Below are 288,358 nucleotides of genomic sequence, written 5' to 3'. Positions count from 1 at the left end.
TTAAAAGCAGGGAAGTGTTGTGGCTGGGGAAATCACATGAATAGCTAGTAGAAAGTTTCAGAGCAAGGATGAAGATCTAAGTTCACTCTTCAGAATCCATGCTTTAGCAGCTGGAGTGGTAGTATGTGCTAGAAATCCCAGGGTGTGGGGGCGGGGCTGGGAGGACCTCTGAGGTCGGCTGGCCAGACTGTGCAGCTCATTCAGTGAGCTCCGGTTCTGTACTGAGACCCTGTGCTTTCCGAAGAATAAGATGTCAAGCGATTGAGAAAGACATTGTGAGGGCGAAAGTTGTGCTTTCTGTTTAAATTACTGTGCTTAAGAGAACTATAAACAACTAATGCCTCTAGCCTGTAAGCCCCACTTGCCCAGGGACAGATAACTTCCTGGAATGCTGGGGGCGGTTCATATAACAGAACAAGCCAACAAGCCACGTGTTTTCACTTCAGTAAGCGAGGTTGGTTGCCCCACACAGGCTGTGCTTCATCACTGTAGGTGGGAGGCACATAGCCAAGGAAGTACCTCAGGGTGTACCTTGCCTTGATTGGACAAAGGCAGAAAGTGTGAAACCTGAGTTTTGCCTTTAGGTTAGCCTGGCTAACCTAATTCAGCACCATTCTTTGGGAATGCTGGGTCTGGTCCATTGTCCCGGTCAGTATTAAATAAAGCTTGCAATCAATCAATCGGTCAATCAATACATAAATAAATGATTGTGGGTTTTATCTTTCTCCTCACAATTCTCAGAGTTAACAAATCTGATGTCATCTTTGGCCTCTAGACATACAAACATACCCTACACCCCATGACATGCACACACAGAGACACAATGTCATGAGGACAGCTTTAAATGAGTGGTTAATATAAGGGGAAACTGTCCTCTGCATTAGGGTGAGTTAAAAGTTGGATGTGAGTGGGTGATACGCCGAAGTGCCCATCAGTTCTGCAGGGCATCTGGGGTGGCACCAGCAGCAGCATCCTCCAATCCTCGGATCCTTTTAGCACCTTCTTCAGGTTTCTGACAACGGTTTCTGTTTCTAGAACCTGCAATACAAACATTTCTTTTCATAGTTTAGAAGACAGGAAGGACCAGGATGATCCATTGTTGAAATGGTACTTGGGGAGAGACATGAAGAATTTAGGAACATTGCTATTATCTTCCCAAGCATACAACATATGCTATAAAGAAGGCTTCTATTCTGACTTCAGAATGGGATATTTGGGTTAGCATATAGAACTATAGGAAACAAGCAAACGAATGAATGAACAAACGAACAAAAAAAAATCAAAAATGCACTCTTCAGCTTGAAGAAGGGAAGTCATTTTTAATGGTCCCCTCTAAGGTGAGAGTTCAGTCTACAGGATGTAGCATGTCCCTGTTCCCTAGCTGGGACTGTACTGGGAGGGACTCAGTTGAGCAGTCTATGAATCCTGTTAGTAAGAGATGCTCCTCTTCTGTTAGCACACAAGAGTTCTCTCTGTGTCTCAGGATTCACCCTGAGGGTAAATCCTCACCCTCACTCTCACCCTGAGGGTTCACACTCCCACCCTGTGTTCTCTCTGTGTCTCAGGATTCACACTCTCACCCTGAGGGTTCACACTCCCACCCTGAGGATTCATACTCCCACCCTACGACAGGCTCTTCATGGAATAAAGATATGAGTGCATACAAGAAAGCTACTAGGCCAAGTTCTACGGTTCTGGAATAAAGATTCACTGCTACGAGAGAGTATGGTTAGGTTTTTAAATTTCCATATGGATAAATGCAGCTATAGGAAAACATTTCATGAGGTAAGAATTGATAAACTTGAAGTTAGGCCAAGGCCTAGCATAAGTAAGGTATCTACGTTGGCTTGAGGCTGTTGCCGTTCTCTCGGAAATTTATTGATGAGGGTACTGAAGGCCGAAGGCTGAATCCTCACCTTATTCAATGGATCGCACATCGGGACGGAATTCTGAATGAGGGTCTGCTGGGAAGCCTGGTCCCAGTTAACCCTCAGCTATTTGTGGTTGCACACAGAACATCTAACAGGCGAAAGTGACTTTTTAAAACTTCAATTCCAAAACCGATGTTGCTGTTGTTCAACACCTTCCTTTTGTAATAAGCCAATGAATTATTTAGTTAATATTTCTTGGTTTTATCTAAGGTGTACAGTTTTACAAATAATCAGTTTTGGCTAATCCATCAATTATTATTCTAGTAAGAAAACAAAAGGTAGTCTGGGAAATCAGTCTGAAATGATGCTTATAAATTCCGAATTGAAAAGAGCACCTCATTTTAAAGGTAAATGAATTGGAATACACTTAGCACCACGATATATTGCAATGTAGCACGGAACACAGATGAAGAAAGGGACACTTGGATCAAGGGACAGTAATAACATGTGTAGTGGGTTATTAACTCAGCTCAGCTCCTCACTCTCTCAGTAATGTTTAACAAGGCTTTATTGATTATAATAGCCTTGATTCGTAAATGGGAACGGAAGATCACATTGTGGGCACCAGGCCAGTTCTTGCACACAAAGTCTGCAAGCCAAAGATTTCATTAATAATTTATTTTAAGGGGATTATACAAGCCCTCATGGGCCTTTCTTTTGCCAGCATATTTCATTATAATGCATAGCTTGACTTATGAATAACTAAAGGATATTAATTCTGGAAGGCACCATGGCCTGAAAATTGGAGGATCTGATCAGGGGCAGACTTAGGTTTTCTGCCTTCTATTGCAAAGCCTTTACCATGGGTTGTATGTAGTTCTCTCATCAATAGAATCTTGAACATTGGCAGCAGATACAAAGACTATGACAACTCAGTAAGTTACATATCTCCAAGAAGCTTACCATAGAAGACCCCAGATGCTCTGGGACCATCTTCTGAGCTCTCTTGGGAAGCTGAATCTCTGTGTTAGAGCTCATGAAGATTGGGTTTCAGAAACTGTTCAGTGAGATACAGTCCCTGGCAAGTAGAAAAAAGACCTTAAATGTTACACCTCATAGTTCGGAACTCTATCTGCACATAGTTTTCACATTCATGCTGAAACTACAGAGTTTGTTCTTCACTGTACCAAGAAAGTTAAGTACAATTAGCAGGTCATGGCTGCTCTGCCCCCAACCACTTATCTGCTCACTTGTGAAGGCCACAGATCTGTATCAGCAACACTTGAGGTTCTTGGCCTGCTTTGTCTTCCATAATTCATCCACCATCTCTGATATATATAACTTCTTCCCTCGGATGTTTATAGCTTATGTTTCTATCTTGCCTGTTATAGTGGCTGTCTCACATAAACTGCTTGATCCTCATTTTCGGTCCTATTCCTTCTCAACTCCATGACTGGTGGCCAGCATCAAAGTACTCCTGACGGGTGTCTGAAGGTCTACAGATTCTTGTTTGTCTGGAAGAGGAGTTCTGAAATTCAGTCCTGGACATGAGTTTGTCAGTTATGACCATGCCTGTGACTGTGTTACTCCTACACTGCTGTGGTGGCTCCTGTTTTGAATCTCAGCTATTATTAGACTCAAGTGGCTGAGTGCTCTAGGTCAAAGAAGTAGGGCGGAATTTTGTATCTATTTGATTCTAGCTGGAAAGGAGCCTTGAATCCATGCTACCCAGGGCTTACTAGCATTCTAGAAATACAAATGCTGTACTTCAGCCTGGCTAGTCTCAGCTTCAACAACAGGTTCTATGGCTGGTGGTAGGCAGGTTCAGGGTGAGGGTGGTAGGGAAAATAGATTCTCTGTCAATGCACAAAACCTTGAAATAGAAACACAACAATATGCCTCCACACAGTCTTTATCAGACTCCACCTCCAAGAGCAGTGGTCTTCAATCTGTGGGTTGAGAAGCCCCTGGGGGTCAAACAACCCTTTCTCAAGGGTGGCCTAAGACCATCAGAAAACATAGATGTTTACATTATGATTTGCAACAAAAACAAGCTTACAGTTATGAAGTAGCCACAAAAATAAATTTATGGTTGGGGTCACCACAACGTGAGGAACTGTGACATTAGGAAAGGGTCATAGCATTAGGAAGGTTGAGAATGGCTGGCCTTGAGCTAATGTGTACCTATGAAGTAGTGAGCTCTTCACCTCTTAAGTTGTACCTGTCTACTGTATGACCTTTAAACTTGAAAAGTCATCATACCTTCCACAGAGCCCATGAACGTGTTTGTGGGGATTCTCTTAGCTGTGGCAAGGGATGGTTAACACTTTATCAGAAATCTAGATAATAAATATGTTAAGGTTTATGACCCATGCATTCTCTCTCAAAGATACTTGGCTCTGATGTGTGTCCAACAGAAGTCTCAGAAAATGAGGCACTATGCCGTTGTTCCCATGAGGACCAGGAACTATCCTTCGTATGATTATAACTAGTATTGTAACTAGAGATATTACAATTCTCTCTCTCTTTCTCTCTCCTCTCTACCTCCTTTCCTCCCTTCCCCCTCTCTCTTTCTCTCTCATTCTCTCTCTCTCTGCCCACCTCCGCCCCAGGTTGCTCTTGAGGAATATTCTTGTTATACTGGAGTTAAAGAAACATAATTGAGAGAGTAATGTGGGGGGAACCCTATGTATTCTAATTTGGCATTTCTGCCCAGATCGATCAAAGGCCTCCAATTTTTTTCTAGAATTTATCTCTTCATTTCTGTGTGTCAAGTGCCTTAGTTGCCTACTCCCCCTTTTAACGTTCAGTCCCTGTCTGAGCGCCACTTCTTTGAGGCTCTTATTGCTTTAAACCCAAGGCAGATTGGCTCTTTTAATTACATGTTACCCTTAAGTTCAATGGGAGTGTACCATAATCACAGGACTGTGTCTGGCTCATTATGTGTTCCATTATGGCTGATATTCTATAGTTGTTCAATGACCTTGTTCCCCATGGAGTCCTCTCTAAATATATAGCTCTGGTGACTGTGCAATTCTCCTTGGTCAAGGCATGTTAGCGAATGAGCAGTTCTTTTTGGTTGTGGCATTTAGCTTGTTACAGCTACATTGGAAGTCTGATGTCCCTGCCTTCTAATAATAAAGGAACCCAGAGCCTCTACTTTCAATAGACTCAGATTTTTTTTTCTGTCCACTGAGTCCCATGTCCTGCTTTGGATGTGTAGAGCTTTAAATTTTCATAGGTCAAGCAGTTAAAACTATAGAGCAGACACTTTCAAATAGCCAAGCCTGAAGACAGAACGTTCTGAAGTCTATGGTCACTGGCTCCATTTACGACAGAAAGCGGTAATCCAACAAGGACTGCAGAGATGTCTATATACTCCAGGGTTCCATAAGCTGCACCGTGTCTGGAGACAATTCCAAGAAGGGCAGCAAGCCAGGGGAGCTGGCTGCTGGAAAGCAGGAAGTTGGAGATGTCAATCAGACCTCAGGGCATTTTCACCTCCCAGTGGCTAGTCCATGCTGCCGCACTTCTAGGAGAATTTAGAAATGAGACATTCTAGTGTGCCAGCTGTCTCCAGCTAGGCACAGGAGAACCTGTACAAGTCTTATTATAGTTTGTGGTCTGGCAGCTTCAGAGTCATGACAGCCCGTCCTGTTCCCTGACCCACCGCGTGTTCATCCGATGATTGGAATGCTCACCTCAACATAAAATACTGCAGTAAGAGCATCAGCCAATGTGTGGTATCCCAGGACTTTAGCTTTTAGCATTGTGAGAAATGTCTGGTTTTCATTTAAAGAAAAATGTCAGCCCAGACACACGTTTTGCATTAGGTATTGGCAGTCACGGGACTCAGGGTAGAGCTTTGTGAGACTTGACATAGCAGGAGTGATAGAGCTGTCCTTTTTGTCAAGATTTTAGAGAGCAAATATTCTAATTGTATGAGCACTGCAGAAAGACAGTGTTGATTTACAAAGAAATAATGGTTTCTAGACCACCGTTAGGATTAGTCATGGTGGTCTTATTAAACAAATTTAAATTAATTCTTCAGTTAGCATACAAAATAAGGAGCTTCATGACGACCCTGTCGAATATAACTGTAGTTGTACTGAGCTCCTCTTACAGTTATATTTGAATGTTGCCCACTGACTATCTTTGACACTAATGTTGGCTTTTGCAAAGCCAACAGAGTCAGAACTTTACAGCGGACAATGTGAATATGCAAGTGTATTTTCAGCAGATAAACAAGGACAAAACTGAGTGACAATAGGAAGTTCCTGGCTTGAAATTACTTAACTCTTCTAAAAATATTTCCTGTTTTACCTAACTATTCTTAATTAGAAAAAAATAAATGGACCTGATGTACCCAAAGTCCTCATCTCAACCCTGACAATTTCTTCGGGGCTCCTGTTTTTCTGGCTATTAAATGAAGGGACCATTTTGAGGTAGAAGTAGCTCTAAAGGGTGAGGGTGAGTAAAGTGTTGTGTTTTCTGCAGTCCTGCTTGGAGTCTTTTTGCTGTGGTGCATAATTTGGTGGAATCTAATTGTACACTAAGGCCAAGTTCTTCCGAACACCATCTCAGCATCTTCCTACTGTGGTTTTAAATTGCTTTTCTGTCTCATTTCCCTTCTGGCTTCTTCCTGGCCTCTTGTTCCTTTCTCAGTGCTTCTCAAATTTCTTCTCTTTGGGAGATATAAACAATGTCTACCCTTCCCACAAAGGTCCAAAGGACACAGGGAGGTATGAATCCACCACAAATCGACTCTGGGGTAATCTGTGAATTTGTTAGGCTTACTGACAGAACAGTGGAGTTTGTGGACAAGATCGTGTACAGCCTTCAAACTCCCACACTGGGATATCTGTACCCAACATGAATGGTAACAGCCCCCTTGGCTATAGATGGGAGCCCTTCCCAGTCTATGAACGTCTAGCTCTTCCTTGATGTCCTGTGCAATTAGAGCCTAATTGGGAGGAGTTGCTGGATACTTGGGCGATGGTCCTGTGACCATCCTTGAACAACCTTCCATGAGGGATGGTCAAGAGTCAACAAGCCCACTGTGGTGATCATTTGTGTGTACAGGTGAACTTTGAGAAGATGACAGAAGATTGTGGATGTTCTACACAATACTCTTAGTGAATTCTCTTGACTCTGGGCTTCCTGTTCCCCAACTGACTGGGGATACTGCACATACTTAAAAACAATAACAGCAATAACCCCCCCTCACTCCCCTCCCCCCAAAAAACTAAGGGGCTCTCAACCTTCGAAAGTTAAATCAAGTGTCTCCTCTTTGGACAATCTTTGTCTAGCTTCAGCAAGATACTACTTCCCATTTTCTTTGTGCTTACCAATAATATCAGAGCCTTTAACAAATAAGATCATTCTTTGTTCCGTATTTTGCTTTGTTTTTCTATCACCAAAGTTAGGGTCCTGATGTGTGAACAAGTCTGGCCTCTCAAACATAGCGAGAGTGGTAAACACCTGAGAACAAGAAAGTTGTGTTAATAATGAACTTGACCAAGTCACAGCTGCAGGTTTGCTCATGGCACCATCCTGGGAAGTGCCTGGACTAGCTTCAAAGTCAGACCTGACTAGGGAAGAGGAATGAGAAAAAAAAAAATCTCTCTCAGGGTCAAGCATCTGAGCAAAAGCAGAATCTAGATGCTGCACACACAACAAATAGCCTTGAATTGACCACTCTCTGATAAAAGGCCTGAAATCACAGCTAAAAGAGTTATTTTGCTGGACACTTGAAGCCAGATGCATACAGAAGTCAATATCTGAATTGGAGTTGTCCTTGAGGTAGACAGTTTCGGAGTTGACCCTGGAAAGTGGCATCAGAGGCTGGGAACTGCGTTAGGCAACGGGGTTTTTGGGTGGCATCCCACTTGAAGATCCTTGAGCTTTGCAAAGCCAGGGAAGAGAAAAACATTCTGAAATATTAGTTGTCTTAGAAAATTAGGGCACAGGAAAGAGAGGGTTTTTGTATCCCAAGATGGCTTGGAGACTGATTCACTGCCACTAGGTGACGCTGTGATAAATTGCCACTAGGTGACGCTGTTTCTTCATCTGTGAATCTTTCTGTCGCACTCCCATCCCCACCCGCGACAGCTTGCAGCTGGGGTCAATGCTCCCTCCTGGGATCCAGCTTTGGCTGTAGCAAGGCCAGGATGAAAGACACCTTAGTTTCACTTGGATGCCTCCCTTGTAAAATACAGAGTCCTGGTACTGGCGATTCTGAAAAACTTCTCCAATTACTTTTTTTTTTTTAACTTTAAAATGATAAGGTTGGGCCCGTTCTGCCTTTTTATATAAGCAAGCAAGCAGACACTTGCACATGAGTGCCACTCCTCAACCGAATCGCAGTTAGATAATTGGACAGAAAACACAAGGGGCAAGAATCAAATGAACAATGGCACGCTTGTAGACGCTGGTATGCTTCCTGAGCTGCCTACACAATTCCCATGTAAGACCTATTTACGTGCTCAGTGAGTGTAGAGCTATGTAGAATTTTAGAGGCTTCACAGACAATTTGCCGCATATCTATGCATGTTTCCCCAGAGGGAAAAGCTGTTTGTTCTGTGACCATGCCTTTTTTTTTTTTTTTAAACCTTTCTAGCTCTAGAACTTTCTTTTTGGCGGTGGGTCAGCTGGATCCTGGGCTTCCGGGTGTGAAATTACTTAATTTTGCATAGGAGTTCTTCTTGCTTTAAGTCTCTTGTAATCACTGATAGAAATGGTCACCTAGCTCGGGTGTGAGCTGGGCTTCCTGCCTCCGTCTTTAACAGAGATCCAAGAAGAGTGGCTTGCTCCAGATGTTTTCCATGCTGTGGTTATTATGCCAAGGCAAGGATACCGGGGCGGGGCCAATCATGTTACTGCGTACATTTCTGACCAAGGATGCTTGTCTCTTGTTGGTACTGGTCATTATGGAGCCCAGATCTGTTCAACGCACAGACAGGCTGTTTTGCCCTTGGCCGCTGGTAGGTCGTTTGTCTGCTACGTCTTACAGGATTTGTAAGAACCAGGTACCCGTTATAAACAAAATGCCCACCCTTAGCCTACCATGAAAATACCACCTCAGTAGGAGGAGTGACTTGGAGACATTTAAAGAAAACTGGCAACATGAATACGAGATGGGGTAGAGAAAGTTTGAAAACACAAATATTTAAGTCTACCACTTTGCAATCTTGGTTCATGCGAGGTTGAGTTTCAACTTCGTTTTTTCTTCATCTCATGTAATGGTAAAAGTTTTATTTTTAGTAAATGTTTGAGTTACTGTTCTTTAAGAAGAAAGATTAAAAATAACAACAATCTCCAAATGCCACTCTCCCCTCTCCCCTCTACCCCTCTCCTTTATTCTCCCACCCCTCTCCCCTCTCCCCTCTGCCCCCACCCCCTCTCCTCTTTCCCCCCTCCTCTCCCCTCTGCCCCCACCCCTCTCCTCTTTCCCCCTCCTCTCCCCTCTTTCCCCCTCCTCTCCTCTTTCCCCCCTCCTCTCCCCTCTGCCCAGCATCTCTTCTCGCTAGCGCAGTCCGGCTCCAGTGTTCACAGCTAACAAGGTTTCATTAGTGTGGAAAGAGAATTTGGCCTTTGCTGCCAAACACAGAGCTGAGCTTGATGCAGCCTCAGCAGGAGACAGTTTTCCCTTTCTTCATCTCCGCGCTTCCCTGGTGTGTAATCTTGTCTTTTGAAATAGTTGTAATCAGAACAAATTACCTAAAGAGCAGGGAATGAAAAGATCTCCCAGCCTTTGTGGGTATTTTTCAGTTTTCTTTAACAACTGGCACCTTCCCCTCAGTAATTGAAAATGATCCAGGAAATCTGTATGTCCTTGGCAACACTTCTCCCGAGTGTTCAAGCTAGGCTTTTAAGGTGACAGCAATTGTTTTGGCTGGTGCAGGGAGATCTGGGGAAAAGAAGAAACCTACCTCCTGGTCTCGTTCCCTTCCATCAAAGGGGTCAGAATAAAAAATTTTAAACAACTGGCTGCTGGGGCCTGGGGAAAGAGCCATGGGTTTATGGCTGGTCTGGATCCAAATCTCATAAGCTACAAGTCAGGTCGGTTATAAGTGCTAGTCACCACATAGCTGTATTTCACAAAATGAACGTTGGAAGTAGGAGGAGACATGGTCTGTAGTACCACCCTTGGTCTGTCAGAGACTGAGCTGCTGGACTTCTACCAGCATGTGTAAGGATGCTAGCTTCCTACGTCTGTCTTCAACCCTTCTTTGGTCCTTCAGTGCCAATAGGACCTACGTTAGTGTCAGAAAGAACTCGTTATGCTTTTGAAATACCATGGGTTCTCTGCAGCACACATCTGGCCTCTCTCTCTCTCTCTCTTAAAGCATTGGAAGGTCCTTGATTCCTTCTTGGATTCTGAGAGATGGTGTCCTAGTTAGGGTTTCTTTTTGTTTTTGTTGGTTTGTTTGTTCATTTGTTCGTCTTGTTTTGTTTGTTTTTCAACTTGGCACAAGTTACAGTTATCTGGTAAGAGGAACCTCAGTTGGGAAACCACCTCCATCAGATTGCCTTTAGGCAAGTCTGAAGACATTTTCTTGATTGTCAACACAACAGGGCCCAGCCTACTGTGCACCGCATATCCCTGGACAGGTGGTCCTGAGTTGTTTAAGACATCTGGCTGGGCAAGCCATGAAAAGCAAGCAAGTATGCATCATTCTTCCAAAGCCTCTGCTTCAGTTCCTGCCTCTAGGTTCCAGCCCTGCCTGAGTTCCTGTCCTGACTTCCCACAGTGATGAACTGTAATAGGGTCTTGTAAGTCAAACCCTTTCCTCCACAAGTTGTTTTTGCTCACAATCTATCATAGCAACAAACAGCTAACTGAGACAGATGGAGAAGCTGTTTGAGTTCACTACTATTCAGTGGGTGTCAGACCCTTGGGAAAGGAGGCCGAAGGATCTGAGTAGGAGTTTACAATGCCCCTGGGAAATGCTTCGGGGAAGCACCTGGCACTTCAGGTGCGATTTCTGTGTGCTGGAGCTAGGCATATGTGGAAATAAAGTCAGTCATCAGCAAGGCTTTTTCTTGAAGTAGGTGTTAATGCTCCCGTGTTTACTCAGGAGGCTATGGGAAACATACAGCTAGGGGTCATGGGACCGTTTATCAGTATTCACTAATGACAAGTCAGGTGGAGAAGACCTAACACTGACCAAGCACTATCACTCTATGTCTAAAGCTCTTTCCCCCTTTGCAGGGCTGTGTGGGTCAGCATTAGTTTATAATGCCTTGAAGATATTACCATTAGTTGAATGAAAAGTGAGCAGAGCTTTACAGAGCTTTGTGTGATCCAAGACTAGTATACTTAGGGCATGGGTCTGTCTGCAAAGTCTAAGGAGAGTTCAAGAGGTGATAAAGACTCAAGTGTCTGGAGGGGAGGGGATTTAACACACACACACACACACACACACACACACACACACACAGCAAGTGTCCTAGTGAGAATTAATGGTGAATTTGGCAACCTACCATTACCTGAAAAAGATCTCAACTGAGTAGTTGTCTTTATCATGTTGGTCTTTTGTCATGTCTTCTTAGACCCAGTCCACTGTGGGCAACACCATTCCCTGGTCAGGCAGTTCTGGGCTATATAAGAAAAGTTAACTAATGGGATCACAGCAGGAGACAGGGAAGTGGATCTAGGGTCCCACCCTCAGCCAAGAACCTATTTGCAGATGATGACCACTGGCAAAGGAAAACTCAGTTTTTCTCCAATGGAATTCCATTGAGTATCTCAACCATACTCCAGGGTAGACCCACGCCCAGGAGTAGTTGGCTAACATAAAAAGAAGTCTATTGATATTTGTTTTTTTTTGTGTGGACTTTTTGTTTTGGCTTTTTTTTTTTTGTCCTTTGCTTGTTTGTTTTGATTTTCATTTTTGAGGGTTTTTTGTTTGTTTTGCTTTGTTTTTTTGAAAAAGAGAGAACATGAAGTTGGATGGGTAGGGAGATATGAAAGACCTGGGAGAAGTCGAAGGAGAAAAACCATGATCAAAAATATATTGCATGAAAATATTTCAGGTTAAAAAGGAAGGAAAACTAGGTAAGCGGATGTCCAGCAAGACAGCAAATAGTGTCACCTCCTGGTTTTTCCTCAAAGTCTTGCTCAAGTTCCTGCCCTGACTATCTCAGTGATGGACTGTAACCCATAAAATGAAACTAACCTTTTACTCCCCCAAGTTGCTTTCAGTCAGTTTGTTTTTAATCACAACGACATAAAGAAAACTTGAACAGACAACAATCTATGAAACCAAACCAGCACTTTCTACTGTGTAACACCAGGAATACTTTAAGAACAGTGGACTTAACAGCCCCGCGTTGGATTGAGTTTAAGTAAAGACTAGGGTGGGTCATTATTGAAGGTATCAAAATGAGACACTCAGGGCTAGAAAGGTTCCAGACTAAGGCAGCATGCTCAGTCTTTTAGCAACTGAGATGCTGGGTGTTGGCGAGCTAGCTTAGTAACTGGGGTACATTGCAGGGAGCAAAGTTCAGCCACTAGTAATCAGGTTTTATCCAAGATTAGAGCTCAGTAATCAGTTTTTATCAAGGTTTCTCCTCCTCCTTCTACTCCTCCCCCTCTCCCTCCTCCCCTTCTTCCTCCTCCCCCTCTCTTCCTCTCCTTCTTCTTCCTCTTTTTCCTCCCCCTGTTCCTCCCCTTCCTCCCCCCCCCACCGTCTTCCCCCTCCTCTCCCTCCTCCTCTTAGCTTTCTCCTTACCCTACTCTGATGCTTGGTGCTTAAGCACTCATACTGTCTTCCTTTAGTCAAGTCAAATTTTAAAATGCTTAGTCAAAGGCTACTAAAAGACAAGGATAATAGCAAGAGTTGAGAGTAATTTCTAAAAATAGAAGATGAAATGACGAAATATAAAAAAATCACTAGATTGTTCTTTAAATATAAAGACAGTAACATTGCCACCATCCGTTCAAACAAAACATCATAAGAAGTTAATTTGTAAATTTGTAAAGTGTTAACAGCTCCAGCAGAGCTAAAGCTCATGCGGACTCCCAAAGCAGTGCATGTGAAAAGAAAGAAGATGAGTCACGAGCCCAGACGAATCAGATTCTGAAGAATATGTCGATTTCTAAAATTGATCATGAATGTATGCATGTCAGAGTTGGCTCAAGATGTTTCGGATGCGAATCAGGTGCTGTGGAGTGGGGCTGTTTTGAAGCTGTGATGATGATGATGAAGGTGGTGAGAAATCTGCAGTTTGCCATGAGCACATCCCATCCTGAGTTTCTTCAGAGATGGACGCAGATCCTTCATGAAGGCATATCTGTCTGGCTGATGCCGGTGGCAGTGGCGAGGGCCCATTCACTAGACACATCTACAGAGCTACTACATGAACATGGAGTGTATCTTGCCCTTCTTAAGTGTTAAAGAATAGTGACAGATTGTCACTGGTTGAAAAAAGTGGCATGCAGCATTGGATAGCATTACTTTGTTAAAATAGTCTTTCTTTTATAAAAAAAATTAAACCATTCTAAAAATTTCTCCAAAATATTGCCTATTCTTTGTGTTTTCCAGAGTCTGACTATGTAGCCCCACTTGGCTTGAACTTGCTACATAGACCAGACTGATTTCAACTCATAGTAGAACTTCTATTTCAGCTTCCAGAGTGTACTACAGTTTATAGGTGTGCACCATAATGCCCATCCTCTACAAAGAGGTTTCTCCATAAAATCTCTTAAAAGAACATTATTTGTGTATTTTTATCTGTCTATGAGTGTTTTGCCTCCATATACATGTATCTGATGCCCAAGAAGGCCAGAAGAGGGTTTCAGATCCCCTAGGACTGTTATAGACAATTGTGAGCTGCCACATGCGTGCTGGGAATTGAACTGGGATCCTCTGGGAAAGACCATGTTCCTCTTAACTGCTTAAGCCATCTCTTCAGATCTGATAAAACCTTTTAATAATAAAAAGGAAACATTTTAAGGATTTCTCACATTTCAGTTGGTTTTCTTAATTGAAGACTGAGAAAAAAATATGCTCTGCTATGCATCTATTACTTCGTTTATTTTCTATACTTTTATAGGCCTGCCATTTATATTGTGTGTGTGTGTGTGTGTGTGTGTGTGAGAGAGAGAGAGAGAGACAGAGAGACAGAGAGACAGAGAGACAGAGAGACAGAGAGACAGAGAGACAGAGAGACAGAGAGACAGAGAAAGAAAGAATGGGTAACATCCCTAAAAAGACTATGTATTCTCATAATACAAGTACTTATAGTATAAAAACTTGTAATGCAAAAAATAGATGATGTTTAGGATAAGCTTAGGAAGTAATTCTCAATTGCATCCACAAAAAATACTTTTTCCTTTACTGTTTTATCAATATAGTCTACGCAGGGAAACTCCAGTGAACACGGCTTCTACTTCTGAGATGAGATCTTTACACACAGTTCTGCAAACAACTCCTATTCAGGAAGGAGCTATGTGTGCTTTAACTGTGTACACACGATTTTCACTTTAGGAATTAAGATTTAGGTTGTAAGTTTCAAATTGCAACTAACTTGTCTGGTTAAGTGTTTTTAAAGATCTGTGTGGAAACACATTAAAGCGCGCTCTCTCTCTCTCTGTCTGTCTTTCTGTGTATGTGTGTGTGCATGTGCATAAGCATGCATTTGATCATGTTTGTATTTAGCATATGAGTTATAAGTACCCAGGATAAAGAAATTTGCTGTATTTTAGGAACCATTAAGTGAAACTTTAGAACCTTTTATCTATTAAAGAATCCACTCAAATAATTCACTCAATGAAGAAATATTCTTGCAGGACTTTTGTGAGTCAATGACCACAAAAGACGCTGAGAATGACAGTAAAAAGCTATGCACTCATTGTCCTCATAAGAGTTTCAGAGTCTTGTGAGAACATAACTAGTAACAATGGCAATATCATCACTGGAGCCAGAGTGCAGCAGGAGAGCGACAAGGTGATGTGTGAAGGTGTGGCCAAGCATTCTCAGCTAGCTTGGGGTGGCAGGTAGCACCGTTGAGGGCACATGAACTGATGTCTAAAGGGCAAGAAGAATGCCAGGCTGAGGAAAAATGTGTTTGAGATGATGCTGAGTTCAGGGAGAACACTGGAAGTCTTGTGAGACCAAAGTAGGTAGAGAGTAAACAGGAGACGGTGAGCGGTAAGGCCCAAGAACAGCTGTAGATTGAACCCACAGGACCATGTGTTCAATGGAAAGAATGTACTCTTTAAGAGCAATGGAAAGTCCATTAAGCAGGAGGATAGTATGACCCAGTTTAGACTTCTAAGGCAATCGCCTTGACTGGAAAATGGATTTGAGTGGGGTAGCCGTGAGAGGATGTGGGCTATAGTGTTCTGAGGTAGACTCTTGGCCTTGGGCTAGGAAGGGGGAGGTGAGCTGAATGCTGTCTTAGCAACTTTAATGCCACAAGCTTGAGAAGGACTTGTAAAAGGACCACATGAAGGGGCACAGCAGATTCCATTCAGTGTGGAGGACAGGAAGGGGAGTAGAGATGAACAAGGGATGTCACTTCTCTAGAGACAGAACAATGAGAAGTCAAGTGTTATTCTAACAAAGAGTGGCAAAAGTAGATTTCAAAGTGAATCCAAAATGTCCAGGGTTTCAAGGAATGCTAAGTATTTTTATTGTCTGCATCATTCTGCCAAGTCTCACTACTGTTAGCTTTCAAGATGTCCTCCCTTAGGACCCCGACTTTGATCACTCTTCAGTCTCAAAAGGTCCAAGAGCTTATCAAACCATCCAACTTCCCATGATGTCTCCATCCCCTTTGTGATCTCAGTCGTCCAAACAAAGTCTTATGAATTGTCATCACTGTTATTTTTCAGGCCCTTAGCGCCCCCCAGTTAAACATTCAAACACCTTGAACCCAAGTTTTCTCCAAACCTATGCACTCTACCTTACTGCTGAGTGGCCACCACGGCCTGCAGCTGCACACATATCCACTTGGTCTGGTCTTACTTGGGATGGCTAAATTCTGGAAACTTTCAGGGTAGTTGTTTCAGTGAGGAAGCAGAACCAGCAGAGGGGACTTTTTCGAGCCTCTACCCTGTTATATTGCACTCCTCACAGCCCCCATCTGATGCCCTAACTGGATCCTATCTCTGTTGAGGTGGCTCATCTCCCACTCAAAGTCAGGTCCTTAACCTGTGTGCTGTTGTCTTTCCCTTGGAAGGAGTGTCTGGACAGACTTTCTTCTTCATCCTTAATGTTCCTCTGAACCACTGCAATCTGTATGAAATATATATCCAGTCTTAACAAAAAAATGATCACTGCCTAGACTATGTCCCATTACCCTGTCAATCTTAGCCAAAAAAAAAAAAAAGAGGCAAGCAGAAAGAGGGACTGTGTTTCTGTGTTTGTGAAGAAGACAACTATGGGGAGAAGAAATGGGGACCACAGGAAGGGTAGCGAGGGGAGATGAAGTAGATCAAAACACAGTCATTTGTGTGTAAATGAAAAGGTTGCAATAAGAGGGCTGGAGAGATGTCCCAGCAGTCAAGAGTACTTTGTGTCCTTTCAGACCTGGGTTTAGTTCCACAAGCCCCCATCTTGACCTCAACAACATTCTTTGGGTGTAGTACATATGGTCTTTCTGCTATTTTCTTCTACTCTGTTTATATTACTGGATAAGGAGGTCTTTCTTGAGTACTCCACTCAGATTAATAATTTCCATCTGTAAGGTTCCTCGTTTCCTGTAAGGTTCCTGTTGTTTGTTCTCCATGGTGGTTATGATGGCCACCCACTATTCAATATTGCTTGATGACTAATGGAGTAAACATGAGCACCCGAACGTTTCTGCAAGTGAATGTATCTCACGGTTTTGCATGCTTCTTTAACAGTTCAGTGCTAGTTGTCGACTGGTTTTCCTTTGCCTGGGATTCAGGCACCATATGCTTCCAAGTCTGAGTCTCAGTCCTCAGGAATTCAGAATCCTCTTTACTGAGAAGGAACTGGGGAATAGCAGGAGGGCACACCAGGTTCTTAAAATGCTTGCTGGAAGTTGTACATACCACTGACGTTCACAGTATGTTGCTAAGGGTTATTCAAATGGACTCCGCTCAGTACAAGAGAGGCAGCTAGCAGAGACAATTCCACACTGGAACCGTGGTGTATAGATCACCCCTGCCAAACACACACCATACATTTACTGCTTACTTTCTTCTCACCAGGAAGAAAACACAGTGGAGAAATGCCCACACCGGCCCCTTTTTATCTTTTAGCACACAGAACAGTTCTTGGTTCCTGGTGGCTCCATAGGAAATATTTCTGTATATTTTTCTTTTAAAACGGGTCCTTTATTTAGAGAAGAGTTTTGCTGTAGGAATTGAGGATGAAAAGAGAAATCAGAGCATGAAGACCATGCTGTAGATACTTCTAACCATCTTGAGCCAATCCAGATCACAAACGGAACTGAAACAAGGAATCTGGCTTCTTCTTTCCCCATAATTTGGGTAATATTATATAACAGGAATTCTCTATGGCTATTCTGTGGCTTTGCAGATAAGCAACGATGAATCAGTCAGAGTGAAAAACAAGTGTTATTATGTTTAATTTAACTGCCCTCATATTCAAACGGCCTGCGTTTCTCCAGAGAGAGGACAGCATGTTAAATCTATGGCATAATTCCAAATTGTTTCTGTGGAATTTTTTTCTTCTACCTGTTCTGTAACGACTGTTCTGTTGAATTATTCTAGCACAAGGAAGCATATGTTGTGTAATTGTGGCATTCTGGATTGAAGTCTTGTTATGAATGTGATGTCAGACTTGAAGCCAAGTTCTAAGGTTTATACAACCTTCCCTCTGTACCTCATTTTGAGACCAAATAGTCAATCGTGTGGATTCCTGTGGTAGAGGGTTTATGGGTTTATGTTGACTGCCTTTAAAACACAGCATGGCATGATACAACAGAATAAGAGAAAATATGTAAGGCTCTTTGGTGGATTAAGTTACCAAATATTCCAAAACATTCGGAAAATGTTACAAAATTGGTTCAGCATTAATCAGGCTGGCATTAATTCGCTTACGCTTTTAAATATTTTTAATGGTTACGTATCTGATCCTTGCTTCACAAAAGTCAAGGATATAAGACAAAAACATATAATATGGATGATTAAAATGGGCACAAAACAGTGGTTTTATACAATCTTTCTATTAAAATTTCAAAAGTAAGAATATTGTTTGGGGGTAAATAAGCCCAAGGTACTTGCCAACCAAACCTGTGGACATGAGACTAAGGCCGTGTCCTAGACAAGTCTAAGGGAGGACATGACATATGTCTCAGAACCCTTCATGCTCTGACTTTGAAATATTAATTCAGCAACCATGATGCTCCTAAAACAGTTTGTATCTTGAGGTGAAATTCTTTTGGGAATGTCTTCATCATGTGATGTCAGCTATATAACTAAGATATGGCTGCTTCAACATGTTAGAGTAGACAACAGGAGGAGAAAAGGGGGAAGACCACCATCCCAGAAGCCCAGGGATAGCATGGCATCACACTGGGAGTATGCAGGGAAATATTTTAGACAACTTTGTTAAAAGTACGTTTCTAGTATATAGGGAGTAAATATTAGGAAGAAAAAGATTAATTAACCAGAGCCTTGGGAGGGGTACAGTATGTACCCCCTGCACGCTGTGTATACAAACTTGTTGTATTTTGTCTTCATTGACACACTTTTTTTTTTTACCTAAGATGATGTCTTAAGTTGGGTTTCATTGCTGTGAAGAGGCACCATGACCAAGGCAACTCTTATAAAAGACAGCATTTAATTGGGGCTGGTTTATAGGTTTATCATCATTGTGGAAAGCATGATAGAGTCTGGCAGGCTTCTTGCTGGAGGAACTGAGAGTTCAGCATCTTGATCTGAAGGCAGCCACGAGGAAGGTCTCTTCCACACTGGGCAGAGCCTGAGCATAAGAAGAGCAGGGACACTCTTCTTCCAACAAGGCCACAGCTCCTAATAGTGCTACTAATCATGGGCCAAGCATATCAAACCACCACAGAGAATGACCGAGGAAGCTTTGAATTTCCTTCCCCATTAAAATGGTTCATGCCCATATCCAAGGAAAATAAAATACATCCTGTCCATCAGGTATAGATTAGGTTGACATGAAGCAAAGCATGCTGCTGAATTTGGAAAACCTAAAATTCATGGTATTTCCAAATGATCACATTGCTTTTTTGTTCCCTAATTGGATGAGATTTGAAACTGCCTTGAGAGGTTGTATCTATAGAAATCTATAACCATTCACAGAGACTCTGACTCAGTGTGCTTGGAATGAGGCCTATGGAATATTTTTTAAGTGCTCTCCAGAAAATTTTGATGATATGCCAAGCTTAGAATTACTGATCTTGGACAATTTCTCCTTTTGAGTAAGCATAGTCAATAATGTATATTTAACTACATTACTTTTGCTAAAGAGAAAATATTGATCATTGGTTTCCATAATGGCACTCTTCAGTTATTTTTAGGACCGATATTTCATGATTATTTTCAGGGTTCCAGGATGAGAATGGATGGATGTTCCTGGATTTGAGTCTTGTTTTCTATGTAAAGTATAATGCTTAGATATGCAGGTAGTAGATACTAATTGGAGGAACTTCTCTGGTCCCAGTTTCATTACCAGTGGATTGAGGAAAATAATGCCTGCTTTGCAGGATTGTTACAAGACTGTTAGATAGCTTATGCAAAGTCACTGGAATTAGAAACAACCTTCATCAAAGATAATTTTTATCTTTTCCCTCAAGACGCCAAGAATAAGGGACTGTTGAATGCTCAGCCCTAAATAAGATATTTAGCCCCAATTAATACTTTAGAAGAGGAGGCAGAAGAAATGTAAATGCTGTGAGGTAGGGAGGGGCTTGAGTTGCCAGCTTCTAGGAAGGACACAGCCATTGAAACCATGGACTCACAATCATGAGCTCATAATAGCTAGTTTTACATAAAATGGCCCTATACAAGACTGGCCCAGTCAACTGTATCTCATGGATACGGAGGGGCTCATGGAGTCCTATCTCTTTCTGCTGAAATACTGGTTACTGATAGGCCCCAGGACACAGGGAGTCATTGGTTTTGTTGTTGTTGTTGTTGTTTGTCTGTACTTTTTAAGTTTTATTTATTTACTCTGTATGTGAGTACACTGTAGTTGTCTCTCAGACACACCAGAAGAGGGCATCAGATCTCTTTACAGATGGTTGTGAGCCACCATGTGGTTGCTGGGAATTGAACTCAGGACCTCTGGAAGAGCAGCCAGTGCTCTTAACCACTAAGCCATCTCTCCAGCCTGAGTCATTGTTTTCAGTTGCATACTTTCTAGTGAGCGGACCATGTTCCAGTGGATGACTCCAATCCATGGTCACATAGATAGTGTGGTTAAACTCAGGGGGTCATAAAAGAAAACCAAACAAAAGGCATAAATGTAAGAAAGGAGTTTGCAGGAAGGAGGGAAATGTGAGGGAAAAAGCATGAGAGTAATTGGAATGCATGATATATGTCTATGGAATTGTCAAAGAATAGCTTTAATTAATAAAATGATAATTTATTTTTATTCTAATACTTTAATATGTTTGAGTCATAATCTTTTAATTTTCAGAATAGAGAACAGTTAAAATTGATTAATTATGACTGTACATTTTTGCTTTTGCTTTAGTCCGTTTTGATTAATATCTCCTGGGTTTGGAGTTTTAAGTGTGCAATTATAATTACTGAACATTTGCAAAGTACAACAGGTGCCTATACTGCTAGATTAATCTTGTGGAAAGTGAGAAGGTTGGCAGTAACTCTTGAATTCTGAAGAAGTGGTAAGCTAAGAAACAGTCAGTGTGACAAACAACCCATTAAGGGTAGAGACTTGAGTACATGCTTCAGGGCAGGTCAGACCCGAAGGCACTGGACCGGAGAGGGTTTAAGCATTAAGCTTTGAGTATGCTGCACAAGAGATCTCTCCAACATTCCTTCAAAATGTTTTAAGTGAGCGTCTGGCTTTCAATGAGTCAGCATCATTAAGGACTGTAGGTCTTCCTCCATCTTCAAGAGTCTCGATGCTATTAGTCTTCCAGCAGTGCCATTGCTATATCAAGAGTTTTCAAATTTAGAAAGACATTTAGAAAGAAAGAAGTGAAGAATAAGGGAAGCACAACGTTTATTTCCATTTAGTTGGCTCTCGGAGACTAAGTTATCAAGATTTTAATTACAAAATCTATCTTCTTTCCAAATTGATTCAGGTGTACTTTGAGATACCCAATCAGAAAGTCTAAGAATATTTTTTACTTCTGCTTCTTTATATGAAAGTAGGGAGCAGATGTTAGCACCTGCTTTTGGTTCCAAATCACTTCAGATTTTCTTACCCCTTGTGGGATTCTACATTCTTGCATACACCCACACTAGAACTATTTCACTAATGATCACAATTAATAACTTGGGTAGAAAAACTCAAATACTATAAAACCTTCCATTTAAAAATATATAGTTGTTATGCATATTTCTGGAATTAGCACTCCATAGCTGCTCAGTGCTCAGCTCTAAACAGAGGAGGACATTTCTTTCCTTCTCCAAGGCTCAAGGAAGATTATGGAAGTGAGATCAGAAGGAGTGTAGGAGATGAAAGATGGGGAGGTGTGTTATGAAATAAGATGTCTGCATATGATATAGCTGTTGCACCAACGAATTCATAGCACCCGCGACTACCTACTCAAGACCACCACAAAGTTGGGCCTATTCACACACCACCATAGATAGATGAAGTCTAGCCCCTCCCTGTGGAGCATAGAAAATTAATAGTTTCTAGGTAAGGTGAAATCATTTTACTCCACAGTGCAGCCACTGGTAATAACCATGTAGGCATTAAATGCAATGGGGCAGAGGCATGCACATAGGTACACATGCACACATGAGCACACACATAAACACATGCATGTATGCACATGTGCTCACACACACATAAACACATGCACACACATATTTGTCCTCACATGCAAGCACATATGCACACATGCACATAGGCATTCACACATACACCACCACACACACATACACGTAGGCACAAACACATATGAGCACACACATGCATGCACATATGCACACATGCACAATGCATACATGCATACACTCACACAGGCACACATACATACATGCAAACATGCATGCCCATATGCACATGCATGCACACACAATGCATACATGCACTCACAAACACACGCACACATGCACACAGGTAGGGTAAGAGGATAAAAAGGATAATAAGGGATATGATTCGAGCACATTTGTGTGCGCATGTGAAAAGAATGACCATGTTTTAAAAGATATTCCATTCGTATGTGTAATCTGTCACAATAGATATGGGACTTCCATACTAATGCATATTCGATGTGCAGTCAACTTTTTTCTAAACGCACACAGTACACGGTGTCTTTTCCCTTTTCGTTCCAAGGTAATTACAAAGAGACATTTATAAAAACAAGTTACAAGACAAAGGAAGAAAGGAGAAACAACAGGAAAGGAAGGAAATGATTTAAAAATTCCAAGATATTCCACGAACAATACAGGCTATTGCCATTGCTCCTGTTTGTTAATAGGTATCAAAGGTAAGGTACCATTGCTAAAGACACCTCATACTATTGACAAACGACTTGGAAGAATTGAGCTGGAATTGACCTAAAAACCTGCCACACAGGGACTAGCTATCACCATATTGGAAGGTTCTATGCAAGCTGCCAAGGAAGAAAACAATCAGTAGTTCTATCCAGCTATAAAACTGCAAAGCACAACTATAGATGTAGAAATATGTCTCTGATGGAGTGGATGGCATTTATATCTTGGTGACAATCTATAATTGTCTAACTGAACTTCAGCCCCACTTTGTAGGAGTGAATTCATGCCTGCTAGTATAAACCTAACCAAGTTTCCATGTCTAGTGAGATCACAGACCCTAGAGGAGAACCTACGACCTACCATACTTCTACTTCCCTGAGCCCTTACAGTCTCTAACTGTATGCTAAGTACCTAACCTCATACCCACAGATAAGTATAGCTCTCACTTCTCATCAATGTGTATGTTTTGTTTTGTTTTTTGTAGAGGTGATTACAGAGATCACAGCTCTCTACTACAAGAGTTCATAATACAGAGAAAGCAACTCTAAGTAGACTCAGTAGTTCGTATGCATATACATATATGTGTTTATATGCACACATGTACATGTAACAATAATTAGAGATGGGATAATACATTTGTGTGGGAGTAGATATGGAAAGGAGATATGGAGCAGTTGGAGGGGAGAGAGGGGAATGGAAGCAATATAAATGCAGGACTCACGTACAAATTTCTCAAAAAGTAAACTATTTTAGAAATAAATCCAAAGTAAAGAGAAATGGTCCTGTTGTTTCTAGACAGGTAGCTATTATAAGATGATAGGGATTTCCCCTCCATAAGTGCATGGGGAGCAGCCTCCCTAGACATGCTGAGGAAAGTGGAGTCAGCTGGGCAGAGAATCTAAAGAAGGCTCGCATTAGCTGATGGCTGTGTTGGACAACATGGAAGGTAAGCATGAATGGGAGACTGACTGGGCGATGAAACAATCCATGTATTTACTCTCATGTTTCCTCAAAAAATTGATCATTAGAGTTTTGATAAGACATGGGGGCTCCTAGGTCAACTAAATTGCCTGGTATTTGTATTTAGACAGGAAGGATTCAGAGCCAACACTTTTCAGGGAGAGAGAGAGAAAAAAACCCTCATCCATTAGCAAAATGATGTTGGCAGAGAGGAGCCTGAATCCATCATGAAATACAGTAAGTGAGCTGGCGAAGTGAATAGCAGGAAGAGAGCTTTTCAAGACTGGACTCAGGACCTTGAAGATGGGAGAGCTGGGACTCTCATATGTATAAACCCTTGTATGTATGTACTTTTTCATTACTTCACTATTGTCCTGGGTCTTGGATCATTTTAGCCAGTATGTAAATGCTAGCTACGCAATAGACCTGATGCTTCGTGGAACACATGCAGACTGATCTTACCCACATTCTAAAGATTGATAGCTTAGGCTAAAAAAGATGAAATCTCACCCAGAAACAGGTCCTAGAATTTGACATTTATGTGTTCACAACTAATAAAATCTGGGGCTTCATTGTCTTGGTTGCAGTAAAATAAAAAGACTAATTAAACAAGACCCCTATTGTCCTACTGCCTGAGGTGAACAAATGCTAGGCATGCTGCAAATGTGGCTCCTTTATAGTGCTCATTGCCTCCCCCTCCCCTGCTGTCTGTAAACAGCCATGGCAGTGGTAGAACACGGGTTCTCGGTAACTTCTTGGCTTTATGTAGAGAAATAATAATTCTGTGATTAAGACCTCTGGTAAGATCTTCTCCTGCTATTCCCAAGAAAAATACAATTTTTCCTGCCATAGCTCATTGCTTCAATATTGACCTGGTTCTTTGACCCATTTAGCCAATGTACAGGTGCTCACTGTACAGCAGGCATGATGCTTTGGGACTGCCCCACACTGATCTTGCACTTATCGTTGCCCTTTGACTAAACACTTAGACAAGGGAAGAATGTAATTTTAGAAACAAGTGATAGAGGAAGTCATTTCCTTTTAGGACTAAGGATTCTGGAGCTATAATAACATCAATTATTTCTATAAAAAGCAGTTGCATAAAAGACTGTATTCCAAAAACATAATTTGAAGAAAGAGGTTTATTTATAGGTTAGCAGGGCTCTTGCCCTGTCTGGACGATTCATCTTTCTACAAAGAAATCCCAGGAGAACTCACATGACTCTTAATCTTTTCACATTTGTAGTGAAAAGGAGCACCCATTTATAGGTAGTGATAGATGTCTCTCATCTGGGTGTAAGTTTACTAGAGTATAACCCTCAAGATTTTTTGAACCCAAAACATTAAACCAAACAGCAATGGCACCCACCTTGAAAGCTTAATCAATGTCAAACCAAGAATTATTTAAATTCTAGATTAACTTTTTTTTTAGCATAGCAACTTGTAAAGTGTGAGATGAGGTGTATCTCTCTTGGTGTTTGAATGGCCAGTGTTAATTATGGTTTGCTGTGTGCTACATGTTTTAAACATATGCAGTTACTCATGACAACCTTAAAAGAGTATCACTCTTTTTTTTCCCCCTATTTCATATGAGGAGATACAGGTACAGATGCCAGGCAATGTGCCTAAGGGCTAAAAGATGTGAATTTGTGCTATGAACTCAGGCTGAACTTTGGCTGCATCTAGCTCCATAGTAAATCTCTTAACTACTGCCCTGAGCTGGAAGAAGCACTTAGGGAGGAGTAGGTATTGACCGTCTTCTTGCTGGCTTTGACTTGTATTCAGCTGCTATCTCTACTTTATATAGATGTGAAGAAATTGAAATATAAAGACTAGAATGATGCATTATAACTCTTACTCACTGGAGAGCTATGATGGGTGAACCAGTTAGGGGCTAGAACTGGAGGATATACATAGAGAAGCCATGAAGACCATGAGCAGCTCCAGATGCAATGGCGTAGATGAGAACACTGACAATTCATCAAGCAGTTAGCCTGGTTTTTAGCTCATTAGCTCATCTCTGACTTGGACTTCTTCTGGTAGTGTTGGTGGTACCACGGGGTGGGTGAGACAAGCAATAAGGGAATGAAGTTAGAACAGGTTCCAATGAAAAAGGGATGGTGGGAACAAAGCATGCCTTCCTGTCCTTCCCGGCTTACAGGAGTTGAAACTGGTCAGGCCATTGATAATCCTTGATAGGTTTCCCCACTGAGGAAATCAATTGGAGCTGAATCAGAAGCATAAAGGTGGGTTTATTGAGAGGCAGCTCTTTGTAAGTCAACTGATCTCACAGGTGGAGGTCAGAGCTAAAACAAGGGAGTTTTATGGTTTTGGGGCATGGGGTGATGATGTATGAGCTAGGGGCTGGGATTATACCTTCTTTACTAAGGTAAAGAAGTTGAGCCCTTCAGAGGACACTAGTAGGTCCAGTAGCCAGAAACATAGAGATGGGGAAAACGACATTTTAGCCTGGAGTTTTCTCTTTCCAGGAAGGGTTGGGGGGAAAGGGAGCAAACAGGGTTTCTTAGCTTGTGCAAAGGATGAGCAAGGGTTCCAATCAAGCAGTCTGCAATCCCACCATAATGGAGATGTGCAAAGTAATTAGGTCAGGATGAAATGTCTGTGGGGTTTTGAAGGGAAGTAGTGAGGGTTTGTTTGGAGCCAGTTCATATCAAGTTAGCTTTGCTAAAGTATGATAAAGGACCATGTCAGTAATAACTCATGCTAATGGCAGGTTTGGTAAATATTGCCACATGTGATGGAGAAAGAGAGGCTCTGTCAGTGTTTCATGAGGTATTCATGCAAGTCAACCAGGTATGTGAACACTCTTCCTTTGAGTATAGCATACTAATACATGCAACAGCTTAGCTTACTGCCTTCTAATGGTGTCATTGCCTGGTGAGCATGCTTATGTGTAAGCTTACTTTCTTTCTGGGTCTTGAGTGAAAAGGAAAGTTGAAGCAGTGACACCTTTTGCCACCTGATACATTAACAGGCATCTTATAGACAGATGTCTATATATCTGCATTTCACCTTTCTCTCCGCAGAAAAGACCAAGAAGTCCTAACTGTGATCAGGTAGGGGTAGCCTAAAGTCTGGAAAGAAGGTTCCCAAACCTGATGAGTAAAGAAAAAGAGTCAAGTGTTTGCTTTGTAATTCTATTAATACCCACAATGTTTGCCTTTTGCCGTTTGAGACTTAAATAAATACACTTAGTGATGGACATTTATGTCAGTCAACTTTACCCTGGCAGTGCTTTTAGCCTATGTGCAGGACTGGAAGGAAAGCAGATGCTTACCAAGGTCTTTCTTCTCTGACATTCTCTGCCTGTCTCTGATCTAAGAGTTACCAGGTAAAACCAGTGGCCAGTTTTGCAAGTGAAGGTATTCATGAAGGATCTGTTCTAATACAGCTTCTAAATGTACCAAGTTTTTTGGAAAAAAAAAAAGAAACAGAAACTACTGTACTTCCTTAATGCCTTTTTGGATACTAGCACTTGTCCTGAAAAGAGAAACAATGTACAAGATTTCTCCAGTGACTTTGAATAACACCCTGTTTGAGGGCTCTGTTGGTAGAACATGAGACTCTGAATCTCAGGGTTTGAGCCCCACTTTGGGCGCCATCTGTTGTGTTGTGTGAAATAATAAAAAGGCCACTATCCTATTTTCGATGCTTGGCAGACTTTCTGATCCAGAGCTCTGAAATCTCTCCACCCAATTCACTATGTTACCATGCTAAGTCACTACCACGCCAGCCAAATTCACATGGCTAGCTGGGGTGCACTTCTCACAAACTAATGCTTTGCTGCCATACCTTTCTCTTTGGAACCAGCTGAGTTGCCCCATGAAGGAAAACACCACACAATCTTAGTTTAAAATCAACAGATAACACAATCACTGGGCACAGCAATTATCATCCTAACTTGTAAGCCATTCTAAAGTTAAATCATCCGGTGGCAAATCCTGGTGGATCCACCAACTAAACTGGGGGCGTCTTGTTCGTTTTGGCTTGTCCTCCAAGCTCCCCCATCCAAAATCTAGTCACCTTTTCTTCCCCTCTCCAACCTGGAAGTCCCAAATACTCCTCACCCAGTGAATGGTCCTCTGAAATCTTTATTCATTAGAGGAAGGTGCTACCACTGGGGGCCTTTGGGCTCCATGATGAAATTCCTGTGGATTTGTTTGTGGCATTGTTTGGCCCTCCTTTTTCATCTGCTACATCCATTCTAACAGGGGCCCTGGAATAACTAACGACAGCAGATGCAGTCAGAGGGTGGGGTAGTAAGTATAGGACAAGATGTCTGTCTGTCTAGCTTTGAGTTTCTGCTGTTCTACCACTAAGCTCACAAGTACTGTTACCAGGGTGAATTTTAACCCCATAGGCCTGTGTCAGCACTGTGCTTGAGATACAGTTTCCCCATTCAGTCCCTTTGGACAGTGCCTGTTCAGTGATTTCTCCCCAGGTGAGACAACATTTCTCCCAGAAGCTCTCCCTACTTGCTGAACATTAATCTTGCCTAAAGGTACTTACTTTTCACCTGACATAGTCCATTTCAGACTGTCTAACACTGTATCTCTTGCCTATTAAACTGTAAGCACTGAGAAGCTAAGAGAACATTATAGCTTGTTAATTTCACCTACTGCGGTGCCTAATACTGTCTCTGTCTTTGTGAGCAGAAAGTCAACTAATTGTGTCAAGTACCTAGTGCAAGTATGGTCCAGAAGTCTCCTTTACTAGTACTGTTCTCTGTATAGCAAACTCAACAAATCTAGGTAGATGGTTAATGCTCACAGAGTCATTTACTCACCCAGTGAGCTCATTTGCTGAGACATCAGTGTGTGAAGCTAGAACGCCTTGATTTTTCTTATCTGCATCAGCACATTTCTGTACAAAATTGCTTCCAGTTCTGTTTGGAATGTTTCATGAAAGCTTATTTTAGATTCTATTTTTCCGGGTATGGTGGTATACATATACTCTTAATAACAGCATTGGAGAAGTACAGATAGGAAGGTCATGGATTTGAGGCCTGTCTGGGCTACAACGAGACATGCTTTAAAAAAATTGCACGAATAAATAAATGTTCCAAAACCTCTTACTATTTGATGTTGTCATCTGAGAGTGATAGTCTTAGGAGCCATAGAGAAGCTGGTGCTTAAGTGATAGACACTTCGTAACAATAGTGACTAAGAGGGGAGGACAGGAAAAGAGAGACCTGGCTGGATTAAGTGGGTGGGTACTAAACAGGAGGGAAGGGAAAAGATTTAACGTGGAGTATCCTGGCTAGGTGCTCACAGAATATATACAAGCATTTGGCAGAAAAGAAACAAAGTGTATCTGTTTGGTGGTATACCTTTCACTCCCTCATGTAAACTATAGGCAAGATTATCAGCCCAAACAGCCCTCAAATCTCCTTAGCTTTACTCGTGTCCTGTATTCTTATTTCTTTTATTTAATAATCAGATTTCTCTATGTGAGTATCTATCCTTCCTATGTGAATTTTTTATATCGTTTCCCCCTAGTTCCAACATTCCACATATGAGCCTCCAGAGCTGTCCTGGCTCAGTGCACAGTCCTACTCTACGCTCTTTGTAATGTCACCTATAGAGATTTTCTTCTCCAGGTTATCATATCTAGTTTGCAAAACAAGCAGTCCCAGTGACCAGTGACCAGCTCCCTCAGTCTTATCAGTTAGCACGACTATAAATGAGTCAACTGCATAATTATGACCTGCCCACATGCCGAATGGGTGGGGACCGAATGGGAAGGGTCAGGTAATTTAGGGACCTAGAATTCTTCCTGAGAAAGGGTAAAGTGTGAAGTATGTACTGTGACTGGTGTAAAGACTTGGAGTTTGGTCAAAAGGCAGAGTTGGAAGAAATGTGGGTCAACCAGCAACCTGCTCTGAAACTCCCCTGTAGACCACGAAGGACTAAAGGAATGAGGCCTCTCCGACCAGTTAGTGGGACTCTGAGATCCTGCTGCATGAAATGTGTTCTAATGGCTTTGACCACTGAGGTCACTTTGAGAAACTAGGCTTTGGTATGTGCAACTAGTTAGTAAACATTCAACTTAAGATGTTGAAGAACTGTCTTCCACAGAGGGAACTCTAATTTATCTATGCATGAAAAAGAACCTAAAGGGGGAAATATCAAGATACTCTGCCAAGAGATGAAGGCAAGGAACAGGAACGAATGGCCTTCTCCTAAAGGATAATATTTCTTAACTCTCAGGATTCTACCCCGTGTACTTCTAAATATAACCAAGTGGATACTAGAGACAGGGACAGGGCAATTTAAGGAGATTAGAGCCAAATGCCAAATCTATGGTACATGCCAGGTATAGAACACTATCAAAGTGCAAACGTTGTTCTCACAAGATTTGGTTGGGTGGAAGGGGCTGGTTGAAGAATTTTGTCCTCCAGAGTCCCTCAGCTCCTAGGTTCTCAGCTCCTAGGGCCTTTGCTTCCTTTGTTGTTGAAGTTGTTGTATATTCCTGCAGTGACTTGTCCACAGCCACTGGGACAAATTAGCACTAAGTATACTTAAAGCATACTTCCTTAGCTAAACTATTTAGGAAACATAACTGAAGGCTAAAATACAAAGAATTGGGACCACAAGTCTCTGAGCATCCTGCATTTGGATTGAGCATGTGGTAGACACGATGAGGCTTGCTTTTTTTCTTTCAGCTTTAATTTCATTTGAAACAGGATCTCATGTATCCAAGGCTGGCCCAGAAGTTACTATGTAGCCATGGATACCCTTGAACTTTTGACTTATTTGCTTTTACCTCCCAAGCAGCATCCTGTCTGGTTTATCTGGTTCTGGGAACTGAACCCAGGGCTTGTTGCATGCTAAAGGTGCACTCTACCAGCTGAGCTACATCTTCAGTCCTCAGCTTAAATTTTCATTCATTTAGCCATATATATATGTGTGTGTGTGTGTGTGTGTGTGTGTGTGTGTGTGTGTGTGTGTGTGTATACACACATATACATACATACATACATACATACATACATACATACATACATACATACATACATCTGGGTAAATGCCAGGCATGGAGCAGAACCTGCTGCTGTACAAAACAGTTGTTGTGTTCAGCTTTTGTGCACCTTTGTCTGTGGGAAGAGATGAATATGACTTAAATCATCCACCCTTGTAACCACCAACTGTGAAGTGAGCCACAGAGGAAAAGTGTTGTCTGCTTACAGACTTGCCTGCAAAGTATGCAGCCCAGGGCCCTTATGTCCTAGCTTTGCCAGGCTCTTGACTACATGTGCTGAGTTCCATGGAGACCTGAACCCAAAGGTTATTCTCTCTGCTATAAGTCGGAAAGAGGAAAATGAAGATTAGCTCAATTTCTAAAGACTTGATTGGACAGTAAAAATTTTATTAGCCTCATGGCAATATTTTTTTTTCTCTCAGAAAAGCTGTGGGTGATTCCTTTCTTGGGTCACTGAGCATTCTCATTAAACTGACATGGCTTTGGCTCCAATTCTTTGAGGTGGAGACATTTTCCAACCTTGGAGAAGAATTAACTTTATAAAGGCCCCATAGAACTTCAGATGGCATTAAATTGTTTTGTGTTAGTTAGGGATATCATTTAATGTATTGAAATAAGCACTAGCAATAAAGACAACATAATTAAAAATAATCAGTATAACAGACTGTTATCTCACAATAAGTGAGTTAAAACAGGCACGGATATAAGATATATTTTTCTCACTAGTTATTTTTGTTAAACACCTTTAATAAATTCTCAGGAAATTATCTCCCTAATTTTATGATCAAAATGATAAATTCCAAATAATACAAACAAATGAGACATTTTGATTAAATTCTACTATAAATTGGCCATTGTGGTTTTATAACTTAAAATTTGATGTTTATATTGTTAAACTTCATTTTTAAAATATCAACATCTTCACTCTCTCTTTTTCATGGCGTGGTCAGTGTGGTGATGACTGATCTTCATTTCCAACTTGACTGGATTTAGAGTGGGCCAGGAGGCACAGCTCTCGATGCGTCCTCAGAGGATATTTTCAGAGGCCTTTACAGGAGGAAGGGGAGGTAACCCTGAATAGTGGCACCATCCCGTGGGCTGGCAGCTCAGGCTGAATAAAAAGGAGAAAAGACCAAAGTGTGCTGAACACAAGTATTCAGCTCACAGCTGCCCAGCTGTGGACGAAACAGAACAAGAACATCTCTCTACCTCAGTCTCCAGCTGTGGGGATGATGTCCATACCATCAGCCAAAACAAATTTCTTTTCTTTCCTGAAGAGATTTTGTCATACTGAGGAGAAAAGCCATAAAGGCCACCTGTGCCCACCAGCCCCACTAGTTAACAGTCCTTTCTCTACACCACACATTGACCTACATAAAGTCAGCGATGAGTCTGTCATTCATTTTGGTGATAGATCCCAACTTATATTTCCATTTATAAAAGGGCCATTCTTTTAGTGCTCAAATGAAGGCTTAAGTGGTAATGTCGTGTCAACAGAGTGGGCTAAACAGAGCTCAGGGTGCTGCGTTTATAAAGAAATAGAGGAGAGAAGGAATAAGTTTTGGTTGATGTGTAGTCAAGTATTGGGGAGGGGGTGCCTCAATGGGACCATCCCTGCCTCCTGAGGGACCAGCCATGTGACAGTATAGTATAGAGTTTATTCAGGGCATGGGGCGGGGCATTAAGAGGATAGAAGAGACAGAGAATGGCAGAGAAAGAGAGAGAGAAGAGGAGTAGAGGGCAGCCATGAGCACATGGGGAGAGAAGGGGGAAGGGGCTAGAGGGCAAGTGGGGACAAGAAGACAAGAGCAAGAGAAAACGGAGGGGGTAAGCAGCCCCTTTTATAGTGAGTCAGGCATACCCAGCCGTTGACAGGAAACTGTGGGGCGGAGCTTAGACAAAATGCCAACACAGGGTACTGTTTTGATTCTCTTAGCATCTTAACACTGTGCTACCCAGGATAGCATCTATTTATAGCCTCATCCCACTTTTTTCCAGAAGGTCACTAGGACAAGTCTGTCAGTGTGGCCATCTTGAACCAGCTAATCTCCAGCTGGTGTGTGAAGATGAGCATGAATGCATTCTGACAAGGAAGAGGAAGGCGTTTCCAAAGCATATGACCAGGAAGGAACAGCTATGAGGATTCACTCTTAATATGGTATCCACTTCCTACAACTCTTGACTATAAACTTCCTTTCTCTTACAGTTTCATAGTTAACTAATGACAGTAGATCTACCCCTAAAGAGCTTGTCCATGCCCATCAACAAGTCCTACGTCCTGGACTTGTATCCAGCCACATCTCCACATGACAGTGCCAAGTGGTGGGAGTGCACATTCACATGCTGACCATCATTATGAAATGGAATCCCAAGAAGGGGTGACTGAAAATAGATTCATTGTTTCTGTTTTATACTTGATATTTTCCACTTAAAGACACCACGAGACACAGCCAGTGAAGGTTTGCTTGGCATCTGCCCATACATTACCAGTGAGATCCTTCTCATCATCATCTTCAGCACCACGTTAGGAATTCCTTCAAGTCTTGAGTATTGAATTCAGTATTTTCTCTCTCAAGTCGTTTTTTTTCTGGTGGGTGGTGTGGGGAAAACGATGGAACTAGCAGTGTTTCCATTTTTACTTTGGTTTAGAAGAAACTTTAAAAACAATCTGTGAGCCAACAGTGCTACTCTGTGGGATATTTTAGCCTTTCCATTGACATTCTCTTCTTCCCTTCCTTCTTATGCCTATGTGTCTTTTATGTGGGGATTGTTGTGACCTAAGAAAGGTTACGGATCAATCACTAAGAGAACCAGGAACCTCTAGTCACTCCAAATCCAGTGTGGGCACCATTTTCTGACAAATGGTCAGGCTCTCGCAGTTTTAGAATAAGCATGCCAAGAAGAGAAGCTGGGAGGTAAAGGCCAGGGTTTCTTTGAAGCTGTCTTTATGGGACATCCCCCACCGTTTATAGGGGAGGGGCAGTTTATTGTCTCTGGACCAAATGCCAAGCTTCTCTGTGCCATGCCATTGACTTAAAAAGGAAAGGGCCCAGATTCAAAGGAGGGAATTTACCCCTTGCAGGGAAGTAAAAACACCTACCTTTTACAGAATCCAATCTTGTGACTTTTCAGGAAGATTTTGTTTTCCTACCTCAGTAAACAACTTCATACAGAAATTCCATTTTGTTTAGAGACAATCTTTCATTTCAAAGCTTCCTCTCTTAGGACAAATCTGAAGCTTTACAAAATAACTGTATAAGATTAAGTAACATGTTTGCATTTACTCATGTGATATTCCACGATGGCCCCACCCTCTATGGCTTGTAGAAGTTTCTATTAAATCTTTGAGAATCCTTCCTGAGGTCCTTATCCCAAGCCTATGCCCAGGAATACAAGATCAAACATCAAGTAAAAGCCATCATTGCAGGTTGAAAGACAGTACAGAAGAAAGGATACAAATTTGTATTGAGTACTGGGAATGCTGTGTTTCCAAATGGCACTCCTTTTCCATGAGTCTGTAGTCCTATGAAGAATGTAGCTGGCCTTCCTTGTAACTTTCCATCCCAACTTGACTGCTGGCATATGAAAGTTTCAATGTATCATTTAAATTTCATGTGTTGGAATCTTCATCCCTAGATTCAAAACCTTAAGTTATTTGGAGGATGAATCCTTTTGGGAAGAAATTAGCATGAGGTCAAGCCAACAGGAGGAGCTGCTTAAGAGGCTGCCAGAAAGTTTCATTTCCAGAAACTTCTTGGGCAATACTAATAATGCCATGGTTGCATGTTAGAATAACTTGGGTAACTTCAAAACATGAGTGAGTGCTTCACCACAAACTCCAGAGGCTGTCATTTGCTGTGATAGAACCACAGCGCATGCCCACACCAGGCCAATGCAATTCCACATGAGGGAGGTTTATTGTGGGGGAAGAGGGAACAAAGGGGGGCAATGAAGACAAAGGGGAAAAGGGAGAGAAGAAGAAGGGGCGAAAGACAGGAAGGGCCTGCCTTTTATTTAGGCTGTGATGTAACCACTGGTAGATAAAGGTGAGAGGTAAAGCAAATGGATGCTGGGAATGTATGGCGATTGCCATGACAACAGATATACAGGTTCCTGTTGCCTATGGGTGACATCACCATCATTGCTGGGTTCAGAGGAGATCTGCAACCAATCATAAAGCCAGTTCCTGATACCAACATCATTTACCTTGTTTGGGTTGGGACTTGGTAACAGCACGTGTAAAGTGCTCTATCTATAGCTGATCCTGTCATTAACTGTCCCCTGTGAGTCAAAAAGAACCCCTCCTCCTTCAAGATTTTTTCTGACAGAGAAGACAATTAACCATGAGAAGCCATGGTTTATGGTTTAAAAAACGTAATTTAATATAAATGGTTAATTATGTGTTCCATATAAAATGTATATATGCAATGCAATTATATATATGGGTATATTCACTCATCTATAGTATGTATGGTATACATCGTGTGTGTGTGTGTGTGTGTGTGCGTGTGTGTGTGTGTGTGTGTGTGTATTCAACAGATTTGATGATGAATGCTGCAGTTCACACGCTATAGTAAATGGGAATTGGAGGAGATAGGAAGAGAACATAACAGAAATGATTTTCTTTCTCTCTTGCCCTTTGAGTATATGGAGAGCATGCAATACGGACAGTTATCACCACAAGGTGGAACACAGAGGCCAATTAAACCATTTTAATTTTATGATCAGTGAAGCTGAGATTCAGGGAAATGAATTGGTTTGTCCATATTGCTTGGGAAGAGGAAGGAAGCTTGGGGCTCCCTCTTTCTATTTAAGAACCCTCAGGTAAATCACTGCAGTATAAGAGCATTGAAGCTTGGTTATTTTAGTTTCCTCTCCTGTGCTGCCCTGGTGTGGTCCACCCCTTTCTGGGGTTTTCAGACCATATAAATGGTTTTCTGGAGGACGTCTATCATCAAACGAAGTTAGCATTTTTACTTGCAAGTCTCGTGTGTTTGTCAAGAACATGTGTTTTAAAAATAACTTAATCTGCAGTGTTTGCCTTTAGTATGGAGAAACATGACTGAGTTCAGCTTAAGTGATGAATCATAACTTTGATTTGACTGACTTACCCAGTGTCTGACTCATGTGTTGTCAGATTTATAGTGTTTGAAGATAGATGGGCATAACTCCTGGAGGTTCTGTATTTTCCTACTTTAAAAAATATTCTGTGATTTGCCTGGGAAATGTCCGTACAGGCTTATGCCTTTAAACACCTGCTTGTTAGTTAATGATACTGTCTTGAGAAGTTATAGAATTCTGGGTCAGGGGACAGAGGTCAATCACTATGATGGACCTTGAAAGTGGCACCTGCCTCTAGTTCTTGTCTGAGCACTCTGCTTGCTGCTATTTGTCTACTGCCACCATATAACCAGCTACAAACTCCTGCCATGAGGGACCAGACAGTCTAGCCCCCATGATATCCCTCCCATGATGGTCAGTATGCCTTGAACTGTGAGTCACAAAAGTTCCTTCCTCCCCAAACTTGTTACCATCAGAAATGCAAAAATTGAGTAATACACCATGGTTTATAGCTTATAAAAGTTAAGATAATGATTAATAATGACATACTACATGGATATATGTAAGACATACATGAGTTATCTATCTGTCCATATATATATATATATAATTTATCTATCATCTATCTATAAGTCAATGTTATGAGACTTTTCCTGAGGAGATATCAACAAATGTCTACTCACCCCAGTTATGAAACTGATGGGAGACCAAAGAATTATTTTGCCAAAGTCCATCTTGGTGAACCAATTAGCTTGTTATATATCTATTTGTCTGTCTAGTTATCTGTCTATTTACATCTATTTATTAAGAACTTGGCAAGGAGAAACACTATCATTCTGCAGAGGACATGCCTTAATCATCACTTACCTAGATTAATTATAAATGTTCTGTGCCATACATTAGATGAATGTGCAGTAACATTTATCTCTAGTATCTGCCTTTTAGATCAGATGGACTTGAATTTGTTTCTGTAGCCCTATTGGCTCTTGATAAAGAGTCTTAAAGTGACTGTGAAGATTAATATTATAAGCAGTTTTTAGTTTCAAGTTCCTTGGGCTTGTTTTTTCCTTCCAGTTTTATATTAGTTACTTTTCTGTTGCTGTAATAAAATATTATAACCAAATACAACTTTTAGAAGAAAGAATTTATTTTGGCTTATGATTCCAGAGGGGAAGATGTATGTAATGGCAGGAAAGGCATAGCAGGAGCAGGAGGCTGACAAATTGCATCTCCATTGTACCTAGGAATCAGAGGGAGGGAGGGAGGGAGGGAGGGAGGGAGGGAGGGAAGGATACACAGAGATGTTCAGAGACAGAAAGAGAGTCAGATAGACAGAGAAAGACAGAGACAGAAATAGGAGACAGACGGACAGACAGACACACACACAGAGAAATGCTGAGAACTTGAAGTGGGATAGATCTATAAGCTCTCAGAGCCTGCTTTCCATGACATAGGACTCTAAGGAGACTCTACATCCTTGTCCTAGAAGCTACATCTCCTGAGGCAGTGCCCCTGCTGGGAACCAAGTATCCAAATATGTGAGCTGACATAGGGCATTTTCCATTCAAATCATCACAAGTCCACAAGAATTACACCATTTTCAATGCTCACAGACATCCTTATTATTTTCTCTTCTCTCTGAGATCCACACAATTCAAGTTCCTTGTTCCCAAACTTTATATTTGCCCACTCCATTATCAGTATATGGTCTTGCATATGAGTGTGTGTGTGTGTGTGTGTGTGTGTGTGTGTGTGTGTGTGTGTGCAGGCACGCGTACATATGCATGTGTGCATGTTCATGTGTGGACACCATTCACCCACTTTAGATGACCTCTCTCCCAGGTGTGGAATTTGCTAATTCAGTTAGACTGGCTGGGCAGGCAGCCATCCTCAGGGATCAGCTTATCTCTACCCAGATAACACAGCAACTAGAATTACATGTCTGGCTAACATGGATTTCAGGTATTCATCTCTGTTCCTTATGCTTGCATAGCGAGTGCTTATCAGCTGAGCCCAACCCTCATGTCTGCGATTCTCTCTAGCTCAGGTAAAACATAGACTTTGGACAGATGAACCTGCCACCTCTTTGGAGCGGTCCGTGGCTTTTCCTTCTAGAACAACAGCTAACCCTAATCCTAACCTAATCCTTTACCTCAACCGGATGTGCATTCTCACCACATGGAGAAAATGCCACACCAGGATCCAAATGCTCAAGTATTGGATAGCACACTCAATCTTTAAATCAAAGCACCTAAAGTCATCTGCTGACAATGTTAACAACACTCATAATTATCTGAGATCAACCAATACTTTTTTCCTTGACCTATAAAATAGGAGATATTTTGAAGTACATAATCTTTCAAAGAAATGGTAATTGGGAAGAAACTGAATTGGCCCAGGACTCTATAAGAAGCGCCCTAATGGGGTTATGCAGAACATACTGCCCTGGGGCTGGAGAGACGGCTCAGCAGTGAGGAACACTAGTTGCTCTTGTACAGGAGCTGGATACAATTCCCAGCACCTACGCAGGGCTCACAACTACCAGACTCCAGTTCCAGAAGACCTAACACCCACACCTATTCCTGATCACGGAATTAAATAGAAACTGTGAAAAAGATTTCTTTGAATTTTATCCTTCTCTGCTCTAAACTTAAATAAATTAAGTGATAAAAATGTTTCAAAGGAGTCTAGTAGTTACCCAAAGTAACTAAATATGTTTTTGCATATTAACAGTTTAGATTTTTACCTGAAAGGGTTAAGTGTGAAATTTGGCCATTTTACAAACACTTTGATGTAGCAGGAATTTAATGGCAAATTTATCTTTCTTTTTTTCAATGCCTTTCCCATAGGCCTTTTGGGCATATATTTATGTACGTTTGTATTTTGTTATATGTGTGTAGATATGATATTTACGATATATAAATGATTGTATTCATTCCAGGAGAGTTCAGTTCTTATCAGGAAATATAATCACTCACTTCTTGAGTTTTGCACAGCCCCTGGCTTTTTGTCCTTGTGCTTCAGAAGCTCTGAACTATAAATAAATTGTTCAGTGTCTACATGAGTACAGAAGAGAAAGAAATATAGAATATCAAAAAGAGAGACTCATTCTCTGCTGATTTCATGACCTGGCCTTAAAAAAGCCCAAAGGTATGCAAATTGTTTTCTACTGCTACAAAACACTGAGAGATGACGCATTTGACCCCAAGCCATTCAAGAATTTTTAATGAATATCATACTGAGTTCTGGGCCTCCGCAAGGCAGAGTATACGGACAGAACCTAAATATATACGTAAGTATACTCTCGTGTATCACAAAAGGCTCTTCTTTGGAATGAGGACGGCACGGGTAGGGAGCTTGTGAGCAGCACGGGGACTTTTAGAAATAATTGTTCCTTGGAATGGGAGCTACTTCCCATGCTGAAAGAACCATATGTGACACATGGCTATAGTCAGGGACCAAAACAAACTATTTTCTTGGTATAAACTTATACCAAACCATCTCTGCCTAAAAATTCAAATTATATTAAGCTCACATAAGTGATTGAGAAGCCAGGCCCCATTGCATGTTCTAAATGTATTTTAATAACATTTAAAAGAAGAATGTGTGAAGTGGATAAACATAAACACATACATAGACAAAGACAAACAGACAGACAGACAGACACATACATGCACACACACACACACACACACACACACACGTACACACACACAGAGGTGGGGGATGGGGGTAGGCCATACCTTGCATGCTCACCCATGTATGTGGCTGTTATGAAGGAATCCCAGGGTAACATGGGCCTGCAGGAAGGGTGGAGCGGTTACAACACAATACAATTCTTATTCTCAACAGCGTCAAATTACGTACAAGAACTTCAAGGGGAGTTAACTTCAAGTTTTGTTGCAAAACAATTAAGAAGGAAAAAAATCCTTAAGTGAAAATACTGGAAAGGCAAATCTATTTTTAAAAATTAGTGTCTATGTTTCCAGTTCCCAAACCTTTCAATGTCGGCAGGAGAGCAGAAACCCAGTGTCTCAAGTCAGTCTGCATTTGCTATTTTCTATAGAGTAGAAGAAAACTTGGGACATGGAAGACAGCAAGGGTATTGAGGCAGTGAGGATGTGAGGTCCCAGGAACCCACAGTGCTCTGCTTGGGGATTCGCTTCATCCTTCAGTAAGAGGCATTCTTCGGAATGTGGCTCTGGCAAGGTCCCCTGAAAGTTGCTGGCCCAATATACACTTTCCTTTTCTTCCCAACTCTTCATTTACTTTTCTAAGAGACAACGGAAATCAACTAAATGTCCTGGTCTCCCCTCAAGAGTAGAGACAGCCAGAGGAGGCTTAAGTACACATTGCTGGACAAGGTTTCTGAGAAACATTTAGAAAAGCTAAAACATCTTTGAAGCATACTCCCTCCCTATCCTTTACCCTTTCTGTGTCCAGGAACCCAGGTATGATTGCTGGAACTTTAGAACCCACCTTTGATGACCATGAAACCTTGGTGGAAAATGAGCTAATGATGGGGAGAGGATTCCTTCCTCCTGTGCCTGCAATGGGCTTCACTTCCCAGTTCTCCAGATCTTTCTTTTTATTTAGCTTTTGCTTCATAGTTTTTAATAAAGCCTTGTGCTTCTTTAGTTGACTGTACTATTACTATCTAAAACCTCTATGTGTTTAGAGTTGCGTCTTTTTTGATATGTTGTAAGAAAACAGGCATGGGCATCATGTTTGGAAAGGTAAACTTTCAGAAATCCCATCAAACTTGATTAGTCTCTACAGTGAAACAACACTAAAGTCAGATTCTCTGGACTGTACCTCAGATTTCAAATACATAAATGCCATTTCAGACAACTGTGTCTGACTCTTCTTATTGAATCAAAATAATAAGAATAAGAGCTTTAGGAGGCTAAAGATCAATCTTGGCAGCGGAATCATTATATCCGGCCAGCATGCTCTCTGGTCTACCTCTTAACTATTCTTTCCATTTGAAAGCAAAGCTGAAGCAGTCAGTGTGGCTGAATTTCAGCTATTTGCTTTTCTTGGTAGACCAACGATGGGAAGTTACTTTTATTAGACATTGTCAGTCAGTCAAGAAGTTCCTGAAATATATTATGTAGTCTAGCCAAAAAGGAAAAAAGAAGTTTCCTCACAAATTTATTAAGGAACTACCCAATAAGTGCTGGGTTTAGAGTTAGAAATGTATATAATATACACCCTTCTCTATAGACAGTAAGATTTGTGAAGTAAGGAATATATAACCTGGGTTTGGCATGGGCAGCTCAAGTATCGAGAAGGCAAGACAAGGTTTCATGTGACTTTCCAAGGAAATTGTACCTGTTGCTTCCTTCTTAGTTCTCTGGGTCCAAGAGTGTCACTGGGCACTTAATGTCTCTCCTATCAGCTCTATTTGGGTCCTGACTTTTGAGTTTCACAATACCTTGAGAGCTACAGGAACTATAAAGGATTCAAGGTACACACCATAGCTTTAAGGAGATAGCCAGCTTCTGAAAGCAGGATCAGCCTAACAGGAAAGCTGCAGAAGCTTGGATGCTTATGGATTATTTGAAAAGAGTCTCGAGTCCTTTGTCTCTGACGAGCCAATGGGAGTTATAAAGCACAACATTAGAGTGTCTATATCTAGCTGTGGATGACTCAGTTGGCGTTTGTGTGATCTGAAGACAATAAGCGTGGATGTTGGCACTCAGCAGATATCACCCTGGATAGGCAAGGAACACTAGTCAGTTAGGTCCAGCTTTACTCCTATGCAGTTTGCAGGGTTGGACTAGATGCATAACATGGCGTAAGGAAGCAGGGCTGTGCTGATTCTGAAGAAATTGATGGAACTCAAAATGGAAATTAAAATATAACAAAAGGGAAGAAGATGTAGGATGAGAGAGAGATGGCTAAGTGGGTAAAGGCATTCGCCATGAGAGCTAAGCTGCCTAAGTTCCCCTCCCCCACCACTCACATAAAAGTAGGGCTGACCTCTGAGCACCATGCACAGGCCATGACATATGTGCCCAGGAGCATACATATCATGCACACATGTAATAATGCATTTAAAAAATATGCAAGCAGGCCTTCTTCACAGAAATACTTGGGTTTGAGACTGAAAGAGTAAGCCTGTTTTACTGTATTTGATTTATATGTTCTTAAATAAAACATCTACTGAACCATAGTATATATGCAGGAAAGGAGACAAATAAATCATAGAAAAATATAAGTAAATGTCACAATGCAAACATGTTCGTACTTCCGTTCCTAGATTAGGAAGACAATAGTTATCACCAGCAATCAAGATGTCCCCCTTTCCTGATCTAAGAGCCCTGTCCTGGATCCTCACACTGTGGATTAATTTTTCCACCTTCTCAAGTTACACAACTGGGAGCGTTTAGCATGCCTTCAGTCTATTTCATACAGTATTGTCTGTGTGATTGATCCATGTTGTTGAGTACAATTGGCTTGTTTTTATTGCTCGTTGGTATTCTTCTATTGTACGGTTAATAAAACATTTAACTGAGCTATTCCCATTCTGTTGTTGAACGATATTTGGGTTGTTTCCAATTTGGGAACATATGCATTTTTCCATATTGTTTGGCAAAACATCTGATCTGGATGCATTTCTCTTGTTTATATGCCTAGGGAAGAAATGACAGGTTTCAGTTTATGTATACAGGCAGGTTTGGTAGATGGTTCAAAGTGCTTACCAGGGCAGGTGTGTGGTTCATACTCCCATCAGCAATTAAGGAGAATTCTATTTTTCTCCTACATGCTTACATTTAAAACATCCCGTTGCATTGCCAGTTGTAACGTTTAGTTATATTAGAGAGTGTGTGTGTGCATTAAAAAGAAGACAGACAGTCTTCATTCCCTGGCTAGTGTGGGCGAGCATTATTTCATGACTTACTAATCTGTTTTACTCTATGGAGCACGTTTTCAAATATTTCACTCATTTTTCTACTGAGATCTTCTCACGGAGGTATAGGAATCCTTTATAGATTCTGGACCCAAAAAAGATACACACTCTGATGCACACAAGCACATACACATGCTTGAGACTGACGTTACCATAGTGTAATGAGCTTATTAAACAGAGAGACATTCTTGTTTTACTGTGTCTTTCCCTTCCTAGTTCATACATCTTCATTGTGAGTCTCTGGGGCTGAGCCTAGCCCTTTAAATCTCCATGTGAGTTTTACAAACAGCTGACAATTCCTGTTGAAGACTGCATCCTGGTGCTGGAATTGCCTTGAACTCGAATTTTAGGAAGCTCTAGCCCCTGAAGCTACTTTAGTCTTAGACCTAAAGCAGTAAGAGGCATGTATACAAGAATCATGAGATCTGCAGAGATAGGGAATTTTCTGGGGCAGAGAGAAGCACGTGCAAAGAGTCTGTGTATAAGAAGACTTAACAATGAAGTAGAAGAAAAAAGGCTGAGGCGAGGTCGGTGAGACAGAGTAAGTGGAAAAGGCCACCATAAGCAGCTTAGGTGAATAGAACCCCCAAAACAGTCATTATTGCTTTACCATTGAAACATTCTTTGGAAACGCCATTTTATTTTACCATTTATTCAACTTAAAATGTGATTTAATTTTTATTTTAAAAAGCCTCAGAAACTCACACAGCTATAATTCTCTTTGACTCAACCCAAAAAGTGTAATATGAGTTTGGTTGGGTTCTTGGATTCAAACTTGGATTGAGTATATCTGTGGGTACTTTCTGAACCTATGTAACTCCCACAATTCCCTGGAAGGAACTCAGTATACTGAAGCATTTCTCTGGAACTTGCAAAATGTCCCTCGCTCTGACTCAGTGTATGTTCACTTCACAACACCTTGATTCTTTGCTCACCGAAAAGCCACAAAAGAGATGAGTCAACTGTGTGTGCAGGGGTGTGAATCTGGGGCTATTGTTGTCCAGCATCCCCAGGAAACACTTGCTACAGAGAAGAGCTCTTTATCAAAAGGTCTTTTGTTGTTTAAGGGCAAGCTCTAACCTACATAATGATTATATGATTTTGAATGCTTCAAAGCATCTTTCTATTTTCCAAAATATAAAATGCAGCCACACCTTAGCAATGGCAGCCCCGCTCCATGTATGAAGCCTGTTCAAGCAGGATCACGCTGTTATATTCATGTCAAACTGGGACCCTTTACCATGAACTTCATATCACAGTCGCTGTGAGTGGTTCCAGAGAGCAAATCCCCAGTGTGCAGTCTTCATGCCCTGTAAGAATATGGGTTCAATAGTGAATACCATAGTTGCATTGGTGGACCCTTCCAAGGACTCAGATGATACCCGAAGCTGAAAGGTAGATCTTGAAGACCTTGCTTATTCCAGAGTTTAGGGAAGCCAGGCTCTTACAGAAATACCAGGGGTACAAAGAGAAAAAGTAGAATTGTATACAACAATGGGGAATGCCTTATGCAGGAGTGACTCATGAACCAAGCAGTGGTTTCAGCCATCGATTCAGCCAGCTTTGTAAGGTCTTAGTGGACTTAGCATCAGCAACAGATACAGCCTGGAAACTCATGTCATGTGAAGTTAAAGGCTCAGTAGACCAATATCAGTTTCTTTGGAGAATATATTTATTATTGCATCTGAGCTTTGCTCTGAACTCCTGAACCCTGGTTAGGATCTATTTCTCCTTCTCCCTCTCCCTCCCCCTCTCCCTGTCCCACTCCCCTTCCCCTGCCCTCCCCCCACTTCCTGACTATAAGACCATACACTACAAACACTGAGTCAGTATTTGGGTTCTGTAAAAACAGGCCAGGCCCCTGGAACTTCTATACTTTTTTCCATATAGTTTTCAAATATTTTCCAGAAGACTCTATCTGACCACTAGGCTCTGGTGGCAGTGGCCCCTTGGGTGGCGGTGCCTCCCTGGGTAGTGCTGCTGGCACATCCCAAAGTGTTTGTCAGTCTCTGTTGGACAGGGGTACAGGTAGCAGGCTTTTAGAAAAAAATCAGTGGGAGCAATACAACACTTTCACTTGTCTCTTAGTTATAATTCTCTTCCCTAATTCAATTTTCCTTATTTTAAAATCACTTTAAAGTACAGTCATATCACTTCCACCTTTCCATTCCTCCCTCCAATTCCTCTCGTTTCTCCCCCTTAACTTCCCCTCAAGTTCATGACCTCCTTTTCTTTATTATTAACACACACACACACACACACACACACACACACATATATGTGCATATATACATATATACATGTATATGAGTGACTGTGAAATACTTTACTGTGTTGCTTGCATGAATACTATTTCAGGGCTCACTACTTGGTGTTGTATCACCAATTAGGAGGCTCATTTCCCTCTCTCACCAGTTTCTAGTTGCCTATAGTTCTTCGTCTGGGGCATTGAGACTCCCTTCCATGTTAACATTGTCTATGAGTATTGTCTTTGTTTGTGTCTTAGTTATACAGGTATATTGTTGTAGTATCGTGGATGTTATGCTTCCCCTGTCATTTCTAGGAGGCATAATTTCCCAGTAGTCATCTGGGTCTTCCAACCTTTCCAGCCCCTCTTCCTTAGGTACCGGAGGGCTATTCACTCCATGATTCGATGTAGTTTGACCAATGTGGTTTTCTGTGATTGTCTTCATCTGCAAAGAGAAGCTTCTTTGATGAGAGGTGAAAGTTTCACTTATCTGTGGGTCTAAGGTCTAAGGTCTAAGTATTTAGAATGTAGTTTGGAATTGTGCTGATCCAGTTAAAGTGCCAATAGTAGATTTTCCTCTAAGAACAATGACTTGTGTACTTGGCTAGGTTTCCAGTACCAAGCATGGTTTTTTTCCTGCTGAATGGGCCTTAATTCCACTCAGACAACTGTTGGCTATTATCAAGACGTGAGTGCCACTGTCACACCCTTTGGGATGTAGGGATATCATCACGGTTCATAACCATCACTGCCTGGCAGGACTATTGATTGTTGCTTCTCTTTGGAAGCTTGCTTTGCATCTTTTGGTGGTAGGAAAACTACTGCCTAGAAAGGTAGTTTTCATGTCAGAGCTTGACTCTTCTGAGTCCTGTGTCCAAGTACATGGTGTCTTCAGCAAGAAGGACTTACCTTTACTTCTGAGAGGTAATCAAGAGCGGCACCAATAGCCTATATTGCGTGTGGAATTTCTTGGACTTCCATGACCAACAATTTAAACAGATTTCTCATGCATGGCTCTATCTTTCCAACTTTTAACTTCAGTGCTTCTTGTTCTTGTTTACAAACAATCAGGAAAGCCCCTGTCGAATGTAAAGAGAAGGAAATTTGGCTTGTTTAAGTTTAGCCTCCACGCTGGAGGCTTTCCACAGAGATCCCTGGTCCAGCTAGGTACGCGGGTTCAGGTGAACGGGAGAGAACTGGGGGGAGGAGGAACGACTTTTGTCATATCTGCTGCCGCTGCTGCAGGAAGTTGGCTGTGCTGAAGGATGCAGGGGAGCTTCTGGGAGTTTGGGAGAGCAGATCTCTTCCCTAAGCTGTGATGTTACAGTTCTTATGACAGAAGTTCTCAGACAATGGAATAATTCTTGTACACCTTCAATCCTTCTGAATAGGATTCTTAAATACAGTCTTAGGATGGGTCAGTGTCTGACAGCAGGCTTCCTATTGATTTGGCCTGAGAGCTTGGGAATACCTCATTTACATATTTGCATATTTGGGACCATGGTCCTGCTTCTTCCTAACTGATCTGTCTTGAGCCTAAATGACCTGTGGTCACGTCCTCACCGTGGAGGAGAGGCTTGAGGCGTTGCTCTACATGACTGATCTGTCTCAAACCTCTTTACAGGGGAGTGTGGGGGCACTGTAGCTACATGAGAGGGACCTGATCTCCTAGGAGACTGGGAATGCTCCTGCCGTCCCTTAGGGTACTCCGGGGATTTGACCTATCTTAACCAGGAATCAGGGTACTTGATAACCTGCTGCCCCACAAATGGTAGTACTATGTAAAAAGAAATCATTTATTTTTAAAACAATTTAAATTTTGCTCTTAAATATCCTTAATGATAGGAAGGAGGAAGTTCGTATAACTTTGCCACAAGAAAAGGTTATTTTGTTCTAAAAAAATGTTTTTGAATGAGTACATTAAATTGTGGATAAGTATTTAGTTAATTCATACTCTGAACTTACTTCCTGGGATGTTCACCATTTTGTCTAAAATAGTCTCTGGGCTAGGAAACCTGTCTTTGTGGCCTCAAAGAGAGGCAGTTTCACTTATTGGTCCTCGTGCTGAACTTAACGATCTTTACTGGCTTGTGTGAGATGTCCCTCCCTAGCCGACCTTGTTGAACTCAGCAGCTATTCAACCACTGACCTGTTTCCCCAGTACATCTTCAACATCACTATTTTTCAAACACCTCTCACCTCCACTGATTTCATCCTCTACTTGCTTCTGTTTGCACTGTTGTTTCATGAAATAATAAAAAGAGTCACCATGATACCGGTGGGCAGGCTGGAGGGCCTGGCCTGTTCTCTTTTTGGCAGACTCTCTGACACCAGAGTTCTGAAATCTCTCCATCTAGCTCACTAAGTTCCCATGGCGGTCGACTGCCACAACAGCCCCACACATCCACAATCACATGACTAGCTGACGTGCACTTCTCACAAACCTACGTTTTGCTGCTATACCTTTTTTCTCTCTGGAACGCAGCTGAAGGAAAACACCACACAATCTTAGTTTAGAATCAACAGGTAACACAATCGCTGGGCACAGCAACTAGCATCCTAATTTTGTAAGCCATTTTAAGTTAAACCCCTCGGGAGGAGAATCCTAGTGGATCCACCATCTAAAATGGGCGTGGGGGAGGGTGGATTCTTGTTAGTTGCATTTTTCCTCCAAGCTCTCCCTGTCCAAAAGCAAGTCATAAGTCACCTTTGCCTGCCATCTCTCTTCCCTCTCCAACCAGGAAGTCCCGCCTACTCCTTGCCCAGTGATTGGTTCCTAGAAATCTTTATTCATTAGGGGAAGTTCACAGTAAGTCACCTGAATATGTGATTCGTTCCTGTCCCAGGCAGCTCCTCTTGGGAAAGCAGAGTTAGCATCAAAATGCAAACAGCACCGGGGCTATCCACAACACGCTGTGATTTCCTTCAGAGCTATAGCCTCATGTATTATCGAGGCTCTGGTTAGGAGAGAGTACGTGGTCTCAAGGATTAGCAGAATGCCAGCTTTGATTGTTACCCAGAGGATATGGCCTATTCTGGGAGGCCAAAACTATTCTGTGTATCTTTCTACCTGAACCAATGTTTAAATCAGGAGTAATTGTAGATATTATGCCAAACAAATGCAAAACACTGGGGTGGTACTGCTTGCTCATTGGTCCCCAAATCCCTGTTAAGAATGAGGAACAATATAATTATAGTGAGCGCAGTTAAGCACTACTTCTAAATACTGCTGACGTAGAAATCTTACTACACACAAAAATAATAATTCTAAAACATATCTGCAAGTGTGTGTGCAGTGTACTTTCCTATAATCCAAAAACTTGGGGATTGGAGGCAGAAGAGACAAGAGTTCAGAGTCATTCTAAGGTACACAGTGAGTTTAAGGTCAGCCTGGGATAAATGGGGGCTCTTTTCAAAAGACCAATTAACCAGCCAACTACAATAAAAAAAAAAACGTATACATTGTCTATGTAGTTATTGATAGAGAATGAACACACACACACACACACACACACACACACACACACACACACACACTTCAGCAAACAGGGTATAATAGAAGTCATTTTTCTTTTACTTCCTCTGGTGAGAAATGACCCCTTCCTTTTCCTCATGCCCTCTGGGTAGCCTCATTTTGCCCTACTTTATGAGACATATTTTGACTTTAGGACATACTGCTTGTTTCCTGATCCTCTGGGACACCATCTCATTCAGTATTTTGTTGCCTTTTTTTATGATAGGATTGAAAAACAGGACATGAGTGTGTTCTACGTATCTTCGTAAAGGAGGCATATGACAGGGAGGACAGCATACTTAGAAAATATCACTGAAACCTGCCTGACCTTGACAGCCTGTGACACACTCTGGCGTCCCCTTCTAAATGCAGAAAACAGGGTCTTCCAGACATGATAAGAATTCTCATAAGAATTCACAGAAACTATTACAATATTGCAAGCTTAAGCCAGACCAAATCCCTATAAGGAAAGGAAGGGTGGGCATGAAGTCCCACCCCTAGAAAGGAGCTTTTGATGACTGACAGCTTCTGGGAGAGGGAGAGACAATTTTCTCTGAGAGTAGATTTGGGAGGAGTTGGGGGAGGGGGCTTATATAATCAGCACACATTGCATGAAATTACCAAATCATAGTACAAATTTAAATAATGAAAACAATATAAATTATCTCCCATCAGTTCTCTGTCAGTTTAAGTAGGAAAGATGATTAGTGGTGTATGCTGCTTTGACTCAACCAAGTATTCCTTGTGCACAGCTTTGGTGGTGATGGCCGCAGTAGTGGATGCAGCAGATTCAGTGGTGGGGACAGCAGCAGCAGCAGCAGCAGCCAATGACTCTAATGGTTGCTTTTGTTCCTTTGTTGTTGGTACCACACTCTTGAAAAGTCAGACCAATATTTCTTAGTGCAGAATTCATCAATTTATTCTTATGGTAGTAATAATAATATTTCTGCATTTGATTTTGTCTCTGGTTTCTACGCTTTATTGACAAGAGGCTTCCCACACATTCTTGGTATTCTGTACAACATAGCTTTAAGACCAGAAGCTGACATTATAGTAAACATGAAAGGCTAAATGTTCATGAAACCAAGTACTCTTCTTTGTTCCTTTCTTCAGTCAGGTTTATAGAACAATGGAAAAGCCTGCTCACATTTTTTCATGAAAACACTAGCTGTGTGATAGTTTCTTTTAGAATTAGTGTTTGACCACCTGAATGCAACATATCTTAATACTCTCCAGATGGGAGGTGGTGGTGTTCTAGATCCAGAAAATTCACATATCTAGGGCTATAGACTAAGTGTGGACTGAACATGGTTCCACACAGCAGACTCATATTGTGATACTTCTTTCCAAAGTCTGTCACCAAACTCTGTTATTTTGAGCTTGACTGATTTAGGAACTGCAGGTCCCAGAGGGATATGTGTCTTCAGAGAGACACAACAGTGTTTCTACTGAATTAAGAACTGAGCCTCTTACCTACCCAAGCTCTTTGTAAGTCTAGGTAAACCTGCCAATAATATCAAACAAACAAACAAACAAACCCAAAAGAGTCTGACTAAAGGTGAAGGGCCTTCATTTTCAGTCTAAGATTTGCTCTCCTTCTAGAGTAGAGAAAGGAGGAAAATGGTGGGCATAAATTATCCTAACCCTAGGGGTCTCTGGGAAGTCCCTTGAGATCACCATTACCATGCAAATTTAGAGAAAAGGTTGGGCAGTTTCACATGGATGGGGCAATCAATGCTGCTTCCTCAGAAATGAAAGCTGACTGAAGAGAAGAGGTACACAGAATGGCAGGGCCACGGAGAAGCACGTAAGAAACAACAGCCATGGTCCAGACTACCTTCTAGGCAACTGCTTCCTCATGCCCACACTGGTGTGCATTTTATTAGGACCACTTAGCTCCTGCTACTTTTATTGAGGTTAAACTTAAAACCTTCCTCTGAAAGTCACAAAGACCAGAGTGGAATGATGCCAGCAGGAGATAGGATAGAAGGATCTAGAAATTCCAGGCTTAGAGCTGGATGAAGGAACTGATGTAACTGAGGGCTCTACCAGTTTAGGAAATGGGAGAATGGGCTTTTGCACAGGGGTGTGGTTGCTATATATCAGGCAGACTAATTGACTGTTTATTTTGCAGAGCTAATTTGGAGTGAAAAGCACAGTGTATTCATGTGCCCAGCTCGCGACCTTTTCCATGTCTAATCTTTTTACCTCCCTGGTCTTCCTGGCCGCTCCAAAGCCAAGTAACCTTTCCCTTTTCTCTTAGAAAAGAGTTAGAGATGGGACCAACCGGTGGACTTTATCATCAGAACAGCTTAAATGCAGATGGTGCTGCGGCTCTGTTTCCTCTAACCAGCAATGCCTGCCTGTCACCCGCTGGACATGCGTTTTAGACATCAGACAGCAGCCACAGGCAGGTCCATGGCAGCAGTTGAAGTACCGAGCTGGACCCCTTCATCCATCTAATTGTCATGAAACCCTCTCAGAAATAATGCCAAATGCCAACTACAGATGCTGCTTTTCAGTATGGGCAGAGTCTTTGGGGAGTGCGAGGTACCCACTCACATATGGTTACCTTGGTCCACATACTACTGAGAATATGATGTTTTAATTTAAAGTTGATCAGTATCTCTGGAATATAAAAGCCTCCTCTTCCTCCCTTCTTCCTCTCCCCCTTCTTTTCTTTCTCCTAGTTATTATCCCTTCACTCTGTTTTAACTGAAGCCTTACAAACATCTCAAACACACACACACACACACACACACACACACACACACACAGGCATACATATGCATATACACATACACACATACACACAGACATATACACACATACACTCACACACACACACACACGAATTGCTGGTAATTTGAGTGCATGTATCTGGCTTTCAGAAAAGTACATTTTTCTTTAACTCCTACTTCATACCTAGCAAAAGTTCATCAGCAGTTCCTGAGGGTTTAAAAGATTGCGAGAAGCCAATAAACCTCCCAGCTTGAGTACTCCTTCCCCAACAAAAAGTCATTGTAGCAAAGTTAAAGCAATTTAACTCCAATCATGGAATTTGTTATTGAGCTTCTCCCTGATAGTAGGCAGTATAACACTCATTAAAGGGTCACCGGCAGGATAGGAGCCAGGAGAAACTGCTTTTGGCACCTTCTGGTCATATGCAGTTACCTCTTAGATTCTACTAAATTACAGCATCTTATCTGCAAAATTAAATTTTCTTTTAAAAAGTGAATAAGGTGGGGAAAAAATCGGTCAGTGGAGAAACGAATGCTCCTCTAAGATCAGTCAGCAAATCTAAGCTGCACAGAGAGGCCATTGAGGGATTCAAGATAAGCTTATCCGAGGACACTTTCTTCTAGAATTCTGCACACTACTCCCACAGTTGCTGAAGCATGTCGGGAGGGAGGCTGAGGGCCATGAGCCATGAGGGAGGTACTAGGGTGTTGAAGTCATGGAAACACACAGTGAAGCTCAATGAGCAGACTCTGCTGCTATAGAACTCGGTGGGAGGGCAGCCTCCTCTCCACTGAGAAACTAGAGGAAGCAGCCTGAACCCTTGAACACCACTCGAAGCCTAGCCCTGTCCCTGTAGCTAGATGCACAGACTAAGTAGCTGTGCATCTAAATAAGCATAAGTTTATGGGGCTGGGGAGACGGCTCCGTTGATAAGGTGTTTACCATGCAAGCATGGGAACTGAGCTCAATTCCTGCCCCTGCATGTTTGTAACCCTGTACCCATGCTGTTGCACATACTATAAATATACACATGCACACATGCACGTGTGTGCCTTAAAATAAGTTTGCTTATGAGTATTGCTGCTTCGAGGATGAGGTATAGCTAGCTATCAAGGACTTAGAATGCCAAAGGATCAATGATAATGATGATGACGAGAAGGAGGGCATGGGGATTACTACAGAACTGGATACCAGCCAGAGGAAACGTTCCCTTAAACTTTGGATGAACTAGACTCTTACTGATTCATTAAAAACAAAAAGTATCAGTCTTCAAACAAACTGTATTTGGACAATATTTAAATTTTCATTTTCATTCTTAACTTTTTTATTTTGGAATGAGAGAAAACATTTCACATTTAAGGTCTTTGAAACCCCCTAAAGGAACAAAGAAAACATGTAACAAAACTGGCCTGTGACATTGGCCTTTGGCCATTATATAAATATATAAAAATCAATTCCACCTTTTGGGGAGAGGAATGCTGTAAAAATCAAAACTGGCAAAGAGTATTTTCTGCGGTTTCATTTTCTGAGAAGCCCTAGAATGATGGAATTAGCTCCGGGGTGGTGGATAGGGAAACCGAGGCACAGAGAGTATTGAATAGACTTACATTCTTCATTCTGGTAAACTTGGAAGAGGAAAAACAAGCAAATATGGGCACCTATTTGGGATCCTATTACCAGTTAAAGCTACCTGAGTCTCCTTGCCGTTTTCAGAAAGCTTTGCTTTTGCACATCGTGTCCTGACATTTGAGCACACTCAATACTGATGATCAACATAACGTGGAGAATAAAATCCACACCGAGTTAACACGTTAGAGCTTTTCCATGAGTACTGTGCTTCCCGAGATAAGCATTACTGCATAGAAGCAATTAACAAGTTTATGGGCTGTGTAGTAATGTTTCCCTGATCGCTGAGCCCACTGGAAACTGAGATGGAAAAGACCTTTCAAACACTCTCCTTCGCATTCCTTGACTGCCTGGTCTGTGTCAGATTCCCATATTAGAGAAGATAGTTTCTGGAGACTTGTTTGTCCCCATCTTGAGATACTGACATTTTCTTCTTATGGTCTAAGTCAGCATTATTTTGCAGACCGATGCCAACTACATATTATCCCAGAACACGTTTAAGTTCTAAAGAAAACTTAAACACAGCAGTTCTCCTTTGTAGAGTCACACATGCCAGTCAGACATTGGCAGAGAGGGGATCTTAGTGAGAACTAATTGTTCAGTCTTTTCTGTGGCTCTGAGCCCTCACCATCAAATATGTGGAATGTGGCGTCTCTCCTGGAATAGGAGAGTGAAACGTACTATATAGTCTGTGTCACAGAAGAGCTTCACTGACTAGAAAGGATTTCATACATCTAAGTTTTATTTTTCTAAGCTGTGGTGAATCGTTTGCATGTGCTAAAAAATAACTACATCCTTTTGATGCATTTATTTACTTAAGATTCTTTGGTAATTTGAGCACATATTTTCAAGGTAGAAATAAAATGTTTCCTTTCTCTTAGGCTGTTTATGGTGGTTGAATGTGAAATATTTCCCTTGGCCTATGCCGTGACCCAGGACAAGGAGGCTGATATCCTAGATCTATTGTACAAGACTATCCTAAGCTCGATGACTTTGTCACTCCTGTGAACCTGTTTCCCATACAGCAGTGGCAGTGAGAAGGTGAGTCATGGTCATCTCACAGAGTCATGGTCGTAAGCCAAAGAGAAAGTATTTGTGAGCTTAAACAGCACATTATTCCTCAGACGATACTCACCGTAGTTCTGTTGTAGTTTAAATGGAGTTGCCTAATAAGAATAGCTTTTCCTTTGGGAGCATTCTCTTAAATGTACAGTTAAATGGAGCCATTATATCAACGCATGCGTGCAAAGGCCAGCAAAAACGGCTTTGAAATGTGCAGCATCTTTAGTGCGGTAGCCATTTCAGTATAATTGGAATGCATGATCCCAAATGTTAGAGGGTGAGCCATTAGATGCTTGATTATTATTGCTAAAAATAGTTTTTCTCTGCATTGAAAAGTGTGACTTGTGGAATCAGTGCGATACCAAATGAATTCGGTATCATTGCCAGTACACTTCAAACTTCAAGACATTTTGGTATAGACAACGTTCTCATTTTACACAATCAAACTTGCAAAATGAACTGACAATTTCCCATAGAAAAGCAAGATAACTGGGTCAAACAATCCTCATTGTATTTTTCTTCAAAATACAATGCAGTTTCTTAAGGAATCAACTCAAATCAACCATTCAAAAGTCTTTGGGGGGCTTCAGTTATGCATATACTCTACATTAAGTCAATGATTCATAGATCTGACCAGGAAAGGTCAAATTTTCTCTATGTAACAACAGTACAGCTTCAAAAGTGAAGAACTACAGAATATAGCACTCAGAACAAAGGACAACTCACCAGGAAAGAATGTGGTCTCTGGCACACAGTTCTCCCAACACATCTGGAAGGTTATGTGGAAAATACCCTCTTCCAATCTAGACCTTTGACATTTATGCTTTAAGAAAAAATTTTAAATATTATTCTCTTCCTGAGTGGTTCTAGAATAGTTTACTAACAAAACACCTTGATTAAAATGCTGGCCTATTCTAGGTAAACAGATTTACCAAACAGAAAGCATGTTTTAGGATAATTGACACTTCTCTGGGATAATTTCTAATGGACCTCTTTTTTTTTTTTAGTGGAAAATACCACAAGCAATATTGGAAAGTATTGATCTTGAGCTGGAAATGACGGGGAATGTTATGTCCACTGAAGGGCACATGATGAATTCACTGCTTTACATACATTCATTCTGGATAGCAAGAGTGAGTGAACCATCTTCCTTCCCAGTGACAGCAGGCCTTCCTCTCTCACTAGTGGGCGTGCACCAGTCACAGAGGCTCCATCTCCCATCTAGGCCATTGAAGAAGGGTCTGATATCAGCTCACAGATAACGGTCTTTAGGGGAGACAGTCAAGCAAAAGTTGGGCAGAACCAAATATCTTTTGCTGAGCACTGAACTGGCTGGTTTTGTGTGTCAACTTGACACAAGCTGGAGTTAACACAGAAAAAGGAGCCTCAGTTGTGGAAATGCCCTCATGAGACCCAAACTATAAGGTATTTTCTCAACTAGTGATCAAGGGGGAAGGACCCCACCCATTGTGGGTGGTGCCATCCCTTGGGCTGGTGGTCTTGGGTTCTATAGAAGAACAAGTTGAGCAAGCCTGGGGAAGCAAGCCAGTAAGAAACATCCCTCCATGGCCTCTGCATCAGCTCCTGCTTCCTGACCTGCTTGAGTTCCAGTCCTGACTTCCTTTTCTGATGAACAGCAAGGTGGAAGTGTAAGCTGAATAAACCCTTTCCTCCCCAGCTTGCTTCTTGATCATGATGTTTGTTCAGGAATAGAAACCCTGACTAAGACAAGCACCAAATGGGAATCATGGGAATTACCCTGGAAGGTTGAATATGGGACATCTCAAACATGAGGTAAATCCTGCTCATAGGGCAACAGCCTCTTGCTGGGAGTAATCTACCATGAGCACTCAGAGCACCACCAATAAATAAGGTTTAAAATACTCCTTAGTCATGATTATATGTGAAATTCCACACATTGATTTCATCTCTGTCTTCTTTCTGAGGTGGGAAATTAAATGCAGTACATTCTTGGGAATTAAATAATTGAACAGCTAGGTAGATCTCACTACAGTTGAGCCCTTAACAGCACAGTTTTAAACTGAGTGGGCCCAGTTACATAGGTTAGTATGGGTGGGATTTTTTGTTTGTTGAGATTTTTTAATAATTTGAAAAAGCTAAGAGACTAATGTAGAATCGTTGCAAAATTAAGAAAAAGACAGGCCATAAATAGGTAGTAGTCTATTTTGTCGGTTACTGCCATCAGACATATACAGAACTTTACCAGAAAGATGAACTTTATCAAAACACAGGCTCCAACACTTACAGGGTATTCATCTTGCCATGCAGAGAAATGTAAACAAATGGAAAATGAGTTACTAGTTCAAGACTGTACAAGATAAGCTGTTGTCACTCCATAGTTGTGATGACCTCATGGCATCCTCACTGTTACTGTATTTTTGAGCTCAAGCATTGCAAGAGTTGGATAAAAATGTTATGTGGTACCAGCTGTCTCCAAGCAGGGATTCGCCACCAGTGTCTTCTGTCCCAGCATAAAGAAAAGATGTCTCAACTCCTCCCCTATTCTTGTCTTTATATAGCACAGAACATACAAAATTGGGTTAGTTAACTATTTATAGTACTGGTCAGGTTTCCCATCAATAAAAGGGCTCTAGTAGTTAAGACCCTGTTGGAGAGTCAAAAGTTGTATGTGGATTTTTGACTAAACATTGGATAGTTTTTCCTAACCCAAGTTGTTTAAGGGTTATGTGCATATGGCCAAATTCACCAATACGTCTGACACCGTCCAGGCAACTCTCAACTTATGAATTTGCAACCTTACAGTACCAAGATCACATGATATGGATTCAGGGGGGCCAGAGGTTGGTCATAAGAATGTACCGTGTGATGAGTCCTGACCAAGTTTCATCATTGAGATCCTTCTAGCTCTGATGACGATGATATTAATTTTTCTTTCTTCCTTTACAGTCGCAATAGCTGTCTTCCAGTAACTCACCAAAATGACGAACACAAAAGGAAAGAGGAGAAGCACTAGGTACGTATTTTCTAGGCCTTTTAGGAAACATGGAGTTGTTCCTTTGGCCACACACACACGAATCTACAAGAAGGATGATATTGTAGACATCAAGGGAATGGTCAGTGTTCAAAAAGGAATGCTCCATAAGTGTTGCCATGGCAAACCAGAAGAGTCTACAATGTCACCCAGCATGCCATGGGCATCTCTGTAAACAGACAAGTTAAGGGCAAGATTCTGGTCAAGAGGATCAATGAGCAGTTTGAGCATATCAAGCACTCAAAGAGCAGAGACAGCTTCCTGAAGTGGGTGACGGAGAATCATCAGAAGAAAGAGGAAACCAAAGAGAAGGGCACCTGGGTTCAGCTAAAGCACCAGTCTGCGCCACCCAGAGAAGCCCACTTTGTGAGGACTAACGGAAAGGAGCCTGAGCTGCTGGAACCCATTCCGTAGGGATTCACGGTCTAGTGGACAAAAAGGAAATAAAGGACCTGGACTGCAAAGTGAAAAAAAATTTTCTTTCTTTTTAAGATGTTATATTTATGATTTAAATTTTTGTGCATAATACATTTTTTGTCGTATTCTTTGCCTTCCCCAATCTTCCCATATGCCTCCAACCTAGAGTCTCAGTTCTTGAAATGAATGAAGCCGAGACCGTTCAAAGAAACACGATTTTTCGATCACAACTGCCATCTTCGTTCTTTCTGGTTTTCCCCCTCTCTTTTTATATTAGCAAGTGTTCCCTAAAAATAGACTCAAATTTATTAAGTTCAATTAGTTTAAGACAATTACAACTCCAGTTTAAAGTTCCAGCAATTTTAGATGAGATCAGGCACTTTCAGGGTTCCGTAGTTATAGACAAATTCCAGTATTTTTTTTCATTTTTTCCCTTTTATTTTAAATAGATTCTATTCTCATACGATACATCCTGAGTATCATTTCTCCTCCCCCTGTTCCTCCCAGTTCCTCCCCGCTCCCCTCCCCTCCCTTCAGGATCCACTCCCTTTCTGACCCTCATTAGAAAAGAATAGGCTTCTAAGAAATAAGAAATGAACATGACAAAATAAAACATAACTTGAAGCACAAACTATCGGCTTCTTTTCCTCCTGTTGAGTTCCCAAATCCAACTCCAATGGGACAGTTTTTGCTGGAAATTCCAGTATTTTTAAAGTCTCATAGAATCTACTTCATGAGATATTTCACTACTCAGATCTGCATGTCTACTTCATGAGATATTTCATTACTCAGATCTGCATGTCTACTTCATGAGATTTCATTACTCAGATCTCCATGTCTACTTCATGAGATATTTCATTACTCAGATCTGCATGTGGTCAGGTAGATGTTCTCCAGGCCCATTGCCTTCTCATTCCAGGCTCCTGGGGAAATTCTCTTTTCTGCCATGTGATTCTGCACTGCTTCTCGATCTCAAACTCACATGCCCCACCACCTTTCTTTTGTGCTAGGAATTGATCAGAGGGCAGAGAGTCTTGTACACTCGAGCTAAACCTCCACCCCCGAGCTGCTTGGGTTTGGGGGTCTTGTTTTTCTTTTTCTTTTTTAAGAGGGTCTACATATGTAACCCAGGCTGCCTTTAAACTTCTGATCCTCCTGCCTCTGCCTTTCCAGTGCTGGGAAAATAGGTACACACCACCACACTATACACATTTGTAGAGAGTATATGTTTCTAAGAAGTTTCCAGGGGATCTGTATCTGGCCTCTGAGTAGCAAGGCACTAAACATTTGCTCCCTGCCCACCATTTATTCCACTTGGCGGGAGGAAGGCTAGCTGTTTGAAGAGAGAACACAAGCTCAGCCACCAGTCTCCCATCAAGGGAGCCTTAGCGTCAGGGGCAGAGGCATGAGGCAGATCTCTTGTGATCTGCTTTTCTTACATTCTGCCCAAGGGTGGTAGTTGTAATCTCTCCATGCAGCAAATTCCTGAACACTTTGTACTTCTAGGAGAAGCAAACCCTTGATCACAGGCAGATAGTAAAGGTCAGTCCACATAGTAAAGGTAGCAAATTAGACATCCCGTTAGCATCGTGTCTTCATCCAAGAACACTAGCAACGAAACTGACATTTTGACTTCAGTTGAATTCTGTGCAGGATTCTCAGTTTGTTCTGAACCTCATGGGGAAATTAAAATAATCTATCTTGTAAATTTCAGTCAATGAATTAAAATACGAACCTTCTCAGGCAAGGCTCAAACTGGCCTCATGGATGTAGGCGTGTATATTATCTACACTGTGAGATTTGGGGCTCCTTTTAATCAGCATCAGGGATACAACACAGATGAGGGTTATTTTGAATAGGGTTTTTACTGAGCAGGCTTGGGTCTGTTCAGAGGACAGTGGTTAGATCACAAGACAGGCCTGTTTCACTCATTGACCAGAAAACCTCCCCATAGGGCCAGGCCCGGGAGTTCTTTCTAGGGCAGAACGCTGAATAAGAGGTTTGAAATCTCAAAGTTGATCAGCCTTGGGTAAGGCAGGTTGTAGGGGAGGAGCGGATACTAAAATCCAGTTCCCTAATTGGTTTATGATGGCGTCAATAAAAGAATAGGAAGCTAATTGTTGGGTGAAGAGAAAGGTGGAGTTTCTGGACCTAGCTAGCATAGGGACTGAGTAAGAGGCCATTGCTGGTGGCTGATTTTAGAGCATAGCCCAGGCTGCAGCACCAGGCAGGGAGCAAATGTGCTTTTAAAATTACCCACAACAGCAAGTCCTATATAATGTCCCAGGTTTGAGTTAATCATTCACGTTGGCTGTCCTGTTGAACATACTGTGGTATCCTAGTACTCTCTACCTGTATACAAATTTTCATCCACTCAGATTTACAATGTGCCACAGTGTTTAATTCAATTGAATCCAAAGTTGAGATTTCAGACCATGACCAGTTCTATGGTCTCAAATGCGGTAATCATGACGACCTAGATCAGCTTAGAATGGAAAGACATGTAGTGTATTTGAGAGTGTTGTCTGTCATATCACATGGAGCAGTATTTGTTATGGTTCTTTGAATTACTGAGCACATGCGATTCACAGATTAGAGTTTGATTCATCTTTTGAATTTCTAGTAATTCATCTAAAATGTGAGGGAATGTTCGAGGGTAAACGCGACAGGTAAATGATTTGTAGAACAAGCAACAAATAAATGGTGGTTGGTGTTGTTCATCAGGTAGAGAGTCCTCAATATCCATTTCCTGCTACAGTTCCACAATATACATACAAGGACCACCCCATTCAGCCTTGTCACATATATCTAAAGTCAAATGCTTATTCATTTTAGTATCGACTTACAAAAAACGTCAAGAGGGTGCCTCGACGTCATAAAACGCATCATAATATGACATTACAAGAGTATGTTGTGTTAGCTTCCCTACTTCCATATTCCTGCCTGACTCTTGTTCTTTGATGTAAGGTGTCTCTGGGAGCTTAGTATATGAAGCCAGGGCCTAGCCTGAGGTCTCTGTCTTAACAGACAGCCAATTTTCTGAAGACTGAACTCACCAGTGAGATAATTTGATGCCTTCCTCCGCAGCAGGATGCTACCACCTTGTAGGATCAAAACACCAGGAAGAGATTAGGAACGTGCTAAATGTCACTTGGAGGGTTTAATAATAGGCAAGCAGTGTGCTACAGTAAGAATCACCTTCCTCTTCCTTCTTTAAACACCCACAGGGAGAGCTTGTCTCTCCATCTTTGCTTGCCTCACGTTCTTAGAGAAAGTTGTGATATTTCGAACAGCAGGCACTATTTCCTCGTCCTTGGAGCTTGCTGCTTTTGAATGAGATAATTCCATGCTGAGTGCTCTCAAAGCCTGTGTGGATAAATGCTAGCAATACCCCAGACCCCGCTCCCATCTCTGACGCAAATGGCCCTGGCAACGGGGAAAACAAATCCCTTTGCATTCTCACAGTTCCTTGAGCTACTTTTGGGACAAAGGTCAATAGATCCTATAGTCTGAAACCACTTAGAGAATTTGTTCTTCGGAGTTTTTGCCAGGGTCTTTAAAATAATTTGCCATTTTAAAAAGATGGGTTTCGACGTGCGTTTTTGACCAGTAGATTCTGAGTGTTCTGGAGTTTTCAGATAATATCAGAAGTTCTTCTTTCTGGTCCCAGAACTTGCATCAGGCAGGAGTAAGAAGTTGGGTATAGGGAAAAGAGAAAGGAAGGGAAGAACAAGATGATAAAAATCATGATAAGGATGTGAAGATGATGATAAAGGAGATGATAGTGAAGCGATGGTAATGAGTATGATGAAGATGATGGTGATGAAGATGAATAAGATGTTGATGAGGATGATAATATAGAAGATGATGATGAAGACCGTGGGGAACGTGGTTGAAGAGAACAATGGCAGTTTAAAAAGACCCTGCTGAGCATAACGTTAAACCACTGGAAACTCTTGGATGTTAGAAATGGTTTAAGAGACCTTGGCACTGACAGGTCTGCATGTGTCCTTAGGCAAGCCTCTCCATGTGTTTAGCTCTTTAACTTGTGCCCAAGTCCCTGAGGAGCACCTGACACCGGATGGATGTGTAGTGGGTGTTGGTTGAAAAAGCTTGGGTGTCAATTTTTATTGTTTTCTTAGATATGCATCTTCTTTTATTTGTCTTTAAAGATGGGGATAAGACATTCCACCTCATCAGTCTCCACCCAGACCCCACCTCATAGGCCCCACCCACATCCCAACTCATTAGGACCAACCCCCACTCCACCTCATTAGTCCCTGCCCACATCTCACCTCACTAGGCTCCGCCCACTCCGTGCTGAGGCGCTGTTGGCATTTAGTGGCTAAATGGAAGGAACTATGAAAACACACATAAACAAGTTCAAACCTACTGAAAGTTGCTTCTGTCCTGTTCCAGAGCCTGTCCTCCAGTCGTCATCCCTGCTTTCAGACAGAAGGACAGCAGTGCCAGAGAACCCACTTTTCAATTGCTTTAACTCACAGAGACAATGTGGACTTCTCCCTGTTAGTATGAAGTGTGGGGTTGGAAAGCTCACTCTGTGGAGATGACTCTGCTGCTGCTATGTATTCAGATGCTGAATACTAGCCCCCAAGATCTGGTTGCCCATCCCCCCTGTCGGGAGATCCTGGGGCACACCAGCTTTTTTGTGTAGACCTTGGCCAAAAGTTAGCCATGATTGGTCAATAAAAAGGCTAGACAGCTTGTAGCTGGGTGGAAGAGAAATGGGCAGAGCTTTGGTTCCTGGGCTTGGGGTCTCAGGTAGGGACCATGAAGGGGAGGGAGTAAGGGAGAGGGAGGAAAGGCAGTTTCTACAGAGAGAGAATGAGAAGGGAAAGAGAAGAAGAGGTCACGGTGGGGTGAGCACATGAGAAATTGTATCATGGACAAGGAGGGATCCTATCACCTGTAGCTAAAAGCATTTTTTTTAAACCAATTTAAAATGATCACAGGTTGTTTATTTCCCCACAGCCACTGGGTTCTGCTCAAATGGATCCTTTCAGTGGACTCAGAGCTTTTAGGAGCCTTAACTAGTTCTCACTCCCATTTTTATTAACAGAGTGAGAGCTTTTTGATTTCTTTGATGATGATTTCAACCAGTCATACGGACATACAATCTGGACAAATGTGTCATTGGTTTCCTATAACCAATCCTGGAAATTGGCTAAATATACTTTGCCTCCAGATGATGGAATAGGAAACCCAGGATGCTCCTCTGCAGTGCAGAAGAATATCCAGAGATTAATAAACAACAAGAGCAGCGGCAGAAGCAAGACCAGGAGCCAAGAATTTTTTGTCCTCAAATCGCATGAGGTTTTGCTTTGTCAACTAATTTGTAACACTGATTAATATACTTCCTAGTCTTTTATTTTTTTGTATAACTATAATAATTCTGAAAAGAAACTCTTGACGCCTATTGGATAATCTCCGAGGTCTGATTTACACAGGAAACTTTGCCCACGTTCCTGCTTAGGGTACTGATGGGTTGTTTAGAATATGAAAGCTAAGCTGCTGGCTTCTCATCTTACCTCCCTAAAGACCGCACCAAGCTATTCTGCTTTCATAATGTTCTTTTAATGTCCCAAGTGCAGGGGCAATTTTTGATGTAAAAATTATAGCTTTGAACTTCTTGAGTATTTTCTTCTTAACAATAACTTAGAGCCTTTGATACTTAGGACTATCTCTTTTAACTTGCAAATATATCCTTGATAACCACGCACAAATGTTTTGTCTTAGATGCCTGTGTTTTATGTAGGAAATGTACTGGTATTCATGTTTTCTTCTATCTTTTGGTTTTGAGTCAACATAATTGTTTCACATCTGGAGGCCACCTCTGTCTAAATCTGCTGCATTCTCTATACTGAGCCATGTCCTATCACATGTCACAGATGCTAAAAGAACATAGGTATAACTGTGATGGTCCACACTGCAATATCCAGAAACCTAAATGTTGGGCACATTTGCTTCCTCATGCTCAGAGCAGAGATGGGGAAAGGAAAGAGAAACAGATGTACTGTGGTAGAGTCAACATGAGAATGTGCTCTGATAGAAATGAGCAGAATAACTGCCAAGCTGTAAATTTTAACAAGTTTTAAATAACGTGACACACAAACCTTTCCCGATGTTCTCATGGCTCAGAAGCAGGAGGTCTGTCGATGTGTTAAGTGCAGCTCTCTTTTGTAGGTGGAAGATTGTAGACAGAAGGGAGACCAAAGAGTAGAAGGAAAGGAAGGTTGACATATTGATTTTGTGACTCATGTATATGCAACAGAAGATCACTGTCCTGTTTTCAGTCTGTGTGATCTAATTAATGCCAGTTGTTACCAACAAAATACATAGTATATGCTTCGTTATATGATAGCTAAGTCCAATTTCCTTTATTGATCAGGAAAGTAATAAGCATTCTAGTTACTACGCCATGACTACTTTGTCTATCTCCTTACCCAAAAGCATCCTGCACACCTCGCACAATATGCCTAAAATTTCTCACCACTAAGGTTGACCTGACTGAATTTTAATTAATACAATGAAAAAAAAAAAAAACGACTAGCAGTGGGGCCTCCAAAAAAAGACTTCTTTTTCTTGTTAAAGGCCGTAAATTTGGCTGGGCTTTGTCCTTTGTCCTTCTCATCTTCCCTGCTTACTGTGGTAATTTTATGCTTGAAGGTGGGAGAGCCACAACCATTAAGACAAAGGTGCCATGCTAAAGATGGTCACCCATGCACAGACAAGACAGATGTGTGTGTGTGTGTGTGTGTGTGTGTGTGTGTGTTCTGTGTGTGTGTGTGTTTCCTGGACGGTTCACTTTCAGCACCCGTGTAAAAATCAGATCTGCAGACTCCGGCTGGTTTCAGTGCCATGCAGTCAAATACAACCTTAAATAATGTGGCCTGACTAGACAGTTACGTCCACAGTAATGGCAGGGACCAAAAGCCTTTATTGTCTACTGCTACCTGGCCTACAATATTGGGGATTTTAGTTTGGGCCTCTTCTCTACTCTCTAACTCCCTTCACTCTTCCTTTTGACACAAAAGCTGGCTTTGTCCTCCTTCAAACCCATGATTTGCCAACCATGATACCCTTCTCCTACGCTGCCTGTCTTTGTTATGGGCAACCACCTACTTCTCTGTTCTTATTTTAGACCTAAAGGGAAGACATGGTGGACTTCAAGTCTGCCACTTCACTGACTAAGAATGAGGAGAAAAGATTAAATGTTGCCCAGATTAAAAAACACCAAATTAAACAGGATTTATGGATGACCAGCTGTGTGTGATGACCACAAATGGTAAATATTGATGTCACTCAGGTCCAGAGCTAATCATCACTCATGCTTTATCAATATTACCTTCTCTACTACACAACAAGGGAAGCTTCTTGAGCATCTAAATCTAACAGACAAGGAAACCTGGGAACAAAGATTAAGAAGTAATATTTCAGGATCACATACCTGGCTATCCTTCATTAGAGATGTATCTGGGAGATTGAATACTGGGGTGTATCAGACTTCACTGCAACGCACATGAACTAGATCAGTCCATAGCATCTATCAGAATGGAGTTGTCTAATAGCATATAATTACTCTGTCATTGAGTAACACAAAATTTAAAAACTAAACAGTGAGAAGTTCACTGAACCAATGAGAAATTGTTGCATCTCGCATATTAAGTCAAACCTTGGGAATATAATGTAGCCCAAATACCAATTTTTCCTTCAGAAACCCACATTCTCTGTGGTGGAGGTAAAGATTAGCAGGTAAATAGATTATTTCATGTAGAATGCTACCAAAACATATGAGCAGGGACTTTGAATAAAACATCCAGTAGCCCATAATGTCTGAGTTATGTCTTGAAGGTCAGCAGAGATTCGGGAATGTACATGGGAAATAGTGTACGCTATGGCCAAAGGTGAAGAAGGTACTTGGTGTCCCCTGAGGTGCAAGAAGAGAGATGTAGTTGAAAGAAGAACTCAGGATAGTCCAGCTTCAAGTAAGCTGCAGGGTTAGTTGGAAAGCAGCAGTGGGAAGCCATCAGTTGCTTTAATGAAAAAGAAATAGGGTCAAATTTGTATTTAGAAAATCACCCCAGGTGTCCCATAGACAGGGCATTTTTTTAAAGAAATTTTGTTTTTGAAAAAATTTTACCCTCTTCATGTTTTGCATTCTTTGCTTCCATGCCATTCATAATAAGCATCAAAATTTAAAAAAAAAACATATTCTTGGCTTATCACAAGCACTCTGGGCCCTGGGAGCTGCATAGAAGCTGGGTACGGGGGTTGGGGATTTAGCTCAGTGGTAGAGCGCTTGCCTAGCAAGCGCAAGGCCCTGGGCTCGGTCCCCAGCTCCGAAAAAAAGAAAAAAAAAAAAGAAAAGAAAAAAAAAGAAGCTGGGTACGTCCTGTCTGTTTAGACAGTATTATCCCTTGTTTTGAGTGGATCAGGACTACCTTTGTTATGAATTCACGACACTCTGGTATGTGGAATTTCATGCAGTCTTGCGCATCTTTCTATGCTTGCTTGAAAGTTTCTATCTTTGAAGTGGAAGGACAGTATACCTTTTGCTGAAAATATTACAGCCCACTTTTCAAACTTGCTTGCAGAAATGAAATCCTTTCCTGCAAGGCCCAAAGTCCTACATCTCTCTAAGCCCTGTTCTAACATTCCTATCACACAACTAAAAACATTTCCCCTTTCATTGTTGTTTTTCAGTCCTGGCGATGGAGCCCACAGCTTTGCATACGCTAAGGGACACATTAATAGAGATCATTTTCCAAAACAAATTAAAAAATATCCAGGGCCTCCTCTGTGTCACATTAAAGCTGTGAGACAAATCAGTGGTTCGTAGTTATGGTGGTGTCTCCAATCCGCAAGTATTAATGATGGCCCTTAGATTCTTTGACTCATTCTCCTCCTCTGGCCCATTAGCGGGTATGGCTGTCCTGTAGACACAAACACAGAAGAAAGCGTGCTTCACTCAGAGCTGTGTACCCAGTAACAGTGAGTTTCTGCCATGGGGCTGTGTGACATGATACAACATACATAGAAAACAAACCATGAAAAACAGAGTCGTGTGCTGACAACCCAAGAACATCCGACTTGTGAATACCAGATCTATCTATGGCAGGCTGCCCTCACCCCTCAGTTTATAGCATGAAAAAAAATTGGGAATAAATGCTAATCCTTTTTTTATGCTATTGCTGATTGAGAAGAAAAGAAAATCCTATATTTTCTATAACTATAGTGCAGGCAGGACTATTGATAGATTAGTGGCTCTTTCTTTAATTGCTGGTATTTGTGTGTAAATGATGTGCGTGTACGTGTTCATGTGTGTGAGTGATGATATGACATGTATTGTGCATGTATGGAGGTCAGAGGACAATATCGGGTCTTGCTCCTCACTTTCTGCCTTGCTTGAGACATGGTGTCTTACTGTTTGCCTTTGTGTGCACCAGGCCAGCTAGCCTGGAATGTTCATTCCAGTTCTATCTCCCTGGATATACAAGTCTGTCCTACTGCATCCAGCTTTCATGGGCTCTGAGCATCTAAACTTAGAAACCTCACACTTGCATGGTAAGTACTTTACCCACTGAGCCTTGTCCTGTCTAAGTGGCTCTTTCTTCAAATCCGTGGCAACAAGTGAAATAGTCAGTGTAGTTCACCCTCTTTACCTAGATGTGTTCAGAAAAAGATGTCTTAATTTTAGTCGTCTTTCTCCTGCTCCTTCCTAAGGTCCCTATCTGTTGCCATGCAGCTCTGAGCTACTCTGTCTTTCTAGATCCCACTTTCTACATTTAGATCATGTGCTATAGGCAAGAAACACTGGCAGGAGGCATTGTTACGAGGACCAAATTAGATGCTGGGAGCGAAAATGTTCTGCATAATATCAGGTATACATGAAGTTCTCAGAGGCAGCTAAACTTTGACTGCTTCTTAGAGAGCAGAGCTTACATCTCAAGGTTAAACGAAGACAAGATGGCACATCAGGCAATATCTTTGTATACTCTTCTTCCAAATTCAGTATGAGAACATTCCACAGATTTATTATCTATTGTCCATGAATACTTAATTTGGGGAAGGTGAATGGGAATTTGAAAGAAATTTAAATGCCTGAAATGAAAGGGTATTGGACACTCTGCTATGACTTTCCCTCTGTCAGCTGATGTGAATTTCCTTCCCAACTTTTGGTGGAAATAGAAGCCACAGGGCTTTCCTTAATGTCTCACCAGCTCTGGTCTTGAACCTCTCGTCTCTAAAGCAGCAGGTTGGACCTGACTTTAAAGGTTGCTTGCCTGGTTGTCTTGCAAGCTTCAGCGTCCCCTCTGTGGGAGCACAGACCTGGCATCCACTTCTGAGTCTCTCCTTTGCTTACCCCTTCATCTCAGTAGGCTGCCGCCTCCCTCTGAGCTCCTTATCCCTGAGTGTCAGGCCTGAGCGATGTACCCTGTGGCAGGGTATGGGATTTGTTTCCTGGTATTATCAAAGGAGGGTGGCTGTTGGGAAAACACAGAAGTCCTGCCATGTTGGTCACTGTGGGATCAGCTCTGACAATGGGAGGGACCTGGGTCAGTCAGATGTAAGGAACCCCTGCAACACAGGGAGATAAAGAGAAGTTCATTTTGGCTTGTGGGTCTAGAGGTTAAAGGGCAATACTGGACAGTCCATCGGTGAGGGCTTCTGGTGAAGTGGCACATTGGGAATCCATGGAGGAACAGTTGGGCAGGAAGCAGAGGGCAGTGGATTGGAATGGAAAGTTACTTTTGAGGGCTCACTCTCCGTGATCGACATGCTCCGTGATCGACATGCTCCGTGATCGACATGCTCCGTGATCGACATGCTCCGTGATCGACACTTGGCCCTACTTCTCAAAGGTATACCATACTCCTCCATGCGACCAACCTGCAGACAAAGACACTCTTGTTTGTAGTCCGAATTCTAGAATTTTGGTATCTTTTAAAAACAGAAATATTTATAAGAATGTGTTTTTATTTTAATCCCAGGTGTGGGGATCTGGGACTACTTCTCAGCAGCTGACTATGATTTGCCTCGTGCTCTAGCAGAGGCCTGGTTTGTGCGACATTTGGAATTCTGGGAATTTTTCAGAGGGTTTATAAATTCTAGGACCCTGAGAAGGGAGGTCAGTGCCTGTTGGTCATTCAGGGGGATTGGTTATAGTTTGTTAGTAGTTGTGCTCAAAGAGAAGCAAGAAGAAAGAAATTTGATTCAGGGATAACCGTCCCCCGTCCTTCTTTCTTTCCTATGTAGTGATAGGGGTGAAACTGAGGACAAAGGGTGGGAAAAAAAGGTGAACCCACAAAGTAACAAAGACCAGACCAGCTATACATGTTCATATGGAAACCAAGGCAAAATAAGTTATTTAATTCTCCCCTGAATTATGTGGATTGCTGTAATCAAAGTTTCTTATTTTCTCTGACTTGAGTTTGTAACTCATAAATAAAGATTTCCCCAAGCTAATCTCTGCCCTAGGTGATGCTTCCATTGCCGTTCTTCATCAAAGGCCGAGTGGGACAGCTGGCCACATCGAAGTCAGTCATGGCTCTCTTTCTATAGATGGGAACGCATCCCCAAATTGCCTGGGTTTTAGTTTTAGAATGTCTATCTTTTCTGTACCCAAAGTGACTCCTTTCTTCAACCTGTATCCTGGCATCAGTCTTTCTTCCTGAGCTTAGAGTCTCAAGCAGAACTGGCATAAAGTTTTGTGGCCAGAAGACTTAAAACGCCTCATATGAAGTATCAACGGCATACATTAATTGTTTCAGTAGAGAAGACCAAACTTGGGATTCAATTTCCATTGTTATTTTCAAGCAGAGATATGAATAATTCTTACATATTTTAGAATACCACAGAAAATAACTTCTCACTTGATCCTCTAGCAGTTCTCTGCTGTAGTGCTCCATGCAGAGATTTTTTTACCGCTAAGTAAAAGTCACATACCTCAGAAAAGGCATAAAAAAATATTTATTGTTAGGCTGGGCACCCTGGAATCATGAGCTCTCTATGGAACCGTGAACTTTAAATGTAATCCGCAAAAAATCTTTGGCCAAACAACTGAAACAGAGCTTTATGTCCTCCAAGGCAAAATGATAAGTAATCTCTTTAGGCCGTGGGGCATTGGTGGAAGAGGAGAGCAACAGAATTATACTACCTAGAAGGTGTCTGTCAATGCATTGTAACAATGTCAGGCTGAGGCTGGTTAACAGGTGTAGTGGTTTGACTGAAAATGGCCCTCTTAGACTCATCTGTTTGAGGGCTTGGTCCCCAATTGGCAAAACTTTTTGGAAAGGATTAGGAGGTGTGGCGTTGTTGAAGAGGAGTTGTGTCACTGGAGGTGAGCTTTAGACTTCAAAAGCCCACACACCAGGTCCAGTCTCAATCAAACCCCCACCCCTGCTACCCCACTTCCTGTCTCTAGGTCAGGATGTAATCTCTCAGTTAATGCTCGAGCTCCATGCCTGCCTACCACCATGCTCGCTGACATTATGATGACTAATCCTCTGAAACTGTAAGCAAACCCCCAGTTAAATGTTTTTTTATAAGTTTCTACCTTGGTTATGGTGTCTGTTCACAGGATTTGAGGAGTAACTAAGACTGGGCAGTAGAATCAATCTGAAGACATTAACCAAAGCAATGTGCTTAAATAAACAAAACTAATTAGATCTATAAAATTGGAAACAAGGAAATGAAACAGTGACTATTTGAAAGTGATATGATCATATACAGAATTTAATCAATAAATGCTACCAAGAGACATGTATAATTAAATAAATTAAATTTTCTTTACGATATTTATTATTCCATTTTTAGAGAGAAAGAATTAAACACTCGGTAATAATGTAAGAGAAAAGTGTGCATGATGTGCCTAAATATGATGTAATTTTTCACCAAACAGTTTTAAAAGCATACAAACGGATAGATCTTATTTTTTGGACAGACAGTCCCATGTCACAAAGACACAACTTCTTTCTTAATCTTTACACATTTCACATGCTGAAATAAACTTGCGAAAATCACATGGACCAAGCAAAGCCAAAAGGAATGGAGAAAGAAAACTGGCTCTAGAGGAAGCAAAGCCAGCAGAGGCAGAGTGACTCGAGGCACTAAGCTTCCTTCCAGTGGGGCAGTGTGGAGCCTGGAAACAGCAAGGTTTCCAGGGACAGAATCAAGCTGCCTTCTTAAATGTGCTTGTTTCTGATGCAATTTAGCACAGTCTTTCTGAAGACACACTCTAAGAATATCCAGCTTACTTTAAAAAAAAAAAACTGCATGTACTCTCGTTTAGCATTTCTAATTTTAGGGGCTCATCAAAAAAGCATCCTCAGAAATATGCAAATCTGCACAGCTGTGTCTGTTATAACATTTCTTTAATAGTAAAAAAGAAACAGTCAAATGAAAGCATCCAACAGTAGGTAACAAAGTATCCCACAATAGGTAACAAAGTATCCAGCAGTAGGTAGGTTAACAGTTAAACACTAAAATAGCCAGGCCAGGAACATGACTGACAACGAAATTGCTCCTTAGAGATTTGCAGATAAATTTGCTAAAGGTTCTGAGGAATCTTGCAAGAACTTGTTTCCAGTATGTTCTTAGTTTCCCTCCAATGAATTCAACCACAGGAGTCTTATTATTTATGAGGAAACCAGGAAATGGAGGTGTGCCCTCAAGGCTAAACATTAGCCATTTTCTTTGTTCTGTGCTGTCATTCCCGACCCATGAGAACTAACCCCATGATAGTTATGTCCATCTCCGTCACTGCCCCTGGGCTGATAGCATCCCCATTAGATTGTGTGCTCTGACCTTCGTTTCCCCGAATATGAGACCTCTGCTGGCTGCTGACATCTGCTTCAAATATCACAGTTGTCTTTGCTTGTACAAGAAAAACAAAAAGTAGAAAAATATGAGCGATGACTAAAACTCTGAGTCCCATCTGCTTTTGATGTCACACTGTCCCTTAAGGCTGTTTGTCACTGAGAACAAGAACATTTTCAGCCTGTGATGTTGAGGGTCTCCTGCTCCCCACCTACTGGCCATCTGGGGAAGGCAGTGACAGAAGCCAATGAGATTATAACTCCCAGAGTTATAGGATTTGCTGTGATTAGAGGTCCTGGCATTAGAGTCTGAGGAGCTGTGACTTGTATTCATGTTTTATACACTGTCCAATGACCTTGCTGTGGAACTGAACCCAGGCGTGGGTGGGCGAGCCCAGGTGTTAATGTGCGCAATGTGAAGTTCAGTTTAAGTCTTGCAGCCTGTCTCAAACTCAAAAGCAGAGGGAAGAGATGGGGTGAAAGCTGACTTGTGATAAACTTGTCTGCTTCCTGATCACTTGGTATGAATATGTTATTGAACATTTTAAAAATCTTCATTGAGACTTAAATGGCTTCACTGAGTCTAACCTGGTCTTGCTATGACCAGGATTTCCACGCATCATATCTGTGTTTGCCCTTGGAGTAGTCCTTCCTTGATGTTGGAAGAATGGGCTACACTAGGGAAAAATCCAAAACCCCAGGATTAACGTGACAAGCAGGAAGGGTTTGACAATTAGGACCTGAGTAATCTGCTGAGTTTTCCTCCATTGTTTGAGCCCTGAAAGTCAGCCCAACCACTCACTTTCCCTAAAGCTTCAGAGAAACTGATCATCTTTAATTGACTATTGCTTTTTCTGAAAAACATGTTAAAAACTCTATTAAAAGTTTTCCAGGATGTGGTGCACAGATTACTGGTCTTATAAATGATGCATTTATATATTATTCAATTGAGGAAAGGTCCTGTACCAAAGAGCTCTTAAAGCTTGATTCACTGAATTCAGCTAAGAATGAATTCATTCGAGTTTCTTGTTTTTATTTCTGTTTCCCCCATTAATGAGGACATCTTACACATCAATTCTAAGACCCAAATAAGCTGAGGAATTAAAAATTAACAACATCTGTAAAGAGAGGGGAGTATCGAATTAGAAGTTGTATAAACAATTTGACAATTTCTGAGCTTTGTCATCTAACCCTGGTCTCTAGACACTGTCCAGCATTGTGATTAATGAGAACTGAGTCTAGGCTGTCCTAGAGCTTCAGTGTTCAAAGCTTCAGAAGTTCTTACTGCCTGTGAAACTGGTTCCAGTGAGGAGTAATTCACAGCCCTAGACCGCTGGCCACCTCTTGTCTCCTCCCAACAGATCTGGTAGCTCATTATTCCCGTCTTCCTGACCCCGTGTGTAGCTCTGTTTCAAGCACCTAACACAAGCATCCCCCTTGCTTCATCCGGAAGGATTTGTATGGTATTTAGATCTCATCGTCTCTTACTATATTATTTTCTTCATGGAAATTTAGCAGAGCTGATCATTGTGTGCCCTCAATGAAGATCTCCCTTTGCACCGGTGGTTCTCAATCGGTGGGTTGCAACCCCTTTAAGGTGTCAAATGACTCTTTCACAGGGGTTGCATATCAGATATCCTGCATATCTGATGTTTACATTACAATTCATTACAGTAGTGAAGTTACAATTTATGAAGTAATAACGAAATAATTTTTTTGGTTAGGGGTTACCCCAACATGAGAAACCATATTAAAGGGTCACAGTGTTAGGAAGTTTGAAAATCACTGACTTAGACTCTAGACATGCACCACTCTAAAGGAGTCCATCTTCCCTCAAACACGCTACTGCATAGGATAGCAAATATCTGGAAGTTTCTAAAGCTGCAAATGAAATAATAAGAGTTTTATCATTTATTCTATTTTTATCGCTTTACATTTTATTTACTTACTCAGTGTGACAGAGTTCCATGCATCCCAAGCTGGCCTTAATCTTGAATTTCTGACCCTTCCACTTTTCCCTCCCAAGTGTTAGAGAATTTTTTTCTTAGCATTCTAAATAACATTCTCTTTTTTATACCTTTGCTTTGCTTTAATTTTTTTATATAACAGCAATTGGCATCTGTATTGTTTTCTGCAAATGGAAATTTAATGTATTTAGAATCCCTTTACAGTGAAATGAATGTGTACATTACACTTAGTGAGAGAAGCTTGGTTATAAAATGTATCAATTACACTGGATGGGAGTCAATCCTAGGAGAACTGAGCCATGTTTTGCTGGCTTCTCTTCTCCTCAGGCCTCTATAAAATGACGTCTGTCCTCTCAGTGATTCCTGGTTATCCCCGAGAGCAGGAAAGTCCCCAGATTCAGCTTTTGTGTGTTTCCCTGGTTTTTGTCCTCCTTTTTGTGTTCCAGTATGGCTGTGCTGTGTGTCTCCATAATTCCTGAGTGCCCCCGCCCCTGGCATTGATGATCCTTGGTTACTCTTGCTATTTTCAGGAAGATGACTGCTGCCCACTGGGGACCACCTGTGTTGAGTCCCCAGTGCTTGTGCGCAATCCCATCTGTCAGGTTATGGTGCATCAGACAGTAACTATTACTGTCTGAACGTTTATGTCACAGCATCTGCGTACTGAAACCCTGATCCCAAATGTGATCCTGTGAAAGCACAGTCCTTGTAAAGGAAAGTGCTACCTGAGAAAAGGTGTGGTGGTTAACTAGCTCCTTCCTCAGTGTGAGGAGAGGTTAGTAGTCTATACATAGGAAAGGAGCTTCTCCTCAGAACACAACCTCTTCGGCCTCCTGAAGTCAATAGAACTCTCTGGGATAAACTCTACTGTTTCTGAGCTGCTTGCTATAGAAATGTCTCATGGCCTTTTGAAGGCTCACAACCTGTTCCTTAGATTATAACTTTTATCTGTTAAACAGGTTAAACACACGCACACACACACGCACACGATGCTTGTACCTCAGATGAACTCTTGGTGAAGTAGTCCGTTTGTTTTTCTCAGTGTTTGCCATGACTCAGGCATAGGTCTCTAGACATTAGACAGGAAGAGAAGTGTCATATTCTAATGAAAACTTTCTCTTTTCTCCTTTAACCAAGATTTGTAACAGGGTGGCTAGAGGTTCTGAAACTTCCTTACACATAACCCACGCTCTTCTTCAGTTCACTGGCGTACACACAGTGTCTGCCACTCAGGGGGAATGCTGCTTCCCTTAAAAAGTCCCTGCCTCTACAGACAGAAACCGAGAAAACATTCTGGGAACTGTAAAGGGCTGTAAATCACCCAGGAGTGAAGGAAGAGAAATTTTGGAGCAATGCCTTGGGGACCATCAAAGATGGTTACCGGGATATTATTAATGTTATACATTCTTCCGTCGCAGCTGGGAGAAAAGAGAGGAAACATGTTTGAGAGGGACTGAGTCAGTCAGAAGAAGAGAGTAACAGACAGGCGCCTACACCTCTAACATGGCTGACGGACTCAACAACTCCCAGGTTAATTAGTTAAAGGTTTTAGTGTATACTATCATTCATTTACTAACTCATAAATACTGAATAGTTGATAATATTGATTCAGGGAAGGCTGTGGTTAGAGAAACTCCACTTCAGAACTTATTTATTTCTTTGTAATCTTTATTGTATATACATGGTAGACATTTTGCTTAAGACAATATCCTAGGCAGAAACTTGGACCAGAGTATTATCTGAGGTGGAGAATTGTTAAGCCTGTCCCTGTGGCATCAGGACCCACAGGTAATGATGGCAACACCTGGGAGACAGGTATCATCAGCACATAAATCGAAGGTGACACCTCTTCCTCCTCTTCCTCCTCTTCCTCTTCCTCCTCCTCCTCCTCTTCTTCCTCCCCTTCCTCCTCCTCTCTGCTCAAGGCAGGATGAGTCATTTCCACTTCTTTTTATTAAATTTAGAATCTCAGGAGCGTCGTTGTCTTCAGGCCACGGGTTTTAAGAGATCAAAGTTACTAGAGATTCTCAGTAGCCTTCACTAAAGTGCCTACAATTAAGGAAATGAATGGACAATACTAAGAAAAGCACTTAAATAATTCACTTCCAGATACAAGCCAGAAAGATACCTTTGTTCTGTCATGTTGGCTTAGAAATAGTTACCCAGTTAATACAATATTGCCAACGAGTTTTTTCTTCACATTTAAAACCAATTTTACAGATTTCTGCGGTTTGATAATTGATTTCCAAATGTGGCTTTTTTAGCAGAAGAAAATCAGAAATGCATTATATTTTAATGAATGGAAGAAACAGGGAAGGGTTCCAAGATAAAATTGTTTTGCAAGTTATCTGCATTTATCAGGCAACAGCATTCATTCCCTTACAAATAGAAAAAAAAATCTTTAATTTTATTTTCTTGGCAATGAATAGAGAAAGAAAATAATACTATGTAAAAATAAATGTGCATATATATATATATATATATCTCCACAGAATATGTTAAACATCATACTGTTGCTATGTTTATTTGGAAAAGGAAAGGAAAAAAATAACATTTTTTAACATGCAGTTGAGAAAAGTTTTAAATTCTTTTGTATTTTTTTACTGTGTACCAAAATATTTGTTTAATTTTTTCTTTATTGCAAACATAGATTATTTCTTTTTAAAATAATTAAAATATAATTGTATCACTTCTCCCCTCCCTCTCTTACCTCTAACCACTCTCATCTCTGCCTCCTCCCTCCAAAATTAACAGTCTCCTTTTCTTTAAACATTGTTGTTACATACACATAGAAATGAATGAACACACCATGCTGAGCTCAGTTAGTGTGGTCTGCATGTGTCTAGGTCTGGCCACCTTGGTCTTGGGCTTTACCCTCAGGGATGACTATTTCAGCAGCTCTTTGCTATTTATAAAGTAAAATCATAAATATGCCATTATAATAAATGATTCCTTTCTTTTAAGAAAATATTAAGTTATTTGTTCCACAATTACTATTATTGCTTTTACATATTTCCATCATTTTCTATGTGTGCACAAAAATTAGCTATAATTTTATGAGTATAACACAAAGGTTTTAGCAGCAAAAACGTTTATTGTAAATTTTTGTCTTGAGTCTTTACATTTATTGTCATTTCTTGACCTAAGCCTAGAAATCACACATTAAGGTTTGATACTTTGCTATCTTTAAAAGTCTTTTCAAAAGGCAAAAGTCCTTGCTTTACCATGGCAAATGACCAGGTTGTTGGGCCTCACCCACAGGAAGTCACTCTTCTTCCCTTTCAAGGACCTCCAAGGAGATACAGGGCCCCTGCTGGGTAGCCACTCCTCAAAGACACAAAAATCCAAGTTCGCCATCCTCCCTTCCTCACCCTACTGAAACCTATCTCCAGGTTTAACCTGGTTTATAGAAGTCATCACATGACCTTTTGGTTGACAAGTTCAGTGTTCCTTTCATTCTTACTCCTTTCAAGCACGCACGCTCAACTTTCTCTTCTTTTAGTTTTCCCATCCATCTGTGGCATTTCAAAATCTTTTTCAAGTCTGTTTTCCTGTTTTCTGTATTTATTGTTTTCAAAATCCTTGCAACTTTCTCTAAGCATTGACCAAAACCAAGCATCTGCATGGCAGGTGAGCTCTTACTATACATGCAGAGTTCAGACTCCTTTCCTGACCTGAGAATCCACGTTGAAAGACTCACAGTGGGAAACCCACCCTCTGTGGATCACCCTGTACATTCAACTCTGAGAAACATTGCCCCCAAAGATGGTCGCTAAGGGTCTTTCCTTTGTCCTTTCCCTAATAAGAGGTGGGTGTCGGTACCAAACCTTGTCATTTGCGTCCATATGACTTTCACAGTGGTCTTTGAATGCCAGGCATCCATTTGGAATTGCTTATCCATTTGCATATCTCGTTGGCACCTCAAAATAAATAATTTTATTTTTTAAACTAATTTTCGCTTTCTCATCTGTTTGCCCAAGCACCACCCTTAACTCTTCCTTCTGTCAGCGGCAGACTGTGCTAAGACAGTAACATTAGCCAGAGTGCTGTGGGGGAAAGAAATGAAATTAAATGCTCTTAATATAATCATAAGTCATTTTTTCCTTTCTGCCATGTTTATTAAGAGGACGACCCTGTTGAGGTCAGCTGTCGAACCTGATGTGCTGTGGCTTCCTGAATGAAGAAGAGAACATGAAATGTTTCCACTGGAAAATACTCACAAGCTCACAGGCTTGGCAAAGCTTAGATTTTTTTTTGCCTCAGTGATTTGAAGTCAGACTGGAAGAAGAATTGAATCTAAACAAGTCCGTTAGGAGTGGAAGCCTGTGTATGAGTGTCCATTCCTAATGCCAAAGATGGCAAAATGTATACCTTCTAGTTTGCCTTTTGAGTGCTATCAAAAGGAAACACTCAGAATGCTTTGGAAGGACTGTTTTTCTATCCCTAAGGCGATGTGCTTTCAGAAGCAAACATTTGTGTTTAACTTTTTCTTATAGGGCACTCGTCCCTGAACAACATTTATATTTAATAAGTTAGTGAGTGTGTTTGCAATTAGTTGGAATTGTATGCATGGAGTCAAGAGACCGATGGCTGCCTACTGATATCTCCTCCTCCAGGGCAGGATTCTGCTCGCTTCCATGTGCCTTCTTCTGAGATCAGCAGCACAGAGAGCAGTCTTAGAGCTAGGCGCATAGCTGAGCATGCCCACAACCACTGCCCTCCCTTGGTCTCACACTATGAGAGCATCATGCACAGGTCCAGAGAGCATCGCCTCCACTGGATAAGCCTTAGCTGCCTACCTCCTAGTTTAGAGTCCCTTGAAAAACATGTTGACTCTCCTTGGAACCCCTGGACCCATTACCATGACACGAGTGCATGCTAAGCAGGCCATGATCCAGGGCCTACCTTTCTTCCTCTCTACCCTCTGTCCTGGATGTGGCGTTAGGGAGTCTGTTCTACTCTCTTAGTATCATCACCTGAATTGTGGACCCACAGCCATTTACTCTCTGGGCTCGATGAAGAGAACACACTTTGTATGGAGAAAATGTGTTTGGCACTGCAAATACCCAATTTACTAGGCAGCATTTGCTGTGCAGCCTGCGTGTGTAAGTGAATGCCTGCCAAGGTACGTGGACTGAGATGAATCAGGAATCAGGAGCCTGGAAATGAGAAATGAATTTGGTTCTTAAATATGGTTGTGACTATGCGCGGGGACAGATTTAAGCACTTGAAGCCTGCAGCTGCTTCTCCGACCAACACTGGCAACAGCATCGCTCTAAGGGCGTAAACTGTTGTTCAGAGGGAAATTTGACAGTCACGTAATGTCCACTCGGCAAAAGGAGCACAGCAGTTTCTCGACTTAGGCCTATGAGCTCCCTATCCAGGTAACTCAGAACAGGTTTAGAGTAGCAGAGTGAATTCAATCCTCCTGTGGCATAAACATCCAATCCAAAATTTTAACAAGTGGTTACTTCAATACCTGGTTCACACTATTGTAACAGTAGGCTTATCCTACTGGCTTGATCGGCATTCAGGATCTGCATCCAGGCAAGACTCCAAATGACAGTTTTCTCCCAAGCATAGATAGCCCTCTGATAACGTAAGGGTTATCCACCAGGGAGGACATGTATACATTTTCTTACATTTACCAAGAGCAAAGAAGATGCTCAGCAAGATGCACATCAGCCGGGACGTGAGACACAGAAGTTGGTTCTTACATCATCCTACCAAGGTTTGTGGCATCTTCATCAGTTGGGTCTTATCGTCTAGATCTGATGGACAATCAACACCAGGGACCCTGGCCTATGTTGTTCTGTAGCCTCGAGAGCCTTGTAAGGAGGTAGCCTAGCCTAGTGCTGGGTTCTCAGCTTATAATGGATAGCTCTTAGAAACACCTTTTATTGACCCACCCAGGGTGACCTTCTTTGGTTTTATTTTTTGATTAGCTTGTCAGCTATCAGATTCCTTTATGGCTTCCTTGAGGGTCTCTCCTTTCCACCTCTTCCAGGTATTCGATTATCTCTAAGTGCTGCACATGTCTTACCTTCTTCGCGGCAAGTTTCTCTGTTCTCCTTTTTTAACTAATTTGTCAGTTAGCATGCCAAGTAAAACGGGTTTCATTGTGGCATTTCATACATACATTATGGTACTTCACCCTTTTTAGTTCCTTCTTGTTAGCACATGCTCACTATATTTGATAATAGGTTTCATCATCCACACACTTCATGGCGATTTTCAAGAAAGGTGTTGTGCAGAGCCCAAGTTACATGATTATCAGCTCCAACCTTCTGAACACTCAAAACCAGGGCACTCATCTCTCACCTCTACCCCTGAAGCGGCTTCTACGATATGTATAGTGAAAATATGGCCAGTGTCTTCTAGATGGAGACCCCTGGGAACGTCTGCCTAGTGAGTTAGGTAAGTTTCTAACTCACCACCATGAGGAAGAACAAGAACCAAAGGACCATGAAGAACATGGAGAAGGGCTGTGGGATGTGGGCTCCTATTAGATGATGTGGAGAAGCAAGCACCTAAGGAAGTAGAGAGCTACTCTGAGTGAGTCAGGAGTAGGTTTCATTCCTTGATTGTGAAAGAGCAAGTGCATAAAGGCTAATGCGAATGGACAGACAGCAGCAAGATACACATCAGCCGGGACGTGAGAGACAGGAAGTTGGTTCACGTCGCTACTTGTGAGTTCGGACATTGCTCTGGAATGGCCTTATTTTTTAAATTTCATCATGGCCACGAAGAGGCCTTGCCTATATGTTGATCTTCAATGAAACTGTTGATAACCTGTAGAAGAATTCCAAAACGAGTGTGGGGGTCCGGCTGGCACACAGCTTGTGGGAGTTTGACCAGCACTCCACTTGTGGCTGCTTTGCTCTTTGTCAGTATTGAGTTGATTTTCAACATTATGTCTTCCTGGTTTGATATCCCGGGTGGGTGGAAAGCAGCTCAAAAACTCCACCTCAGGGCACTCATCTCTGATGTCCACTGACTCTCACTGAGGACATTCTATGGTTTCTTTTCAAGGCTGTCTTTTGATCTCTAGTGGGGAGTTGCCTTTAACATCGAGGGAGTGTCCTAATTCTTTCCTTTCAAGTTGAGTTCTATGGCAAGAGTCATAACCCAGTTTTTCCCTTTATGCTGAGAAAGCTCTGGAGGCTAGCCATTGGTTTGCCTGTCCCATTCTTTCAAAGGTCTAGGCTACGAGGAGGATCAGATGAGGGGGAGGCGCTTGCCGCAATGACACAATTGCGATATTCTATTCCCTGTGTGCACACAGCAGAGTCTCCGTTCCCAGCCACTGCTTTGTGCACACAGCCAGCCTGGCGAGTTTCACATCAACTAAAATTACTCAGAAGGTTTTGATAAAAAAAATTGTTGAACACTCAGTCATACGTAGATCACTTGATTGATTGTTTGCAATGAATAATGGCTTGGGTTTGTTTGTTTCTTTAGTGTTTTGTTTTTGTTTTTGTTTTCGTTTTCGTTTTTTGTTTTTCCCCACGTGAACCTGTGCTCCAGAATCCAAGGGGAACTTAAAGAAGAGATGCTGGTGTGATTGGTTTGGTGTACGGCCCAAGAAGTTATTTATTTTAGACTCTTAGACAAATATAAGGAAACTCACTGTGGAGAACAAAAGGAGGCATTGTCCTTAGCTTACAGTGTAATTTATCCTTTGAGAAGACTTGACATCATTGCAATAGTGGTAGAATTTGCATGGGTCGATGAGTTTTAAGTGAGTGGCTCTTAGCATTGAGATTTCTAGCTAAAGGCATGCCCCAAGAGTGAGTCTCCTTGGAGCAAAAGCAAAGCCGGCTGGTTCTTCCACAGCCTTGGTGATTTACACAATTATCTATCTATGGTCATCCTCTGTGGCCTATAAACAGGATGAGGGAGCAGCCACAGAGAAAAAGGTAGCGCCAGGGCCTGGCATGGGGTTGACAAGCAGACACATAAACAGAGACTTGGGAGGAAACTGTGTTTACATCAGCTCAAAGGGAAGCCCTAACCTCTAGGCAACTGGGGGGACTTTGGTGCTATAAATAGATTTCCAGTTTATTTCCAGCCCTGGATAATAGCTATTCACTAATAAATGTCTTCTTTTATGTGTGTAAATTAATCTTAGTCTGATGCTCATGTGCTTTCCACTGTGCTTATGACTTCTGCAATAATTACATAAAATTCCCTCAGCAAACAACTTAGTAATTTAATGTAACTACTAATAATGCCACTTCACACAAGGGCCAACACAAAGGGCCTTCAGGTGGGTCCTGTGCTGCTAACTGTGAGGGTTTGCTAAAGGAAAATATTTTTGCAATGAAAATGTGTAGGAAAAACATTTTCAAATACATACATACATACACACACACACACACACACACACACACACACACAAACTTGATTAAATAAACCTTTGTGGATTGACTGGAGTGGCAGGAACTTAGATATTGGGTTCATATTGGTAATCAATAAATTATATTCCTGGAATATATGGTTACAAAAATTTCAATAATGAGAGGTTTAATTTTCCAATCTCTCTCTCTCTTTCCTGTCTTCCTTTTCCTTCCTTCCTTTCTTCCTTTCTTTTTTTCCTTCTTTCCTTCTTTCTTTCTTTCTTTCTTTCTTTCTTTCTTCCTTTCTTTCTTTTAGATGGACACCCACTCACTATTTATCCAGGGAAGCCTCAAACTTACCCTTTTCCTCCCTTGGCCTATGTGATAGAATACATGTGACTACATCTGGAATGATCTACAATCCAGAAATTGAGGGCACAGCTGGGAGCCAGAACTTGAGGTTGGAAGACACATGCTTCCGACCTAGATCTTGACATGGAATGACACATGGTTTTGATCCAGATCTTGAGGAATAGTGACCAAGAAAAGATTAACCCTAGGAGACTGTATGAGGCGAGCAGATCTATGAGTTCAAGGCCAGCCTGGGACAAAGCAAGTTCCACTTCCAGGTGAGGTACACAACTTTAATGTGGGCCATACCTTCTGCTGGAGGCCTACATAAGGACAATGGAAGAAGGAAAGCTTCTTCTTCACCTGCTTGCACTTACCTGCCAGCAAATCTGTTGGAACCTATCTCTTCAGGATTCCAGTATATACAGAAGACCAACTGAAACAACCAATCTCATCGGACTGAGCTAGTACTAGATTCTTAGACTTCCCATTCACAGCTGCCCATTGTTGGGTTAACTGACCTACAGACTTTAAGTCATTACAATACATTCACCTAATATATAGAGACATTCCATAAGTTCTGTGACTCTAGAGAACCCTGACTAATACAGCCTTCCAAAAGCTGGGCTTACAATTGTATACTCTTATACCATTCCTTAACATTTTACTAAGGTAAAAATATGGTGTGTATTGTCCCCTAATGAAAAGATAGCAACTTTTGTTGAGGAATTATGAAACAAATAAACATAACTGGCAAGACTAAGGATATGGGAACTAGACATTATTGGTTTGATTATTACTAGCTCCTTATTTGAAGTGTCTACAGTTTTCTGTCATTTGGAAAAATAGGACAATGTGCTCACAGAACTGTGGTAGCAATTAAATAATTTAATGTAATAAAAAATTGGAATAGTGCCAGCATATTGAGTACTTAGAATGGCTATAACATGGGTTTCACGAGAAGGAAAATCTGCCAAAATAATCACTATATATTGAAGTTAGGTATGCTTGTAATTCCAACACTTGGAAAGGTGGAAGCAGGAAGATCAGGAGTTCAAGGCCAGCCTTGGCAGCTTAGCTGGAGTTTGAGGACAGTCTGGACCACATAGAACCCTGTCTAAAAACACAATGGTGAACAGACAAAATCATCATAAAACTGAAAGTGATTTTTATGTGATAAACCTGGCTTATTGTCAATTAAATAAGAACCTATTCTGGTGAGTTGATGCCCAGGAGGGAGCTGTCTGCTTTTAATTGGGTTACTGTGTCCTTCCTATGACTTCTGAAGGGGAATGATATTTTATTTATATAGAAATCTCTCTATTTCTATCTCAAAGTGGGAGGACCCACAAAGCAAGCGCAATTAAAGTAATTTCAAAATGTTTATTTTTAGCATGAACAATATATAATTTCAATCATAGAAAATGCTTTGTTAAACAAAGAGGATCCAAAGGACAGAGAAAATATATTTAGCTGTTAACACTCATTTTCAGGGGCTTTGCGAGGTTTAGATTAAACTCTACAGTGACATTGTTAAAATGCTGTACTAAGATATACTGTGAACTTTCCTGAAAATCACACCTTGCTAGGAATTTCACAGAGCCCTGTGCAAGCCCAAGTTCTGACTTGACACTGACTTGTAACTGTTAAGCACTCCCTTTTTATTGGATAGTTTATGTATTTACATTTAAAATGTTATCGCTTTTCTGGCTCCCCCTTCCCCTGCTTCTATGAGGATTCTCCCTGTCCTACTCACCCACTTCCACCTCAACACCCTGGCATTCCTCTACACTGGGGAAAAGAGCCTTCACAGGACCAAGGGCTTCTCCTCCTATAGATACGAGACAAGGCCAATCCTTTGCTACATATGCAACTAGAGCCATGGGTCCCTTCATGTGTACTCTTTGGTTGGTGGTTTAGTCCTGGGAGTTCTGGAGGGTCTGGTTGGTTGATATTGTTGTTCTTCCTATGGGGTTACAAACCCCTTCAGCTCCCTCAGTCCTTTCTCTAACTCCTCCATTGGGGTCCCCATGCTCAGTCCAAAGGTTGGCTGCAAGCACCCTCATCTGTATCAATAAGGCTTTTGCAGAGCCTCTCAGGAGACATCCATATCAGGCTCCTGTCAGCAAGCACTTCTTGGCATCAGCAATAGTGACTGGGTTTGGTGGCTACAGATGGGATGGATCCCTAGGTAGGGCAGTCTCTGGATGGCCTTTCCTTCAGTCTCTGCTCTACATTTTTTCCTGTATTTCCTCCTGTGAGTATTTTGTTCTCCCTTCTAAGAAGGAATGAAGCATCCACATTTTGGTCTTCTTTTTTTGAGGTTAAGCACCTCTTTAAGTGACTGTAAACTGTAGTAAGACATCAACCATGGACCCACAGAATCGGTGAGCCGTCTCCCTTGCCCTGGTAGGGGATGCTGTCCAGTAGCCTTTCTTAAGAAAATTAAACTGATGTCATAAAACATGAGCAGTTACTAGAAAATAAATAGAAAAAAGTAAAAATATTATTATCCTCATCACTTCTACTTCGATTACTTTTAAATGACATAGCATTGAAGTTAAAAACTAAAGGTCTCATCATTTGACACCCATCACCTAAATAATAACAACCAAGACAAAACAAGGGGTCACTGCACGTTTATTACATTATGACGTGACTGTGCTTTATATAGTAGGTTTACTGTATATCTATTATGTTATGTCAAGACTCTGTGTTTTACATAGTAGGTATTTGTAAGGGGAGGTTCTGATATTAAGGTCTAGTTCCTAATTGGTTCTTGATTTGTCAATAAAGAAGGCCCGGAACCAATTGCTGGTTGAAAGGTACAAGTGAGACTTCCAGGTCCCAAGAGGAGGAGAGGAGGGAAGGAGAGGGGAGGAAGGGCTTTTCTGATGTGCTTTGGAGGAAGGAGGGTGCTGCAATCATGTAAGGCCTCTGGGAGAGCTAGGGTCTGTGGCCTCTGCTATGGGTGGGTGGGTGGCCAAAGATGTTTGACAGGGGCTCATCCGAACAAGCTAAGTTTATGGTGGAAGGAGAGACAACAATAATAAATTGGTAAAGGTACGCATTTCCATGCAGGAGATATTTGCGCCCCGCCATTGTGCCTAGTGAGCAAGTTGCAATGTAACAGAGCTGTCAGTGTGTCTTTTGTCCTCGGATTCAAGGGTCCCTGGGTCACAACTGTGGGTGACCAATCCCAGAGCTAAGCCAAGTGGAACAAAAGAGAGCCGGGAGGGGCTGGTCACACAGCAGTTCCTGGGCAAAGGTGGTAGTTTGTTTTTTAAAACTACACGCAACACTATTTATTATATTCAGCACGAGTCTGTGCTTTACATAGTAATGGTTACTTGTTTAATCTTCACAGTAACTCCATAAGTGTCATTATTTACTCAGGGTCCCATAGCACAGGTGGTGGTGGGATTATAGAAGTTAGAAAACACATGATATTGTATATGAGGCTGAATTTACAGATCTGGAGGTCTGGTCCAAACCAGACATTCTGACCTCAACTAAAATGTGCCGAAATGAAAAGGAATAACTCCAGAGTATCAAGTTATTTTTATGTAAGGTTCTACACTTTACTGAAATGCCTTCCCTCCTCTTCCTCCTCTTCTTCCTCTTCCTCTTCTTTCTCCTTTTCATCCTCCTCTTCTCCCTCCTCCTCTTCCTTTTCCTCATCTTCCTTTATCGTCATCATCTTCTTTTCCTTTTTCCTCCTCTTCCTCCTCCTACTCTTCTTCCTCTTTTACCGGCATCTCACAGTTTTACACCAAGCTAACTTAGAAATCACAATCCTCCCTCATCCTCCAGATGGTACAGGCTTGTGCCACCACACCTAGTGGTGTTACAACAGCATTATAAAAGTCTATAATACGATTCAAAGTTTTAGAGAGAGGGATTAGCTTGTTCTATAACCCTAATCTCTAATGTAGGGGAAGACTTTTCTCTACCAGAATCAAATCCTGTGAAGCAAAGATTTGTATAATCTATCACAATCTCCAATACACAAACCTGAGTGAATCACATGTTCTGCCATAGCCCTCTATCCTCCACTTTCCCTCCACCCTTCAAAAACAGTCTGCTTTTCTACCAGGGAAAGAAAAAGAGACCATTAGTTTGTGTCTGGGAAAAGTAAAGGAATTACTGAGCTAGCTACAAGCTGGATGCACATAGAATCAATATAATTTTCCATTGACTGGTTCAAAAATGTATTCAAATTATGTAGTTTTGAAATGCTAAACATTGGGATTTAGTTCCTAATAGGAAGGTTTGGGGGACACTTTCCTAGATGAATATCCCCATTAGTGAATTTGAATAGCAAATTGCTTATAACCATACACAGCGATCTTCATGTTTTATTCATGGTTCTGGAAGGGTACCATGCGTTTTGTCCCTCTTCTGGATAAGACCACAGAAAAGCAGATGAAAACCAAGGTGGGGATAAACAGCTGTGTCCTGTTAGTTGATAGTCTCTTATTTTAGTATTTGGCTATGAATTTTAATCCATTCCCAAGTACTCAGAACCTAACTCGTAGGCAAGATTTCTGTTAAAAAACATGACAATGCTTAAGAAAATCCACGGATTTTCCTAAGAGTCCCTTGAAACAATAAGTTAAATAAATGCACAGTGGATATCTGGGAGTATTCATGGGGTACAGCACCTCAAGATATAACTGAAGCACATGGTGGCGTGTAAAGTGACATTTCACTTATGCTAAGTGCTAAGTGAGCGCCATATTCGTGGCCAAGGTGAACACCGTCTCTTACTGAGACTAGGAATAGAAAGTGACACAGGGTTACTATCAGAATAACGATGTGTGCTTCTGCAAAGTACTCTCCTAGATGCCGAAAATGTCATTTCTTGTGGCTTTCTTTACAAAGTTAGATCTTATTATCTCCAACTTATTCCTCAGGAGAGCAAGGGATGCAGAGAACAATGGAAGCTGTACAGAGAAGAGAGTGTGATATATGATGGGGATTTGGGGGTCACATCCAACATCTTCTGTGAACTCTAACAATCAGGCTTAGCCTCCTTTTGCCCATCCTTGACAGTCTGGGAAGTGACCTCACAGGACTGCCACAGCCAAAGGCAGGAAACAACTTGAGAAGTTCACTTAAATTTTCAGGAAGCTGTGGGACTCCACCTTTGGAGACGGTACCTGGTGCTGACGGTGTTTTCTTCAGTTCCCCTTTTTCAACGTTCACTGCCTTGGGACATTCACTTTTGAGCTTTGTTGCTATAGCCACAAGGTCCCAAACAAGACAGCAGTGACTAACGGTTCCCCTAAGAATCACTAAGCTCCTGAAGCATCCTCATTTTAACCTAAGTTATCCATAGTTCTCAGGTGGTAATAATCTGTGTGTGCACAGTAAGAATGACACAGGCATGGTCCTGCTGTGTGCGTGGTACATGCTTTGCTCTTCCGGTCTTTGGACACATGTTCACCAGCCGTATCCAACTGTCTACTCTGGTACAGAATTCTTATCACTCACAGCGAATGTTTACTGACCCACCTACTAAGTGATGTGGATTATCACCTGACTCTGCAAAAGATGAAGGCTGTCACTGCACCTAAAAGGCAGAGGTGGAGGGATGGGAAGGAAGATTCTTTCTTCTGCATTGCACAGGTTGCAAAGAACGCCCACAAAGAAGGGGGAAGAAAAAGTGACCGACTGCCCCCCCCCTTTTCTGACTCCATCTGCTCTGAGAGGATTGAGTGACAGCAATGCTTGGGCATGCAGGTGTATATATCTTCACGGCTTTGCACACTCAACGGTGTTTTCCATAGGAAAATACGGCAGGGAGCTCCACCCACTCCAACGCAATTTATTTTTAGTTCTGGAGACACGGACTTGCTTGACCAAGACTAAAATCAAAGGGGAGGTGAGACCGACTGGTGGAGTCTGGCCAGGGAGGAAGGAGCTGAAAAGTCCTGGTCATGAAGGAACTGCAGAATAACCTCTGACCCTGAAGCTCTTGCAGAGAAGCAATAGTAACCTCCGGCTGACAGAGTTGAATTAAAGCATACATGCTTCCAAATATCTGTTGCCAGGAAGTGGATGACATGGTAAATTGCTCCACAGATTGACTACTCAATTCAGTGATTTCCGGAGTCAGGAGTTGCCAGAAGAGCCATTTTGTCCTTTCTGGGGGGGGGGGGGGAGCCATGGGGATTGCTGTCTCCAGGCCTGTTTCCTGTTTCCTGCTGTAGGAAGGCCTGTTTCCTGCAGAGAGACGCCTGATTACAGAGCGCTATTTTAGAAGGCTGAAGCCTCGGTGACCGGTTATGACTCTTGTTTGATACTGATTTGGATAGTGTGGCTGCCATGAACATCACAGGAGTACAGATTCTTTAAAATGTGTGAAGTTTCAAAAGCAAACACAGTCAGGGAATGGGAGGGGGATGGCTTTCATCTCAGCATCTTGAAGCATCCGGTTTTGTTTCGGGGATGACCCACTTTTCATCACAGTTGATACGTTTTTTATCAGAACTGAATTTCGGACAATGAGGGTGATATTTGTCTGTGAGTGGATCTGAACTGAGGCCTGCCTTTGAGAGGAAGCCTCAGGAGGCTGAGGGTTAGGATGACCTTGAGCCACAGCAGGGAATTTTAAGGCTGCTGCTGGAGAAGCGGCTTTTTATCTCAGTTCAGAACTGCTTTTCTATGCTTTCTGGCAGCTCTTCTAACCTCGCAACCCAATTGAAATGAGAACAACGCCAGAGAAGTAGTTAACTATCTGTATGAAAACACCACTAGAGTCGTACTTGATGTCAAAGTCAAAAATCGATCAAGGTTAATGAGGTAACGTACACACTAACGCAGCTGGTAAGAAACCGAAACAGGAGTTGTCGTTTATTTGATCTTGTTATGGAAATGAATTTCTAAGAAAGTAAAAGGGAGTGTCAAGGGGAAGGTTGCTACATTTGATAATGTAAAGAAAGCACAGAAATGTACACGTCTATGAAAATATCAACTAGTTTTTAATAAGCAGAATTGTTGAATACTTTTGGCAACAAGCATAACACACTGTTACTGTCACTGCAAGACAGGCTCTTAAAAATAAACAGCAAAAATATGAATATATCAAAATATTAAGTAAAAATGCTTAACTGTTAAAACTATGCAAGTGGCTAATAAGCAAACAGCTCAAGGTCACACCACGATAATTAAAGGAATAAAGAGGGAACCAAGATGATGTCAATTTTCCCCATCGAATCAAGAGAAATAAAATACTTACATCCCGTGAGACACTGAAGGTAATACTGACAGGGAAAAGGTTAGTATGATTTTCTGAAGAACAACTGAGTGTATTTTCTTAAAAGCATTGTCCCTTGTGATCCAGAGATTATATTTCTTAAAGGTTACCCTAAAATAAATAATGAACATACAGAATGACTTACATCCAACCAGATGTGTCACATGGCATCATGCCTTGACACTGGGAGCACCACAACTGTTCAATTCCAGGGAAATAAACAAACCATGATAGAGTTACATGATGACTTGTAACACAATTGTTAGAAGTCATGTTTCTAAAATTAATGACAATGGAATTCTGGAAATGTGGGGGTTTTTTGTTTTGTTTTTTGTTTTTGTTTTTGTCTTTTTTAAAAAACAGAATATAAAGCAGTGTGACCTGAATCCTGGAAGAGCTGGAAGGCATAAGCAAACAAGAAAAATAATGAATCAATTCAGAAATGAGCACATGGCCTACACCAGAACTTAATGCGAGTTTGTATTTTCCCTGTTGGAGGATGATCGGTATTTATACGTTTTTCTTTATATAGTTTTCTGACTTCCAATTTTATGGGCAAAACGAAATCTCACAATAATTGTTCCTTTATAGATGTTTGGGTCGCTATTGTTATCGTTTGGAGCACACAGAACAGGAAGCCGTTGCCATATTAGACAAGTGTTTGGAGCAGGGCCTGCCTATAGAAACACAAGTTATCGTCGTTCTTACTGAGGCACTAGAAAGCGCTGGGAAAAGTTGGCCAGAATTTCATCAGATGCTTCTCTGAAGTAACACCGTTAGCTTGTTACAACCGTCAGTGAAACGGTTGGGTCCGCCTGAATCACAGAGAGATTGGAACACGGCCCTAAACTTGAGAGCCGCCATGTCAGATCTGTGCTTCACTAGACCAGTCCTGTGTCAATCTGGCTCACCTGTGTCTCCCTCTAGGTGGATAACCCAGCCACACCTCCTGAGTCCGGAAGTGGGTTTTTATATTTTGTTTTGTGTTGTTCTTGGTTTTGATGTACTTGGGCGTTAAGAACAGAGGGGGGATTGAGCACGCGTGCTGGAGAACCGGTTGCCCAGCATAGCAGGCCTGACCAGTGCCGTGGGTTACATGACGTCATCGAGCGGAGCCGGCTCATTCGGGCTTGGGCTGTGACCGCTCCTGTTTGAAGGTGGAAGAGGGCCTCAAGTTTTCTATTCATCTCATGGCCAAGAGTGTAGAACCCAAAGGAGAGATGCTTTGGGGATTGTCCCTAGAAATGGATCAAATGTAAACCTAAGATCGTGACGTGCACTCTATGGTTTGTGAGATATGTACACCCTCGCTCTCCTTTTTCATAACACAACTGCCACCCTAGACCTCTTCCCTGCGTGGCACTTCTCCACGGACTCGTTCTTCGCTCACACCACCCCTTCCTCTGCTCTCCAAACACTGACCCTGTTCTCTTGGGCATTTACAGTTCATGTCGAATTTAAAGCAGGGCAGATTTTAATTTTTACAGAAAAGGGTCTCACGCACATGGCTTGTTGCTATCTTCTTCTGTTTCAGTTCTAAAGACCGTTGACTTAACAGTCTCTACTCGGAGTTCTAAGGAATTGTTACTGACTTTCAGAAAGAGATGTGTTTGCCAGACATAGTGTGAGTCTCTCAGATCCAGTGGTAGTATCTACTGAATGATACCACAGCAGCGGACAGAGCCTAAGGGGCAGACAGGAAGTGTTCAGTTCAGGTGTTACCTGCTGATACCCCAGAAACAGGGCCTTGATTAACAGAAGAAAGACACACATCCAATGTCTAACTTACTCACTCTCCAATCAGACTTGAACGTGTGGCTGCAGACTCGTAGCTTAGCCATGGAACAAGTACACAGCCTGATTCTTCTTGTCAGATAGAAGTTCCAGCATCAGAGATCCCTGAGGAAAGCTGTATCACACTAATCACATCTCCAGCTTCCGTAAATCAAGTCCAGTTTCCCTCTCTTGTGAATGGCATAACACTCACTGTCATTACAATAAAGAGTTTTAAAGCAATCTTTTACTTTTGATAAGAAAGCGAGAATTTCCTAGAAGTCTCTCTCCTTAGTTACCCTTCTAACCGCCAAGCCACAACCTCTATCTACTTCTGCAACCCAGCATCTACGGTGCTGGAGATAGGAAATGTAGTTTTAACCGTGCATGTCAGTGACCCCATGACATCAGTGAAGTGGTTACTGAAGGCTGCACTCAACTGCTCCCTCGAACTCAGGCATTGTCCTTCCCGTTCTGATGCAGCAGGTATCTATCTGTGAGTGGGCAGGGGCTGGGCTTCCTGTCTCTGGATTTATTTTTTGCTGCCTTTTGGACAATAGCATTGGACACCGGTGTCTGAAATACATACAGAATAAAGATTAGACCATTCTCAGAGTTTAAAATAGCTCCTGCCAGACGGAAGATTACTTGTGGCATCCTTATGAGGGCAAAAACCCTTCTTCGATTGCTAGCCTTTGCAAGCCAGCCTTGGAAAGGGTACTGTGTGTGACCCATAGCACAAGCATCTGGGACTATTGCTGGCCACTAGAAGTGTGTGTGCTCTGGGGGAACTTTGTGCTGAAAGCAGGGCTTTGTAGATCATTTTGCTGAGTCTGATTATGAAGCACGGTGGCTATAATCAGCAAAAGCAATAGACCATTTAACTATGACCCTGAAACAGTTGTCAGGTGCCAACATAAAATAGGGTTACTATTCCGTTCCCACTAGACCTTGAATTAACTTTAAAGTTACTATAATCAAGGCTAGAACAAAGGGACTAACTCTGATAAGGATTTGTTCCTTGAGCTGGAGCAACTGTAGTGAAGAAGAAAAATACTTACATAAGAGCAAACGATGAGGTACTCAACATCACTGGTGGTCAGGAAAAGACAAGTCCCAACTCAGACAAATGCTAACTTATAACTAGTTGGTGTGCAAAATTTTTAAAATCTGATATTCTCAAGTATTGAAAATGGCAAGGACCAATAGACTCTCGGTCCTGCTGCTAGGAAGGAGCGAGGTTGATAGAATCTCTTCAGAGGATGGTCTGATACCATCTCATGGAGTTCAACCCCATGTATGCCCTCAGCCATTCTCCTAAACTACAGAGCAACATTGTGCACAACAGTTAAAAAAAAAAAGACAGGAAAACCATCCCAGTGTCCATCAGCAAGGGATGGACACACACGTGATAGAATATGACTACAACTCTTTGGACCCTACGCTCTTCCTCTGGCTTTTAGCCACAGTCACTGCTGCAGTTCCTCTGTGGACAGAATCATCTAGGAGGGCATCAACTGTAGATGCTGGCAGGTGCGTCTGCTTTATTATTTGGGCACGCTGAACAGTCATGGAGCTGAGAAGACAAAAGGATGGCATAGCTTCTGATAAAAGATGTAGAAAAGACTGCAGGTTGAAATGGAGCCTTTCTGCAAGTGTAACTGTTTTAAAAGGCTAACAATATCGCGTAGTCAGAAAATATATTTTACCACACCTTCCTCTGTGCCAACGAAAAGCAACACTAAGCAGAGACTGGGTTTTCCATTTAAAGATGAAGCTTTAATCTGCAGAACTCATTATTGTCTCTCAATTTGATCAGAGTTAAAGTGTAAATTGAAACTAATTCATTGATAATACCACTATGTAATTACACCTATAAGGTTTCTGAACTAGAATTTTAATATATATAGTTTTATATATAGATATAAACTGTTGGGATTCTGGAGAAGAAAAACAACCAGAGGGATAAGTAATTTATGAATTTTAAATCACTACTATTTGTTTCTGGAATTTTAACATTATATTTTAAAAAGTGTCAAATTAAACATAACAGTTTTTCTTTTCTGAAACAAAGGAATGGCAGAAATAGGAACTTCTAAACTATATTTTTAAAAAAGAAGAGTGCCATGGTCATTGCTCTGTTTATTTGTGGTTCAGCTGCTTCTAAAGAAGCATCAGGAGACCTCTGCTCTTGGCGCTGCATGACTCCAACCGAAAATGGTGCCCAGTGACGGCTGAGAAATTGTAGCCTAAGATGCTGCCTGGGCCTCGCTGGGGATAAGAAAATGTCTGAGTTTCAGAAATGAGAAATTTAGACCACACAGACCACAAGGCAGAAAATCTTTGTGTTGACACTAAAACGTATAACTAAATTGTCATTATGAGGCTGTGCACAGGGAAGTGGGAACCTATAGGCAGAGAGGAGTAAGACATCTCACTTCCTTTTGATAGGCCTCTCTCTGCTTGGGCAGATCGAACAACTCTGAAGTCTGGATGACTCTGCAGCTGGGTGGGAGGTCACATATTTTAAAACTCAAAATAGTTTGACAGGATGGAACAATGGGCCAAATCTAACAAGATAAAAAGTAGAAAAGGAAAGATAAAAAGGCTGCCCCGAAGTCCAGAAAATTAGTAATACAAACACGGGAGGCTTGGGAGATTGCGAGCCCAACCGGCAGGTTGAAGCATGTTACATTCTGCACGTAGGTGCCCGACTGTGGGCATAAATAGGGGCTCTGTCCAGTCCAAGCAGGGGTGTATTCCTAGAGCAAAAGGGTGTGTGCTTGGAATAACATGTTTGGAGTTTTGGTTCACTGTGAATTCTGAGTTACTACTGTGTGGTTAGCCAAGAGCTCATGAAGTTTGGTTTCAAAATGAGTGTCCAAAGCAAAGGGAGTCAGTACTCCAGCTCAGTACTCCAACTCAGCACTCCAGCTCAGTACTCTAACTCAGTACTCCAGCTCAGCACTCCAGCTCAGTACTCCAGCTCAGAACTCCAGCTCAGTACTCCAACTCAGCACCCTAACTCAGTACTCCAGCTCAGTACTCCAGCTCAGCACTCCTTCAGCACTCCAGCTCCGGGGGGAGCATATTGACAGTGAAAAGGGAAATAGGGCTGGGAAACCAGAAGAGAAAGGGGGAGAATCTTTATATGTGATAACTGAGGAATGATGAAGAGAAAGCAGTCTGTGAAGAAGGAAAGACAGAGTGCCATGATTGTTCACCACCAAAAACTTAGCTGTGCTTATAGGATGCCAAGAAAATGAATGGCAAAGACCAGATAAAAATCAAAGATTTTGTGTGTGTGTGTGTGTGTGTGTGTGTGTGTGTGTGTGTAGATAGATTAATAAAGATAAATAGATGATTGATAGATACTAGGTAAATGATACATAGATAGCATGATGGTCGATAGGTGGATAGAGATTTGATGGGCCTGAAAGATGACTCAGCAGATAAAAATAACCTTGCACCAGCCTCATTGATGACCTGAGTTGGATCCCTGGAGTCCATAATAGAAAGAGAAAACCAAATCCCAAAAGTTGTCGTTTGACCTCCAACCATGTGCTGTGGTGCATGTATACATGTACTTAATACACATACATCATATCTCTCACACACACACATACACGCACACACACACACACAGAGAGATCATTCATCTCACATACAAACACACACAGACAACAGACACACATACACATACCTACTACTTCTATTACTACAACAACAACTACTACTACTACTAGTAATAATAATATGAAATGAATTTTAAATTAACTAATAATAAGACAGAAACATTTTCACAAGGAAATTTTACTTTTTTTCTACTGCATAATTTGATACTAAAATTTTTAGGTTATATACGCTCTGAATAATAGACGAGGCCATAATCTTTTTAAAACTAGGATTTCTAGACTATTAAAACCATACACGTACAGAACATTTTATCAACATCACTCAATGATGAGATGGACAAAGTTGTAGTGTAGCTGAGGCGGCCGCTATCGAGCGTAGAAACCACTGTACAGATGTGCAAAGAGACAACCTGTACATGAAAGGCTAGGATCAGGTGGTTTTAGATGCCTTCCCAAGCTGAGATTCTATGAATATGAGAGAAGGCAATTTCTTTAAGAAAGAGGAAAACTGAAACCACCATCGATCTTTTATTAAAATCTCCAGAAACTAAGAAAGAAGCATTACATGTAAGTCTAGAACCTGCCAAGTGTTCCGTGCATTTGTGTACGCAGCTGAGAGAAGCAGCTATCACACACAGTTGATAGTCTGCCTTGAATTCCTCTAAGGAGAATTCACATACAAGGAGAGCGAGGTGAGAGGGCACTGTCCTGGCTTTATAAGGGTTACACTCGGTCTGAACAAGGAGACTGAACTCCTTGCTCTAGGCCAAAGATCACGTGGGGCAGAACTTCACAGCTGGATTGATGGACCTGGAGCAAACAGGGTCACGGAAACTCACTGTATCAGGGCAGCCAATGTCCAAGTTAGGGCACTTTTAGATGATGAGCAGCTCTTCCACCCTCCGGGATGGGGGTGGGGTATTATATAATAGAACGGCATGGGCAAAAGGGTGGTTTTAGGTACCACCTTTGCCCTTGTTGGTTGGTTACATTCTCCTAATTGGCAAAGTCTTGAGCAGGTTTGTACCAATCACATTACATATTGCTTTGTTAGTGAAGTTAAGCACTGGTATTTTGTACCTTGCAGATGTGTTGGGCAATATGAACCTTGAACTTTCCGTGCCTTAATCTAGGTACAGCCCCACTCCCACCCTCCAATATAGTTATATAACTTGGCTTCATGTGACTCTTCTGTTGATCCTAACCATCTCTATGGTTACCTCCTTATCTTGGGCATTACATAAGCTCCTTGGGAAGCCACATAATGTTTTATGTGTCTCAGACTGTGCGTTACAGCACTGGCTGGTAGCCTTGTTAGTCTTGGGCATGCTGCAGTAAGGGCTGTTATGTTCCTACGGAAAAACACAACACAAGGAAGCATGTGAAAGAGAAAGGAGAGAGCAAGGAAGAATGAAAAGGAGAGAAGGAAAACAGTTGGAATGAGGCAGGACACAAAGCGCTGGAATAAAAAAGGCCTGTAGCAAGATTTGGGCACCAAGATGTACAGAGGTTTCCCAGTCTATGGACTTGGGGAGACAAGATGAGGCAATTCAGACCCATTTCAGGGTGATCCTCATACTTCTTGTCATACTTGCCTAAGGATTTACATGAATTCTTGGGTTTCTGTACCAACTGGGTCTAGCCCGTAATTTCTCCCTTACTCCAGTTAGCATTGATTAATTGACAGGTTCTGAACTGGGGGAGACCATATTTCCTGACTGAGGATATATGCCTTCTTATTGGAATCCTTCCATGCCCATGGGCTGGACTGTAAAAACCTGGAGAAAACATGGTCGTCCTAGGTGTTGCCCTGAGGCCTCCCTGTGTGGTATAATCACCCCAAGCTCCCTCATCACTTCAGGGCAACACTTGGAGCTTCTCGAGCCACTCAGTAATGACCAAAAGTAAACAGTGTTTTTTGATCAAAAGACTTAACTTTTAATATATAGCTTCACACGTATAGCGAGTGCCTTAGTTTCCATGTGAACTCACTAGAAACGGTGAATGGAATCCTGTGGAAAGTGTTTTAAATGGCTATAAACTAGGAATTGCTCTTTAATATTGGGCAAATAGAGGCGACAGGTGGCAAAGCAGGAAGCAAGCTGAAGCAGGAGGATGGCTGTGAGTTAGGGTCAGCTTGAATCACATAGGGATACAGAGTGAGACACCATATTAAAAAACAAAACTGCAAAGAAAGACCATTTATAACTTGATATAAAGTGAACCATTAAAAATAGGAAAAAGAAAAAATAGCGACATGTGGCACGATGAATCCTTAGACCCTCCGTTTTCCCCTCTTCGCCGTTCGACGTCCAGCCATACCAGTGTGTATCTTACAATAACTTCCAGTCCTCTTTGTCCCTCCCTGTTCTCACTACTGAAGTCCAAGGCCATCCTCTTCAGCCTGGATCACAGAGCGCCCACTGAAGCGTCCTTTGCGTTGCAGCCCTAGGAAGGAAGTGCTTACGGTTTTGTGAGTGAGAAACCAGAAAGTGCACAAAAGGTTCACAGTTTACGTTAAAGGAGAGCAAGTGAAAGATTCTGGATGAACACTACAGCACCTAAGAATTCCCTGCTGAATTACTGCATGGATTTACCTTTCAAAGACCTGGAGACACTCTGTGAACAAGGAAGAACATTCCCATTGGCTTTCAGGCAGCAAGGAGACTTGAAAGTCTGAGCATGCGCATTGCTGGAGGCAGGACTAGGCTGATGTTGGAGGCAAGTTGGAAGGATTTATTTCTCTTCTTCGCCGTTGCCACCCATCCTTTGGAGCTCAGTTTGTGTGTTTCCTTCTCAAGAAAGCTTTCCTCGATATTCTTCCATTCCCTACCCTCATTACTGATCTGTGTTTAGTACGTAGTCTATTATTAAATAAAGTACAATGTAATTTAATTGCAGTTGTCGGTCTGGGTTCTCAGGCACCACATCTGTGGATTCGAACAACTGCAGGCAGATAACACAATTGGTCCTGCCAAGGCTGGATCCCCCAGTGTAGGGGAATGTCAGGGTGGGGAGGCAGGAATGGGGGGGTTAGGGAAGAGGAACACCCTCATAAAAGAAGGGAGACGGGAATGGGATAGGGGCTTAGGGACTGGAAACCGGGAAAGGGAATAACATTTGAAATGTAAATAAAAATTATCCAATTAAGAAAAAGAAAGAGAAAAAATTAGAGGTAAAATATCATATTTGGGATTAGCAAAAGTGACTAAATTTTGATGACAGCTGATTGTGTGTGGCAAGCAAATCAAGGTCCACTGTAGTGATGTCTGTTTTAGAATGTGTATGAAATGTTCTACAATAAAACAAGAAGTTTTACACACACACGCACGCACGCACACACACACACACACACACACACACACACAAATTCTTTCTGAACTGAGCATGAATTACTTTTTTTTCCTGTTGCTCCTTAAACTACTTACATGGCACTTATAGTGGATTCAGCATTATAAATAGTGTAGAGATTATTTTAAATGTGTGTAATATCTGCAAATATAGGAGGTTTTTATATCTGCAGAAAGACCTAGAACCAACTGCCTACAGATACGTAAGAATGACTGTAATGTATCCACCATACATTTACCTGTATTTGGTGGGGAGCTTCTGATGGAAGAAACCATGTGATACTTAAATGTAGAATCTTACATTAAAATTTCCCCAGTATTCTGCTGCAGGGAGGTGTTGTAGTGGCAGTAACCACATAGTGATATTCCTGAGGAAAGTTATGTAAGATGTAAGGTAATCTGAGGTATAAAGATTTTTAATTAAAAATTAATTCACTCTCCCTAAGCCTTTAAATTGCCATTCATAATCTCATTGGGGTAGCAAAATAACTAGGTAATTTTTAATTACTTTGCTCCTAGGGGAAATAATTTTATTTTTAATATTTGTTCTGGAGAAACTGTTTACAGGTATGCAGAATCTTAGGTTGAAAAAACATATTGGGCCAGCAAGATGCCACATTCGAGGCTGACCACCTAAATTTTACCTCCAGGACCCTCATGTTGGAAGGAGAGAACTTGAGTGTCTGAAGTTGTCCACTGACCACCCCATCTCTAACACACACTGTAGCTGTAGGTTCTCAGAATGACGTGGGAAATTATTTTTATCATAATTATCCCCCTACCTTAACCCCCCCCCCCACACACACACACACAGATCTCATAGGCATCGACTGACAATCCTTGGAGGTAAATAGTGAAATAGAGAATTTATATTAAACCACGTGACTGGGGAATTGTGTACGACAGTTAACTCTGCACCTCCTGGATGAGGGAAGGGAAGCTGACTGAGGAGCCTCTGTTCCCCAGCCTCTCCCTTGCTACTGGCGATCATGTGACAGGATCTCCTCCTCACACTGGATGTCAGCACAGATTTCCCAGTGGCTGCTGGGATCAATGAACCATTGCCGGCGTCTACCTATCAGGCTTGTGAGGATTCCAGTCCTTCGAGCACTTGGACAGTCCCTGGTTTTCTACTTATATTTGGAAAAAGATTCTAGTTCAAATTGTGAGGCGCTTCTAGACCTTATTTCAGAAAGTAAGCCATCTTTACTTCTGGGAGCAAACTAAAATCAGCCATCACGGTTAGCATCAAACCATGCCTGTTTCTACCAGGCTCTTGTGGAAGTAAACTGCCCCAACTCTGCCTATGATCACTGAGGACTTCGAAGCATTCTTAAGGCTGCATAAATGTCCACTTCCTTTCTGATTACATATAAAGCTAATCTGCTATGGAGTGAGCAAGATGAACACTAGGAGTACAGGTTTACTATATTACACACTGACAGAAGCAGACACACCAGCTCTGACAGGACAGTGGCACTAATAAGCTCACAGGTCCTTTAAAAGGTGTGACCATTCAAATATATATTCTTAAGGCCTTTCTGAATTCCAGTCTTCTTTCTGTACACTTCTATCCATATTCACTCTGAACAAACAAATAGCCCAAAATACCAAAAAAAAAAGAAAGAAAGAGAAGAAAAGGAAAGAAAAGAAAAGACAAAAAAGAAAGACAAAAGAAAAAGACAAAACCTTTGAAAACCATTCCTCTCATCTCAAAATGGCGTATTTGGATTTACACTCATGGTCCTTAGTGTCCCTGCCTTACCTCCTCTTTTAATTTTTTATCTCTGCATGAACGAATGAATGATGGATAGAAAACTGAACATCCAAATGCAGTTCTATTTTAAGCAGTGTCAAATGAGTAGCTAGGAGGTGGATCCTGTCTCAAAGGCATGATCTTTTTTTGTTGTTTGTTTATTTTCCTGTTGCCCCCATCATTTCTATAGTTGACCTGGATTGAGAGCCAGAGGCCAAATCCAGTGACAGGATCCTGAGAAGATCCCATAGGGTGATTCATGCCATGGGAGATCTCCAGACTTAGTTACTTGTATTTGCTGTGTGCTTTTACTGGCGTGATCATTCATGCTTCCTAGGACAAGTGATTTTTGCCCACTAGGCATGCATGATATGGACTTTTAAAATACAGTTTGTCAAATGCAGAAGCATAAAACGACCCATCAGCAGACTTAATTCAGCCTTCTGACACTGTAGAAACCGTTTATAATTTTAGTGAGGTAGCAAAATAAGTAGGTGATTTTTAATTATCTCTGCCCTCAGGGAAAATCAGTACTGGACCATAAAATTTCTTTTGAGATAACATTACAGATTTTATGATATAAATGCCAATAAGCAGAGAAATACAGAATAATGGCAAGTATAAGAGAAAGACAAAGAGTTCTCAATATATGCTTACAAATGCTAATTCTTCTTTTTAAAAATTCTTCTTTTCAGTGGCTAATATGTTCAAAGGTCCATACTCTTCTCAGGTTAACAGGGTGAAAGGTGGCTTTTAAAAAGATGATCTATTCAGAGCCAAACAGCCGCACGGCTGGCTCAGGGTTGTAGAAGGAGATAGCCTGGTGAACGATGGTCAGGATTTCCGTGTAAGCTGTTCACGTGTGGGTCAGCACCTCAGATTCTTTATCTCTGTTCTTTATTCCGGCACCTGTCCTGTCTTAGAAGAAGTGATCTTTATATTTCTTTGGTTATTAAATAACATGATTTGCTTAAGGATTTCAACAAATTAAGACAAATATCAGTGAACTCTGTTCTTCATGCTATGCTGGTCGCTCGCATAGGAAAATAAAGAGACTGTCTTTTGATGAGTAAAAATAAAAGTGACAGAGGAGCGGACAGCAAGGGTGGAGGAACTGAAGGACGAGGGATGCAGAACGGATGGAGGAGCTACAGGATGAAAGATGCTGCTGGACGCACTCCTGCCTTTGCACCAGGGACCTGGTAGTGTCTGTCCCCTTACTTAAGACTTACACAGACAGCATCCAGCCCTTCACTGTCAACAGGGATCGGGGTGAGGGAGATCATGAGCCTCCAGCCTACCTGAGGCCCTATGGGTAGTTAGCACCAGTGGGGGGGGGGGGAGGTAGATAATTTTTCCTTATCATTTTAGCCACTGCTAAGTTGTCCATGATCAAATAAATAACCACTCACCCATTGCCCATGGGAGCAATCAATGTAATTAAACTCAGGCAGGAAAATAGGAGGACCACGTTGGACCGAAGGAGCTCAGAGGGAGCAGGGAAGAGGAGAGAACAGGTAAGAGTGATCAAGATATATTCTACAGTTTTGAAACTGTCAGGCACTAAATTACAAAGTGCATGGAGGTGAAGAACCGACGGTCTGGATCACGTGATCGTTTTATCTACGCCAACAGTGTCTAAAAGGAACCAACTCACTGTCTGACACCACATAAGATGTAACTCAATCTTTAGCGCCCTCGTGAACACTGTGTGTTCCGGGAGCTGACTTTGGAATGAACAGCTTTCTCATACAGACAGAGTTGTAGTTTATTTTACATGCAAAGACATCCTGATTTGTGCGTTTGGAAGAGATGTCCGAGGGATACAAGAAATGATGGTGAATTTCTTTTAGCCAAGCAAATTGTCAGGCTGTTAGCCACAGATGCCCCAAGGCTGAAGCACTACACTGTATCTTTAAACCGATTGAATCCCCACCTTCCCACCATCCCTGGTATGGCAAATGCTTGGTTTCAAAGAATCTCTGATTAGTAGGATATGTGTGTGTGCGTGTGTGTGTGTGTGTGTGTGTGTGTGTGTGTGTGTGTGTGTGTGTGCATTTTTAGAAAAGTAATGTGCAATGAGAAAAAGATAAAATTTATTTTAATGGTGTTTATTTGTCCTAAAAATATGGCTATAAATCTAAGTAATGTATTAACCAATTTTTCCAGCCAAAACCGTAACTCTTATAACACAAGGACTCTTCAGTGTTGTAGTGGTTCAGTTCTGAAACAATTGTACTCTGTATGCATGTAGTGTTGAGGTCCACGTGCACATGCTTCTCATGTAGCTGCTCCATGAGAAGTTGGAGTCATGAGTTTTAGTATTCCCACTGTAATTAACTCCACAAGTATGCACAGTATCTGCTCTTACATCACGCCATTTTACCTACAGGAATACAGAACCTGGCAGGAAAATGGCTGCTGGTAGGACAGGTTCATTTCTCTCTGAAGAGATCAGGACCTGTGTTGTCTTCAGATTGGAACATTTTTCTCTGCACACTGTAGAGGAAAGAGCATGGCAGCAGAGACTGTGGCACCGAGGGGTGCTGAGGATATCTCCAACGGTTGACTTCTAAGCCATGAACCAGTTGCCGGGCATGCTGGGTAATCAACAGCCTCGGGAGCAGCAGACTCAAATGGCAGATGATAGTGAAGGCTGGGTGATAGAGAATATGGGTGGGGGTGGAACTGGGACTGCAGAGGGAGCACGTGGAGAGGAGCTGTAATAGAACGAACCGCACTGTAAACCTTTCATTGCCAGGTAGAGCTGCTGTGAACTGTCCTGACAATGTAGCTTATTGGATGAGGAACAGAGGGGTTAAGATCGAACAAGGCCATGGACTGTGCTGCCATTGGAAGCAGTGATTGGGGATCTATTCCCTGTCTCTGAGAGCAGTGGCCTGAAAACACAGCTCCACCCGGACACTCCTTTCACACTCAAGTTATCTTGACAGCTCAGGGCTCCTTGTGGAATGTTTTGGTTTTCAGTTTCTCACATGTGAGCTTGTATGTATACCTGCTTTCCTCATTGCTTTGATGGAACATTGTGGGAAAGCACCCACACTCTTGTGTCTCTCCCAATAAATCTCGCGTGTGATGTTTGTTGTGTGGTGTGGCTTTGTGGCACTCCTTGGCTCTCGGCTGCCAGGATACCTTTTCCCTTAGAGCTGCAACACATAGGCTGGATTAGGAGAAAAATATTACTGTTTCTGGGGAACGGGGGTGGGGCAAGAGGTATCAGGGTGGAGCTGGTGCCATGGGAGTTAATGTGCAGGTAGTAAATGGCTTGCTGTGTTTTGAGAACAATGTGTAATTTAATTAGGTCTGAGGAGGCCAGAGTCATGTGGTGTGGAAAGCCAGAGAGTCATCTTACTGAGCATCAGATTTCTCCAGTATGCAATCAGATGTCAGACAGGTCCTTGGCTGGGAGTCATGTCAGGATGTTCTTCAGCGAAATCTACTTTGAGGGTAGAAACCCATGCGTTGAAAGAAAGCTGGACCATTGCAGGAGGGAAGAACTGGTTAGAGAACAGGATGTTTTAATACCATCAGCTCAGGAATGTATCCTCTGAATAGGATAGGAAGGAAAGGGACGGGCACAAGAAGTGCTTAGGAAGATGCCTGTTGGCCTCTGTCTCCCTCCCACTCTCGGGATATTTCTGAGACCTGTGGATCTTGGGCTGTTGATTTTCCTAATCCGCAGAGTTTCTGCTGGCAGACAGGGCAGGAGCCCAAGAGAGCCATCTCCAGCTCAGTGCAGCTCGGCCCAGAGCAGTAACCACCCTTCAACATCTTCCTGCCGCATGGAAGTTCCATTCAGTGCAAAGAAAACACTGGCTTGGGTTTCTGGGCCCCTGCTTCGTCTGAGGGTGCACAGAACCTCTCTCATTTAGCATGACACACACAAGTTAAGTGTTTGGAGAACCAGAAACAGCCATTTGTTCAACTGTCTTGAAGGATTCATTACCCTGGCAGTGATCCTCTTGGGAATGTAGTAGGGTATGTGGTAATGACAAATTGTTGATTCAGACCTGAGAAGCCTGAAGTTACACTTGAGAATAAGCTCACAATATCCTTTAGAGCCCCACAGAATACAGAGCTAGAAAGGGCAAACATTTAGTACAAGCTAGAGCTAATAAATACATTGTTCCCATGCCACTAACTTGTTGGAATTCATGATCACTCAGAACACAAGAGAGTCCAAGTGACGAAGAGATGGGATTTGATCTTCGTGGTTTTCAATGATGAGGCTTTCTGAAGAGCAGAGCTGAGTGAGTCAGTGCATTTGATTCCTGATTACCGATTACCGTCTCTAAGCAGGGCGCTCACCTTCGGTTCCATACATTAAATCATTTAATTCTAAATAACCTTTCTGCAGGTAACTTATCTAGGTATGGAGGTTTTTTTTTTTTTAATCAAAGAAATAAGGAAATATGGTTTAATTTTAATCCCATGTGTGGGATGTGGGACTGCTTCAGATCTGATTGCTTCTAGATAGAGCACAAGGCAAATTGACTATGATTTACCTCGTGCTCCAGCAGGGGTGTGATTTTGCCAGTGGCAGACACATTATGCAACCGTATGGAATTCGGGAACTTTTCAAAGGGTATATAAATGCTAAGGCCCCGGAAGTGGGGTTAGCTTGGTGATTGGTGGTTAGAGGCTGTCAGTTGTGGTTTGTTAAGTAGTTGTGCACAAAGAAGAAAAAATTAAATATCCTTGATGCTGAAGATCAAACTTGCCCCAAGGAACTCCACCCCTAATCAGCAGGAAGGAGTCTAACAATAACATTGCCCCTTTCCCCCTCTATCTTTTTTCTCTCTTATCCAGTATTGGGGGTTGAAAGGGCAAGAAAGGGTGAAGAAGAGTGGAAGGAAGAAGAACCCACAAAGTAGGCAACAGCAGCTACAGATGGAGTCTTCGCTTCCATTCCTACCACTACAGCCTGAAAACTGTTTTTATGAAGAAATTTCCATTTCTGTGACTTGTGGAGCTCATAGCTTGACATCTCTTGTAAGAGAAAGCATTCTCCAATACAGTAGGAACATGGTATAATACAAACTCTCTGTGTTCATGTATGTGGGAGAGGAGTAGGTGTGGATGACTTCTTAGGATGACCTTGCTCCATGATTCGGTTACTGGCAGTTCAAGAAGTGCTTCCTGGGACTTTACATCAGTGAGGTAACTCTGAAGGACACTGTATTTCCTGTCTAAAGACTGAAGGACTTGAATATTACCACTTGTAAGATAAGTAGCACAGAGCTGGTAGTGTAGCACAGGGACAAAGAGCCCGCCTAGCACATGTGTAGGTGATATAGCACGGGGACAGAGAGCCTGCCTAGCTTGTGTGTAGTCCAGGCTCAGTTCTAATTGCTACACACAAAGGCAAGCAAGCTAATTACGAAAAACAAGTTACTTCTCTCCAAGATTTCGAGCAGGAAAAACACTGGAAATATTTTCAGAATTGTAAATGTCAAGCAGGCAATGACATAGTCATCCAATGGAATACTAGGAAGTACTTGAAAGTTGGGAAGTGTTCAGTTGCTGACTTAGAAAAGTGTCCATTCATTGAACTGCCTGAGGATCCAGCTATACCTCTCTTGGGCATATACCCACAAGATGCCCCAACATATAAAAAAGACACGTGCTCCACTATGTTCATAGCAGTCTTATTTATAATAGCCAGAAGCTGGAAAGAACCCAGATGCCCTTCAACAGAGGAATGGATACAGAAAATGTGGTACATCTACACAATGGAATATTACTCAGCTATCAAAAACAATGACTTTATGAAATTCGTAGGCAAATGGTTGGAACTGGAAAATATCATCCTGAGTGAGGTAACCCAATCACAGAAAAACACACATGGTATGCACTCATTGATAAGTGGCTATTAGCCCAAATGCTTGAATTACCCTAGATGCCTAGAACAAATGAAACTCAAGACGGATGATCAAAATGTGAATGCTTCACTCCTTCTTTAAAAGGGGAACAAGAATACCCTTGGCAGGGAATAGGGAGGCAAAGATTAAAACAGACACAGAAGGAACACCCATTCAGAGCCTGCCCCACATGTGGCCCATACATATACAGCCATCCAATTAGACAAGATGGATAAAGCAAAGAAGTGCAGACCGACAGGAGCCGGATGTAGATCGCTCCCGAGAGACACAGCCAGAATACAGCAAATACAGAGGCGAATGCCAGCAGCAAACCACTGAACTGAGAATAGGACCCCCGTTGAAGGAATCAGAGAAAGAACTGGAAGAGCTTGAAGAGGCTCGAGACCCCATATGTACAACAATGCCAAGCAACCAGAGCTTCCAGGGACTAAGCCACTACCTAAAGACTATACATGGACTGACCCTGGACTCTGACCTCATAGGTAGCAATGAATATCCTAGTAAGAGCACCAGTGGAAGGGGAAGCCCTGGGTCCTGCTAAGACTGAACCCCCAGTGAACTAGACTGTTGGGGGGAGGGCGGCAATGGGGGGAGGGTTGGGAGGGGAACACCCATAAGGAAGGGGAGGGGGGAGGGGAATGTTTGCCCAGAAACCGGGAAAGGGAATAACACTCGAAATGTATATAAGAAATACTCAAGTTAATAAAAAAAAAAAAGAGCCAACAAATACATTTTATATAAGTAAAAATCACGGCATTTTTCAATGTAATAAAACCTCTTTTGAATAAAAAAAAAAAAAAAGAAAACACATGGAAGGAATATGTCAATTCTGCCTGGAGCATGCCCTGGTTACTTCAGCATTAGTCATTCTTCTGCTGTTTTGCTCCTTTTAAAGAATGCTTACCCATAAATATATGAAGCTTCCAAAAGCATGTTTCTAACCATATCTTCTTAGGTAAGTAAAGAAACCAGAGGCCATTCACTAACCTGAAAATGCAAGTAACATCCTGTGTTTATAGGACTGAGTCAGAGCTACTCTACCACAATGCCCACAGACCCCGGCCCAGCCACTTCCCCCACACATTCCTTAATGGAATTCCTCTTGCTTTAGTGTCTTTATTGCTGTTAAGAGCAAAATGAAAGTGTTTGTTGATTTCTCAATGAAGTTGGTACTTGAATGCTTCTGAACTTGTGTCAGTTCAAAGCAGTATGGGGAGTGAGAATTTTAATATTATGCACAATAATGTAGTATTTACTGATCTCTTTAGGATTTTTCTCTTTCTCCCCTTTCTAACCTTCCTAAAATTCTTTAATATAAAGAAAACCTATTTTAAGTATTAATGGACAACTTATTAGGATATTTCCTATCTTAAACTCCATGTAAAGCTATATTGTGATAAGTATAAATAAAAAGAATTAGTTCACATATTTATATTATTCATAAAGCATCAATGTTATTCTTTTAATTATGAATGGCAATCAGTTCCAAATGTCAGTACATCTGTACTTTGATCCTATGCATTGATATTACCAAATGTAGGTTGTTGTGTCATAAACACTTATCTAGAGTGGAAGTTTGATTGCAGGAAGTATCCACTAAAAAGCTTTTGGTTAGAGAGGAAAAAAGAAAAGAAAAGTGTCCATTGTGAGAAAGAAAGATTACTGTGGAATTGTGAATAAAACCATTTAATCTTGGGAAAAGATCAGTCTACATATACATTATGTGTCAGTTCCTATATGTGATCATAAGTCTATTTATCTGGATGTGTCAATGATGTGTACACACGTTTAGGGGCTAACAGATAGCTGTGGAAGTGGAAGGAGGAAGGCAGACATTATACAATTTCCTTTCAGAGCTATCATAGTAGATGTGTATATACTTACATACCATACATTTATATTCCATATAAAGCAATAAGCATTTAATATAATAATAAATTCTGACAACTCAGGACTGATTTCATCAATATATATGCACTGTATTTTCAGACCATCTCAAGTACCCTTGTAAGGTCACGACGACAACATATGGGAGTCGGGGCTAGGAGTGGCCAATGGGGTTGACTTGATGTTTTGATGGTCTTTGTGCCCAAAGCTGCAGCTGCTCGTGTTCATGCTACAGAGTGTGCTTCAGTGCTGCACCTGAGTGATCCAGCCTGAAACCGTGTATTCCAGCACCGCAGAATGACTGTCATCAGGCAATCAGTCTTTCTAGACTATGACTTTCTAAGTATGTTTTCATTGCCTGGCATAAATATTTTGACAGTAGCCTATGTGCAGTAATAATGTTTTGCATAACAAAAAAATCTGCAGGTGCAGCCAAGGGAAAGCCGGCTGCTTGAAGATCCATTCTCTGCTGTGTATGGCTTGACTCTTCCAAATGTGCTACTGTTGTTGTTATTATGACCTCGATGTAATTGGTTGCTATGGATGACATATAGCAAAAAGCTCAGAAACGCTTCTTTGAGGATAAAGTAAGAACTGTCTAGATGAGGACGTGGGGAGGTGTGGGGGGGCTGAGTATTATCTGCTGTGCCTGCAGATGACTCAGGTTCAGGTCCTAGCACCCATGTGGCTGTGCACAGCTGCCTGTAACTCCAGTTCCCAGGAACCCAACCGCTCCTCCTGGCCTCCGCTGGCACCAGGCACACATGTGGTTCACAAGCACACAGGCAGGTACTCATGTAGCATGCATAAAATAAAAATAAGTAAATGTCAAGGAAAAAAATCTACCTAGCCAAATGAAGGAAATGCTCAAGAAGTACTCCAAAGTTTCTACATCTGGGAAGCGGCCATTTTACACTGAGAGAGAGAGTTTGCTGAGTGTGCGCTGTTTGTGGGAAGGAAGAACTAAGAATTTCATAGGAAAAGAACAACTCAGGTTTGCTCTGTTAGTGATCATAGGCAGTGACAGGAAACTCTCGAATCTACTAAACGCCCTCCAAGACAGAGAGAGGGGCTGTAAACAATTGCTCAGCTGTACAGGAACTCACCTGTATAAAGTAAGGTCAGTGTCCCTGGTCTTGACCGAAACACAATTTTCATTGTGGGCTTCAATCAAAACTCAGGCTGGAGAAATGGTTTGACAGCTGAGTGCTTGCTAGACAAACATGATCAGCGGGTTGGGGATCCCCAGAACCCACTTGACGGTAAGTGAGTATGGTGGCCCACCTGTAATTCCAGCCTTGGGAAGCAGAAGAAGGAGAAGCCCAGCAGACTGACTAGTCAGGCCAGTAGTGTTTGAGCTCTGCGTCTGCTCTAGGTTGTCTGATCGAATGAACTGGGTGAGTGATCAAAGCTAGTCCCTGACATTAGTGTTTTGCCCACATATGCACACTCACACCACATGCACATAAAGAAAAAAGGGTTCTTGATAGTAGCTTAAAATAAAATACATGTCTTTTATGAAATCCACCAACTTCAACTGAGCTGGTATATTTGTCTTATTTAAATGAATGTTTGTGCATGTTTGTGTGTGGACATGCATGTCTGTGTGTATGTACATGCAGGCCAAAGGACAACCTCTGGTGTCATCCTGAGGAACACCATCTATGCTTTGAGATAGGGTCTCTCATTAGCCTACCCTGGCTGGCCCACGAACCCCAAGGATCCTCCTGAGAGGATTCTGCCTCCCCAGCACTGGGATGGCAAATGTTAACTGGTTGTTTTTACATAGTTTTAGGGATTAAACACTTGTGCTGTGAGGCAAGCATTTTATTGGCTGAGCTATAGCTCCAACCTGCTATATTTGTTTTTAATTAGAGTGTTAATCATATAGGTGTGATGGTGCACACCTACAAACCAGTTCTGAGTAGGTGGAGACAAGAGAATCAGGAGTTCAATGTCAGCCTCAATTACATAGGTAAGAAGTTAGCTTGGATCCTCTTTCAAACAAACAAATAACAATGCACTAAAGTGTCAGGTGGTTTTTTCTTCACATACTGAGTATAAACTAATGACGGAACCAGCACTTCCCAACACAGACCCCATTTCCTTCTGTAGATATATTTAGAAAGCCAGTCTGAAGAGCACTTGCACTCAGAAGGGAACCCATGAAATCCCATCATGCTAAAGTCAGGTGGATTATGGGCAGCAGGTTCTCCCGTGAGCCCAGAGCTTCAGAGCTGCATGTCCTGTCAGAGCTCTTCCAATCATTTCTCACACAGAGCTAGCATGAAGACAGAACTTAAAGAGAAACCAAAGCTTATAATTAATAGAAACCATCCACTAATGGCACAAAACCCTGGGAAATCACGACAACAGCTGCAGAGGAAAAATTTAACCCAAACGAATTCATCTCATATAAAATATTTTTCTTCCCTGCTTTTGGGGTTACTAGTTTAGTATATTTATTTTATGTAATTTATTAAAATACGATAAACACAGCATTCTGACTAGAGTTCTCTCCACTTCTCTCCCTCCCTTTCTGTCCCTCTCCCCACCTCTCTACCCCTCTTCCTTTTCCTATCCCTTTCTCTTTCCCCTTCTCTTTCTTCTTTGTCAGTCATTCAATCTTAGCTTCCCTAAATGGATATTTTAAATCTTTATAGACACCAACTTTAAATTATTGGCTGAAAAAAGTAGAGCTATGGCAAGCTACAGATGCCTTCCTGAGTGGACCTTCCCTTGCAATGTGGTTCTCATTTATTTATGATATATACATATATATATCATATACATATGCATTATACTGTACAAGACAAATTCATAAACATTAATGTTCCTCATTTGCTAAATTCCCTTTGAAAGTCACAGATGGTACACTTTGTGTCTTTACTGACTAGGTTTGGAGCCTCAAACTTCTTATAATTGTTAAATAAAACCTAAGAGTCTAACACATTTTAATGCGGCAAGCATGCAGCATGCTTCTCCTGGCCATTGCAGCAGGACTCCTGAACTCTGATTTAAATTGTTCTTGCTCTTCTCCTCATTCTCTTCTTGTTCACGAAGACTCAGCAAGACAGCAAAGGGACAGACCGGTGATGTACAAAGACACATAGCACAGTGCGCAGAGTAAGGGCTTACACTGTTGAAAAGATGGGGATGGTTCTTCAAGGTTTGACTCTCGGTCCTACAGGTGAGGACCCATTTCCACTATGCTTAGTTTACAAAGTCAAAAGAGTCACCAAGCTTCCATCTTTTGGAGTTAGTTATAACGAACCCATTTCTGTGGAAACACAACAATAGCACCTAGTTTGACTGGACTTCTATCTCACTGAGCTTGGGCACCTCAGAAGCCTGCAGCAGGAACTGAGTTATCTTGGATTCTGATGTACATGGACTGATTCACGGGGAGGAATCCATACATTCTATTTCAATATAAATGGCTGAGGATTACAAGTTTTGTTCTTTTTGTCAATTTCTTGTAACTGTACCCACAAATACTGTAGTTAGCTATTTAATATGCTCAGAAAAGTATCTGCATAGGCACCAAGAGTTAAAAATTATACTGAGTTAAAATGAGTTAAAAATTTTCCAGGGAATAACTGGGGCTCTTACTTTTTGATATCCCTCAACCATGGGATTAAATAATGTTCAAACTGATTCATAGATTTATTGTAATGTACACGGCTACGAAGCAGTGTGAAAAGGTGACTTTTCTGTGGCTGTGTGTTCATTGATATCATACTGAGTACAGGTCTTGACAAACTTAATCTATCCCTGGGGTTTCACCAAGGGATCTCATTTACTTAAGGTAAACACAATATTTCTACATAGAAAAGAGCTTAAGGGTGATGGATATAGCTTCAAAAGAAATAGGCTACAGCCTTCTGAATAACCAGGCATAGTAGAGCATAATCAGAACTACAATACAAGCAAAACTGCACAAAGGTAAAAGAAAAGACCTCATCTTATATTTCTACGGATTTTTATACTCCCCCAAATAAGATTCGTTCCTAGTCTAGCATGTAAAAAAACTATCTGATTCTAGGATCTTAAAAATTAGGGAGAGGGTGGGGAAAAAGAAGAAAAGAAAAATGTTTTAAATGCAGATTTTTTTCTTTTGTTGGAAACAGATTTTTTTCATACAGTATGTTCTGATTATGATTTCCCCTCCCTCAATCCCTACAAGAGCCTCCCCACTTCTCCTTCCAGCCAAACCCAGACCTGGTTTTTGTCTCTCATTAGAAAACAGTCATCTGAATAATAAAATAAAGATGAAACCAAGCCAAACCGGAATAGGACAGACAAAAGGAAAAGAACTGAAGACAAAGCAGGAGAAACACAGAGAGATGCAGAGACACACACAGCAATCCCATGGAAACACAAATCCTGAAGCTCTGACACACAGAGAGGAACTGTGGGAGAAAAAAAAAGAAACAAAATAAAAAATGCTGTGACAGACTGTGGGGCAAGGAACCTCTAGCAATGTGTTCCTCTAGCGGTACGTCTGAGCTCACCGTGCTGGGCACCCACTGCTGGGCACGGGGCCTGCTATTTATAGAGTTTTGTATCCCGGGTGAGGAGCCACCAGACAGAAGAAAGTTTTCATTTGTGAGCAGTTATCACTGACTGATAGCTTCTGGGATAAGGAAGGGGAATTGTGTCTGCTTCTCCTGTGAGCCCTGGGACCTTATCTGGCCCAGACCTATGCATACCACCACAGTCTGTGTGAGCTCATACCTGTGTTGGCCCTGCAGTGTTTGAAGGTCTTGTATCCCTGGTGTCCTCCATCCTATGCACTTTCTGCCTCCTCCTCCAAACAATTCCGTGAGCCCTGAGGGGAGGAGATTGAAGGAAACATCCCATTTATGATCGTTTCAAGGTCTCTCAGTCCATGTACATTGTCAGCTGTGGGTCTCTGTATTTGTTCCCACCAACACGGGAGGGAGCTTCTCTGATGACGGCTGAGCGAGGCACTAATCGAAAAGTCTAGTGGAATGTCATTAGGAGTCATGTTAGTGCTACATTCCTTTAGCAGTGTCTGCTTTTCCCCCAGGGCCCTGGCTTATGCGGTCTCAGCTTCATAGCCATCAAGGGTGTCAGGCATGGGCTCCATCTCAGGGAGTAGGCTTTAACTCCTACCAGATATTGGTTGGTTACTCCCACAACTTTGAGTCACTATTGCTATCTCATCTTGCACGCAGGTCAACACTGTAGATTACAAGGTCTGTAGCTGGATTAGTGTTTACCTCTCTCTTTTGATGGCTTGTAGAGAACCGCCCAGTACCATGAGTGCTAGTCCATAGGGGTGAAGGCTTTGGGCAGGTCCCAGCTCCACTTCATGTGCGATGAGCTGGGTAGGTCAGCAATAGGGCCTTTCCATCAGGCTGTGGAGAGCAACCAGTATCCTTGGTAATAGTGTGAGCTGTTGGGGGTCCCCCAGGACCCACTTGATTAGATGCACCCCATTTCTGGCACCCGAAACTTCATTCAGTGATGAGAGATGTCCAGTTGTGGTTCTAGCTCTCCTGCTATTTGGCAATTCCATTTAGATCACTGTCATATATGCATTTATTTTAGGGTGTTTCTATTGTACTAGTCTTCCATAAGACCTCTCACATGGCCCTTAGTGTTAACTGTCTCTCCCTGCATTCTCTCTCACTCCCTCTGATCTCTCCTCCCTATTTGATCATCCCATCACTGTACTCCCACACCCATCCCTAACTATCTATTCTGTTTCCCTTTCCTAGGGAGATCCATCTGCTCCCCCTCTCCCTGGTCCATTACTCTAGACCTAACCTTCATGGTTATATCAAAGACTTTGCAGCTAACACCCATGTATAAGTGAATACATACCATATTTGTCTTTGTATAAGTGAATACATACCATATTTGTCTTTTTGGGCCTGGGTTACCTTACTCAGGATTTCTTTCATATATATATGAAACTACAGTTTCAAGTTTCTGGATATTTTGAATACAGCAGCTATGAACACGGTTCAAACAAGTGTCTCTGTAGTAGGTGAAGCATCCCTTGGGTATATACCCTGGAGTTGTAAGCAAATCTTACTGGCAAATATAAATAAATAAAAATAAAAATAAATTCTCTGAATGTTATGAACAGCATGTATAAGAAGCAAAAGTCTTTCATGCGTTTTCAACATAAACATTGCATTTCGAAACGTAGGTGGGATGCTTTTTGAAAACTTGGTAAAATACTTATTACATCTTCACTAAAAATGCATTAAAGCTAAAGAGCTGAAAATGTTCTAAGCATTCAGAGTGAAATATTCCCAAATCAAAGAAAACCATTATAAATTAGGAAACAAATGACAGATATATTAAACTAAGGTCACACTGAAAGCCCTCATGCGGAAGGAAGAAAGGGCTGGGGAGGCAGCTCAGGGGGTAACGTGCCTGGTGTGCAAGCCTGAGGGCCTGAGCTTGAATTCTCAGCACCAGAGGAAAGTGGAATGTGGTGGCACCCACTTGAAATCCTAGTACAAGGGATAGAGACGGAAGAATCACTAGAAGTCTCTGGCCATCCAGTCTCACCAAGCATTGATTTCAGACTCAGAGAGAGACCATGTCTCAAGAAACAAGGTGAAGAGCAATCAAGAAAAACACATACTACCACATTCTGGCCTAACATACACATGCTCAAGTACATAAACCAAAACACACACCACACACACACACACACACACACACACACACACACACACAAACACAGGCACAGGCACAGGCACACACAAACACAGACACAGGCACACACACACACACAAAGGCACTCACAGGCACATACACACACAAAGGCACACACACAGGCATATACACATACACACACACATACACAAAGGCACACACAGGCACAGGCACACACAGGCACACATAAACACACAGGCACATACACACACAAGCACACATATACCAGCACATATATACACACATAGGCACACACACAAAGGCACACACACACAAAGGCACACACACACAGAGACATACATACATACATACACAGGCACACACAGGCACACACAGGCATGGCACACACACAAAGGCACACACACACAAAGGCATACACACAGAGAGACATACATATACACACAGGCACACACAGACACACACAGAAACACACACAGGCATACATACACACACACAGGCACACACACAGACATACATACACACACAGGCATACACAATTTTAAATTTTTATAAAGAATGAAAAGAACAAAATATCCATGTTCAAAGGTAACGGATCTTAACTCACTCAACAGACTAAAAGATGTCAAGGAGATAATTTAGTTATAAACAAGTATTTGTTTCTAAAGCTGATGAAATGACACATTTGTGTCAAGATTTATAAAAAGACGTAAAGAAGCAGACAACATTAGCAGTGCAGAACAGAGAACATTATCACACATCCAGCAGTATGATATTACACAACCAGGAGACAACATTTTGGCAATAAATTTAGAGATTATATCAAAAGGACACAATCCTCAGAAAATAAAAATACTGAATCAAAATTTTAAAAAAAAAACTGATTCAAAAGTAAGAGGAACCCCCACCTATGCCTTTAAGTGCTTATTCCTGTGAAGGCAAAGGAGCAGAATGCTGGCACCGCCATGCAGGCTCCCACACTTGTTCCCATTTGTCCCTCATCCCATGAGAATAGTCACCCCCTGTGCTTACTGCAGACACTCCTGTCCAGGGTTAAGACACTGCTAATGCCCAGTCAGCTCCTGAGTGCCACATTCTGGGAACGTCTGGGCCTCCTAAGACTACCTCTGCCCATGTGATAGAATGAGTCCAGACCTCCTCAGTCTCGGGAGGCCTGCTCCAGATGCCCAGCTGTCCCCTGTGGACAGTTACTTCCATGTCCTGCAGGAGCAGCACAGGGGACTCTTGACCTGGCCTGCATTCCTGGCACTCCAGAGCTATCTTACTTCTCAGAGGCATGTTCTGAACCAGAGCCAATTCCAGGTCAGAGTCCTCCCCTCTCCATGCTGCTTCTGCGTGGTGAGCGACTTCTTCAGAGAATCCAGGACAGACACCATGTGGAAGATGGCGAGGGGCAAAGGTGGAGAAAACGTGACAGCTGAGAGAACTGTGGGCCAAGAGTCTCGCTCCCCACTCCACACAGGACAAATATCCCACAGACCACAGTTTTGACTTACAGGATCTATCTCTGATATATTAGAACTTGCTTAATTGCATATAGCCTTAAACAAAATATAATTCAACTAAACAGTGTACACATTGTCCTTGGTGGCTACAGGAATGTCTGTATCTTTGTGCATACTAGCTACAAATTATGTGGATCTTTCCAAAAACCTGATCCAAACTCTTTATCTTATCTGCGGTGCGTGGGAGAACAGGGAAGCTCATCCAAAGGGCTTGGGTCTTCATGTTTATGGTGTGGTGTGAGAGGTCAGGATTAAATTTAGAAGCAATTTAAAGATATGAGAGCTGTAACTTTTATGGTGGAAGGATATCATAGTGATAGGAATGAAGACATGGTGTGAACACTAAGTATCATTTAAAACTTTATTTAAACTGTCTGAGAGTAGACACATTTCAAAACAATATGCAAAGTAAGAGCCTTTTTCCCTAAAAAAGTAAGAGGAAATGATATTACATCAAATGTAAGGCAACCCAATTTTAGAAATTTTGATATATGAAAAATGTATTCATTTTAATCAAAACAAACATTCTGTTGATTTCATTAAAACATATGTTACACATCTATAATCCTAGCACTGAGGAAGCTGAGGCACTCTTGAGAGTTCATGCTCACAACTAGTCTTCACCAGACACTGAGATGATACTATCTTAACATGGTGTGGGGATGGAGGAGGGAGAGTTTAAAGCACTTTAAAATTATAAATTCAGGTACCATGAGAAGGAAATGCTATAGTACAGAAAAAGGAGACTGCCCCATTCATCTATCCATGCATTCATCCATTCACCCACCCATTCATTCATCCACCCATGTACTCATCCATCGATACATCCATCCACCCACCCACACATCTACCCAACTATCTACCTACCCATCCATCCATCCATCCATCCACCCACTCACCCACCCATCCACCCATCCATTCACTCACCCACCCATCCATTCATCCACCCATGTACTCATCCATCCATCTACCCACCCACCCACCCATCCATCCACCCATCCATCCATCCACCATCCATCCATCTACCATCCATCCATCCATCTACCCACCCACCCACCCATCCATCCACCCATCCATCCATCCACCATCCATCCATCTACCATCCATCCATCCATCTACCCATCCATCCATCCATCCATCTACCCATCCATCCATCCATCCACCCACCCACCCATCCATCCATCCACCCATCTACCCACCCACCCATCTACCCATCCATCCATCCATCCATCCATCCATCCATCCATCCACCCATCCATTCATCCATCCACCCACCCACCTACCCACACACCCATCCATTCATCCATCCATCCATCCATCCATTTTTATGTTGTGTCCTTCTATACTGCTTGAACTTCTTATCCAGACCATGTATCAGGTGGTGTGTGCAGGTGCATGATTCTGGTTCACACAGCGCTATTCGTGAATGTGTCAGTCACTATTTTTTTTAAAAAAATATAAACAAATAGCTTTGTGGATGCTGTCTTTAGTCTGCATGGCAAACATAATTCATGGAAGGTCAAGGCCATTTTCCACTTGTGCTGCAACTGCACATTCCTACCTGCTGGGAAGTAGACCCAAGCTTCCTGTGGGTTGTGTTGATTCAGCTTGGTCATCTGAAGTAACCCAGCGCTAACAGTTGGAGTGGAATACTGCTGCTTTGGTCAGGGGCTCTGCTGGTGGCACTTTGTGGTATGTGGTGTTAATTGTGTTCCTTTTATACAATATCAGTGATTGAGTAGAAAGAGTTGGCGGTGAGTGTCAGCCAAGATTCAGGATAGAGGTGGCTCCCTTGGAGTTGATCTGGTATCTCACTTGGGGGAGGAGAACACCCAGATCCAGGTCAGCAGGCTAAAGGTTTGTGGGCAGAACATGGGCCAAAGAAGGCTGCAGAATCCAGGAAGTGGCCTGCTTTATTACTCATGCATCCTGCTGCTTCTGAGAACATTCTGTACCGTGTACAAAGTTGGCTTAGTACAAATTCCAAGGCCATTTTCTTAATCATGTAAAATCTCATTCTCAGAGTAGGCAGATAAGTAAGTTGATAGTTAAACATTTGTAAACCAATACATTCCAGAAAAGTCTGCCCATTGGCCATGTGGCCAAAGGACACCACAGTGCTTTAGTCAGTGTAGAGAACAGTGTTCTCAAGTGTACTGGAAAAATAAACTCGTTTGCTTCTTCCTTTGTTCAAGAAATAAGTTGTTGAGGGCCTACCATGTACACTGTGCTATACTGAGAACACACATAGCTGAGAACAGACAGGTATTTACTGGGAGCACACATTCCTTGCTGGCTAGTAAATGCTGTGGGGTTCACATCTGGATGGTACAGCGTGTATATATCATCATTATGCAAAAGAATAGAAAGTATGTGATGTCATTTAGTGCATTAAAAGTATCCCATAAAACATGCATTTTGTTTAGAAGACAGGCATAAAATATACTAATTGTTTTTCAGCTTTATTAAGGTGTGTTCACAAAGAATATATATATCTACTACATGATGTTTTACTATATGTATTTGGGAGCTGGAGATATGGGTCTGCTGCTCTTACAGAGGACCAGTTTGATTTCCAGTACCTACATGGTGGCTCTCAACCATCTGTAACTCCAGTTCCACCTTCTGGTCTCTTTCAGGATCCTTGGAGAAGCCAGGCATGTAAGTGGTGCACAGACATATATGCAGGCAAAACATCCAAACACATAAAATAAATACAAAATAATGAAGTAAATAAAAGCTTTGAAAAACACTTATTCGTGTGTCTTAATCAAGAGAGTTACCACACATGACCAAACTCAATGAATGTTATTGATCTCAGTAAGCCTGTTCCCTGGGCTGTAGTTTGGTGAGATGTTTGGTAGGGCCCACGGGATCTTCCATTCATTCGCTCATGCGCATTGCTGATTCCCATGGGATCTTCCATTCACTCGCTCATGCACAATGCTGATTCCACCGCAATGCACTGTTCTGCAGGAGGAGAGCCACAGATACACAGCATTTACCTACATGACATTGCAGCTCTGTTTCACATTTTAAGCATGGGGCGAAGGTTCGGGGCGGGGGGGGGGTGTGTGGAGAGGATCATGTCACATCAACATTTGCTGTGGCCCTCCCCAAAACTGACCAGCAGGGTTGAGCCACCCTCACCCTCATGTGGTTCTGAAGCATCAAGACGAAAGGAGACCTGCACACACCGAAGAGGCATTGCTCCGTCCCCTCTCCCCCGCAGCCTTCGCAAAGCATTAATCTGCTCAGTTTCTACAGATTCGCTTGCTCTGGGTGTTTCATTCTATGAAACACCTGTCACCTGTATATCTGGTTCTTTGACATCACACGCTGTTCTCAAAGTTTCTCAATGTTGAGCATGTTGTAGGATCCACTTCTTTTTCAGGGCTAGATATGTTTTCACCGTATGCATACGTCACAATTTATCCATAAACTCTTCCGTTAATGATACATTGTCCCTTCCCCTTTCTGGCATTTTCGCCCAGTCCTCTATGAATACATACATGTATGTGTTTGTTTCCAAACCTGGGTAGATACCCAGAAATTAAATTGCTGAGTCATATGGTAATTCTATGTTTAATATTTTGAGGGAAAAGACATGTAATGTAAAGGCAAACAGGTAATATAGATTATTGTAGAGCAAGGAAACACTTTTTTTTCTTGCCTTTCTCTGCCTGCTGCCAACCACATCCCTATGGCTCCTTTGAACCTGAACAAAATTGGGACTTTCACCCCAGCTCGACCTCCTTAGATCAGATGCTTGCCAGCAGTGAGCACTAACGAGTAAAAAGGTGCTGAGTTCCAATCCCAGAGAACGGGAGCTGAACTGCTTTCTAGCCCCAGCTCCCACCATTTGTTTTGGGAGCCTGTTGCTGTTAGCAATCCCTGAATCAGTCATGTGAAGAGAGCCATTAGCTGAGGTTAATTAGTGCCACCGAAATGTAAGTAATGAAAGAACATGAGTCATGCTGTAGTGTGCTTTTATGGCGGTTATGAAGGGAGGGTAGATCAAATGTACAAATCTAGACTGCAGGGAACACTGAGCTTCTGAATCATATGTCCCACCGAATGTGTTCTTAACGTAACCGTTCCAGGGCTCTGGCTGAACTGCTCTTCCTGGAACCCAGCAGTGACCTCCCTTCACCTGTTGCAAACCCAACCCCAGCACTCCTGAGGGAGGGGAGGGAAGCAGGCACACCTTCAGTTCAGGGCTACACTACAGCTTTGGACCGTTTGTCCTGCAGCCCTTCCATTGTGGTTCTCTGTAACTCGGAAGCCTGTGTGACAAAGCTTGGTAGCGCGCAGAGAGTGCTTAGAGTGCAATGCCCGAGAGAGAAAAGGTGGCAGTTTACCATCCACAACCTGTGTGCTTCCCAGAGACAAGCCCGTGCTGCCTAATCCTGATACACGTTATGTTAGTCATTAGTAAATTACTCAATTTCCTTGTCTACCCACAACCTACTTTAAATGTCACATGGCTACTGACAAGAATCAGGATTAACTTTGTTGTCAGAAGTGTACATGGCAGAGGGGGCTTGGCACATCTGTCCACAGTTTTGACATGGCTACAGGTGTGGGGCCAGGAGTGGAGGTTAGGTAATGGCTTAAGAGTCCCTTGGCCTGACTCCTGCTTCCTGCTTCAAGCTAGCAGAGTAAGCCCACCCCCCCCAACCCAGTCACTCAGGTCTGCATCTGTGTGAACAGTACCTGTCCCATGACATCATTTTGTGCCAAGTTTCTAGAAGAGTAGTTGCCAGGTTAGTGTTACATGGGGGAAACAAGCAGGCGACAGTGAGCCGACCTAGAAGTGGATGGATCCTTCGGGTCTCCGGAGGAGGAGGTCTACATTCTGTAAGATTTCAACTGTGTGTGCAAAGGTGGCATCAGAGCAGGAAGGCCCAGCGGCCCTCTTGTCCTGTTCCTTGTTCATTCCAGCCAGTGCTACCAGTATCAGCAGGACTTAGCCTGCGTTTCTCTGGACATATTTATCCTAGTCTAGCATACAATTCTCTAGGCACACCTTTACCAGATGCCAGAGAAAAGAATTATTCCTTACACGGGCTACTTGTCTGTCAAATAAACAGACCACCCTTGACATTGAGTAAGTTCGCTTAGCCTTTCCAAGACTCAGTTTATCTGTTTAAAGGGAAAAAACAAGGTCTCGGCTCACTTGAGCACCATGGCCCTCAACAACCAACAGACAAACAAAAACAGTCTGATTTACTGTGGATAACATTGTGGCTGCAGCTTATCTGACACCTCGTTCACTTGTGTGTAGAAAGAGCTGAGTGTAAATCATGAGGGACTCACACCCGATACGGTGGCTGCTCTCCTCTGAGGCTTCACACTGCATCATCGTGAGAGGGGCTTTCTAAACCTGTGAGACGGCCAAGAATTCAATGTGGTCCACAAAACTTGCCATCTCCACTGGAATACTTATGAATCTCATCATTATCTCCCCACCCCCCCCTTCACAACTATCTAATGTCCCACATGCCACCTAGCTGGAAGGAGGAGCAAAGTTACTGCTGTGCGACAGAGAACTAGAATGTGTTTAGGAGACTCTCGACCTTGTTTCTACTCCACGAGCTCACTCCTGTTTTGATTGGTTTGCACTCTGTGATTCACACTGTATCGCTCCAAGTGAAGGAAGGCAGAGCTGTGATCCATCTTACGTGGGCAAGGATAACAGGGATGTTTGCAATGCCATTGAATCCCACAGTGAGGATGCAGAACACATTGCAAGTCCTATGACAGACACCACATTAGAGAAAGGACAGGCTCTACAGTCGAGTTTTGAGGACCTGCCACACCTTGATGCTTCTGCCTCTAAAATGATGAGATTGTTGAGAAATTAAAACAGAACTGTGGCTTCTGGACTCAGTGCACTCCATGGTGCTGTACTGTATGTTGTCTTAGTGGATGCTACCCTCTCCCCCTCCTCTGTCTGTCAGCACCTGCAAGGGTGAAGGTCACACAGTAAGGGCTGCACTGCTTCCCTAGGGCTGCCATGACAATGTACCACCAAACAAGATGCCTCACAACAGAAGGTCATGGATCCCAGGTCTTGAAGCTGGGAGGACTGGGATACAGCAGAGTTAGCTCCTTCTGAGGGCCATGAGGGGAGTCTGCTCTCACATCCCAAATAATTCCGTGCATCATGACATTTTATAGTTCTTTTGGATGAGTCATCTAAACTCTTCTTCATGCTCCTGTGATATTCTCCCTGATCTATTTGATGAACACAAATAGAACCTGCTAGCTACAATCCAAAAAGAGGTCCCTCCCCAGGAATCAACCATCCTTGAATAATTTCTTCTTCTTCTTCTTCTTCTTCTTCTTCTTCTTCTTCTTCTTCTTCTTCTTCTTCTTCTTCTTCTTCTTCTTCTTCTTCTTCTTCTTCCTCCTCCTCCTCCTCCTCCTCCTCCTCCTCTTCTTCCTCCTTCTTCCACTCTTCCTCTCTCTCTCTCTCTCTCTCTCTCTCTCTCTCTCTCTCTCTCTCTCTCATAGGTATGTCTATCTGTCTCTGGGCCTAAATTCTAAATTCTCATTTTCATAAGAACATCAGCCATATTGAATTATGCTCCATTCAATAGCTCGATATGACTGTCTTGCATGGACAAATATTTCCAATAAGGTCACATTCATCATCCCTAGAGGTTAGGCCTTCAAATTTTAGGAGGGAGTAGAAAACAATTTGACCATGACACTTGCAACCATTGCTGGAGAAAGCGTACCCACACACACACAAAGTACAAACCACACACACATGCACATACAGACACACACATATACACATGACACACACACATACACATCACACACACACACACACACACACACACACACACACACACACAGAGAAGAACACAAAACAATACAATAGCACCGCATCAATGCCATTACTATAGACAGGGCACTGCCAGTAGCAGAGGCAGTGGAAATGGTTTGGCTATGCTCTTCAGATTCTGTCTTCCAAATCTTGTGTGATTGTCTGCTTGGTAGAAACCAGGCTTACAAGGAAATAGTGCTGCTGTAAGGAAACCTGAGAAATGACAGGTCTTCAGATCTTCAGCCACCCTAAAATCTGCTGCAAGAGGATCGAGATGGAGATGGCTGAGCTAAGATAGAGTTGGGCACCCCAATCTGTATTCTCTTCTCCTTGGGAGAGCAGAGGTTTGTAACACGCGATGTGAAGATTCATGAGACAGTGGAGTCCAGTTACAGGATTGTTAGCCGGTAGTGAGCTACTCTCAGTCCTGGGAAGACATTAATAAAATGTCTTCAACTAACCCTACTTTTGGTCCAGGAATTTAAGTACTTTAAAAAGGGTGATTTTTTTTTCTTCTTACCAATGATAGTATATTAAGTCTAATGTCTTGAAATGTGTCAGAGCCTAAGCTAACCAGAGTGTTGGGACAAAGGGAAGGAAAAAGGCAAAAGCAGCTTTCAGTGTGCACCTGGGTGGCCCATGCTGCTCACTTCCAGATGGGTGCCTCTGCTAACCTGGTATTTTCACTTTGTTTTATATCCTAGACTTCTTTCATGCTGTGGCAGGTGTTGTTCTTGAAACTCAAGCCTGGCTATGCCAAAACCACCTCTCACGTCCCTGCTCTGGTTGCTGTCACTGATGGACTTCTGTTGCCACAGAAGGACGTGTTGGGCTTTTAAACCTCATGACTCGTCTGTTCTGTTCGTTAACCGCAGCTATGCTGTAACTGCTCCCTAGCTCCCCTGAACTTCTACAGGTAGCTCAAGTCATGATAATACATTCAAACTGAACAGCCATCCACTGATTCATTCTGGTGCTACAAAGAAAACAAAACAAAGCCAGCATAAAGGCCACAGTGAAACCTGGGTTTTACTTTATAGTAAAACTTGATAGCTTTCAAACTTAGAACTTGGGGTTTTAGCAACCAGTTCAGTTTGGTTTGATTTTCTTGTGCTCAAGAACAATCAAGTCCAAAGTCCTACCTGTCTAAAGACAAAAATATCCTCATCTCTAGTATTGCCTCACTATTTCAATGGAAGGAGGAGAAGGAGAAAGAGAAGGAAGAAAAAGAAGGAGGAGAGAGAAGGAGGAGGAACAGGAGAAAGAAGAGGAGATACCACCAAATGAGCAAAAATGAAATATTTAGAATGTTTACCTTAAGTCGGGTCACACAAGAAAGAGTGGATTGAATCCCATTGCACCACTACTTAAATGGCTTCTGCTGGCAACCAAAACAAATGACCAGAAATAAATTATAATTTTAAATGCAATGTCAAATTATAAGAAGCAAAAGCGGATGAAACTGTAATATAGAGCCCCATTTATCATCACAGTGGAAAGCCTTGATAGTTGTTACTGACTTATTAAACCATGAATCAAATATATGCAATATCTGAGTAACAAAATTCACAAGCTGGAAGTAATGAACATTTATATAACAAAGTACCCAACCACTAGCGGACAGAAATTCTTTTTAAGCACAAACTTCTTACAGTGCTCTAGTTACCAAGCAAGTCTCAGTAAACTTTCTGTGGCGGGCATTCTCCAGGTCATGCAAATAAACTGAAGACATGTTATGTGCACATAGAGAGAACTACATTTAAATAATATTTAGATATATTACTTGTTAGAGCAAGGATCCATAACAGATATCTAAACTCAAACAGCCTATTAACAAGGAAAGCTCTACCCTTAACAGGAGCCTATGGAAGACAGACCAGAGAAACCGTGCTGCTGGGGGTAACATTGAGAGGGAAGATACACTGTGAAACTGACTAGTAATGAGTCACTAACTTCCATTATAACCAACTTCCATCTCCTGCCTTCCTCTGTAAGGTGCTCTGGTCTGCCAGTCAACCTTTGTGCATGTGCTCAAGACTTAGAACATGTATAAGGGTTACATAATGAAGAATGAAGGCAGACACTTTGTCTGGGAAAATCAAAAACCTGGGTTGCAGGGAGGAACAGTGCCCCCCTTCCTACTCTTCAAGGGGCAAGCTGGCTGATGTGTACAGAGTGGCTGCATACTATGGTTTGTGTCTAGTTCCCCCATCCCCAAGGGTTCATTCAAGTGCTGGAAGTTTGGTCCCCACTGTGACTGTATTTCAAGAGAAGGCTTTGTGTGAGATCCTGACTCCATTGGTGACACAGCATATTGAGAGGGATACTGCAGCTCTCGGGGAATTCCAGAGTGTCCCTCTCCAGTGGGTTGTTACTAAAAGGTAGCACTTTTTGTTTTGAATACTATATTTATATAACTTTTCATAACTAAAAGTATGAATTATACCTAGTTGCACATAGGCACATAGCAATCTAATAGACAAACAGCTCCTTTCCTCCTCCCACACAAAACACAGCCTTGCGCCTTTGTCTTTCCTTGCCACATTTTGTGATGAGGCATAGTTAAGGGATGAGTCTTTAGAGGAGTTTTGTTCTGATCTGCTACGAGCAAAGCCTCCAAAATGAAAAGGCAGAGTGGCGGCCCTTACTTCCTGAGATGCTGCTTGCCATCGTTGTTATTTATTGATGGTCCCTATTTACTAAGGTGCTGTTCACTGTGGTTGTCGTTCAGTGTGAATGTCTAGACCATTCTTAAAGGCCAAGTATGTGGGGGTTGGGGATTTAGCTCAGTGGTAGAGCGCTTGCCTAGGAAGCGCAAGGCCCTCAGTTCGGTCCCCAGCTCCGAAAAAAAGAACCAAAAAAAAAAAAAAAAAAAAAAAAAAAAAAAAAAAAAAAAAGGCCAAGTATGTGATGTGAATTGAAAACCCTGACCACAGTGCTAGTTCATTTTTCTTCACATGGCCCACATGAAAAGGTTTTACAACTCTAAGAAAAACACTTCATCAGCTTGGAGCACAGCACCAATTATCCCCTCCTAAAACTGCAGGTAAGAATGTAGCCCAAAGGGGTCATCCTCTGTCACAATTTCCCTCAAAATTGAAACAGTTCATTCTACAGCTCTTAAGCAGGAAGGTAAACAACTTAAAATAACTTCAGGAAGTCTCTGAAACCAACCAAATTCACTAGACCTCCTCCATCCCACAGTAAACAAAGCCAAGTTGCTAAGACTCATTTTCAGACAAGCCTCGCTACAAAGATTTTTAGACCAGACAAGCTGCCTGGAAGAAGCAGAGACCTACAGAGCTACCTTGAAGCTTGAAGAGGTTTAGACCAGTCACTTGGACAGAGCACTCTCCAACTTGTTGAGCTGCCTGCAGGCTGTACAGGGTCTTCTGAGTTCCCAGTTTTTGTGAACTGTCACCCATGCTGGACTGGTGACCTTTGGTAACACAGCTGTATTTGGGTCATTTCTGCTTATGTAAGTAACCCCTCACCCCATATTCCTGTAAGTAGCCCCAATAAAAATCACTGGCTCACCACGTTGGACTTTGGTGGTCTCTGTCCTTGGGTCAGTGATGGGCTCCCTACCTGAGATGAATGGACATGTGCACTGTGCTTCCACAGGAAAAGTTCTGCCACACAACAGGTCACCAGAATGTATTTTAGGCCTTTATAGAGAGGGGCTATTTTTCCTTTTATTTTCCTTCTAATCACTACCATCTCACCTCTAGTTGCTCATCCCCAGCTGCTCACCTCCAGCTGCTAGTCCCCAGCTGCTCACCCCCAGCTGCTCACCCCCAGCTGCTCACCCCCAGCTGCTCACCACCAGCTGCTCACCTCCAGCTGCTCACCCCCAGCTGCTCATCTCCACATGCCTATATTCTGCTTTTTCAAGCTTGTCTCAAATACCTCACCCCTTTGCTTATGAAGGAGGAAAAATAATGTTCATTTAAATGACTCAGTTTCAGGAATAAAAGCAAAACAAATGGAAAGGAGAAAAGAACATTTACAAGAATTCTGAACCTGTCCAGAATCCCTGAAGGACAGGAGAGGTATGGAAGAATGGCATAAAGAAATCATGACTAAGGCTTACCCAGATTGTAGGGGAGAGATGGACACACAGCATCTTTTTTATGTCCATATATGCAGGGTTTACTAAAATTGGTCTTTGGATCAACATACGGACTGTTTCATAACCTTGAACATAAACTTTGACCTCAGATAAATGGGGCAGATACAATTGTACAATTGCTACATCTCCCAGACTGAATGTTACCTTTTTAGGGTCTTGATAAGTTGCACAGAGTAGCTTCAAACACACTGTAGCCCAAGCAAGCCTGTGATTCCCCCTGCCCCAGCTTCCTGAGACTGTGCTACAAGCCTGAGTCACTAAGTTCTCCTCCTTTGATATTCATTGTCTCCTTGTTCATCTGTCTGCCACTAACTGGGAAACTAATCCAAGGAGTAAGCATGAACTTACTCAACAAAGCCCAGGGAACAGAAGTGTGGGAAAGTTAGTACAACTTGGTCCTGGAGAATAATCTAAACTTGAGTCAATGAACAAATACGTACGTAGTGCCTACTAGGTACGCATTCTACCAGCCTCCAAAAGGGGTATGCATGATGTACAATAGCACCCACTCTCTAGGAATTCCTAATCCTCTAACAGGTACTTCACATATCCATTGCATAGATAATGGCGCCTTTCCCTGTATGATAGCTGTTGCTTTTGTAGTGTCTACCGATGGTGGAACGGATGACACATCTCGTTGTATTTGGCACCGTCAATAAGTACTATTGTTCTCTCCTTTGTAGATGAGAAGATAGAGGCCCAGAACGCTCAGCCTGCTTGCCCCATGCATAGCAAGCGTGACGCTGAGGAGAAAAACAGACCGTGGACTTCCTTCGGCTTCAGTGTGTGCCTCCTATGAAAGTGAAGATGTCCTTGCTGCTGTGGGTTACATGTCCCACTACACCTGGAAGACAGACGCTGAGATGACACGTGTGTTTTCTCTAGCATGTGATTCATCCAAATAATTAAGGATGGAAGCAAGGAACACTTAATTTTAGAAAAATAGCCAACAGCCAGATGAAATTCTGCCAAGAGTGAAATCTACCCTAGAAGTTTCCCCTTCCACTCTGGAATAAGACATGCTGATCAAATACTAGCTTTAGGGCTGGGGATTTAGCTCAGTGGTAGAGCGCTTGCCTACGAAGCGCAAGGCCCTGGGTTCGGTCCCCAGCTCCGGAAAAAAGAACCAAAAAAAAAAAAAAAAAAAAAAAAAAAAAAAACGAAATACTAGCTTTAATTTCCCTTTTAATGCATTAAAGTGCAGTGGAATGCTTCAGAGCTTTAATGCCTTTGTTGAGAGATATATAATATCCACTTACTACATTTGTCCTTGGCAGACAACACATGTTCTTCATTGTACACAGAATGAATTGAATTCAGTAGGACATTTCTGTTGCTGTTGTTGTTGTTGTTGTTGTTGTTAAATGAACTAGACATTCTTTACTCTGTTTTAGACACCAATTCTTTTGGAGCAATAGCTTCTTTCCCTAGGCCTTTTCCAAAAATATTCATATAGCAAGCAGTGCCATTCTGATTTGTTGAATGGGAACTGGGATCGGCAACTTAAACATATCAATCCCAAATCTTGACTTTGAGGTTGTATTGCCCTGACTCGTGTCCCAAACATGGAGAGGGGACTGGAAAACACTGTTGCCTGTGGGCTGTGTCCCTGGGAGATCAGCATGTGCGGGTGACCAAGGATCAGTCTATAAAGTTCATTTACTTGCATGCAGGAACATACCATAGATATTCTTTCACAGACAGAGGAAGTGGCAAGTTTTTCTTCTGAAGAGATCAGCATCTGCTTGCTGCTCCATTCAAACAACTACTCTGCATAGCTCCCCTACCCTCAGAGCAAGCATATGTTTGCAGGATCATAGGCCTCTGTCCAGACAAGGCAGAGGTCTGCCACTGAGTATGCTGGATTATGTTAGTGCCGATACAACAAAAATCAGGTTTATCATTAACTGCTTCTTTTCCTTTGTGATTCTTCACAGACATATTATGGGAATTTAGCCTATTTGCCTATCTAAACACACACAGACACACACACACACACACAGACACACACTCACACACTCACAGGCACTTTCATATTGCCTACTCATTTTCTGTTCCCCCATCTTTCCAAATGAAAGGTTTGGCACAAGGAGCCCTTGTGATTAAAGAAATAATCGAGAGCCCGGTTTCTGGAGTGACCTGACTTCGCCTCTCAAATGGAATACAGTTTAACACAGCCAGGTACAATAAAATGCCTTTGCTCAGGCACTGAAGGGCTTTCATTAATTAGGATTTGGTTTGGATCAAGGGGAGAAGGAGGTTTCATCAATGATTGCTCTTGACACCCTTAAACAGCTTTTATGCTCTTAAGATGTGCCTAATCCTGAATTTCAAAGAACAGAAAGAATTATTGGGAGCTAGTAAACCAGAAGGGATTATGGTCTTCTTATAAATTACAACATTCGGCATTTAAAGAGATCTCTTTAAGCTCTGAAATTAACTTTTGATCTTCTTACTGGAAAAACTGTAAAAGTAAGATGTGTTTAAATTTTCCTATCCATCCACGCTATTCAGGGGAAAGTGAAACCAAGGAAGTTTACAATATTTTAAAATGCAGTGAAAAGTAAAGAGAGAGGCTGGGGCCCTTACAGATTGTATGCCGTCACGAATTTCCCTGTAGAGTTCTGAATCAAGAGGTATATTAGCTGAGAAGAGATCATTGATTTCCAGGTTCTAGTCTTCTGGGGTTTTAATTCAAGAAATATCAAACATAAACTACCAAAATGTGTAAGCCACAGATGCGCCATTCAAAATCGTTCTACTTAATGGAGGCAACAGAGGTGTAAACACTAGGCAGAAGGAGGTTGGGGGAGTCTGAGTGGAAACAAGACAGATGACGTGCTTGAGAAAGACAAGATTTAACATGACCAGGAGAGTTTTTAGAAACACTTGTACTGGCTGGTGCTTAGGGCGTGCTTAAGAAACCATTTTCTGGAGAATATTAACCAGGGAATCAAGGCAGAAGGGCTAGTTCAGGAAGTGAGGAGAAGGTTGATACTGCACAGATGAGGAGACCAAGAAAGAAGGTTGGACTGTTGCTTGAGGACAGAGTGTGAAGGAAGATGATGTTCTTCTCTTACTACTGATGTCCTTTAAAACAGGACATTTCTTAAAGCCAGACTGTTCTTCAATTTCCCCCTTTCAGGTGCACTCAAACTTTGCAAGCAATGCTTGAGTAACTGTCTTATCAGATGTTCTTTTTAACAGTTCATTAAGGCATACAAGTTTGGTGGTCTGGGCTGCTTACAAATAGGTCCTCACTATGAACTAGGAGTTAGTGTTTGAAACAACCATAGAAGTCCCTTAATACAAATTTGTGTTAGCTTCTTCTTGCTAACTTAATGTCATAAAACCACCAGAATACATCATTATAGTTCTGCAGGTCATGTGTCCAAGGTAACTTCACTGGGCTGAAATCAAGTTGTCACTAAGCTTATTCCTTCTGGAGGATCTGATGGGGGACTCTGCTCTTTGCAACTTCTTGAGTGTGTCTCTATTGGCTTGTGCCCAGCTCCCGTCTTCAAGTCCTAGCACTGGAATCCCTGCTTCCTCTGTTACATCCCTTCCCCTCCAACACTGACTCCCTATGAGTACCTTTTATAACTACAGCTGTAACTGTACTGACCCTCTCAATTCATCTAGAATAGTTTTTCATGTCAACTTTCTTAACCTAAATGTATTTGTGAAGCTCTTTATGCCATATAATATAATAGTCATAGTTTTCAGGGTTAGAAAGTAAACATACTTTGTGATGGTGTTGTTTGGCATGCCCAAATTTCTATATCATACATAGAAAAGTTTGTTAGCTTGGTCTAAAGCCATGCACTAACTGTCATAAGCTAGTGACAGGGATGGGCCAATAAATTCATTGCTATTGCCGATCAGCTTTCTTCCAAATAACCATGATGTCAGCCTTTCATATTTTCCATGAGGAACTGGTACTCTTTAAAGGAAGTAAGAGTTGCTGGTCACTGAATCTGGGACTCAGCAAAAGTATCCACAGGGACACGTTGGAGCAGAGAAGGCTGCTCAGTAGGAAAGGACCATCACAGGGGAGAAAGGAATGTTCTCTGTTGCATCATGTAGACTAAGGAATTCTTCTTCATTGAATGATGAAGGAATGGAAAAGTATATAAGGGGAAAAACACCAGGAAAGGACACAGAGAAGTAAAGGAAATGTTATAGTCCAGGTGAAGTTAAAGAGAAAGAAGGAAACTCATTATATCTGTGTTGTAATGTCACAGTTGGTACACATGTAGACATACATGTGTGTGTTTTCAAATAAGTTGTTCCTACACACATTATCTTCTTAATGTCTATATTAGAGTTTATACCACATTTTTCAATATAATTGATCAATATATGATCTGTAATGATTCATCTTCCCCCAACTAAATTCTCAGCATAGTAGCAATAGTTTACATCTTGTTTTGAACTACATAGTCCAAATATGTTCTTTATAATTGTTTTAATCATTTTAAAGATAATATATAGGATATATAATCCTATCGTTATTAGCATTTCTGTTGTAAAAGGTTTCAGGGAAAATTCAATCTAATTTTATACTTTGAAAGAAAAGCTTCAGCCAATATAAAGATGATGTTTTTTAAACTAATAAAGATAGTGATGGTAACTAAGACATAGCAAAGGCATATTGACATAAAGTTGGAAAGAAAACGCAAGAAATAAGTAGAATGCTTGGGAGGAAAGGGGAGGCTTTACAAATGATTTCTAATCACAAATGGAATAAGGAAAGGAGAATACAAAATCATTCCACATTATTATATAAGAAAGCATTTCTGATCAGTGATACTAAAATAGAAACAAAAATGTTTCCTCTTTACACAAAGATAAGTTATAAAAAGATTTGGACAGCATTAACTAGGGAGAAGAGAAATTGAGTTGAAAGAATGTGGACCATTGTGATTATATTTGCTAAGAAATATTGAGTTATTTTCTAATTCTGTGTCTTATGAGTTCCCTAATTGCCTTGGGTAGAGAAACCTTTTTGCTACACTTTATAGGAAAGTTATAATCAATCAGTCTTTCTGTCTGCCTTTCCTTTTTCTGTCTCCAAATAATTCTTTTGATCCCTGAAATTCAGCATTAAGCACATTTTGAGAATGTAAAAGAAGTTTGTGGGCATTAGCAACCATTTTAATACCTGTTAACAGACTTCATATGTAATAGATGCTTCGTGAAATTATGACAGTAAATGTTATTAAGTTTGCTGGATATAGTTCATTGTATCCATGTCGACAGTCTTCAACATTTACTTTATATTTCTCCATATAATTTCTGTTCAAAATGTGTGACCTTCACTGATTCTTCCTCCTTTCTATCAGATTCTGCTTTGTAGATCAGCAACACTTTCCACCCTGTTCTGTGTTACCCAGTGGGAAAGAATCATGAGGAGACAGTAAATAAGAAGAAATTATGACCTCCCTATAAACTGAAGTACAGGTATTGAAAAATACCACTCAGTTCCACCTAACCTATGTGGTGATCCTGTTCTTCGCCAAAGGTAGGTAAAATAAGGTTTGTTTATAAATAGTGTTGAGTGGGGAATCATTAAGTACGTAGGTCCCAAGAAGATGGATGGTACTGCATTGGTCATGTGCAGATTCCACAGTCCCTGAAGTAAATGTTAGGGGCCTCTATCCTCCTCCACTATATTCTTATCGACCAAATATTTACTTGTCAAACAAAAAGAGAGATTCTTTTGTGAGGAAAATGAATGCTACCTAAGAAGAAATTTTCATATCTTGCTATGGAGGTCTTTCACCCAAAGCAGCTGACTCTAGTCCTGGTTATTCTATGGTGAGTGTCATCTGTTGGTAATCACGATGCTTCCACATATGCTGGTTAGGATCTTGTTGTTAAACATTAATTGGTAACAGACACATTCCAAGAAAGTTTCCAAAGTGAAGTAAGCATACAGCTTGACAAAACAAAGGAAACAAGCCAACCCTTGTACATTTGAATCATTTAGGAAATAACTTTATTTTTTCTTCTTTTCTCCATCCATCCACAGAAATTTTCTAATATTTCTAACTGCTAATAACTGCTAGTAACTACTAGTAACTGCTAGTAACTACTAGTAACTGCTAGTAACTGCTAGCCCATCCAGTTCTTTTTCTTTTTCTTTTTCTTTTTCTTCTTCTTCCTCTTCTTCTTCTTCTTCCTCCTCCTCCTCCTCCTCCTCCTCCTCCTCCTCCTCCTCCTCCTCCTCCTCCTCCTCCTCTTCTTCTTCTTCTTCTTCTTCTTCTTCTTCTTCTTCTTCTTCTTCTTCTTCTTCTTCCTCTTAGTGGGCAAGTTCTATTCTTGTGTCTTTTCTGGAATTCTCTGTCTCGTTTTAGGTCTAAGACTGTACTATGATAAGCCATCTCTTTCATGCTAACTCACTTCTTCCTGCAATGTCTGTCTCTACCAGGTGAGCCACTACCAAGCTACCATAACCATGAAGAAGCACCAGTCGTTGCTTTCATTCAGTCCACTGAAATGTGAGTAAAAGTTCTGGGAATATCTTAATTTCCAGCATTCTCTTAAAATATTTTTAGAAAAAAAATTTTAATTAAAACCAATCTCAGATATTAAATGAAGCCTGGCCCATGAAAACTAAAAGTTTTGTAATTTTTGTGGGGCTTTTAATGAGATAAAGGAGATAAAAGCATCATTTACTCTTTTGTACTTAGCCTTTAGAAATGTTCTAATGTGTGAACTGTTAAGAGCCCAAACATAAGGGAAAGATAGTCAAGGTCTAAATTGTGATGGGAAGAAATTTTCGGTCCACCTTCAGTCTTCATTGTTCTTCATCAGAAGGTTCTGTGTAAGTATTAACTTATTTTTCCATAAAACTGAAGCTATCTTAGAATCTGAATATTACAACTTTGTCAATTATTATAAGTCCTTTAAAAACAAGTATTGTTTTTAGCAACATAACATAAGACACAACACATGCTTATATCTCTGAATACTGGTTTTGGATGTTTATTCTTAGTTAACTATTGGACTGATTGGCTGATGGCTGTGTTTGCCCATGTGGGCTGATGCCAGTGATGATAATGGACCAATTTGGGAGAGACATAAGAACAGTGATTAAAAATAAACGGAGACTTCTGAGGTAAGATGGCAGAATTTTCCTTTTCTCATCCCAGTAAGTAAGGACAACAGCGGAAAGACCATATTCAGAGGAAAGAGTGGGTAACATTAGGACTCAAAGACGGTGATAGATTCTTTTCTATTTTGGTTCAACAGTGTTATGCCTGGGTATCCAGGCCATTTTGTGACATGTGGCTACAAACCTTGCTATAGCATCAGCACATTACTCCACTGGTAGAAGAGAACAAACACAGCTCAAGGTAACAGGATAGCTCAAACCATGGAGAAACAGAAAGCGGAGGCCAGCAAAAAGGCTGCAGTCTGGAGTGGCCGCCCTCAGGTGAGGGCTGAAGAAGCTGACACCCAAACCATAGATTAAGCCAGGCAGGTTTTGTGAGAGCAGAGTAGAGTAGAGTAGACTATAATAGAATGGCTATCCCAACTACAGAGAACACACACACACACACACACACACACACACACACACACACACACACACAGAGTTCTCACAAGACTTAGGCCTAGAGGAAACATTAGGTCCCACAATGACTCTTCCTGAGTACCAAGCCAGCACTGAGGAAGAAACTCATTGTGTTGCTCATCATATCTCTGAATGCTATAGTCAAACACCATCTATAGACAGGGATTATTGCTTGAGACTGAGCTATCTGGGGTCCTGAGAACAATTCAGGAACATCCTATCACAGATACAATAGTCTGACTGGCTATTGTACTTGGGAAGGGTCAGACCTACATCATTGCCCCAAGAAAGTTGAATAGCCAAGAGCTTGAGCTTTAGAACAAGTGGTGGTGGCCCATAACTTTATTGTCAGAAGTGAGGCCTGTTCCTTGTCCACTCCTGCAGAGACTGAGACCTCTAAGTTGGTAGCTGTCAGATTGCCTGGCCTCCAGAGACAGGTCACTGCTACACACAGTCTGTTGCTCTATGGGACTGAAAGCTATACACCCAAGACTAGGGATTGCTTACATCTCTCAAACCCCCTCTCTTATATTGAGGGCTTGAGGCTAAATGGGATCTAGACTACTGAAACCAGAAAGCAAAATGTCAGGTTCCCTTGATTTCCCCTCTCCATTATGATGCTTAATGCTCAATATTCTCCCCTGACTCTCTTAGACCCAGGAATTCCCTTCAAAGCTATAACTGACTCCCCTAGCACTTTCCAGTACAGCACTACTAGACCTGGTTCTAACAGCAGAAAATTCGGAAAGGGGCAGCTCTATAAAAAAACAAACAAGCAAACAACAACAACAAAAAACCTGTTTTTTGTATTGGTTTTATCACTTCTCATTTTGTTTGTTCCTTTGTATTTTTGTCTAACTGTATTAATATATTTGTTTTCTTTAATAATCAGATATTTTAAATCTTGCTTTTATTCTTTCCTTTACATCCTTTTTGTTTTTCTTAACCTTGTTTCATATTCCCCTCCCTCAGCCACATCATTTTATTACCATTTCTTTAAACCTAATTAAATTCATAAATCATTTTATATTCTTTTTTACCATTTTTTTCCTATGGTTATTTATGGTATCACAGTTGCCTCTAATTGAATTTTTTGAATTACATTAGTTAAATTAATTAAAATAGAAATTTATTGTATTTGATTTGTTTGGTTGTAGCTGTTATAGAAGTTGTTCTTTTTGTGTCATAAGTAATGTGCAATTTGCTCTCAAGAGAGGGCTGCTTATTAAGAAGACTCTTAGCCATAACAACCAAACAAAAGAGTGAAGATCCACATTACAGACAAAGAAGGAGGTGTTATGACAGACACCTCTAAGGTTCAGAGATCATTAAGGAATTCTTTCCACCACTGTTAAACAAAGGAATCCTGAAAACATACATGCCAATAAACTTGAAAAAAAATGTATCACATGAGACTTTCCAAGATTGAACAAAGAGTATATAGAAAACCTAAATGATTCTTTAATGAGCAGTGACATTGAAGTAATAATGATCTCTCAGGGGGAAAAAAGGCCCATAATCAGGTGATGAATTCACCTTTAAGTACACAGAAGAACATCCAGACTGTGCAAACTATTCCATAAAACATAAATGGAAGGAACACTTATAAGCTCATTCCACCAACCCAACACTACACCAAACCAAATAAATGTACAGCAAAACACACACACACAAAAAACCCTATAGTCCAAATTTGTAAATGAATATATACAGAAAAGCCTTCAATAAAATATTTGCAAACCAAACTCAACAGCACCCATGAAGAACTTCTTCATAAGACATCGTCTAGTTGTTTTCATCATAGGGACACAGGGATTTCCGGACATACAACTATGTGGATATAATAAAGAGAATATATATAATCATGGGAGAAATCATATAATCAACTAAGTAGATACAAGAAAAGCATTTGACAACATTAAATAACCCTTCATAATAAAACCCGTAGGAGAACCCAGAAACATTTCCTCAGAAGTTAGGAATAATACAGGTGTCTGCCTCTCTACTATCACCCATTATAGTGCTTGAAAATGTAACCAAAAGAATAAGGCAGGAGAGACAAGCGAAAAGGATTCAGAAAGGAGAGAAAAGCTAATGTCATCCCTATTTGTAGGTGATGCACCTTATGCTTAAAAGACCCTAAACACACAACCCAAAGATGCTTAGTTCTAATAAACACTCCTAGGAAATAGCAGGACATGAAAGCAACATATAAAAATCAGTAGCTTTCCTGTTTCCTACATAACATGTCATGGAGAAAATCAGTAAAAACATTCCATTCACAGTTCTCTCTCTCTCTCTCTCTCTCTCTCTCTCTCTCTCTCTCTCTCACACACACACACACACACACACACACACACATACACACACACACACACACACACACACACACATACCTAGAAATACATGAGGCTGTGAAAGGCCTTTACAACCACAATTTCAAAATAGTGAAAAAAGGAATTGAAGAAAACCCTAGAAGATAGAAAGGTTCATGTGCAAATGATTATATTACAAAGAGCAATCTCTGAACCCACACAATCCCCATTAAAACCCATGGCATTCTTTACCAAAATAGAACAATACTAAAATTCAAATAAAAGCACATAGGATAGTGAATAGCCCAAGTAATACCTGTGGTGTTATAACACACAATTCAACTTTATAGTGCAGAGCTGTAGGAAGAAAAAGGGAACAGACAATATGGCTCTGGCAAAACACACAAAGAAACTAGTGGAACAGAACAGAGCACAGCTCCATCTGCGGTTTGCTATGGAGTCACGTGTGAGGGTGGCAAAAGAAGAAAAAAAAAACGGTAATAAAAACTGAGGTGTCTCTGGAAGTGCTTGTCCATACTGAATCACATGACTTCACTCAAGCCTTGGTTCTCAATTCACTGATGGTACAGTTTGAATACTCAGCCAATAAAAAAAAAAAAAAAAACTATTCCACTTGTAGGAAAAGATTAGAACTGAATATTATCATCTAAATACATATAAGCTAAAAGGGAAAGATACATTTGCTCTCACATGCAGAATCTGCGCATGATGATGATGATGATGATAACAATAGTGGTGGTGGTGGTGGTGGTAATGGCAGTAGAAGGGAGACTATTTGGGAAGAGGAAAGGAACCACAATTGTAGGGGATCTTGGTGGTTGGTTTGAATACGGAGAATAGTCCCCACAGGCTTGTATAGTTGAATGCTTGATCATCAGGGAATGCTGGTACTTGGCAGGGATTAGGAGGTGTGGCCTTGTTGAAATAGGTGGGGCCTTGTTGGAGGAAGTGTGTTACTAGGGCTGGGCTTTTGGGGTTTCAAAAGCCCAAGCCAGTCCAATGGTCTACTGTCCCTGCTGTCCCTGCAAATCAGGATGCAGAGCTCTCAGCTACTATTCCAGCACCGTGTTAGCCTGGGTATTGTCACGTTCCCAGCCATGAAAACAATGGCCTAAACCGCTGAAACTGCAAGCAAGCTCTAATTAAATGCTTTCTTTTGTAAGAGTTTCTGTGGTCGCGGTGTCTCTTCACAGCAATAGAACACTATTACAGGGACAAAAGATAGTAATGGAAGGATATGTTTAAAATATATCACAACATATACAGGAACGAAACCGCCAATGAGACCCATTATTCTAAAGATTTATCTAAAATAATGCCTTAAGTGAGAAAAATAAGATTATCCAAATTGGTGTCAACAAACTGCTCAGTAGTATCGGGCAACTAATTATCATTTTAAAAGCCAGCCTCGTGTTGAAGGGACTGAGGTAGCAGAATATACTCCATTTTCTTCTTAAGACTCCATTCTGAGTTAACTTGCCCTTTAAAAGACATGGTCAATAAAGAGGCAAAAAACAAAAACAAACAAAAAACCCAAAACAACAAAACAGTTTGTCCTCCAAACTCTATTTTAAGTTACTGTCCTTGGAGAAAGCTACTGTCTAGAAAGCTACCGTTGCTGTCCTTGAAGTGATATGGCCCCCACCCTTGGGCTCTGAAAAAGAGACTAACATTCCTTTACCCTTTCATGTAATGTCAAGGCTTAAAAACCCCCACTTACGGTTTTTTTTTTCCTTTATAAACCCCTTTCACCTAGGCCTGGAGGGGTCACTCTCTTTCCTGTTCCATCAGGAAGGTTTGTAGCCCAAGCTTGAGCTTAAATAAAGACGCATATATTTGCATTGGATTTGGGGACCCTGGGGGTCCCATGAACTGGGTATTACAGTGTGAACAGCTCACACCATTAATCTGCACTTAGGAGGCTGACGCAGGAGAATTGCAGTAAGTCGGAGGTGAGTTTGGGCTACCAAGTGAGTCCTTTCTTAGAAGTGATAAATCTTCCCGAATGTAATTTTCATAAGCATAACAGATACCTATAGTAAGTAGAATAAGGCCGGAGTTTTAATATGTCCCTGTGTGTATGGAAATTCCACATTAACCTATAAGGTCAATGAAAGGAAGAAATAAAAAAACAGAAAACTCTCGTATTCTCCATATTAATGAACAGTATCCTAAAAGTTCGAGACACTGCAATACGTTTTCTAAAAAAGTGGATAGTTTCTGATATTTGCAATGTATGACACATTGCTTGCAGATTAAGTATGATTATACATATCAACTGTCTCAGATAACCAACAATTAGAATGGACCCACCTAGAACTGAGGCTGAGACCTATGGGTTTTGTAATGTCTCCAGTGGTTCTTCCCTGAAGCCTCATGCAAGGACCGCTGCTGCTCCGGGGTTTGCAGCACGCTATGGCAGGGGTAGGGTGGGATTTCCGGTGACGTCACCACAGAATGTCCGTTAAAGCGAGGGTTTTGGTGAGGGTTCTGGAAGTGGGGGCTAAGGTGGGTGGCCTCTGCAGCGTGTGGCTGTGTGACCCGACACAGGTGGCCTCCCAGGTGAGTCCTCCGTGTCCCTCGGTGGTGTTCAGTGTGTCCTCCTGAGATGTAGTGTCATGGATACCCGGTGTGTCATCTGTGCTTATCTCTTCCAGCTGAGGTCGAGAACCCATTGAGCGGCTAGGCCTCCACGTATGCACAGACCCAATGGCAGAAGCACCTGTGAACCAAGGCGAGAGCTATGTGAGCCTGGAGGATGTGTGCCTGCGCTTCACTGCAGAAGAGTGGGGTCTCCTTGATGACGCCCAGAAGCTCCTGTACCACAACGTGATGCTGGAGAACTTCTCGCTTGTGCTGTCCCTGGGACTTCCGATTTCCAAATCCTTCCCAGGTACCCCAGTGACAGATGCCAATAGGGATTCCTGATTAACCAAAGCTTTGGTCAAGGGCGTGGTGGTGGAGATCTAAGCTTGCTCCTGTGGTGGGCGTGGAGGATAAAGGGTGTGAGCTGAGCATCTTCAACAGATCCTCCACACTCCTGGAGCTTACCTCCGTAACATTGTTAGAAAATTTAAAAAAAAAAAATTAACCAGTTATCTAGCCTGGAGAACCTGCTGGGCAATGACCATGTAAAATGTCTAATAGGTAGGAGATGCTTGTTAAGTTGGCAGTAGACTCATAAGACAACATTTGGAAGGGGAAAAAGACCAGCCTTCATTTGTGGAGAGCTGTAGTCCCACATATCAGAGAAGTTCCAGAAGGGCTCAGTCAGCTCCGTGCTTGTCCACTATAATGTAACCACCCAAAAGTTCAAGAGACCTTTTACACTGGACAAATGTAGAATAATTTTCAATCACAAAAATGAATTTGTTTAGTATGAGCAGTTTCACAGCAAAGAAAAGCCTGTGTGTGTGTGTAAGAGAGAGTGTTTGTGTGTGTGTGTCTGTGTGTGTGTGTGTAGGTGTTAGTGTGTGAGAGAGTGTGTGTGTGTGTGTGTGTAGGTAAGTGTTAGTGTGTGAGAGTGTGTGTGTGTAGGTAAGTGTTAGTGTGTGAGAGAGTGTTTGTGTGTGTGTGTGTGTGTGTGTGTGTGTGTGTGTGTGTAAATGAAATTATTTAGCACACCTCCAGGCTTCTAAACCTGAAATTTCACACAGGATCAAGGTCTTCTAAATGTGATGGGTATAGGAAAACCTTCTGTTGCAAATACATTACCTGCCAGACTCCTGTAACTTCACAGTGGAAAAAGGTCTCAAATATGCAAGAGTTCTAGTAAAAGTTTAATCTCTAAAACATCCATTGTTGAATATGAGAAAAAGCCACACCACCGGAATGTGTTTAAGTGATGAATTTGGGGGATCAACTCGTTTTTATAACACTAGGAAACTGACGACAGAATAAAAACCTCCATCAGTCCGTCCTACCTCACTCAACACAAGAAAGGCCAAATGGGTGAATTTTCAATTGGGTGACTGAAAAATACTTCGGTGGTCACTTCCCTAATAACAGATTTCACGTAACAGTAATGCCTTAAGTACTTGACAAATGTCAAATACTCTAGAGAAGATTCAGTGTGCTTAGCATGTGAAAGTTCACCTGGAGTAAATACCTTGAAAGTATAGGACTTTTAGTGACCTTAATGACCTTTGAGTTGAATCTTTCAAGCCCATTTAATACCAGAGATTTCACAGTGCAAGAGAGAGAGATTTAGAGTTGGAAAATGCTTGCTTTGTTTGACATCTCATTAATCACAAAGTAGTTACTAGTAGTAATAACTTTCCTGTTGAAGCTGGTGATTAGAAGTTGAACTCTGTATCTTGGTTGTCTGCTGAGGAGAAGTGTCCTACTTGAGTCATGTGCATGCAGAATGCTTTCAGGAGGACTCTGGTCCCCAGGGTATGGGTCATCTGTCACTACTTAACTCTCTTTTGTTTTTTTGTTTGTTTGTTTTTGTTTGTTTGTTTGGGTTTTTGTTTGTTTTGTTTTTTCAGAAACTGACTTCTACCTGCATTCAGTTCTGCAGTTTACCTCAGCCCCTCCAAAATACCCAGGAAAGGTAGACTCTACACTTCCTCCTGATTCCTGGGAAGGAACTGAGGGGTCTGAGTTTGCTGGAAGTCCTCACTCCCTCCTCCTGATTTCTTTAGTGAATACATGACATAGCTTCTAAAAGAAACCTTTGAGCTGCAAGTGTCTAAAGGTTTTTCACTGTCAAGGTTTCTTGACTGTGTGTGACTGCTGGAATGGATTCCTTCAGGCTCCAAATCATCTACCCTTGGAATTTCTGGCCTTGATTGACCTGTTGATGCAGTGACTTAATGTAATTATTTGTGTCCTACCTAAACCTTTGTACTGTTCTTTTCAGTACATGAGAGTGACTTAGGAAAAGAGTTGACCTTTACTACCGTTCAGGAAGGGTCCCCTTTCATGGGGAACTCAAAGTTAATCTTAGCTAGAACAGTAATATGGCAGACAATAGTCCAACATCTAATTTGGCCTAATTGACACTGCTGCCTAAGGGGTTTGGTAGAACCAATTTTGTGACCTAACTGCTGGCTGTTGGTTTCTCAAAAACCTCTCCCAAGTTTATCCCAGTGAAGGGGATTGTTGGTATGACAACATCTAATGCTTTAGTCCCTTAATTTAGGGAATAATCAGCATTCCCAGTCTTAGTGTTCTATTGCTGTGAAGAGACACCATGAGCATGGCAAGTCTTATAAAGGAAAGCATTTAACTGAAACTTGCTTATATTTAGAGATTTGGTCCATTTTCATCAAGGTGAGAGCCTAGCAGCACACACAGCAACGGAACAGTAGCTGAGAGTTACATCCTGATTGAAAGTCTGAGAGAGTGAGACACTGGCCTTGGCATAAGTCCATGCCTAGTGACATACATTCTCCAGCAAGGCCACGTCTTCTAACCTTTCAAATAGTGCTACTTTCTAGTGACTAAGCCTTCCAATATATAGTTTATGGGGGCCATTCTTACACAGGCCACTACAGACATTTAGCACATATGCACATGTGATAGACACCATTATAGAATTGGGATAATGAGCACATCTTCACCCTCCTTATGCCCCTTCATATCTCCCCTCTTACTCCTGTGTGATTCCTTGTCTATTTAAATTGCTCTGTTTTATGTCACTGTACACTGATTTTGCCTCTGCTGAATTTTATATAAATGTTATAGTATATGCCTGGTTTTGTTAATTTTGGTTTGTAAACATAACTTTAATCAATTAACTTTGTTGAAAATATCAGTAAATGATTCCTTTAAATTCCCAAGTCATATTTCACTCTATTGATAGGCTACAGAGTTTTATCACATTAATTAAGAAAGTCTATGGAGCAGAGAGGTATGGAGAAACTCTAGAACCTAGGTTACAGTATGGAGCTTACTGTATCAGTCTGGGGACACTAGAGACAACTAACTGCCAACCTACTATGCACTCTGTCTCTGAACTGAATTCTACTTTTCCACCATGATTCCTTCTTACCCCTCCTCCTGTGCATGACATAGAGAAAAAGAGGCCCCATGAGCCCCAAGGATGAATCCACTTTACAATGGAGCCATAACCCATTTCTAACCAGTAAGATATAATAGTAGCCTTTTAGGGACCCTTTAGGAAATGTCCTCTCCATTTGAAAAAGAAACTTGAAGAGAGATGGTCTTATCTGCTAAAATTGGTTACAGGCAACACTTGATATCTTCATACCTGCCTTCTGCCACTGTAAGAGGAGCTGGTCTGTGGGCAGAGCTGCCATCCAAGAGTCTGATTCCTTGGTGTAACTGAGAGTGCTTGCTTTCAGACATTTTGGTCTATGAGAAAGAAATATTCCTATCCATGCCACAGGACTTAGCATTTTCTAATATCGGTGGCATGAAATAAACCATGTTAAATCAAGAAGTAGTCCGATTTTGAGTCACACCTAAAATGGAAGGGATATAGTGAATAAATATGAGATCAGACCCAGATTTACTGAGGTGGAATCTGTAAGACTACAAAAGGGGGAAAAATCTGAGGTTCTCGGACTCCTTGGTTTCCAGAGAGAAAGAGGTAAAAAACACAGAAAACAGGAAGCACTTGGGGAAGAAATTGTTTAGTTAGAATTTGATTATTAGTTACCTAGAAACATGTATTTGTTTTGAGTGTGAGAGAATATTTACAAAGTTTAGGGTTGGCGTGCTTTAAGAAATGAGGCCATTTCTTAAATGGAGGGATACATTAGTACATAAGAGTGGTTTACACAAAAGCACGAGGACTTGAGTTTAAATACCTAGCATCATGTAGGTATGGCCACCTGGACCTGTAACCCCAGCACTGGGGAGGATGGAGACAGGATGATCCCTGGAGTGCACTGGATACTGTCCTAGCTCCCGATGGGCAACAGAGCCTGTCCAAAATGAAAGAGGCAGAGAAGGACAGAATGAGACACGTGTGCTCTGGCCTCCACAACTCTGTGCCTGCACCACACACACACACACACACACACACACACACACACACACACACACACAGAGGAAAAGAAGGCCAATAAACAACTCTTTCTTGCTGTAGGTGTAGGGTTTTCCTTCCATTGTGAATGCTTGCTCCTTACTGTATCTTCCCGTTAATTATTCATGTTTTCATAAGCACAATTAATGCAATTTATATCAGTAAAGGAGAACACATCATGCAATATGCTTGGGAAATTCCATTAAGGCTTTCACAAGACTGATTTTGGCAAAGTGTTCTGACTCGGTTTTACTTCACAGACATGCACGTGTGAAGTGTGGAGGAGAAAGAGCACAACCTTGAGCTACTCCTACACTGGGTTACTGTTTGGCAAGTGACTTAATTGCTCTAGACCTCAGCTTGATTGCATTTTAAGTAGGCTTCATAAAACAGACTCCGCAAAGCTTCTGCTTGGCAATTGTCTTTCCTGTACTTGCCCAAATTCTCAAAATTGCCAATCATGTTTGTTTCTCAAAGTACCCGTAAGTTGTGGATTGTGAGTAAAGCGGATTGAATTCCACTTTAGTTGCCCCTCTATCATAGTTATTGCTATCTTCACAACCTTTGAGGAGAGGGGGACAAAACTGTAAATGTGTTGGTTGAACCCAAAGGTTGTAGGAATGGTCACTGCATTGGAAATGCAGACTCAGCCGTATAGCTTTCCCTCTTACTGTGAGAGTGAATGTCAGTCAGTGTTCTTGAGACTGTCTTTTCAGACTCTGTAATTAGTGTGTCCAGAAGACACCTTAGAGTACAGGGATCCCTCTCCCCCACCCATGGAACCTACAGTAAGGCATCAGCCAGAGGGGTTACTAGTGAGACACCCACCGGAGTCTGGGAGTCTGGGTGTCTGGGTGTTTTAAGCCTGTTTGTTGTATTTGTTTCGCCTATGTATAGTTCCCCTAGGAAACTTCCTAGGGGGGATTAATTACACCACTATAGGGTTTGAGCCCCCCTTGTGGTATTGACTAATCTCACAATAAGATTTACCAAGGGGTTGGGGATTTAGCTCAGTGGTAGAGCGCTTGCCTAGGAAGCGCAAGGCCCTGGGTTCGGTCCCCAGCTCCGGGAAAAAAAGAACCAAAAAAAAAAAAAAAAAAGATTTACCAAGAACTTTAATATTTGTACATTCTAACTTTAGATTTTTACCAGTCTTGTTTGTTTTGCTTAAGTGCAGTCTTGTTCTTTGAGAAGGCAAGATGCTGATGTGTGTGGGGCACATTTAGCACATCGGAAAGTTTTCAACTGTTAGATTCTCAACAAGGCTAAATCTAAGTTCTAGGCGTGTCTGTGCACTGTTTGTGAGTTCAGCATTGTAAGCATCAGTGTAAGGTAAAGCCCATCCCTCTGTGACATCAGCGATTAAAGAACCTTAAAGAAAAAGGTTATACCTGGTTTGCTCTTAACTCCACTTGAGCCCTGCAACCCAGCCGTCTCAGCCACACACTGGTTTCCAATGATTCAGATGCAGCAAGGTCTTTGCCTTGGTTGTGATGTTCATATCTCAGTGACTGACTGAGTTGGAATTAGACTAAGCACAATCTTGACAGTGTTCCTGGATAATGTTAAATGCGTAAGCAAAGTGTCCCTCCCAATATTTAAAATTGAAGTTTCACACATAACTTTAAGTCACTGTAATAACTTTAAGAGAGTATTCTCTCTGCCCTTCCCACCATCTCTGTCGGTCTGTGTTTGTACCCTTCTGTCCCTGGTATTATTCCTTCCACATCCATGTCACGAGTTCTATTACTCTCCTCACCCTTACCAAAAACCTCTGTGGACTGTCATGTCCTTCATCCACACTCATCCCATCTAGCTATGTCTATAGAAAAGTTAGAGCTAGGATCTGCATATAAGAACAAGTTGTATTTGACTTTGAGGCCATTAAGTGATTTGGTACAATCTTAGTACTCCATTGAGAAGGGAGAAAACCTATGTCCAGTTTCTTCTTCTAGAAGTAGCCCAAGAAAAAATTTTATTTATACTTGATAGACTCATAAGGTAAGAGGGACTAACTGCAATATTTTATCTCCTAGATCATGCACACACATTGCAGGTGTACTTGGACTCCCTTCAGTATCAGTTACTTTCCTGTCTCTTTGATAAAACACCTTGACCAAGGCCACTTAAAGAGGGAAGGGTTAGTTATGGGGTTGCAGTTCCAGAGACATCACTATTAGTGTGGAGAATCATAGCAGCAGGCAGCCATAACTGGAGCAGCAGCCAGGAGCTCACATCTTGAACCACAAACAAGAACTAGAGACAGCAAACTGGGGATGGTGAGAGGCTCTTAAACCTCACAGCCCTCTGCCCCAGTGATGAACTTTCTTCTCCTTGACCACACCTCCTAAGCCTCCTCAGTCAGTCAGTCCCAATTGGGAATCAGGTATTCAAATTCTAAGATCACGAGTGACTTCTCATTTAAGCCACCAATGTCAGTGATGCTGTTTGGACAGGCTTAAGAAGTGTGGCCAAGATGGGGGATGTCTGTCCTCGGAAGCTGGCCTTAAATAATGCATCTTCCAGTTTAAAGCTTCATTGGCATAGAGATATTCTAGGTGAATTCTGCTGTGGTATTTTATAAGAGAGTCCATGTTGAATACTGAATTTTGCATACCTGCCCAGAAGCAAATCTGCTTCTGCAGCTTGTGGTCATAACAGCTAAAGCTCTGAGTGAGCAGACTCCTTACCTCAGGGCCTCTCTCTTCAGCTGCCTCTGCTCCATCTGTCCAGGCACGCTATTCCCCCCACCCCCACCTCCTCTTCAAGCCATTCCACCTCCGGTTCTTTACAAATGATCCTTTTTTTTTCCTTTTTTCTTTTTTTTCGGAGCTGGGTACCAAACCCAGGGCCTTGCGCTTGCTAGGCAAGCGCTCTACCACTGAGCAAATCCCCAACCCCCTTTACAAATGATCTTACCCATGAAGGACTCCTAGACCGTCACATGACCATTCTCTTCTCATGTGTTCTCACCTCCACATGTAGTGCTCCCTGGCTATGCTGTCATCTAATGTATAAGGTGGGTCTCATGAGTGGGCTTTATGTAGCAACATTTGCATTGTTAAAAGATAATTCAGTAATATTTTGGCTTAGTCCAATATATCTAAAATAGTATTCTCTCAAGACTTGAGTATGAAATCGCGTGCACGATAAGCTCACAGGTGCATGCATGCACATGTGTGTGCCCATTTGCAGTCACATGAATGCCAGAGGAGGACATCACATATCCTTTTGCACATCTTTCTTACTTTTTGAGACAGGGTCTCTCACTGCTTTAGCTAGCAGCAAATTCTAGGGACCTACCTGCTTCCACTCCCTAATACTGGGGGTGTAGTCATGCACAGCCATGCTGGCTTTATGTGGATGCAGTGGTCTCAAATATAGGCCTTTGTGCTTGAATGGCAGATGCTCTTCTCCATTGAACCATCCCCCTGCCTTGTTAAAGACACTATTAGGAGATACTTTGTATTCTTTTGTTTTGCACAGTAAGTCTGACCATCTCTTAAAGCAAGCACATCTCAATCTGGACTAGTGATGGGAAATCTTTAGGTTTTATTAATGTGTATAAATGTTTTGCCTGCGTGTATTATGTCCGCAGGGTATGCCCTGGTACCTGCAGAGGTCAGCAGAGTGTGTCAGATCCCTGGAACTGGAGCTGCACATTGGCGTGTCCTGAAAACCAAACCTGGATTCTCCACAAGAACAAATGTTTTTAACCACTGAACTACCTTTCCAGCCCCACTAGCAACATTTTAAATGTGCTAAGTCACATGTAGCTCATGGCTACTGCAGGAGACAGCACAGATCTGAAACCACCATCTACTCACTCTGTCCCGCTACTCCATCCCTACAGAACTTGTTAGGCTTTGGAGTTTTCCTGTCTGTGTCTTGACCAAACTCTATTATTTTCCTGCTTTCGAAATATAAAGTCCCTAAGACCGAGGGCTTCATTTTATTATGTCATGACCACCAAACTCAGTACACTGTCAATCTTAAATACTTGGCAAAAGGATTTCAGTAAGAAACCATTCGTTGTATTGTTAAACCAATGGAATTTGCATATGGTTTCTGTTTCTCAGTCTTTCCTCCCTACTGATATCTTCCAGATAGGGAGGGGAAGGCTTACACATAATACTGACTGTGCAGAGTGGCATTTCCTTTCACATTTCAGGCTTTAGCAGAAGTGGCCTGTGTTGTCTGGACCTCCCACGGCCTCCAGTGTTGATTGGACTTGAGATTGATCCGTAGGGAAAGGACTCTCTGCTCCGCCTTTGAAGGAGTCCACACTCCTCTTGCACCAAGCAAGAAGAAAAACTTCAGAGCAGCCCTCAGGGATTTTCCTATCTTTCCCCATTAAACATTACAGAGGTAACTGTCTATTGTTGTCATTTTAACCAACGGGCTGTGGTCAGTTGTAAGCCTCGCAAACTACCAGAAGGCCTGGAGTTCTGGGGATTTCCCTCCATTGCTGCTCTGGAGAGGATCCAGGTTGGCTGTCAACCTTTGTGTGACAGTGGACAATGGGCTCAGATCTGTGTGTGCTCTTTGCTTCCATTGTAAAAGGAAAGTCACAACTACAGTTTACGCCCAGGGTAGGAGTATGGAGAACAGAACTACAGAGGCCCTCATGCTCAGTCAGGTAATACGGTGGCTTGACTACCACCTAAGCTGCTGTCCAAAGTGCAGACAGAGTGTTGGAGGAAAATCCAGTATTATAAGTCGAATGGGACAAGCAAGTGGGCTTTAGAAAGAAGTCCTGCTCTTTCTATACTTAGGCTTATGGAAGTGTTTCCTGATTCATCCTGCCCTTCCTTCCCACCCCTTCTTCCCCCATTCTGTGATCTCTGAATTATACTGCAGAGCAAGCTTAGCTTGGGATTGACTGAAAACCTAATAGAAAAATGGCCACATTTAATATCGGTCTATTCAACTTCGAGCTCATCCATTCACTAAGAGATAGACCTTTGTACTCCTACTGTGTGTAAGAATTGGAGATGAGAACAGAAAGAAACCCTTGAAGGGGCTTCCATTTCAACATGTGGCACGTTCAGTGAATAACAGTTTAATCATTCAGTTAGCCATGATGAGTTCCCTGAGCCAAGTCATTGTTTGCAGTAGCAGGCTGTGTGCACTAGGGGGCAAGGAAACATTTTCCTACATTTCTTTTGGTAAACCACTGAATGGTGAAAAAAAAAAAAATAAACCCAGTGTCTGTGAGCTTTGACCTTTGACCTTCACGTTGAATGAATGAGGAATTAGCGAATGAAATCATACCATGTTTGGAGGCCATCGCCTTTCTAATCTTATTGAAGCATTACAAAACCAAACAAGCCAATCTCTTAGTGAGTTTCTAGGTATAATTTAATGTACTCTGAATTAAAGAAGCAGCATTAACCTGTCAGTGAAGTCTCAAGATGACGGTGTACAAACAGCAGCAAAACATATTTCAGGGGATTTCTCAACATCTTTAACTCTAGTCTCAGGGACTAAAAGGGGACACACAGTATAGGAAATAGGGTCCTCAGCATCCTCCAAGGCTGCTTCCCTACTAGCATGGGTAGGGAACAACCGAAGAGAGACGTTGGAATCTTAACTATGTGACTGGTAGGTCAATGCCATCTGACTTGATAAGCCATTGCTGGGAACAGAGTGAGATTTCCTCCTGCAGTTAGGTGTTACTAGGTTTTTGCTGAACTTCTGGAAGCTGTGTTTCCAACACATGATAAATAATGATACCTCTAGGGGAAACAGAAAAATAGACAAGGCTACTCATTACTGCAAATTGGTCGTGGACCGGGCGGTGTAAGCCTCACACTGATCATATTACAGCGATTGCTGCAGATGGCAGTCCTATGCCAGTCACGAGGAAAAGCAAATAATTAGCAGATGTCACCAGTGCCAATCTGTTGGTGTTCAAAAATGGAACAAGTGAATCAGCAAACTATTTAGGAAAGTAAGGCTGTGCCAGTCATTCTGTCATGAGAAGCCTTGTGTGAACAGTATGCCCTATGTGTCATTAGGGTGTTTGAGCATGACCATGAGAAAGAAAATGGAGGCCTGTGCGTCCAGCATAATGAGGAGAACCAGCTATGCTTATAAGTACCACACTGTGCAGAAGCCTTTTAACTCTCAAACAGTATGTAAAGCAAATGACTAAGGCAATGTCTCACTGTGATTATTGTCACTGTCACCATTAAAAGCAAATGACACAGTTTAAAGTGAGACACAGCTCTCCTCTCTAGATGCGCCGATGACAGACGATGAGCAGGCGTGGACATGAGAGGCACGTAATAAGATAGACATGAAGTGACTACAGGCGTGATAAAAATAAGAGCACCATTAATGGAATGGACTACAGCAGCTGTAGGACTAACACTGAGGGACACTTCCTAAGCATCATTGCCTTTACACCTCAGAGCAATCCTGTAGCATTGGGCTTCCTATCATCCTGTCTTCTAGTAGACGTAGGGGCGGAGACTGGGGAAAGTGATTCCAGATGTGAAAACACATCTGCCCTCTGTGGTGGGGCACTGTTCCTTCTGAACACTTTGTCCCTGCACATGCATCCTGCACTTCCTGTGGAATCTTTGCTGCTTGCATGGAAAACGAGCACAGCTCCTGTCTGTGTAACAACACTGTATCCTCTAGGTGGATTACTGTTACCACTTATACTATTTCTAGCAACAAGAGTAAAGGCCCTTGTGTTTATTTAAGGCCAGTTCTGCATTCCGTTATAATCCTACCAAGTCCTTACTGCCTGCTATGAACTGTGCTAGATGCCTCACGTATAGTGGCTATGTGGAGTAAATTATTCCCATTTCTCACAGGAAGAAACTGAGGCTTAAGAGAAATTGACTTTCAAATAGTAACAGATTTAGGAAGCAATTAAACAAGCCCCTGAACCTGATCTCTCTGCACCCAAAGAGCTATGTATCCCTCAGAGCCGTGCTGCTCAGGTGCTGTACTGAACACTAAGGTGCTTCATTCAGTGTGGACATCACCACCATCTTGTCTGTGGATAAGATAATTAACACTAGAAGTAGTTCTGCATCTCCCCACAGCGACCCAGACGGTGTCTGAGTCAGTGTGCAATGAAGAGATCTTTGTCATTTTTCAAATTATCTGCATGGAGCTGCCTTCCCTAGAAGCTCTCCAGCTATGGGGACTGCTGAGAACCATACTCTCGGCAAATCGATAGAGTGGATAGGCATTCCCCAGTGCAGCACACACTCCCAGGCACACAGAGTGTCTCAAACAACAACTGATTTTGAAAGCTATCCTGTCGCGCAACTGATGCTCAACTGTGTGAACTTTCCCTGAAGCGAGTGAGTAAAACCATGGACTTACCCATAAGCCATTACTAGGAACACAGTGAGATTTTCACTTGCAGCATCAAGGACAAACCAAAGAAACAACCGAGTGTCACTGGACTTACTTGTGAGAGCATGGAGCAATGGCTACTTACAGGAGAGGAGCGAGGTGACATAGGAGTGAGCATCCCACCAAAGAACAGTCTTCCTTCAAGCAACCATTAGCTACCTGTAAATCCCCTGGTAGGAACAGGGTCTCTAAAGCTCCGCCCCTTTATCCTCTGTGGTGGAACCTTAATGGTCTCAACCTTGGGTAGTCCCCCTGTGGTAATTACAGCTTCTGGTAGTCCCAAGAGGACAGTGGGCACACCATGTCCATAGGACAACATAGATAAATGGGGACTGGCACAGGATAACCAACATGTTAAAATCTTAGTCCTCACTGAAAATTTTCTACACAAACTCCTCAAGTCGTAAGGGGAGGTAAGGTGACTTATTTCACTCATCTCAGTGGGGGAGAGTAAAGGCAGAGACATCCACAGTTGCAGAATTTCTGAGTGGCAAATGGGATTTGAGTAGGGGAAAGCCAATTCTCAGGTGAGTGCTCTTTCCACAACAAGCCATTTCCTCCCTTGGGTGCAATTTAAAAGTAAAACACAAACTATCTTCAGTGATCTGATTAGATAATTAAGTTTTGATTTTATCTATCTATCTATCTATCTATCTATCTATCTATCTATCTACTGACTTTTCAAAATAGGCGTTTCTTGGCTCCCTAGTGCTAGAATTAAAGACATGTGCCACCAGGTCTTTATATTTTTAATATAAAGCCACTTTTGCATTAAACATATCCTAGGAGCATGGAATCAGACACATCTTAGGGTTGTTTGACTTAGAGAATGAATGCTTGATGGATAATTAACAGACTGTTATCAGGGAAAGGGACAGCATAATGGAGGTGGTGGGAGAGCCAGAAATGGGGGCTGCCCCCTCACACTCCTACCTCTTCATATTTGGGAAAGCCAGTAGGTCTTCTCCCTCTGCTCAGCTCACTACGTGATTCCGTTCTCCTCTCTTCCTTCCCTGCTAAGTAATCATGAAGAGACATTGATTGGCAGCTTGCTTCAGGCTTCCCACACAGCTATGTGGAACGCCTGCTCATCCCTAAAATGAGCCCTGCATTTGATATGTCTTACTTTCCGCTTCGGTCTCACATTTAGATATCTGGCAATTCTTACAGGACAGTGTCTGCGTTCTTTTCCTTGCACAGCTTCTTGCACCATGTCAATTATAAACACCGTGAAGGGAAAATAGCATGATCCTGGCCCACAAGACAGCGTGAGCATAAGAATTAACTGTCTTCATTTTTTTAAGTGCAGGGGAAATAGAAGGAATGGGTACCATATGTTTTCCCGGAATGTTTCTTCTTAATAGTCCATAAACTGCATCCTGTAACCCAGTGGAGTCCACTGTGGTGGATACTGGTGCTGGACAGCAGTGTAGACTGCAGAAGACCTTTGGACCTGAAGCACTCACCCTGCAGCTGGATGGGGAAATCTGTGGATAAGAGCCAACCGGTATCTTTTGCTGATGCTGTCAATGACACGTTATTGCAAGTGCCTCCCCCTTTCTTTCCTGCACTGTGGGAGATTGACATGAATTTGTTTTGTCTACCCCCATCCTTCATGCCCTTCTGTCTCCCCCACTGCCCAGGGCTCCCTGCCATTCAGATGGCCAGCCTGGCAGGCCACCTGAGGAGAATTGCCTGTGGCACTGAGCCTAGACACTGAGAGTCAGTTAGACTCTGAATTTTTGGATCCTGACTTCTGTCCTGATGTTTCCCAATAGCACTCACTTGAGCAGAGACAGATGGTTTGCAGCGAGCTCTGGGAGCAGAAGTTGACTGGCTTTGCAGTTTGACTATTGAAGGCCCTGTGCTTAGCCAAGAGCCCTGAGCTGGCTGTTGGGACTGATTTGATTCTCAGAGGTCTCCTAATGACCAAAGCTTGGAGGGCTCCATTTCAAAGAATAAGTCTTGAAGGAGCAGCTCCAAAGTCCCAGTGTCAGAAAAGGAGCAGGAGCGTCAAAGGTGCATATGTATATGGGGCAGCAGTGGGGATGGGGACTTTTTAGGACAGCCCATGCAATGCTAATTGCCTTCTAGTTAGAAGTTTCTTCTGAATCTCCAAGTCACAGGCATGAGAGACTGTGTCATGGGCTTCAGATGTCAAGCGCAGGGGTAGGCACGAGTGCTGGGGCTGAGTGGACTAACAGCAACTCTGTCACCACCGACAAGAAAGGGAAATGTGGTGGCACAGCACAGGCCTGTGGTCCTAGCATCCAGAATGCCGGGGTGTGAGGACCCTGAGTGTAAGGCCAGCCTGGGCTATATAGAAAGACCCTGTCTCCAAGAGCTGGAGATGCAGCTCACTGACAGGACACACGTGCATTGACTCTTGAGACTTATGCTCAGACGCCAAGCCTTACAGAGGGAAGCTTTATCCTTGCCATGATAGTACTTAGATTTTGATGTGACTAGGCTCTTATCCTCAGATTGTTGGTCCTTTGTAAATCTAATGCCCTCATCTTTGTAAACAATCCGAGCTCTGAAGATATCAGTTGATATCACAATAAAATGCTTTGAATGACGTTTTTAGTCCTGACCCACTTCATACTTTCTTAAGATTTCCTACCTTATAAAATTAGTGAGCCAATGTATGGTCGTCATGAAAAGACACGTTGCATAAATAGTAAGAATCTCATTTCATACCGTTTTATACATCCAAAATAATATGGTTAGGCAAGTTGTCTTCGACACTAATTCCCACGTTTGTATGTCTGTTCAAGCACATGTCCGGGTGTATTGTGTGTACACATGCCTGCACACGGAGGGGGGAGGAGAGAGATCGTGTTATTTTTTAAAGAAAAAATAGCATTAATTTCTGTAGGCATTCCTCTTTAGCTTTGTTGTTTTTTCTCTTATTTTTACTTAATTATATAAATCTTCAGTATGAACCTACACCTTCTTTCCAATGAGCACATAAGTATCGCACAAGTGACCCAGGTGTCCCCTTACCAGTAGAGACTCCACCCCCCAACTAGCTTATAGTCGCTTCCCACTTGATCTACACGTAGCCCGATTGCTTGGATATCCTTTCCTATTTTTATAACTGGAGATGGGTCATATCCAAACTAAAGTCATCTACAGTCTGGGCACATTTCCTCCAAAACTACAGGGAACAGGTTTTCTATACATAAAAATTACTATCCTAAATATATTAGTATTTTTTTATCCGATTACTAAGACTGGAGTCTGACTGTTCTAGATACCATTGTCTCTTGGAAGTGCTTCTTCTAATGACAGTATTTAATGGTTACTTGGTAACAGAATACATCATATGACTTGGTAACTCAGGAGACTCTAGTATTTTGTGGTAGCTTCAGATATGCATGCATTGGTTTTGTGTAATTTCTACCAAATTTACTGTGACAAGAGAACTCCAGACTGCTCTCTTGTTTGGTTTACCCTTTTGAGATTGTGAATCTGTCATAGTGTAAGTTCCATAAGGCTGGAGAGTTGAATGACTCAAAGTGACCCTGGCATGCCACCAGTGGCTGCACAAATACTAGCTGAGTGAATGAAAATGTGCTCTTAAGGTTCATACTTTGCATCTCTCTGGTCAGAAGAAAGTTAGGTTCTGACATAGGCTGTAGTTTTCCCTATCTAAGTGACATCAGGTGACTTGGATGTCGTTTGACTCCAGGGCCTAATTAACTCCCAAATGTCTACCTCTGGGAACAGCAGAGGCTCAGACTCACACTGATGCTGGAAATCAGAGCTTCCAAGACAACCTAGACAGGGAGAGATCACATAAAGCCCAAGCTCCCGAGACAGTCTGTATACAGGTTCCACAAAACTGGGCCTCCGTTGGCTAAATAGACCCCGTAAGAGCAGAGACGACTCTGCCATTAGAAATGATAATGGAGAAACACTGGGGTGAGCTGTGCCTCCATCCCAGTCAGCAGACCACATCCGTGTGTGCCTGCACAGAAGCAGAAAGACACGTGGCTATCAGCAGTGTTTCTGCAGGAAGCCATGGCACCTGGGGTATTTTTATTCTAATTAGCTAATTCATTCATGTTTTTATTTTGGTATTGACCACTCTACCACTAAGCTACACCCTCTGTCACTTGGTCATGAGTAGTATTTTTAAAATTCTTTTCACTTCTTTTTCTATCTATAATTTTTGGGGACCAAAGTAAGATAGCTCTTCAGGTAGAGGAACTTGCCACACCAGCCTACAAGTCTCTGGAACCTACAGTGGACAGAGAACTGGCTTCTAAAAGGTGTCCTCTGTCCCCCCACACCCTCCACCCACACACACACAACAGAGAGGAATAATTAACTTCTAGGTTTATGAACATTATTTCTCCTGTTTCTCATCTTAGATTAAAGCAGTTGTTTCTTCAAGTGAAACATCCACTTGAAAATGTTTGCTAAAAAGAAAGGATAGTACACGTTCCCCAAAACAGAGCAAGACTCTCATTCCAAACGAATTGGGAGCACCAGTCCTGGCAGTCCAGGCAGTCGCTATTTGCTAAAGGATTGGTAGTTGTCATTACCTCAGTGTTATGGGGACAGGGTCCATTTCTGACCATTGTAACAAAGTCTGCCTTGTGGAACTGGCAGGTGTTACAGAGCACCTCTTCCTTAGCTGTGACGTAGGGGAACAGAGCAGCTGTGAATGTCGTAAAAGTTTGAGTAGGAACAGGCACTAGCAAACCACAGTAGGGACTGAGAACACAGATGTCTCAGACTGGGCGAGCAAACCTTCCTCCTCCAAGTGGCTGTCCCAGGACTGGTCTCACATAGTGGGATTGCCCCTACTGTTTGCAGATGTGACTTGACCATCACTCTTAGGGCCTCTGATCATCATTACCTCAATCTCATTACATTCTGGAAAGTTGTGCATGTTGTAAAGTATCATATGGGTCCCAGACAGTGAGACTTAATGGAAAAGGAGAATATAGCTAGGAAGTGTGGTCATTTGTGGTCCTTGCCCAATGGCTGTGTGCAATTAGTGTCTTGAGGGAAACCCATGACACTCATGTGGTCCTGGCACATGGTTAGAGCCCCGGCCTAGCACGTGACATTTCTGCAGTCAGCCTGTGTTAGATGAGTAAGTCTGCAGTGTGGCTGTTCTTACAGGATGGATACAGCTATAGCATTCTGCGCGCAGTCATATTTCTTGTCAGTCTCCTCTGGCCTACTTATTTCCACAGATTAGCTCCATGAAACTGAGCCACCTCTTCAGGCAATCATAATAAAGTCCTAAAGATCTCATTTTTTTTTATCTTTTGAAAGATGCCTAGGGATTTTTATTTCCTGTTACTATTTCCTTAATTCTTTTAATAGAAAAAATAACAAATACAAAAGTGAATGTGAAACACATGCAGGAAAAACTTGCACTTGAACAATCTAGTAACCACACACACACACACACACACACACACACACACACACAGAGAGAGAGAGAGAGAGAGAGAGACAGACAGACAGACAGAGACAGAGACAGAGACACAGAGAGACAGACAGAGACACACAGAGAGAGAGAGACAGAGAGACAGAGACAGACAGACACAGAGAGAGAGAGACAGAGACACAGAGTGAGAGACAGACAGACAGACAGACACACACACACACACAGAGGCTGGGGGTAGAAGTAAACAGCAGAGGTTCAGAGATCTTTTTATTGGGATGGTTTTATAACATCTGAGCTCCCTAAAATCTTCCTCTCTGTGCTCCTGGTCTTTCTCCGAGTGTTTTAGGTAGTGACTACGTAGACAAGTACCTGGAGAAGGTGCTGAAAGGGAGGCATAGACGGACCTGAGCATCATTAGACACCTGCTGTGTGCCAGGCCTTCTGCATTGCGTATTTCTTTTGCTCCACTAAGCTGCCAAGTAGATATTAACACCACTTTGTGGATCAGGCCATGTAGCCAGCAAGAGCAAGAGGCTCCTGTGGAAATGGTAAGTGAATGAGTGCCTGTGCTTGGTCAGCATGCCGCTCTTTCTGTCTTAAACGTCTGAAGTTTTTCGCTGAGCCTATCAGTAGCGCAGAAATAGAAACAGTCTGGGTCTTTTACAGTCTTCTCCTTGGAGGACTGGGTGACTTGGAACGCCAAGGTTAATCATCATTTAACCCACGGAACAGTCTTTCCCTGGCCTCCACCTACGTGGCTATGGCCTCTAGTTTTGAGCAAGTGAACCCTGTAGCTTAAGCAATGCAAGGGCTGTTCTGTCTGAGGCTGCCCAGCTGACTCAACCCTTGTCTGGGTCAGTGTCCTTATTTACTTCTTCCTCTTCTTAGTTTTGGATCCCAGCCCCACTGTCTGTGTCCTTTGTACGAAGAGCAGGTGTCCTTCCACGGTTGCACAGTTCACGACATTTATAGCAAGTCAGCTCATGATGTACAGTACATTTTTTATTGCTCCAGAGATCTGTGGGAACACGGGTTTTGTACATAAAGGTGAAAGATCTATGTGGCAGGAGCCTGGAAAGCTCTGGGCATTTCCTTTAGCCTGTTTTCCTTTGATTCGTGTTCCTTAGCGATGGTCCAGATTTAAATGGTATGTTTATGTTTCATTTAAACTGCACAATCGTTAACATTGTTCCGATGGTATAAAAATTCATTTTAATGAGGTGATGATGTCAGTAATACACTGGGACTATTCATTTATGGCCCTCCTTTCTCAAATGTTTTATCAACTTTAACTTACTCTGGGAGCTAAGAAGGTGCCACTGATAGATTCATTTGGCACCTATAAAAATTGTTCGTTTTTCTTTTTTTAAACATGGTATTACTATGTAGCCCTTGCCGCCCCAGAACTCACTGAATAGACCAGGCTGGTCTTGAAAACACAGATTATCTTCCCTCTGCCTACTACGTGCTAAGGTTGAAAGGCATGTGCCACCGCGTTCAACGGAATTAATCTTTTTAATTCTGGTTTTCAGAGATCTCAGAAAAGGGAACTGGAAGTCTCTAAGGACCAGCTCCCTATTGTGATCTTCCTAAGAGCCATCAGACCAGTCTCTGCCTTGGGACCTGGCCTTGCCAGTGGATAAGGGGGGAATTCTATTTTTCTAGCATATCCATATTTATAGTCAACTGTTAATATGCTTTTATAGCTCTCACCTTACTTAAGAAAACCACATATTTTCCTCATTAATAAAAACTTTTCCTGAAGTATAATTGTATATGTAATATACCATTCCCTTCCAAGATGTTATATGACTTACATTCCCCTGTTGTTGAAATTCAAATTGTTTGCAATTTGTTTTCGCTATTAAAAAGTTAAATATACTCCCTCTATGAATTTTTCAAGATAGTCACCCTGATTAAAATTTTCTGTTATTACAAGCTTATCAAGTGAAATGTCTAAGTATCTTAAGGAGTTTTGCTGAATTCTGGGAAAGGATGACTGTGTCAGTTTTGCTTTCTACAACCTCTTGGTTCCTCCCCCTCCTTGCTTCTGTGTGTGTCTGGTGTAGCCTTCCACCCTGGCACCTGCTCTGTCTTTCCTCAAGACCACGGAACGTACTCTCTTCAGCTTCACTCCGATCACCAACACCTGTATCGTCCTTAGACTCACGTTCCCGGAGTTGAGAGGAAGCTATGGCTCGCCCTGAGCATGCTCCACATCTGTACGGAAAGTCAGATGGTCGCACACGTGAGCTTCATCAGGTTCAGACCCTCATTGACCTTAGCAGCATGCTGGGAGGCGCTTCCTAGAAAAGGTTTCTCCTGCGGGTGATTCCCTCTTCTGTGTGTGGAGTTAGCATTATACCTTTTCCATGCAAGGCATATGGGGAGTTCTTCTATACATATTCAGGATTTATTGGAAATAGTTTTGAGTTTGCTTGTATATTTAAAATGAATAAGTACATTGACCTTACATTTTTGGGATGCCAGTTACATATAAGTATAACATCAATTCATTTCCTTACATTAGATTTTAGTCTGTTCTTTATTGTTGCCTAACTCAAGATTTTCAGATGTTAGCTGTACTGGTAATATAGTGTTCCAGATATATAGCAGGATTTTGGCATCACACTAAGACTACGTCATTTGATTTGGTGTATACACAAAGTTCTGAGCAGTTATATCAGTAATTAATTTTTCCATGCTGACATGGGGAATGTTATTAACTCTCGGAAAACTAGCTTCAGCTAGCTTGTAGACTGACTACAGAGAACAAGGCAAGTAAAAATAAGAAAGTCAAGACACTGGTCCTTACAGGCAAACTTTTTAAGGCATCTCTGGGTGGTCAAATGGTTGCTTCTTTTTCTGAAAAGGTAGTGTTGTTCTATATGGGAGTTCAGTTCACTTAAAACCTTCAGGTTTATCATCCTGGATTTGCCCACTAATGCACGGCTGACTCTCTGCTTGCATTCTGCGTGGCGCTGTATATCATGGGTCTGGGTTAGAACTTGCTCACACTCAACACCACCCACTGGTAACCAGTGGCTGGAACCCAACTGGAAGCTCTTTGTGCCTCGGGTCAGAGCTTTGAAGACTGCAATAGTGCTTGCAGCAAAGCTTTCACAATGGTGAGTACTTCCATTTTTCAAGTATTTACCCAGGCCGCACTCATGACTTGGCCCTACAGTCGTTGGAGGAAGTGTGACAGTCCAACAGACCTTTCGCCAGTAGCGCTTTGGCCTGGAGAGGTAGAGTCTCTTATTCCAGGTCACAGGGCTACAGCTTAGAGAGTAGGGGTTCAAATTCAGGGTCTTTTGTCTTAACATTAGACCTTTCCCTCCAAGGACGCTCCTGTCTTTTAAAGCATCTGTTTATTGTGTTGTTAGGCAGGCACAACGAAGGAAGCCTCAGGGAAAGAAAGGAGCAGCAAACTTGGCCTCTTGGAGCTTCTGGAAATATCTCTGCTGAGGACTGCCAAGCCTTGTCAGGACAGCTGACTCTCCACTTCTCCCCTGAAGAAGGAAAGCCTAAAGACTTGCACATTTCCCTTCCGTTCCACATGTTCCCCTTAGCTGTTCCTGATATATGATGAGTAGAACAAGTAGGAGGAAATGTAGAGAGTAAAGTAACACACAGAGAGCCGTGCTCTAGCACACATGGAAAATAGATCGTCCCGTGGCCACAGCTAGTGCTAGCAAGGACAGTGGAGGAAAGTGGTCTCCTTTCAAATCCAGACACCCTGACCCGAGCTGCTGGAGGTAGTAAGTGGTGCTGGTGGCGGTGAGCGGTGGTAGTGGTGGTGATGTAGCCTGAGTGTCTGGACAGTGGACAAACAGGAGCATATGGATGGCCTGTGTTCTTAAGAACTGATGTTCTTTGAAAGTCTGAGCAAAGTACTCGTTTTATGTTTCTAAATTGTTTACTGCAGAATGTCAAAGATGGTCATAAGTTAATATTTAATTTTAGTCCTAGTCTTTTGAGCACTTGTTCTCAGCAAAGAATGTCTCAGATGCTAGTGTCTCCTAGAGAAGATAGACAGGTTTCAGCATTTCAGACTTCCCTAAGGCGATATCAGCTGAGCATATCCCCTCTGAGATCACTGCTGTTGTATACCTCATTTTCACATGAGGAAACTGAGGCCAGCGTGTTCACTATCAGGAAAGTCATACAGTCAGGATTCAGATCCTTGTGGCTTGCTGCAGTATCCAGGTACTTAAAAGCCAACTGTCCAACACAGAGAGGTAAGCAGCAGTTAGCAAGTTAATTGTTCACTGAGTAAGAAGCTGTGGTCAAGGTCAAAGAAAGGATCCTAACTGAGGCTTTATAAAAAGGCCAGCTCTTCAGCAGTGTTCCAATAACATCATAAAGCTAAAGAAATAAACAGGAAATTGCTTAAGGTCAGGCCTGTGGCTCTGTGAAGCTCTTCACAACATTTGAGATTTGAGGGCTCTTGCCAGGCATCACCTCCTCTAAGAGCAGGGCAGAACATGGCCATGTTTCCTCATGGAAAATTGCTTCAGGTTTCACATAAGGTTTCCATTAGCAGAGGAATCGCTTGTCCATTGGTCTCTTGATGCTCTGCTTAGGTCTGTGAAGTGACCTTGACCTTGACCTTGGCTTGTGGCACATGCAGGGCAAGGCATGAATGCTTACCACAGCACAGATCTTTCCCACAACATTAAGCTGCCATTTGAGGCACATCCACACAGCTTCAGTGCTTTTCCCTTGTAAGACATAGAGCTTCAAAGGTCAGTGGCTTCAGTTGGTCCTCCTCTAGGTGGAGTTCTGCATCTCCCAAGGCAAAATTGTTCCTTTTTATACTGATCAGTAAGGCTGTGGTTGGATCAGGCCCATCAGCCACACTCACTTTACCATATTTGTGGAATTCATTTTCTCCTTGTGGGCTCCTTTCTATTGCCCAGGCCTGAGGGGCAATGAGAAGCAGGTTAAGTTGTAGACATCACTTAGAAGTGATTCACTGCAGTATGTTTTATCCATAGTAGCTTCCTCACTGTACTAGTGTGTCTTCTGATACTAACTACCTTTAAAGTTCTGATACTAAAATGTTGGCATCTTCAGTCATTGACCTGAGTCTTTGGGGTACTTCCTATTGAGAAGTACCCCACTGTGTGAACAAAACGAGCTAGCAGCTCCCCTCAGTGGCTTGGGTTTGCTAAGAAAGGTCATCCTATGGGATGACCACGGAGCTGGGAGCGTGAGTACCAGAGAAGGCATTCACTAGAAAACTGGAACGTAAGTTGGCCAGAAGACCCCAGAAGGAGGACGTTTAAACAAAATGTGTGGTGATAGCTACAAACTTCAGCACTTTGGACTGTGAAGCCCTGCTATTCAGTGTGTATTTTGAGATTACTTTAACTCTTTCCTTTATGCTGAAATGTTAGAGAAAAGTTTACTCTGGTCTACCTGGACATTCTATTTTTTGCTGACTTCCAAAAGGGATTTTATTGTTGGTTCCCTAAAGAAGCATTGAGAAGCTGACAGTCTGGCTTCAGTGTACTTTCTGAATTGACTTATTGAGAACGTCAGAGTGTACAAGCAGCAAGCTGCTCCAGCCAGTTTAACGTGGCATCGGGACTCTTTCCAGAGAGGGAGTGTTAATATAGAAGTCTAGGCTGCCTGCCGGGTTGGCACAAAGACACAGGTCACCCCACCTGTCCTCCTGGATGATCTTGTTGTGTTAATAGATGAGACTTCCCCAGTGTGGACAATGCATGTTCTTGGCGCTCTACACAGTGCCTAAGGCCTGACAAAAACTGGTCAAGCATCCAGTTATTGCTAGAGCTCCTTGACCAGTGAGTAGCCCAAGCTGAACTGGAGTGAGAGCCCTCAGAGCTCGTAAAAAGCCTGCTCCGGGAAAGCAGCTCTGAACCAAAGAAGGGAACCTCAGAGATTTGGTTTCTAGAAAATATTTTACTATCTTTAAGGCACCATGGCCACTTTTTCCTCTCCGAAAAAGAGCATAAATTCTCTGATCTGTGTGGTGCCTGGATGTGGTGTCGAAGCCAGAGAGCACTGATCCATTCACGTCCATCTGAAGACGCTCCCCCGGCCCCACCATGAGATTCAACTGCCAAGGACATTTATAGAACATCTAGTATACAAAGTGACAGGCAAAGGCCTAGGTGGAAGGAAGTTCATCAATCCTGAAGACAGTGCAACCACAACAACACGGGCGCATTTGTCAGCATCTCTCCTGTGTGGAGGGTAAGCTCACTTTCAAAAGCACGTCAAGCCTCACCTGGCAGTCTGCAAGGCCTGGTAGGACGCCTGGCTGCCACAGCTGTTTGAGAAGATGGTCCACCAAGTGCAGGAAAAAAGTCAGCATTATTGTTCTTGGTCTCACTTGGAACTCATAATATGCTTAGGAGAACACTTATAGACATTCAAGTTTGGCTTCGTGTCTTAGAAAAGAACAAGAATAAAATAAACTTGAAGCACATTGTTGTGTTGAAAAGATGGATCATTTTAAAAGAGGATTAGAGTACATACCATGTACACAGAGGTGAATACAGCACACACACAAATACACTCAAAGACACACACATACAGATAGACACATACAGACATATAGACACAGACACACACACAGACACACACATGCACACAGGTTGGGAAGGAAGAGAGAGAGAGAACAAACAAGGAGCTGATTGAAGCAGTTCCTGTTTGCTATTAATCAAGGTGGTTACTCCTCGGGAGGTTGGAATCCCAGCCAGCACCTCTCTGAAGAGAGAACTCTTGGGTAATATGCTCAAGTCACTGGGGTGAAGTGAAAACACAAGATCATATTTGCAAAGTGGCTTAGCCAAATCTGACACATAGTAGGCCAACACAGAACATACAGATTCCTGTCAACACTTGAGCAGAAGTTGTTAGTCATTTTTTTCCAGAAACAATTTCTGGATTTCTTCCTAGCAGACACTCTTGAAACCACAAAAGAAGAGGATAGAACTTATAATGCTTGAAATGCAAAGAATTCAGAAACAAAACAAAACCCTCCAGAATGTGGGTTTGGAAGAGCTCAGTGGTGACACGCTTGCTTGGAGAAGGCCCCCCAGTTGTCTATGTTAGGAATATTATGTTGCTCATTGTGGGCCCAACATTCAAAGCCCAAACTTGTTTTCTAGGCATCTTTGAAGCTGGAATCTTTGGGAAGTCAGGGTGGAGTCATAATGGTCACTCTGGGTCATTCCCCAGTCACAGGGTTAATCTGCCCTGCAGTAACAGCCATTTACGTTAACAGACACTGGAATGTCCCTTATCATTGAATCCTTGACCCTACCAGGTTGGTAACAGATGTTGATTATTTGGGTACTGTAAATACAAGTAACCCCTGACCTGTCCAGGACTGCTGAGGGTGCCCTAAGCTGCACAGTGTGCCCAAATTCTACACCTCTTCCCCTAGACTGTATGCCGGCTCAAGATGACGGGTTCAACTCTCACGTGTTTCTGATGTTAGATGTACATGTTTGTACAAAGGTGGTTAACCTTAGCTTCAGTTTCTTAATCTCTAAATCAGTGGGAGAAGTGGCCTGCAGTCCCTCCTGAGGGTGGTATAGATTAAATGATCATAGAGATGGCCGCGTGGTTCTGGACATACACGGACAGTTCTGTAACATTCTAGCATGACTGTTGACTCATATGAGATTAAACTTTTGAAATGTAGATTTATTGTGGTTAAGCCACAGCCCTCCTTATTGAAATCTTTACCTGCCTGATGTCTTAACCTAGAGGCTTCAATGGAGCAGGAGAAAACTGCCCTGACTGGCCCCACTTTAAATCCCTGCTGTCCTCCCACTCCCCAGGGTGAGGAGTGTACACTGTCTCCTCCAGCCTCAAACATCCCCAGTACTGGATCTTCCCTAACACCCTCACTGCTGGTTCATCGGTTTAGAGAAAGGGAGGAGGCAAGGAGGCAGGTGACTTGTGTCAAGGCTATGTTTTGTTTCCTTAACTAAGAACAGACTCTGTACCCCTGGCAAAAGTCACCCTTTCCACTTAAGCACTAGATCACTGTGCGTGAACCAAACACCAGGCTTTATTTTGGATATCATTAGATTTTCCTGCAATGTCGCTTTTCACTTCCAGACTCATGGGCATAATCCCATATTGTATTGTATGGTTTATTCATAACACATCCTTTAGTCGCAACTAACCAGACAGTTTCTCAGTCCTTCCTTGCTTTTCAGGACTGTTTTGAAGAACATTAGTTTACGGCACAGTCCCCCATTTATATTTGTCTGTTTTCTTACAATTAAATTTGAATTGGATTTTGGAAAGCATTGCCCAGAAGTGCAGTGACTTGTGAACCCTCACTGCAGGGGACTCTTGCCAGACACAGGACATTGGAGATGTTAGCCTGTCACCTGGCTCAGTTGATATTTGCTCCGATGTCTTACATAGTTTACTTACTTATCCTGAGCCCTACTGCTTTAGCATGGTTTCAGTTTTGCCTTATTTCTGTCTTTTTAGAAAATAAGTTACAAAAATTTCAACATTTTCTCCACTTCTCTGATAGCAGAACGGTATGAACTATATAGTAGACATTCAATAACTATTTATTCAATAAAGGAGATTTTAGGCACGAACAATTCATGATTTCTGACAAAATTTCAAATTGCTTACATTAATTTAAGATGTGGGAATATAGCTGATTGATAATTGTCCTAACATTTCAGTGAGATTGAGTTAAACAAAACAAAACCTAAAGAATATCATTCCGAGCCCCCCAGACACCAGTGAGAATATTATTAATGGAAATGGCACATTTGAAGATGGAAAATCCTGTAGCGTGAAATATTAATAAAGCAATCCACGCTGCTAGTGGCAAGGCACCAGCAGACAGGCTGACCTGCGCAGACCCCAGCAGACTCTCTGTCCCAGAGTTCTGAAATCTCTCCACCTGTCTCACCAAGTTCCCATGGCGGGTCACTGCCATATCAGCCCCACGGTTCCAAATTCCCATGGCTAGTTCAGGTACACTTCTCACAAACCCTTTCTCTCTGTAACCCAGGTGAGTTGCACGTGAAGGAAAACATCACACAAACTTAGTTCAGAGTCAACAGGTAACACAATCGCTGGGCACAGCCATTAGCATCCTAATTTGTACACTATTCTAAGTTACAAATCCTCCTGTAGCGGATTCCGGTGGATCTGCCACCTGAATTTGGGGCCTCCCCTACCTACATTTTGTCCTCCCGCATCTCTCCCATCCAAAACCCAAGTCGTTCTCCTGCCTCCCCCTTTCTCGCTCCAACCCAGAAGTCCTGCCTACTCCTCACCCAGTGATTGGTCCCCTGAAATCTTTATTCATGAGAGAAATTTTTGCCACAAAATACAGAAGTTACATAGGAGTATTTCTCTATTTTAGTTGACAAAATAATGCATCTATATAGTATGTGATGACATTGTGAAATGTATATGCATTATTGAGTGCTAAGCCAAGATATCATGTAGCTCACTTCATATTTTATAAATGATTTTATTTTCACTTTATGTACACTTGTGTTTTCCCTTCATGTATGTCTGTGTGAGAGTGTTAGATCCCCTAGAACTTGAGTTACACACATTTATGAGCTTCCATTTGGGTGGTGGGAATTGAACCTGGGCCCTCCGATCAGCAGCCAGTGCTCTTAACTACTGAGCCACCTCTCCAGCCCTCACTTCACATTTTTAATGGTGAGAACAGTTTTCAATATATGATATGTTATTATCATAAAGTCCATGTGATGTAGAGTGGATCTATTGAATGTTTCCATCCTGTCTGTCTAGCTGAATTTTTGAGTCACCTGAGTAGCATGTCCCCAGTCTTCTTTGGCCTTCATTTATGCTGGTCTCAATCTTGAGATCACAGTAGTATTTTAGGAAAAGGAAACCATTGGATGATTCCATTTATACTCCACATGTCTTGGAAACCAAATACATGCACATGACTTACTAGATTCTTGAAGCATCATTTCTTAACTCTCCCCCCTTCTAGGCTGTGCTCTTCATATAGACAAGTAATGAGCTTTCCTTAGGGCAGTGATTCTCAACCCCATTGGGGATGCCATATCAGATATCCTGAACATCATATATCTACATTATAATGCATAACAGAAGCAAAATTAGAGTTATGAAGTAGCAACGTAATAATCTTATGGTCAGGGTCACCACGGCATGAGGAAATATATTAAAGGGTCTGCATTAGAAAGATTGAGAACCACTATCTTAAGGTTTAGGATTTTGTCCTTCCAGCCACCTTTCTTAAGCTTGTATTTTGTTTGCTCATTTGTTTGTTTTGCTTGTAACACTAACCTTTTGCTCGAATACCACTTCTCTTTCCCCATGTTCTCATAGGATTAGCACCTACTCCTATGACTAGCACCTCCTCCAGGAAGCCTCCTTAGAATGCCTGTACAGGGTTAGATGCCCCTGAATGTGCCCATAGTTCCCACACTTGCTCTCTCAAAACATTTGGCAGCTGCACCATGACCCTGTACTCACTTGCCTACGGTTAGATGGGAAGCTTGTTTACTCTTTTATCTGTGTTGAACAAGGACTTGCTTAACCTGTAGATCAAGAATCTCATATATTGACCAAAAACCAGGTGTAGAATGATAGATTGCCATGAGATCAATGAAGCATGATAGCTTTTATATCACATATCATTTTATGCAACATATTGTTATGTAATGAGAAAAGAGATTAGGGATTAAGACACATGTGTGAGAAGATTTCCCTAACCAGGTACCTTTGCCTGTAGTCCATTTGATCTAATTTCTTGTGTTGAAAAGCCATTGTTTCAGTCTCCCCCCTTTTTTTTCAATCATCATACTTAGTCATAGGATGTGGGCAGAACTGTGCAATTACCTGATCAATATGCATCATTGTTAGTAAACCAACAATGTAGTTTGTTAAAGTAACTATTTCAAAACTTTTTTTTAAAAAAAAAAACCTTGGCTACTTGCATGTTAAATTCTTTGCCTGTATCATGTTGATTTACAATATGACTTTTTCAAAGAGTTCTGTAATATATCATGTACTGAGAGGCTGAATATTTGTGTTCCCTTCCCAAATGCGTGTGTTTGAGTCTTGCCCTTCGCTGTGATGGCGCACAGAGATGGAACCTTTAGGAAGTCTCAGGTTTCGATTAGGTCATAAAGATGTTGCTTTTATGGTTGGATCAGTTGGCTTAAAGAGACAAGAGGCTTTCTGTCTTCACATAACCATCAAAGAAAGATTATTTGTGTATACAGTTTGATGACAGCTGTGTAAAAGTCAGAAGGAATTGATCATCAGAACCTGACCATGGCAACACCATGATCCTGGATTTCCAGCCCCAGACATTGAGAAATGAGTATCTACTCTTCAAGTATCTGTTGTATTACTGCAGGGTGTTGGTACGTCTTCATCCACTAGACTCACCTGGGAAGAAGGAATCTCAGTTGAAAACTTGTCTCTATCTGACCGGCCTGTCGCATGTCTGTAGAGACTTTTCTTGATTGGTAATTGATGTTGGAGGGTAGGTGGCTCTGATATGTGTCAAAACCATGTTGAGGAAGCAGTGGAGAGGAAGCCAGGAAGCAGCACTGCTCTGTGAGTTCTGCTTCAAGCTCCTGTCATGAGCTCCTGCCATAGCTCTACTCTGTGATGGACTGTCATGTGCTGTGTGAGCCAAGTAAACTTCTTTCTCACATTGCTTTTAGTCTCAGTGTATCATTATAGCAACAGAAAAGCAAACTACACCAAGCAGTCTGAGCCACCAGGTCCTAGCACGTCTATTCTTCAAAATGCTAAGAATTTCTAAGGGTCTTTCAATTTTCCAAAAAGATGTAGCTAATGAGAATGAGACAGGCATACAGAAGACACCCACAGTGTCCGCGCTATGGTTCAGCATGTTTACCCTCCTTCGTAATTCCCCGCTGTAGCAATAGGTCAATAGGTACAGTGTTGAAACACTTGAGAAGTTTTCACAAGGCTTTTATTTAAGGTATGTGCTAGGCATGGTGACTTAAGATCATAATGTTATCCCTCATCAGTAGGTGCAGGTGGGTGAAGTTGAGGCCATCCTAGACTATATAGTGGGACCTTGTCTAACCTCTCTTTCTTCCTTCTTTGTGCACACACACACACACACACACACACACACACAAACACAAACACAAACATACACACACAGACACACACACACAAACACATACACACACAGACATGCACAAACACACACACATACACACACAAACACATACACACACAGACACACACACATACACACACAAACACATACACACACACAAACACACACACAGACACAGACATGCACAAACGTACACATATGTACACAGGTATATAAAATTATGTAACAGTATACAAAAACTCTTAGGAAACTCATTTCTAACATGAATTAATAGAATTCTGCCATTTTTCTAGGTCATTATTATAGAAGTTACCTAAGTTAATAGGAAATTAACAATAGTGACCTGTTATAACATGGTAATACTTAGTTAATATGTAGTGATGATAGAAGTAATATAATGTTAACTTCTTGTAAACTTTTCCTACTTTTATTTTACCACACCAAGTGTATTTTACCATCCACCCTGCATAGTTTGTAGCCATTAGTAGTCCAGAGGATGCTCAGAGATTTAAAGTATACTCTAAATTGAGTCCATGTTTTAAAACTGAAAATGAAAGCACAGTCCTCAGCCAACCATTAAGCTCCCATTTTAAGAATGAAAATAAGGGCAGACATCTCCAACTGCTTCCCCTAGAACTGGAATTTATACCCAGGGTGGCACAGATAGCAGGAGTGCTTGTTTAACTCTGTAGATGACGTCATTCACTCTCGGGTATTACTTATGTAATACCAGGGGCTTCAGAACCTAAGAGGATGTACTCTGAATTGGCTAGAATATTATTATTCCTGTGTCTATTAGAAGAAGCTGGGTAGTGGTGTGCTTAGAATTTCCAAGTTCATTGACTTTATACAGCAACCATTCATTCTTCTCATGCCTCATGCACATCAGCAAATTCCGCTGAGTCTCTCAGGATCCCCGAGTCAAAAGGAAAACTTGGTAAAGTATATGCTAGCTTTAAACACTGCCAGGCATTGCACAAGTGCTGTCTCTTCACACCTATTCCATTGTCAAAAGCAAGAAAAATGGACACTCTTTGTTTAAATGTAAAGGGGTGTGGCAGCTGAATTCTAGGATGTGTCCAGAGGAGCAACGGGAATATTTGCGAAGAGTTCTGATGACTAACTCAAGGTTCTGTTGCCATGTGATGAGAACCCCACACCCCAGAGTTTCCCATGTTTCTGTATGTGCCTGTGTGCCTGGGTTTGTATGCACGCATGTAGAATTACAGCAATCATAAAGTCAGTATTATAACAGTTGGAAAGCAGCTATCTCAATTAGAAATTTGACTACATAGCTATAAAGGATAGTATGTCTGTTATAAGTTTTTATAATATAGCCTCAGTCTATCAAATATTAGGGGATAAATTTTAGTATTCATAGCCTTGTTAGAAAGCATTGGGAGCACGGTAGGGAGCAGATTGAAATGCAGTCCTGTAGGGTCTTAGCACTGGCTAAGCAGAGACTGAAATACCAAGAAGATGTGAGCTCTCCAGACCGATCAGCAAGTCTTGACCCCAGGGAGCAGAAAGTCTGCAGGTATAAGAAGGAGCTGGCTGCATCAGATATGACAGAATAGTCCAGGCAGCCCGGTGATAAGAGGTCTTTGAAGTAGGCACTGGATGCCAGTGCTGGTGGTGATGGTTCTTGGCAGTACATCTTCTGGAAACCTCAGTGTGTCTCAATTTCAAAGTCATATTTCTGCATATCAACCTCTCCCAAGGTCTGCCAACAAAGCTAGAAAGCTAAGAAGAATCGCATGCGTCTTGAACACCCCACATCCTCTCCTCTTCCTGCAGATTCCTGTTCCTAAATATCGTTAGGATCCGTCCTGGCTATGCAGCTGTAGCTCACAGGATCCAGGCCCTTAACAGCACATGCCTGGATACTTGTGACCTCCAGCTGGTCACCTGGCCTCTGGTCTTCTTCTATTAAGTCCATCTATATCTATGACTGCAAGATAAATTACCTTAAATGATGTGAATTAAAATCATAATAAGTACTTATAGTTGCTTCCTTCTCCTTTGAGCCAGAGGTGCAGAGGACACATGGTCGTGTGTTTCTATCATGGAGTCTTATGGCATGGCTTACATCAAAGGGATTTGCCTGGGTTCCACTTTCAAGGTGTTTCTATCACTTGCCTTGTATACTAGTGTGCACTGGTGCCCAGGGGTCCTCATTCCTCCCTGTGATCTTCTCCAGAGAGTGGCTTATGTGAAACCAGTCATGGTGGCACAAGCCTTGAGTCCTGGCAGGTAGGAGACAGTGGGGCAAGTGTATATGAGTTTGAGGCCAGACTGGTCTACATAGTGAGTTCCGTACCAGCCAGAACTTAGTGGTGAGACTTTATCCTCCCCCCAAAAAAACAGAATAAAGCTTTCCATACAGAATAGCTTATGTGACCTCATGGCCCAGTAACTTAACCAGAGTAATCCTAACCAGAGTTGACAAGACAAAAGCTTTAATTTCTTTTATATCCTATTTTTGAGAGTCACCTGTTAATACCTAGAGTGCTGGGGTGACTATGGAATGTGTTGGAAAAAGGACACTGCATAGGACCATAAATAGTGGAAGACCGACACCACCCTTCTTACTTGTAGCAGCTTGATCCCTTTTGTGTTGGCCTGATTAGTTAAGGGGCTACAGTGACTGTGCAATATGGATAGAAAGATGAGAAGAGAAAGGGTGTGATACTACTACAGAGAATGATGGGAGAAGACGCAGGAGACTACCCTGCCAAGCAAAGGAAGCTGTTAAATGATGCCAGCGGACAGCTGAAGATTTGTGCTAAGCATTCTTGATGTAGAACCCGTGCAGAATGTGGGTGTGATGCAAGGTTGAAATTTTACTTTTTTTTTTTTTTGAGACTAGGTGCTCCTTTATAGCCCAGGGTAGCACACTCCCACCTTAGTTAAGTGTTGGGATTGCAGGCACCCACCACCATGTTTGCCACAGTAGCACACAGGGTAAGAGGAGGAGTGTCTGCCCGGGAGCTGGCTTGCAGGGACAAGTTGGAGCCATGGACCATTCCTAGGTTAGTTTGGCTAGAAATCACGTGATTTTTAGAGAAGACATTGATTATCAGGGGAAAATAGAGAACAACACAACATTGACATAATTAACTTTTGGGGAATACATTCAAGCCATAAAAATGTCCTGATCTTCAAGTTTTAAGAGAGAAAATACTTTTTTTTTAAACTAAGAAGGTACTAGAAGATTAAGAGCTGAAGAAGGTTTTGATTAATCGTTAAGGAGTGTGGGTTCAAATCTAAATATGGCCTGTCTTCCAGGCACTGAGAGTGTACTAAGATCTGTTTCTTAGTCCTGATAAATGAGACTCATATAAAGTTTTGCAATTAGAGACAGCTGGTTGAAGACCCATCTGTCTCTTTTCTGAAAGTTTCTGAGCAATCATTTCACAATAAAAAGTTCGGGGCTCAGGATATAGCTTAGCTGTATAACGTTGGCCTTGTACATGGAAGGCCTTTGGGTTCAACCCTTGGTTCTACCAAAATCAGTCCATCAATAGCTATCAAAGACATACATATAAAACTCAGTTCATAGTCTCTTGAGTGTACATCACGGGTCCAGTGGGCATGACCAGCAGACAGAGATGCCATTTAAATTTCTGTGGGAGGGAGGCACCGAGAGCTGGCTCAGTGACTCTGACAGAATGTGGCACCCAAGCTCCCTGAGGATGACATCTAACTGCCTCTGTTGGTGACAACCGAGTCTCCAGCTCCTGGGACCATTAGTACTGGGTGCAAATAGCCCTCCATTGTCTAGATGAATAAATGCTACCATAAGAACCGGAGTGCGGGTTCTACATGTTATTTATCTATTTGTTCCCATTTCCCTCTATTTTCCAGGAACCCAAGTTTATCCATCATGGCCTTATTTGTTCCAGAAAGATAAACATACGACTGTGGAACCATCCATCAATATTTAGAGAATTGAGAAGAATTCATAGAGGAAATTAAATTTTGCTGAGGAAGTGAAAGATATGTCTTCATTTTTATAAGGCGCCAGTATTCTTCACAAGCTCTCCAATAAAACTCTTATTTCCCATTTAAAGGAGAAACCATATAACTCTGTTTAGAAACCTCTTCCTTAAATAATCTCCTAACTCTTTAGTGAGGGATAAAGGCAGCAATAAGTACCATTTATAGAGTTCTGTGATGGTCTGGCATTACTGTAAACAATTAGGTACATTATTTTATCCACGTTTTCCCAGCAGCCTCCACAGTTATTAGCTCTGTTTTATAGGTCAAGAAAATGAGACTCGGAAAGGTTCTATACCTTGTGGTCATGTGTAACCAAAATGCTGGGCTACAGTGCGAATGCAGCCTGGTTCTCCAACCTTCCCTCTGAAACATCTTTCTAACAGCATGCAGTGTATATGCAGTCTGATCCATTGTCTGCACGCACAGATCTGTGAGTTGTGGAAGGCACTTATTACTAGAGGGAAATCACCACCACGATCCAGACGTGAGGAGGTTCCCAGGCTCAAAAATGTTCTTTTGTGGTCCTTTGTGCTCAGCCCTTGACAACTACTGCTCAGCTTTCTTGGCTCAAATATGACATAAAGATCATAAAGTATGTGTGGACTCTGTCTTATTTCAGTTCTAGAGATCCTCATCCACAGCGTCATGTGCATCGGCAATTCTTTCTTTCCCATCCTCAGCAGCAGTTCACTGTGCTGGTGTCAATATGGTGACATTCACTAAGTAAAAAAAGGTTGGAATATTTCTAGCTTCAAGCAGAAGTGGTGTGTGCGGGGTGGGGTGCATAGTTTTTATTACTCCCGGGTCAGATTATGAGTTGGTTGCTGGTTTATACAGAAAGGTTACATTTGACTTTGTAAGAATCCTGAACTCCAGAATGCTTTAGTGGTTTGAGTCAGTTTCCTATAACTATTCAGGAAGGAGCTAATCAGGCAAGCTAAAGACAGAAAGATTGAAAGCTGAACATGTGTCTGGCTACATATCCTGTGTCTTGTGACACTGTCCTTTCATCTGAAGGCTAATAACAGAATAATTAACAGGGCATAGGAAAGGTCATTTCTGCAGGACAGGTCACTTCATGGGAGACCCAATGGTATGTGTTGACAGCTGTCCTCTTTCCACCCATGTTCCCTTCCTGTCACTTTATAAGTTAAGACTAAATAGCAGTTTGGAGATGATCAGTAAGTAATCCAGAATAAAACAGAAAGGAAGCAACCATGGAGATCTACTTAAATAATAGGGTGAAGATATATGCGAGCTAAAAGTACAAAATTATTTTTTTAAACCTAGGGAAATAAAGCAACAACAGCCAAAGTTATCAATAATGCAGAAAGCATGTGCTGCTTCACTAGGTACAAAATCCTGCATGTTTTCAGGAAATGTACTTGCCTCTGCTTACTGTGCCTCTGTTACTTCATGTTTTGCTGGCTGCACTTGTCCAGCAAGGGTACCTTGCTGGGGCCACATGGCAGTGAATCTTAGGGAAACCTGGAGCAAGAACCACCGGAATACTGGGAACAGTAGAGACTAGAGCTGGAGCTCTCTTAGACCAGGGCCAACTCTAGACCCCCATTGAGTTTATGTATCTAGAATCTTAGAATTCATTTCCCATGTCTATTCTGGTTGCCTCTCTGGTTGATTACTTTTTCATTAACATCATCCTTGGGTCATTTATGATACCAGCCCATAAGTCAATATTACTAGAGAACTGTCTTAGGGTTTCTATTGTTGTGATGAAACACCATGACCAAAACTGGGGAGGAAAGGGTTTACTCCGCTTACACTTCCACATTGCAGCCCATCGTTGAAGGGAATCAAGACAGGAATGTTCAAGCAGGGCAGGAACCTAGACACAGGAGCTGATGCACATGCCATGGAGAGAGCTAACTTGACAGGACTTGTTCATCCTGCTTTCTTATAAAACCCAAGACCAACAGCCCAGGGATGGCATCACCCACAGTGGGCTGGTCCCTCTTCCATTGGTCACTAATTAAGAAATGCTTTACCACTAGATCTCATGCAGGCATTTTCTTTATTGAAGTTCCGTCCCCTCAAATGACTTTAGCTTATGTCAAGTTGACAAAAAGCTATCCAGCACACTAACACATAAGCGATTTTCACTTTAGCTATCTGCAATCTAATCAGCCTTGGCTGGATGCAGAAGGCAAGGGAAGGCCAGGAAAAGGTGACACAGAATATGGGTTCCTGCAAATCACAAGGATTAAGTGTAGTTGATACAGACTGGGGAGGTGATTCAGTCAGTAGGGTGTTTGCCATGCAGGCATGAAGACCCGAGCTTCCTGGCCCAACAGGCTAGCTGAGAAAAATATGGTCTGAGTATAGTAGGAGGCCCTCTTTCAAAACCTAAGGTAAATGGGAAGATGGATTAAGATATAAGAACACGGTGCCTTACTCAGATACCCTTCACACAACTGGCCATTTCTTCTTCTTTTTTTTAATTTCATGTATAAGAGTGCACTGTAGCTGTCTGTCTTCATGCACACCAGAAGAGGGCATCAGATCCCATTACAGATGGTTGTGAGCCTCCATGTGGTTGCTGGGATTTGAACTCAGGGCCTCTGGAAGAGCCAGTTCAGTGCTCTTAACCACTGAGCCATCTCTCCAGCCCCTGACCATTTATTTTTTGAGGTCACTATTTTGCATTAAAAAAATGTAAATTGGAAAGAGAATGGCACCTCTGGCCTTCACACATGGGTAAGCACACAGTTGTCATATATACACAGCAGCAACAACGATCCTATAGCTAGTTAATACAAACATAATAAAACATACTAGCTCACCGTGCCTTGGGCCTTTTTTTTTTTTTTTTTTTTTTGCAAATACACTGTTTCACTACAGCTAACAGTAATGGCCTGGACCGTGCTATTTAGTCATTGACAAGCTTCAGGTTTTTTTTTTTTTTTTTTTTTTTTTTTTTGCTTATGAGATAATGTATTAAAAATACTACTGGCACTTACTACCCACTGATTATCTGCAAAGTGCTTAGAATAGCTCCGTTCAAACTTCCCGCATTGTTATCCTTTGAGTGTTGGCTTGAGAATAAGATGAAATGCAGTGAGATTAGTAAAAAGCCCCTGCCCCTGTCTCCTCTGAGAAGCCAACTAGAAGCACATGGGAAGAACGTGCCAATTTCTTCCTGACTGGCAGCCTCCATCTGCTTTCAGAGGAGCCCAAATTAAGGTACCTACTATGTGTTTGCCACTGTGCCCACCTAAAAGCAAAGTGGATTTCCACTTGGAATATGTAATGTTCTCCCCTACATTCATGGACTGAAATGGTATGACAGCTCTGTTTTAATACAAGACTGCTTCATCGTTAAGATCTGGCTTCAAGATGAAAGAGATTATAGCTCTGTGATCGAGGAAATAATATGCCTTGCGCCAGTAGTAGAGTGTGTCCACTTTGGCACGCTCATTTGAGTTCCACACTTAGTAGATGTGGGAGCACACAGCATCTGTACATGGCATGAACATCAAGGTGCGGCTGGGAAGGGAGGTGGTGGCCATGAGAAAAACCTCCCCACTTCTAATCAGTTAAAATGTCAAACAGTTCCTCCAGTTCCAAAAGCAGTGGCACCTACTTGGTAGAGTTTGAGTTTGTTCTGACAGGGTTACCGCTTCTTTGTATGCTGTTTTCTCTGTAACTTGCTGAATAGCCAGTGGTGAATCTGTGTGTTGATCTAAACGTCTCACAGAGGCATCTACCAAGAGCTTGTGCTAAACAACTCAGAGGTACCAAGGGCCAGGAACAGAAGGTGCATGGAAGGCCTGTTGGGGAGTGGCTGCTGAGTAGCTGTGTGCTAGTGCGTCTTGGAGCTGTTTCTCAGCACTGAGAGTCTCAGTTCGGAGGAAGCCTCACCGTGGTGCTGCAAGATGACTGACAAGTCAGAGGCCCTTGGACTTCCCAAACGGATTTACCAACTTACACGGCTAGCGGCACAGTGAGAATCAGAGTAAGGCATAGAAATGGTCCCTCTCACGAGACGAACTCATAACTGTCTTAGTAATGGACCAGGCCTATTGACTTCCCACTTAATGTCCACAGAATGACCACTTTCCCAGGGAAATCAGAGCCTTCTATTCAGAAAACAACAAATGGGATATAGAGCCATAGAGCCGTTCTGAAGACGAGAGTTTATACCTGATACTGCAAATACTGATGTCTCTTTTCCAGCCCACATGAGGCAGCTGCATCCCAAAAGAATGGACTGAGTCTTCGATACTTGCTCCCACCTTTGGAATGCAGGCCTACTGCATAGTTTAGAGCACTGGTCTAAAGGCCATGAGAGTAGTCTAGGGGACCCTCTTGGGATGGACTTGCTCATGAAGTGACACCCAAAACAACCTGGCAGGGTTTCCAGCATGAGAGTCTTGAACTGTCTGCTATCTTGTTTCCTTTCTCCACTGGGCTCTGTGCCTTCTTTGCCTGAAACCTGAGCCCTACCTACTGCTACCTGTCTATTGCATATATAACTGCGCCCTTGCTCTCTGTATAAAATGAAAACTGGCTGGCCAGGGTGAGATCCTGCCCCAGCCTCCCAGTCAAAGTGTATTTTCTGGCTCAGGTTTGCTCCTGTCTGGCAATGTCAGGTCACCTTTCAGAAGCTGAAGTTCGGAGGCTCTTGTAGCTTTGTGCCAGAGGGCTGTTCATCCAGCCACACAAGTCTCATTTACCCTTGACTTGTCTGACCTCCTAAGCCTTGTCCTCCTTGCCAATCCCCTGCCCAAACCCGGGTGGCCAGAAAAAGGAGGCAGAGTCTGTCCTAGGAGTACGAGGTTCTCCTGCAGCATAGCCCTGCCTTGGCACAGCTTGGCAGGAAAGACAGTGTGGGAATCCACCTCATAGATCTCATACTATGTTTTCATTTTTGACTGGCATTTGCATCTCTGTTTTTAATCTATATGTGCACCCCAACTCTGTTTCTCTTATTAATCATCATCCACATCGTTAATAATGAGCCACTTTTAGGGCCATGCTCTTAGCCAGAGTTTGTAATAAAAGTTGGCAAGGTAGACACGGTATCTTGGAAACTACCAGACTGATTTTTTTCCCTGAGAAGTTAAATAGAAAGGACTCTTTCCCCCACTGGTAATTTCCATTTATAGCTTGATTTATGAGGTTAGACCAGAGTTTGAAGGAGACTATAAACCACACAGGTTCTTTAGTACCCAGATTGATTTCCTATGAAGAAAGAGAAAATTTGGCATCACAAAGTCAACTAAGCTGCACAAAATAAATGATAAGTTGTCTGATTTTGAGTTATTTAAACATAGAAAAAATGCTACATGACTTTTTAAAAAAAATAACCTCCAAACAGAAAAAAATATGACAGGAACGAAAATATTCCGAGGGAAGGGAAAACATGAACTTTTTGTAATTTTAAATTGTCTAAAGATGGGTGGAAGTCCATGGCACAGGAATCCTGTTGAAAAGTAAACCAGCCCCATTTAAAGGCAGAACAACAACAACAACAACAACAAAATCTTTCTCCTGTCTGGCTATAAAAAGCTTTACTATGCACTCGGTCCCCAGAATGGTTCAGGTATGTCCAAGTGTGTCCCACAAAGAGCCATGTGCTGTAATAGAAGCTTGGTCTGCATTGTAATACTCTATCTCTTTAAAGGGCAGGCTTAGTGCAAGGTGATTAGGTCATAGCAGTAGCACCTTTGAAGGGCATGGAGGTAGTTGTTCTGGGAATGAGTCTCACACAGTGAGACCCTACCATGTACTTGATCTCTTACACCCGCAGACATTTTTAATTTTCACTTCTCCACAATACCGTGACAGAGTCATGGGGGTGGGGGGAGGGGGCACCGCACCCTTGAAACATTAATGTTCTATTTGGACATTGTGGCCCCAGAATTGAGTCAAATCCCTTTTCTTCATATGGCTCCTCTCATAAAGTAATCTGTTGTAGCAACACAAAATGAACAAAGACACCCACTTGCCTCTTAACATTTCACAAGGTCAACAAGGCAGACTGACCCACCACAGCAAAAGCACAGGTGATTTGTCCCTGTGGCATCATGGCTCATAGTTACCAGTAGGAATCAGAGGAAACCCAAGTGGCGCCGTTTGCGTATTTCAACTTTCTGAAGCCTTCTATTCCCTGTTTGGGTGGGCCATGGGCTTTCTGTTGACTCTAATGTGGAGAGAAAGAAACTGCCTGTGTTGCTGAGCTGGGGCTGACCTCACAGCTGTTTACTCATGGGGCTGGCTCGGCCAGGCTCCAGCTTCGGATTGCTTGTTTGCACAGGCTGGTCCAGAACGTCCTTTTTGGCAAGAACATTACTCATGTTTCCATCCTCTGACATAAATTCTGCCAGTGGAGTGACCGTTTTTTATAAGTTGGTACTGAACACTCCTTTACATTTTGGTCCAATCCCTCTAGTCTCCTGTACCTTTTATGACATAACCGTTTATAAGTTTGTTTGTTTGTTTTTCAGTTATAAATCTACTTTCCTGTCTCTTACATGTACCAAGACCAGAACTGAAGCTAGGCTTTTGCAGTGAAGTCAAGAAGAAAAGCCGGTTTCATTTTAATAATCTATGACTCGCAGGAGAGAAAGAAGGGAAGGGGAGAAGAGGAAGAGGATTAGGTGGAATCAGCATTTTTCTCCTTAGAGGGGTTGACAGGCATTAGAGATGCTCTTGGCTTGAGAACATCAAACAAGAAATGCCTTTTCTCCATCTTCCAAGACACTGTATCTGGATGACGTATGGTCTCTCGTCGCCTCTGTCCTTTATCTGCTTTTATTCCTGTTTTTGCAATCCTGTCCATGAGGAGATTTCATTTTTCAGTCATGTGGTACATATAGTTAACCACAGCTCTCGTCTCTTCATGAGTAAATGAAAGGCATTTTGAAAGCCTGCAGTCAAATAAGTTTGATTTCCCAGTGAGGCATCTCGAAAAGCAGAAAGGCAAGATGAGATCCGGTTACTGCAGAGCTCTGCAGCCCTGCTTTGCAATCCCCTAAGCTGCTGAGCATGGACTCTGCGCACCCTCGCCCTGAGCCCTGGCAGGAGGCTCAGGTCAGGAGTTCAGAATGTTTTCCCAAGGAATAAATATACTCTAGACATCATCTGAGCATTCAGCTGGTCAACACAGGAAGAGCCTACCATACCGTCCCCTATGGTAGGCATAGTTAACTCCAGTGTTGGCTTTTAGAGAATTCAATTCAAGGATAGCATAGGAGCTTATTTCGTTGTTACCCAACCTTTCAAAATGAAAAGCTGATGATAGGAAGTGACCTGGGAATGTCCATGATGAAATGTTAATAAAGAAATCAGAATGGCAACGTAACTGTAGCCAGGGAGAAGGAGCAAGGAACACAGGGAGAGAACGGAGAAGGAAGATGAGCAGGGTTTTCTGTTCCCATCTGTCTATGGTGCTGGTTATAATGTTTCCACATTATTTTTTAAGTACAGTGTAGTTTTGATGGGTTTGCCATTAGATGGTTTATCGGTTATAATCAATGCTAACACTTGATAAAATGATGAGAACCCTGAGCAGCACCTGCTCCCCATTTTACCCTGCACTTCAGTCCAGAGCCTCCAGAGGACATATAAGGCATCAGAACTTCGGACACTCCAAGGATTTCCAGGACAATCTTTGTGTAATGCCAGAAGTATGACACTCAAAGATCCCAGGGAAAACAAACACAACAAACCAAAAGAGTCTTTCTTCAACTTTTTTTTCTAACACATGATTTTGTAAATACAATTTATTTTTGGATAGGTAGGTCATGATTTACTGAAAAGTTTAAAAGATGGTAAAATTTCTATATGCCCTAGATTCAGCATCCCTGTAAGTATTAATGCCATGCATTAATGTAATTATATTTGTTTAAATATGTATGGATTATTATTGGCTAAAGTATACTCTTTATCTGTATGTCCTTATCTTTACATCAGTGGCCCCTCTCTACACAAGAACTACATCCATGTAGATATCATATGCTTATTTATCTCCTCAGGCTGGGACGGTTTCTAAGATTCCTCTTGATTTATAGCCTTGACTATCTTAAGCCAAGGAAATTGGCTATCTCAAACTTAAGGAAATTTGTTAGCCAGTTTCACTTCTTGGACAGTATACCCAAACTTTTTTTTTTTTTTTTTTTTTTTTTTTTTTTTTTTTGCTTAGACTGCAAGTGAATGAGGCCCTGATCTTAGAAGGAAGACCACAGAGGTCAAGGGTTGTTTTTACTCATTTCTTCACAGGTGTACACAATAAATATGAACGAATGTCAGATGGTGAGTATTGACTTTGACCTCCTGGGGGAGGCACCAGGATATCTCTTTAAGATGGTTCACCACTTGAGTATCTGCCAAAGAAAAGAGTTTTTTGTTGTTGTTGCTTTGTTTTGTTTTTTAATGTGGCAAAAAGCTTATAAGGGCTAAGTCCTTAACCTATGACAAGCAGAATTCATTCTCTGTCTCCTCTTCTTCCCATATACCCATCTGCCCCAGCTCTCCCTTCTACTATGCTTTTATTTATATTTTCATGCAACGATACTTATGCATGATTATAAATTCATATAATCTCATAGATGAAAGTGCCATAACCATTCAGAACCACTCAGATGTGTTGCTAAGATGTGTGTGGTGAAGATAAGCCTGGGTCTTTGTGAAGGCAGCTGTGCATAAAAAGCATCATTCCATCCTACTGACAGGGGAGATAACTCTCAGAGAGGTGATAAATCAAAACCAAGCTATAAGTGATGTATGGGAACCATGGGGCAAGGGCACACTGGGGATCCAGTATATCTTTTTTTTTTTGGATCCAGTATTTCTAAACAAGCCATTTTCTATTTCTTTCTCTCCTAGATCAGAACCATTCAGATCATTGAATGAAAACTTGTTGAATGAATAACTAAAAATTTAATAAGAGACCTGAGATCACATCAAAAGTCATTTCCAGATTACAACTTTACCCCATAGCTATGCATAATTATAATTTGTGAATCAAAAATGAATTTGTAAATATGTACAAACATAGTCAACCTGACTGCTAGTCTTTCTTGAGAATATGTCCATAATCTTCCATAATCTTTTGTTTCCCAAAAGTCTTGAACTTCATTTCTGTGGCAAAGATTGTACAAGCCTGACCTCAGAACCATCTCACAGCTTTGCCCTTCCCTATCCTTGGCCTGAAATATGGAAAAGAGTTGAACCAACTACAGCTTTCCTCTGGAAAGTTGGACTAAGAAATGAGCAGTAAATTAACAAGAAGCAGTTTTACTGGAATTTTCAAATTGCCACAGGCATAAGTAAGCCAGAGGCGTGCAAAAGCTTACAAGCTGTTACAGAGAGGAAAGGCCAGATTGGTCAGGAGCAATGTCCTTGAGGGAGACTGCCCTAGAGGCCACACAAGACACATAAAGTAGACCAAGAAAGAAAAAAGACAAGGGGCTAAAACTGAGAAAGACCAAGGGCCTTATGACTCCCTGATCCATTTGGGTTTGTGTGACTAGTTTCAGATAATACTTCCTCACTTTCCAAAAGTAGAGTTGGTCTCTATTCCCTAGAGCTCACATGACTTTATCTAGAACAGCTTCCATAAGTCTCTGCCTACTCAGCCTCCTAAGCTTTTCAGATTCTGTGTGCTTTGCAAAAGAAACATTTTAAGTGTGGTGAGACTCTCAAATTTTTATTTTTCTGTTTCTCACAAGGTCTGTTTAGATGCAGCATAGAGAGGGTGGACCAGCTGGATGCCAGCATGGGCTAGTGTAGACAGGCGTCTGTCCCAGCTTCACCATGCTCATGAGGCATCGGTGATACTACAGCCTTCTTAAGAAATAAGAAACAAGTCCGTTTATGACTATGCAGAAACATTATCTGAGAATGTGAAAAACATAGTGCTAGATGGTGCTGTGTCATCGGCTGGGAGAGAACAGCTGACAATGTACTATCCAACTTTGAATCCTGTGAGCTACAGTGATGACCAGCCTGCCAAAACCTGCCTTTCAGTGCCATAGTAGAGTGAATGCTATGGAGGAATCAGCCACTTTCTGGTTAGACTTGAGGCCAAACCCCAGAGGACAGAACTCATGCCTGACACTCTAAACCTAGCCAAGAGAACCTACTTCTACTTTACTGAATAGGCACAGCCTCAAATTTCCTGCTAAATACCTGTCTGTGTACCATAGACTACGGCAGCCCTCAACCCTCATTAGAAAAAGCTCCCGTTTTCGCAGTAGATGGCACTTAATAAATAATCAAGAGACAGATTAATATAGCTAGACAGAGTGCTGAGAATGAGTGACTATGGAAAACTCAGCCCCAAATAGCGTGCGCGCGCGCACACACACACACACACACACACACACACACACACACACACACACACTCACACACACACACACACACAAATGCATGCACTCACACCCCAGAGCTCAGGGAACACTGGGGAAGAGGAAGCAGCAAGACTGTTAGAGCCAGAGGTTGGGAGGACCACAACAGTGTCATCTGGTCGTGAGAGCTGTCAAACTCCGGAACTCACAGCAGCTGCCACTCTTGTCAAACTTATGGGACTATGTAAAACCTACACAAGTTCAAGATGGTTAAAATCCAAGCATAGAATTTTAGGGGAGCAGCTCATAAAGCTCACCCCTCGCTGAGGAATTTCTAGCAGTTGAAAGCAGGAGAATGGAGAGAGTCAGTTTTCTTCAGTGATGTGGCCTCTGGTAGGTTGCCCATGCTCCAGTGGCCAGCATTATATCCCATGATTCAGTGCTTCCATGAACTGGATGGACTCACTAGGGCATAAAAAGAAAACTTGGAGTTGAGAGAAGAACAAGGCCAGGGGCTCTAGGAGGAGCCAGAGGGGGGGGGTAGTCAGGGGGAGGAACCAAACCATGCCTGAGGTAGAAAGTTCTACATAGCAGCAGAGTAATAAAACATTAATTAAATGCTGTTAGCTATTCAGACCATCAACCAAAACCATAAATATTTCAGTAATTATGCTTCCCTTGAATATAGTCTCTACTTCTCTTACATAGTAATTTGTTCCTTTCCAAGTACATTTATTGAAGCTTTCTTGAATTTAACTTTCTAATTTGAGAAATGTTTAAAAATAAGCTTATGTTTTTAAAAACATTAATTATATAGAATCTTCAATGAATTCTCTAAATAACTTCTTTTATTTTTATAGCATTTTTATTTTATGATTAGAAATAATACAGTTCTATACAGTAAATTAACAATGAATAAGTAGTCATGACAATGTAGAAACCTCACCTGGCAGGATTCTTGTCAGCATAATGACTGTGTAGATGGATATAGTTGGTTGGTCTCAGTGATCCCTCACCAACCTCAGGATATACTTTATTTTAAAAAAATCTGCTTCAGTCAGAGAAGACAGCAGCCAACCTTCCCCCGGGTGCTTTCCCATTTATGCCGTGTTACTTGCCTTTGAGAAGTATAATAAATGTTGATTGAGTTCCTGAGCTTTCGAATGTTTATTCTGCTATAAATAAAGTTTCCAGTTCATTCTGGGTAAAGAAAAACCTCAACTGTACCAAGAATGACCTGCGACTAATTAAACAGTATTCTCATATTATAAACAAACTGATTAAAATATTAGAAACTTAGAGTCTTAAAGCAAAACCAAAACATTTTAAAAGATTTCTATTTTTGTTTGATAATTTTTAAATCATTTATATTTATTAGTCTCTCTCTCTTCTCTCTCTCTCTCTCTCTCTCTCTCTCTCTCTCTCTCGTGTGTGTGTGTGTGTGTGTGTGTGTGTGTGTGTGTCTGTGTCTGTGTCTGTGTCTGTGTCTGTGTCTGTGTGTCTGTATGTCTGTGTTAAGAGCTAACATACCATGGCACACACATGGAGGTCAGACTAACATTTAGGAGTGATTTTTTTTTCCTTCTACTGTGGATTTCTGGGTTCCAATTCTGCTCATCGGTCCTTCATGGCAAGCTGTCTTACTGCCGAGCCATCTCCTCTGCATGGTATTTGATTTTGTATTTTTAAAAGACAGGCCCCCTATGTGGCCCAGGCTGTCTTGTGACCTTTCCATCCAAACCTTCCAAATGTTAGAATAGGCCTGAGTTAACCCATGAGTTACCGGTGTTTTGTTTTGTTTGTTTGTTTGTTTAATTAAAAACATTTGATTTTGCTTGTTGATTTGTCTGATTCTGACAATTTCTGAAGATTTTATTAGGTCATATTTCTGAGGCCAATGAAATGTCAGCAAATATTGGCTAAATTTGGTCAACACGGAAATACATTTTTCAGGCCTAGCATGGGGGTGCATGTGTATAATCTTAGAATTTGAAAGGTGAAGACAGGAAGTCTAAAGCCATTCTGGACCGCAGGGTGATTCTTTGTCTCATAAATACACACTCACACACTCCCGACACGTACTTACCTACAGGAAAAGTAAAAGGATTTGTATTGCCTTTTGCTTTCTGAAGAAAACCTGATCAAAGACAAGACTATGATATAAAACGTAGTGAGAAAAGAGCAAAGACAGCGGATTGGACTGAATGTTTCATGTTGGGAAGTGAGATTTCACTAACATTTGGGACCCATTTAACATTTAACTGGAAATCTCAGCACACTGCTCTCCTCTCCCTAGGACAGCAGAGTATTGCATGTTTTCCCAGGATGACCTGTGTGCCCTGCACTGCTGAGAGGAGTTCTCACTGGACACTGAACGCAAGAGCACAGGATCAGACAAGTGGGACAGAACTGGGTGTGAACATTCGTCTAACATCAGAACCAATGGCCATGATGTATTTAATGCTTTCCCTATGTATTTAATGGTTCCTGATTGAGTGACCATGAAAACAAGCTGAGTTCTATTCCTGTGCTCCAGGAACAGGACCCACTTACAGCCTTAATGGCACTGATCCAGAGTGCCTCTGTCTATTCTTGCATTCAAACATAAAATTGGTAGATACTGCATTTTCGGGGTGAGCTAAGAATTGATTAGAGCTGCACCAGCTGTTGGGCACTGAAGCTCAAAGTGAATAGGTTCAATCCCTGGAGTTCCTCTCTTACAATATGTAATCATATTACCAAATTAGAACTGCTCTCAGCTGCTATATACACTTAACCTCTGTATTTCTAAGCATTATAATTTCTGAAACGTTTCACCCGTACTGTCTCCCTAGAAGCTGCTAGTGGGTTTGGAGCAAGTGTTCTTTCTTTGTTTCTTGGAAGCTGCTCACAGAGCAATATGAGATGTTTGCCCACGAAAATGGTTCAGCAAATACTGGCCCTCAGGAGAAACAATTGTGAGAGTCTAAGAATAACTACTTTCCTCCTTCTTTCCTCTCTCCTTCATTCACTCTCTTCCTCTCTGTCCCCATGTCTTTCCTTCCTTCTTCCTCAAATCAAGAGGTGATTTTCCCCCTCTTCCTGCTCTTTGTAAAATGCATTGTTAATGGCTCTTGAATTAAGAGCTGTTTTTCTTTTTTCAATGCTTAATTCTTCTAGCCTTCCTTCTGATCCCCCGAGTCTTAGGAAACTTTATTCTTCACACAGACATTGAACATTCCCTTCTGTCTTAGACTCTCCCATCAGAGCATATCCAAGCTACAGAAGAGAGTCATGAACACAAACCCAGAACCCCAGACGCAGCCTACAGCATAAAGCTACTCGTTAGTAAGCTGGTTCTTGGGTCTCTCCTGACTTCAACTTTGTTCTCCTGATTCCTGCCTTGTACCAATAGATGTTCACAGCTGCTCTAGCTTCCTGAATCTGCTACAGAAGCACATATGCTCCCCAGAGACACACTTTGTACCTCCAGCACCCTACAGGATTCCCTTAAGAAGCACGCTTTGGTTTGACAAGTGAGAGCTGGAAATACCCAAAGATATCAGTTATGTTAGAGAAAAGGTTACTCCACTATGACCAAAAACATTAATTGTATGTGATTTAATTATAAAAACAGAATTATCAAGTTCATGACATCCTGTAATCAAAGTCTATGGCTGAGACAAAAATGACTCATTTTCATATGTTTCACTTAAAAGTTTATTTTAGAATAAAATGAGTTGACGATATCATTGAAAATGACAGCCTGACCAAGGGTAGTCTCTGAGGCCAGGCTTTAAGCTTCCATTACCACTTATCAGCCATGTGGCCAGCCTATAATACTACATACTTCATAGGAGTAGCTATCGACTGATTAAGTAGTAAACATAATACCTACCACATACAATAAAATCAGTAGTCTTGACATTTACATATGTAAACAGAATTGAGATTGACTTATTAAGGAGTAGCATCCAGGCAGGGATAGCTTCTGAAGGTAGAATGTAGGTCCTGCCCATAACGGAGAAGTACAGAGCTGGCCTATTACTTTCTTTCTCTCCCTCCATCAAACTGTGACAACAGTTCACAGCTTGTTACTGTTCCTAACTCTCTGTCCCCAAAGATAAGCCACGAGGCCCTTGGAAAGAGTCCATCCATCATGACATCACTTGCTATAATTACCCTTTAGAAACTCACTGTGAGGCGGAAGTGTGCAGGGCCGGACCGTCAGGAAACAGCTGAGCAGGCTCTGTCTTTGTGGTGCTGTCCTGTCTCCACATCTTATTGTTTCAGGACATGTATGGATTTTTGGTTGCTGTCTGTTCCTGCATTCAGACTGGGAAACTTTAACCTTTCAAAAAGGTGATGATGATGATGATGATGATGATGATGATGATGATGATGATGATGATGGCTGTTGACCATGACCTCGGAGACAACCTCTCAGTGGAACCAGTACTGCCCCCATTCCCTCGATCGTATTATTTCCTAGTGACAAACTGTGTGGATATTATTCATTGTGTGAATAACCTGGTAACCAGGCGTTAAGAGCTCCTGTTTATTCTGTTCACAACAAGCCTACTTTTCAGCTGAACCTGTTCCCAATGGAGCCTGTGATACTGACTCAGAATGTAAAAGGCCTCCTTGGTTGCAGGAACGTGTAAGAGACATAGGTTTCATAAACAAAAGTAACTGTGGGGATTGTACACGGGAAAGAACAATAAGAACAAAGCTCTCAGGAATGTTTATATCAGGGAGCTCTAAAGAGAAAGCAGAAGTGTGGACATTTGGAATTCAGAGAGTCCGTTGTGCACAAGAGTGGGATTCCTGTCTGAGCAGATCATGGAAGTAATCTTCCAGCCCCTGGCTGGTCACCTACCTGACACCCGGGCACTGTTAAGTCACAGAGCCTTCTCTGGAAGCCCCTGGAACTCTTGCTCCCTTTCCAGTGGGCCCATGTGATAGAAGCATGATCTACAAAGAGAATGAATAGACGGTGGCCGGACAGTCCATCCATGGCCAGTGTGCCGTCTCTCCGCAAATGGTCTACGCTTGCTGGCATTGTCAACCATATGAGTTAATTCACAGCGTCAGCTGCTAGGCTTCTATTGTCCCAAGGTAAGGGACACTGGGGACAGTGAGAGACAAGGAGCTGTTGAAAGTAGCATTTCCTATGAGCACTTACAGAATGAAAGCAGCTGTTTCAAGCGAGGGTTTGGGGGCCAATAACCCTGAAGGGACTGTGGCAGCCCTCTCTTTAAATCCTAACTCATTATTTAGTGTGTGAGATTCTTCTGTCTGCTTCCATTCTTAGATTTATCCAGAGAAAATGAGGAGCTTCAAGCACCTATTGTTGGCTACTTGTCAAGAACCCATCATTTACTAGGTTGACAGGCTAGACTTCAAATCATCGCATTAGATTAGACCAGAAGCTTTACTAGATTAAGGCTTTCCTTCATATTTTAACCAGGGTGAACAATATCATTTCACTCACCAAAATATACTTAATGAGTGTAGCCAATAAAAATGAATTTCAACAGTATATATTATACAGAGTGTGATTTATAAGTATGCAGACTGCTGTGATTAGTGACATCAAATTATACATTTTAAATAATTGTAAACCTATTCAAAGTTAGTTAAAAAGGAAACATTTTAATTTGTTTTCCCTGGGAATTATCTTTAAATTTTCTAATTTTAATATTTATATTTTTAAAAATTCTCTCATATTTTACATCTTGACTGTAGTCTCCCCTCCCCCCAGATCCACTCGCCTTCCACTTCCTATCAGAAAAGGGATGGACTCTACAGGATATCAACTAAATACATCAAGTTGCAGTAAAATTAAGCACATCTCTAAGAAAATAGACCCAGTCATTAAAAGTCTCCCAACCAAAATAAGCCTAGGGGCAGACAGTTTTAGTGTAGAATTCTATAAGACTTTCAAAGAGCTAATAACAATACTCCTGAAATTATTCCATCAAATAGAAACATAAGGATCATAGGCAAATCCATTTTATGAGGCCATAGTCACCCTTATACCCAAACCACAAACATTTAACAAAGAGAATTACAAACCATTTCCAATGCGAGCCAATAGCCAACACCAAATTGAATGGAGAGAAACTCAAAGCAATTCCACTAAAATCAGGGACAAGTCTATCTATTCTCTCCATATCTATTCAATATAGTACTTGAAGCTCGAACTAGAGCAACAAGACAACTAAAGGAGATCAAGTGAAAGGAAAAAGTCAAAATATCAGTATTTGTAGATGATATGATAGTGTACATAAGTGACCTCCAAAACTCTACCGGAGAAGTACTTTAACTGATAAGCATCTTCAGCAAAGTGGCTGAATACAAGATTAACAACAACAACAAAATCAGTAGCCCTCCTCTATATAAGTAACAAACAGGCTGAGAAGGAAATCAGGAAAACAACACCCTGGCAGTAGCCACAAATAATAAAAATATCTTGGGGTGAATCTAACCAAGCAAGGGAAATGCATGTATGACAATAACTCAAGAAGATAACAGAAGATGGAAAGATCTCCCCTGCTCATGGATCGGTGGGATTAACCTAGTAAAAAGAGCCATCTTACCAAAAGCAATCCACAGATTAAACACAATCCCCATCAAAATCCCAGCACAATTCTTCACAGACATGGAAATAGCAATTCTCAATTTCATATGGGAAGACAAAAAATCCAGGATGACCAAAACAGTTCTGCACAATGAAAGAACTTCCGAAGATATCACTGTCCCTTATTTCAAGCTGTGTATACAGAGCCATAGGAATAAAAATTGCATGGTGTTGGTATACAAACTGACAGGTTGATCAATGGAATCAATTCAAAAACCCGACATAAATTCAAAACACCTATGGACTTTTTTTTATTAAAAAGCCAGAAATAACCAATGGAAAATTATATATATTCTTTGAGAATTTGTATGACATGGTTTAATCACATTCACCGCCCTCCCCTAACTCTTCCCAGATCCACTCTCCCTTGGGTATCTATCCAGATTTGTTTAATTTTTAACTTATCAAGACCAATATTTATGTGTGTGTGGTCGGCCAGTGGAATGTGGTTAACTTACCAGGGGCTGCACTCTCAGAGGAAACTGATTCTCTATCTTCCAGTAGTTTACCGATAGCTCTACAGCCACTGGTGGGATTTCCTGCCAGACCCCCATGTTCCCTGTGGGATTTGGTCTGGCTTGTCACAACCACTGTGAGTTTATATGCGTAGCCACCACACTGTGTTTAGAAGACACTGTTTCCTTAGACTCAACCACTGCCCCTGGCTTACAGTCTGCCAAAATGATCCCAGGGCCTTGGGGAGGACAGGTGTGTGTGTGTGTGTGTGTGTGTGTGTGTGTGTGTGTGTGCAGCGCCATGTTCCCTACAAGTCTCTTATTCTGTGCACCTTGCGAAGTTATGAGTCTCTGTGTCAACCATCATCAGTTGCAAACAGAACCCTCTCAGGTAAAGGTTGAGAGTGTGTTGATCTGAAAAAGGGGTTACTGGGTAGGATAAGAAATGCAGGTATGGGGCCTGTGTTCCTCAGGCAGGTAGTAGAGACAAGGATATGTTTTTAATTAGCTTCAGCCAACAAACCATTTATCATGAATTAGAACTCATTTATCTAACATCCTCTTTTCGTTATTTTATTGAGCACTAGCACCTTTAGCATAACTTTATAGCAAGCGGCGCTAAAGTAAAACTCAGATTAGCAGTTTGTCGTATTAGCTGTTTGCTTCAGAAAGTCTGTTATCAGCAGAAGAGTGCCTGGCTGGCCGATGTGGCTGTTATCTGAATTATCTGAACTAGATCCAGCACTGCTAGCCATGGGACCCACACTCACTTGTGATTGTCAAGGCAAATGTCATCACTCCTAAAAGTTTCAGGCTCTACTTAAAACCAAATAAACAAACAAAAGGTTTTCTCTCCTTGGTAAATCTACCTAACTCCTTTGCCTCCATCACGATCAGAATACAGATCACTCAAAATCCTCCAACCCTCCCACCTTCTGTGTCACTCGGGCCACTGGAGCTCCCTTAAGACGTCTCAGATTGACCAGAATCCAGCTCAGCAGGCTTTTTCTACTCCTTTCTCTGTCCTAACCCACCCCAGTGTTCTCACTTCAGGAAATACCCCAACTGTCAAACACACACACATACACCCCTTTATCATGTACAAGCCCTTATATCAACGAACAAACAAGCTGACTGGAATTTATTATTTTATTTATTTTATTATACTAAAATTAATTTTATTTCCATTGCCAATTGGTGACCCCCACAGGAGTAAGATCTTTTTTCTTCATAATGGCAGTCATTGCTTAACATTCACAAATAAAATACATTCCACAAAACAATATTTGTATATCTTCTGTCGCTTGTAATTCTTTTCTTCAATTTTTAGCAATTTTTAAAAAAACCAGTACACTTGAAAATACTAGGAGCACACTCAGTGATAATTTTGGAAAGATATTCCATCAGAACACACAAAAGGTTATTTTTTATCAATAATATTATTGTGATGTTCATTTAAAAGTACTGCTTTCTCTGCATCTTTTTATACTAAGACATGTGAAGCCCAGCAGTGGCGGCACTCAGGAGGCAGAGGCGGGACAATGTCTGGGTCCTTTTTAGACCAGTCTGCTCTACAGATCGAGTTCCAAGACAGCCAAGGTTGCACAGAGAAACCCTGCCTTGAAAAACAAAAACAAACCCAGAGGCAATGTGGTACTCTTGGTAAAAACAAATAAATATGAGGCCCTGAGTCCCACCCTAGAACCCCTATTAAAAATCACAGTGGTGGGGCCTGGAGAGATGGCTCAGCTAAGAACACTGACTGCTCTTTCAGAGGTCCTGAGTTCAAATCCCAGCAACCACATGGAGACTCACAACCATCTATAATGGGACCCAGTGCCTTTTTCTGGTGTGTCTGAAGACAGCGACAGTGTACTCATAGACATAAAATAAAATAACTAAGTCTTAAAAAAACAATCGGAATGGTGCATGCTTACATATGCTTATAGTCCCCATGCTAGAGAGATGGGGCTGAGCAGATTTCTGGGGCTCCATGACCCCCATGAGCTGCTTGGTAAACTGCAGTCTAGCGAGTGCCCTGTTTTTCAAATCCAGTGTGTATTCTAATCCCTTTCTTCCTGTTATAAGCTCTTCTTCCATTTGTTCTGGTATCTGTGATTCTGTTCTCATGATTCTGAGTTTTACCCACATGAGTGACACTCACAAACAGTCTCGCACCATTTGCACGATCCATCACTCCATATAAGTAACAGCCTACGAACACAGGCTCCGGCCATCAGAGTGGGATCCATGAGTTCAGTCCCCTATCTGCAACTCACGAGTGTGACGTGATTCCGTCTTCTAATCTGTCATCTGCAGGGAGCATAATACCAATGCAGCAGAAGAGCGAGGTCCAGATGTGTCTACAGTGTTCTGCAGTTTGCCACACTATGGATGGTTGGCACTTCATTATGATCCCACAGAACTTAATGTCCCCAGCCTTCCCTAGGTCCCCTGCATCACCATGATACAGGTTTAAAGTGCATGTTGACAGCCTCGTGGAGCAGAATAGCTAAGGACCAGACCCAGGAACTGCATTCCAGCAAACGTCCCACAATCTCCAATAGAATACAGAGCTGTACCCACTTTTCTAAACTTGCATCTATTCTGTGTGTCCTCTGTCTAGACTGACACTCAGGGACCTACAGCCAAACACTCCAGATTTGTGTGAATATGTCTGTTCACAACACTTTCCTTCTTAGTCACCATCACCACCACCACCACCACCATCATCCCCATGGCTCCTGAGGATGTCATTGCTTCTGACATAGTAAATCCCATATTGTATTTTGTGCTTTCCATATTTCCTGAAGACAGCCTCCTTCTTTCTAATCCTGCTGGTGTGAATCATGCCCATGTGTTCACCAGTTAGTAAGCCTCCACTCCTGGTGATGGCTGGTGGGCCTTGGTCTCTGCTGAACTCTCGGTTTACACTCCAGGGAGGGTAGAGAGGGGAGGAAGTAGAGACGCTGTAGTCAGAGTTTGATTTCTCACTAGAACTGTGTGGCCTGAAATAGAAAAGATCTTTAAAATGCTGGGATTTAACGTTTTAGGTAGTTTAAAGAGGCTAGACATTGTGGTGCACAACTATAATGACGACATTCAAGAGGCTGAGATGGGAGGATTATGAGTGTGTATGGGTATGTAAAGAAACTGGGTCTCAAATTTAAAAGAAAAAAGAAAACTAAAGAAAAGTGGATTCCTCTTTTCAGGGAACAGTGAGCTATGGCCCTTAAGGTTTCAAATACATATTTTAAATTTAGTCTCAGCTCTATCAGACGAAGGCTTCTTTGAAAGTGACTCTGCCTTTCCATTGAAAAACAAAAAGCATAAACTAATGGGAACCACCTCACAGACGACTGGCAAAGTGTGAATGAGCCAGCAAAAGCAGAGGTGATGGCTGATGGCCTTGGTCTCTGTATGCGGGCTGATGTGGGAGTCAGCTCTCACTGGCTGCTGGTGTCTTGGTAATAGGACAGGGTAAGGAGACACAAAGAGTAGACTGATGACCCGCACTCAATATAACCAACGCGGGGTTGGCAGACTGTTTTCACCATTCTTCAAATAGATAGATAGATAGATAGATAGATAGATAGATAGATAGATAGATGGATGGATGGATGGATGGATAGATAGATAGATAGATAGATAGATAGATAGATAGATAGATAGATAGATAGATAGATAGATGCTGGGGATTTGAACTTGGGTTTTCAGACTTGCACAACCAGTGTTTTCATCTACTGTGAAACCTCTTCAGCCCCTTGACCATACTTGGCGACCACTACACATAATACAGGACTGTCACCAATGCCAGTCCTCCCCCACCTGCCTTTCTCTGAATTCTTTACTTGAGAGGACAGGCAGGAAGTAACTGTCAAGCAAAGGAGCTTTCTTAGTGAGACTGGTAACTACCTTCTGCAGGCCAAATGTTAATATGATTTTAAACCATAAGAAAAATACCCTTCTAGATATGTATAGCAAAGCCTAGATTTGGTCTTTGAGACAAAAGGTTAGTGTTCCAGTCTACCTTGTGTGGTAAGGAGTATCCTGAAACCAAGATGTGCTGATAGAAGTCTTATCACTTAAAATAGAAAGTAGAAATAGACAGATTGGGGGGGGTGGCTCATAAGAAAGCTAGTAGTCATTTATATGGTGTGGTAGGCTCTACACCTAGAAAAGCCCAGAAATAAAATTGTCAGCTACAGAGGAATTTCGATTCTGATAGGAGGGATAGCCAAGGCTAGGGTTGGGGTGGGGCACTTGGATATTTCACTTATGTCACTTTAAAATGCCTGTGGCTTGAGCATCACCAACTATGTCCTTGTAGTGTTCTTTCTGTGAAGGAAAATGTAACAGCCAGCACACTGACAGCCTGAGCAGGAAGGGAACGAACAGGTTATTCAGTAATTATTTTGTGAATCTTTTGGGTTTTGCCCAATTAAATCAAGCACTAGATCTCAACAGAAAATAAATTTCTTTTCATGAATTGTAGTCAAAAAGAGGCGATAGCCACCATCAATCAGGAACCAGACACACCCGTCATGCATCTCACTCACAAAGCCTTCTGTGGTTAAGCCTCCATGTGTATTATAGTTTTAAATCTATGCTCAACCCTTCTCACTTAAACATTAGAGGAATAATTTCTGCTTTTTCTACTGTTTCAGAATTACTTAGCATTTTCTGTTTTTGTTTGTAGCCTTTCTTTAGGTGTGTGTGTGTGTGTGTGTGTGTGTGTGTGTGTGTGTGTGTAGTTTTACTCCCACATCGACACTGACATGTATAGCTACAAGCAGCCCTGATAAAATAAATCAGTAAGACAGCATCTTTGGGAATAGCTTGCAGAAGCAAGAAGGATAGGAAAACCTGTGTGCTCAGCTACTAAGACAATGACATGATTCATCCTCTCATCCAGATGTAGTTCTGTTGCATTCAACGGTGGCTTCGGAGGGTCAGGAAGCCTCTCCCTTTCCCTTCAATGGCTTTTTTTTTTTTTTTTGCAACTGTTCATTTTGGCTGTTGGTGTCTCCCCAGCTGGGACTGGACACTCGTGTTAGCCGAGAACTGAATGTCTCAGCCCCGCTGCATGAGCCCCATTGTGAGATGTGAGTTGCTGGGTAGGGTGCTGTACCATTGGTGTTTATGGCTGTTTGGGTAACAGGAAGAAACCTGGTACTTTTGTTCTGTTCAAACACTCATCCTATTCATGGGCACTGTTTATATCAGAGGAAAATGTTCTTGCAGAGAGACCAATAATTTAGAAAATACTTGAACAGGAGTTTGAATGGCTTCTGTTGGTGTCTTTATTTGTACTCTACTGCAAAGTACAATGCAAGTCTGTCTTAAAGTGTTCTCTCTCGCGGGCTTGCTTTATTGTGAGCCAAACCTTGTTCCCTGTGCACAGAATAAAGCCACTATCATGAACAAAAAGGCTGAAACATATAATTCTCAGTCTCGACTTCTCGAATCATAGAAAGAACGACCGTAACAAAAAGCACATGTGTGCCCACCTGCAGCTTTCATTTTCAAAACAAGTTAAATAAAATCAAGTAAACCATGAGATGTCGTTACAAATGTATTACGGAGCACTGTAGCTCATTAGCCCCAAACACATGGAAAGTTTTCCAACTGAGAGTGGGGAGTTAAGACTTGGAATGCAGAAGCTTCCGCATGGCTGAAGGTCTGTGCCGTTCCTAGACCCTCCCTCTACTCCGTTATGATTAAACCACTACTACTAAAGAGGAGACAACTCTTTGAGATGTTACTTTGGGCAGACAGTGGGCTAAGCCCACGAAGCATTCTTTGTGGAGAAGCGGCAGCTTACATATCTAGCAATTGATTTTTACGTCCTTTCTCAGCCTTGTTGTCCTAAGTTGGGTGTGGAATTTCCCCAGCCAGAACTTGGAGAGCAACAGTGGCATCTCGGTCTGAAAGTCATCTTTGGACATCTGCACTCCCTGAATCCTGCTGGCTTTTCAGTGTCAGCACTAAAGACATGTTGAAGTCTGCCGGATTTTCCTCATGGTCCCAGCCCTAATGGTGATCTAGTCACATCCTCAACACAATGCGTTCAGCAAACAGATACGGCCAAGGCCCTCTAGGGGGCACAGCGGTCATGCAACTACTTCTGGTTGGTCTGTACCAACCATGTGATGCCACCCAAGGCAGCTCCCTTTAAGATCGCACTCAAGCACAAGGGAGATGTATTGCTTTCTGGTAAGGGGAAGTGGATGATGCAGATCTCTAAGCTGGCAGCACTGTGCCCTTCCCAGACTCAGTTGTTCCATCCAAACCCAAGCTAAGAAGTCCTAGGCCTTCTCTTCTGCACAGAGCTGGTATCTATCCACCATTCCTGGGTGGAAACAAAGGAAGGCCAGGCCCCTCCGTTCTCAGGTACACAGACCTAAAGAGGTCTGGCTATCACCCTTCCCCGGGGTTTTGCCTTTATTGCGAGACAAGCCCCAGAAGGCGTCGTTTGCAGCCATCTGTGTCTTGAGTCCCCTGAGTTCTCCTCCTTCCCTCTGTCAAAAGTCCTCAGTGGAATCCTGGGGATTGCAAGAGCTCCATTCTGCATTAAACACCCCACCCCCACCCCAGATACTCCGCCCGACGTTGGAAAGCGAAAAGCCAAAGAAATATCTTACTCTGTACTTCATGCTTTGGTATCAAATCCTGGAGGAATAATCTGAGAAAAGGAAATCAATGGGGGAATCATGGAAACAGGAGGGGTGGGGAGAAGCAGATGACCAGCTTAGTCTTAACGTGGTTTCAAAATGTTTTGTGTTGTTTGGAGTTTCAGTACCATCAGAGGACCCATAGGGTCCTGGAAACTCTAAGAGTACCAGGACTGTAAGGCTCTCTTCCATGGGAGAAACTGCACACCAGCCTTTACCGGGTATGCTATTTCTATGTTTATTTTTTTGCTGCTGAGGAAGAAACTGAGGGTCTTGTTCACTTTAGGAGCCTCTGCACTGGAGATGGGGCCTTGCTGTTAGCAGTGGTAGGGTTTCACCTCACAGTGTAATGCAGGCTGACCTCAAACTCGGAGTTCACTATCCTCCTGGCTCAGCCTTTTCCAGACTGGGCTTATTGGGATTTGGTTTGGTTTGGTTTGGTTTGGTTATGGGGGTTGGTTTGGTTTTTTGGTTCTGGTTTTTTCTACACAGGGTTTCTCTACTTGGGTTTTCTCTGTGTAACTCTGGTTTTCCTGGAACCTGCTCTGAAAACCAAAACCAGGCTGGCTTCTGCCTCTGGACTGCTGAGATTAAAGGCATGTACCACCAGCAACCAGTGAATGCTGGAATTGTTAGCACAGCACACCCCACCAATGTCCATAGTCTGGCTGTTACCGTTCCTCCAGTACTGGGGTTAAGCCTAGGGCCTTACAAAAACTAGACAAGTGACCTACTACAGCTGGAGTTGCTTCATTGTGGGTTTTTCTTTTTCCTATCCTTTATCCGCCCCCATGTGTCACTCCGATGGAGAGAAAGGATAGGAGAGAGGGAGAGAGATCCCAGAATCTAATTTCTTTCCTTTTGTTTCTTCTTAGATCACAGTTACAAACAAACTACAACCAGCCTCTCTAGAAGACAACCAACCACCAACACCAGGGGCGGGGTGATGAGGGTGGTGGTGGTGGTGGTTGTGGTGGTGGTGGTGGTTGCATCTATATAACCTCTGAAAATTTCACAGAATTCCAAAGTCACATAATTGCAAAACTACCTGCAGCTGGCAAAACCACACATCTGCTAGAACGCAAGACAAATCATAGTCAGCTGCCGCAGTCAGAAGCAGCCCCACATCCCTACATCTGAGATTAAAACCAAAGCACGTTCTTATATTTCTCTGGTTTTTAAAGAAACCAGAATTCCAGAGTTATCACTACAACCTGCCAATAAACTACATCCACAGTCCATATGAAAGTACTTCAAAACATCTCAGGCAAATCATCCTTATAATTTTGTATATATTCACTTTCTAATAGAAGCACCAAGGCCTATAATCCTAAATGTAATTGTAGTTGACTGGAAATTATAATTATTTTCTATGACCTCCAAAATCAAGGGTGCCATCCCTAACTTCTTAATGTATCTCTAACTTGTTCAGGAATCTATTATTTTATTTTAAAATCTGTTTATATGTCACATTGATCTATTTTCAAGGATAATGCATTCTAAAGCCTTACTAAATAAAGTATAAATTTCTCTCAACCTGACTAAAAAACATGACTTTGATATTTCCTTAGGAATTTAGGAGACTAGTCCTTGTTTATGATATCTGTAGAAAGCACTCATCATCTGAGCTACATTGTGATATGTGTGGATATATGTGTACATCACATATACATGTCTGGGTAAGGTCATGTGTGTGATGTGTATGCACACAGGTCAGAGAATGGCCTTGGTTGCCTGTCCTTACCTTTCAACTATCTGGGACAAGGTCTCACTTTGTTGTTCACTGCCGAGTAATGCCGCAATGACCCATGGGCTTCTGGGTATCCTAATGTCTGACCTCCCATCCTGTCCTAAGAGCAATGGCATTACTGTTGTGTGCTACTGTGCCTGGCTTCTCTGTGGGTTGGGGATTTGATCTTCCATCCTCACACTTTCATGGCGAGTACTTTACCAGACTGAGCCTGTCTTCCTACCTATAATTGTATTTCTTATAACTGTTCTGTCTTCTTAAAGTATAGGGATGGCAGGGAATGAATTCCACAATCAATGTGAATTCACAAAGATGTTTTTATAATTTTCTTTTTTCTTGTTATGTTTTATTTTTGATAGTTTCATAATACATACAATGTATTGTGATTTTTCTCAGACATAAACAAACAAACCAATGACTGATTGTTGGCTCTTGGGTTTGAAGGAGAGAAGTACCGTATGTTACATGAAATGAAAGACTAGTGGTTACTAATATGATGTTGAAGACACTGACTTCCTTTACATTTGTTAGCAAGAAAAAAGCGCAATCCACTCATCTCTAGCTTAAGTGGGATTCTCTTAATGCCGAGGAATCAAGTAGGAAGTAAGATCATCCACAGGTATGGGGTCGTGGACCCGTTGCAGGCAAAGTTCAGCCCGGGTACTTTGGAAGATGTCCAGGAGAATCAGGCAATATAACTACATGTATTAGAGTTTAAAGGCTATGCTAAACACTTGGCACATTATAAACCTTAGACAAATCACTTCTGCTTTTTAGTTTTTTCAAAATTACTTTCTCTCTATGCTTCAATTAACTCAGTCGTTCACTTTACATGCACACTCATCAAACAATTAGTGAGCATTTTCTGAATACTGAGCCTTGAGGCAAAAAGCCTGACTATGAAGCAATTCTTGTCTTCAGAGTCTGGTGGGAGATGAAAAGAAATATAAACCTAAAGAGATAATTCTGAAAACTGCTGTCTGAGTTAGGGTTTTACTGCTGTGAACAGGCACCATGACCAAGGCAACTCTTATAAGGGACAACATTTAATTGGGGCTGGCTTACAGGTTCAGAGGCTCAGTCCATTATCATCAAGGCAGGAGCATGGCAGCACCCAGGCAGGCATGGTGCAGGAGGAGCTGAGAGATCTACGTCTCCATCTGAAGGCTGCTAGGAGAACACTGACCTCCAGGCAGCTAGGATGAGGGTCTTAAAGCCCACAGTGACCTCCTACCCCAACAAGGCCACACCTCCTAACAGTGCCCCCCCAAGCGTATGCAAATCATTACAACTAAGTTCCTCCATAGTAGTGTATCCCAGGAACAAAACAAACAAACAAACAAACAAAAATCAAGTGCAAAGGGGGAGGATTCTGCCTGGAGCAGTAAAAGAAGTTTTTCAGGAACAAATAAAAAGAGGTCTGTGTGGAACAGCAGAGAGGAGGGGTGGTGAGAACTGAGCACACTGTGTTTGGTGAAATACACGAGTCATCTCTCTCTCTACAATAGTGCCGTCTGTAAACGATGAAGCTCTTTTCCATCCCAGGCCTCTCTGGGTCTCCTTCTCTAGTCTTCCTTCTAGTCTGCTTTCAGAGAGCATCACTGAGGTGTTGATTGGCAGGCGGCCCAGTATATTTAAAGAAAGAATACGTCAATAACTATAATTCAGTTTTGAGTGAATCAATTGGTTTTTACTGAGGTCCCTCTCCATTCCTCCTGGTGAGGGTTTTTATATGGTGACTACCTACGACTGGGTAAATGTCCTCTGAAGTAGTTTGCCTCTCTAATGTCTATAGAGAACTGAACTAATTTAAAAAGCAGTGTTCTCATCCAGAGAATGAGAGAGAGAGAGAGAGAGAGAGAGAGAGAGAGAGAGAGAGAGAGAGAGAGAATGAACTGCAGACATAGATTTCACCTCATACCACTGAACAGTTAATGGCTACTTCAAGATTAAAGGACTTTGGGCTGGTATTTAAAGTTTCCTGCCCCCCCTTTCCTAATATTCTTTGAAATACAATCTACATAAGCAAGTCTCATAACTGTTGACATTCTCAGATTCTATGTAAAGAACAGGTTATAAAAGGCATATCAGGAATCAAATAAAAACTGTGGAATTCATGAGTGTATCTTAATGAGAATTTTCATTCAGTTCTCATCGCTTTATATATTCTGAGCTGTAGTAAGCAGAGATTTATCTCCCAAATGCCACAAAGGCATCTATTTCTTAAGATTATAAAAGAAGAGGAAGAAAACAAGGCAGACATATTCAGCAGCAGATGAGCCACACAGGAAGTTAATGACTCAACACTTTTAACACGCGCAGTTGACTTGCTCTTAGTTCCTGGCATGGGCAAAGGTTTAGTTGGATCTTAGTCTCTCCAAAACAATCCCCCACTGTCTTTGGTTACATCGTGACGGCACTCCCACTACTGTGCCCCAAATACCCAACACTCTGCCAAAGTTCTATTAAAGAACACAGACTGCCAGCAAACATATTCGATACCCCCAAACGTCATGTGCGGATTTCTTCACTGGAGTTGCTTACTTTAGTTCTTGACATTTTCTCTTCTTCAAAGGTTCTTTGGCCCATATGGGGCTCAGCTTGAACAAAGCCACACCTCTTTGTTGCCAGGTCTTTGTAGGGAAGGCATCTTTAAAAAACCAGCATGTTCCGTTTGCTGACCGTCTGACTCACAGCAGATCGAAACAGCTGCAGAGGCCATGCAAAGCCCTCACAAGGGTTATTTCTTAGGAAGCATAGCAAGCCTCATCTTTAGACTGAAATTCTTAAAATGTGCAGTCCAAAACTTGCTTCTCCATTAACCTGACACATAAGGATAAAAGTAGCTTCTTATTGCCCGCAAGCCTGAAGGAGTTCTGCAGATTAAACACCTTTAGGTCCAGCAGGCTGTAGTGCTAATAGATGTGAAGCTACCCTACTGCTCTTCTTCCCACAAGAGACTTGCAAGACTTCATTATCATACTGATTCATTCCCATGACCCCAAACCTCTGCGCTTGTTTTTGCCTTGAAATATTTTTTATGATTTAAATTTTTGAATCAAAGTTTCATACCTGTATATATGACGATAAGGTTCACCCTTTTGCTCTGTTAGTATTTCCACAGTTGACCTACTTTTTTCAAACTAGCCCCCCTCTTACCTTCGTGTCTTTTTGTGTGTGCGGGTCTTGGGAAGGCAGAGAGCAGCAGTTGTGTTACTGTGGCCAGGTCATGCAGATGACAGCCTTTCACAACACTGTTCCTGGACCCTGGCAATTTTTCTGCTCCATCTGTAATGTTTCCTGGGCCTTGGCAGAGGTGCACTCGCTGCTACACTCAGGGATGAACACTCAACAGACACTTGCTCTCTGCATCTGACTGGCTATGAAGCCTCTGCATCAACCCTGGCTCACTACAAAACAAGCTTCTACCACAGACAGACAGTAGCACCATTCTAAGTTAATAAATACTTAGAAGGTATGGCAGTGTGGCCATTTAACCTAATACAAACAGCAAATTCCCCCTTGGACCTGTGACTACCCTAGCCATAGGTTTTTGATTAAGTTTATAGTATGAGGTGTGAATTCTTCCAGTTAGAACAGGCCACAAATCCAGTTAGGAAGAACCAAAGTCAACCTGCAAGCCACACCCACCGGAGAACAAGGTAACTTCCTGGAATGCTGGGAGTTGTAGTTCTTTTACACTAGACTGCCACATAGGAAATATGGTAGCCTTATGGGTTTGCCCTTAAAAAACCCCTACAACATGTGACTCATTGCCACTCTGGAATTCCAGACAGGTAATCTGACCAATGTCCATCCTGGTGGGTATTTAATTGACGATTACTTCAAATCTGACTCAAAATTGTGGAACTGTTTTTTTCTCTCATGAATCTCAGGATTAACATTGGTTACTTCTTTTTCTTTTTTTTTTTTTTTTTTTTTTTTTTTTCCGGAGCTGGGGACCGAACCCAGGGCCTTGCGCTTCCTAGGTAAGCGCTCTACCACTGAGCTAAATCCCCAGCCCAACATTGGTTACTTCTAAAACAGTAACACTACTGTTACACCAGTGGACACATCTTGCCAGAAAGGTCAGTATTGACACACTGGCTTAGCTTAATTTTTTTCCATGTGTATATGGTAAATTTGCCCCTTGTTAAACCATTGCACTAGTCTTAATTTCATCCTTAATAATGTCTGAAAAGACACCTCATTTCACTTCTGCTCCCAAGTTCTCTACTTGACATGGATCATCCATTCACAAAGGAAGAATTAGACTTTTTTCCTTCACATAGCAATAACCAACTCAAACAAACCACGCATTTGTAGTCCTTTTTTTCAGAGATAGCTTACTTACTCAAAGGTTTTTTTACAAGTGGCTAACTCCAAAAGCTTCCACGGCTGAGCTAATGTAGAGTTGTGAATGTGTAGAGGACCGAAACCAAGGGCACAGAAAAGAAGGGGCCTACTTGGGACCAGAAGCTTAGAACACAATGTTCTACAATAAGTTGTTCCCAGTGAATTCTAATCAGGGCAAGACTGAAGACCTAATGAAGATCATAAAGGGTTCAGAGTAGCAGAAAGGCATTCCACACTTTTGAACTATTCCCGACTACTACACGGAGCAACGAGTCCAATAAAGACAACACGAGCCATATAGTTCTATCAGTGACAATTATAGCTACTTTCTGTGTGTGGTCGTGGAAGGCCAAGTGCAAGACTACTATTTTCTACCCATTTCTGTCAAAAGGCCAACCGAGGTTTTTCTCGTTGCTGTGGATAAGTTTGTGGTATAAGCTTGGTCAACCACATGACGATGTTCTGTTCTAAATAACCATCCCAGAGACTGCTGCACTACAGAAATACAATGTGCTACATCATGCAGCAAGACTGTCAAAGTCTACAGCTGCTCTACAAGCAACAGCTCCTACCAGGCTGCAAATGACCAATAGCCACACGGCTTCCGCTCATACTGGGTCAGAGTCTTGATGACGGTCACACAGGTGCCAGTGAAAATCAACTAGTTTTTGCTATGTACAGTAAGTAGGAGTTAGGACACAGTGGTGGGCGTAAGGACACAGAGAAGGGAGCCTTCCTCAATAACGCAAGTTACACAGGTGAGAAACTTATCTAAGAAATGTTCCGATCTTGGTTTCAAGCAGTCTTTGACTTTGAACTTTCTAGCTTCCAGAAAATATATTTTCTGTGGACTGCCTACCTGTAGTCACAGTGACAAACTCCACCAATCTGGGAGAGTGGATGGAGTCCTGAGTAAATGTGTTCTGTTCACAGGAGTACAGCTGTGTTAAAGACCCCAGCGCCTTCCCCTAGTCAGCATATGTATATTGGCCATATTTATAGAAACTACTGACCACAGCTTCCTCCTCCCAGAAGACACACATCTAAGGCCTTCCCCCTACAGAGATTAGCTGACCCACCTCCTCATTCAGGTATGTAGAATAAATGTGCAGAATTTCCAGTCACTAGTCGCTATCCATCAAAGTGCACAGCGCTGCATCTGACCTGAGCTTTTCTCTACATGTGTCTGTCATTCCTAGCCCTCAGCCAAGTCAGTCTCAACACTGTGCTGGTCAAGGCAATCAATTATATCACCTTTCTTCCGAAGTTGTTAAAATTGTATTCAGAGGAATAATTCTGGAATAGTTTGTGTCTACCAAAAATCTACAATGCCAATGAGTCTTCAAAGCAGTATTGAAATTACTCTCTTTTCATGAAGAACAAAGGGGAGGCTAGTGTTGCAGCTGAGTAGTTCTAAGACAGAACTCTTCCTATTAAAACTGTCCATGAAGATACTGCATAGAAAATTCTACAATGTATTACTCAAGGCATCTGTGAAAGATATATCTTAATCATGGCCTCAACCTCTATCACGTTATTTGTATGTGCATATAATAGACTAGCATAATGATTTGAGATAAATGCATAGAGTAAAATAGAAAGCAAGTGACACAAGTCTTCAATAAAAAAAAAAACGGATTGAATGTTTTAACTTGGTTTTCCCTCTGGCCCCGAGAACACTGGGGTTGGGGAATGCGTACCATTAATCAGAGATGTTAAGTGGAAAAGTTGAGGCACCACAGTGCGCTATCCTTTCCCAGTACATAAGAAGCAAAGTGGGTGGAATAATCCGTCAAACACCGAGAGCTTTGAAATTCAATTTTCTATCAAATCCAGCGAGACTCTTTCCATATTACCTAGATGAAAGCTTGGAAAATGAGTCAGTTCTTTGAAATGATTCAGCTGCTAGATACCAAATAACTGAGCGGAGTGTAGATAGAAATCCTGCCATGTACCCACCAGAGAGGTGAGTCAGACGCCCCTCCTTGGCCTACTGGAGTGTACACCTTATTTCTAGATGACTGAAGGCGGATGCTTGCACTCACACTGCTTACAGATCCTATTGAAGAGACAGAACTATAAACAATCAGCTTTATCTGTCCTAGCTATCACTGCTCACCCAGCCAACTGCTGTCAAGACACAAGGAAACTTTCCTGCCAGTAGGATCTGAAATAAGAGACTATCCATACAGATGGTAGAACACTGTGAAGGAGAGATTTGTCAAAAGAACATTCCAGTAAAATCAAGGACAAAGGGGTAGCATGAGTGGGCCTCCAATCAACCACTCTGGAAACATGAAGACTAGTTAATAGAGTTGGATGTCTATAATATTTTTACCTGGAAACATGAGGACTAGTTAATAGAGTTGGATGTCTATAATATTTTTTACCTGTTTCTGTTTAAACCATGCCTCATTGTTCTAGAAGCAAATATCTTGCAAAATCTAAGCTATGCTTAAAAATGACTTTCCATTCCTGTGGTCTCCTGCTGTGCTGGCCTTCATGGTCTTCACATTGAGAGTTACTGTATCCGTGGTCTTGCTTTTCACTTGAGAGCTATGGGGAAAATACCCAGAGTCCCTTGCCTACAGCTAAGAAAGACAAGACTCTACACGTTTTCTAGAAGCAAAGTCCCACAGCAAATGGCGGCTGGCCCAATGGTGGGACATAATTTTAGAATACTATAAATTTTAACTTATTTAAATGTGTGTGTGTGTGTGTATATATATATATATATATATATATATATATATATATATATATATATAACCAAGGCAACGTAGAGAAGAGAGGCTTTACTAGGGGCTCAGAGCTCTAGAGGAGAAGGAGCCCACCACCATCACAGAGGGCAAATGGAAGCTTCTCAGCGTGCACCACACTTGGCAACTTCGTGTCTTGTAAAATTGGAGGTTCTCATGAAGCTTGGACTGGGATCATCTGACTTCTCTCAACTGAGGTTTTAAAACTTCACACAGATGAATGCTTAAAACAGATCACCAATTAGATTTGTTCCTTGAATTAGTCCCCAGATAATCCAGATTCTTTGAGAGAGAGGGGGAGAGACAGAGAGACAGAGAAAGAGAACACTAGGCACTGGAAAAGAGTGAGTGTTCAGAGGACAGAGCTCAAAGATGATTTTCTTCATTAATTGCTCCCCACTATTTATTGAGAAAGAGTCTCTGGCATCCTGTTGGGATTATAGGCACGTGCTGCTATGGTGGGTTCTTAAATACATACTGTCAATCAAAGTAATGTTCTCAAATTTGTGTGGTGAAAACCTTACTGACTGGGGCATTTCCTTAGGACTTCTTAAGTGAAATTGTAGAAGAAACAGTGGATTGCGATAAGTGTATAGGAACTTATCAGAGTCCCTTTATGCTTTTAATTTAGGAAAGGATTTTGTTTTACCATTGTGCTTGGTTTTATATTTTGTCCTAAAAATCCATCTGATTCTTGTCCCTCTTTCCATCTCTGCCAGTCATTGTTTTCTCCTGGAGGGTCTGCTAATTCATATATAATTTCAGAGTTGATGATTAATTAATCATTTCAGAAAGCATACTTACTTCCTGTTGGTGAGAGTCCGGAGCAATGAAGACACTAAAGAAATCAGTGTGGAGACCTCTCAAAAAAACCAAACACAACTGCACCATGCTTTATACCACTGGGTCATATATGAATTAGTATATACTCAATAACAGACTCGACATTCTATCACACGGAATTGGACATTCATATTTATTGTTATTGCTTTCACAGTAGCAAGGAAATAGAATTAGGCTATGGACACATCAATGGATGGCTAATGAAAACATACACAGGTACATGTACATATATATATATGAATGTAGACATACACACATATGCAGTGTCCCCTCTGTCGCTCTGCAAGCCTCCAGTCAGCATCGCCTTACAGAAGCTGTTTAAAACGCTTCGTGGCTAAGAAGTTATGCCTGTGTGTTGCTGAACAAAATTGCTGCAAAGTTAAATGTGGTAGAGATGGAAGGCAATAGGCTTTACTTCAGTGCAGTGTGATTTTTCAGAGAGAGAAAGAGAGAGAGAGAGAGAGAGAGAGAGAGAGAGAGAGAGAGAGAGAGAGAGAGAGAGATGATTTTTATACTATTTAGTGCATCCTGAGCTAACTGGGCAAAGAAAGCTGAGGTGATTTCTGTTTGGAAACCCTGACATAGACTAACTCTTCCAACCCTGGCTGCAAACTCCTCAAATGACTACAGACACACCACCCCTATTGCCTGGTTTCTCTGCACGTCATTTAACCCTTTGCATCCTTGCTGCATGGAACTTACTCTGATGATTCCTTCCCAGATCTTCTCTCTCTCTCTCTCTCTCTCTCTCTCTCTCTCTCTCTCTCTCTCTCTCTCTCTCTCTCTCTCTTGCTCTAAAGAAAATGAAATCCTGAAAGCTGCAGGAAAATTGAAATGGAATATATTATAATATATTATGCTGGTTAGTTTTATATCAACCTGACACACTGACACACACTAAAGTCATCTGAGAGGAGGGAACTCACTTCAACTAAGAAAATGCCTCCATAAGACGAGGCTGTAAGCATTTTCTTTTTTTTTTTTTTCTTTTCTTTTTTTCGGAGCTGGGGACCGAACCCAGGGCCTTGCGATTGCTAGGCAAGCGCTCTACCACTGAGCTAAATCCCCAACCCCAGCATTTTCTTAATTAATTAGTGATTGATGGGAAGGTACTATCCCTGTGCATTGTGGGTGGTGCTATCCCTGGGCTGGTAGTCCTGGAGCCTATAAGAAAGCAGGCTGAGCAAGCCATGAGGAGCAGGGCAGTAAGAAGCACCCTCCATGGCCTCTGCATCAGCTTCTGCCTCAAGGTCCCTGCCCTGCTTGAGTTCCTGCCCTGACTTCCTTCACTAATGAACAGCCATGTGGACGCGTAAAGCAAATAAACCTTTTCGTTCCGAATACGTGTATTTGGTCGTGGTGTTTCATCACAGCAAGAGAAGCCCTAACTTAGATAGTAGCCAGGCTCAGAAAGAAAAACACTGCTTCTTCTTTCTCCTGTATGGATTGTAGCCTCTGGCTGCTGAATATGTGTATTGAGTAAGTGTGGGTAGAGGCCAGGAAACTAGAAAGGGGCTCACAAGACAGAGTTAAAAGAAGCTGTTGTGTTGAAGACAGCTACACTGTACTCATATAAATAAAATAAATAAATCTCAAAAAAAGAAGGAATGGAAGCCACATGTGGTGGTGGGCTCCTTAAAACCCAGCCCTCAGGAGGCAGAGGCAGGGGGATATCTGTGAGTTTGAGGCCAGCCTGATCTACATAGAGAGGAGACAGAGCAACATAACAGAAAGACCGTGATAGGGGTGGTGGGGGTGGGGGAGGGGTGGGTAGGGGGTTGGGAAGAGGAGTAGGGGGAGGTAGGAAGAGTAGGAAATGGGTGAACAATTGAACAGGTGCCATTTGAAAGTGGAAGGGAAATAAACCAACAGAAAAAGAAGTTTCTCTATTCTAGGGCTGGGGATTTAGTTCAGTGGTAGAGCGCTTACCTAGGAAGCGCAAGGCCCTGGGTTCGGTCCCCAGCTCCGGAAAAAAAAAGAAGTTTCTCTATTCTAATGAACTTTCTAGAATGCAAATGTATTTGTCTCCAGATTTTCTTCAGATGGACTTCCTGCTACAGTTGGTAATCCCAACCTAACATTTCTTCCTGGTCTCTCTGGAAATCCTTCAAAAATGACGAAAAGAGAGTCTGAAAGCTGTGTGTTCATGAGTGCTCAAGCACGTGTGTGTGTGTGTGTGTGTGTGTGTGTGTGTGTGTGTGTGTGTGTGTGTGTGTTTGCTCAATGTTGGTGACAGAGTCCACAGCCTCCTATATATATATGGCAAGTTTTAGGTCAACTCCTAAAACTAAACTCCTAAAACCCTTTATATTTTAAAATACGAATGTGTTCACTACCGTTGTAATGCAAGATTCAGGAAGATCCTTCTTATCCTAAAGATTCATTTATTATCTTATTTTATCCATGTGAATGTTTGCCTGCATGTATGTACGCACATTACATGTATGCCTCGTGTCCTCAGAGACCAGGAGAAGGCATCAGATTCCACGGAATCGGACGGCTGTGAGCTGCCATATGGTGGTAGCAGCTGAATTTGGAGCAGTTAGAGCTCTGACACCCCAGCCATTTCTACATTCCCCCTTTATAGCTTTTACTTGATTTACTTTATTAAAAATAATATACTCAACTAAACTGACATCGATACCACTCATGAAACATTTCAGACCCATCCATTTTGTTACATTCTATTTCCTGTGTGCATGTGCCTTATTGTATATATACATGCCATATATATTTTTGTGAAGCAGCCTCTCGTCTAGCCTACCTCGAGCATGTTATATAGCAGAGGATAACCTTGAACTCCTGATCCTCCTCTTCCGTCTTCCCACTGTTGAGATAGTAGACATGTTCAGATATTGATACATCTGATTAATTTTTAATTTCAAATTTCTGTTTTTACTTCCTATAGAATTCTTAGTTTGACCTAAGAAGGAAATACCGGGATAAAGGAGCCAAGTTCTGAACTACTATAAAGACCGTTCCTCTGGCTTTACATTAGTTCGTGGGTGGGAGGCAAACAAACAAACATCCTGATTTTGCCAAGAAAATGATGGCTTTCCGTGTATCTGACACACACATAAACACATGTCAGTTTTTTCCTGTTTTAGGAATCACAGTTGAAACGCCCGGCTCCAGGGAGACGGCGCTGACTGGCGCTGACTGGCGTGCGCATGAAACGGACTTCTGCACAGGAAGAAGCCGCGGCTGGTCCTGACCCTGCCTCGTTTTCTTTTCTGAAACAAATGCTCTCCAGTAGATTCCTCTTCATTTCCTCCTCTGTAGGCGGAGGAGGAGCAAGCGCGGATTCCTGTCTGCCCTCTGTGCAGAAGGTGAAGCAGAGGTGAGCGTATTTTCCTTTTCCCGTGGTGGCCACATTAGTTTCCACAAATGGTGTTTTAGTGAGTGGAAAATACAGTTCAAAATCCTGTAAAAAAATTTTTTAAACTCAACACACGGCAAAATTCTAGCCAGCTATGCCCTTTCTCACAGCCCTCTCCACATGCTTCAACCTTTATCTCTATCTCACTGTATATTTTATTCTGGTAATCCTTGGTCTAAGGTAGAATGGATGAAAAGAAAAGTCCAGTTCGGATTTCAGAATCAGAATGCCAAATTAAACAAGAAAAAGTCAGAAAACTGAATAATCAAGCCCCTTAGCTCAAGTTTAACCCACGCCAAATGTCAGTGAGGGGAAGGCCACAAGTTGGACCTATTCGTGTTGCTAAGAACCACACTGTGCTTTGTTTTATTCTCTTATCCTGATGTGAGTGGACGACTGCTGCCGGTAAGTGAATTCTATATTCTGAAGGACGTCAGAGCGCTCCCCAGCCCCGAGAACAATAAACCGCGGACGGGAAACGAAATATGAAGCCAAGCCAAAACCCTCACTGCACCTTTGTTTTAGTAAGCTCTGTGCTCATGAGATATTGTCAGCCGCGATGAAATGTGACTTTTCTAAACGTTATCATTTAATGACACAGAGGATGCAAAAATAAAACAAGCCACGTCCACACGCTGATGGCAGAACAAGCAGAAGTTGGCATTAAAGCCACGTTCACGTGGTAACATTTCCATATGCAGTCCTGAAAGTTGCCCAGCTCTCGAGGTTCCTTTTAGAGATTGCCAAGGCCAGCTCCTTTGACCACAGAAGTAGATCACATATCTGTCTGTAGGTGAAACTGTCATCCAATACCAATCTAAAACTTCATCTGAATACACTGATTTAATTCTCATTATCTTTAACTGAAATCAGTATGAGGCTATTAAACATTAAGGCAGATAGAATTAAGAGTCCTAAAGGAGCTCAGGGAGTCGGTAACAGTGTAGCAATGAAAATGAAAGCTCTCTGTGAAAGGACAAGGCCTTTCACTTCCAGAATACAGCACTCTGTCTACACAGAGGCTCCAAGCAGGAAAAGCACTGAAATCGCCCACTTGATCATCTTCCAAACCGCCGCCTAGAACCTGATGTGGTCCATTTATGTGAGAGAGGCGGCAGTACCTAACCCACTTCTGCACTCCACCTTAAGAATTTCTTCTTTCCTTTCTTCTCATCCAAACAACAGCAAACAAAATAAAACAAAGTGTCACAAAATGTTTGCATGTTGCTAAATGTTTCTGCTTTAAGAAATATTCATCACACCAAAACCCATGAGATGTAATGTGTGTCTTTCTTTCCTTTGTCTTGTGGTTGAGCAGAAAAATATCATCTAAAATAAAACTTTGACTTAAGTATCTTCTGACCTGAGAGAGGGAGTCCCGGGACTGTGTAATCTCGTTTATAGTTCGGCTAAATAAGTTCCTGAGTTTGCTATGACGTATGATGGTGAGAGTTTGGCCAGTAACTGTGTAATCTGGGGCTAAAGATTGACCTCAGGCTTTATAAAGCAGAGAACGATTATTCCCAATAATCCATACGTTAAAACTTTAGTTGTGGGCTGGATTAGAGATTTGTTTATTTCTTTATTATAGAGCAGATTAGTAACTAGAACAGGAATGAGAACGGAGAAAGGAAAGTGCAGATACTGTTGTCTTCTTACTATTGGAAGGATCCAGTCTCGGCTAGAGTAGTGAGGAGGTAATTACGGTAAATTATTCTCCTGTGTATAACACACAGATTACCACTGGGGGTAGAATAGGCACTCGGCACTTCTAAACCAGTAAATCTTCGGTGGCATTTCGATTGTACCATCGATGAGAAGAAAATGTGCCCCACCCTCGCCTTGCCTGCCATCATCCCTTGGGAGTGTGTTAAAGCCTTGGTGATCAGTCAAGACACATTTTAGGACCATGTGCTAATTGGGCAACATTCTGGGTTTGAGCTACAAATTAAAGGTTACAAAATAACTGCCCATCTTCCTTCCAATAAGTCACAGAATACAAATGTATTAGGGCCCAAGACACGTGAGAAATGTGTCGTTCTTGACATGAGCCCTAAATTAACTGTGAAAGCAGAACTGCGTTCCAAGGAGATCTCTTGTCCTAAAGCCTCTGTCAAATTAAACTCCCAAGACAAAGGCTGCACTCCGCTTGCTCTTTACAGATCTTTCAAAATCTTTCCTTCTAAAAGGACTGACAGTTGGCCACTTGGCTACATATCATGACTGAGAAATTCTAAAGCGGTGCTATTTATTTATTTATTGGATTTATTTATTTATTTTAGACAATTGCTCTTTGCTAATTTTGAGGGAATTGCATTTTTCATAAGGGATGTGGCTTGGAATTTAAAATGTTCATAATGGATTCATCAAGTTATTAGGCTTCTGCGCTCAGTGGTGCAGTCTGTATTGAGGTTGTGTGGTGTGGTCACGTAGGGTGGAAGTCACGCTTCTGTAATCCTTTATTCTTTTGTTATCTCTTCTTTGTTTATGGCCACCCAACAATTCCCTGCCCTAGCCTTTGACCTTTGATCCTAAGAGTCAGCAGATCACATAAAAAGACACTAAGAGCAGGGTTATAAATCACTCTTTGTTTGTCTTGTTGAGTTTTTAAGAGAATCATGGCAATTAAAAACAACAGTTTGAAATGAAATTTTGTCAATGATGCTTGGTTTTTAAATAGTCTATTCTCTCCCTTTATCACCAATTGTCAAGAATTGGCTAAAAATAATTCTCCAGATGCAGAGTTAACACTGCCAATCAGCCACGGCACTGTCTTTTACGAGTTCCTGGATGAGCCCCCACCTCCTTCTGCTGGGTACTTCAATATTATCTCCATTTTGCCAGAACATTCTAACTTTACATGTGCAAAGTCACGTATGCCAGTTGGCCTGGACGAGAATTTACGAGAGGCCAATATTGTCTCTACAAAATGTCTTCAATGTGCATCATATTGCTAAGATCATTCTCCCAGATGGCGGTACTATAATGCAAAGGGAGACAAAAGAAGCAATTCCTATGTATTTCCGGGCTCTCAGGAAAATGTCTGAAATGACCTGATGCTTTATGCCACTTGGGCTGTAGCTGCATGTAGAATATTAAGTTAGTTAAAATCATAATAGTAATCAGTTGCTTCTTTGCCTATGGACTGAGGTCAACTGTAATAGTAGCCAATATATCGGCTCCAATAACCATAGACCTTCTATCTAATAAAACACTTTGGCTTAGACTGCTGAATCATTTCTTTGGTTATATTTCCCTGTGATTGGTTAATCTCACTACCTAATCTGTATGAGGCTGGTTTATAAATTGTGCCAGTGGGGATGTTACTAGTTCAAAAGATCTCTTCCCCCCTTCATCCCTTCCTCCATCCTTCCCTCTCTCCCTTCTTCCCTCCTCCTCTCCCTCCTCTTTTTCCTTCTTTTATCATGATTGTTGTTGGGGGTGGTTATATACATGCCATGGTGTGTGTGAAGGAGAGAAAGGATAACATCGTGGAATTAGTTCTCCCCTTCCACCTTAACATGGGCTCTAGGGATTGAACTGCTATCCTCATGGATTTGTGAAGTGTGTGCTCAAGAGAGGCTACTGGCCTGATGTCCTATTACTGCAGTGTTAACATCCTTATTACTTGACCTTTGAACTACTATTTTGTGAGCTGGGTGGATATTGTATGTACTGAGGATCTATACACACTCGGTAGGGTTGCTTTAAATTATCACCTCATTCGTCTACCGCCCATGAGCACAGCACTCCAGCGGACCTGCACTGCATGGGAGCTCATTGAGACCGACATGGAGAATATGCTGTGTCTATTCTGGAGTGAGTAGGATAAAGGCGTGTATCAGGCACTTGTCTTGTTGCTTTGGTAAAACAGCCTGGCAAAAGCTACTTAAGAAAGGAAAGATGCATTCTGTCTCAGAGCACCGATGTGCAGCCCATGTCAAAGAGGTGACAGCTCTCAGAGCACGAGGCGTCGGAAGTTGCATCTGTTGCCAGGGAGCTGAGAGATGCAACATCCTGCTCAGCTCATGTGCTCCTCTTTAATCTGTCTGCTTTGATACCCTACCCCACACTCGGAGTGGGCCTCCCCACTTCATTAGCCTAATCTAAATAATAGCTCATGGATATGGTCAAGGATTTGATTATACGATGATTCAAAATCCCAGCAAATTGATAATCAGGATGAACCATGGTAATGGAGGATGACTGGAACTGCCAAGAGGCAATGCTTTCTTATGAACATGGGCTTGCTTTAGATATGAGCAATAACAGTAAGATGTGAACAAGAGATGGACTCCGTCGGATCTGTCTCAGCTATGCTGTTTTTCTGCATTCGTCAACAGTACATGCTAGAATCACAGCCTGAGGAAATGATTAGGTATGCCACAGTTAATTTCTCTTCTATTCTTCCTGACATATGGATGACAGTGTTGATGGGCTGTTGTAGATGGGGTGTTGTGGATGGGGTGTTGTGGGTGGGGTTTTTTTGGTGGGGTATTGATAATAGGGTGCTATAAATGGGGTGTCGTGGGTGGGGTGCTTTTGGTGGGGTGTTGGTGGTGGGGTGTTGGTAGTAGGGTATTGTAAATGGGGTGTTATGGGTAGGGTGTTGTGGATGGGGTGTTGTGGGTGGGGTGTTCTTGGTGGGGTGTTGATAGTAGGATATTGTAAGTGGGGTGTTATGGGTAGGGTGTTGTGGGTGGGATGTTGTGGGTGGAGTGTTGGTGGTGGAGTACAGGTGTAGTGAAAAATCAAATTAAAACATCTATGTTCAACTGTTCAGCATTTATATCATTTTAATCAGAACAAAATGTATATGTGAGAACAAAAAAAGTTTTTTATGATCCTGAATGAGAGTAAAGGTAGCATTTTTTTGTTCCTTTGTTTTTGCATTTAAGACAGACATCAAATAATGTAAAGGTGAGTGCTGAGATTCATGCTAATATTTCAATTTTTCAATTTTCAAAGACTTTATAAGTGAAAGCATTGACAGAGAATGACTCAGAAAGAAAAGAAAATGCTTTAAACATTAGTTCCTGAAGCAGCACATTCCTTTCCGCTATTTGCATACTGGGCTCTGCCAGTTCACTTTGTTCTGAGCCCTAACCAGTCCTGAGCTGTCTGCTCCCTGACCTGGCTAAGCCATTAGTGAGTTCGGTTCAGGAAGACTGAAGAGGAGGTGAGACACTGAGGGGGTAACTCAAGTCTCTTCTCTCTGAGGGCCCACCCAGGCTCCTCTTTATTATTTAATTATTAACTGATTCATCATTACTGCTGATTTTTAAAAATTATAGCAATATAGGTCATTTCTGTTAGATTTTTCACCAGAAAAATGTCCCAATATTTGTCCTTGCTTCTCATTTCTGTAAATTTTAACTGCTCTTCATTAAGTAGAAGCCTCTTTTCTACAGAGCAAGTTCAAGGGGCAGGGTTCATGTGTGTCCCTTCAAAACTAGGTCTTCCAACCTTCTATTTTTAAACTCTTAGCTTGAGATGGCTAAAAAAAAAGTTTTACTTGTATCCTGAAGGATTTGTATCGTTCTCTCTTTTCTCTTGTGTCTTGAATTCTTTCTCCGTTATTCTAGGGATATACAATTGCAGTCAGGACTGAGCAAGGCCTCTGCAGATGTCCTGTGGTTTGTATTTTCAGGAAGAAAGAATTGAATCACATTACAAGAACTCTTCAGGTTCTCCTAAGTGTTCACATAAATCCTTCAAGAACTCAATAGCTCTCTACCTCTCTCCTCCGACTTGAACCGTTGTGACGTCATCTTATGTCGCCATGGCATCATCTTACATCTTTTGATCGGAGAGGAGGCTCTGCCTTGCTTGACTTTTCCATTTCTTGGATTCCTTGCCTTACACTGTCAAGTCCCCAAAGTCTCAGTATCAGGAAGTGATGAAGACTAACCTGGTTTCTTGTATCTGTGGTCTCAAGGGCCTTTCCTACTACAGGATGGTCTTCACCGCTGGGCCGTAGGCACATGATTTGTCCCACTGTCCTTCTTCATTGTTAACTTCATGGGCAGATGCTGCCTCTAACCCTCAGCTGTGCATTTGTATTTCGGGCCCATGTATCTCTCCCCACGTTAATTTCTCCGTGCAGAATCATCTTGTGAAAGCCTTTCATGCCCTCTGCCCCCATAAATCAGTGGCCCATGCTGCAGGCATAGAAATCTTACTGCAGTCCTAAGAGTGTCTTCAGGTGGCACTTCTGTGCCATCCTTGAGGACAAGGATGTAACTATTTGCTGCAAGTAGTAACACAGTTGTCACTCAACATGTATCATTTTTAGCTGAATTAAAATAAATTGAATTATGTTCTCTAAGAGTATAAACAGTCTGCCTTCTAGACATTTAGGTGGAACACAGGGAGAGAGAGGGAAAGGGAGGGAGGGAGAAAAAGAGGGAAGGAGGGAGGGAAGAAGGGAGGGAGGGAAGGAGGGAGGGAAGGAGGGAAGGAAGGAGGGAGGAAGGGAGGGAGGGAGGGAAGGAGGGAGGGAGGGAGGGAGGGAGGGAGGGAGGGAGGGAGGGAGTTACATTCAGGAATTCGAAATTTAAGTCAAGAAAGACGGCTCTATCAAAGTTTGGGTAATCCTTTCACAGAGAATCTTCTACAAAGATTCAACAAAATTTTCCCAGAATTAAAGAGTTTTGTCAGTAGCTCAGATGAAAATTAGCCATTTCAAGAGACACTTACGTTAGTTTCATAAATTGTAACTGGAACTTTGACTTCTTAGTACTTCTTTATTTCCTTCTTGGAAAGTTAACTACCTGGGTTGTGGTTTCTGTCAGTGTCCTGCGTCAGTCCTAAGAGTGACGCTTGTTCTTTTAGGCTAGAACAAGTACACTGGATTCTAAGAAATGTCTTCCAGGTTTTTCAAGTGTCACTGTCCAAAGATAGCCTCTGATGTGGATGAAGCCTGGTCCCTACCCTCAGCATAGAGATTACCCATTGTACACATTTGTCTTCTGTTGTTTCAAACTCACTATGTAGACCTGACTGCCCTTGAACTCACAGAGATCTTCCTGCTTCTACTTTCGAATGCTAAGATTAAATGTGCACGTCACCATTTCTGGCCTGTCCTCATGTTTTAGATATTAGACTGCGTGTTTATTTGTTTGTTTGCTTGCTTGCTTTTTTGTCTTTGTCAACTTGATATAAGCTCAGGCCATCAGGGATGAAGGAACCTCAATTGAGAAAATGCCTCCATCACACTGGCCTGTGGGCAAGTCTGTAAGATGCTTTCTCATTTAAACCACTGACGAGGATGGGCTCAACTCACCGTGAGCATCCCACCTCTGGACAGGGGGGCCTGGAGTGTCTAAGAAAGCAAACTGAGCAAGCCATGGGGAACAGTCGAGCAAGTGGCACTCCTGTGTGTCCTCAGCTTCAGTTCCTGACCCTGGGTTCCTCTTGAGTTTCTGCCTTGACTTCCCCTCATGGCAGACTGTAAGCTATAAAACTAAATAAGCCCTTTCCTGCCCAACCTACTTTTAGCAATAATAGAAATCAAATTAGAGCAGGCACCCCACCTGAAAACACAGACTGGATTGGAAAGCTGATCCTAAGTTCTGCTAACAGCTCTAATTTGGGGTTCAAGACCCCTAACCTTGCTTTCACTACCAACCCCCCTCTACTGCTGAAACAAACACACCTACCTCACTTCTCCATTTACTTTGAGATCTGAGTGGGGAAATAAGGGCAGAGTAGGTAGATGGATGGCTCAGAGGTTAAGAGCTGCTCTTCCAGAGAAACAGGTATTGATTTCTAGCACCTGCATAGCAGCTCACAGTCATTTTTAACCTCAGTTCCAGGGGATCAACTGCCCTGTTTTTGCATCTACAGGCCCTTCACTCACACGGTGCACAGGCACAGATATAAGCAAAAATGCTCATGTATGTACAATAAAAAGTGTGCTTAGCCTCTCTCTCGTTCCACCATCCTGCACCCTACACCTGATTCAGCTCCTTGCCATGTCTTCTCACAAGACTTTCAGAATCGAGCAATTCTTGGCCACAAAAGACAAAAGCAAAATCGTCCTATTCCTCAATGGATTTAAGGAAAACTGGTAACAAGATCAAGAAGAACTCCAGGAGACGGCATGGAGGAGGAGGAAGCTGAATCTGAAAGGATTCGCACAGAGGCAAGACTAGGGGTTTAAATGACTCCTGGTCATCGATCAGTCCCAAAAGACAGAGCTCCACATGCTTAACCTGGAGACTTGCTCATGTCTAAATTAGGGTTGTGGCTTGTCCAGTAATAAAATATAGAACCTTTCAAAACTATTTTTTGTATATACATATTACAGAGTTAAAAAGTGTCGTGGATATGAAAGGCAATATTTATTCTGCCCGCACGGGACATGGGTCGTTCCTCTTGCCTTGTCTTATAAGCTAGAGGGCTCAGGTGAATTTGGCCAGAAAGGAAGGAAATAGAAGATGAAGAAAGAGGGTTTAGCAAAAAAGAATAGAAGTACCACATAGTGTTACTCACTTCCCTGTGTGCTAACTTGGAACAGTTCTTAATAAAAGAGAATCATTTTGTACCCAGAATGATTTTCCTCCAGCATGAGAAGGTGGTTGAACCCTGAGGCCTACATGGAGTGGCTTCTCACTTACTCTTGACACTGGTTCTCTCTTCCTGCTGTGTCCCCTCAGTGGCTCACGGGGTCCATCCTGCTTTGGGAAAGTTCTAGAAAGCAAATGCTAAGGATACTATTCAGTTCTGCCACTGTGGCCAGTGGCGTTGTGCCCAAGGTTGCAACTTGAGCAATGAATGATTTCCTGCTCCTAAGGTCATGCAGCAAGCTGTGCAACCCCAGGAGTTACCAGGGAGGCGTCCTGTTCCCCTGCTCCATCCATGAGCCGGAATGTTGAAGGACTCAATTGTTTTTTTTTTTATTTTATTTTATTTTTATTGCACCTTCTAGGCTCCAGACTCACTGGAGACATCCTGACACATAATGCCTTATCCAGCACAATGGGATGCCCTTTACCTAGTCTTATGAAGGTGCTGCCTTCCCTCCAGAACAAACAACGGAAATGCATCAAGAGGGCTCAGCTGCAGACAGAATGCACCTCGAAGCAGAAGCCACTTGGGGATTCCTCAGATGAAAGCAGATTTCAATGAACATTGTGTTTCGAAGCTTGCTTCCTCTCGCCCTGCGAGGCCCATAGAAGGAACATCCCACTTGTGGCTGCTGACACAAAGGAATGCTGGGGCTGGGAGATCTTATCCGACCTTCCTGTACAACAGCAACAGAGCTCCGGTTGTGTCTTGTAAGAATGGCTCATTGTTTCTTGGGGACCACTGGCTCCTTTGGGTGGGATCTGATGGCATCTCTGGAGTTGGAGGTGGTGGGTGGTACTGGGAAGTCAGCCAGCTACAGGCCCCGCCTTGTCGGCTCCATGGAAGTCCAGAGGAGGGGACGCTTGGCATGGCTTTCCCCAGTGGTGAGCGACGCATCACTTAAAATCCGAACACGAGCTGTTTACTTACTAGTATCTTCAATTATACAAGCCAGGGAGAAGGAGAGAGAAGTGATACCCAGAGTAACTTTGTGGGCAGAAAGTGTTCTTTTTCCTTAGCACGCCCCCACCCACACAGCTGTTTACTTTGCTGTTGATTATTGACAAAACTGCGAAGCCTCAGAAAGTGTTTTGAAAATAGAAGTGTAAGGATTGAAACCTGTAACTGAGGGGTTTACATGCATATTTGTGAGTATGTTTAGCTTGCGTGACATAACCTCAAGAATGCCTATTTGTCCAACAAGGACGAACCTCCAGTTTTAAAACACCACAATTATAATGAAAAAAATGTAAATTCATAACATTGGGCTAGTTAAAGCGGGCCAATCTTAGGTAATGTCTCCTTTTTTCCAGAAAGTTTATGGTTGTCTTTCAGTAAAGAAGCCATGATGGTTACGTGGTTGGCTGTGTAGAGAACAGGGTTTTGTTCTCTCCCTTTCCTTCTCCCTGCTCCTCAAGGCCTGCTGGCACTTGTGACACACAAGAATCCCATAACTGTCAGTACTAATGCATGACAGGGAGTAAGGGTGACCATGACTTCCCCACTTGTCTACCCGTAACTTGGTCCAGGGTTCACAGGATAACAATATCATCCAACACCTTCTTTGTTCTGAACATCCTGAAATTTCCACATATCGCCATTAGTTACGAATATATTTACCTCCCCTTAGTGAGCTACGGGCAATAGCAGGAGGATTCGATTTTGACTCATCTTTCTCTTTCCAGTGTCAGGAACTATCTTGTCATATGACTGATGATTGGATGAGAGAGTGGGTGCTGCTGTTGTAGCATCGAACATGATAACCAATGGAGGTTCATGTGCTAGTGACTGGGTGGGTGCTCGGATGGCTGTGCCTAACATAGTAACCCAGGCACTGTATGTCCTTCTTGGCATAACTGCGCATGCTAATTATTGGTGCTTTTATTGGTCTACCCTTAGATGCACAGAATCCAGAGATTTTCAATATCACATTGATCAGCTCCTTTAGTTACAGATGAGATAAGATACAACAAGAATCACATTTATCTATAGTCACGTATCTAATGTGCCACAGAGCTTTGTTAAAAATTTAGATTGTTGATGGGCAATCAAATGCCCCCTGCATTATGTTGCTTTCTATGAGTCTCACTGTTGGAGACCCTGTAGAATAACCTCTCATTACTGGCTATTCTGGGCAACATGCAATCAGTCCAGGCCTAAGAGAAGCCAGTGAAAGGACAGACTGGGGACTTTGGCATTCACATACTTGTCCTGTAAAGGAAATGAACAAGAATGTTATTCAGGCTGGTGCCATTCAGTGTCTCCCTCAGATATCCCACTCAGAACTTACTGGAGAAGGCTGGGTCCTGGGTTGCCTAGGTAACCCCTGGAGACAGTGCTGCCTAGCTCTACTCCACTGGAGATAGTTCCTGTTTGATGTGGAGGAATCAGACCTTCAGAAGACCTTTCCAGAGAAGCATACTCCTCTCCACAGTGAGGCTGATCTAACAATTGTATTTCTAGATCTTCCTGCTACAAGGAAATGTTCCGAACATATCCCTTCTGATAATCTGGTTGCTTCTTAGAAATCAGTTTACATCAACATTTGAATGGTATGACCCAAGTAAATACTGTTTATACTATATAGCTCATACTTCCACAAGGCTTTGCTCTACAAAGACTCTTTCAGGACTGAAGAGATTGCTTAGTGGGGAAGAACACTGGCAGCTCTTCCAGAGAACCCAGCACTCATATGGCGCCTTACAACTATGTTACTCTAGTCCAGACACATGTATGGTAATAGGCACACAAGCAGAAAAAGACCTCAAGCACATAAAATCATTATGCATATACAAAGGACAATAATAATAAAAAAATAATGAATTTAGGAAAGAATTGGGGGAGGCATGAGAGTTGACAGGAAAGAATGTGGTAAGGGTTAGAGAGAAGAAAGGGAAGAAATGATGTAAAAGGATATAATATTTTAAAGTTAAAAACTATCATGTTTTAATAAAGGAAGCAAAAAATGGTAGACATGTGCGTGTGTATTTGTGTGTGTGTGTGTGTGTGTGTGTGTGTGTGTGTGTGTGCGTGCCTATCATGTAGGTGAAGGATTTAACCTTCCAAAATTATGGGGTGTAGTAAACCACCTCTGTGAGGCTATTGTCTTCACATCTGCTGATTGAGATTGAAGTCTATGGGCATATTTTGTGTAAAAGAAAACGAATATAAAGAAGGAAAGACTGGATGAACATAGGATACATTTGGAACTCATAAAGACAAAAATCTGTCATTTCCTCTTAATGATTTTTATATTGACTATTTGGTGTTCTACAGGAGCAGTGCCCTACACACACACACACACACACACACACACACACACACACACACACACTCAGACCTGGCTGGAAAGTTCTAGAAGCTTCCAGAGGATCATCCAGAGGATGGCAGGTCTAGCTGCTGCTTCATACAAGAGATGAGCAAGCAACGAAAGACAGCATTCTGAGCTCTAAAGTAACTGCCGCTTGGTTCTGCCTCCAGTTCTTGTCCAGGATTCACACCATGGCCCACCTACCCAGAAAAACACAGGAAAGGGGATTCTGGGAGACAGAATTCAGCCTAGTCATGTTTGCCCACTAAATAGCCGCACCTTGCCAGTCTGAACTCTATCTCTCCTTGTGTAGCATTCAATTCCATGTTAAGGTCGTGCAGCTGTCCCCACCCACCATGATATGTCTCCCAAATACAACCAAAAATCACACACAACTTTCCTCCAGAAGGGACTCTAGGGCTCTTTTTCTTGACTCTGGAAGATGTTACCCTATCACCGGCTAATGTGCACTTCCCCTTTAGTAGCCATTCTATCCTATACAAATTAAGCTATTACACATCACATGACAAGGAGATGAGTGAGAAGACGTACAAAGATAATAGAGGGGACATGCATACTCGCTTAATTACATATACATAGACAACCATAACAAAATGAAAAGACCCATAATTATTATTTATGTCTGCATAATCACATGACCACAGATGAACTGTTATAGTCTCCCTTATTCATTTCCCTCCCAGTGAACACTTGAGTTGGTGGTGAATCCCTATGTAATGATGTGAACCAAATCTTTTTTCTCAGACAGTCTGGGTCATTAGCAGTTCTGCTAATTGAGTAATGGTCTCCTATTGCCTTTAATTGCAGTTAAGAGAGGACTGGGGGCAACCTCTAAGATCTCCAGTTCCTTAGCACAGGCTTGCCTTTACTTTCTCATGTAGATACGGTTTCCTTAAAACCGCTCCCCTTTTGTCTGTGGATTTGATGTCATGAATCAAGAAACCCTGGGACACCCTAGCTCAATCAACTCATGTTTTGGACTGAAGCCTTCCTCTTTCTAAAACTAATACCCCTAGTCCATGAGAGCCTGATGCCTCGGGAATGCTAATACTGAGTTGCGCTCAGTAGATCACTAGTTGTAGTAGTGAGATATGATTTCCTGACTCCTAAATCCTACTACAGGAGAAAGAGAACTATGAATTACATGCTGACCTAGGTCAAACTTCGCATCTCAAAGAACAGTAAGTGGGCCTTCAAAAGAACATTCTGTCAATCTATCAAGCTAATGAAGACCACAGTAAGATCAACAGTTGGCATAAACCCATTTCTGTACCTCATTTGCCATGAAAGAAGTCCAGGTCACAAGTGATACTGTAGGAAAACCATTGTGTATTTGGGCCTGAAGGTGCAGTTAGCAGAAATACTGTGCGTAGGGGAGTCAAGTATGTATTCACAGTGAGTCTCTGTTCTAGTAAGAGAAAACATGTGCCACTACCATGAGGAAAATGATCTGGCGTAAATTAATCTGCTAATAGATGTCTAGCTAGGAGCTTGATATGGTGCCATAACAGGGGCTTGTTGTTGGCTCTTTGAAGACTAGGCAATGGCAGAAAGTAAGGCTAGATAGGTCATAGCATGTAGAGGTCCACGTTGCTGTGACCAGGTGTAAGTAACGTCCATCTTTTCCACGACCATCATTGTCATGATTGACAGCAGTTGCTGGGGAAAAGCTGACTGAGACAAGCAATGGGTAAACGGATCCATTTGACAGTTAAAACCCTCCTTCATGGGGAATTTTCACAAAACATGAATATTTAAGCCAATTCCAGCTGTTGCGGAACACAAGTACACAAATAGCTGTCTCTCTGTCAGATTTCCTTTTCTATAGTTTTAAAATCATGTTCCTTCTAATCCCTGGGACATGAGTTGCTATATATTTATGCTTCTATGCACTAGCATGTTCCTTTCTTGCAAAAGGAATAATCAATATTGAATTTAAAGTCTCCCACACTGGGAAGGTTTGCCCTAACCACTGACATCCAGGCCCAACAGAGAGTGGGCTCTAGCATGTATTTTAGTTTTAGCTGTCTGGTTTAGAGTGATGTCTGTAACCTGGTGTTGGATTTCTTGGATTTCTCATTCCTCTTTCATTTAAGCTCCCCCATGAGGCTCACTGGCATAGGCTGAGGGAAAGATCAAATCAATACAAGTAGGACCTGGGTATATAAGCTCCTTGTTCGTGCAGCATATACTGCCTTCCCACACGCTCAAGGCCAAGCCTGCTTGCACTTAACCTCTCAGCGCTACAATGAGGACTGAACTCTAAAGACAGAAAACACTAGTCGGGTTAGCTGAGGTCACACTGTGACTCGGTGATCCTTTCCTAAGGACTCAGTCTCAACTGTGGCCCAGTAGCAAGACAAAAAGGTATCTCACAAAAGAGTCATCATCGTCAAGCTGCTCCAAAACTGGCAGCGTAAGAGCCTCTGCATCTTCTCGATCATACGCTCTACTGCCTGTGTCGTACTCTGGACTTGGAATCCCTGGGTCCCAGTCATGATGCAGGTTGCACATCAAGCCTCAGGTACAAGCCCCTTGCCAAACACTTAGATATCTCTGCGATTAGCTTCCCGCCCTTTGTCATACAAATCTCTTACCAGCTTTTTCTTTCCACAGCAAAGGTTACTGTGTACTCATCAGGGAAGGAACCAAGAAGAAGAAGAAGCTAAGGAGACAAATAGCTATCTCTCTGTCAGATTTCCTTCAAGTCAGGGACCTGCCTCACAGTGGAGAGCCCAGCCAGCAGAAAATCCTGAGGGAGCTAAAAACTAGTGTTTCGTGGCTCCCTCACTGTCCCTCATTAAAGCCTTTCTTGATAGTTCACTCTACTCAGAGACATACAGGAATTGTCAGAAACGTAGTTCAGCCTAAGCACACCACACACACACACACACACACACACACACACACACACACACCTCTTTGGGTAGATTATTGGAGGATATAAACCTGTTTGAGATAAAGCAAAGCAGCTGGCATTCTCAGCCATTTTCCTCAAGAACCTGTCGGAGAAATTTTTTTCCTCTTACCTACAAAGCATTCATTCTAGTGTGTGTGTGTGTGTGTGTGTGTGTGTGTGTGTGTGTGTGTGTGTGTGTGTGTGTGTGTGTGTGTATACACGAGCGCATACTTCCCATACTGGGGAGATTATCAAAAGAGATGTATTCAGAAACATATTACTTCTTAATAAATAAATATTTAACAGTATGAAAATATATTCGCAGTAGGAGTGTATTATTTATCAACCACTTTCCTAGTGAGACTAAATTTTGTTTAGCATTAAGATTTTTTTTCTTTCTTTCTCTTTTTTATAATCTTCAAAGAATTTGAATTTGCTTTTAAGTGTAAAAATGTGCTGGAGGCAGAAGGCAGTAGAAGTGCTCTTGCATGATAATGAAAAAAAACCTCAAAACTTGATCTCCAGCTTGCCTGAGACGCCACTTTGAGACAGAGCTTTCAAAGTCCTGGGACTGCAGGCTAGCCCTTTCCTACACAAAGCAGCCTCCTTCTTCATGCAGTCTGAAGCATTTTCCTTTCATTTCTGGTCCATCCTCTCAGAGAAGACTGACAACCACTGATAACCTCTTTACTCACCAATTTCCTTAGAAAATGGTAAGATCCGAGGTTCTGTCTAAGAAGTCGCACGCAAGGCTATGTGCCAAGCTCAAGCGGGATCAGAAGAGAGTTCACTGTGGAGGACAGCTACCGGGAAAGCAGATATGCGTGAGACTGATGAGAGGGTGGTGCTCAGATCAGCCCTTCCTATCTCAGACCAACACATGATTTCCCGATGAAGACATTTATCCACCCTGCCGTGCTGGTAGTTCTAACAATTCCTACCACAGAATAACAGCTGTCAGCACCTGCCTCAGATGTAGAAGCCGGGAGAGACTGCAAGCGGGAAGAGACTTCAATACAAAACAACTCTGCCTTCTTAAGAACAAACTTGTTTCTATTCTTTGGTTTGCTGACTGTGAATCATCTTTGACAAGGATGTTGTGTTAACTATGTAACATTTAATGAATACAACCACTTAATTAAGGACGCAAGGAGTCATGTGGCTCGGGTTCTATGCCAAAAGGATTCTGGCTTTTCTTTATGATTAGGGTGTTGGAAGTTTAAATTTTCAAATGGTGCATGTTAGGGTCACAATAGACAAAGACCTGAATGACTGGACAAAGGAGGGAGGAGCATAGGAGAGCGGAAAATGTTCGGGAACTTTTCCACCCATGGGCAGCATACACCCTCATGCAAACAAAGCCTTTGAGCTGAAGACTGTATTTTAATTTTTTAAAAGTGATAAAAGATTTGCTAAGGCCTGGGAGGGGGTGAACAATGGTTCTTTTTTTTATAATCCTCCAAAATTCAGTCCTACATGCTAGCAATTGGAGGGGAAAGCTTTTGGTTTCTGTCTGTTTCCAAAATGTGAGTTTCCTTCCTGGAGCCCGGAAAGTTTGAACTGCGTCAGAAGCCAGACTCTGCCTCACCACCCGCCCTTGTACTGACAGAGTCCCTCTTATTGTCAACCAGCAGGCTCTGGCAGGAGACACTTGGCTCAGCTTGTCAGAAAGAAGCCATCAGGCAGGTTCTGGAACTTCTGTAGTTTGCCCGGGTGTCACTCAGCAGCAGGCTCCAGTGAGCCCAGTGGGGATGACAAGGACCCCTGACCACAGTCTTTGCCACAAGTGCCTCCCTCCCTTCTTCCTCCACTGATTGTTATAGGCACTTAAAAGCAAAAGACCAAAATTCCTTGGTATCATTAGATGCTTGAGCTCACCATGCTCAGATGCCATTGCTAACCTCTGTTGTATAAAATTTAGCATTTAAAAAAGAGAAGTCTGCAAGTAGATTTGTTGTGTTGTATTGTGTTGTTTTTAATTCAGACTGAGGATAATAGAACAGGTTGCCTTTTTAATGCTATACTCCTCCTCCTCCTTTCTCTATCTGACTTTCCAACTGCAGGCCTGGGAACAGCACGGCGCTCACTGCGGTCATATGCTATACTGTACTTTGGTGCTTAACAACCTTCATCGAGCTGTCACAGAAGGATGATTTCATCGGGTCCTCGGATAACCCTGGATGTGGGTAGGGTTGCTGGATTCTTTATCGCCGGTTCCCATATGAAGAAGGTCACTAGGTTGCAGTGGTGTAATTGGATCCCAACAAAAGTGTTCAACTTCCAGACTGGCCCCCTGGTTTGTTTACTTTTTCACCTTTGTGGGTGCCAATCCACCCCTGTTCAGGAGGGTTCCATGCCTCGTTTGAATTCACCATTTCTCATGGTAAAGGTTAGCAAGATTGTAGTCACAGTTCTCTAGTCTCAGTACCTACAGACATTTCTGAGGTGACACATTTTTCTGTTTCTGTATTCTGTTTTCATACTGGTTTATTATTGTCTTTCCTAGAAGGTATTTTCTATTTAAAAGTCATAATGGGAGCAATTTCTTCTACCTCGTTATTTTCTCCCTCTTTTCACACACCTCCTATCTGCTTCCCTTTTCTCTATGCCTTTCTCTTCTCCAGCTTCGTTCGTTTGTGTGTGTGTGTGTGTGTGTGTGTGTGTGTGTGTGTGTGTGTGTGTGTAAGAGAGAGAGAGAAGGAGAGAGACAGAGAAAGAGGGAGAGAGGGAGAGAGAGAGAATCTCGGTGTGATTATGTATACATGTGTGTGTGAGTATATGAGTATGAGTGTGTTGTGAGTATATGTGTGTCAGTGTGTGTCTATATGAGTATGTGTGTGTGTCTATGTGACTGTGTGTGATTATGAGTGTGCATGTGAGTTGTATGTGTGAGTGTGAGTGTTGTGTGTGTGAGTGTGTGTGTATGTGAGTGAGTTGTGCGTATGTGTGTGTGAGTGTGACTGTGTTTGTGTTTGTGTGTGTTGTGTGTGTATGTGAGTGAGTTGTGTGTATGTGTGTGAGTGTGTGTGTTGTTGTATGTTTTTGTGTGTTGTGTATGTGTGTGTGTTGTATGTTTGTGTGTGTTGTGTATGTGTGTGAGTGTGTGTGTAAGTATGTGAGTGTCTGTGAGTGAGTATGTGAGTGTGTATGTATGTGTGTCTGCTGCTGATTGCATAATATAATTTCTGGTTAAGGCCTAACAGTTGAGACCATATGATTTCACAGGCTCTCTGTTATTTTGTCAGTGAAATTTTTAATAATAATTTTCTTCATGAGTGAAGCATAGAGAATATTTACACTAATCAAAGAACATATATGGTTAAAAAATTGAAGAGAACGTAATTTGTAGATTTCTTCTATGGGCAATGCCACTTATTCCTTGTCTTCTCAAATGAAAGAATTCCATGGAGGGACACAGGCAGTTTAAGCACAGGTTGATTTAGCAAAGCAAAGAGGGATGGAGTGGGCTGTCCCAGTGGGGCTTGGAAACCTGGTAGATTCCGTATTGCTGATTTAAGAGGGGTTTGTGAATATTTATGGATGGACGGCATATTCATGAAGGTGAGGCGACCCTTTTTCTCCCTCCCAAGTTAGGGTAGACTAGATACATTTTCTAGGTTATTTCTTTCATAATTCTCTTTGAATCTCTATGGGAGGTGGTGGGTGTGGGCTGGTGTTTCAAAGGCACGTGGAGGTGATCTCATTATACAGTCCATCACGGAATGTCTCATAATGATGGTGTTTGCCGATAAGTCATATATGGCTGGTTGTTGATTTTCCCATTCCCCCAAAAACAACAATAATAAGGCAAAGAAGAGATAAGGGGTCATTGCAATGTTATTTCTCTTTTTATGCTTGTCAAGTTGAGCGCCAGAGGTGAAGGGGGTGGGGAGACACTGGCTGCCTTTACTAACATCTCTCTGCACCCTAAAAGCCAAGGGTCATGTGATCTGAGTGCAGCTGCATAATCCAATCATTTCTACTTCTGTACTTTCATTGTCAACAAAATTACAGCAACCTATGTTTTCAATAAACTTTAACTGCAGGCTTCATTTCACATTTTTAAAATCATTATTAAAGCATCAGTCTGCTGAAATGATTACGCAAGCCTAAAGTGGTGCTTCTGGAAGGAGAAATAACCCTTCCCTCTAGGAGCAAACAGGTTTTTCAAAGGAAGAATGGAAGGAAAAAGACATCTGGGTTTCTTCCCCTCTAATATGGAAATGAGTATTCCTGGAGCTTGCATTCACTACCTATTAGAAAATGCCTGACAACATGCATAATCTATGGAGCTGATTGCTTTAAAGAGATTCTTTTTAAAAATGAGACATTGGTTTTTTGCAACTCAGGGTTTTTTAAGGTTGGTTTGTTGGTTTTGGTTTGGTTTGGTTTTTGGTTTGTTTGTTCTTGTTGGGTTTTTTTTTTCTTTTTTTCTTTTTCACCCCAGGTTGTTCTTGAGGGAAGGCAAGTTCTGGTTATAATTCAGAACTGAGCGTGAAGTAACACCAGAAAGGAAACACCCGAGAAGCGAATTCTCCTCCACTCTGAGTGTCTTTCCCTTTTTGGCAGTAATGGATGGAATGGCTGTCAATACTCCTGAAAATTATCTTTGCTTAAAGGACTTTAAACATTACGTTTCTCCCTTAAGGCTGAGGACCAAAGTGCCACTGTGTTATATCAGAGTCTTCAAGCCTTCCTGAATGGATAAGCAAATGCGTTGAGCAGCAGGAACTGAGAAATGTCCTCTAGGGTCACTTCGATGACAATTTTATTTATGAAGTTGGTCATTTAGTGCCCCCAAATACCAAAGATAACAGCGATGGAACAGAATTAGCACTGTCAAGCTCATGTCCAGAAGGGCTGGGTTAAATAAAGCAAGGAGTGCTATCCGGAGCTTGAGCTGTGCACCGAAGTCCTGTGAAGGCTCTTGCTCAACTGTCCTGAAAAGGAACCTGGGGCCATCAGAGGTGCCCTTGAGGGTTTTAGCTAGTAGACTCCAGGTGAGGAACAGTTTGCATCTAGGTAACTGGAACTCTCTGCTCAGGAGGCAGAACTGGTGGTTTGTAAACACAAGCTTCTGAAAAGAGTGCAGGCGATGTCATGGCAAGTCCAACTGAACTTGACATGATAAACTGAGCCCTATACTCCTATGAGAACAAGGAGTTCCAAGGTAAGACGTGCCAGGTTTTGAAAAGCCCACAAACAGGGAGCAGGGCATTTGTAACCGACATTGCTTATTCTGAATTGCTCATCTGTTTCAGTGTTTACTTGAATGTGTCTTCTTTGAAACAGAGAAATTATCTCTAAGCTAGAAGAAAGGAAGAGTGACCATCAAGACCACAAATGTATTGTACCTAGGGTGCTGCTCTAAACAGAAACTTGGATGGGTCTCAAAACAGCTTAGAGCACAAACTTAGGTCACAGACAAATAGCATAGGTATGGTTTTACCTGTATAATGAAAGCAGGTGTGGTAAAAAGGCCATCTTGAGGACCCCATGCACAGGGTATAGCCACAAGGAAAACAATCTACCATGAAGATAGAAAACCAGGCTTGCTCTCCTCTAGCAAGCTTGAGTAGAGGAAGATGGGAAAGTGTGGTTCTGCAATGTCAGAGGACATCGCAAAGACCGACAGTCGTAGCTACTCTGGTAGAAAGTGTACAAGCATGCACTCCTTTACATGTATGGTTTTAAAGCAATTTCAATTGTTTTAAAAGAAAAGAACCAAGTTCTCTTTTTCTTTTCATTTCTCGAGATTTGAACAAAACTCTCATGGGGATAGGCTTTTACCAGAGACACATACGAAGACACTAAAGGGGGAGATTTGCAGGCAAGACCACTACATCAGGGAAAGTAAAGATGGGGGGAAAGCTCTTGGTTGAACGACTTCTTTAAAGTTGGCATCTGCATGTGCAGCCATCTGAACCCAATTCTCCTGCTCTGCACATCTGGCGGATCTTTCCCCACGAGGCCCTTTCCTTATCAACCATGACTCCCCCGTGACCTCGTATTTCCTACCTTTGTGCTGTGGTTATCTCCTTCCTCTAACCTGTACTTCCCAAGCCCTCTCTGATCAACCACCACAGCTCGACCTCTTCTGAGAAGCCACCACGATAACCTCAATCCTGAGGCCCTTTCCTGAACTCAGCAACAGCCCGATTCTGGAAGCAGTTAACCTCTGCCCCTGGGAATACCCTCATCTTTGCCACCAAAATCTCCTTCCTCCTAGGCGCAAAGCCTGACAACATGTCTTGTCTGGGCAGGTAAATGATTTCGGTATCCCCAGCAGAGGCACATGATTCCTCAAAGCCTGGGTCCCCCTCCACCCCGCCCCACCACCATGCACTCTTACTTCTCTCGTCTGTAGTTAGCTTGCCAAGGGCCTGGTTCCAAAGCCTTCGGAGAATGCAGTGATATCAAGGGTCAGCAGGCTTTCCTGTAAAAGGCTAGGTAAAAAAAATTTTTTTTTAGAATTTATCTACTAACTATAAACATCTTTCTCTTTCTCCTCCCTTTTTCTTCCTGTTAAAAGCTTTTTTAAAAATAAGTATAATTAAAAAAAAATTTTTAAGTCTTAGTTCCCAGAATCTGGCTGTATCTAGCCTGTGCTCTGTATGGCTTGGCTGCCCCCTACCATGGGAGAAAATACCTTGACTCTCAAAATGGTGTGAAGAACAGGGTCTCCCCCATTCCCCGCTTTCCCCCAACATTTCCATTCCTGACATCCTTGGCTGGGTTACAGAGAATTAGACTTCTCCCCATGGGTTTTCTCCGACCTACAGTTGTGAGACTTTCTATGTTCAATAACAGTAAAACCATAAGTAAGTACAGTGACCTATAAAACTGGAGGAGACTCGTGTACCCCAGTTAGCCCTCTTCTCTCCCGGCTTGGTTATATTACCTAATTATCCTGCTACTCTACTTTGCCTGGTCCCCAGCTGGAGAGCATCACGCTCCGACCAATCGTCCCAACCAGAGCAGTCTGATTTAGGGTCATAACTTCAGAAGCCAACAGAAGACTTCCAAGGGGGAGGGGGAACCAAGGGGGCAACCTTGGAAGGGTGAAAGGGGACTGTTTTGTTGAATCTGCAAGACTTGGGGCCACTTCCGGAGCCTCTGACGTGTGGATTAAGCAACGCGTTGCTTAGCTTCCTCAGTCTTGCGGTTTACCTTCTGAAGTTTTAAGGAGACAAAAAACAAACAACAAAACAAACAAACAAAACCAGAAAACCAAAGCATTCCACACCAGTTAGGCTGCTCCCTCATTCCTGGCCCCTCGGGAAGAAGCACGTCACCACGGCTAACTCCGCATCTCTCCCGAGGACAGTGTGCTGCCCTCTGAGGAAGGGAGCTCGGTTTCATCTACACCTGCCAGTCCTTTCCCTTTAAAACCACAGATTGCATTTGTTTTGGTGACTTTCCCTTCCTAAAATGATTGAAGTTTGTTTTGTTCCTTGAAACTGCAGACTTCCTCAAGATCAAGCTGTTTTCATTTCTGAAGCACACTCTGTCTTCAGTTACTTTACTCACCTATGAGGCTTGAGATTTGAGAGGTACAAAATGAACACCAACCTGGAGAGAACAGCGTCCTTCTTGAGAATTAGCGTCCAACCTAATCTTAAAAGACACTTTCAGAATCGAAGCACAAGGTCACTTTTATGAAGGGCAGCATTCCACAGTGGAATCGCGAGGTTACAGCTTACGCTAGACTTTATAAATAATGAGTGAAGGGAAACTCAGATTCCCAACTTCTATCCACATTGCCAATGATAAATATTTAGATACAGAAATACTAATCACGCTGATCTGTTTTATTAAACTATGTACATGCATCAGGCTATCACGATATGTTCTATAGATGCATGAATCTTTTTTCTTTCTCTTCTCTGTGTCTGTGTGTGTCTGAGTCTGTGTCTCTGTGTGTGTGATATGCATGTGTGTATGTATGTGGGTAGGTGCTTGTGTGTATGCAGATGCATTTGTATGTGTACACGTGTGTGTAGAGGTCCAAGGTTCTCATCAAGAATCTTTCTCCCAGTCCTTCTACCTTATTCTTTGTGACAGGGTACTCAATCAAACCCAGAGCTCACCTATTATACTAATCTTAGTGGCCAGCTTGCACTGAGGATCCAGGCTCGACATAGCCAGGCAGGAATATGACTTGCCCTGCCAATCTAGCATTACATGGATTCTGGAGACCCATCATTCTGGGGTCTAAATCCAGGCCCTCTTGCTTATGTGACAAGTGCTTTTTCCATAGCTGGCTGAGAAAAGGCCCTGCTTTGTGTTTTAGATGGGTGCCTTTTCCCAAAAACACTATTCATTCTACGTTTTGATGAAAAAGCCTTAGATTACATCTTAATTCTTGGCGACTACAGACTACATTGTGAATTTGTTTGTATGTGAGCTTTGACTCTACCAGCTTTGACTATTTAGTAAGCTAACGTCAATAGCATACTCAGAGCTTCTGTATTAACTTACCCAGTCACTCAGTCCTCTGAGAAACTGTCCTTGTGGACCCTTAAGAAACAACAAGTTTACACCTGCATAAAAGCCAATGTTTCTGGGTGTCGTGAGGTGCTGTCTTCAGTGGCTGCAGACTTCATGGTATTGTCCTCTGGGGTAAGTCACTTAGTTTTTCTCACCTGAATCTGTAGGCTTTCAAGACCCGCAGATGGGAGTTGGAGGCAGGGAAAATGTGAGTCTCATAGAATCCATTCCACAAATAACCACCTCTGTCGTTTGCCCAAGGTTAGGACAGACTGACCTCAGGAGATTGATTAGAGCTGGTTGTGTGCCTAATCTTCTACCATTCATTTAATTCAATTACTTGAAATATAATTTAATAGACAGGTCTAGCTCTTCCCTAAGTTTCCTGATGCGTTTATTTCAGAGAAAGGTTTCTGTTTATCAAAATGATTGATCAGGATGTGTAGCCTGACACTGCGTACTTCCCTCCCCAACAGAAGAGTACTTCAGGCTTTGAATATCTCAAGAAAGACCTGGGTTCTCGCTCACTTTCGAGAGAATTCACAGGCAGCTCCTGCAGAGAAACCATCCACTTCGAAAGCTGCCCATTCGAGCCTCAGTTGGGTCCGTCCCAGGCCATTCTAGGAGCTGTGTGCGTCTGTTCTTTTTCTGAATCCCAGGTTCTGACACATTATTTTGCAAGTTCTTGATCTGTTGTTCTTTTTTCCTAAAGACTGACAGACATTTGGAAAAGTTAACAATCCTGTGAGAATGAATAGGCTTATGTCTGAAAACAGGGAATTTTTTTTAAGGTGTCCTATTTTTAAGATGACTCTTCCAGGAGCATTAAAACTGCAGATCTGAGCTTCATGTTCAAAACGTACAAGGGTTTTGGCCTTGAGACTTTTGTGGGTTTTCATTTTGTCACCAGTGCTTGGGTTTCATGGAGAGAATCATTTAGAGGATGCCATCTTGTAACATAAGGTCCAGAGAATTTAATAAGGGAAAGGCTCTTTGGTAATTATAGCTTCTATGATATCCAACCAAATTTCATTCACTGTCTATTTCCCCATCACTTATGATCCATTTTAAAGACAAATTGAAGGGCGATTGTCTTGTAAATGATCTTTGTGTCCTTCCTGACCTCATATGATATAGGTAGTCATGGGCAGGACTTCTCCCATGTTTTCTGGTTTCTGTGTTTCTTTCAGGGATAACTCGTTTTATATTCAAGTGCCTGTCAGACTATCAACATTGCCTCATGATCTGTAAAACAACGTTTTATGGCACAATGGAAGCAAAATAAATGGAAGCAAAACTGAATATTTATTTTATAACATGAAGACTTCATGTCTTGGCATGTTTTCTCATATATCTATAACTTCGTGGAAGGTAACCGGGCAGAAGCTGGACATTTCTTTATAAAGCCATATGCAGATGCAATAGAGAGACAGAAACGTGTTTGCTACATGGATGTGGTGACAAACACCTGTAGCCCAAGCACTCAAAGAGCATAAGGATAATAAGTTTGACATCTGCCTGGACCACTCTCATCCATCCCTATATCACATCTTGGGATCTCAATATCAAAGCCACCCTAGAATGACCTTTCAGGGTACCCAAAGGCATCCCCTCTTAAGTAATTCTACATGCAGCACTCTCAGTATGTGATGATCCCGGCCTTGGGTTGTTTAGAAACACTCTTTGCATTGGGAAAGTGTAAACTGTCTCCAATCTGTGTGACAATTCAGCACTGTGTTTCCAGCAACTCAGTTTCCATTGCTTCTGGGCCATGGAGAATTCGGAATGAATAAACCTGAGAAAATGAGGCATCCCCCAAGAATCTACTCCCCCCAACTGGGCCCCAGCTAAGTTTCTGCCTCTCTAATAATCATAAACCTATCAGCTGATCAGTAGATAAGGTCAGAGCCCTCATAATCCAGTCAGGGGCCTTTTGGATATATTTCTAAGCTAAACCAGAAAGTGTGCTCCACTAAAATGAGAGACCAGAAGACACAGGACTGAAATATATTCAGTGGTAAAATTTATTTCTAGTGGTTGCTTTGTCCCCCGAAATGGCATCCCCTGGAAAAATCATATAAAGCTGTATGTGTACGTGTATGTGTGTCTGAGTGTGTCTGTGTGTACGTGTGTGTCTGTGTGCGACGTGACAGCAGCTTTTTCCTGGATCCTTTGTAAAGCTGCTATAGTAAGATCAGTTTATACTAAGGGTCTTCTCATAAAATAGTTTACATGCATTTTCATGGTTCCTGGATAACGTGACAGAAACTTGTGCTGAGTCGTATTGTCCCGTAGCTGTAGCTTCCTCCCTGTCTGATCTGTGCACCGTCCATAGAATAAACAGAGAGAAGCAAATGGATGTGCCAAAGAAAGACCAAGCATTGTGGGGAGTCCTATGCAGGGGTAGACCATTTCCTGTCTCACAGAGAGGAAGACTTCACATCATGGCCTGTCATCTATGCTGTCTGGCTCAATGTCTCCTAACTTCCTGGAACAAAACCAAGCTAAACAAAGCAAAAATGACAATTTCTCTGTGTTTTGGAATTCTAAACTCCTATTACGGGAACACTAAATCTTTCGACCTACCGAATACTGCGCCTTCCAAGATGAACAGTGGTGTTTATGGTTTGTTTTTAAAACCTAATGTTTCCAATATGCAGCTCACATATTGTAATAACGGATTTTAATGTCATTCCCCAATTCTGCTAGGCCTTGCCTCAAGAGAAAAATGTTGGCTCATGAAAATTAACCTTTGCATTTCGTGTTTTGAAGATGGCTCAAACAAAATTCATTCTCCCTTAAAGATCAACTGAGCATTAGGATGTGAGCAAATAACAGAAGAGTTGGGTAAAACAGAAACAAATGTCACTTTACACTGTGAATTTGTCAGGCTTTTCCAAGTGTACTGGTTGGGCAATTGACTTCTATATCAGATACTCAGTGTCATTTGCCTTTGAAGGAAAATGTCTCAAATAAAGGAGGGATTGTATTTTCCCAGCTCTGACACTGGTAGACATGTTGCCAACCTCACTGTTCAATCTGTAGGAAATTCAGTATTAGCTGTCAATCAGACTAGATAACAGGTGTGTCTGGCTCACCACTGGGAAAGGGATGACCTTGGTTCTGGGTAGATTGGGGGATTCGAGTCAGGTCAGATTCGATGGTGGTCTCCTGAGGGTGTAGTAGGGATGAGTGAGGTGTTCCCAGAGCAAAGGCAAAAAGAGAACTCACGGGGCAGCACGTATAAGGAAGATCCAGCTGGTTGACTCTTTAACATGTACATTTTAAATATTTCTTTAAAACCATATTATTGGAAGTTTTCCACAAAGTTTTGCTACAATAATTGAATTTATTTTCCATTTGCCTCAAGTATCCAAGATGCATAGAGAATAGAAAATTCATCAACCTAGGGGAAGCTGAAGAAGAGTTATCAAATCCAGGGAGTGCACCCTGCCAGCAAAAGTGAAGGCAGCTGTCCAGGTCACTGGTGGCCGTGTGGCCTGCATGATTTTGTGTGTTTATTTTGTTTCTGCAGTGCCAAGATGGAATTGAGGGCCTTATGTATGTTAAGTAAGCACTCCACCACTGAGCTACACCCCCAGCCAGGCTGCAGCTCCAATTCACAGCGCTTTGAAGGGAAAAAAATGTGCAGAGTTCATTTCTATTCAGTCCCCTTCGTGGACAGATTGAGTGACCGTTGCCAGGAATCCTCACTGTTGTAGCAGAAAGAACTACAGACCTCCTTTAAATTCTTTGATTCCCGTTTTCCTCATTATAAAATAAGTTATAAATGAAACTTCCTTTGTGACAAGCTTAAATAGGTGAGTCCTTGAACAGTCTTAATAGTGCTTTGTATATCAAATTTGGCACTGTGAAGAGTATTTGTTTGGTTAAGCTGCTATATTCGGGAAGGGTGGGGACCTTACCGTTCAGGTAGATTCTATGCTCGCTTTACAGATAAGGGGGAAAAAATAGAAATTAGGAAGTTCAATAATTTGACAGTAAGTTGCAAAGCTGTAAGAAGATGATAACTGTTCGAGGCCCCGAATCAGGCTGTGCCCCCTAGACCTATACTAAACTAGGCATGGAGCAAGAAAGAACTTGCTAGAATGGTCTCTGTGCCCCAGCTCAGATTCCAAAGGGCCTTGGCGTTTTCTTAGCTCTTCTAACACCCTGCTAGGCACGCGACAGGGTCCCTCCCAGGTGACAGAACCTAATGAGAAGACAGAAGTGCCTGTGTAGACATCAGAGTAGGCGCACATCTGGAGTGCAGCTATAGTTCCCTCAAGTGAATTCTCCATGAGTTTTGAAGGGCAGAAGCTGGGCCCTTGCTGACTCACCCCGTACACAGCACGGAACTCTGAGGGAGACTATCTCATCTCCAGTCCTACAACCTTGAGCAAGTCCTTGACCTCCTGAAGGCTGAATTAAGTGAGAACTCAGGCCACACCCTATACCAACTTAACTCTGATTGCACAGAAGGAAACTATGGACTAGTTGTTTGTTAACATTCCATTGATATAAACCATACATCAGGGGGAAGTGACAATCTTCTAAGTGTAAAATTTAAAGGCGAACAGTTTCGGATTAATACAGCAATCCCACTCTGAAAACATCTTGGGTCTTATCCTAGGAACAGTCACTCTCCCAGGAGAAGCACTATGTTCTAAATATTAGTTTCATGGCACACCCTTGTCTATTTCTGAAAGGTAGATCAAGGAATCATACAGTATATATTCTTCTGTATCTAGTTTCTCTCCCAAGAAGTATGTTTGTGACATCTAGCCATGTTACTTTATGTAGTTATATATATATATATATATATATATATATATATATATATATATATATATGTGTGTGTGTGTGTGTGTGTGTGTGTACATATGTGTGTGTAGATACATATACACATACATATATGTACACACATATATAGGCTGAAGCTTTTGTTCTGTACAGTTTTAGTGCAAACATTGTCAGCGTAGTTCATTTTAATATTGTCAATAGCAGCTTTGTGGTCTGATGGCAGATCATTTGTTACTGAGACCGTGCAGACGGTAGAATTGCTATTGCTTACAGGAGTTGGTTAAACCTCTGCTCCGTGGTGTCTTCTCTTCTGAGCACGCTGAAGTGTCTCTCTTTACTCATCCTCTTTGTGCTGACCATTCGGATCCTTTCCAGTCTTGGCATTATTTCAAACACTGCCACTGTGAGCGTTCCTGGACGTGTCTTTTGAAGGCGTGACTGCTTAGGGTATGGAATCCCTACCACTCGAGTCTTCATCGGATTCTAATATATGGCCATGCTTGGGAACTTCTGCTTTAAAGGTATAGGCTAGTCCAGAGTGTTTAAAACATCTTGCCCAAGGTCATGTAGAAAAGAAGGAACACATGAGAAACAGAAACTGAACTTGGTGGGTTATACATTACACACACACACACACACACACACACACACACACACACACACACATATATATATATTATACATACATACATGTGCACACAAAATCGGGGGGATTTGGGGGTGGGGTAGATCTGGAGATGTTAAGAGAAGGATAATAATGACACATTGTATGAAAAGGACAAAGAATTAAATATATTCCAGTTTAAAGGGAATTTTCTCCAGACATAAGATTGATAATGAAACCCCATTTATTAGAACAAGTCTGTTTTGACTGTTTTGATCACCTCACCTTGTGAATACCAAGTTAGAAAGAATCTTTACTTATTCTAGGTTTTTTACAACAACAGCTTTTTCCTTAGTGCCTAGTTTCCTATTTCAAAGAACAGGAAATCTACTGTTTTGAGAGTATTGGGAGAACGAGGCACTTACGCCCTTCATAGTATAAACCGAGGTCTCAAGATACTTATTGTTGGCCCTAACTAGGCATCTTTAACTGTAATTGCCATCGCCCACTTCAAACTGATTTCTAAAGCGGTGCCATAGCTGTCAATTACATACAGAGTGACGCCTACCCACAGGGATTACTGTAGTGCTACAAAATGACTTGAGTGAACCCAGGGTTTGTTCTCCTTCACGGCCTTTGTTCCTAGAGAGAAGCAAACGTCTCCTGACAGTTCTCCTTTAATCATCCGCACACCAAATACACAGAAGCTCATGGGGCTGGGTTAAGTGCACAGCTCATGAGCGAGAGATTTAAACTCATTTAGATGTAATTGGTGCTTGTTTGAGACTCCATCTCATTAGTTACATGCAGAGTCTGGCTTCATTCATTTGGAAACATACGTTTCTCATATGAAGTGTTTATACGGAGCTGGGAAATTGACTGGGAGTATGAGGAACCTTAGTAACCATGACCAAGCTGACACATCTTGTCTAGGTGTTATCCACTGGTCCCAAACACATCGGCCTCTGTTGTAAGCGATGGGAGATGGTCTCAGAGCTTCTGTGTCATGCTTGGGCTATGCCAATGCTGGCCTCATTGCCCAAGGCTGTGCATGATGCCACCCACCACAGCGCCACCCGCGGGCTTCCCGAGACTTCACTCAGATTTGAGGTCCAACTTTCCTTAGATGTTTAGAAGCCACCAAGCTAACTGGGCTTTCCCACTTCCTCAGAATGTGCTAGTGGCTATTGGCACCAGGCTCCTCATCCCAGGCTCATTTCCCACACTGGAAGCTTTCCTTGAAATGCATTCTTGTCTCCTCTCAAGCTGCACACATCTCCCCTCACCTTTGACAGGCATCTTCGTGCAGGTGTTTTACATCGTACTGTGAGTTCTGTCCTGTAGTTGTCCTCAACTGAGATTATAGGAACAGTGATAGATATTTTTACATTTTGAAGAGAGCTAGATTATTTTGGGGCTAAAGCTAATTTTGAGCGATCTCTAGGGCTATTAAAGATCTCTAGAGGGACTACCGCCCCCAAGTTTCATCACAACAAGGGGTAGACTCATATCATTCTGGTAGAGTAGCGGTCCCTCCCTCCAAGTGACCCAACTTTTGTTTTTCTGATCACAGTATCATCAGCAAACATCTCTTATGTTTTCAGGTCCTTGCATTCCTGTGTTGTGAGGTGCCCCGACACATCTGTCATTTTCTAATTAATTTAAAAGTGCCTATACTGTATCAGGGACACTAGGTCATTATCCTGTATGTTCTAAAGATTTTCTCCTAGAAAATCATTTGTCCTCCATGCTAAACTCAAATTATACAGTTTCATTTAACCAACTTCTACCCCTCCCCAATTTTGCTTCATGTGCTACATACATCACACTCAAGACTATGAGGAATTTTTGTGAAATGCATTCAAAACTTTATCTTAAATTTTATATCCTGCCAACGAAAGCTTTCCCTCATCCAATATTTACACAAGTGTCTTCAAACACCTCCACAGTTTTTCTTGTTTCTGTTTAGTTCCTTAATATTTCTGGACTTTCCTTTTGGGAATCCCCTGAGATAAAGGTTATCTTCTTGTACACACATGGCCAATTATCCCAAGCTGAGTGCTGGTATATTTTATATTGTATACATAACAATGAACATCATATATTCTTTCGCAGCAGCCTCTCTTTCAATGTCTGAGAAGTCATTAAAATGGCACCCTTCAAATCTTGTCAAATAATAGAATCAATGAGTTGCACTTATACTAGATTAGAATCTGACTGGCCTTGTCTAGGCTGAGGACATGGCTCAGTGGGTAAGGTCCTTGCTATGAAGGTGTGAGGACTGCAACTTTGAGCTAGACACAGTAGTATGTGTCTATAATCCTAACTCTCCTATGGCAAGATGGGCAGTAGAAACAGGAGAGTGTCCAGGAGTCTGGGGACCACCTAGCCAGCCATATGCCACTGGGAGACCCTATGTCTGTCAATGTGGAAAGCAAGGCCACCAATACCTAAGTGGTCTACTGACCTCCACATGCTTACTGTAACATGTCTATCCCTATGTTCACACACACACACACACACACACACACACACACACACACACACACACACACACACACGTTAACTGATTTTTCTCCTCAACCCCATGATTATTTAGATATTAGGCCTTTTGACTATGTTATCTTTATTTACAAATGCAGCCCTCCGGGCTTAAAAGATAAAATACCAGCGTTGAATTAATTAAAACAGGACCACGTAGCATATTACTCCATTTATAAGCTGGAATTGGCATAAAATGGCTCATACACTCTGTTACCTATTATTGGATATAGCTGGTGGAAAATTCTACCTTAGTAAGCCCTACAGTGGGCTTTTACCCTTCTTTCCTTTGTGTCTATTCTGGGTAGTGTTTGGAAGAAGACTCTATTTTGGTTAGGGACACTGTTCTTGTCCTGGGGAGGAAGTGAGCACACTGGGCCTTGTCTCCAGCCCTTGAGCAGCTAGACAGGGCAGACAGACAGCTCTGTCAGCCAGGCTCCAGGAAGGGCTCTCCTGCCTCATGGAACAGCCAAACAATTGTTACTATTTACAATAGCCCATATGCACAAGTATTCTTAGAACAATGAGGAAAGGGAAAGTCGGCCACCAGGCAGGAAAGAAGGCTTTCAAGCCACAGCAAGCTCAGAGAATGTGAATGCCCTTTAAATGTAAACAGCTGGCTGCTGCCCTTATCCAAATAACAATGTATGGAGTGCTTGCCATGTGCCGGACACTTGACATACCCCATTGTCCCTGATCCCATAACCATTTCACCAGACCAGCATGATCCCAATCTAATCTGTGAAGAAACCCAGGCGCAGAGAGATGCTAACGATGAAACACGTTTCCAAGGGCGCCAAATATTGTGGTGCAGTCCCAACTCATCTAAATCAGAGCCTATATATTCTTAGCTACCACTCTTAAAAATTAAAAATAAAGTTTACAAGTCTATGAAAATGAATCTATAATCTCGCTTCTAAAAGCACAAGGCAGTACAAAGAGCACCAATAACAGTGTGAAATATGCTCTTTTTGGGTCCCTCTGAATTTCACAGAGGCAATGGGAACTTGAGGAGAGCGTGCCAAATGCTGTCTGTGAGAGCCTAACAGCTTTCCTTGTGGTATACATAACGGACACCCTGGATAGCTCTTCAACTATGCAAATGACCCAGAACAATCTCTTGGTCTATGTATAGTAACTTTAAACCTTGAAGAAATGTGTGCAAAGACTCCAATTAACAATATCCAAAATAGTAATTTGCTGGCCAACTTTGGTTGTTTGCTTTACAAGTGAAATGGGGCTTTGATGTTTGACTGAACGTTTCTGATAGCTGATCTGGAAAGGAGATTTTTTTAACCTTAAAATAGGTTAAAAGAGAAGATAATAGAAAAGGTGAAATGCCCATTGTATTGTTTGAGGGTCGTTCACACAAATACACATCAGTCGCTGTTATGAGTTCTCATTAACCATGGGACCCCACTAGTTTTCTGGTTGTTTCCAGCTATATTGGTAAGTAATACTTAGCCTTTTGATTTTCTTAGCTTCCCTACGACTCACCCTGTACATACTCTGTACTTTAATAAACTCAGAGGCTATTTACATGAGAATATTTAAAGCTACCCATCACATTCTCAGCACACCAGTCACTTGAGATTTTCTGGTTCTTGAGTCGTGCTATAGTTGCAGGAATATCTACAATGTGAACTTAGCCGACCTCCATCTTAGGCTTCCAAACTACCTTACAGCAAAAACAAACTAGGCTTATTCCTACTCATGATTAAACCTCTGTTGCTCAAAGAGTAGGATGTACCTCACCTGTAGCCTTAACTACAAATATCTCTGTGTTGTCTGCTCCAGGAATGGCAACCATACCTTTATTTCCAAAGGTTGTTATGACCACCTGTTGTTATGACTACCTTAAGAGCACCTTGCAATCACGTCTTTGTTTCAAAGAGTTGTAATGACCATCTTGCAACCCTGTCTTTGTTTCAAAAGGTTATTATGACAACTTTGTTATGACCACTTTTTTCGTCCTGCTTCTCTAACTCCACCTATTTTCCCTGCAAAATCTCCATTTGGAAACCACCTACCCTTGAAGTATAAAAATCTTGTCTTCCTCATGTCTAAGGATGACCTCTCAAATACCACCTTGGGGGGAGGCAGCTTGTGTACACAGATAAAAAGGCTTGTTTTAATTAATTACTTGCTTTAATTAATTTGGCCATGATGGTTGGGTTTGTAGTCTTTCTCCTTGAACCTTTGGGCTTGACATTCCACTAGTTCCATTTGTTCCTACCATAGAGCACAGAATTCTGAGCAAATAAAAGAGATGGAAGAGAAAGATGCCTTGACATGAAATGAGATGGTCAGAGTGTGCAGTGGACCTCAGGAGGAAGAGACATTAGAATAGGGAAAGAACGGTGCAGACCAAGTTGAGTCTCCCCTTCCCTACAACACACAAAATAGGTGTGGGCTCCATCACTGACAATATGCTTGTTTTGAGATGGACTCTGGAAAGGTATTTAGGTTTAGATGAATGAGGTCATGAAGTAGAGCCTTCATGATGATGAATGAGAGACAACAAAACTCTCGTTTCTCACTGTCTGCTATGTGAAGACAGAGAATGCAGCCATCTTCATGCAAGCAGAGAGTCTTCATTACGGAACTGAATAACATCAGACAGCACCATGACCTTGGATTTCCCAGACTCCAGAACCTGAAAAAAAGAAATCCTATGCTTTAAGCACCTACCTTGTGGGATTTTAGTTTCACAGTCTAAGTATACTAATAGAAGGGAGGTGAGTAATACATTAAAAAAGAAATGGTTCTTCAAAGAAGAAGTAAAGGATTTTGTCTTTGTTTTTTGACTAAGGTCCACCATTATATTAAAGCATATATTTATAGTGTTCACCACACCTAGCATGTTAGCCATGCCTCGTGGTCTCTTCAGAAACCCACAGGTACTTGGGAAGTCACCCTTAGAAGTTTCATAGGTATGGGTAGCAAAATCTTGCTCTAAAGTGCTGAGCTAACTATAGCTAATTGGACTTGGTGCACTCCTCGCCCAAACGTGGATGACGATGTCTGGCCACAGCCTGAGAAGAGATCTGACACAAAGAGCAGGGTCCTCTGGGAATGATGGTGCTGAGTTGGGCCAATCCTGTCCTCTCTTCTGAGACTTTGCACTAAAATATCTACAGAAAATCAGCTAGATAGTAGGAAAAGATTACAGGGTCCAAGAAAGAGGCAGAGACAAAAGCAATATTCCAAAGGTCTGCCCAGGTAGTGGGTAAGGCCATGTGGAATCCTGAATCCTTTCTCTGTACTGCAGTCATCATGGGCAGCTATGGTCTTGTGATTTTCCAATGTCAAGCTTCTCTGTGCTCTGGTTAAAATCTAATTTGTAAAGGAGGAAGTTATGCAAGAGTCTTAATATCTTTATTTCTGTATCATCCCTGGGTCATGAGACTCTGGCCTCATCTCTTGAGGTATTAAATATTTTTTTCCTTCCAACAAAGAAAGTGCACAAACTATTGTATCATCTGTTTTTTTGTTGTTTTTTTTTTCTTTAATCTTCTGGAGAAGGTTTCAGTCTACATTAAATGGGACTTTTCTGGTGACCTTGGAATTTTCTCCTTAAGCCCCAATGATGAGAATACACAGAGACTAAGAACCTCTGTGTTCTAAGGATATGTGTTGCAAAAAATAAAAAGGTATTCAGAGAAATCTGGAGTGAATTAGCAACCACCTTTGGATTAAAACTCGAGGACCAGTAGGAGGTAACAGCATCTCACATCTAGAGGCTCCCAAGTCAGGTCCCAGGGAACCATCAACATAATAGTCGAACTAGCTGGTGTTCTCCTAAGAAGCAGAACAACTGGAGGATTTGTCTGTTTGCTACTCCTCATTACAACTGTTAGGTTTCAGACCCAGGACAAGCAGCTGAGGTCCATATTTAACATACCAAAAGAGATCTGGACTCCAGGCTGTCCCAGCATCCCTCAGTCCCTACCTGTGACAGCACACGGCTCAAATCCCCCACCCTCCCCCCTGAACTTTCCAGCCCAGGAACTGAGCTTCCCCTGCCGTAGAAACTCTTCCCATATAATCATTATATATATAGCAATATAATTATATAATCCCATATAATATAATTAATTTGACTTGAGTTGGCCTATTTCATGAGTAGAGAATAACTTATCTATAATGATTTGGTTCATTAAGTATGGAGGCTGGAAAATCTAAATCTGGAATATGGGCTTAAGACCCAAAAGAACTATCTAATAAAGTCCTTCTTGTTTCCGTTTTTATTTTATTTTATTAGTTGATCAGATAAGACCCACTCGCACTACTTACAGAGAATGAAGAGTGTTCTGACTTTAATGTGAATCCTACCAAACCAACAAATGTTCCAAGTTAACACAGGGACTGAACACCACGATAGCCCACAAGGATTTCAGGGGACTATATAGGGAGATAAGCATCTCCATACCTGGCTGGAATTTGTCCATTAGATGCTTTCATTAACAATGGTGCAGAGAGGAGAATAATCCACCAAAGAGTTAAACAGGTTGTAGTCTGTTTAATGTGTAGTTTGATGTGTAAGACCAGAGATCAACATAGCTCTTCTGTCCAAAGGATTTTGAGAGCTGGTTACTACAATACAACTTGACTGGGAATGAATGTGTTCAGAAAAACTGAGATTGGGCAGGATGTGAACCCTCTGGTGGAGTGGTACCTACTACTAACACAAGACAGACCTCGGGGTTTTGATTAGGTATATCTTGGAGGTGGGGTTGGCTAGTCTGTAGGAGTCCTCTGTAAGGCGAGCAGTCTCAGCTGCAGTTTCTAGTTTCTGTTCCCACTGGGTTTCTCTCTCTCTCCCTCTCTCTCTCTCTCTCTCTCTCTCTCTCTCTCTCTCTCTCTCTCTCTCTCTCGGCTTGCAGAGGAAAGCTTTCCAGATTGCCATTCCTATAGGGCTGAGACATTAGAATCCTTGGCATGGCTGTGCCCGTGTCAACAATACACATCCACTCAGCGTGTCACATACTTGGGGTTTCCTCTGCTCCCTACAGAGAGCTGTTGAAGGGAAGCAGCAAACTATTCCTCTCCTGAAAGTCTGACCTAGTCGAGGTTATTTATGGGTCATGACACTCTGGTTTTATCTCTTGAGATAATAAATCTTTTCCTTTCCAACAAAGAAGCCACACAAACTGTTACATCATCCACATTGATACCCACAAAAAAGCCATAAAATTATTTTCGTTGCTACTTCATAACTGTAATTCTGCTCCTGCTGTTAGCTGTAATGTGTTAATATCTATGTTTTCCTATGGTCTTAGCCAACTCCTGTCAAAGCACTGTTTGAGTTTCCCCAAAGAGGCTGTGACCCACGGATGAAAAACCACAGAACTTTTCCATGGTATCCTGAGGCTAAGCTGTCTATTTTCTTGTGTTAGTTTTACTAATTATTAGAACTCCTTTGTCTACAGGAGTTCGCTTACCATCTTCTCCCTTCTAGATTGTAGATTCATTGAAGTCACAGAACTCCAGCTTAGATTTGTGTCCACAACCCAAGATCAGAAGCATGACAAGTGACCAGTTAATGTCCTTGCAAAAATGGATTAATGAATTAATGAAACAAAGACATTTCAAGAGTTTGTAGAGCAATTTGCCAAGAAAAGAATTTTTAAAGTTGGCAGTATTTCTACATTTTCTATTTTAGGTATCTTCCTCTTCTTATTTAAAGCTTCCTCCCCTGTGTCAAATAGCAGTTGTCACACTCAAGTCTAGCAAACCACAGAAATCTCCAAGATCCTCTGAGAAGGCTGTGCGATCACAACATCTTTCATGACTTCCTGTTCTCATTGTATGACATTTGCACTGATGCTGGTGAGAAGCTGGAGCACCTTGGCCTGTCGCAAGAGATCATGCAGTGGCACTAGAAGGTGCCACCATTACGCCGCCCCTTCCCTGCAATGTGAAGGAAAGAGAAGGAAGAAACTCAAACTTCACCCAAAACCTTCCTAAGGAAGTCAGTGTTAATTTCAGACGTCTCAGCCTTTGAAGGCAGTGCTCTGATCTGAATGGCACAGTAAGGTGTCCAGAAGGTTCCTCTGCAACCTACTGAAGCTTCGTGACTGGTTTTCTCAAAGACACCTGTGTGAGATGGACTCTGAAGGTGTACTTGGCATTCCTCCATGGAATGCTGTTAGCATCGGAAACATCAACTGACAAGCTATGGTTCTTCAGAGTTGGACATTGATTTACTTTTCCTATTATTTATTTATTTCCTTATTTATTTGAGACAGGGTCTCTCTTCTTTCTACTTAGCACTGGCTGTTCTGTAAGTCGCCAGATAGAGCAGACTGATTTTGAAATCACAGAGCTCCACCCGCCTTTGCCTCCCTACTGCTGGAACTAAAGGAGCTGGTGACATTTTTCTTAAAAGTGAACAAAGTGGGTTTTAAAAAGAATTACCTTGTTGACATTCGTCTTTTCATGATAAAATCGCTGTGATATCTTATCTGGAACATATCACTGGATCAGTGATTGACTATACTTAACGGGGACAATATGCCAAAATGAATGTAGAAATGATACAATCTAGGGGTCTTGAAATGACACGGTCTAGGAGTCTTATCATGATACCATCTAGGGGTCTTGATTGGGTTAATTTTCCCCGCTGGTTAAACAAATAAAAAGCAGGAAATATCTTAAGTACAACAGGTAGCAGCAGAGAAAATGCAAGCATCGGCATTGCAGACAGTTGAAGAGAGGTATTTATCAAGGATGAGGAAGTAAAGACATGTGCAGACACAACAGAGAAAAAAGACCTCCGACCTGGGAGTGTCCAAAGCCCGGGAAAAGTATTTCTACTTTCTGATTGGTCAGTTTGAAGACAGACAGGATGGCTGATTGGTCCACAACTGTGGAAAGGGGGTGAACTTGTTGAGTCAGTCCATCAGAAGAGGGCCTGCCAGTGGGAGGAAACAGCCTAGAGCTTTAGTTTAAGCCGGAAGAGGCTTTTATTACAAGCGAGGAGAGTGAGGAAGAAGTCAGCCATCTTGGAAATAGGCCTCCTTTATTAGCCCATTGTGGGTGGTGCTTTCCTAGGAATAGTGTCCCTGAACATGCCACAGGGAGCAATCCAGTAAGCAGCATCCCTCCGTGGCCTCCTCATCAGCTCCTGCCTCCAGGTTCCTGCCCTGTTTGAATTCCTGCCCTAATTTCCTCCAATCATGGATCATGATCTGTAAGTGTAAGCTAAATGAATCCTTTCCTCCTCAATTTGCTTTTTGGTCATGGTGTTTCATTACAGCAGTAGAAACCCTAAGCCACCAAGCTTATCCAAACGCTTTCTGGCACACTGATCTCATTTTAGCCAGTAGTCCAGCATGCCATGTGAGCAGAGTCAGTTAACAGATTATTATATTTGTGTGGGGCTAATAATTGCATAGACTGGCTTAATCACTAAATGTGCAAAATAATTCATCTAATTTGCATCAAGTGAGAGACAATTCATATTTCAAACTATATTTACTCTTTAATACAACCAGACTTCGCTATAAAAGGAATAGGAACCAAATAGAGACTTTATTTGCATTCGCATTTTTCTTGTTCAACATCCAGAATTTTAGGTTATATAACAATAAAGTATACACCAAAATAAACGACTCTCTTCAGAATTTATGATAGCTATATGGGAGACTTGATCTTAGTGAAGGTTCGGCCTTAAATTTCAGTCAAATTCCATCAGTTACTAGAACTTCATTCTCTCAAATAATGCCTGAAATGAGCCTTTTTAACTCCAAGTGAAAATATCCTCATTGTTAAGAGTTTCGTATACCTACTCACTTCATTCGGTATCTAAAACAGGACCTTTGAGATCTTTTTGATACCGTTCCCTCCACTTATGTGTTGTTTTTTTAAAAAGCAAAAACAAAACAAACAAAACCCCCACCGACTCTCAAAGCCCTCCCTCATTGGCACGATGGTCCCCACCCCCCCAGTTATAGCTATACGAGTCAAAACTAAGTTTACAAACTACATAAGCCAACTTGACATGCAAGTAAAGTAGAATAGTCGGGGTGTGACCAGTGGTTTGGCTCCCAGATGTAAAAGCGCTATTAGTAAGCAGCGTACATCTCCGTCTATCTCCACAGACCCCCTTCCAGTCATCTGATGGAAATCGCTACATTCCCTTGCATATTTTAACCACACTGCAGTCAGATCTTCTCATCTTTGGGATACAGTGATGATAGTGGACAGGTGGAAACCTCGTCCTCCAGGCCATGATATTAAGAGGTGAGTAGACTGGAGGGAAGAAGTGTAGCTCTGCCCTCCGACCTGGTGCTCTTGCTCCTTTCAAAGATGTCCATAGGAGACCCTCTGATCTTTCAATCATGAGGGGCAGGGAGGGAAAGAACGGGGAGATGTGTAGAGACGTGTGTTTGTTGCCGTGGTGTGCACGAAGTCAGAAGACAGGCTCAGATGTCAGTCCTTGCCTCTATGTGTTTGAGGCAAGGTTTCTTTGTTGCTTACTGCTGCACGGCTATGCCAGGCCAGCTGATTGAGAGCTTCCGGGGATTCTCCTGTCTCCAAGTCCACTTCCTCTAGAAGAAGCACTGAGATTAGAGGCAAGCACTACAGTGTCAGGCTTTAAGTATGACGAGGGTTTAGGGGGCTCAAACTCAGGTCCTCGGCGTCTACATCAAATACTTCACCCCCGAGTTATGTCTGCAACCCAGGAATCTTTCTCCTAATGAGCCAGGAAACATCTTCTCATCAGACACCAAGTCTGTCTTGTTCTTGGACTTCCCAGCCTCCTCTGCTATAAGGAATAAAACCTGCTGGTGTGAGCAGCCCAATCAGACCAATACCCAGAGATCTTAAACTTAGAGAACATTCAACGGCAATCACCCGGATGATCCTGAATTTAATCACAAAAATCATCTGTATTATCTTCAGAAAGGACAAAGAAAAAAGAAAAAAGGAAAACCACAACAATAACAACAAAATTTAAACATTTAAGCAGCCATGCCAGTTACAGTAGTGGATCTGCTGATCCAGCACTCAGGCAACAGAGGTGTGGTCTTGAGTTGGAGACCAGCCTGAGCTATAGAAAGATAACCTAACCAGAGCTTCCAGGGACTAAGCCACTACCCAGAGACTATACATGGACTGACCCTGGGCTCCTACCTCATAGGTAGCAATGAATAGCCTAGTAAGAGCACCAGTGGAAAGGGAAGCCCTTGGTCCTGCCAAGACTGAACCCCCAGTGAACCAGTGAACGGGATTGTTGAGGGGAGGGTGGTAATGGGGGGAGGATTGGGAGGGGAACACCCATAAAGAAGGGGAGAGGGAGGAGTTAGGGGGATGTTGGCCTGGAAACAGGGAAAGGGAATTAACAATTGAAATGTAAATAAGAAATACCCAATTTAATAAAGATGGAGGGGGGAAAAAAAAAGATAGCCTGTCTGAGAGGATCTTAAAGGTGATTTTATGCCTGAACCTAGAAATATGAAGCTTTCCAAAACTTTCCTTTTTAAGTGATCACAAGACAGAGAAGCTTAAAAAGAAGGTCATTTATCTTGCACCAATACACATTAATTCGCACTTTTTGAGAGGGAACAGTTTATATTTCCCCATTAACATATATTAACCTTCTACATAAAGGATACTTTCTTGCAAACACAAATAAAATTCCCAGTGGGTGAATCCTGGCAACATCTGTCCTATTCTATAGTCTTAACATAGAAGTCATCAACGTCTACCACTGGGGGTCAAACAGCTCCTTGCTGCGTTGTTCAGGTGTGAGCTGAAAATGTTCTGGACATTCTTAGCATGAAGCAGAGGCCACCTTTGCTTTACAACTTGTAGACTAGTTCCTAAGCAGCCTTTTATGGAGGAGGACTGCTGTTCCCTACTAGAAAGAATGGCAACAAAAGAACAGTGTCTGTTTTATCTGAGAAACAAGTGGATAATGTTCACACTCTCTGTGTCCTCTTTGTCGCCACTATCTTTATCCTGTGTTGAACCTCTTCTAGCTACTAAAGACTTCCTTTATATGTCCTATGCTTAAGTAACTTCCAGTATCCCAGCTTTTTTTTTTAAAGCAAGTGAGACATTAGTTTACTTGTTTTCTAAGAAAAAGATTCCAGTCTTTAAAATTCACTTTCCTTTGGGTCAGATATTCTTTTTTCCTGAAGATAAAGATGATGATACAGTCAGTTGGTCATGGAGGCAGAGCACCCTTGAAAATGAGGTCCCGAATGCTCAAGACAGGCTCTTGCCTCCCAGATGAAATGCACAGTTTCTGGACCCAGAAACGGAACCGAGTCCAAAAGAACAGCAAAACATTAACCTTATTTTCCGAATCTCTTTACCCAGGAATTAAAGTGTGGGTGATATTTGTTTGGTAAAACGAAAATGTCTCAAGGCTCTCTAAGCCTGCAAAAAAATTCATTTTCAGAGTTGCTAAATGGCTTATAAGCTTCATTAGTAGTCAGTTGTAAGTATTATTAATGCTTAGAAAACTGTTAAGTGACCAATAATCACTCGTGCCGATTAATTATTACCCTGCCCTTTACCTGACTCAGAGGATGCATTTAAATAGCCTGGGGGTGGGGGATGGGATGCTGGGTATCTGGGCTCCTCCTAATTATCACTGGACTATTTAAGAAAGGACATTTGCAACTCCTTGGGGACCAGGCTGTTGCTGAGGAAACATGAGGACACAGATTTCTGACAACAGGACTTGGTTTTGAGAACTCAGGCTACAAGACTGAAACGAATAATGTGTTCTTCTCTGGAGGCAGATGGGTAGTTATCAAGAACTTCCTCCAACAAGAAAGTTTCGGATCCCTGCCACATCCTCCACCCCCTCACAGTGCCGGTTTCCTCCTTCTGGAATTCTCCACTGTAAGCAGGGACCTGTCAGCAGAAGGGGGAGCGAGCTTGTTGTTGAGTCTCTTCCTTCCTTCCTTCCTTTCTTTCTTTCTTTCTTTCTTTCTTTCTTCCTTTCTTTCTTCCTTTCTTTCTTCCTTTCTTTCTTCCTTTCTTTCTTCCTTTCTTTCTCTCTTTCTTTCTTCCTTTTTTTCTTTCTTTCTTTCTTTCTTTGGTGGTGGTGGAGGCAGGGGTGGGGATGGGCGTGAAAACCTGATTGATCCCAGTGGGTCAGTTCTCTACATCTAGGCCTAGGTGGTGATCCATCTTAACTAGTGCCTGCTGTGCTAAGGAATGCTGGTCTAGAACTTGACCCAAGAAACCACGGTGGTCATTAGGGCTATACCCAGCATGCCCCAGCAACTACTTGCTGCTCTCTTCTGGCACTGCTGCGCCCAGCAAACAGCTATCTAAGGATTTTGGAAGAGATAGTGTCCTTAAAGTCTCTGAGAATGGAGAGGGCATTGCTGTCAGACAGAATCTTGCCTTATTTCCCTTCAGACTAGAGACATGAGTAATTAGCCATCCCACCCGCAGGCTCCTGACTTGCCTCTCTGGAGTGAGGACTTTCCACTTGCCTCTGGCACCCAGCATTTCTGAGCATTGCCCTGACCTTCCCCTTTATGATCTCCTTCCCAAATTGTGACAGCCAGCTTGGACTTGACCCCAAATTGCCCAGGCTCTTCTTCTAAGTGAATACCAGGGAAGCAGCGGTGACTGAATCATGCAGGGCCTCCCCTTGCACACATCCCCCATTCATCTTCAGACTTTGAGTTCTGGGGACTCTGAGCAGACAGACAGTCACCTTGAAGTCTGAGCTTTGGACCACATTCAAGAATGTAGCTATGTCTTTTGCTGGGGTGAGGAAGGGGTGAGCGGTAGTGTTATTACATTTGCAGTATTGACTTTATCCTCCAGCTCTGAGCAATGGGTTTACTTGAGCCTGGTTACTGTCTTGACCACACAGCCAAACCAGCAAACCCTCTGAGGCCTGGCTGTGGGTGCCTGCTCTGCAAGTTTTTCTGTGGCCGTGTGTATGTAGCACTTTCCAAGAAGTCCCAGAGCAAAGTTAAAACTAAGAAGGAGTGGTGTAGACCAAGCATTCAGCAAAGCCCCTTGTGGAGTCTGGGAAGGATGCTGAACAGAATTCCTGAAATTACCCTGCACAAGAAGGGAAGCCTTAATAGTAAAGTGCAGTCGATGCTGTCTGACAGAAGGGGTGTGTCATCATCTCTGAAAATGGAACGATCCGGAATTAACTGTTGATCCTTTTATTGGCTCTTTTTATAGATAAGGATCAACGGCTTAGCCAACATAACTCTTATGAAATCTCAGCAAAATTAGAACCAGAGCCTTCCTCCCTTCTGGCTACACTGTTTTCATTCAGTAAGTGCCCAGTGCCCGTTTAAACTCACGGCATTGTAATTTAACAATGTAGGAGTGTATAACTGGTGTCAGGAAAGATATAAAAGATATATTTCAATAGATAGCAAAGCACCAATCTGGTTTAAGAAACACACTAAATATATATCTCTTTCTGCTGCTTTGAAGCAATAGGATATCAATAGGAAACACCTTTATTTCGGCTCACAGTTCCAGGTTGCAGTTTGTGATCTTGGAGAAGTCACAGTAACAGAAGCTGAAAGGAACTGGTCACATTGTATCCACAGTCAGGAAGCAGAGTAGTGCGAACACTCTGGCTACTCTCACTCTCTTCTCACTTTTAAACAGCCCGGGATGGGAATGACTCCACCCCCGTGCCTTCCCATCTCAACCAATCTAAGCAAAACACCCCCACAGGTATGCCCAGTTAGTTGTCTGCCTTCTGGGGGAGTCCAGTTCTCACCAAACAGACGACTGAGGTCAACTATCACAGTGAGTATTAACTCTTTAAATAATTCAAAGTAATCTGTGCTTACGTGGTAGTAGGAGTTTATGTAGGACCATAAAAATACAGGTTAAGGAACCCAACACAAATTCTTAAAACCCTAATCCTCCAAAACTCAGAAATCTCTCGAGCGCTGGCATAATGCCACAGTTGTGTGAAAAAATGTTGTATAAACCAGGACAGACAGGCAGACAGACAGACAGAGAGACAGACAGATAGTGCATATGAAACAAGTTAATATGCTTCAACTTGGTCTTGTCCCCATAATATCTCATTATATATGTGCAAATATTTCAAAATAAAAAACAAATCTAAAATCTGAATCATTTCTGGTACCACAAACTCCAGATAAGAGATATTTATCCTGATATAGTTTGTAAGTCTGGCTCAAGTCAAGACCCCGTGTTGAATATTATGGAAAGTAAACTGAACGACTGCACACATATTTTAAAGAAATTAAACCACGGCTACTTATTGCTGAAATGCTTCTAAGATCCAGTTATCATTCTTGAAAGGAAATGTCTTAATGTTGATTGCATTCATATCCAGTCTAGTTACATGGACTGTAGACACAAGTTTACAGTTATCCTCAAGGAGTCAGACTTTCCTGCCCGGAGGCAAAGCTCTGGGCTATAATGTTGACTTTGTTTATTTAAATAATCCCTTTGAACAAAGCCCAAAAGCTTAAAAGGTATCCAAATATACTACCAGATCACGGTTTCGGCAGCCATCTGATACTAAAAATATAAAAAGATCATGATTTCCAATGACCTTGATTTATATAAATGTATACACACATCCTTATGGACTTATAGGAGCTATAAAAAATTAAGCAATATTGCTCTTAAGAATGGAGTGCATGCTAGAAGCAAAAAAAAAAAAAAGGTTTTTATGGAGTCAGAAAGATGGCTCAGTGACTAAGAGCATGTACTGCTCTGGCAGAGGACCTGAGTCTGGTTTTCAGTACCTGCAGAGAGTGTGTGTGTGAGTGTGAGTGTGTGTGTGTATGTGTGTGTGTGTCTGTGTGTCTGTGTGTCTGCATCTGTGGGTATCTCCATCTGTGTGTGTGTTTGTGTGCATTCATGTGTAAATGTACACACACCCAGACACACACAGTATATAGACATGTGCACAACTGTCTATAACTCCAGCTCCAAGATCTGATGCCCTTTTCTAGCCTCTGGGAGCTCTCTCCTGCATCCACATGGTACACATAAACTCACACATGCACACGCGCATACACACACACACACACACACACACACACACACACCAATAAAAAATAAATAAAATTTAAAATAGTTGCATTTAATAAAAGAATGAAACCATATTTCAAAGGAGGACAGATTTTCAGATCTTTGTGTACTCAGTCGAACTGAGGCCTAATACCATTGTGTCTACTGCAAAGTCCATCTCACCAGAGAGAAAAGAAGGTAGACATTTGTGGTATTTTCATATAAGAAACCAAAACTGTGTACAACTTTCTGCTCTGACTGCATTGCCAGCCATCGATGTGACACTCGTTTCCCAAGAGTAGAGTGGAAAATAACCGTGTAGTAAGTGGTAATATCCTCTCTCAAGATTGACAATGCTCCCTATTCATGGAGTTTTACAGACCGCAGAAGTTTTTGCAAAAACATTTTTCACCACAGATTAATTTTTCTTATATCATGCTTTTTGAAACATTCGTGTATCAAATATCCTTTGAAACATATCCACTAATGTTATCGCTGCAAATTCCCCGAAGCGCTCATGATTTTCTAACTAGTCTTGCTAAATTGATTGGTCAGATGGTTGAAGACTAATGAAGAAAGTAATTTTGAATTCTCAAAGCAAGCCAATAAAAACTAATAATTTGAATGTGTGGCTGGTTGCTAGTACATTGTTCTCTCCAGCAACCTATGCTGATTACAGCAAAACAGTCATTAAAAATCCTCCAAAGGATTACACTCAAACTGCTACATTGTTTCAAGTAATGTATTTCATTTTAGTCAAAGTCAGAGATCTCCATCCCTGCTCAGTCAACCTTGATCCTCCACTGGCTTGACTTGGCACCTAAAGCACTCTCTTAGCAGTAGAAACAGGTACCCTGTTTTCCCCTGTGTCCATTCCCCCTCACCCTCTGTCCTTTCTTGCCCGAATGCTGCCATGTCTAATGAGCTTACAATTACTTCTAAACTTCTTTCCATGAGGAGATCTGCATGCCAACTGGGAAGACAATGTAATCAACCCACCCCACAGAAGTCGAGGTGTGTCATGTGACAAGCGGGAGGCGGTGAAAGGGGTATTCGATGGAACTCTCCTCGAGGCTGCTAAGCTCAGTATCATGTCGGTCTCCCTCCATGTCTGAGAGCTCCCAGTGCTCACAGGATACAATCGTGGAGTCAGCTCAGGCAGAAGGCGAGTTTCTCCTGGATCAATAACGGGGTGGAGGAGGAAGACAAAGGGGAGGGGAGAAGAGGGGGCAGGCAAGCAAACTGGAGAAATGGAGGAAGGGAAGGGGAGAAAAGAAAAAGACAAAGAACTAAGGAAGGAAAGAGCGGGAGGATACACACTTATCTGTTTTTGTTCTTTGACAACAGTGGCTTCCACGTGGCCAATAAAGATGACTTTCGTTAAAGGGTGACATATCATCCAGCCAATGTCATAGTTTCTGCAGCTGTGCATCAGCAGTTACTAATCTGGCAACCACTGTGTAGTCAAAGAGCTACCTGAAAAGCCACTCTTGTCGAAGAACAACACAATCACATGTGTGCTCATGATTGGACGCCTGCCGATCGCCATCTAGTTTTGTTGTTAGGTAAAGTTGGCGTGACTGTAAGGCATGGCGAGGCCGTGGATGGACATCCACCTGCCGTTCTGCCACTTTCAACTCAGGAAACACCGGCAGCAGCCAGTTAGGTCTAAGTCTGAAGGCCTCGGGGTACCACTCCTTTTCCTTATGCCAATAAAGTGGACTAAGAGAAAGAAATCCCTTTCTGGCTGATGGAAATGATCCAGGGATGCCAGCCCAGTCCTCCTCCTCCCCTCCTCTGGGTGAGACGTTCTGCTTCTCAGTCCTCTGTTATAGCAACAGAGGCTTAGCGCTCTCTTCCTCCATAATCCTGCTTGTGTGATCTTTCCAAAACACTGGCACACCAAAGTCCGTTCACTAAGGAGCTTATGCACTCTGCGTGCCTTGCCTTTGACAGAGGAGAAAATTTAAGCCCCTTAAGCAAGCACCAAGGACATTTGTGACTTGTGGCATCTTTAATTCTGCAGTCACTAATTCTCACTAGAGCTTCACCGACTCGTTGTATGAAATGGCCGCCAATCCTGAACATGACCACGACCTTTCCTGGGGCCATGTCTGCAGTTAGGCTGATTCATCAGCTTGCTTCTCTTTTTGTTTTCTAACCAGCTGACTGGCATCAGCTCACCCATGACAACGTCTTACTGCTCCCACCTGACCCTATAGGCTTCCTGTGCCCACACTCTGAGACGCTGCTTCGATGGCTGCTCTCCTCTTACAATGTTACTTCCTGCATAGAGATAACTGTCGGAATCTGCTGATTTCTGTCTTCACACTACATTTTGAACTCCTTCGGGTGGGTGCATGCAGAACAATAGAGTGACTTAATTAAATACACTTTTGTCAAATATTAATGAATTAATAATATCACTAAGAGCCAACATGGTAAGGGGCAGGGAGGAGAATAGGGAGGAAGAAGAGATTTAAGAACAATGGTGATGATGGTGGAGTTATTTCTCTATACTGTTAACTAAGTGGTTAAAGTAATAAGAAACCAGAGCAGGCTCCTAAGGCACAATTGACTTGCTTTTGGGCAAAACAGTTCGCCTGTTTCAGTGTCAGCTAACTTCATAGCTGTTCACAAAAGCAAATGAAATATTATAAGGTATCTACAATATTTTATAAGATATATTAAGATCCTAATGATTAAGGATATTACAATGAAGAATCTGGTAAATGGGAACCACAGCCATTGGAATTTGACTATTTTCTGTCTTGGCAATCTACCATAGCAAAGAGCTTACTTAGCCTAGGGTTTTAAGACAGAGAGTTAAGCAGAGAAGCCACTCTGATGCAGGAGATGTGAGGAAATAGAAAGGAAGGAGGGGACATCAGTCCCATCAGGGAGAGGCCCTCACCACAGTCCAAGCCTTCCCTTCTTTCCATGCTCTATGTCCTCTTGCTATACAGCATAGAGAGATAATGAGGGACCAGGTCACACTCTGTGCCATGGTGGCCTGGACTAGGTCAAGGGCTTCAGAGTGGTTTCTTGTGACTGTGTGGGGCAATCTCCCCCCAGACAACAATTTGAGTTACCTCAGCACCAGCTAACCATTTAGATGCATGAAGCACTCACTTGTCCTCAGGCTACTACGTTAGTCTGTGAGGTTCTTCATCTGTTGTGTGAGTATTTTTCTCCTCTTCCATCACTAGGTATTTTCTCCTTAGTTTTGCAGCTATGACTGTCAGAACTATTCTTATTTACTTATTTATTTATTTATTTATTTATTTATTTATTTATTTATTTATTATGCAGTTTTCTGCCTGCATGTATGCTTACAAGCCAGAAGAGGGCATCAGATCTCATTACAGATGGTTGTGAGCCACCATGTGGTTGCTGGGAATTGAACTCAGGACGTCTGGAAGAGCAGTCAGTGCTCTTAACCTCTGACCCATCTCTCCAGCCCCAGAACTATGCATATATTAACTTTTATAAAAAAAAACCATAGTTCTCTTTCTTTCTCTTTCATGTGACTGTTGCAGATTTTTTTGTATTATCTTTTAAGTCTACGATGAGTTTATCAGATTTTAGGTCAATAAAACCTACTGGTACTTTGGCTGGGATTAGATTTCGTCTTAGATCAATATGAGAATAATTGGAATTTTACTATTCAAAATGTCAGCTCATGAATATTTATCTGTTCAGCCTCCCTGTTAGTCACTTGGTCCCCAGTTGCTGATACCGTTTTGGGAGGTTGATGGACCCTTGAGGACATGGGCCTCACCACAGAAGTGGTCACTGGGTGCAGGCCTTACGGGTTATAGCCAATCCCATTACCAGTGCAAGTTCCCTCTGCCTCATGGCAGCCACAGGTTTGTAGCCACAGGCTTTTATTTCCATGGTCACGATTGTGTCATTGCGTGCTATTTCTGTTGCCAGTGTCTTCCCAACTACAATGGACCAGATCCCCTCATGCCGTGAGCCCAAATAAATGTGATCTCCCCCAAGTTGTGTCTTTAGGCTGTTTCATCACCAAGGTGACAACAGTGGTGTAGTGTAGCTCACACCTCTGCGACTTTATGTTTATCCAGACCAGCTTGTGATTCTTTCAATGGCATCTCAAAGCTTTTACTACAAAGCTTTGGGCTCTGAAAACCTCGGCTCTTCATAGTTTACAGATTTTGATACTGGAGTAGTTCAAATTGCTTTTTAAATTTCACTTTCCCTCTGTTTCTCGTAAGTCCATCCTATATTTTATGTATTGATTTTGTAGCCTGTGGACTTGGGAACTTTACTCCTTGGTTCTTGTTTTCTTCCTGAATCAAGCTTTCCAGGGAGGACATGCTTTCTCAGCTGTAGGCTCTCCATTTGTCCCTAAATGTTTAATAAAACTTACCATCAGCTGGTGATCATGGAAAAGAATTAACTATAAACTTAGTTTTCTCTTAAAAGGGATATTTTAAGTGCTAGAGCGATGGCTCAGTGGTTAAGGGCATTGGTTGCTTTTCAGGGGACCTGCTCTTTGATTCCCAACACCCTCATGGTAGCCTAGAACCGTCTGTAACTCCAGTTCCCGGGGATGATCAGGGACCCTTTTCAAACTTCTTTGGGCACCAAGCATGTACATAACACACACACACACACAGACAGACACAGACAGACACACACACACACACACACACACATATATACACATATACATGCAAGAAAAGCATTCATATACATTAAATTAAATAAGTAAGTCTAAAAAATGTCAAGGGCTATTGTCCCATTTAGTAGGAATAGTTCACCACTGCATATATGACCCACATATAAAGACCCACAAGGCCTTTATGAAAGTCTGATATTGTAGTTTGAACATTTCTACTACTTTAATTATATTTTTATGAAAATACATTGAATTTTATCAAAAACATTTTTGAACTGATTAAAAAGATTGTTTTATTCTACTAATAATTTCAATATACTAAAGAGTAATTGATTCTTGAGATTTCTTTTTGTGGCAAACTACATAAAACATAAACTTTGTTCCTATATTTTTAAACGTATAGTTCAAAGGTGTTAATTGCATTCATACTCAGAATCTGTATATATACCTCATCTATAGAAATATATCTATACATTCCACCTATAGAACTCTTCATTTTGCAAAACCGAAACTTTGCGAGTATAAAATAATGTCCCATCCCTATCTCTCTATTCCTAGAGCCACCATTCATGTTGTTTCTATTATTTTTTTTTTTTGGTTTTTTTTTTTTCGGAGCTGGGGACCGAACCCAGGGCCTTGCGCTTCCTAGGTAAGCGCTCTACCACTGAGCTAAATCCCCAGCCCCTTGTTTCTATTATTTTGACAGAGCTACATCCACAGGCCCAGAAATAATTGCTTCACGAATATTGAACCAACCCTGCATTCTGATTATATATATATATTTCTCTACTAAAGATCAGTTGCACTATTAATAAAACCAACCTGATTCAAGTAATAATACCTAGAATAAACACTTGAAACATCTCAGTACTGACAAATGGTATAAGGCTGGTTTCACTGTTTTCCCTAACCCATGGGCCTAGGTTCAAACCAATGGCCCAAGAACCCTCTTTGTGTGTAAGCCAACTTTCTTAAATAAGTGAAGCCACCACCCTTCAAAAACAAAACCACAAACAAACAGAATGACCCAAGCTCTCTTTACAGCAAACAGACCAACACAGAAAACCACACGTGGACACACTGCATATACCAATCGCTCAAGGGGAGCCCAGCCCCAAGGCACATCACAGTTCCAGCACCTATGGCTCAGGGAACATTGCAGAAGAGAGGGCAGAAAGAATGTAAGAACCAGAACACCAGGAAGTTGTCTGTGAAGCAGCCTTTTCTAGAACTGGGTGCATCTACAAGATGGAAAAAAATAGCAACATCAGTAGGCATGTCCGATATCAATAGGCATGTTCAACATCAATAGGCATGTTCAACATCAATAGGCATGTTCAACATCAATAGGCATGTTCAACACCAATAGGTGTGTTTGACATCAATAGGCGTATTTGACATCAATGGGCATGTTCAACATCAATAGGCATGTTCGATAGCAACATCAATAGGCATGTTCGACATCAATAGGCATGTTCAATAACAATAGGCATGCTTATGTAGAAGGGAACGTTTCACAGGGCTATTAACTAAGAGTGGGGATATATAGGATGTTGAGGGGAACTGGGAGGAGCTGTATAGAGGAAAGACAGGAGAAAGTGATGTATCTGCCTCAGTTAAAACTAAATTCTGGGAGAAATAATCTAGGACTACATGGATTCCAACACTGCACTAGTGGACAGAGTAGAACCTGTTAAGTGGTGGAATTTGAAATGTGTCAAGACAACACTCCAGTTGACTTTTGGAAATGTCATAGTCAGTGAATCAAGGGAGGTGCTGGCTACAATTTGTGTCATATCACAGGGTAAATATCTAGGAAATAAAGCTTTAAATGTGAAACCAAGTAAAAGCTTTAGGGGTATATAGGTAAGATGTATTGAAAACCATAATGGGATCCAGGTGTGCACCGGTAGCCCCAGCCTTTAAGGGGGTGGGGCAACACCACCAACTTGAGGCGCACTTGAGTGAGGCTGTTAGAAAACTACAAGACTGTAGTAGGAAAGATCTGTCTGTCTCTGAGTCACATTCTAAAATCTAGAGAGAAAATAACAATAAAATCAAATGCATCCATTAAAAAAAGAAAAACCTAAAGCATTGGCTGAGAATTACCACAAGCAAAATCTAAAGATCGAAATCTGGCTTTAAAAATGCTAACTATAATATTCAATACCACAGTAGGTCTCAGAATTCTAGAGAAAAGCAACCAGTAATGGCTTTGCTATGGGAGAAGAACACAGACGAACTTAAAACTGGCCCTTCAAGATTTGTGCCTTTGACAAGAAACCAAGTCCTTAAACTACAGTAAGGTTACATTTGTCATTTATCATGTTGGCAAAAGTATAGCACATACTCTTCTGGTAAGACAATGGAAATAAACGATTAGTCTCATAGATGACTAGAAAGAGACAGAGTGCCCCAAACCCCATGGAAGACCCTGGGAGAGCAGCCACATCTAGCAACATTGTGTCAACATCACCTCTACTCTTGTGTTTTGGTTATAAGCTTTGCTTTCAAAGGCTGAGCTGTCTCTCCGGCCCCACATTTAGTCTTTAAGCCAGCTATAGTTTGTCTCTGAATCTAGCCATTACTTATCCCTGAACATGTGCAAAACAGACTATCAGCAGGGTGTTTCATACACGACAATTTGCAGCAGAAGATACTGGAAATTACAGAAGACTTCAGCAAATAGATTCCACTTGAGTAGAATCTAATACACTCCTATGGTTAAATACTCCATCGCTGTCAAGAAAAATGACAACACATTTATGTCCTCCTAGAGAAAGCTCTGTATTAGATGAGGAAAGCAAGATGCTTAATAGAAGACTAAAGACGGGCATACAATTTATATTTGCCTAACAAAAGAATGTAAGGCAAACAGAGAATAAAAGTGTACAGGGGGTGATGAAGGAAGGTAGTAAATTGGACAAAGAAAAGGGAAAATTTTAGTGTGGGCAATAGCTTTCTGTCACTATAACAAAATACCTGAATCTGAGTGGGTACTTTATAAAGAAAAGAGATTGGTTTAGTTCAAGTTTTGGATGTTGTGCTAGCATAGTTTTGCTGGCATTTAGTCCACTCCAGTGAGACTCTCATCATGGTGGGGCCCCACGCAAGAAGAGATCATAATGCAATTTAAGAAGTCACAGGAAAAATGGGGCAGTAATAACCCCCTACTGGGCTCAACCTCTTAAAAGATCACACCATGCCTTAGCATTACTACTCTGGAGACTAAGAACTTAACATGCTGACCTCTGGGGAACAAACCCCATCCAAATCACCACAGTGTGATGACTTTCTTTCATTTTAATTTGGGGCTTTATTTAAAGGAAGCTTTCTGGAAAAAAAATAAACTCATTTCCCTGGGAAGTAAAATGTTGCAACTTAGTAAAATGAAGAAAGCTTTGGTCCTAGTGAACGCGGTCCTGTGAGACACTGCATGAAGAAATTTCACCTTCATGGGAAGGTGGGGTGGGAGAGAGTAGACAGAAGAGAGGAGAGAGGTGGGGCTTCAATAGGGAAGGTGGCGCTCTCCAGGGTGCTCACAGGGGCGGTGCCCAGGCACCAAGTCAAGGAAAACAGCCAGGACATCAGCCCAGTTTATCCTGGCAGGAGCATGGCTGCATTCCACTCATTGTCTTGGTTCCCTCTGGTAGCTCATCAGCCAGGGAACTGAGGCCTTGCAGCTTCCCCCACGTGAAGGCCTCCAGACCCATTAGCAATACCTTCCACTGCTTTCCTTGAAACACTCTTCTATAATTACTTTTCTTTCTCAGGAAGACTGGCCCACTGGCCCTGACCTAAATTTGGGTTTCCTGATTCCATTCCCTTCTTATGGAAAGAGCTTAGAGTCTTCATCAAGCCCCACCTCTGTTGATTTCCAAAGAGACAAAGGCTCTTTTTTGATTAATTAACTTTAAAATCTTGTATGTGAGCATACCCTTTCTCTATTCTCCCCGTGTCCCCCTAGGCAATTGCAGTTCCTTCGTTTTATACATACACAAGCTTTATGGGTCTATATAAAACTTGAGGAACTACAGATGAGAGAAAGCATACAATATTTGTCTTTCTGAGGCTGGCTTAGTTTAATCTTCAGCTGTGCCCATTTCCTGCAAACATTACTTGGTTCTCCATCATGGCTGACAAGTATTCTTCTGTGTGCATACATAATGAATGCAAACATGAAGATCAGTTAGCCTCTGGCCTGAGTTTCTTTGAGGCCAAACCCATAATGTCATGTCTTCTTTCTGCGTTCCTCTGTTGCTGGGTGTCTGGGTTAGTTCCAGAACCTAGCTACAGTGAACAATCTCAACAGTAGTATCACTGTAGTATACTCCATCTCTGTGGTAAGTTGACTGAAAGCCCGTCGGAACTAGACCTCGTGAAGGCTTTGGTTTGTTGAGAAACTGTTTTGCCCTTTTGAGACAGAGGATCATGTGTCCCAAGGAAACCCAAGCAGGTGGTGATTCTGAAGTAACTTGTCACCCCAGAGCTCATGCCAGCCATGGGTACAAATCTTCAAGTGTCCCCCTTGAAGCTGGGAAGCTGGGTCAGCGAGGCTACTCACATACTGATCTTTGCAGGCATCAAGACACGAAGATCGCCACTTCTGGCCTTCTCCTTCAGCTCTGACCCCAGGATTATCCTTCAGTAAACTGTATCCTCTACTACACACAGCAGAGAACAGTGATGTTGGTGTCGACAAAACATACATCTGTTTCAGGGCCAGGACATATTCCCCCAGGGCCCCATACAATGATGCTTGCCTTGTTGCAGATTCTGTAGCAGAGAGGATAAGGGGACATTAAAGGACAGTTATCCTCAAATGCTATCCACACAGGAGCATGCAGAGAAAAATACTAAAAATAAGCATGCCAGCTAAGTGTGGAAGGCCACACTGCTTTGCAGCTGGCAAGGCTTACTCCTCAAAGGGCTGTGGACAAGCAGTGTCAGCATGACCAGCAAGTTTCCAAAAAGTGCAGAGTCCCAGGTCCTAGCCCACACTGGCAAACCCAGATTCTGTATTTTAACAAGATCCCGTTGATTGATATGTACACTCAAATTCACCAAATGCCAGCAGATATAAGTGAGATGCTACCACACTCTTGCCTGCACCAGCCCTTAGATGTTTCCTGGTGTTGTTGGGTCTTAATCCACACTAGTGTGTACACCATGGCTGGTCCTCCCTGGGAGCCATTGAAAGGAGAGTGTGGGATGAATCTCTCTTCTTAATCAACTTGACTGTTGAGTTTGCATGAAGCAAAAGTCTAGTGAGCAATTCAAAACAGAGAGCCTTAGCTTTAAAACCCCAACCACAGTTAGAGACACTTCCTAAAAGAGAAGAGGGAGGCTCAACTCTCACCTCTTAAACTCAAGATTTAGTCCTTATAGTCCCATCTACTCCCCAAAACATGGGAGTGGGGCACCCCCATTCAAAGAAGGAATTCACCCAGACTTTCTTCCTTGTAGCCAATTCTATATTTTCACCCTGAAGCTATGGGTTCAGCTGGACTAGTTCAGCTCCTGGGGTCTGTAGGCCTTTGTAGTGGTGACAAAGACAGCACTTCCTGATATATGAGTTCTCCACTTTTGCACTGATGTGAGCCAAAAACAGGTAAGTTGCTCTAGAAGACTCATTAGTTAGTGAGTTCGAGGCCAACCTGAGCTGTATGGTAAGAGTCAAGGGTCCAAGAGTTGAGAATATAGCTCAGAGTGTGGGCACCCTGATCTTCAGAACTGACAGAGACTTGCTTGTCTTGGAAAGACAACTCTGTACATATGATCCAAGCAGTGTGGAGCTAGACTCCCTGGGTTCGAATCCTACTTAACGTAGATCAGAAACCAGGATGCACTGGCTGTAAGTACTTAGCATCATTATGTAGGATGAAATAATTTCTAGAAACCCATCAGAATGCCAGCACCTTGGCGTTAAAGAGTATTTTGAACTGATTATCTGGGAACTTGAGACAGGCCGACTGCAGAGAAAGCCATTCGTATGCTTGAAGCACACCAAGAGCATTTGCCGTGGGCATGAAAAGGGCAAGCCAAGACTTCCTGTTGCTGCTTCTTCAGCCTTCAGCTCTTGGTTCCCTGTGTAGGGGCATCCGTTGCCCCCATGCAGGCGCACGCATTGCTCTCACGGAGGTGCATGCTTCGCGTGTGGGGGTATGGCTCCGCCTTGTTGCCATTCCCCTTTGCTTCTACCCACTCTTTTAGGTGAATGCCATCTAGTTCTTTTTCTATTGCAGAGCAAGCTGCCTTCATCAAACTCTTTCCTTGCAGTGAGGATGGACTGCAGGAGTCAGCATGAAATGATTTCCGTACAATTGAAGAGCTTCAGGATATAAGCAAGAAATCAAAGAGCCATATGCAAGTGGAGAATTTTAGCACTGACATCTCTCTTTTTAAAGATATGCTAATTGTAATAAGGTCTTTTTTTTAAATCAAAGGGTACTTAAAATAGCTCCCAGCAAATCTGAGGGTTTGCGAACAATACTCTTGGTATTCTATCTGGTGAGTCAGCTCCTGGGTGACACTCTGCGCTGGGTGTCATCAGGCGTGACTCTGGGGATTAGTGCCAAGAGGGTTAATGTGGTTCAAGTGCTAAGAAGACAGGTCCCCTATTTTACAGAGTGCTGAAGCATTTATGTGGGGATTTAGAATACTTTCAGGTGTTCTATGAAACTCACAAAGTTATTTTTAATTCTTCTTAAAGTAGTAGAGATTCTTAACAAAAGTTTATCTTAGAGAAGTAAAGAAAGAGCTGTTCACGTTATATAGTATTGAGAACACTGAGAAAGACCACTTATTCATTATTTATATGATACTAACAGCTAACTTTAAAAGCCTTGATTTTCTTCCATCAATAACATTGTGCATAAAAACCCATATTTTGCTGGTAAGGTTAAATGAGATAACATATATGGGACACTTAACAGCATGCCTTCGTTGCTATTACAAATGCCATAAAGCACATAGTCAATAACTGTTCAATAAAGCTTAGCATACTCAAGCGATCCAACTTTTGAGTCTATGAGCCTTCTCCCTGCCTACATTGAGCGTCCATCACCAGGAGTATGTTTACATTCAGAGCACCTAGGGCATGATAAGAGCTCAATAAAGTATAAGAGTCTTTGTTATTTCTACCAGATGAACATGCTAATTCATTCATCAAATATTTTGAAAGCATTTAGGCATCTCAGTGATTTGAGGGAAACTAAGGTAGATTGTCAAAGTTTAGTTATTTCGGATAGGAGGAACATGGCCTTGAATCAAGGCAGCTGTGTTCACAAGACGTTCCCAAGGTCTAGCCTATTAACTCCCCAGTAGTAGAGGTAGGGAGACTCATGAACCATATAAGGCTCCCAGAGACAGAGCTCACAGACCCTCCTGGGATCCACACAAGACCCTTCCCATTTCTGAAGTTATATAAGATTTAAACAGTTGACTAGGTTAGAATGCTTTAGTACAATAGCTAATGGAAGGGTCCAAGAATTACTGAAAACCCTAGACTCAAATAATAGGCAAAGACAAAGAAAGTTTATTCTTCAGAAACAGACAGCATGCAGGGGTCAACCTCGAGGGAAGCCCACAGGCCCCTTTTAAAACCACTTAGGGATTCTATAGTTGTGGTTGGGCTTGTGGTGATATTTGTACACTTCTGATTGGTTCATACCTCGAGGGAGAGAGGATTACCTTAGAGGGACTTTTCCTATATCTGGTGTAAGCTCCTGGCCAGATGTCAGGGCAGCTGTTGATTGGTTGCCCTTTTTCTGCAGTTCTTCCAAGAAGCCTGAACTGTCCTTCTGGGAAATTGATGCTTAAGTCCTAACATGGCTCTCTGTTCTAAAATGAAGTGAGTTAGGTCCTCTTGCTAACTAAGTCACCTGGGGGATTTTTTTTCAGTGGTCCTGAAGCATTGTGTTCTAGGTAGGACTCTTTAGCATATGCAAGTTCCCCAGAAGACTTCCAAGAATATAGCTGCATTCGAATTCCCCGTGTTTCTAGGACCAACTCATTTCTTCATCAAGTTGGACTTGAATAGAATCCTGTCTTTGATCTGGCAGTGTACTTTGTGTTTAGGATGAATAAGCATTTCTTTATGACTCTTTAGCCACACAACAAAGATGTAGTCACTTATTGATGTATAGATTCAATTGGTTTGAGGTGAGCTGAAAGTGAGCAGAGAGATAGGCTAAGAGTTTGAATTTCAATAAGAGGTAGATCATGGTACTAGGACAGTCCAGGGGTGTTAAAATTTAGAAATAGACAACAAATCAGGGATTGTAGTTTTCAGAACTTAGAGATATTTATCAGATATCCAAGTAGCAGGTCATAGAGGCAGAGGCAGTTAACATATAAAATATTTACATGAGTGTACATAGAGCTTGACAAATAAGTGATGAATAAATACTGAATGAAAAAATGTATAGAAAAAACAAGCAAGACCTGCCTTGAGAGCTTAGGGGCTTCAACTCTCAGAACTTGGAGAACCACAAGTGGTCAAGTAAAAGTCCCAGACATCTTATTTTGAACCTATGGCTTTGTAATTTCACAATATGCATGTCTTAAGCGTGACCCTCAGCCAGTCTGATCCTTTAAGTAGCAAGCTGCCTGCTTGTTTTCTAGGGCACATCTCTCCTTTGACTTAAAGACAAGCACAGTTATCTGAAAGGTGGCTCAGAAGCAAATGTCAGCCACATCCTGACTCTTGTCTTGTCTAGACAGCACCTACATGTGGGGACCATGAACAAGCACAGAGGGACGCTGAGAACGAGGAAGAGAAGTCAATGCATGGGGTTCATGTCCACTGGTGTGATCTGAAGCATGGTTGTGGTTGCCACCATCAAAGTGCTGTGTGAAGGATGGAAATGGGCATTAGACAACATAATATCACCAGGAGAGTGTAACTTAAAATCTGTTGTGTGTCACGCACTGTCTTTAAAACTCTGGTGTGGGAGGGCCCCTTTGGTGGAGGAAAAGCAGCTGTAGACTGCAATAGACCCCATCAAATTTCCCCTTGAGTTTGTGACTCCGCTTCATCTTTGCTTGGTAAGAATATATTTTTAATGTATTTATTATTTATTTCTTTACTCACCAGCCTTGTAATCAAAGCTGACTGCAACACCCATCTTTGGGTATAACCACAAATGTTTAGAAGGTAGTATGATGGGGACAGCATGTCTACTTGGTAATAACAAGAGTAATAGCTTCCCCCTGAGAACCATGACCTGCCAAACAATGAGACTTTGACCAAGTTCTCAGCACCAGGCATGAATCCCTCCTGTGAGTCAGGTCTCAAGTGTAATCAGAAAGTAATTGGTTGCTTGCCCAGTAGTCACGCTACTGTTGTAGAAATGGGTACATCTTGCCTGGCAGGTCAATAACATAGTATACAGGTGTTGCGTGAAGTTTTAAGCTCTGGACCCAGCCATGCTACCAGCCCCCACCCAGTGTACTAATTGTTCTGTGCATCTTTAACTCTAGGAGGTGAGCGCACTACCAGCAGTCCTCCCAGCTTCCCTTGAATCCTCCAATAAAAGACACACACAGTTTGTTCTTTTACAGTTTGCCTTCTTGGGACAACTGTTGGGCGTTACTATCGCCCGCCTGGAAAAGTATATATACCCTTGCCAATTTATTATCTCTGTCTCTCCACCTGCCCTAAACTTCAGTGGCAAGTCCCACCTAGCCCCTATAGTAGAGGACAGATACCCCAGTTTCCCCCACAAAACCTCACATAATTGCTGAGTTCTTCCTCCACAGCATGGCAGAAACCTTCCTCCCTCTCCTTCCTTGTGTCTACCATTTCCTTTTGGGACCTGTAAGTGCTGACTGTACGTTCCACCCAGCAATTGGCCCCAGGCTTTCTTTACTGACAAATCAAGAACCAATTGGGGAGCAGGACCTTAGCACTAGAACCACTCCCATCATACAGGAGTCATAGTTCTGCAAGATTTTTTTTTATTACATTTCTCCTCCAGAGCAGGCTGAATAGCAACTTTCTGGACTATGGAAGCAGGGGCTGGGGGGTTGGAGGTGATGGTGGGCTACAGATCAATGGGAAGGATCTGAAGTGAAGATTAGAAATTTCTGATCAACCAGCCACTTCAGGTAGAGCCAGCATTGCACATTTTATAGTGCTCCCAGGATGATTGCAATGGATAACCAGATGGGGAGAGCCACGGATAGAAAGTTCCAGATATAAACACTAGGTTGTGGCTACATGGACCACATCTCTCTAGTCTCCCCATCTGGATAACATTAAATATCCAGTGACCATCTGGTTAGATCATCCCCGGACTTATACCATTCTTTAGATGGCTCAGATCTCAATGTCTAATGTCATTGCAGCCTCTGATCCTAATCATCCTTCTGATGTTGGTTTGCCTTGCCACCCTTTTCTTCCCCTTCAGTAACAGCTTTGGAAGATACACCTTGAGATGCCCCACTACAGGCGAAAGGATCCTGCACCACTGGATCGTGGATGGAGTGGAGTTCCAGACACATATCAGCACTCCCCGGACAAGAAATAAGTGAAATATTTCACTGAGTGACAAAGACTCTAGGATTGATTTTCCCTCCACTATCACATAACCTAACCTACCCAAAGCCATGCAGAAACAGTTTTCTAGTAAAGAGTTGTCAGAAGAATGGAGGCCAAGACCATACATAGCCCAGTGTCCTCTCTCCTTTCTAAATAGCAGATGGCATCCATTACAGACAGGGAATGTATTACAGGTCCCTCGTTGCTTGCCCCAAATTCAGGATAACACCTAAGCACCCAATAGTTTGTAGTCCCACAGTTTGTAGTCCCATGGTTTGTAGACCCATGGTTTGTAGTCCCACGGTTGGGTTGGGGATTTAGCTCAGCGGTAGAGCGCTTGCCTAGCAGGCGCAAGGCCCTGGGTTCAATCCCCAGCTCCGAAAAAAAGAAAGAAAGAAAGAAAGAAAGAAAGAAAGAAAGAAAGAAAGAAAGAAAGAAAGAAAGGAAGGATGTTGTAGTCCCACGGTTTGAGCCCTAGTCCCTCCTGGGATCATTAGGTAAAGCAAGCACGACCACGAGCCCTGTGGTACTGTGATGCTGGCCTCATAAAACAGACAGTAAAGTGGCTAATGAACAGAGAGTGCATACAATCATCGTGCTGGACGGTGGGGTGATGCATGCTTTAGTGGGGCAGTACTGTATTCAGAACAGTGTGTGTTGAAGTGGGTAGACAGAAAACAGGGGTCTACGACAAAGCCTTAAATGCCTCTCTTCTCTGAGTCCTTGCGAGGTCTTAAGATATTATTATCCTTTATTCTTAGACAAATGCAAAAGCGCTTGATCCCCTAAAAGAAACAGCACACCGGGAAGAGAACCAACTCCAATTAGAGGACAGCAGCTTCTGTCAGCCGGCCACCAGCAGCTGCAGCTCAAAGTTGGAAAAACGCTGAAATTATACATCCAAGAATAATGTCTGGCACTTTATCATGTGTAACAATATACTATGCGGCCCCCTTTTAAACTGTAGAGTAGTAGCTAATGGGAAGAACTTGAAGTATGATTAAAACTCCAGGTGATTACAGTGCGATACAATTCTGCAACTGTTTTAGTTAGGATGAAGACCCACAGGAGAGTTTCTATATGTACTCGCCACAGTGGGCACCCCAGGGTGTTGATATTGGGGCAACTCTGAATGAAAGGGCATGTACTGTTTTGTTAATCATCTGGGGGGAACGTTGTTTTAAAAATTCATCTTTAGGAGAAAAGAATCAACACGGAGATCTATTACCTGGGAGGTTTCTGACACTCTTCTAGACACAATGTCTACTATTGTGCTTGTGTTCCGTACCTAGCCACCAGTTCCTCAATTAAACAAAATCAGCCTTGAGCTTATCTGAGCTTGTCTTATCTGAGTCCTTGTGAGGTCTTAAGATATTATCCTTGATTCTTAGACAGCAGGCTGAACATTCTCAGTCTGCTGCTCATAACTGTGTTAGAGAACAGAAAAGACTCCGGTTTAGGGACATAGCCGTGCAGGAAGCAAGTTGTAGCAGACAATGGAAACTATCTTGTAATCTCAGCTGTGAAAAGAACTCGAGTAATTAAGAAAACGTTTTGTTCCCCAAGGTCTGGCTCCCCTGTTTGTTCGCTGGAATGACTTGGCGTTTCTGGAGTTCACAACAGGCCAGAGACTGGTTCGTTAGCACTAATCTGATTAAGACTTGTGTTTCTTTGTTCTGTGTGTCCTCAGGTGGCAATTTTGGCTGAACATCTCACATTTTTGCCTTGTGCCTAGGTACAGAAACATAGCTTCGCCTGTGCGTTACGTAAGAAGGTCACAGATCTCAGGCCTCGGTCTGCAGTGCTGAGCGCTTTTCTTTCCAAACTACCTTCACATGTGAATTTTACTGACCCTCAGGCCATAGCACTGCAGAGCACTTAGGTACAAGCAGAGGCCGGCATTGTCCCAGAGAAACTGACAGGGGGACAAACCATTCCTTTTAAACTCCATAGAAAAGTTTTCCCAAGTGTATGTACAAAATTAGTGTATAAATTTAAATACTGCAAATTGAAATAATGTATTAAGATATGTGTATACAGTTAAATAGCTAGAAATAAATTTATGAAAACTTTCTCTAAATCTCTCTAGTAAATTGGTAAATAAATTTTCCTTCATCTATTTAGATATTTAGCAAGTTGTCTGAATAAATTAAGATTAATTTGTGACCTGGAGTCTGCTGTCAAGACAGATAGAAGCATGTTAGAAGGGCCACTTGTCAGAAAAAAGGAACTGCAATGTAAGCCACTAGTGTTAGAGAAATCACAGAACCATCTGGAAGAGGGTTTAAGTTAGATGTGAAATACAGGTAGGGCCCAGGAAAATGTTATATATTGAAAAGCAAGAGCTTTGTTCACAAATAGGTAGGAAAGATTGTTGGTGGGAAATGTCAGTGGGTACCATGACAACAGTCCCACTGAAGCATCCTATAGTAATAGATATATAAACATATGCCATGTACTATACCATAAACGTGTGCCATATAATAACATAAACGTACACCGTGTAATAACATAAACATATACTCTGTAATAACATAAACACATAATGTGCAATAAATCCACATAGACTTTCATATTCATTGAATCAAGTAGGAAGAAAAGCTATTTCTGCTATTACAATAATTAGAAAATTTGTTATTTCAAAAAATTAAACTGTCCTTTTTTGTATTCGTGTCATTCAGGTCACTGGGGAGTGAAAATGAAGTCAGGTGTTAGGGTGGTTCCGGATGGGACAGAAGTCCCGAGAGAGGTCAGGCTGCGGTTCTGGGTAGTTCCGTGTGCTCTTGGGTCTCAGCGGAGGTAGAGAGTCTCACTTTTCTCCCAGCCTGTCATCATCTGAACATGAAGTTCTTGGCTCCTGGAGCAGCAGACCGATTAACAGAAACTCATGTGACCCACGGGGGATTTTTAATTACAGTTGGTTTGGTAACATTTACACAGCTGAAGGTGTCTGGTTCGTTACGAACCCCCGAAGAACCTGAAGGTGTGCCAGACTCGCCTTCGGCCTGTGAAAGATAGGCAGGTCATCTGATCAAAATAGACATGATGACAAGCCCTCAGATCTATTTCATCTGGGGACAGTCTCCTCAGGTTCCGCAATGACACCAAAATAAACTGCTCTCAGTTGAGAGGAACCAATACATCCATGGTGTAAAAATCTACAGAAACATAGCTGCACAGCCTCCACTGTACCCGGACTCCGGTTTGCAACAGGGTGAAACAGAAAATCCTTCCTGATCTTAAGTCTCAAACCACCACAGACTGGGAGTGAGGATAAAAATCAACCCTTCCTAACGAGCAGGTTTCAGTCTGTGGTACTTAGCAGGCAACCCTAACGTTAACAAGCTTAGTTCCAGGAAGCGCCTTCTGGACCAAGAGATAAGACTGCTCTTCCCCCGCAAATCGCATTTTCTCAAATATTTCTTTTTCCAAAGCCGAGGTGTAAGCCTTCTAATAGAATTATGCAAATTCTGTCCTAAACTCTGAATGTTTTAAGAAGGAAAGATCACTTTGAAGCGTCACGAATATGCAGGCCTCACATTGCAAAAGGAAACTGGGGACTGCAGTCGGTGATGGAGACCGGGATGATAGCCCGGGCAGGACTTCCTGCATCTCTGAGGTTATTTTTGCACAAGCACCTCCTGCCTCTGAAGGTCAGTCTGAATAGAAACGCTGACTGGCCATTAGGGGATTATCTGCTTGGCAGAGCAGAGCCCAGCTCCAATGCTTCTTGCCCCTGATTTGAACTGGCTGCTGGAACGCCAACGTCCCGGCACAAGACCGGATGGTGGACCTGGACAGCCAAGCAGAACTTGTAGCCTAAAAACAGATATGGCTGCTTGGGAAATCATAGTCTGCGTTCCGGTTTTCCTTTCAAACGATGAGAGGCATTTTCTTTTAAGTGATCGGGAAAGATGGCGACAAAGACCGCGCCCAGTCTAATAAGTGCTCAGCATTGCAAACTGGGTTAAGATGCCTTTGAAAAATGTCCACACATGGAAGATAGGTCAGATATACTATGGAAAAGCACACAAATTGTTCTCACGCTTTGATTCTTGACCCTTTCACACGTGCATCAACAAAAGCATTCATTTTAAATAGTGTGTGCCGCAAAGCACTGTCAGATTGTGAACTCGCACCTAAGTGGTCAATGAAAGCTGTGATCTTATTGGACGAAGACTGGATAGCAACACCAATCAGAACATAGTTTCCTGTCAGAGCGTTCTTGAACTTGACAGACAGAACTAAAGCAGAGGTGTTCCCGGGTGTCCTATGAGCTGGGTTTCTTGTTGGTTTGTTTGCTTCTGTTTTGTTATGGTTTTTGCCTTTCTGGGTGAACAGTGTCTCTTTCTAAAGACAGTGGTTGTACAAAGTAGACTGGTCAGGGGGAGATGGGGTATGATGGGGCAGAGATGCTTGTCAAAGCTTTGTATCCCAGTTGACCTTGACAGTCACTAACTAAGCCTGACTTTTATTGCTGGCATTCTGTCCCTGAAAGACTTCAGGGAAAATACTCCTGTATATTAAATCTATCTCCCCCCCCCCCACCAGAAACCTCCCTGAAAGGCCCAGGTTCCTCCCTCTCAGCCTGTGCCCTCTCTCTCTTGGCACTGCCCTGTCATGTACCTTGGAAGCAGCCACTTGACCAGCAGCTGTGAGGAGTGCAGCTAGCCCTAAACTTGTTTGCTCCCATCCACCAATGCTATGTGCACGCTCAGCTAGCACGGCTGCCAAGAAGCTCAAGTTGGGAACACTAGCTGTCTCAAATATGTGATTCGGATTTCAAAACCGAGTCCTGTGCTCCTGGCACCCACAAGGTTCCCAGAAATTAGGGGCTTTACTGTCATTGTCTTTGCTGCAGGACAGTCTTTTGCAAGTTGCTTGTTACTTACCTGGCCTTAAAATCTGACATCTGGAGGTCATCAGAAAGGGTAGAGTTACTTTCCTGATTTATGTTTTTATTATTGGTCAGTTCCGATCAGAAGACACCTCTCCACAGCCTTGTACCACTTTTGCTCCTGGGAGTTGTCCAGTGTTATTCAGAGGGAGTAACATTGACACAACCAAAAATGGAACCCATTTCTACACTGATTGGGCATGGATGGTACTCTTGTATCAAATATTGCCCCGGTCATAGTTGGTAAGTAATTAACTGGCCTAGGTAAAGTTCAAACATAGCAAGTATCTTTTATTATTATTACTATTATTATTATTATTATTGGATTTTTTTATTTATACTTCAAATGTTATTCCCTTTCCCAGTTTCTGTCCATAAGCCACCTATCCCATCCTCCCTCCCCCTTCTTCTATGAGGGTGTTCCCCCTCCCCAACCAGCCCCCTCTTCCCGCTGCCCCACCCTGATATTCCCCTACTCGGGGTGTGGGGGAGATCCAGCCTTGGCAGGAACAAAGGCTTCTCCTCTCGTTGGTGCCCAACACGGCCATCCTCTGTTACATATGCAGCTGGAGCCATGGGTCTGTCCATGTGTAGTCTTTGGATGGTGGTTTAGTCCCTGGAAGCTCTGGTTGGCTGGTATTGCTGTTCTTATGGGGTCGCAAGTCCCTTCAGCTCCTTCAATCCTTTCTCTAACTCCTCCAATGAGGACCCCGTTCTCAGTTCATTGGTTGGCTACGAGCATTCACCTCTGCATTTGCCATACTCTGGCTGAGCCTCTCCGGAGACAGGAAGGAGATAGCAAGTATCTTACTTTAAGGAAGTATTTTACATGAAATTACAGAAAAAGGAATATGAAAAATCTAAACCAAACCCAGGACACACCTGGCAGATTAATTCTGTCCACAGTGGTAACATACTCTTCACTGACAATAGATTTCTAGGCAGGAAAAAAAGAGTAGTTCTCTGTGAAATAATGGCAAGCTACAAAAGGAAAATAAATATTAAACAAATAGATATTAAAAACAGATCCCCCCATTTTAATCTTTGCTGTTGTTTTCTCCTTGTTTTCTTAAAACAACAAAGTAACAAAGAAACAAAGACTCCCATCAGCATACACACACTGTATGTTCTTCCAAAGACAAAGGAAAATTATTGCCACAGAGTTTCCTCCTAGCATTATATTACAATTCTAAAAACGAATAGCACCACAAGGGAAAAAAAGAGGATGTCACTTTGGCTAGTACACACAGGTATCAGTTTGCAGTCTTGCAAGCTAACTGAGTATCCATTAACCCTGGGTAGACTCCAGAGAAGGGATGTGTAATACCCCATCCAGTTCAAACTGCTTTCACTGTCTGATAGAACACTTAACAGGGAACAGAAAACAAACCTCCTGATTGGCTGCTTTTTCTCAGCATCATTTACAGACGGCAAGACTGTGAAATAAGGTCAAATACCACTCTGGGACAGGACTGTGCCTGGGAGGGGGGAGGAGGGGAGAAATCAATTATAACTATAGATGGGAACTACCATGGGAACGCAGCCATAGGTGGCCACGACTAAATGGATTTCAGTTCCCAGGGCTATGAAACTCAGTATGGTATATTTAGAGTAGCCATAGTAATTATTCTTTGCAACTTGGAATATGCCAGTCTATAGGCTAGAAATATCAAAATGAGCTCCTTCTTTATGAATCCTTCCCAGATTTAATGTAATGCTTTGTTTGTTCCAGACTCTGCTAGTCCTAGACCAGAGCCAAGCTTAGTACCACAGATGGATGTCTACTTAGTCCATTTCGATTCTGTATCCCTAGGAAACCGGCCGATAGCATGCTATAGCTTCTGAAATTATACCTTGCTATTTTATACTCTTTGGACACCAGAGGCGAAATATTTATCTTTTCTTTCAGCAGATAACACGGACCACTAATACCTTGAGGTTTTAGTGGAACTGCTTAAAAGGAGGGGAAACCATCTTCTGTTTCCAAGAGTGACTGGTCAGCGATCAGTTTAACAGCTTATAAGATTATTTTCTTAAGCAGAGGCCAGAACAACTCTGGGATGGAATACATTTTCTGAAACCCCTTTGTGAATGTTCCATCCAATTAAAGAAAACTGGGAAAATATTACTTCAAAGTGCTCAAACATGAAAAGGCAGCTGTTACATACCGGCGAGGGCTGCTTTGTTTCACATAACCCCTCATGCCTGATTCTAATAAGCAATTGATAGAGAAATCTTGTTATTACGGGGAGGAAATGAGGAACACATGGCTGCTTACAAATTGAGATTTTTTTTTTCAAACACTAAGTTCCGGGTTCCTGCATTAGTGGCATATCTGTATTAGACCATGACTCTGTACCAAAAGCAGATTCCTGGGTCCAAACCTGGAGCTTCGGGGTCAGTGGTAAAATCTGTGGTGTGGGAGTCAGAAATGTACAGCTGTGTGTCTGCAGCTTTGGCTATAAAAAAAAAATACTAAACATTGGTGATGCAAACATTCATGAGACCCTAGATTCAACCCCTGATCAATTCGTTAAATTCAATTAATTTGATTAAATAAAATTAAAATAAAACCATATGTGTGAAGATCATATAGGATATTGGTTATCTCTTGACCTCAGCTGCCAGTCCACTGAGACTTGGGTACACAGTTGCCAAATGGAAACCTCTGTGTTTCGATGACGATAAAAGAGACCATTACAATGAGCTCTTAGGAGAAAAAACCATGTCTCTCGTTAGTCGATGGAGTCTTATGCTGAAGTTGAGGTCAGAAATGTTAGAGAAGGTGAACTGCAGAAAAAATTAAGAATATTTATTTTGCATTTGGCAGCTGGACAAGACTTTCTCACTCGTTGTCTAATTGGATCCTTACATTAAGTCCCTGGGAGTTGGATGTGTGGGTTAGGCTAGGCAGATCTGGAAATGGAGGTCTACCATCGTCTGTGCTTATCCAAGGTCAGAGGGAAGGAACAATGGCCCTGCAGCCCACCTTTCTGGAGTCTGCTCCCCATCTACAGATAGCCTCAGGTTTCTTATTTAACATTGATCACCTCTAATGACGTAATCACCAATCACTGGCACAAAGGAACTTCGGGAGAGAGGAGGAAGGATGGATGTTGGACATCACTGCTGTGCCCGGGATAAATTGTGGTTGTATTATGCAAACGTGCTTTGTAAGTTACACAACTGTCTGTGCACGTACTTACTGTGTTCCTGTATTCATGTATTTAACTGTGTTTATGCATTGTGGTCTTTTTCCTGGGCTTAAAGATTTCATAAGGGAAACTTGAAATTTACACAGGGTATCCGGAGAAACGATGGCTAAATATTTAGTTGTGGCTCATAAAATGGATGGAGAAGGAAATCTAAGTAAAAGTAAATTTAAATTTTCGAGAAAACTTGAACTTGATGCAGTTGAATCCCAGGCACAGAGCAGTGACTTGTATTTATGATTATAATGCCTTAGCTTCTCTTCTCACACTTTCTGGTAACTGAACTCACGTGTTCTTGAGATTTTAGGCACCCCAGAGGAACCCCGTGGGTTGACACTGTGTGACGTCTGTGCTGAGCTGACCAGATCTGAAAAGCTTTCATACCCAGAAGCCACCACGGAGGAGGCTCAGGCTCAGGTTCATTTGCCTGGTTCTCGGAGCCTAAACTGGGAACACAGTGCAGCCTGCCTCACCCCTTGCTCAGTCTGTGTCTCCCGGTATTTTCTTCTCTGTGTGCTTAATTTCAAGTTGCTAGCTGTAATCAGATCCCGCCTTGGAAATGTCAGACGTGAGCTGGATGAGGGCAGCCATTGCAACAGCTGTCACAGCAGGTTCTGCTGCTGAGGTGTTAGACACACAGTCGAATTACCAGAGTCCACTCCAGCACACAAACAGGGCCTCAGACACACAGAGATAAAGCTGTGAGTGTTCGATGTAGTCGGCTGCTCCGAATAAAAATTAGGTAGCCTGTAATTTTTTTCTGAAAGGTCTCGAAAGGAGAAAATAAACAAAAGAATGCATGTGGTTACCGACACATCAGAAGTCTATCCATTTGTGCCCCCAGCCCGCCCCCACGCCCAGAATGCAACACTACACTGATTCACATTCTGCTTTCTCTTGCCTGTTGGTCATGTGGACATCATCAAACATAAGGGAGCATGTGGACTGCTTCTCATGAGTCGCGTCACATGGAAGCTTCCAGTCCTAACTGAGCCTGACCTAGAGGTCATAGGTCAAGTAGCCCCATTTCTATATGGTGCGTGGGAATTTAAACATTGCTTGGGAATGGCTGCTCTCATGTCTTCCTGTGCTTTCTAGGGTATTTGAAGACACAGAGCTTTCTTTCCTTTAAACCCTTCTAGTATATAAGTGAAGACATACCTTAAAGATTCTCAAATAACCCCAAAGACTTGGTCGCCCAGGTACACTAATCATTTTTCTTCTTTTATTGGATATTTTTTATTTACATTTCAAATGTTAGCCCCTTTCCCCATTTCCCCTCCAGAACCCCACTATTCCCCCCCCCCTTGATTCTATGAGGGTGCTCCCCCACCCTCCCATCCACTCCTCCCGTCTCCCTGCACTGACATTCCCCTACACTGGGGCATCGAGCCTTCACAGGACCAAGGGCCTCTCCTCCCACTGGTGCCCGACAAGGCCATCCTCTGCTATATATCAGCTGGAGCCATGGGTCCCTCCATGTGTACTCTTTGGGTGGTGGTTTAGTCCCTGGGAGCCCTGAGGGGTCTGGTTGGTTGATATTGTTGTTGTTCTTATTATGGGGTTGCAAACCCCTTCACAAAGCTCCTTCAGTCCTTTCTCTAACTCCTCCATTGGGGACCCCCGTTCTCAGTCCAATGGTTGGCTGCTAGCATCTGCCTCTGTATTTGTCAGGCTCTGGCAGAGCCTCTCAGGAGCTATATCAGGCTCCTGTCAGCATGCACTTCTTGGCATCAGCAATAGTGTCTGGGTTTGGTGACTGTATGTGGGATGGATGCCCACGTGGGGCAGTCACTGGATCGTCTTTCCTTCAGTCTCTGCTCCACACTTTGTCTCCGTATTTCCCCCTATGAATATTTTTGTTCCCCATTCTAAGAAGGACGGAAGCATTCACACTTTAGTTATCCTTCTTCTTGAGATTCAAATGGTCTGTGAGTTGTATCTTGGATATTCTGAGCTTTTGGGTTAATATCCTCTTATTAGTGAGTTCATTTTGTGATTGGGTTACCTCACTCAAGATGATATTTTCTAGTTCCATCCATTTGCCTCAGAATTTCATGAAGTCATTATTTTTAATAGTTGAGTAGTACTCCATTGTGTAGATGTACCACATTTTCTGCATCCATTCCTCTGTTGAAGGACATCTTTCCAGCTTCTGGCTATTATAAATAAGACTGCTATAAACATAGTGAAGCATGTGTTCTTATTATATGTTGGAGCATCTTTTGGATGCATGCCCAGGAGTGGTATACCTGGGTCCTCATGTAGTACTATGTCCAATTTTCCGAGGATCCATTACACTGATTTCCAGAGTGCTAATCTGTATTTTAAGTGAGGAATTGATCATGTCACCTAGATATGATCGTCTATTCCTGTAGACCCATTAACTTTGCAGGTGGGCATAGGAAGATGTAAGATTCAAACTTTAAAGACAAAGGCCTCCTTAGGGAAACACCAGGGGGCTGGAACTTTAATACCCTATCCAAAGAATTTAGGATAACACCCTGATCCAGGAAATGAGCTAACCGTGAAGAGGGAAGGGCCCTTAGCTGTCCCCCATCCACATGCCAAAGATATCTCACCATTGATGAATGTAAGGGCCAATGTTCCTCATCATGGACTAACTCATGCTGCTGCCAAAGGCTGTCCTCCACAAGTGTATAAAAGGTGTGTGCTTTTGTTACTAGGGGTTGCCTCTGTCCCAATTACAGGGCCACCCCAGTGCACTGGATCATTAAACCTCTTGCTTCTTGCATCGCTCTCCGTTTCCGTGTTTTCTTGAGTGGAACTTCCCGGACATAGGGCCGATCTGGTCCTACAATGACTGCTGTGATTTCAAGACCACCCCTGTCGACATAGTGAGTTCTAGGCCAGTCTGGGGTACAGATAAATAATTAAAAATATAAAATAAAATAAAAATATTTTAAGTTCTTTATAGACACATAGAATGTCATCAAACTGAAGCACATTTTTCATCTTCTTTTTCTACTCCATTTCTTTACTGCCACATCTGAACAATTTTAGAAGAATTAGCATGGAACCCTCTTTACTACCTACTATGTGCTGCACCTGACCCCCAGGACCTCTGTCATTCCCTCTTACGGAATTTTCAGCTCCTTAGAAATAGCCATCTTTCATCCATAGCATTCAGATCTGAAAAAGCAGGAAATTCATCTGGGACAACAAAACACGGGCAGAAAAAATAAATTTGGCTCTGTCTATTTCCAAGACGCACTGTATATGTGTGTTACATGAGCTCATTTGTGATTTGTCTTAAAGTTACTAAACTTTACTTGTTCTGGAATCTATTTCTTAGTGATTCAACCATACATAAACCAGTGAATTTTATAAAAGGCCAGTCTATAATTGAAAAATAAGTTCAAGGCCACCTTGACTTGTCCATATTGCTAATCCCAACACAGACAAGGTTACACAAAGAAACCCTGCCGATAGATTATTTCTCTGCCACCAGTAAAACAAGCCAATTCCATGCATATTTGATTATATTAAAAGCAGGTTTATTGGGAAATTGCTCACAGGCAGGCAAGTTCACTGGCCCAAGGAACATGGAACTCTACATGGGGAAAGGTGGGCATGTGTGTATGTCTCTGTGTGTGTGTGTGTGTGTGTGTGTGTGTGTGTGTGTGTGTGTGTGTGTGTGTGTCTGTGTCTGTGTGTCTGTGTGTCTGTGTGTGTGTCTGTGGGGGGGTAGGTGACAGGGCGGGGGGAGAGAGAGAGAGAGAGAGAAAGAGAGAGAGAGAGAGGATACAGGTGTACAGAGAGTAAAGAGAAGAAGGAGGTGGAGAAGGAAGGGGAGGAAGAAGAGAAGAAAAAACACAAAATGTCCGGATAATATAGGGAGGAGTCTCTGGGGAAGGGGAGCCCAGCACCAGGCCTGGATAGTTCAGGATTGGGGGTCAGGGTATGCTAGGTAAGGATTGAGGGATGCCTGGAGGAGCTGGAGGCCAGGTCTGCTTTGATATGTAAAATACCCACCTCAGCCCCTTGTCCTGGGTCTGGAAAAAAACAAACAAACAAACAAACAAAAATGGAAACAATATCAACAAAAAGCTGTATAGTGCTGACTCTGACTCCTGCCCTTAATTCCAGCACCCAGAAGGCAGAGGCAGGCAGAACTCTGATTTTGAGGCCAGCCTTGTCTTCAAAGTGAGCCAGAGCTACAGGACAGCCAGAGCTACACAGTGCAACCCTGTCTTGAAAAACAAACAAACCAACAAAGGAACAAAATATGGGAATGACAGACAATTCGAGCTCCTTGGCTTCGTTGGATAAATGAAGAATAGAAAGAAGAGACAATAAACTTTCAAATCAAAGGTGCACACACATAAGGGATGCTCATAATGGGAGCATTCAGGATGGTTGTCATTCCTAAGAAAGAAACCCATGTCTCTGTCAGATGAAAGCTGTCGCAAGGTAGGAGGAATCCAGAAAACGCAAGCAAATCCCCAGTAATCAGGACTCAGTGCCCACCTGCCTGGCTGTTCTCTTCCTTGGAACTCTGTCACCATGACCCTCCCAGGACCAGGGGGCCTCTGGGAATGTCATTACAGTCAGCACCCAAGAAGAAAGGTCAAAACAAGAACTTGTCTCCCGGTTGGGGATTTAGCTCAGTGGTAGAGCGCTTGCTAGGCAAGCGCAAGGTCCTGGGTTCGATCCTCAGCTCCGGAAAAAAAAAAAAAAAAGAAGAACTTGTCTCCCAAGTCCCTTCTCGGATGCTTCCTACTCTAATCCTATGTGCAGCAGAGGTAAGACACTGCCTGTGAAGATACCCAAAGCACGCTCTCTCCTGCTGGGCGCTAATCGGGCTCTAAATGCACTGTGTAATTTCCTTCCTAAGAACATAAACTGTGCTTTCTAAGAGAGGATGCACACCAGGCCTTACTGTCTTTTCACGGATCGCAGTAACGAAACACAGAACAGCTTTAGAAATCAAAGTGCCCCGTCTACTGTGTGAAAGATTGCATTTCATAGCTGCATCTTCTTCTACTTCCGTTTCCGTTGCTATGATAAAACACTGCCCCGCTCAGAACAACTTAGGGGAGGAAAGGGTTTGCTCTGTTTACAGTTCTGTGCTGTAACCTGCCATGGAAGGAACTCAAGGCAAGAAATTGAGGACAGGCCTGCTTGCAAGTCACACTTTGTTTCCTCTAACCCTGGATGGAACTCATCTCATGGCCTAAAAAGAGGAACCATGGAGGGCGCCCCTTGCTAGCTGCCCTAAAAGCCAGCTTATATGCCAATAGTTTTATATACCTGCCAGAAACACCTGTCTAGGAACCGTGTTACCCACAGTAGGCTGGACCCTCCTCCATCAGTTAACAACTGAAACCTGCCCCACAGAGGCCCACAGGCAAATCTCATCTACAAAATTCCTCAAATCTCAGAGTCTCTTGTAGAGCGTTCGGCTATGTCAAGTTGGCAGTTAAAGCTCACCACGATGCAGTTCCGAGTCTACCCCCAACCTGGCTCTTTGGGGCATAAGACAAATCTATGTTAAGCAAAAACTTGACTTAACTGGCCAATGGAAGGAAGGCAAAAAGATCCTGAAAACTAATTTGACACTTTATAAGCATAACCCAAGCTTCTTCTAACCCATAGTTCTTTCTAATACACTAGAGTACTGTAAACTAAAACCTGGCATTTGGAAAACTGGAAGCAGGGAGGTGACAGTGGTAGCTGTGTCCCCTCACATATTAGACAGCAGCAGCCAGGACAAAATGCATGCCCCTGACTGGTGACTCAGGTACAAGCCAAAGCCGGTGACTGAAACCTGGACTTGAAGGTGACTTGTTATGGTGGAATTCAGCCCCTCCCCCATTTCGAGATGTATGTGTTAAATAAAAATTGCTGGAGAGCATTATTTTGCTTTATTTTGTTTTATCAAGCTCCTGCACCAGGTCCTAGCAGAAAAACTGAAACCCAATGGAGTCACCCACGCCACAGTTCCAGACTACCACTCTGTCCCTATCTGACCTTCCTCAGAATGGGAGAAACCTGGACTTCCACAAAGGCCACTTGCCATAAACACTCTGTCCCCTCTGCACTCTTTAATTCCTTACACTCTTTAATTCTCACAGGAAAAGCACCTGAAGGAATTAGGTGTTTCTCTATTATCCCGTCTCCGCCTTCTCTGAGGAGCCATTTTGAGGAAACCAGCCCCCTTTCTATTCTTTGTTTCTGCTTTCTCCAGCTCTTCTCTGTCGTGAAGACGCCTTTCCTGCTCAGCCCACCAAAACATTCCTTCTGCTTTAGGGAATGATGTGCTGTCTGACTCGAGAATTAAAACAAAAAACAAAAACCCTGTTAAAATTTTGTCTTTGTGTGGACCAGGCTGTCCTGGAACTCATGTAAATCCACCTGTCTATGCCACCTCAACCCTGGATTTTAAAGCATACAATATTACGTCCAGTTCACACATTATTTTTAAAGTAAAATGTACACATTGTAGTATAGAGCTGAACATTGTTCATATAACCAACGTTTATATATGTACATATATAATATATATTTATACACATGCATAATTTATATAATAAAATACAGCATGAGTGTGCTGACTAGTTGGGGGTTATGGAGTTGGGGCAAGTTAAGGGAAAGAGTTAGCATGAATATGGTCAAAATACATTGAATGAAATTCTGAAAGAATACACAAAAGTATTTTAAGTATAAAATGGTTTATATTTATTTTCGGGGTTGTTCTGAGACTATCAAAGGGCAGTGGGTTTGCTACGTATCTGGGTGTCATTGGGACAGTGTGAATACAGGGCAAGAATGTGTAGTGTGGTGGGTAGATGAAGGGAGCTGGATAGGGAGGGACCAGCCTATGAGATCCTTGAAGACTACCACAGGGCTGGGCCTTACCCAGAAGTCATTGCTGCCTGCCAGACCATGCTGAGGGGTGGTGTCCTCTGAACCAGGTTACAGAAGATCATTCTAGTAACTGTAAGAGGCTATGGAGGCCAAGAACAAATGTGCAAGGACCAGACCTGCTGATATTGAAGGGAATTTAGAGAGCAAAGTTGAGGCTAAGCCTGAACAACTGGCAAACCAAGTCTCTAAAGGTTGGCGTGAGGAAGCAAGCAGGAGGAGCTTGGCGAACAGGGAAGTTGGGACACTGGGTAACTTAGGCAGCACAAAAATGGGACAGTGTCAGGACTTCAGCCAGAGATCTAGGGAGCCAGGCTGGAGGATTCTCACCTCCTCAGGGCTGTCCTAGGGAGCGCCCATGGCCTCTTCTTCTGCCATGGCTGTAGCTACCAGGCAAAGAAAGCTCAGCCCAAATCCAGACACTGGAGACCAGATACTGGAACCTCAAACCATCTGCCAAAGACTCCAGTATCACTGTCCTCCTCAGCAGGAAAAATAAATAGACAGATAAATAAATAAGCAAACAAACAAATAAACAAATAAAGGAACCCACTGGGCTCTGCATTCTCGCTCGCATCCTCCAGTGTGACTGAGGGACAGGCAAGCTGGCTTCTGCCTACTGGGGAACCTGGAGAACGTGCAAGAGGCCCCAGTATGCTTGCCGTTCAAGGGACCTCAGTCACAGCAAAGAGGGCAAGGCTTCAGGAAGAGTCCTGGAATTTCTGCTTTCCTTGTTCCTAAACAATTAACAAACAAGTCACTGTCTCCGTGTTTGTGGTTTCTAAAGGATTTCATTTTTCCAGGTCCCAGCTCTGTACTAGGTTTCCTGTGTGTCCGTCCACCTTTATCACAGACGGGGCAAACGCCTGAAATGAGGTGAGGTGATGAAAACTACTTCCTTGTTTGAGAAATAGTTCTTGGGGAGAATGACAACATGTTTGGAATCTGCCAAGCCATTTAGCCACATACCTTGGAGGTGGAGGCAGGAGGATCAAGAGTTCAAGGCGAGCTGGGCTACATGATAAACTGATAAACTCTACTGATAAACAAACACAATTCTAAAAGAATCAACAATTGCCTTCAAACATAGGGAATAATAGCCAAGTCGCGTGTGGCTTTGGACTTGCACTGAGTTAAGGTGTCAAGGAAAAGAAGAAAGAACAGGCATGCAGACACCATGCCCAGAAAAGCTGGGATCACATGGGCTATGTTCACTCTAATGGAGCCTCACCAAGTATTCAACAGCAAACAGGAACCTTGGCACTTTTACCACATACAGCACAGAGGGAAAGGGTGAGCCCTGCTCAGTAGGCATCTGTGGGAGAGCAGAGTCAGGCTATAGACATCCAGGGGCTAGATCTTGCATACACTTGTCAATCATTTGCAAACCTTTGTACAGACTGTCAACAGTTATACTTGGACCAGAGGAAGGCTTTGCCACCCCTTTGAGCCTCATCCCAGGGAAGACTGGCACTCCCAGGGTCTGAAGCATTAGGGTTCGTGTCACAGCTGTGCTCAAGTCAAACAATACACATTCAGTGTTTACACGTTCATCCAGGGCTTCCTCTGCTCCTCACAAAAATATACACCTGTGAAGAGTAAATGAGTAGCTAAATTTACTTATGTCAATGTTTTAAGAAGATGAACATTTAGAAAGTGATGGTTTATTGTTCCTTAAGAATAAACATTATTACTAGATAACATTAGTAGGAAATCCCTGTCTACTTGCCAGAGAGCTACTACAGAGGCCATCAGCTGCAACAGAATGACTGTCCAAGCTCCCTCCCAAAGTGTGCATGGTCAAACCCTGACGTGATGTTAGGAGACATCTTGGCAGAGGATTGGGTCAGGATGATGGAACCCTGTGAGCTGATATCAGTGTCCAGGTGACCACAGAAACCTGACATCTTTAGCTTCATCAGGGCACAATAAAAAAGGTATCAACCCTGCGAGAAAGGAACCACCAAACCCAAGTCTGCCAGCCAGTACCTTGGTCTTGGACCTACCAGCCTCGAGAACTTCAAAACCAGATGCTTATCACTTCCTAAGTCGGTAGGTTTGGGTATTTTGTCCTGGAATGCCAATGAAGTGAAAAGCCAGTGTTAAATGTCATTGTCTTGATTCTGAGGCAGACAGGACTAGACTGGAGAATCAAAATAGTCTAGTCACAGTTGTATTCCAGTGTCGTGAACTCTTAGCTACCAAAGCCCTACATCCCACCTTAACCCCTGATAAGACATAACTTGCTAGCTGAAGAGATGGCTCATTCATTGAGATCATTTGCTACTCTTGCACAGGACCCAGGTTCAGGCTACGGCACTGATACCAGCTTACAACTGCCTGTAACTCAACTTCCAGGGATCCACTGGCCCTTATTTGGCCTCCGTGGGCACCTGCACACATGAGGTACACATGTATACACTCAGGCACACATACATACACATATTTAAAAAGTCAATAAAAATATGTCTTCTTTTAAAAAGACATACTAAGGACATAAGGAAGGAGAGAGAGGGCTTTGTAATCCACAACTAATCTCACTAAAAGTGTACTCTAATTTTGTTCTTTGACATGCTAAATGATCTGCTAGGTCTTCGCTGATAACAACTCATTCTTCCTTATGTGCAAAAATCACACAAAGGTGGATTATTCAATATCTTCTTAAGAAGAAAAAAACTGGAAATCAAATGCTATCAATCAGAAGTTGATCAATACATCATGACATATTGGTCTAATAGAATACCATCTGTCCTTTAAATATACAGAAGTATCTTCAAGAAAGATTTTTTTTATTGACTTATTCACTTTACATCACAGCTCTCTCCCTCCTCTTCTCCCAGTCTCACTCTTACAAATCCCTCCCCCCACACCACCTCCTTCCTTTCTCCTCAGAGAAGGGGAGAGCCCCCCTTGGGTATCACCCCCACCTTAGGACACTCAGTCCCAGCAGGATTAAGCACATCCTCTCCCACTGAGGCCCAATCTGGCAGTTCAGAGAGGGAAGGGGATCCAGTGGCAGGCAACAAAGTCAGAGATAGCCCCTGCTCCGATTGTTGGGGACCCACATGAAGACCAAGCTGCACATCTGTTCTAAATGTGTAGGGGTTCTAGGTCCAGGCCCTACGTGCTCTTTGGTTAGTGGTTCAGTCTCTATGAGCACCCATGAACCCAGGTTGGTTGACTCTGTGGGTCTTCTTGTATCCTTGACCTCTTCAGCTTGTTCAATCAAGACAGGTTTTTTTTAAAGATGAGATCTAAACATGGCGGCCAGGTACTAGCCCAGGCCATTAATACCAGCACTCCACTCAGGAGACTAAAACAGAAGGGTTACAAGTTTGAGGCTAGCCAAACACAAACTAAAAAGTAGATGAAAAAGGGTGGCTGTAGTGATTCCATTTGCAAGCACACATTTCTGTATTTAAACATCATACCTGTTGCTGTTTAATCTCAGTTTGCATCTGGACAGAAAACACCAAGCCAACACAGTTCCACGCGGAGAGGTCTAATGAGAGAAGAGGAGAGGAGAGGAGAGGCCAGCCATGAGCATGTGGATGGAAGTGGTGTGGGGGTGGGGACAGAAGGGAAGAGAGCAGAGAAGCGAAGAATAAAGAGCTAGAGGAGGAGGAGAGGGTAAGCAGCCCCCTTTATAGTCAGGCATAGCTGGCTGT

The 288,358-nt window shown here is 42.3% G+C and overlaps 1 protein-coding gene, 4 long non-coding RNA genes and 1 other non-coding gene across 32 annotated transcripts; 2 read left to right on the top strand and 4 right to left on the bottom strand.

The window, feature by feature from the left end:
* Positions 1-696: 696 nt before the first annotated feature.
* On the bottom strand, positions 697-3,442 carry LOC102546868 (uncharacterized). Its single transcript, XR_349908.4, has 3 exons — positions 3,122-3,442; positions 2,835-2,949; positions 697-1,038 (listed from the first exon to the last, which is right to left on the bottom strand). It is a non-coding gene; the product is annotated as an uncharacterized LOC102546868 (long non-coding RNA).
* Positions 3,443-40,647: 37,205 nt separating this feature from the next.
* On the bottom strand, positions 40,648-45,741 carry LOC108348899 (uncharacterized). Its single transcript, XR_001836363.3, has 3 exons — positions 45,576-45,741; positions 43,573-43,728; positions 40,648-42,140 (listed from the first exon to the last, which is right to left on the bottom strand). It is a non-coding gene; the product is annotated as an uncharacterized LOC108348899 (long non-coding RNA).
* An 87,750-nt stretch (positions 45,742-133,491) lies between these two features.
* LOC120100484 (small nucleolar RNA U13) lies at positions 133,492-133,597 on the top strand. The gene has a single exon (XR_005500220.1). It is a non-coding gene; the product is annotated as a small nucleolar RNA U13 (small nucleolar RNA).
* Positions 133,598-138,618: 5,021 nt separating this feature from the next.
* 1700020N01Rikl (RIKEN cDNA 1700020N01 gene like) lies at positions 138,619-271,773 on the top strand. 22 transcript variants are annotated; one of them, XR_005497694.2, is made up of 9 exons: positions 138,623-138,739; positions 138,835-139,070; positions 208,985-209,217; positions 218,189-218,537; positions 226,121-226,243; positions 245,957-247,690; positions 248,601-248,742; positions 253,183-253,257; positions 255,466-271,773. XR_005497694.2 is itself a non-coding variant. In XM_039099244.2 (3 exons), exons 2-3 carry the CDS (start codon positions 138,887-138,889, stop codon positions 209,089-209,091), a joined length of 291 nt encoding a protein of 96 aa, XP_038955172.1. In that variant the 5' UTR covers positions 138,623-138,739; positions 138,835-138,886; the 3' UTR covers positions 209,092-209,217. The 22 variants fall into 22 exon arrangements, 1 of the variants encoding a protein (XP_038955172.1); XR_005497690.2 differs by having other exon boundaries at positions 255,463-271,773; XR_010062834.1 differs by having other exon boundaries at positions 248,601-268,198; positions 269,563-269,682; positions 270,455-271,773.
* LOC134484974 (uncharacterized) lies at positions 142,410-144,450 on the bottom strand. The gene is made up of 3 exons (XR_010062837.1): positions 144,324-144,450; positions 142,957-143,073; positions 142,410-142,608 (listed from the first exon to the last, which is right to left on the bottom strand). It is a non-coding gene; the product is annotated as an uncharacterized LOC134484974 (long non-coding RNA).
* Positions 218,148-231,743, bottom strand: LOC108349469 (uncharacterized). Of its 6 annotated transcripts, XR_005497703.2 has the most exons (5): positions 230,959-231,743; positions 230,410-230,503; positions 224,753-224,860; positions 220,118-220,196; positions 218,148-220,038 (listed from the first exon to the last, which is right to left on the bottom strand). It is a non-coding gene; the product is annotated as an uncharacterized LOC108349469 (long non-coding RNA). The 6 variants fall into 6 exon arrangements; XR_005497700.2 differs by having other exon boundaries at positions 218,148-220,196; positions 230,959-231,742; XR_005497701.2 differs by having other exon boundaries at positions 220,118-224,860; positions 230,959-231,740.
* Positions 271,774-288,358: the final 16,585 nt, after the last annotated feature.

The sequence above is a fragment of the Rattus norvegicus genome, chromosome 1, assembly GCF_036323735.1.
Source record: "Rattus norvegicus strain BN/NHsdMcwi chromosome 1, GRCr8, whole genome shotgun sequence".
Taxonomy (NCBI): domain Eukaryota; kingdom Metazoa; phylum Chordata; class Mammalia; order Rodentia; family Muridae; genus Rattus; species Rattus norvegicus.
This window is presented reverse-complemented; position numbering and strand designations above follow the sequence as displayed.

What these genes read in the sequence shown, in the direction of transcription:
- 1700020N01Rikl (XM_039099244.2), top strand. Translation starts at nt 138,887, where the DNA reads ATGGCAGAAGCACCTGTGAACCAAGGCGAGAGCTATGTGAGCCTGGAG. An exon ending in GATTTCCAAATCCTTCCCAG is followed by an intron (nt 139,071 to 208,984) that starts GTACCCCAGTGA and finishes TTCCTGTTTTAG; the next exon opens with GAATCACAGTTGAAACGCCC.